The following is a 241,883-nucleotide window of genomic DNA, read 5'->3' on the forward strand; positions in this document are numbered from 1 at the left end:
TCTGTCCTGCTATTCCACCGACCAATCTGTGTTTCCGGCGATCGGACCGTTGGATCAAACTGATTCCGGTGCCATTCGATCCGTGACATCCATACGATCCTATCCACCTAATTTGAGGATGATCGGACCATGGATAGCGAATCTGGATGCGATGGCCGGAATATGGCGGAAATCGGCGGCGTCCAATCTTGAGAATGGCGGAAACAGGCGACAGGTGAACCGAATCTTCAAGACTCAACGAGTTGGCCTTAGACTACTCGGATTTGACTCAAATTTGGGGCGTCCAATCCTGAGAATGTTGGCTTTCTGGTGACCAAATTTGGTGATTTTTGGAGACTTTTACGATTTTATACAAATTTTGGAGTGAAGCTCCCTCAATGAGGTTAAATTTTTTTTGCATCTAACAAACGTACATGGTGAAATTTACCACGTTAATTTCTTCCTGTACATCAAACATGACCTCAAATCGAAAGAGGGTAAATTTGATCCTGAAATTTTTTTCAAAAAAATTTGTTAGGAAAATTTACCACGTTAAATTCTTCCCTGTGCATGAAACGCACCCTGAGGAACAAATTGAAAAAAAGATAACTTTACCGATGACTGTTGAAACAATTTGACATTTGATAACTATAAACAACTGATTAGGTTAATGAAAAAAACACCTGATGAGTAAAAAACATTAGTACGTATAGTTAAAATGACAATTTTACCATTCAATAAATAAAATTGGAGACGACGGTCCAGCCCATACACGTATTAGTAGCATGCAGATCAGTTGGGGACCCAAGCAAGGCCCTCTACAATGAAGTGGCAAATGGGCACAGTTCCTGGCTTCACACCCAGCACCCTGAAGCTCTCATGCCGGGGATTCCAGTTTGATGTATCGATATGGCACAAAGCAATGGCGCTCACTCGGCTACCATCTTCAGCAACCAACGGAACCATGTATACCCTTGTCCCCGCGAAATTGTGGCAGTAGAATACAGCGTAAGGAAACACAGTGTTGTGGCATGTCATAACTTTATTGGTCATCATCCTTCCACCACCAGCACCAACTCTGTAACTCCTGACTTTCACAGCCTCCTCTCTGTTAACAGCAGAAGTGAACACCGCATGAATCTCTCTTGTTCCCAACTCCGCAACAACGAAATCGATCATCGACTCCAGCGATGTTGCACAGTGCTTTACTTCTCCTTTAATTGCAGCCGCCTCACAATCCTGAAGCGTTTCCCTGATAAGAGAAGCACGGTCGGATTCGGGTTGAATGGAGAACATCTTGAGGATAGCAGTGAGATTGGAGGTTGAGAAGGGAATTGCTTGAGCTCGCTGGCGGGGGAAGAAACGGCCACCACTTAAAGCTACGGGGGTGATCATCATGGTGACGTTCATCTTGCTACCAGGCTGCATGTCTTCCCTCAGGGAATAAAGAGGTGCATTGTTCGGTGGGCAGTTCATGGGGCTTAAGCCAGGGTAACCGCTCATCGCGGCCCACTTACAACAGCAAGCTTTGGTAGGGAAGATAGGGGTAGGAGGAGAACTGTTAGTGAGGTTACGACCACCAGATCCTGCAGTCAATTCAAATTAAAGGACTGGCTAAGTTATCAATCTTATTATATTATTTGCTCACCATAAATTCGAGCATACACGTGACACTAAATCCTGTTTACTATTAACCGGTTTTTTCTTTTTCCGTAAAAAGAGGCGTAATGAGTATAGAGATGTAGTGGAAAGTCTTTGTCATACATGTATATCTTTTAGTTGATGTAATTAGTAATTTACGATTGTATAGTGTATTTTTGTTACGTAGATAATATATATGTATAGTTTTTGTAAAACAGTCATCTATGTATAGATATATGTAAGGGCACTTTCACTAAAAAGCTTTGACCGTTTTTGGCAACGGTAAAATCCGTGACTGCAACCTTTTTCATTATCTTTGGTGTTGGATTGATTCGTCGCCAATATTTGCCTATTGTTCTCTTAGGTACTGAAATTTCCAGGTCATTATTATATTACCCGATAGACAGATCTGTCACTAATTCCTGCTATTAGATGTCTATGCGAACTGTCGTAAAACATCTGTCACTGGTGTCTAAATCTTTTCTCGCCATTGTTGTAATGGTGATGGTTAATTCAGTTGCTACAATGACAGCCTTTAACGAGGGATATACTCAGAAATGGCAACAGCTAATTTCATTGGTTTCAGCGAAGGACTGGGATTTAAGTAATAGCTGTGGAAACCATGGTAATAGCAACGTTCTGGCGGTCGCTATTAATCGTAATTGTAGTATTACGACTGTTGTTGGCACTTTCAGCGACTGATTTTAATTGATTATTAATCATCTGGTGGGGAATATATATATATATATATATATATATACTATCAATTGAATTTGGTAGTGCAATACCTGACGGAGAGGGGGACAAGAGTTCTCTAATGGCATTTGGCATGGGGGTGCTTGGGAACACCCTGTTCCAATAACCATCAGGCGTCAGAGATAAGCTGCAGCTTGCAGTCCCAATTATAAGCTGCCAAAACAAAAGTTCATCACAGTGATACGGAAATTAACTCCATCTTTTAATGAAATCGTTGCAGAAGAAAATACAGATGATTAATTAATGAAAGGAAATTAAGATCAAACAAAACAGATGTAGCTTACTGCAAGAGAAGCTGAGATGATGTAGAAGGAGGAAACTGCCATACTGTTCATCGAGCTACCCAGTACTTAAGTTCTGTTGTTTGGTGAAGGGAGGGTAGTGCTTCCTGCTTTTTATAAGGAAGAACTGTGCGAGCGTGTTTGGTCGATACTGTTGACCGATTCGGAGCTAAGGTGGACACGGGAACGGAAGACGTTGAAGAGGCAAGAGTAAATATATTTGAAATCATGGACACAGATTCAATCGACCGACCGGAAATTAGCAACAGGACAGTCATGTAAGCTTCTTTCTCAAAATTCCAGCCATTTATATTTAGCCTATTTTGTGTCTATTTAGCCTCTCTTTTTTTTTTCTTTCAGCAGTTTTTACGTTATGGCTCCTAACACCGGGCCGTTTGTTAGGGGCTCAAAATGTCCTCGTGTATAAAATGAATGACCCTCGCATTGTTGGTGTATGTAAGTTGAACCATACTGGACACTCATTTTCATTTACAATACCGCGGATCCAAATACGGGTTTGCCCTAATCCTTATGGGTATATGGGTCATTTTGTACAAATGCGGGTTTGCCCTAATCCTTATGTTTTGAGGATGGCCGCCGCTGAGAGTGTCTGTTCTGTGTGTTCATAGAAGAGAGAGAATACAAGAGATCTGTGCGACTGTGGACGTAGGAGATTATTGCTCCGAACCACGTAAATCGTTGTCTTCTTCCTTGTTGCTTCTAACCCCTTCTTGAGAGTGCGAGAGGAGTGTTTATTGTGTTGTTCCTAACACGCATAACGGTAAAAGTAGAATGATAAAAAAAATGCACCTGCAACATTACTAAAATGTCCATATGGTCAGAACACAGCTTCTTGTGTTAGCGACATAACTAAAATTTTATTTGATCCATGAATTATCATAGAGTTTAGACAGCTAAATTCTCAATATTACTGAGAAAGTTCAGAGGAGAAAATGTTGGTTACCTAAAAGTTAGGTCCCACCCAATTCAGTTTTTTTTTTTTTTTTGGTTTGAAAAAGAGAAGAAACATGGTCATTTCTAGTCCAGTTAATTGAAGTCAGGTCCAATAATGTTCAGTACATGGCGAATCTGACCCGAACCGTTTACGTCGAGTAGTCATCTTCGTGACGTGTCAAAGGAATTCATCTTCGACTTCGACTGCATACGGTGACCCAATTTTCCTCTTTTTGATTTTTTGAGCTTTCATACTTTTGTGTCATTCTTATTTAGGAAGATTATTCATTCATAAATGGCATAAGTTTATTGGTTCATGAAACGGGCCAAGGAACATGTCGTTCTAGCTTTTATGCACAACAATTTGGGGTTTAGTAATAGGAAAGCTGTGTTCCTTGGAACGCAGTGTTCCATGCATGTGTTCACCTTTCAAATAACAAAGCATTCGTGTAACCAAACGCCGTCGACCTAATATCTTGCACTAGCTATACTGAACCACTAGCTTTTATTGTGTAGCCCTGATCAGATCTGTATTGAATAGATTGATCATTTTTTCCCTTTTAGTTTCTTAATAATTTTTTCCAATTTCTTACTTACAGTGCAAGCGATTTGGTGGAGACCGACTCCTGGAAAGACGGTGCTACACCATCTCCTTTAGACACGCATCTCAGGTTGCAAGACGGGACAGAATGGATTCAATGAATGTCACAATTATCATTGCACGTTTGCGTTCAATGGTTGAAACAGTCAGTCCGTGACGAAGAAGAAGACGTACAAGAAAGCAGTCCACGACGCAGAAGGTAAGCAACGACACTACAACTCAAGGAACGCAATGGCATATATACAAATGATGATACTCAACACAAACTCAATATATACTGCCATTGTATATTGTCCCATAAGCTCAGTCCAATTGGATGAATCTGGATTTGGTAGTCTCGCTTCTCAAAAATCATAAACTCATACATCAAAATGTAGATATAATAAAATGTTCTTGCTGGAGATGTCGCGGTGGATTACTGGAATTGAAAGGTCACGATGCATACATGACAAAGAATCAGCAACATCATTTATGATATTCACCCTCTTTGTCCAATCTAATCCTTCAGCCTTCTTCATTGTTGCTTAGTATGTTTGCCAAGCTTCATTTCTCTACATATTCATGCACTAAGAATGAGCAATAAGGATGCTTACAGAATCCATGGAGCTTGATTATGTTTCTATGGCGAACTTCCGTCAATGCTTTAATCTCATTTCTGAAGCCAAAGTCCGTGTACACTTTGATTGAACTTCTTGACAGCCACTATTTATCCTGTGGGGAGTTCAACTCTGTAGACGCTAGCATGACCCCCCTGTACCAATAACATATTCATCACTGAAATCCCTTGTAGCATGGACAATATCCTCATAAGTAAGTTCACTGTCACAGTTCCATATGGAGAAGAAATCATTTCTATGGCATGTTTTGGTCATGATTCTCCTCTTGTTTCGCCTTCTCCACTTTGCTTCTTGACAGAATTTGCAAGTTCCAGTAACAAGGAACAGAAGGATGAGGACTGCAGCAACTTGAGTAACAATAGCCTTCAATGTTTTGACTTGAGTAACAAGTTAACTCTTCCACATAAACCAAGATTACCGATAAATGAGTTTTTAGAAGCATTCAGGAAGGCAGGGTTTGTTTGCGAGAGGACCTTTGAGACTGTTAAAGGACAAATCAACTGATATCAAACTAACCATTTTAGCCAAAGATGATGGGATTGTACCTATTAACTTGTTATGGGAAAGATTGAGCCTCTCTCTAGATGATTTAATTCGCATGTTGCGGCTAACATCTAGCAGCGGGGATAGTCCTGCCAAGTTTCCTAACTGAGAAGGACTTGTTCAGTTTAAGCTGTTGTTACTCAGCTTCAATCGGATCAACCTATTCCGAAGCGCTTCAGGTATTAGTGTGCTAAGGTTGTCGGATGAGAAATCAACAATTACAAATTTTTTAACTTGCCAATCTCTGATGGTATTCCACCCGATATATGATTCTTGCACATATCTATCTCTAACAAGAACGAAAGTTCCCTATTCTTCTTGGAATCTCTCCTGTTATGTAATTGGCAGAAACGTTTATTACCACCAATCGTGTCATTTGAAATTTGGACCTGGAATCTTGCTGGTGATGTGGTTACTACAGAAATCCATTGATTCAAGACTGTGACATCCGCTCCACTGAAATGTTACCACTAGGTTGGTTCGCACTTAAAGTGAGTGTATATAAGCATGCACAATTCCCCAAGCTTTCTGGTATTGATCTAGTGAAGTGGTTGTTGTAAGCAGAAAAGTGGATGTCCATGCCACCCTTACATATTCCTGATGGTAAAGAACCGAAGAGATTATTCAGTGAAGGGAACAACAGGCCTAGACTCGTCAGATTATTGTTCATTTGCTGAGCGGCCTCTGTCTCAACTGGTAAGAGAAAGTCGTTCAGAAATGAAAGCGCGCTGTCGAAGGCAACCATGCTATCGCGGTACAAGTGCTGCGGCTAGGATAAGACAAGAGATTATGGCCGTCGTTTGGACTGGGGCAGGCGGGCAGCCTGAACTTGTGTGTAAGCATATCAAGGGTGAGATGGGTTTCTCTGTACATTTTAATGCTTTTCATTAATGATGCTTTTGTAGAAATGTTTTGTTGAAATTAGGCCTTTTTGTAATTTTTCAAATAATAGGGTTTATTTTTTATCATAAAAATAAAGGGGTGATTCAGAACTCGATCAATCACCTCTTAGCTCCCTCCCATAGTGTCCCAGCAGGTTTCTTTGTCTTGTCTGTGTACTGTAATTCTAGTTTATTGCTTCATTACTTCAGCGAAACATTTAATTATGGAACATCTCTCTCTCTCTCTCTCTCTCTCTCTCTCTCTCTCTCTCTCTCTCTCTCTAGCCTCTGGTGAGGAATTTAACAATTTGAGTAGGGTAGCTTGAGTAATTTGCCGATTCCATAAAATTCATCTCGGAGGAGTGGCATGACCCATGCACGTATAAGGTGCAATGTGTCAAGATCTTAGAGTTTCATTAATTGCAAAACTTGGTTTTTCTTTCCCGCTAGACCAAGTTATATATATTTCTCTTAATTTCAGTTCTCCTGATTTAACAATCTGACCTTGTGAAAACAAGGTAATGAACATTACCATGATCGAGAGTTGTGAGCTGATCAGGATTCAACGGCGCCAATAAGTGGTGACTCATAAGCAAATAAGGCAAGCAATTAAATGATGATGTTTTATTTATTATCAGTTCATTCAAAAAAATAATTTCAAATAGCTCTAGGCGGCCTGCTCATGTACGTAGCAAGGAAGTAGTAGCTTGCAGATAAGTTGGGGAGCCAAGCAAAGCTCTTTATAATTAAGGGGCAAATGGGCATGGTTCCCGGCTTTACACCCAGCACCCAAAAGCTGTCATGTCACTCGTCTACCATCTTCGGCAACCAACTGAACCTTGTATGCACTTGTCCCCACGAAATTATGGCAGTAGAACACAAAACACAGTGATGGCACGGCGTTTGCAGAGTTGCTGTGGGAAGACGGAAGCGAGCCGCTGGCTTCCGGCAGGTGGGATGGCGCCCACTGGCAGTCCCTGGAGCGTGGATCTCACTAGCTTTTCGAGCAAAGGGAATTGATGGACGTGCACTTACCAGGAAGAGAGTCGAAAGTGAGAAGAACGAAACCAAGTCCGCCATTGAAGGCTGCAACTCAAGCTTGGCCAAATACGGAGAAGGAGGCCGCAAATGTTTGCCCCTTTTTATATAGGCTAATACTGAGTTTTCCTCCCTTTTGCCTAAGATATATAGCGAAAAATATTAAAAAGGCTCTAAGTATTGTTCGTAATAGAGTTTATATGTTGAAAAGATAGCGATAAAAGTTAATGGTACATGAGCGTAAGGAGCCGGAAGCGGAGAGTTAATTCGTCTCTTGTTGGTATTTTAAATATGAGCACGACATTGTTGACCGAGCACGTGCACATATCTCTCTCTCTCTCTCACACACACACTTGGATGCCATGAAGGCGGTAGGTCGGGCCACCGGTGACCTCCCCATACAAGAGAAGACCCACTTTTGATATAATTTTTATAATAAAATTACTAAAATGCCACCACCTCGTTCTTGTGTGCATATTTGTTGACTACACAAAAGAATAAATCTTGAGTAGTTAGGTATATCATTTAGGAAAAGATGTAAAAAAAAAAAAAAAGGGTGGAATAGGGTACACCCATCCCATCAGCTGAGTATTGCAATTTGGTTAAGGAAAATAATACTCAAAGAAATCAAACCTTAACACGCTTTCTAATTTCCCTCACTTTTTTCCACCTTTCACTTTCTCATCTTTTGGACTTTTCAGCGATTGTCCTTTTCATCCCAAAATTGGAAGTTTTTTAGAACTATACATCTCTTGGGTTTCATGGATACCAAAACCTTACACCAAATTCTGATATAGTTATGAAGTGGATTCAAATTTTCTGAGATCCGAATAATGAGAGTCCCGATAATCTACTACTATTGTCACACTAACATGAGCATTTTTTCTTTAATTTACAAGTGTTTGCATCATTTGAAAAAAAAAAAAAAAAAAAGTCACCCATGCCGATACGTGACTTGCTTGGTTAAGCGCCCCATTTTGGAGGGGTAAAGTTTTCAGAGAAGTAATTGCATTTTTTACAACTTTTTCAAGTTAATTGTATATAGTAGAGGTTCGCATATACGATATATAGAATCCAACATTAACTTTAATCAAGTTTGCATCTCCATGGGCGTCAGTGGTGCATGATGTCTTTAATGCAGAGCTGCATATGCTTCTTGTTGCTCATTTCCCCTTTTCTCCAACTAAAACCTTATACAAGTTTGTGCATCGCCAACCAGCAGCTTTATTCAAATGGCACTTTACGATTTTGTACATCGAAGCAGTACTTGCGCTTCTAGACCTTCATCATGATGCGTCCTATTCTTTACACACTGTCTTCAAAGAGATTGAAGAAGAAAAGACTTGTTTTACGAGTATTGGAAAGATGCCGAGAAACAGCACGTTTGATATACGTTGATATATGTGTCCATATGACCGCAAGTTTGGCTACAAAAAAGCACTTTCTCTGCCTCTTGGTCCACTGGAGCTGATATACGTTGGTCCAACATATCCCAGAGTTTTTCATCCATCCCTTGCTCTCTGTGAGAACAGCAAAAGATGATAGTTGCTGCACAGGATGCCTTCCCATATTGGGACATCGATCCTTGAGTTGGGGATCATTGATCAGTCGATCAGTTCACACCGACTGTCAAATTAATTTGACGGAAGAAGTTGCTTTTGCCTTTCTTCTGAGAATGAATTCGGACATACGCAAAGACTATAACAGTTTATTTGTAAGAACAAGATTTTAGATGTGGGGTAATTAACTTGTCATATTTTGGAGAAAAGATATTGAACATGTCTTCTCTATATGTCATGACAAAGAAAGGAACAATAAATGGAGATATTTACAAGTAACCGCTCGAACCTTTGACATGTTTATAAATCAAGGAACATTGGGGGTGGTTCAATCCCATGCACAAATTCAAGAGGCAGACCGGCTCCTTTTCTCAGGGGAGGAGCTTGGTGTGGGCTACATGTGGGCAACTGCCCACACGAAACCCAAAAAAAATCTTAATTTTGTATTGCTATTTCTGAATAATCTTTTTCACTTACATGTTGGTGCCTTAAAATTTAAAATTTTATATTTATGCTCCTTAGTCTGAATTTTTTTGGCTTTGCTCCTGCTCTTTCCTCATGGTGAAACCTTAACCACCCCGACTGGCGGAAGAGCGGGAATTAAATTTTACCTTAACCCCCCTCCACCATAAGGCTGGGCATCGGGCCGGCCTGACCCGTTAAAAATGAAAAAATCAAAGCCCGGCATTCAAAACGGGCCGGGTCGGGCTTTGAGGCGGGTTGCTACTTGCTAGCCTCTAGCTCACTCAAAAAATGAGCACGAACGTAAACCATGTGCGCTTAATAGAATAACAAAAACAAGAACAACACCAACCAGTAGAAAGTAGTCCTCTGGAGGAGTACTCGATGCAACCGATGATGAAGCAAGTAGAGTAGCTCTGCGATGGCGGCGACCGACGGGAGGACCGGAGGAGGCAGCCAAGGGGCGACGGCCAATGAGGAAGACTAGAGGAGGCAGTCTCGAGCTCGCGGCGATGAAATTTCTTAATGAAACGAAAAGAGGAAAAGAAAACCTAACCTATAACCATAAGTTCCTAATTCTCTCAGTTCATTTTTTTTAAAGAAAGAAAAAAAAATCATGTCAGGCTTATCGGGCCGCCACCGATCACAGTGGCAGGCCCGGGCCGGGCCAAGCCCGATAAATTTGGCCCGAAAACTTTTTTGTCAAGGCCCGGGCCCGGGCCCGTAGCGGGCCGGGTACCCGGCGGTGGCCCGGCCCGGTGCCCAGGCTTACTCCACCACATCCAATCAAATATTTACTTAAATCCAAATCCAATGGAATGAAATTTCTAATCTGATTTGAGTTCTTAATTGAATATTAAACTTTTTTCTTGTCTGATTTCTTCATAAGTAGTACGGTCAGATCTGTGGGATTTGTTGACATCCCTAGGCCAAAATGAATGAACGGCACCATAGGTAATAAGCAAATAGTATTTGAGGTGCACCAATATAATTATATAAAATTAGTGTGCAAACAGATGAGGCTAACTGATATGTAAATAAATAGATTGCGTGGGACTGTGTAGGCAACTGCCCACATGTGGCTTCAGCTGTTGATGCGTGCCTCATTATCAAACATATAAACTACCAATTTCCAAACTTCCATACTCTATGTTTCCAACGCTACATGAGCATATATAAGTTCAGACAATAATTTAACTTAACCTTAAGATCTTACATTTGGGCAGATGGGCATACAAGGGGGACCCTTTGTATATTGGAAAGCTATCACACAACAACTAAATAGGGCGAGAGTTGCATCAAGTATTTTTATTTGATGCTTACGACACAGCCGGCACATACTAAGGAGGTAGCATGAAGGTCAGTTGGAACGCCTTTTACAATGAAGTGGCAAATACAAACGGCTTTATTTACTTACGATTACTAACAGCCCACACAGAACTTTTGTGTAGTTTCCAAATGCTTTTTTCTTTTCTTATTATTTTACTGGCCAATTTTCGTGAATTTTTCAATTAAAGAATACGCTTTTCATGAAGACTATCACGTACAGTTATATGGAAGCGTAATTTTTATTAAGAAATTAAAAAATGTTATCCTTTTTAAATTTATAAGCATAAAAATAAGTTCAGAATTTGCTTCCCGATCTATCTATACATACGCAAACCAGGCTCAAGCGGGTAAGTAATTCGTCTCGACTTTGCCTTTTCTTCATGCCGGAGTTTCTCAAACACAGCAACTGCAATAAGTAGCATCGCTACTTCACCTTTCCATAAATCCTACCGCAACGATATGTTCTTCCTATGCTTCTAGGATTATTTGGACTTGGAATTTACATGGGTATGAAAGCACCGGACTACACCTGCCCCTATTCCGGTGTTGGATGGAAAGGGCTACTTCATTTTGGAGCAATAAATCTAAAACTGCTGCACCTCCTCTTTCTTCAAATCATGCTCACCCTTAAACGAATCTGTCAGTGTCTGTGACTCACAGATCCAAAACATGAAACAGACAACGACTTGGTGTCTTCAGTTTTTCCATGTGTTGATGTTCTTCAAAAGATGTCCCGAATATCACATTACATGTTGATTCCTTGAGGTGCTTTTTACACTTGATCAGCTTTATGTTAGTGACAAATCTGTGCCACAAATATTTCAAGTGAAAAGGGCATGTTTATCCATCGCTATCGGGAGGAAATACGAATCATCATGTGTGACGTGAGGATCAAAGCATAAATTTGGTTGCATTTGTTAATCTATCTACAGTGAGCTCAAAAATAGGTACCAGTACAAGACCAACTCCTTTATCACCTTAAAAAAATAATTCATCACCAAAAATTGTATAATGGTAGTAGGGCACCATCAAAGTATTAAAAGCATAGCTAGTCTGCTTAAGAGCACTGAAAATATGTTTTTTTATGGGTATTATTTTTTTTGGATTATAGCTGGTATGTGTGATACTTGAGTCGAAGGGTATATTGTAGTATCATCCAGATGTTGAAGCAGCTTAAACCCTGAGAATGAGAAAAGAGGGTGACTTCACATGTCATGAACCGCCATTTTTTTTTTAAAAAAAAAAAGATTAGTCATTATATGGCTGACAAGAAGCTATGATAGTACCCTGTTTGTACTTGAAAATAATTCAGTGAATCAGCCGTGGCTTTGGTGTGGTTCTTTCAAAATTCCTTCAAATTGAACTAGGTTATTCTCAACAAATATAATCTAATTGTTTATGTTTATAAAATTATACATTTTTAATTTAAATTTTAAATTTTTTTTTAAAAAAAAACCGATATGTATCGGGTTATGATGTGTCCGATACAGGACTAAAACCGGACTACGTAGCCTTATCCATGTAATCCTAGATCAAGCCCCTCGTCAAGCACGCGCCCATGGGGGAGCTATAGACGGCCGCTGGGCCTTCGTTATTCATGTCCCTTCTTTGCGCGGGAAAAGAGAAAAAAACCCATATAGCTATATAGCGCTGAAGGAGAGGAAGACAAAGACGAAGATGACGGCTCTCTCTAGCGCCGTTATTGCAATTCCTCCTCCATCTTGCTCTCTCAGATCCCCCAGAGACCGACATTCCGTTCGCTGCTGCTCTTCTGCAACTCCACTTCGCGATCATCCTTTTGTTCCCAAGGTATGTCCTCAACCCTAATCCTTGCTAGGACTGCTCAAATTACTCATTATTGGCGCCAATGCGATGATTTTCTTGGTTCACGTTGATAATTTTGGGGTATGGAGTCGCGGAGTTGGGTATAACTGTATAAGCCTCTAGGCGATGTGAACGTGATTTCTGAACTATGATTTTAATTTCTGCAAATCTTCGGAGATACTCGTATATTGAGTCTGGAATTACCCTTGTTCTCAATCTCAGCGTTGATTCGAATAATTTGCTACGGCCTTATTAATGAAAAATTCTTCATAATAAACCTCATTTCCTGATTCTCGGTACTACATGTGATTTGAAGACTTGATAAACCTTAAGTTGACACGACATTTTGTGTTCATTTTGAAGCTTTAATATAAATTTTGTCCCAGGTCTGGATGTATATACGATAGTAAGTTCTGATTCTGTCCCTTAATCCATTACGCTCCATTCTTGCGGTCATCGACCTCATATTTTCAGAAGCTTGAATCCTGCTGTCCGGAAAATGGGGTGTTTTGGTGATTAAACGTTGAGAGTTTTTGCCTAAATTGATGGTTAGACAACTAGAATTGGAATGCAATTTTTTGGTACCTGGTCCCTTGGCCGCATACGACATATAATAAGTGGTGCGTTATGTCAAATTGCTTTCGAAGCCTCGGTCTCTTGATTTATGCGTGACTATCAGTATTTGTATTTGCAATGATCCAGGTCGCAGAGGCAATAGATGCTCTGTATGAAGAGTTTAGAGCGGTGGACAGCCTGGTAGCTCATAATACAAGCCGGGTTCTTAAGGCCTATCAAAACGCTAGGGTTGCGTCTCACGTGAGTGACTACTTATGGCTAATTACTGCTTTGCTACAAATGGAATTGTATTCAACCTCAACTGTTTTCTGAGTGAATTTTGAATTCATGTATTTCCACTAGTTCCATGACAGAGACTTTTCATATGTGAAGTAATTATCCTTTGAATGGATATATACAAATATGTTGATGCATTAAGGATGTTATCTGTTATGTTCCTTATCTTTTTCTGTGGTTGTTTGACTGTGTATACACTACTCTCTGCTGCTGTAGCACATGCTGATGACCCAGCAACTGCATCTATGGTCGGGGAACTTGCTGAAATCTTTTCACTAGACTGCTATCTAATTTTACATTATTTAGTTCTAAGTTTCTAACTGAAATTCTTAATGAGACAAAACTAAGAAGTGAAATATCAACTCTGTATAGTCATTTCTTCTTAAAGAAAAAGCTATGTATTGTGATCCGGGTCCAGCTGAAACATATTATTAAGAAAGGAAAAGAGGATTATTAACCGTGTATTACTAGTAAGCTTGGGTATCTGTCTTATGTGAAGGTAGCAAAAGAAAAGAAGGGGGGATATGAGATGTACATGCTGATTACTTTTGTGTGTCTGTATTGAAGTTTCTTCTCATTTTTGTGGGTATAATAACAGTGATGTGTCATGGTAAATAAATTGCTTTCTGTGGATAGCATTTTGCTGGGTGCACAGGTTATGGTCACGATGAAGCTGGGGGCCGTGAAGCACTAGATAAAGCTTTTGCAGAAATTTTTGGTGCAGAGTCAGCAATAGTTCGCTCTCAGGTTCTAGGCTATTGCTAATCGTTCATTGGCACATACTAATCCATGAAAGATATGCATGTCAACTTATTGAAATTTTCTTCTGCAGTTTTTCTCTGGCACTCATGCTATATCCTGTGCACTGTTTTCTGTTTTAAGACCTGGCGATGAGGTAAACAAACTCAGCTGTACATTCTCTTCATTGTTGCTGTTCTAGAGTGACTCAAGCTGCTCAACTGAAGCATGCAGTAGAAGAGTTTCATTAAGGTTTTTTGTAACTGTGAAGGCTCTTGTGGGGTTGACATTCTGATCAGCTTCTTGCAGTTGCTGGTGCCCCTTATGATACATTGGAGGAAGTCATCGGAATCAGGAATAATGGACTTGGGTGTCTGAAGGACTTTGGAATTTCCTATCGAGAAGTTCCTGTATGTATTTTGGCTTATTATGGACTAACTGGAACTTTATTTTTCATGGTATTGTTCTTGACACTATGTGGTGGTTCAGCTTGCAGAGGATGGTGGCCTTGATTGGGACACACTTTCTATCTCCTTGAAACCTCAGACAAGATGTGCTTTCATACAGAGGTCATGTGGCTATACATGGCGTCGTTGTTTGAGTATACGGGAGATTCAGCGAGCCATCATGATGATCAAGGTCAGTGTTGTAGCACTGCAGACCTGATTCCCATTGTTGGAATATTGTTCTATTTTTAATTTACCACAAGCCAAGAGCTCCATATTCCAATCCAACCAAAGAAAATGCAAATAAAAGGAAACAAGTGCAGTACTAATAGATGGTTAAAATTTCTTTCTGCTGGCTTGACCTGTAATGCATTACTGCTGTTTAACTTTATTTTACATAAATAAATGCAGAAGCAAAATCCTGAATGTGTGGTCATGGTGGATGATTGTTATGGTGAATTTGTAGAAGTTTTGGAGCCTCCAATGGTGGTATGTGCCAGTATCTAGGAATCCTTCATTTGCTGGTTTCTACTTATACACGAAATGTGTTACTTGTTGGTGCATAAGCGCATGAAGTAACTGGATTGGATGTCCATATGATTCATAGGGTGCAGATTTAATTGCTGGCAGTTTGATAAAGAACCCTGGTGGTACAATTGCACCATGTGGTGGATATGTTGCAGGTAGAAAAAGCTGGGTGGAAGCTGCTGCGGCTCGTCTTTCTGCACCAGGTTTAGGTATGGATTGTGGAGCAACCCCTGGTGACATTATGCGGGCACTGTTTCAGGGGTTGTTTCTTGCACCCCAGATGGTTGGGGAAGCAATTAAGGTATGCTTCTGTACATTTTGAAAAGAAAGATTTTCTTTCATTATATTTCTTATCTGATAATATAGCTACTTGTTACTTAGGGAAGCCTCCTCATTGCCGAGGTCATGGCATCCATGGGTTATAAGGTTCAACCACTTCCTCGTGTAGCTCGTCATGATACAGTACAGGTACTCTCTGCTTTCTTATGATATTGAAACACAAGATCCTTTTTATCTTGTTCCCTTCACCATGTCTCTGATAATGCATGACCCACTTGGATTTCTTCATTTGCTTTGAATGGAACCATGTAAACCTTAATACCCTTCATTAGGATTAGGAACTGTCATTCCAGGCAACTGCAAAAGTAAAGCTGCTCCAAGATTTGACTACCAGTAACAGTTTGTTAAAAACCTAGCATGTTTGGACCGAATGGAATGCTGAAGGTTCTCTGACAAAACCAAGCTCACTTTCATCTCAAATCAAAGTAACAGTTTGTTAAAAACCTAGCATGTTTGGACCGAATAGAATGCTGAAGGTTCTCTGACAAAACCAAGCTGACTTTAGTCTCAAATCAAATAAAAGATCTTGAAAGTAGAAAGCAAAAACAAACGAAATCTTCCCCTGCTTCTCTCCTTTTTGGATATTTTATTTCATTTGAGAATCCTACTGTAAACTAAAGCCCCCATGCTTATTATGTGAACTGTGAGCTTGTTTGCTTATTCCATGCCAAGACTTCATCACTGGAATATCTAGAGCGGTCTTGGTCAAATGTCTGTCGGCATGAAAAGGTGGCTGTCTACTGTTATGAAAATGTTGTCAATTTGTAATCGTACCTGCTCTTCTCAGGCAGTGCAACTGGGGAGTAGAGAACGACTCTTAGCATTTTGTGATGCTGTTCAAAGAAGCTGTCCAGTAGGTTCATATGTCAAACCCATTTCTGGTACAACTCCTGGTTATGCATCTGAGGTCAGTTTTCTTTTGGAAATGATGATGGTCATGGGCTTGTAGCTTTGGTTTGTCTACACACGTTATACACTTCATTTATGTCTAACTGAGTCATGAAGTGATGAAACTCCCATGTCGATAATAGTAACCTCACGTGCTCTGAACTGAATGCATATTGTGTATCAGGTGGTGTTTGCACATGGAACATTTATTGATGGAAGCACAAGTGAGCTTTCATGTGATGGACCACTTAGGGAGCCTTATGCTGTCTTTTGTCAGGTATCTCAATATTTACATCATTTTGCTCATCCAAACCAGTGCTAATGTTTGTTGCCTGGACGTCTGCAACAGGGAGGCACTCATTGGACTCAGTGGGCGCTTGTTCTCGGTGAAGTAATAAGGTCTTTGTAGTTTCATAGGTTTGACACGCAGGTTAAAAATATGCACGTAGAACAATTTTGAAGTATCAGCAATATTCATACTTCTGATTGATTGATGCCTGAAAACACTCGTCTGTAACTTATTATTCAGGAAGATCTGTAATATCAATTCTTGATGGTTTTCTTGCATTATCTTTCTCATTCTCAAATCTTTAGTGTCATTTCATGTGGTTTTCATAAAATACGCTGCCTTTGGAAGAGGAGGCTGTGGATGTATACGTCGAAGGAAATCATCCTAGCGTGGGTAGTTTGCAGAACAAACAGGTCCATTGACTCATCCGATGTGCTTTAGGAATCATCCTTCAGGGCCATAAAGCAGAGGTGGCAGTACCCAAGTCGGAGATAAATTAACAGCAGCCGCTAACAGGACATGGAGAATATGTTGCTTTCCATATGGAATCGGCCTGAGTTGGGGTTTCAAAGTTTTTTCTTCCACAAGAATATTTTTTATTGTGAAGGTTTAAGGGGCGAAGACAGGCCGAATCGCCTGTTTTGCTGATTCAGACCAAGTATCAGCCAAATTTTCTCAAAGGTCACAGGCCCACGCATCGTATCCGGGCGAGGCTGGTATGAAATTTTAGTGGTTGGTATGAAATTGTAGTGGTCGAGCCGCTGTCGGTTAGGGTACACCGATCAGGATAGATGAGTGGTGACACCTTGACTGGTGATCTCATCTGTAATCAGGCGTTGAAACTTTCTGATGGCAACAAATGAGTTTATATTTTAGAACGACTATTATCAAGCCCGTACAATCTAAGTCTAACCGGTGGCACTACCGCCTTGTAGGGTTGCAGGTGGCCAGTACTGTATTGGTCTACGTTTTGGAAGGAACAGATGTCCCTACAATTAACAATATCATTCTTCGATAAACTATTGGTTACCGAAGAAATGATGTTACTCCAGTTTCCAAATGATGTTATCTTTGAGAAAGACTTGGTGGCAGAGGCTCACCCTTGTTACTAAGAAAACGATAAACCCCATAGAAAATACAAGCCTTTGCTAGTAACGGACGTTTGAGCGTGAATTCTGAGTCACTTGTTCCGTCTCAGTTGGGGATATGACATTGAAGTTGCAAGAGTGATGCAGAAGATTTGTATTATCTAAAATTTTGTTGTCATTTTGTTTCTAATTTCATCGCGTTAAAACTTACGAGAGATTGAGTAGCGTTAGTGTTTCGACTTGGTATGGAGCTATCCATTTCTACAAGCGCAATATCTGGTTTATGGATCCTGATATTTTTAACTCAGGTTTTCCAGATCTGACCCGTTTGCGACCTTATGGAAGCCGGAAGGGGCATGGCCCCCTTTTCACTGTGGCAATCGTTACAGGTAAAGACAGTCGTAAAACGAAAGAACCTTTATCAGCCTGCCGTGGTGGGCCCGTCAAGTATTTTGTGTGTGGAAAAAGGTAAAGCTTCTATGCTTTTAGAGACTCGTGATCGATCCAACAGATATCCGGATAGAGATCCATCTTGATGTGATACGACCGGATCCACATCCCTAGAATGCCAAGGGTAATAATGGAGAGTACCATTAAAACTGAACATAAAAATGAACCTTATCCAGATCCAGAAAGAGATTGACGAGAATAGGGGTCTTATCCGATCCTTGCAAGGGACGGGATCAAGTTTTGTGCAAGCGTCCTAACGTGTATCGGGTTGAATTGGACATTTCGAGTTTCGATTCATGGACCAACCAAGTTTGGATTTGGACTTAGATTCGAACCACAAAGATCATTCCGCCAAAGGTAAATTTTGAACATTTTCATTTGGAGTCCCATACTTTGATCCAAATTCCAGTGAGGCGTCGAACGTTTCGAGTGTTGAAAATACCCGCTGGCTGACCTCGACTCCTTTGTTGAATTTCTTTATCTATGACCGCAACTGGACCTCCAACGGTCCAACCCAATTAGCTAGGAACCTCTTTTTCTCGTTGTTGCGTTTCTCCTCTCCATGGACTTATCTTGACGTTGAACCTCGGGTCATTTGAAAAACAAATTGTGTAAGAAAAAAAATTCAGGTGGCTTTTAAAAAATGTTCTTACCAGATTGATCACGTCAAAGTATATAAACAAATATTTTGAATGTGATGAATTTTTTTTTACACGAATCTTCTGTAATGATGCTATCTCAAATGTATGGTTAGGTGATCTCGAACTCAGTTACAGTATATATTTATGCAATATTGTTTTTACTATATCTGATAAAATGGCCTTATTGCAGTGTAATATACTCATATAATTATGGCATGTTACATAAATATTGTAGGACAAATTTTGGTCTAAATGTGAAGATCGGAGTCAGATCCTATGTATGGAATGAAGATATGGTTCTAATATAACAATAAGGCTAAAATTTCAAACCAATCTAACCGCCATACTAACTCTGCAAATTTGCATTGTGTGTGTGTGAGAACATTAGTAGCCTCATGTCATGGAAGAAAACTTATCTCGAAATTAAAGAAAACAAGATTGATTCAGGCGCCTTTTGTTAAATCTAATGTTGGTCTGTTATATCTCGGCATGTGTTAGCACATAAATATTAAGCCTGGGTGTCGGGCCGGGCTGCCATCGGGTACCCGGTATTCGGCCCAGTCGGGCCCAGGTTCGGGCCGAGAAAACCGGGTCTCGGGCCGAGCTCAGACCAGATGGTGCAGCTAGAGTCGGGCCGATAACTTGCAGATCTCCCTCTCTTACAGCTTCAGGCAGTGTCAACGGTGGGTGTCTAGTGGCGGTGTCTAGCAGCGACTCTGATGGGCAAGGGAGACAGTGCAACCCTCCGGTGGCCTCCCGTTGGATTTCGACGACCCTAAGCGGTCGGAGATTGGTCCTCCCATGGAGGACTTGGACTCGATGCTGCAGGAGCCGTCGCTCATGGCTCATCCGGTGGATCTTCAGTGAGAAGGACGATTCTGCCCCGCCTCAGTCGCTTCTATTACCGCAGATGCCTGCTTAGGACCCAGGAGGACACCGTCATCGACTCCCAGATGCCCTTCACCGCTCACCCTCCCAGATGCTCTTCACCGCCACGAACCCCACCGGCATCAACAAGTGGGCATCGGGCCAGGCCGGGTCAGGCCTAGGCCCGACAAGCCGACCCGGGCCTGGGCTTCGGCCAGACGGGCAGACCCGAGCCGGGTCTTACTGGGCAGGCCCGATGCCCACCCCTAATAAATATCCAACAAAGTCATTACCAAGACAAATTATATCATTTCTTTTCCTTTTTTTTTTTTAAGAAAAAGAGAGTAAAGAACCGTAAGATAACCAACCACTTAATAGTCTCATCCAAGAAATAATCCTTGAGAAGAACAACACTCGAGAAAAGGAGATTCATGAACTATAGAGCTTGGACTTGATCTGGTGTCATCAGAGACTCATCCCTAGTAAAAAGATGGTTGCACAATCATTGTTAAATTGATAAATCGATCTCGTAATCAACCCAGTTAAATGAGTTTTTTGAGAAGAACCATAGCGACGAACGCGATATTATTAACAAACTAAGATGTGATAAAGAATTTTGGGCTAGTTTTTGGTATAAACAGAAACTTTTCTTTATTATTATATTTTTTTTAAATTCTCCTCTTCCAAGTTATGGAGATGCCGCAAAGACTTTATTATAATAGTGATCGTCACGGTTTGCGTGTTCCTTTTTTTTTTTTTTTTGAAAATTAGGGCTTCTTTCTGTCTGGAGAATTTTTTAAGTTCTCCAAATAGAAAAGATATCGACAATTTCTCTGATTCGCTTACTAACTGTTTGGTGATTTTCTCTCTCTCTATGCTTCATTCTCTCTATGCTTCATGTATGTTGGACTGTCGCTCTCTCTCTTTCTGCTTCATAGTTCTTGGGCGAGAAGTTAACAACCCTCGTCCGTTTTCCCTCATCGGAGGTAGGTTTTTTTCTGATAGTCCATCCAAGACAGCCTTGGGATACCGCGTTTAGTGCTTCCCGTCATCCCATGCTTCGACTCCGCAACCTGCAGCGGTGTAGATGCCTCTCGGTTTAGTCGGCCGGTCGTTCAGATTTTTGTTTATTTTGGTGAAAGAAGCTGTTAGATACTAATTCTGTGTATTTTGGCAATGAATCGTCTTTTTTCGAAAGCTATTTCTCTTGATTTCCTGTCTGTGAATAAACGGGTTCAGTTTTTAGGACCACCCTCGTCATCGACACAGCCAATTGTTGTGTTTTCTTGTGGGAGTTATTATTTTTCTTACCCACAAAAGAGAATGTAGAAAAGATGGAGTTCTTTTAAGTATTTGGTAGGACAGATGCGAAGATCTGGTGAGTTTTTTCACCCCCTCTTAACTTAAACTGTAGCTCGGAACTATACATTCTGACATTTAAGAAAGTTGCCGCTTTGTGGCTTTAGTTCCCTTTATCTATTCGTTTTGGGGAGATCAAAGTGGGTGTTGTAAAGTTCCTTTGGAATTGATCCTAGAGTACTCTGACGAAGATTTTAGGATTTGGGTTATCTATTTTCTTGAGAAATGAGCGGAAAGGAGATCAGGAAAGTTGGTGGGCACCACTCTGTGAAAGCTTTCGGTGATCGCCGATGGCTTGTTCCTTTCACTGCAACCTCGATGATCACGATTGTTCTGTTCTTGGTCGCCGTATTGGAGCTTTTTTCTGATCCGGATGGTGGGAATTCGCTGTCTCTTGATCTCGTAACATTCAACAGAAGAGAGGATTACAGTGGGTATTTCGTCGAGCCTGAACTAGTTAAGCCATTGTCCACGAGACGTGCCTTCGAAGCGCCAAGAATCGCCTATCTTGTCTCTGGAACGAAAGGTGATGGGCAGCGGATGAAGAGGATTTTGCAGGCTATTTACCATCCAAGGAATCAATATGTTGTACATTTGGATCTTGAAGCTCCTCCTAGAGAGCGTCTCGAGCTGACCATGTTTGTTAAGGGAGAAGCCGTGTTTCAGGAAGTGGAGAATGTGCACATGATCGCTACCTCGAACTTGGTGACATACAAGGGGCCTACAATGATTGCTTGCACCCTTCATGCTATAGCAGTTTTGCTGAAGGAGGGCAAGGAGTGGGATTGGTTCATAAATCTTAGCGCTTCAGACTACCCTCTTGTTCCACAAGATGGTTAGCATCTGTCTTTCTGATTCCTTGTTATACAAAGTGGTTACTATCTTGCAATAAAATCACGATTTGATAGTGTGCTTGTTGTTGTTGTTCTCTTTCTGTTCAAGCAACGCATGTGCTAGGCTGCAGGTTTCTTTGAGTTTTGGTTATCTTGCGTGTTCTTCTCAAGGTTCTTGTCTTGTACTCTGCTAGAAACATAAATATAATGAGCATATGAAGAGATGCAAAACACAGTTGCTAATGTGATCGGTTGGGCAGTTGATTAGGAAACATCATGCATATGCCTTTAGTTAAGTAGTTTATAATGTCGATTTAAATGTATTCTATTTTTACTTTGCTTGTTGCTTTTTCCCACGAAAGGAAACAGTTAGCAGCTAATCGTTAGTACTTGGCTTAGTGGGTAAAGTTGTCTGATGAATGTTATATTCATCCGTATATTCAATAGTTCACTTTATTACAAATCTCAAGATGATCTTGATAGACAAGAAATCAAATGAAAACCTCTCTTCTGAGGAAACATGGAAGATATACAGGAATTTACATACTTCTACATTTTACCAGCAGTATACTTTTCCAAAGATCCATAGGTCTTGAAGTTTTTGTTGCTATAGCTGGACCTGGAAAGCTTGTATAATGATGTTCTCAGTTTCTGTGCAGATCTACTTCATGCTTTGTCTAAGATGCCAAGGGATCTTAACTTCATCGAGAACACACTTCAGAATGGTTGGAAAGAGTAAGCTTAACTTTAAGAATTTATGCTATCTTCCTACATGCTTCATTTTTTCTTGTTGGTCTACCTCAAGTATTTTTCTTTCAATGGGAAATCTTATGAATTTCTTTCAGGAATCAGAGAGCAAAACCTATTATTGTTGACCCTGGTCTGTACCTCTCCAAAAAATCTGAAGTATTTTGGACGTCTCAGCATCGACCTCTGCCAACAGCTTTCAAGTTATTCACTGGTAAACTATTTATTGGGGTTGCTCAAGTTGGCTAGTTCGTTTGTTCACTATGTTTATAGGCATAAGAACAATACCTTTTTCCTTATCAATGTCTGTGTTGGCAATGTATTGATATACCAATTTTGCATGTCGTAGTAGGTTTCTATGTAAACTTCAAGAAAATATGGGCAATATTGTGGCATTCTTTTATCCAAAATATGATCCAGTATGAAAGATAGGAAAGAACATAACTGGCATTACACCCTTGCAGAAAGAGTATTTGGAACATAGAAATTTTAGGAATAATGTAAAAACATATTTAATTTATGGAAACTAAGATAAACAAAACGGAAGTGTAAAAAGTAACAACAGGCAATTGCTTAGCTTATGAGAGTATCCATACTTTAGCGGCTTTACCTGTGTACATGTGAACTTGGACGGTTGGACCACTATCAAAACTAACTTTTTGTCATAATTAATAAGTAAAACTAATATCTAAAATTTTCAAAAGAACGTCAAGGTTTTTGTTTGTAGAGTACAAGCAAGCTCTACCTTTTCTTCCCTCCGTGGTGTATACTTTGTCTTATTTGTGAAGCTCGGTTTGAGGGAGTGTGGTGGAAGCTGATCAGGAAATATGGATCCCAATTGAAAACTATCCGCAAATGTGAAGTTTGATATTTTGCAATGATGCCATGATAACTTTATGTTACTTGCGAAATAAAGTACCTTCCTTTTCATACATGTATATATGTATGCATATATGTTGTTCTTAAAGTATCCTAATAGACATTTTGCTCTTAGAAGTGTCTTAATGTTATCATGGTATTATTGCAAAATAGCATAGCTCTCTGCTGGCTTCGCTGGTCAAGTGCCTCAGAATTTCATACTTTTCTTGTTTCATATAGTTTTTAAACGACTAACAGAAAAAACTCCAAAACTGGTGATATTGACAGAGAAACACCCAACAACAGGCCTGAGCTACCTTTTACCTTTTGGCAGGAGGTTTACTATAATAAGTTGCCTTTCTTCCCACTCCAGCTGCAGTAGAGTACCTGAACCTGAAGCTTCTGCTCATGCCCCTTACCTTATACTTATAGTAAGTACTTTGCTGTAGAAGAAAACAGACACACACTGAAACACATATACAGAATGTTCGCCACACCTGTAGGTTCAGGACCCCTTAGTTGAAATTCATTTTAAGCTATTTTTGCTGTCCCTTTAGCTGAAAGCTTGACTTTCTACTTCGATATGGTTGGGACTTGGAAGATATCTGTTTGGCAATAAGGTTACTAGATGTTGATTTGTAATTTCACGAGCTCAAATACAAACCTTCATTTGGATTTTACATTGTACAGTGACCAAGTATTCTGTGCCCCATGTGTATATTAAGGATGTCTGTCAATCTTGTCTTCCAAGTAGGATAATCATTCTTCTTGAGCAACATTATCTCTCTTTGGATATACCGGGAAAAGCATGACATACTTCACTCATAAAGTCATCCCAACAGGACAGAAAGTACTAATTGCTCTTGTTTGATCCCTTCCCCAGGTTCAATGTTTTTGCCTGTCAACAATGCCATCTCTATTAGGCTATTAGTTCTCAATTTATTTCTTTTGGTTGCTGGGGAGGAAGGATGTTCCTTGTCCTAAAAAGTCTATATAAAACATAGGCTTGTAAAAACAAATGTTTCTTTGGCATACAGTAAAAGCATCTGTGCAGAAGAAGTCCATAATATCAACTCTAAAATTTTGATGGAAGATAAGCTGCTCTTTCTTGCAAGAACTCCAATTTCTTACAGTGCAACTAAACTTTTCTCACAGTTTTTTGGTGATATTTCACAGGATCTGCTTGGGTTATGCTCTCTCGGTCCTTTCTTGAATTTTGTATATGGGGTTGGGACAACCTTCCACGTACAATTCTGATGTACTACACAAACTACATCTCCTCACCAGAAGGTTATTTTCATACTGTCATATGCAACTCAAAGGAGTTCTGCAGTACCACAGTAAACCATGACCTGCATTACATTGCATGGGACAATCCTCCCAAACAACACCCTCTTATCCTGTCGGTCAAGAACTTTGATCTGATGGTAAAAAGTGGTGCACCATTTGCTCGCAAATTTGCTAAAGATGACCAAGTTTTGGATAAGATTGATAATGATCTCTTGGGTCGGAAAAACGGTCGTTTTACACCTGGAGCATGGTGTATTGGAAGTTCACAAGATGGAGCTGATCCTTGCATTGTGAAGGGTCGTGATTCGGAGTTCAGAGTTGGTGCGCGAAGCAAGAGTGTGGAAGATCTGCTTCATGGCCTCTTATCAACAAACGCTAGCAGAAATGGATGTTGTCATGCAGGTGTAACATGAGAGTCAGAGCAGAGGCGTGGATGTAAGACATCAAGGGGTTCAACCTCTGGTACATCTGGGATTGATGTCTCTCCTTCTGCTGATCGATTGTCTTCTTTCTTAGATCTGCTCTACCGTCAGTTAGTGGGAAGCCATCTCAGAGGACATAACTTGGTGCCAGGTTTCTTTACTACCTTGTTTTTGTCTCAAACGTATTTGCTGCTTTTGCAGCACACCCTGTAATCTATATGTACTTAACAATGTCATAAATGATTCATTTTACAAATGAACAATGTTTCTATGCATTTGTGGTACATATATAGTCCTCAGGTTACGTCTCCTAAGATGTGCCCCTCCTATGGTTTCTTTCATTGTTCTTAAGCTATTTTTCACAAATTTGACTACAGAGACGGATGTGAAATGGAGAAACGATAAGAACTAAAAGAACAATCATGAAAATCCGATGTTAAGACTAGATTTTATAAGCATAGAAATTAACACTTAACTTTTAAGACTTTAGAGAATCTCATTTGTACCGTTGGCTTTCATGATTTAATCCTTGAAATTTGAATATTCTGCATTCATCTACCCAGTTGATTTATGGAAAATGACACTATTTGAAAGCAGCAGACTCTAGAGGATTGAGAAATGATTATCTGTCCTTATTACACGCACACAGGTCTTACTTATTTCTTGCTAACAGGAGCGCCCTTAGGTTTAGAATATTAAAGATCTTCAATTTTGAGATTCACAGGTATGAAGGTCTGACCCTCCTTTTTCATGCTAACAGATGCTCCCTTAGATTTTCTCTGAATCTCATGATTTTCCAACTTTGAAATTCACATATATATATGATTAGACCCTCGCCTAGATTTCTGAAGTCAGACCTGAAAGTTTACATCACTTTTTAAGACGTCAATATAGAGAAGATCGGCACGACCCCCTTCACAAGGAGGAAACATAAATTTAGCAAGTTTTACCACTAATTTATATGTCAGTTTCACCATAAAGGTCAAGTTCATTAGTTCGAACTGTTTTTGGTCAGGCATGAAGACATCCTTCCTGATTCTTGCCCTCATTAGTGTTAGTTATCGCCAGTAAATTCATAATTTATGATCAAATTCATAATTTATGATCAACTTTAAGGGGGTTTGGCAGAGCTGGTTGAGCCTGCAGCTGGTAAGAGGTTGGTTTGATTCCCATGAGTGTCAACTTCTCCGACATGCCTTAGGAATTGAAGTACTTATCGCTGAGCAAGCAGCAATTTCTCAGCACAGGTGTGACTTGTTCGAGTAAAAACCTATAAAGAAAACAAAAAAAAAAAACCATGGATGATCGAATAAGTTGGACATAACCTACAGGTCTTGTAGGATACCACGTCGGTTCATTTGGTGGCAGAAGCCAAGTTTGGTAAAAAGTGTCAAATGGTCAAACAAAAGCCTCTCTCTCTCTCTCTCTCTGAGATGTCCACAGACACACGCGCGAGCGCATGTTAATTAACCAGCCACAAGATTACTGGTACTGCTTTCATTACTCTCATTCATCAGTTCATGCATGCTGTCCTGAAATGCTAGATTAAACGCATACATCCATGAAAGCTGAAAGTGAAACATAAGCTTTTCAATCAGCGGATGCCAACTTCATATAGCTCTTGGTAGTCGTTTCCTTGGAAAGATCAGTGTAATACCCTTTCTCTACACGGAGTCCCTCCTCACTCGCCAGCAGTTCAACCTCCCTCTGCACTTCTTTGTCACCAATCCTGTCTGGTTCCAGAAACATTGAGGCAATCTCCAGCTTATCTCCATGCAGTAGCGCAAGTGCCTGAACGCCGGGAAGGCCGCCGCCACGAGCACTCACCCTTCGCGCAATTGTGCGAACAAGATCGACGTCCTTCGTTAGTACTGGTATGTTGTAGTTGTCGACCCACGGGCTCGCCCCCACGAAGACGACGCCCTTGTCTTGGTCCACACACTGTGGACCTTCATCTGGACTTATGGGGAGCACATTAGGCAGTGACCACCCTGCCCACTGATTGCCCATGAAATTCGGTGTGAAATAGTCCAGTTCCCTTCTTAGTGAGCTTAGAGCCCTTCCCTGTGGATCGGCAGCTTCATAGAGTAACACTGGTACTGCAGTATCATAATACATATTGTAATGGTTTATCTCTTTTATTTCCGCACTATTCCGAGATGAAGTCTCGGTGTACATTCTTATACGGTAAGCAAGAAGCAAGGTTGATTTCAGTGTTATGCCCACAACATGGAAAACCGTGTACCCACGGTATAGAGGCATTTTCGTCATTTGGCATAGCTATTTTTGTCTACACATACCACTTTTGCCCTTATAGAGGAGGTACCTTTCATTAAGCAAATAGGGCATTTTAGTAAATTTTCAGCACATTTTTGTATTCGTAGGCAAAGGGTTTTTCGAATATTTACAGTTTCTAACAGTTTCAAAGGGGTTCATGAGAAGTTCTTCAAAACACTTTAAACATGAAATTCATTTAAAAAAAAAAAAATCAAGGGAGACTCATGGCCTGCGTGGTTTAAAAATGGTTTGTTAATATCAGTTTCCTGAAGTGTTTTGAATAATTATCGACTGATATGCAACGAGTTTTGCTTGAAACACAAAATGAAAGAAAGGGACCTTTCTGATATGCTGTGTGGTGTCTTGGCAGGGGCGGAACATATAAACAGTGCCCCAGACACACACCGCATCTTGTCGATCAAAAAAACGAAAAATGCCCAGAACTTGTCTCTGAGAACCACTGGAATTGCTTACTGTCTAAGTATTTTATGTTCAATAAACTTAAAATAGGAGATGGGCTTAAAACCGATTTAGCCCAGATAGAAGTGCATATCTCGGTGTAACTTGGCCGACTCTGCGTTGAGATATTGCTTTACTGAGACAAGTTTGATCTTGGCTCAGACATGGCTCAAGATTTCAAAACTAAAAGAAACTGAATTTCTTTGTATCCTTTTTCTTTACTGAAAAAGAGGTTTTGTCTTCTGGTTTCAATCCTTTCCTACCATTCAATGAAACAGACATCAGAAACGGCCAGTGAGAAAAGACCAAGCTGAAGAACATGGAGCTCACACTACTAATTTTAACGGATATTTCCCTACCATTCAGCTTCCTTTTCTCACCTGAGGAACTAGCAGGTTGCGAGGACCTAGTGCAGGGAAAATGTATTCCCTTCCCACTTGATGAAACAAACAGCGCCCGAGTATTGTGAAGAACGGGAATAGTCCGGCTGCGGGTTCATTTTCTCAACGGATATTAATGAACCATAGCCATTAATTTGGTCTGCATTTTTCAGCAGGATACTGAAACCTCAGCTGGAGACAAAACCTGAAGCAGTGGCAGCGCTACTCACCATGAAGCCTGCCGCCGATGTCGGCGGCCACCAATTTGGCGAGGTTGGCCACTTCATGCAGTGTGGATTGCGCCAGCGGATGGAAGCTGATGTGATCTACCACACCAACCCGTGGATGAGCCCCACATTGTGTTCCCAATTCTATGGTCTTGTAGGCTTCCTCTGCCATGGCAAACAAAGCTTGCCTTAGTGGGCTGTCAACCACACGGGCTTCATCTTCTTCAATCAGGTAGGAGACGATGGTGTATCGAGTTCGATTGTAGGCGTAATCAGGAAACTTCTTGGTGATGGTAGCTTGCGGATGATGGCCGGCAGCCCTCTCAATTGCTTCTAGCGCCGCGGCGTTTCTACCTTCTGAGATATAGAGCTTGCAGGCCGCCAGTTTGGAGTGCTTCATCTTCTTCTTCATGATTAACAAACAGAGGTGTCAGAAGATTTGATGCTAGTTGGGGAAATAAGAATGGGTGTTCTTGAAAACTGAAACTCAAATAAAGAAAAAGTTCAAACCTCAAAACAAAACAAATTGGTCAAAATGAGGAAACAATCCGGATTTAAGTTCCTAGAGTTCAACAGGTTTCATCTATGTTGTGGGAGAGAACACACCATGTGTTTAGAAAGTCGGCCATCTAAGATATCCGAATGATGCCCCAACAATACAAGTTGGGCATTTCAGGAACCGCTGAAAAGGTGGGGAAATAATCCACTGACTTCTTGAAATCCACTTCCAGGGTTCAGAGAGAAGAATGCAAAAAGGGACCAAGGACAAACCGGTGAGTCTCAAATGCCACTAAATGAAGCTAAAACCGTGTGAGTCCACAGAACTTTTATAATTTTACGGTAAGCGATTAATATCAACAAAAGTTCAAGTTGCCCCAAAATGAAAATGCAAAACTGCAGACATGTACATGTTGGCATCTGTAAATCGAAAGAAACGATGATATTTCTGAAAGATTTCCTAAAGCAGGCATGAGAGAGAAAGAAATTGGTGCATTGACGTACCTTTGCTGTCTTGCCCTTCCCTCCTCTGCCTTTCTGCAAAGAGGCATCAGCTAGTAATGGATAACGCAGACGAAGCCCACTCCCTAAATGTAAAGCACTACAAAAGAATATTAAAATGAATAAAGAAAGAAAATGCAGGTAGGTTGCAGGCAAAACGAGACGAAGATATCACGAAAGCAAGAAGCACGAGATTATTTTGGAACAGCACTGCAAATAGCATTTGTTCAAGCCACGTCAAGCGGGCCCGACCTTCATCATCACAGGGAGTTCCTACCCTCCCTCATACCGCTTTTAGCCCACAGATCTAGATACCTCTCGACAAACAGAAAGTTTGATTAGGAGCTGACCTGCTCTCTAATTCTAAAATAGTTTCTACTTCTTATTTTTACATGATCTCTGATCAAAATCATGTTAGGGAAGCCAAGTACTTGTACTCCATCCTTTACGGTCAGTCCTGCTAACCATCTCATATGGCCTTTCAGTGCCGAACTCAAATGTGGGTGAACATGGTGACGAGCAGTGGCGGAGTTATGTTGTAGCTGGTGTGGGCAATTGTCCACCCCATCTCACAAAATTTACTTTATTTATATATAAAAACTTCAACAATTATCAGTTTTTTTTTTTTGGCATATGAGTATCTCGCAAAATTTACTTCATTTATATATAAAAACTTCATCAATTGTCAGTTTTTTTTTTGGCATATGAGTGTTAAAGTTTAAAAATTTTAACTTAAATTATCGTCAGCCAAAAAAATTCTGGCTCTGCAAGAGGGTAGGCTTCAGAATCAATGTGAGGTACAACTTTAGATGGTTTCGCATCTGCTTTACCATGAAGGAGAAAATATTCAGAAACCAGGCTGCGTAACGATGCATTAGAAAGGTGAATTTGCTCTTCGTGTTCCACTGTTCCTCTTGTGGGCCTGTAAGAAGACAACCTCAAGGGTACCTAATCCATGGCCATTCTCAGCAGTTGTACTCTCTTTCTCTTTAAGTTAGACGCTGACATGCATGTGCATTCAACACTGCCAACGTGCAGTAAAGTGTGTGGTGCCTGATTGTCCACTTGTAATAAATAAACCACGTCTTGAATAGATATTTTCCCCATTTTTTCAAGCCCACCCCAAAACGAAAGTCCCCCTTTTCTGGATCAAATTCTCTGAAAGTTCCATTGTCAAAACACGCATTCCAGGCAGTAGCCAGTGGACAGTAGATTGCCTCCAAATTCAAAACCTCATACTGTTTTGGCAGCTTCCTGAAATTTTTATTTATTTGGAGTCGTATCTATGTGCACGTGAAATTTGAAGGTGACTTTGGCTGAAGATTTAGATCTCATTCCTTTAACTAGATGGACCCGGTAAAATGTATCTTGAGAGAACTACTTATCCAGCTATTCTTGCCAGTGGATAGTAAATTGCCTCTAAATTAGGCATATCTGATTGTGACCTGTAATTCGTTTACAATATGTGTGACCTGAAGTTTTGGTCCAAGCTGCTTAACCGAATATCATTAAGTTTAGATTTTATTTTTAGGATGAACATCTTATGGTTGCCAACTGAAAATAGTTTTACAGGAAATTTGAAGCATTCGTACAATATGGGCATTGAATCTCATATTTTTTCCTTGCTGGGTTTAATTTTGCCAGGTCGATTAACGTATTATTTGGTGGACTGCTGATGCTTCTGCAGGATGACCCACTGTCTTAAGTTCCAGCTGGACCAGTGGTTGATGAGGAAGGTCTGAGTCATTTTCCATGAATCAGAAAATGTTCTCTAACATAGATATATGTTAATATAAGTTTCCGACAAAAATTAGTGACTGCAGTTTTTAATACAGAACCACAGTTGAACTTCCCATAAGTTTTCAATATCTTGATGAGCATATGAGCTGGGCTTGATTCTATACTTGCAACCGGGACCGATTTCATTTTTTCCGACCATTCGTTTTTGAGTTTATTAAATTTCATTGAACTATTGGAATGGTTTCCAGAGACTACAATCTGTTAGGAGTTATTATGGGCCTGATGATGGCTTTGATGCAGACAAGAAATCGGAGCCCATGTCCATTCAGCAAGGATCTTGCTTACTATCGTCCTTATGTGAATACCGGTCTGACCTTGTTTTGGCCCTTAAAAGCTAACTTCTTGAAATCCACTTCCAGAGTTCAGAGGGAAGAAAGAAAAGGTGACCAAGAACACAGCGGTGAAAGTCTCAACGGCCGTTAAATGGAGCTGAAACAGTGTGAGAATTCTCATTTCAACATCGTAAATAGTTCCAGAAAACTTTTTATAATTTCATGAATGGTTAGTGGTTCACATCAATAGTTCAACTTACCCCAAAATGAAAATGCCGTTTTAAATTCTCACCTCATTCGTGAACTACAGGCGTGTTAGCATCTGTAAAACCAAAGAAGCCATGATATTTCTGAAAGATTTCCTAAAGCGGGCATGAGCGAGAGAGAGACAGAGGGAGAGAGAGAGAGAGTGGTGCATAGACAGTCCTTTGGTCTCTCTGCCATCCCTCTTCTGCCTATCTGCAAATAAGCATCAGCTATGGATAGTGCAGATCAAGAAAGTCGAAGCCACTACTTATATAGCTTTACAGAAAGAATGCTAAAATGAATAAGGGAATAAAATGCAGGTGGGTTTAGGCAAAACGCGACAATGATATCACGAAAGAAAGAAGCACGAAATTATTTTGGGAAGGCATTGCAAGAAGCATTTCTTCGTCAAGCGGGCCCGACCATCATCACACAGAGTTCCTTTTCTCCCTCTTACTGCTTTTCACCCACAGATTTGGACAACTCTCAACAAACAGGAATTGGATTTGGAGCTCACCTGCCCATTAAGTCTAAGATAGTTTCTGCTTCTTATTTTTACATGATCTCGTATGAAAATCATGTGGGGACTCGTGTAAGGAAATGAAGCGGAATGGCAAGTACTTATATCTATCTTCCAATGGTGCCGTTGCTGGTCCATCTTGGTTGATCCTGCTAACCATCTTGAAAGGAAGGTAACTACGCAATTTTTATGCAGTTATATTCTAGAAATTGGTGTCTTGAAATTGTTAATGAAAGTTTAACGGTATGTATAGCATGAACTGAAAGATAAATTTTGTCTGGTTTAATTTTCTTTTACTGATTGTATAACAGAGGTGTTGTAATTTACTGCAACTATATGATGTGGTTGCCCTGTACAACATGTATCCTTAATATCGAGGTATTGCATCTCTCGTCATATGACAACCAAGAGAGGACATAAACTTTTACCATGACTAATTATTATCAATTCAATGGATATGACACAAAAGTTAAAACAATTCACTACCGCATTAATTTCAAGTAGTTTTCAACAATATTCACTCCACTGACTTTAGTTTCAAAAATTTTTGAACAATCTGTTCTTGTGACAGATCAGTGAAGTAACCCATCTCTACACTCATTCCTTCTTCCTTCGCCAGCCTCTCCACTTCTCTCTGTACTCTTTCTCCTCCAATTCTGCTGGGATCCAGAAGGTTACAGGCAATCTCCAACCTCTCCTTGCCATGCAATAGTGCCATGGCCTGCACCCCAGGCAGTCCTCCATTTCGTCCGCTGACTTGTCGTGCAATCCTACGAGCGGCAGCTATGTCTGTCGACAGAATTGGCACATTGTAGTTATCGACCCATGTTGTTGCACCAACAAGTGTGATGCCCTTTGCACGATCCAAATGAATAGGACCCTCATCCGGCTTCAGTGCCATAGAATCTGAAGCTGCCCATCCTACCCACTGATTGTCCACAGAATTGGGCTTGAAGTAACCTAATTGCCTTCTAATATGGTCCAGCGGTCTGCCCTCTTGATGAGCTGCTCCGTAGAGGAAGGTTGTTACTGCAAATTGAAAGAGTCTAACAGCCTTAAGATGGAAAAAAGGCACCCAAATTCAACGAGACTGGACTCTCGGACACAGTCACTAGCATAGCAGAAATTTGGTGAATTTCATGAAACCTGCAGGTTTCTCATAGTAGCAGAGAAAAAGTTCAAATGCTGCTACGAGCTCAAAATATACATAGTAGCACAAATAACCAGAAATTATCATGAGACTTACAAAAATGAACATCTAATTACTTTATTCTTTTGATATAGTTTAGTTCTTTACCTCTGATTCATTGTTTCTGACGGTATATTATCATAAGGAAATTCCTGCTCTTTCTTGTCCGTTTTTTTTTCTTTCGTTTCCCACAAGATTTTAACCGACCACAAAAAAATCTTTTTCTGAAGAAAACTTCCCAACAAGTCCTAGCCTAAGATTTCAGAGAAAGCGGTTCCTAAAATAATAGGGTAACACCCAAAAAATTTTGAAGAGAGCTGCTTACGTTGGAGGTTGCCGCCAAAATTGGCCGCCAGATTTTTAGCAAGTTGAGCCGCAACATCTATGGAAGCCTGCCCCAGAGGATGAAAGCATACGTGATCAACCACTCCAAGGCGTGGATGAGTTCCGGAATGTGATTCCAAATTGATGGCCTTCAGTGCAGTCTCCACCATTGCATACGCTGCTTGCTGCAGAGGGCTGGAAGCAGCGCTGCCAGCCGAGGCCTTGTCACGAGCAACATCAGAAACGAGCGTGTAACCAACTCGATTGTAAGCACTATCTTCAAACTTGTTAACAATGGCAGCTTCAGGGTGAAGTGTGGCAGCTCTTTCAATAGCCTCCAAGGCTCTGGCGTTTCTGCTCTCCGAAATATAGATCTTGCAACAGGCCAATATGCATTGCTTCATCATTTTCTTCTTCCTCAAAAGAAAGACCACCGAACAGATGAGAACAACTTGCTATGGGCCACAGATTCTATTTTGGTGCCGGAGCAACCTCCTTATCGTTACGAAAAAATATCATATTTTAGGACCAAAATAGCCTTTGACCATGGCTGGTGGTGAAAAACGGGAAACAGTATAAGAGTTACAATCTAGAAGTGGTAGCTTCAAACCTTTCAGTTGGCTTGAAAGCAAGAAACAAGAAAGAAGCTACGCAAAGAATCAAGATAAGAAGAGAAATATGAACTGTCAAAATTTAAGAACAGTGACGTTCATGCATGCCAATCTGCAGTAAAATGTCCTTGAGATTTTATAAATTGGAATCAGGCTTGGCCCATTCTTCTTCTATTTGTCAAGAAGTAAGGTTCCTTCTTACACCACCAAGTGATTAAGCGAATCACATTGTTGAAAATACATAATACCAAGTTCTTAGACCAGAGGTTTGCCTTCAGACTCCGATGTTTGCTAATGAGAAGATTTGGACAAGAGAATCATTTGATTCCTGACTTTCAGCAGACAAAGCCATCTTTTCCTATCAAATTGTTCCAAATATCGAAACTTTTCTCTAAAAAAGTATTCTGTTGTCTGAAATCAACACCTTCACAGCCCAGGTGGACTTGAGCCGTAAATGGACAAGCAACATAAATCTTCAATTTTTAAGTGGAGTGAGATGCCAAACTGATTTGTTTATGCGTGTTCAAATACAGATATCTCTTAAGTTGGTGCTCGAAGATCGGGCATTTCACGACTGAATCCGCCGTTTCCTCACGATCTCACAAACTCAGGGGAAGATCCTATCTGGGTACTCAGTGGAACATGACAGAACAGCAAACTCCTCCACCATTTGAGCCAGACTTTGAGATCCACCTGCTTTATTTGCTCATCCCCGAAGCCAGAGGCCAATGCCTTGCCGTATACCGTTTCGTACTCTTGCTGAATAGGGCGATAGATGAAGGTCGGCTAGGAGATGAGCACGCCCTACCATGGCAAACTGCCAGAGGAGGCAGAGGACGAGAGATAAAAGAGGAGGGACGGCCTTTTCTCCTCTCTTGCTCCGTAGATGCTTTGTGCCCCTCGACCGTATCATAAGCCGTCCCTTCACCTCCCAAGGAGGAACCCTTTTGGTCGATGAATTTTCATTTCACGGCCAGCTTTTTCTTTATAGGTCTCGTTGCGGATCCATTTCAGGAAAATTCCTGAGTCCACTTCAATCTCATAAAGAAATTGACCTGAAAGGCTCGATTCAGTCAGCTTACTCGGAAGAACCATACTTCCAGTCTTTGGTTCTGATTAAGATGAGCATCAAGTGGACAGCCCAAAGTCGACCAATGATTCTGTCCATTTGGTTGAAACTTTCATTTTCTACCTGCCCTTCACGGGTGCAGACCCGCATTCAAATTCGTGGTCTACTTCTGAATTTGAATCAAGAACCCAAATGAATTACGGATCATCAGGTCCAAATAGAATTCCTCATTGGAATGTATTGGATTGGTAGTTCGTATGTTCAAATATGAGTTGATTTTCTGAACAAGGTGTCATGGAAAAACCTGGCAATTTTTTACGTGGGAAATTTTGTGTAGTTAAGGAACTTTAGGTACCTAGAGTTTTCATAGATGTAATAGTTCTCTCTGGGAAGAATTTGATTGGAGCAGGTTATATGATCTACTTGTTATGGGCTGGAAGCAACCAAAACATTCCCCTATGAGGGCAAAAATCAAATCTGACAAATTTTTTCTCATGAAATTATGAAAATACCCATTTGGTAGGCTGACAATTTTTTCCTCATGAAATTAAGAAAGTACCCATTTGGTAGGAGGTGGGAATATGTTTTCTCATGTTAGCGAGATGACATGGAGAGCTGTCTAGAATTCAATTGGTTTGAGGGCCATGTTGCGTACGTCTGATTTGTATGGCACAATTAAAACTGTAAATCGATCAGACTTGGGTGAAATTAACTGTTTAACATATCCAATTTAGTTGAATCTTTGTTTAATGAAAGACATTAAATGTGGATGGAAAGGGGAGGCCCATACCTTCCGTCCCCAGACTCCAACCGATGACTTTTTGACTCAGATTGGACGTATATAGTTTCCCCTGTTCGCGACGGCAGCGTGCTCTTCGTGGGAAGATTTGTATCCGCACATCGTAGTTGAGGTCTCTCCGATGATCTGTCCCTGTTTATGTTTTCCCCTCTCTCTTTTTTTCCCAGTTTTGATAATTTTTTTCCCAAGATTTATGTTGTTGGTTCGCTCCCGTGATTCTAGTTTCTCCATTTTTCCAGTTCAGTGATGCATTGATTCATTCAATCTGTTTCGCTCCGTCAAATACTGGGACTGATCACTTGTTTATGTGTGGAGATGACTGAAAATTAGGGTTTAAGGTTTTTGTCTTCTTGAATTTAACTGCTTTTGTTGAGACTGTATAATGCTAGTTGCTTGATGATATTTGAGCTATCGTTACTGATCGTGCTCATGATGCATCCGATCCAAAAGACGGGTTTTTTTCAGGCGTCTGTTTTTTTTTCACTGCTTGCTACCTGTGAGCTGGATGGGGATATGAATGGATGAGCCCTTTTGTTTCTTCATTGGTTCGGTTACGCAATTTTCAGTTTGCTAGTGGTTCTTTTGAAATTCACGTGTTATCTGAAGCTTCATGGTTTGCGTGATTATGTCCTTTTTAGTTAACGGGAAAATGTAAGTTGGATTTGTTTAGCTGGTTGCCCATTGAGTTTCCGGCCTTCATTAGGTGTTACCTGTACCTCTTAAGTGCCAACAGTTAGAGGCCTTCTCTCGGCCACGAAACATATTCAATGATTCGCTGCCCAACCAGATGGAAGAAGTGATTGACTGAGTTGCCGATAACTTGCCTACCATCATTAGCTTCCTCAATTATGTGGGAGGAAGTGCTCCTTCCACCTAAGAGAATCTGGAATCTGTTGTATTCATTTCTAGATTTTAGAGATTATTACTTTTTGGAGTTTCTCAACTTGAGTTCATTATATTTGCTCGTAGAAAAAAAAAATGATAGTTGGTTTAGTACCTGAATGTGTGAACAGTCCTTGTTTCTTTGACATTATGCCTTACAAGCATAGATCATGTTTTCTCCTAATGTGGATATTTATAATGTCTTAAGAAAATTTTGTTATCTTCATATGCGACTCCTCAGATCTTTTCAATATGTTTGAGTTCTCATAGTCGTTTTGTTTCTCAACAGGGATCTTCTGTTGTAAAATTTTCCCTATTGCAGGATGGATATAACACAATTTGATCCCAGGACCCTGACTCTTCTGGGGGCAGGAACTTGTGTGATGCTAAGTATGCATTTCACAGTCCAGCTGCTATCACAACATCTCTTTTACTGGAAGAACCCAAAAGAGCAAAAGGCCATTATAATAATCATACTTATGGCCCCCATCTATGCACTTGACTCTTTTGTTGGCCTGGTCGATATTCAAGGAAGTAAACCCTTCTTCACTTTCCTTGATTCAGTTAAGGAATGTTATGAAGCACTGGTAAGTGCTAATTATGATCTTGTTATCAGATTGCTTGCAAGATATCCTCATGACTCTCATTAAATTTAATCATGGAAACAATTTTCAGGTGATTGCAAAGTTCTTGGCCTTGATGTATAGTTATCTAAACATATCAATTAGTCAAAACAGGGTGCCAGATGAGATCAAAGGAAGAGAAATTCACCACTCATTCCCAATGACCCTCTTTCAGGTATGCTTGTATTACTATTCAACAAGCATATGAGCTACTTATCAATCACTGAAATCTTGTATGCACTAACTTTAGCTTTATCAATCATATACGATACAACTGTTTGTGCTGGGTGCTATTAAAGAAAACATATGCATATGCCTGAGTACCTCGCCAAGCTTTAAGTCTAAGTGCCTAATTTTGAGTGAATGCAGCTTTTTATAATCACTAGTTGCTGCCTCGGCCTCCCATATCACACCCATCATTCTCCATCTTTTGTCATAGCTTTCATGTTTTAACTTCTGCTGAGGTGTATGATGTCTAGTTTCTTTGCACTTACTAATATATCCTCAACTGCAGCCACATGTGGTCCATTTGGATCATTATACATTAAAGCTTCTCAAGTACTGGACCTGGCAGTTTGTCATTATCAGACCTATGTTCTCCATTTTGATGATATTGCTACAACTTCTGGGGCTGTACACCAGCTGGGTCAGTTGGACAGTTACAATCATATTGAACATCTCAGTGTCCCTGGCACTTTATTCTTTGATGGTGTTTTATCATGTATTTGCAAAGGAATTGGCACCTCACAGGCCTCTCTCCAAGTTCTTGTGCATCAAAGGGATTGTCTTTTTTTGCTTTTGGCAGGTACTGTTCCCTCCAAGTATTTCCCTTTTTTTCATCTAGTTAGTGTTGCTGGTAAGTACACTTACAATTTTGCAACTGAATTGCGGTTTTTCAAGTGCCCGTCATGTAGTTACTTGGCATTGAATACCAAGCTATCTGGCCATATCATGATTCATGAACATATTTTAGCATTTGATGTTTGGATCCTGGTAGTTTAAGTACCTATGTTTAGGAACCAAATCACCCTAGAGACCTTGATGAATTTGGTGTGTATGTGTAACCTGATTCTAGATATCAGAACAGCCTCCACTTTTTTTTTTCAAGCCTAAAAGGAGAGATAAGAAAAAGTGTATATGAAATAGAGCGACAATCACCAATTCACCAAAGATGAAAAATAGAAAAGGCCCTAGATTTATGGCCAAGTGAAGGTCCTTTCTGAGACCTGCTCAGGACAACTAGCAGTGAACATAGGGGTATTTCAGGATCCAGGTGGTTTATGTGCCTAGTTTCACTCACCACAATTAGCCTTTTCTACTCTTGAGTAACTACATGTGATGGGACCAGAAATGGGAAAATTTTCCTGACAAGCTCGAACAATTCAATGGAACTCAGCAGCTGTGATAATTTCTGAAGATATTGTCATCTTTCAGTTGTTAAAGGACTCTGACAACTTGGATCTTTCAACTGAATCCATGGTTGAGATGGTAAAAATTCTTCTCTTACTGCAACTTAATCACAGTTCAAGCCAATACAACTCTGGGTTACATGGGAGCTAAAGTTTAGTTTCCTCTGATCAATAAACTTCAAATGATCATGGTACCAAAAAGTTTTCAGATAAAATTGGAAATGACTTGTAAATTATGCTCGATTAGGTTTCTTGCTCATAACTTGTTAGCAGGCACTTCTACCCTTGAAATAGGATTGTTTCAAACATCACCACTCTGGTGGATACCATGTCTCTTCAGCCAACTCAAGAATGTTAACTGCCATTTGAGCCCATAATTTCCTGTTGCGAACTGTGTGTTTTCAAATTTTATTTTCTTTTTAGTGCCAATAGGTAAATAGTTCAAACTTCAAAGAGTTAGTCAGTTGAAGGTTAAAACTTATTATGTTTATTTTATTATATCTTATTGGGCTTTATACTATCTATTGCCAGGGTATCGTAATTGAGATATTGGCTGCCGTGGGTGTCATAAAATCTCACCATTTCTGGCTGGATGTTGAGCATATTGAAGAAGCATTTCAAAACGTTTTGGTATGCCTAGAGATGGTCGTCTTCTCTCTTATCCAGCAGTATGCATATCCTGTTGCTCCTTACAGTGGAGATATGCCCGGAAGACTGAAATCAGGGAAAAAAGACTAAACAAATCTGTTCCCTTTATCTCTCCTGTACTCGTCGTTTTCCTTCTTGTATGTTCTTGGCTGACATCTACATGTGATGCTACTAAATTTTCCTTTCCCTTTGTTCTCATGAACGTTTGTACTCATAGTGTTGTACTGAGTTCGACGCCGGCCGAAAATTTTGTTATGATTAATGCAATGGAACAGGAACACTCTCTCTCTCACACACACACACTTTTCCAGTCACAGGAACTCAGCGCGGCTCACACACATGCTCGAAGGCGGGTGGTGCATTTGTATGGCTCAGCATGAAAGCGTGTCGTCCGCACCTGAGATTGTCTCCCTAGACTTTAAACTGTCTCAATTCGGCTCCAAAGCTCAACTAGTAGTAGGGCTGCCATCCAGTTGATTGCCTCAATTCGTGTTTGTGTGTGTCCATGCCATTTTTCGGACAGTTTCACATAAATGTAAATTCCGCACAATAAATTCTAGCGGTGCAAATTCTGCCGGATGAGATATCTAATTGTTTCATCCATCGGGTAGGGATATGTTTGAAGAACAGAAGGAAAAAATTGTCGCCTTTTGGATTGGGAAGATTGTGACATGAAACATATCCAATCTTCAGAATTTTGCAGGACCAGATCTTTTATCTTATTTTAATACATGCTGCCACAAGGGACACGGCTATCGGTACCAGAAGATTGCGTAGATAAGTCTCTGTCTCTGTCTGTCTCTCTCTCTCATGGTCTGGTTTTATAAGTTATTTGATATGGAAAAAGTACGAGAAAAAAATGTAAAGATTAAACGGTCCAGAATTTAGGAAATCTAAGTTCATGGGATTTTGGATCAAGATAGAGCCTCGACAGCTAATAAATAGCAAAACCTTCAATGATCAATTAAAAATATTTCCCTGACGTGCCATTTTCAATTTTAAGTTTAATGTTGTCTTCCTTATGATGAAAAACATTGCCAAGGACTAGGTTGCTTACTATGACCAACCATGCAGAGTAGATGACAGATCACCCTGGCTTGTACATGTCATAACTGTTGAAAAGTTGCCAATGGATCCAATGCTCACTAAGATCCATGAACGGTCAAGGGGTCAAGTGACAAGTCCTATATAGAACCCTCATAACAGCCTCCATTAGGTTGATTTTCTTCTTTCTTTTTCTTTTCTTTCTTCTTTGTTTTTGACAGCGTTGGTAATTTGGTATGCTGTGTTTGGTGGCAGATTGGATCAGACGTAAGAATCTAGACTGGAACAATGAAATCCCCATCTCCTCTGCTGAAAAGGGTAAGCTCAACAATCTTTCTGTAAATCGTGTGCTTTTAGAGGCTCATGATGAAATCGTTAGGTTTTTTGTCGTGATTATTGTTTGCGGTTGTCGTTGCAAATATTTTCGTTCTCCCATTTTCCTTTTCTTTTTTCTGAACTTATTTATCCAAAAATCGGATATGAAATAGATATTCATCCGTTTATTTTTTCTATTCTGAACTTACTTATCACCCATAACAAATAAAAAAATACCCAAACAAGTACCAGATACTGCACATAAATTTTTAAAAAAATCTCAGGATATCATCGTATTTAACAACAGTCGGTATTTCTTGGCCACATAACAAGAAGCAAACTTCGGTACTCCAAAACTGCTACGAACTAAGAAGAGAGAAATCTACTCTGCCAACAAGCCTACAAATCCTGAGAGGCGACACCGTTTGTTGAAAACTCCACCACCATGCGCTTCTGTAATCTCTGAAACGGTTCATAGTCATGAGCACTCTCCAAATCTCCGCCCATTTCCCCGCAACGCGCGGACGGATCCCCCTCACCAAGAAAACCAGCCGTTACGGCGCCCAGTTTTTGCCTTTCCTCGCTAGAACAACGAGGGGATGCGTCTTCGTCGACACCCACCATGGAAACTGGAGTTTCTCCAGAGGAAGATGGTCTCCGTTTCACGACGGTAGGTTGCCGAAGAGAACGGGGCTTATAGTGGTGAGGGTTAACCGGGGTTTTGGGTTTAATGGTGGTGGTGGTGGCGGTGGTAATGAGAACACCAGAATTGTGGGAAATCTCATTTTAGCCATTGCGTTGACATATCTCACCATGACAGGCCAGCTTGGTTGGTTATTGGATGCGATTGTTTCGTTATGGGTATGAAACTCTCTGGCCATTTTCTCTCTAGTTGATTCATCTAATAGGTTTTAGAGTGCAATCTTCATTATGTATTCATGGAATTCGTTTTCCGATTCTCAAATCCATATACTTATTTCCTGCTTTACTTGTGGCTTGGTGGAATATGACAGGCTTCATCCTATAGCTTCAGTAGAAAACTCGATGCTTATAAAGAAAACAACTTGTGTACCATTTGTTCTTATGTTGGCCCTTCGCCAAGACTGTATTTTACTTTAACCTGTACTCCTCTTCATGTGTGCACCAGTTGAACTTCTTACATGTCGTCTATTTGATAAGATAAGCACTTTGACTCGTTAATAACTTAATAGTTTTCAAGCTAAGTCCACGTAATCCTTTAGTTTACTCTCATGGTTTTCTACCGAAAGCACTATATTAATACAACTTTCTGCTTGTATCCTCTTAGTAGCCAGCAGATGGACATGGAGGTATACTTTCTTTTCTCTTTTTATTTTGGAAATTCCTGAGAGTAGCTAACCTAAATTTTCTTTCTCTTTTTATTTGGAAATTCCCGAGAGTAGCTAACTTAAGTTTATGCTCCTGACCAACTATTTACCTGAAATTAGACAATTACCTTCTTATCCTATCGTATGATGAAATATGCCATGTTTCTTCTCTACCGTCAAGCCTCTCCATGCTGTCTTATTTAGAATTCTGTAGCCAGTAAGGTGGCTTTCCTTCTATTTCACTTGATCCCCTCGTATAGTTTATTAAGGTTCTGTGTAGATTTACTTGCTAAAACTCAAAGTTCTAGGTTCAGAAAAGACAACAACGTTTTGTGCAATTGTGCTTGCTTCACAATGAATTTCATAGTTTCTTACATTTTATTCCTGTTACCTTACCATGATGATTTAAGCCTTTCTTAAAGTTTAGATGATCTAAGATGAACTAGATCTGAAAGTATCGCCTCCTAAGGGCAAAATGCTTCACTAACAAATAACGGCCAACTGCCCTTGGATCTGAGGAACATATATTTTGTTCTGCAGAAAGGAATTCATATCAGCTTATACGTGCACCTAAGTACACAAACCTTAATTCTTCACTGGTGTTGTTCGTAATATTTTCCTGTAAATTGTAAGCAAAACTGGTGAAGTTGGATCATCTTAGAAATCTTATACAAAGTTAGAGAAAATTACTGTATATGAAGTGCAATACTGTATATGAAGTGCAATGTCATGTTCTCATTTAGACTTGCATATAATCACATTGCACTGTGTGTGCGTAAATCACTTTTCCCTGATTGGACAATTTGTCCATATGTGACCCATGTTTAGTATATGACACTATTTATTTTCTCATTACGTAAGTCGTAAGAGATTCAAGGTTATTGCTGAGGTAGGAAAAATACTAACTTGAAGCTAATTAAATGGAATTTTTGACAGATTGTTGTGGTTCTTCTGCCAGTTGTCGGAATAGGTGCTTTCTTGTGGTTTGCTGGACGAGACATACTTCAAGGCAGTGTATGCTTTTTCCTGTAATATTCTCATTTATAGTTCATTTACTACCAATGTTGTCATTCCTATTTGCATCTATTCCTACCAATGAGTTTAAGCCACAAGTTTTTTTTCTTAGAAAGAGACCAGTGGTTGTCTTGAATAAATGTCTTGGGTGTGAGGTTATAAACTTATAATGATAGAGAAAAAGGATACTTTGGTGAAGATGTTATCAACTTTTTTTTTTTTTACTATGAAGAGAATTTATTGTTTTTCAGTAAGGGTACTAGTGACATAGACACCTTTCCAAAGAGAGAAAAAAAAAACTCCTAAACAGTGTGTACATATGGTTTAAGTTTGGAGTATTGGTGGCCAATTCGCCATCATATGAAAGCTGAATGGTATGAGTATAGTATTTTAGGTACCTCATTTCAATATTCATGTGGCATTAACTAGAAAGCCGTGACATCTACAAGTGTCACAACAGATCATTTTTTGCACATGCTGCTCTATGGCTTCTTTTTCATTTTCTTTTATATTCAACTGCAGTCAATCTGGGCCCGCCAATTACAATCAGAACACTTAATGAGAACCATAACCACAACCAAGAGAGATACTGTTGTTTACATGTTCTGCACTTTTATAGAGATCTTTGGAAGAAACGTATTACCTTATTGAAGACTTCTTTAAACACTATGTTATCAATATATGAGCCTTCAACATCAGAGAAATGGTGCTTTGAAATGGTGGTTGGGTTGTTATGGATTTTATTTGTTTTGAGCAATATAATAGAATGATTGTTTCGTTCTGTTCTCATTTCCCCTTTTTTGGTACGTGCAGTGCCCCAACTGTGGAAATGATCTCCAGATATTTAAGTAAGGCATTGGCAATCAGCAGTTTCCCTCTGTTGACTATGCTGTTTTTCCTTTACAGTTGATAAAACTACATATCAACACTTGTGCAGGTCATCTTTGAAGGATGGGCCTCAACTATGCCCATACTGTAGCCAACCTTTTTCAGGTAACTACATTAGAACCATCATTCTGGAGAGGCGATTTGACCTTTCCTCTTTTCCATCCGTTTGGCAGCTGATTCATTCTTAAGTTGTACATCAAGTGTTTCTTTTATCATAATGCAGAAAAATGCTGCATAGTTAGTCTATGCAAATTTAGATGCTATTAGTCATCTATATCCTGCAGAGCTAGTAGATTTTAATTTCTTTCTTTTTTCTTTTTCCTCTATTGGTGGTTGTCCAAGAAATTAGTACATGTGATGCTACTTGGAGATGTAAATGGACTGCCTACGTTGTCGTAATTATTATCTGATACTTTGTATGGATTTCCAGAGTTATACTTCCATTAGGTTTGTTGATGTTGCTGTGCTTGTCCGCTGTTGATATTCACATTCTAATCTCTGAAATGTTGCACTAAACTCCAGTGCAGGACGACCAATTTGTTAGAGAAACTGTGAAATTCTCAAACGATAGCCGGCCTAGAGACTTTGGACAAGTTTTTAATGGGTTTCGATCTCGGGGATCATCTGAGAAAGGTATGCACATAGGGAGCCAGATTTAGTTGATAGATGGCTTGTCTCTATTTTTTGTTTCTACAGGTCTATATAACTTCTTGTTCAATCTTTCTGTTTTTGGCAGTTTCTTCTGGGAAAACCTCCTCATCAGGAACAGTTGTGGACATAGAGGCTGAAATAAAGGATGTGGACTGATTCTTCCTACTGTTCAGTCAGTGAAAGGAAACAAGGTTTCGTTCCATGCTTGATCTCTTCTTTAGCCTGTTTTCTCGAAGGGGACTGTTATGATCCGTCTAATTTGGCTCGAGAGATTGGTCCAATGGGCCTCTATTTGCACCTGTACAATTCAAGGCATGACAATCAATAACTCAAACCACCTTCTGCTTTCAAGCTTGGCTAATCTAGTTTCAATAATTTCAGTGTCTGACCGACCTACATCCATCTTCTTATGACACGCACAAGGCTAATTTCCTTTTTAGTTATTTGTGCCAATTGGTTCTTGCACCTATTGAACTTGATATTATAGTTTGTTGCAGTTGATTTTTATTTCAGGTTCTCTGACATGATTATATGCGGCAGTATATTAGTGAAATTATCAACTGATCAACAGTTTTGTGTTTCTGCAACAGCCCTCCTTTGAGCCCTGCTGTATCCTTTCTGTTTTGAAGAGTGGCTGGACTGGACAAAAGACATAACTAGCAATCTGGAGGCTCAATGTAAAGATAAACGATCTCTCTCTCTCTCTCCCCATTTCCAAGGGTACTACTGTTCAGTTAAATGATGAAGAAATGTCTATCCATTGACGTTGAAGAGTTTTCTGCTTTAGCATCTGAAATGGGCTATATAGGTGCATTTTTAACGCTGCAACAAGGTTTTCTTTTCCTTTCTTTGTGCTGGTTGAGGGCATTGTCGACGTTCTCGCTGTAAATCTGCGGCAATAGAAAATTAAATTGGATGATCTACTGCTTATACACAAACTCCATGGCAATGAAGGATATCTTGATTTCCTTTGTGACAATGAATAATGAATTGTTTAGCTTCATTCAGTCCTTTTAGTTTTTGTCATGCTATGTGACCAATTTTTCTCAACAATAATTCAAAGTTAACCCAAGATGCTAAAAGAATTAACAAGTTTATTTTCTCAACTGCGCATCTTCGTCGATTCATTGATGAAATCTCTCTTTATCGGTACAAGTGATACTGGCTTATATCTTTTTTAGTAATAAACAACTTAATATTAAGTTATTTTTAAAATCAATTTGGAAAAAAAAAAAAGAGCGGCATGGGTTGATACGGAATGATATGTACCGGCCGATACGCCGTATTGGTGAGCAAACCGGTACGGCACCAATATTTGATATTGAGGTGGTCAATCATAGAACAGTACCTGCAGATCATGTCACCCACACATCCAATCCCACAGCTTACAAGCTGTCAGCCGATAAGAATTCCAAATCTGCAAACACGGTACCCTTTTAAATATTGATCGTCTGTGACAAACTCTTTTTGGAGTTGACTATCCAGCACCACATTCCTTCCACCTCTCTCGCTAACGGTTTGACTAAGTTTCTCTATTTTAAAATTTAAAATAAAAAATCTTGTTGGGATTGGATAACCCTCGCAAGTTTCTTTATTTTAAAATTTAAAATAAAAAATCTTGTTGGGATTAGATAAATAAATGGCACGTTACATTGACGCTTTCAGGCTTTTTTCGGATGGTGGGATTAATAAAATTTGAACCTTTACAAAATCAAATCTAAAGAATTTAAGTTTGAGATCTTTTGTAACAACCCATTAGATCCACTTTGATAAGCTGAATAATAGGATGATTTCTCTACTCGCTTTGCCTTCTTTCATACCAATCTGTCATATGGGTTCCGCATCTGAGTTTGCAATACAGACCCGTGAGAGTCGTGCATCTTGGCAATCGAACTAAAACAATGCGGTGCATGTCAGCAATTTATATTACAGAAATGAAACCATATCTTTGGGAAATGAATGCTTTGCTTCCACCATGGTTGTGCAGATCTCACAAAGTTGTAACAAGAACGTCAAAAGTGTGATGTGCAGAGCGGAGATACATGGAGGCTGGTGTGGGCAATGGCCCACACCAAAAACCAAAAATTTATTTAAAAGGACTTGAAATTACACTGTAATGATTCAAATATTAAATGGGGTGTCTACACAGACCCCAGTTGATAACTCGAGCACCCCTCAGCCAAAAAAATTATGGCTTCACCGTCGTGTTCAGACAGGAACAAGTAAAGGTACATCAGATGCCTAGCTCTGTGCACGTAGCCAAGTGGGTCGCCTTCCCGCCTTTATGTTGAACAAAGTCAAGAGTTGAAGCCCGATGAAAGTCCTCTTGTGGGCTCACATTCTTTAATAGCTAGCGAAGTGTCATCTTGAAGGCTTCAGCTTGAACTTGCTTCTCCTTCAAGGGGCATGATTTCATCCCTGGTTCTTCATTCTCTCTCTAAAGTGTAGGAGATAGGTTGCTTGATACTGATCTTGGTACAAAACCTTTTCATAAATACCATTCTTAAACGGACTAATATTGTTGCCTAGAAGTCGTAGACAGAAGCCAAACACCTGCTCACATTATAAAAAGATCACCCCCTTTCTCTATCAAGTCAAAGAAAATCACCTCACTCATGAGTTAATTGGTGAAAGAAGCTGAGCTTTTATTGCGTGCCAGGAAGCACACACGCTCATAACAGAAAGAAATCACACTGCAACTGGATGTCTGCATGTTCTTCCTGCCAGATTCTTGGTCCTTGTGGACTCGGTAACCAGTTAACCCCGTGAGACTCTAATACGAGTGCCACCTTCTTCCCACCAGCTGGGTTTATCAAGCAGCAGAGGCCAAGTATTCTAATGGCGATACGACGTTCATCATTATTTATCCTCTACAAGAAACGTCCTTTTTCTTTTTCCTTTTCTTTTCTTTAGAGATTCTCAATGGGGAGAGCACCTCTCTACTTTAGATGGCCGTGTGTCGTGCAAGGCATCACGAAGGGTCCAGCTCTCTTGGTGGTTTTGAGGATGTTTTTAGGCTAAACATGATCTCGATTCACAATGGTATAAGCAACGACAAGCCATGAACCAAATGTCCGATATCTATATGTATTGATCGTGGTTTCTTAGGAACTTTCTCAAACTAATTAAGTACAGCTCGAAAGGGTCGCCAAAGGGAGACGTATTGAATATTGGAAAGCCAAAGACGTGGAAGGGCAGCACAAAAACAAAGATGGATAGTGTGAAGAACAAAGAAGAGAGGAAAAATAAAAAAGAAGAATAAGGAAAAGAAGTGGTGATGCCCATGTTTCCTTATTTGATCTCCTTGTCTCCCGTTTGTCAAGTTCAAGTTTTGTAATACAGACAATGTCTACATAAGAGAGAGAGAGAGAGACAGAGGCAGAGAGGGAGAGAGAGAGACAGAGAGAGAGAGACAGAGATGGCAGCACCTTCGACCAAGAACAAGATGAGGCCATACAAGGTTTTGATACTGCTGGTTTTCACGGCAGCAGTGGCGGGAGTGATGGTGCTGAACAAGGTCAAGGATAAACAAGCTCACGATATCCTCATCCGGGAGAAGGATGGAATGATCAAGATTCTCAACTTGAGATATGAGGCAATCTCTCTCTCTCTCTCGCTCTCTCTCTCCCTCTCATAATGAAAGAATAATGACTTTGCTGCACTGTTGCATCACACAGAGCAAGAGGAAAAGTAATTAAAGTCGGGCAAGAATTTTAGCATATATTGCTTATTCGCAAGTTCTCCTTCGATCGTTTTCGGCATGGGCCGAAAAATATAATTACAGTTTGAAGGTTGGGTGAAGTTATACACCCTCATATGTCAGATTTGATGGGAATTTTTTTGGGCCATCAACTTTAAGAAAATTCATGCAGCGAAAATTAAATTGAAAACATGGAAATCAAATTGCTTTTAAAATGCTTTTAAAAGAGATTGAAATACCCCTCATTAAAGAAATAAACGAGTTTCTTTAATTGAGATTTCTTGAGGTATTTCAGTATTTTGAAATTACAAGTTTTTCGTTTTAGACAGGTTAATCATCGCCATATGATTTTAAAATCAATGGCTCAAACAATTTTCATCCAATCTAGCGTTTGAAGATTATATAAAAAAACAAACAAGACAACATTTGAGTTGTCTGATCTTTAAGGTTCAGCTGTCAATTTGACAAATAAATGTCAAAGTCATGGTTTATATATATATATATATATATATATATATATATATATATATATATATATATATATATATATATATATATATATATATAGAGAGAGAGAGAGAGAGAGAGAGTGTGTGATTTAGTTCTATTTGTACTTTACTATTTTTCTATTTTTTTCCCTTACATTCCATCGTCATAACTCATAAACATGACCTGCAGTTGGTTTAACGGGGATTAGCCTTTGAGTCACTGACATTAGATGAATTTCAAACTGTTTCAGTTATTAAAAATCAGCAGCCGAAAATGCATTGGTCTTTTTAGGCTCAAAAGACAAAGAAACATTTGATTTACGTCTCCTGTCATGTTAAAAGCTATTGGATCAAGTCAAACTAACTTGAATTTTAATATATACCTCATTTATATGGAAGTTGAAAGTTTTAAAAATAAAAGCTAAAACACAAAGGTAATTTAACCGTAGATGCTATAATGTCAATATATTTTATATCTTTAGAGCTTTATGCTGACTTATCTTCGACAAATCAAACCATATGAGAACTACATAATTTGGATTCAAATCAAAAAATTATGTTTCCAACTTTAATTCCTGAATCTCTAGATCACGTCGATTTTTAAAAACCGGCCAATTAGTTAATCTTGAATGCGAGTCACTTTTACTACAATCCTACAAAATAGAGCCCTTTAGGCAAACCAGGTTCCATGTTCGGGGGTGAAGCTCAATAAAAAATACTGACTATTATGTCTCTGTCTATCTCCCTCATCCTAAAATATTTTTTTAAGCACTAGTAAGAAAAGACATAAACCAGTGTGGTTAAGATTATGCGCTGTAAATAGGAATTAGTCTCTCTCTCTCTCTCGATTTTGCTATATATAATGCATATATTCTTCTACGTTTCTTGCCTGCTTATTCTATCAGAGGGAAAAAGCTTATTCACAAGAACTGCAAAGTAAGGTGGAGAGCATGAGAGCGAAAATTGAATCCCTCAAGACCCACAAGGCAAAATTGAATAGCAAGCTCATAGAGTTGCAGTCTGTAATGACTGCCCTCAAAGAAAAACGCAAAATCCTGGGCACAGCTCTTGAAAAGAAGCAGAAGAAGATTACTAGCTTAAAGGAAGAAAAGAGCCTTTCAAGGAAATTATACGCTCAGCTTGTAGCTTTGAAGGAAACACTGAAGCAGAAGGAAGACGAGATCCATGAGCTCAAGCGCCTAAATGGAAATCCTTCAGCTTTCCAGTCCATTGTTTCGCTTGGTACTCGTAACTCTCCCACCAATGCTATAGATACGAAGAACGCAACGGAAGAAGCTGCGACTACACATCAGCATTCCAGAAACAAAAAAAGTGACGATTCAGAGAGAAGGCAAGATGAAACAATTGTCCTCGTCACAAACTTTGATGCACGAGAAAATCCACGGAATGCTACTGAGGAGCCACTTGAAAACCAAGAAGCCAATGCTACAGGTATTGATTCCGGAAGCAGGGATAGCCGTGCAAATACTCCACATAAAGGTAATATCACCAAAGGTCATGGAGAAAATTTGGGTGACACCGACATCAACCACAATAAGCAGGAGGATGATGTGAAGGACGATGACTGAACCCCCAGAAATGTGTTGGCACAAAAGTTGCAGAGGTTGAAGACGTGACCGACAAATGCATCAAACGATATACCAAAAATGGATGAACAGGCACAGACGAAGAGTATTAGCAAGATGACAACAAAGACAAAGCAGCCACCAAAATGTAACTGGTTAATTAGTTTATTTCAAAGAAAAAGAAGGAAAAGCTCCCAGGGAGCAGCAATAATTTCTTATCCTAGTATTTGACCACGTAATAATCAAGGTGGAGAGAGCAAGTCATAATATATGTATCAAACACATACTGATTATTTTTGCCAACGTGATTTTCATTTTACATCTATCAGTTCAGTGGAAATGCAACGAGCTAAATAGTCCATCGTAGATATTTTAAGTCAAAAACTATAAAATTTTTTATCCATTGAAGCCTTCATTGAGCTCAAAGAGCGAGCATGAGAAGAAACCCTGATTTTTAACATCCGTAATCAATCAGGTGAAAGTTCAAAACCTTTGTAGGGATCTACAACCTCTTGTAGATGCCATCACCAAGACAGGAAAACTTTATTTTTCAAAGGCTGATGAAGCAAGCAGACACCGCAGTTCCAAGCAACTTAGTGGGTCCCATCTGATACTTTTTGCAAAGGCCATTACAGAAGCTTGCTCAAAATGATAAACGACTGATGTCAAAGCTTTGAAAATTTAAAATGAGAAACAAGCAAAAGGAACGATTTGGTTAGATCAGTGATAAGACTTTCAGTTTATGTCCAAAACGCAGTGAAAATATTGCCAAACCTCTACCATCTGAGCATGAGCAGAAGAGAATGGAAGTTTCCCCAAGGGGTGACTTGACCTATACCTAAAAGATATTATGCCCTTAAGTAACCAACCCCCCTTGCTACTGTTTAATAAAAACAAAGAGGATACCTAGGGTTTTCATAGTCTCTACAATCAAATCTGATGTTCGAGGACTCATAAGCAGGAAAACACGCCCTTGACATGTGCAAGCACATACAGGTAGCATGTACATGTTCTTGCATCAGCATGGAAACATGAAGCATGAATCACGTGTTCACATGCGCACTTACATTATCTGCATGATAGCAAAAGTCCAGCTTCACAAGAAGTTGGCACAAATTCACTTCGGTCCAGGAGCAACAGATACAAGTTTACAATGTTTCACAGCATTCTCCACTCTCTAGATCATTCATGTACTTGATTACCTCATTATAACAAACCAGTCATAGGAAAATGAACCTTACATGCAAGCTCTAATCTGAACACCCAGAGCCGCTTAAATCATATGCATAGTGGTTGTAGTTTTTGTGTCTTTAGACTCTTCACCTGGAACCACTGATCAAACTTCAGACCATGTCATTATAAGAACTCTCTGGTCATTTCCACCTAATCATAGAAATAGCATGTGTGGCGATCGGGGAAAATCATGCAGAAATTTACATACCTATTCCTTCTTTTCCTTTTTCCCTCCAGAGAACATCTTAAAACCTCCATATATTAGCAAAGCCCAACCAGACAGAGAGACAATCACAAACTGCCAAGATGATTACATAATTTAGTTTCTCAACGAAATACACACACACACACACACACACATGTAACATTATAAACACGTCAATCTAACAACTGAGCATAAACCATAAAGGAAGGAAGGAGAACTCGGAATTTTAAAGCCTGATATTAAAACTGGAAAGGAAAAAAATATATATGGATGCCAAGCATTTATAGTAGTCCTAAGTTCTCACCACCTATCTGATCAATGAAAGACTAATAAATAACAACTTCCAAGCGAATGGATGAAAAAATCACTATTTTAGAACAAGATATCTGTAAGCTAGAAAGTAGCCAAGAAGCAAGTCTTAAACTTTAGCATGTGCAACCATCAATTCACTAACACGAATTTAAAATGCATCTTCCATGCTTTATTTTTCGAAGTAAACCAAAAAGGAAAAAACACTTCGTTCAGAAAGTAAAACGATAGCTTCAATCAAGCACATAATTTCGCGCCCATTTATCCCGAGGTTGGCAACACTCACATGCTCTTCCTTCCACTTGGATGGGCTTAGAGGATCCTGCCAAAAGTTGACCTTCGGAGGCCCATGATGATCTGCAAAGAATGAACCAGTAAATCACTAAATAAAATACATGACAGAAACTAGATCAACATCCTACGCGTACCAATGAAGAAGATCAATAAAAAAACTTAAACCCAAATCTGGGCCTAAAACAGAGGATGAAACTTCAGGAACAACAAAATAATTTCATCAACTATATAACCCACTCAGGATCAATAAGATGGTGTGAAACCAAGGAAGAAGAAACAGACAACCTAATCACAAACACGGCACCAAAAAACAAGGGCTAAGGCGCAACCAACAATTCAAATAAGTGAGGGAGAGAGAACCTCCACCACCAGCCAAGCCCCGCCGGTGGAGTAGCTTAACTGCTTGAGCCCCGGATGGCTGCGACGGGGAAGACGATAATCTGAGCGCATCGGCAAGGGAAGGTGCTCGGCGAGCCGCCGCCGACCATGCAGCCATCCTTCCTCGGACCGCAAATTTTAGAGAGAGAGAGTGGGGTAGAGAGAGAGAGATGCCGGGAAGGAGGTACGGAGTAAGGAGCGAGGAGCGAGCAAGAGCGGGAGAGAGAGGGAGGGAGATGGTCGGTGGCCGAGTTGGATCCGACCCGGTAGCAACACATCGCATGTAATCCGCGAGTTGGATCTTGACTAAACTGGACCTTGGAGAACGGATCCTGCACGATAACGAAATTCCATTTGCACTTCACATTGATGATTCAAAATCCGGATTCTAACACCCGAGATGCGATCAGGCCCCGAAGTTGGAATGTTTAAACCATGCCAGGTCCAATTCCAACTGCTTAAAAATAAGAAAGTGAAACCACCAAACTTCTTAGATCTATCGTTCGACACAAGCAGTGGTGCATATTTGACATGTTCTGTTTCGATGTACAGTTATTTACTTGTCAAAAGTTTTTCTTTTAATCTTCTAGCAAAAATGTATTTAAATATCGTACTTTAATTATTAGTTTTTAAAGTTAAAATAAGAACCATATAACATCTGGCCTATTAGCTCAGTTGGTTAGAGCGTCGTGCTAATAACGCGAAGGTCGCAGGTTCGAGACCTGCATGGGCCAACATTCATTATCTTTTCTCCTTGCGCAAGTAAGTACATTCTTTTTTTTGGTCGCTTTTGATGGTTTCCGTGACCGGTTTCTGGCCATTAGACCTGCTTGGATTTTGTAAGTTCCTCCTAGTTGTAGTTAGGGAGGTGTTTTGTCATTTTATTATCAGTAAAATTGAAACCAAATCCATCACCAACCCGACATTTTCTCTCATCGAATTTAGAGTGGTAAATCTAAATTATATCCTCAACCTTTATATCCCCAGTCGAGCTGATATTATAATCGGGAAAATAAAAAATGCCCAGCAACCTTTGTTTGCAGCACAGCAAATGGGGAGCGCAGCTAGAACCCTTATCGTTGTTCTGTTTATGCAGAAGGATTTTTACGCCGACGCTTTAGCAGCGTTTGCTGAAATAATATTGCCTGCCAAGAGTCTTTCAGAGAGGAGGAGGAAAAAAAAATGGTTCATTTCATCACCTCCAGTGAAAGATCCATGGATGGTTATCCAAGATTCACGCGGATTTCATGGACCTATTTTTCAGTTCACAGTTTTTGCATTCAACCGTTGATCTAGAATCTGATTACTGAAATCTTCTCCCTGTTTAAAAGGTGGGTTTCAAAATAGTGTAGATCTAACATAATCTAAGATCCAGGGCTATCAAAACTTGCCCAAGTTTCTTTCAAGTAGAGAAGAGATTATATTAGATCCCCAGATAAACCCTCACAGCCATTCGTCTTTCTGCCAATGTACTTCTTGCGTTCACTTTGTTGTTAGAGTATTATTCAGCCCTCGTAAAAAAATTTGAAAAATGTACGCCGGCCTGCTTAAGAAAAAATTTCTCGCTCCGCCCCTAGTTTGAAATGAATGGTTGCAATGCTTGGGTTGGGTGGATGGTAACCATAGGCCGAGCATCAACCTGTTCTTCGTCGGCTTCTTGCTTAAAAGAGAGGACATAAAAATTTCATCACTTAAACTGAGATTACCATTCAGTGCATGAAGTCTGGCCCAGTTTCAGGTTATACCAAACAAGATTTCTGCGGTTGCAGAAATTTCTTTCTTCTTTGCTTCAAATGCATGAATTACCGTCGACGTTCGTTGCTCTACATCCGTTTCTATCAATCTTGTTGTCGTCCTGTACTTGTTATTGTCTTTCCCACGGATACGGCCTAAATAAGCCAAACCGAGTTCAGGACATATATACCACTTCCCTATTAGCAGAATCTAGTTAGTTTGATCCAGTAAAGCAAGTTTACAATTTAGTAAAAATAAAAACAGTCTTAGAGATAGAAGTCTGAAGTCTCTGAAAAGCTTTGATATAGTCACTTCAACTAATCCCATATTTGGATCCCACTAAGACTTGGATCTCGATGAAATATTTTTGGAAAACAAACTTGATTTAAAATATAAGCATCACAAACATTTAACATCTTCTTCATTTTGTACAGTCAAAGTGAGCACCTATATAGTACTCCCTGAATTTTAAATCCCACCTTAAGTGTCTTTCGGATAAATAAAGTGGATTGGACAAAAAATGTTGTATAAAATGTTATCAGCTAAAACATATCTCCACATTGCACTCTTGTTTTTTCGAATTTACAAAATAATTTAAAACGTTTGAATGGTTTAAGAATAAAACTTCAAAGTAAGAAAGCCTTCGTGTCGATACAATACGTATCAGCCAATACAGAGTATTGTCAGTAACAACGTATTAAAATACTCCTGTACATAGTATAAACTACAACTTATATTGTATATAGTATGAACTAGTGTCTAGGGGTTCAGATAAGTCCAATGGTAAAGGAGCATGCAATAAAAGGATACCTTGATGTTGGTGGGGAACAAAAGATAAACGAAAGGATAGAACGATATGGGTAGCAGATATTCTAAATCCTTTAATGCTCTCTCATTGGTGGAAAACGAATGCCCACCAATGCCAGTCCAGAAAACAATCTTGCTCCCCTCCAAGCCACTAGAATTCATCCAACCTTTCTGTGGCTGCTTTTTATGTGCTCCGGCCTGAGAACTCGTTACCACCGCCAGTCTGCACTAAGAGAGAGAAAGAGGCAGAGAAAGGCGGGAGAAACCAAGAAAGAAAAATGGCCTCCACTTTAGCCTCTGCCAGATCTGGGACTGTTATCAAGACCCCGTTTCTAGGCCAAACCAGAGGCTCCAATGCCAAATCTCTCAGGGACCTTGTCTCATTTGGAAATGGGAAGTTCACAATGGTATGACAATCTCTCTCTCTCTCTCTCTGTGTGTGTATTCTAAATCTTTTCTAAGACTATCTTTGGTTGGTCCAACAACAGGGAAATGAACTCTGGTATGGTCCAGACAGAGTGAAGTATCTGGGCCCCTTCTCAGCACAGACCCCATCTTATTTGACCGGAGAGTTCCCCGGCGACTACGGATGGGATACTGCCGGATTATCTGCTGACCCAGAAGCCTTCGCAAGGAACAGAGCTCTGGAGGTATATGAACCAGAAAACTCGTGCTTCTCCGCTTTCAATTAGATCGAACACACAAGAGTAGTAGGCAAAACAACTGCAACATAATCCATTTTGTGTGCACGTTCGTACAAATTAGAACTGCTGGTGTTTATTTCCCATTGGAAAGGGGATAATATCAGGACAGTCATCTAAGCTAAACCTTAAATTTTATATTCAATAATGGGTGGAAGTAGACAAACCATGATTTCATCCTTGTTCTGGTTTGCCTCATATGACCCCTTCGATTCTACATTTTTAAAAGGGCATTTCTCGTCCACTAGATGTAAAGACACACTGACACTGCAGCATTTGAGTCCACTGTTCATCTGGCTGAATAATAGTTAGTTTCTGTTTGACATCCTGCACCAGCTACAGTGTAGAAATAAGTCAAAAAAGAAAATGAACGAGATAAGGTGTCCATCCCCACAAAGATGAAGCCAAAAGCTACCTGCACTGACATGATGCTACTATCACAGGTGATCCATGGTAGATGGGCAATGCTTGGCGCATTGGGTTGCCTCACACCTGAGGTCCTGGAGAAGTGGGTGAAGGTGGACTTCAAAGAGCCAGTGTGGTTCAAGGCAGGAGCTCAAATCTTCTCTGAAGGTGGCCTCGACTACTTGGGCAACCCAAATCTTGTTCACGCTCAGAGCATCCTGGCAGTGCTTGGCTTCCAAGTTGTCCTGATGGGTCTCGTCGAAGGGTTCCGCATCAATGGCCTCCCTGGTGTAGGAGAAGGCAACAATCTGTACCCTGGTGGTCAATACTTTGACCCACTTGGTCTTGCTGACGACCCTGTTACCCTTGCGGAGCTCAAAGTGAAAGAAATCAAGAATGGTCGGCTAGCCATGTTCTCCATGTTCGGGTTCTTTGTTCAGGCCATTGTTACCGGAAAAGGCCCACTTGAGAATCTCTTAGACCATCTTGACAACCCAGTTGCCAACAATGCCTGGGTCTATGCTACCAAGTTTGTCCCTGGGTCTTAGAACTCTTTCTTACATGGTGGAGAATGTGAATTTGTTGATATGCTTATGTATCAATTATTCAAGTTTAATATTCAGATAGCCAGCTTTTAATGTGATTGTAACGTTTTCAGCATCGTCGCTGTAGATTTCTTCGACAAAAATGACTGCAACGTAAGTAGCATTAAAATGAAATAAGGATACAAACAAAACAGGATCGTACAAATTTCAATAGAAGTTTAAAGGCCAGATCCAGCAAAAGTAGCATGTTGACAAGTCACAACAAATTTCAGTTGTAAGCGATAATCCAAAAGGTCATGCAAAAATGCAAGGGTAGGACCTTCCGAATTCCGGAAATGGAAACCATACCTTCCCAATGTGATCTACGAAAAGCATACTAGTCAGAAAAGAACCGCGAGACAGAATGGAAGAACCCTCAAATAAAATTAAGAAATGAAGTCGGCATCTGCTGATCTATCTACCACGTTAGAAAATTTTTTGCTGTAGTTATTATCGATATCTACCTCCCCAGGAACTTAACTGTTGAACTGATTGGAGCACAAGCTGCCTCGATTCAAGTTCAGTGGTTGCATCATCTGAACATAAACTTTCATCTGATCCTTTTTCAGGACAGCTAGTTTCCGGCTTTCAGCATCAGGATACTGTCCTGTAAAGCGTTTCATCAAACAAACATGGCAAGAGTATTCAAGTTAATCACTAACCATTACTGTCCATCAAGGTTCTCTGACCAGAAAAGTTATCTAGTTCCTTTTCAAGGGGACGCACCAGCTGATGTCCCTTCCACTTGAGTGCATTTGATATCTTCTGAAACTTATTCAGGCCTTCGAATTTAGTTGAGAAAAAAAGGAACAGCTATAGATGGACTGCTCTTTTCCTGAGACGGTAGCATTGCATCCGAATCAAGAATCCCCTGAAAGCCAGGTTCCCTGAATTGGAATCCAAACTTTCATCCAAAAGACTGTCGTTTTGCTAGAGGCCATGATACAATGTCATTTTCACTGATTTTTATGTTCCAGGAGAAATATTCCTCCAGTTTGGAACTCAAATATCCCTTCTTCTAGTAAAAGGGCTTCCATCATTTTGAAATTGGAAGCCAACTTACCCTGGAAAATCATAAATGTAAAGTCCTCTTACACTTCTGCAGCAACATGAGGAATTGTCTAGAGTCAATTGCCGCCGGCGCCTAAAGTTCGTGGAAGAGACAACATGCCCAAGGTGGTGGTGGTCCCAGTAGCACAATCCATGAGTTTTTTTACAAGCCTACCTGGATTTGGCTATACCCAGGATTCTTCACAACTTTCGAGTCGAGCATTATGCTTCTAGCAGTTGCCACATCTTTCCATCTTCTACCTTCTGCATAGACATTGGATAACAATACATAGTCCATATCTTCAAGAGGCCCCAGTTGAAGCAAACCTTGTATAGCCTTTTCTGCCAACTTAACATTCACGCCTTCAGAAGACCTACAAGCACTTAACAGAGTTCGCCACACAACGCAATTAGGTTCAAAAGGCATTGTGTCAATTACCTGCTTAGCCTCCTCAAGCATACCCAACCTACAATAAAGATCCACCATACACCCAAAATGCTTTATGTCAGGTTTGATACCGTAGTCCTCTGACATACTACGAAAGTAGCGCCGAGCTTCATCTCGGAGACCCTTGTGGATACAAGCAGTGAGAACTCCCAAGAAGGTGACCATGTTAGGCCGAATTTGTGTCTGCTCCATAGCAGTAAAAAGTTCGAGGGCTTCTTCACTTTGACCGTGAACAGCCAAACCTACTATCATCGCGTTCCATGAAGAAACGTGCTTCATGGTCATCCGGTGGAAAACATGACGCGCTAAATCCAAGCATCCGCACTTCGCATACATGTCGATGAGAGCATTGCCCATAAAACCTTCCACCTTGAATCCCTTTTCCTGTATGTAGGCGTGTATTCGTCTACCAGACTCAAGCTCACCAACCTCCGCACATGCACCAAGCATTGAGATCACAGTAATCTCAGTCGGCTCGTCACCAGTAATCTGCATCTGGCGGAAGAGCTCCAAGGCCTCGGCGTATTGTTTTTGCGTTACATACCCTGCTATCATAGCGTTCCACGAAACGGCATCTCGTTCAGGCATTTGGTCAAATAGTTGACGTGCAGCATCAACGTGGCCACTCTTGACGAGTTTTGTGATTTCACTGTTCCAGGAAACCACGTTCTTCGTTGGCATCTCTTCACGAAGAGAATTGGCTATATCAACCTGTTGGCATCTATCGTAGGCAACAATCATGGTATTCCAGGAGACGGGGGTTCGGATTGGCATCTCATCAAACACTCGACGAGCAAACTCAACCTGGCCGTACCCGGAGTACATGAAGATAAGGGAGTTTTGGACGAAACCATTTCCTTCGAAGCCAGAATGAACAATTCTGCAGTGAACTTCAGCACCCTTGCACGAGAGGGAGCACTTCTCATCAGCCTCCACAATTGTGAAGGCTCTGGCACACGCATTGAGAACAAAAGGGAAGGTAAAGTTGTCTGCCCGAGTGCCCAAGCAAATCATGCGGTTGTATAGGCGAAGGGCTTCGAGGGGGAAGGGACTCTTACAGTACCCTCTGATGATGGTGTTCCACAAAAATGGCTGCTTGGGATCACCCATTTCATCAAAGAGAAGGCGGCCATACTGTAGGCTACCATTGGGGGAGAGGACATAGCACCAGATCAACCTGCCGATAACGAAGGTACTACTTATGCAACCAACTTTGATCACGAGACAGTGGACCTGCTCTACGTGCCTCATACAATTGCACGAAGCACCTTGCAGTAGTGATACGATCCACTTCTTCGTCATCGTATTCTACACTACGCCCAAGAACAACTTCATAAGGTAAGTGCCCATGATCATCCGTTGCAATAATAAATGCTTAAGTTTTCCTGTTCATCTCTGGTGTCTATATCCATGCGCTTCTCCAAAATCCGAGCCGCTCCCACGGGTCCCGAATTCCTTTTACTCGCATTAAGAGGAAAGAATGGTTCCAGTGTCAGTATTCATGACCAATACAGTGTCTGGTTTTACTCGCAAATTTTAAGTCCGCATCCAAGACTTGGTTAGTCTTTATTTGTCCTGTTTGAGGATAAGTAGATAAGAATATGAGGTTAGCTGATCCTCTCCGCTGCAGCGTTCAACTAAACTTAGCGGCCGTTTTGTTGCCCCAAAAGTTCAGATTATTTTCTAAGCCTCTTTCCGGCCACTTTGATAGTGTCACTTAAGGGGCATTTATTGCCTCTGATCTTAAGTTCACAGGTAATGTGGTTTTCTTTTACTCATATGGCCAAATTCCCACATTGAACTTCACAGTTCATCAAACTATAACCTAACATTCGCACTCCAAGTCCCCATTTTACTCTTTTATGCTAGCAAAAAGGTTGATCTAAGATCAAAGGAAAAAAAGGTCTGATATTAGATTTATAATTGAAAAAAATCAATATCTAAGGTAACTAAATTAGAAGTAATCAAATGCCCCTTAAGGCAAGGTTTTGAAACACCCCTTCTCAAGAACTTCTTCCCTATTTTTGTCCCACCCACATAGGTGCAATAAAGTATTTAGGGACGCTGTAAATTTTGTAAAATGAAAGGTATCTGCCACCCTACACCACGTTTGGATGGAGAGCATACAGTTGAGACCATGGCGCTGTTTCAGACCGTTTCCTCCACCGCCCTAACACCTTATGAACATCATCGAGCTAATGAGATGTCACAGGTTTTAAAGTTCCAATAATTGTTGAAGAAGGCATACCGTGTTGAATCCAAGTTGGGTGTAGATGAGTGGCTCCCATCCATGCACAGAGAAACCACCTAACCATGCCACGTTCAACTCTGCGAGGTAACCGAGAACACGAATTTGTATCTTCTCATTTCTTGCACAAAGCCAGAACCACGTAAAACGATGTTCAGAGCCAGAACAAACTTTAGATGCTTCTAAACATTGTAAAGCCTTCAAAATTTTCGTCAAGCGAGATGGACACACCAAGTCATATCATAAAAATACTCAAATTCTTTAGAGGATTCGTGTTATATCTATCTCAGTTAAATATGATAAAACTACCCAAATTTTTAACCAACAAACAGCATTTTGCTGGGTGCGCCCGCGAAGCACTAGATAAAGCTTTTGCAGAATTTGTTGGTGCAGAATCAGCAATAGTTCGCTCTCAGGTTCTAGGATACTACTAATCATTTATTGATACATACTGATCCATGAAAGGTATGCATGTCAACTTATGGAAATTTTCCGCTGCAGTTTTTCTCAGGCACTCGTGCTATGTAGCCTATATCCTGTGCATTTGTTTTCTGTTTTAAGACCTGGCCATGCGGTTAGCAAAATAAACAAACTCAGCTGTACATTCTGCTAATTGTTGTTGTTCTAGAATGAGGTCAAATCTGTTAGGTTTCAGAACGTTTACAGTTAATCTTCTAAGAGTTATTTACATTATATTGTTTAATAGACAAAGGTAAATTCTAGTTTGCCATATACAATCACAGATTGGTTGTTTAGATGCTCTAATTCTAAATTCAAAATTATTTTCAGCAATCAAATCGTATCTAACATCATCATCATCAAATTTCAGATACTTAATGGTCTCTTTCGTGTCAAAATTCGTTATATTTGTAAAATCAATTCATCTCCATTAAGTTTCACATTTCTTGAAATCGACAAACAAAGACTGTTGTCATCGATAGCGTGGGAGTTCCTTACCCAAGAACAATCCACAGCTGAATAGGGCACCGATGATGGTCCCTGCAAGCTCCAACGCAAGAGGCGGCGTCGCAGCTTCTTAATCAAGAGAAGCGACAGTTGTAATTTTCTTCTTATAGACTTTTTTTTTAATAAAAATTAAATTTTTTGTAACTCTCTCTCTCTCTCTCTTATATATACAGACATGCACATCAATATTGTTGATTATGTAGCCAAATTAGTCATGTTCGACCAAAACAATTGACAACAGTATATATTACAGACATTACACAATTCGTCAAGCTCCGATAAAAAAATAGTGTTGTTCACGCTACCACCAACGTGAAACTGAGAGGGTTTGTCAGAGCTTTTGAAACTCCAACGCTTAACAAAAGTATTGCTGCTATCATCGATGTAAAGCACAATCATCGCTCAAATCAATGACGGGATACAAAATTATCGCCACAACCACCGACACCGTAAAAAAGTCTAAGCTAAATCAGCAAACGAGACCTTCACCAACGCCCTTGGCATCACGTCTTCCACATTAGAGCTGTTGATTTTCGAAGCGAAAGCTGTCAGAGAGTCTTCACCAGCTCTTATGGATTTTTTTTTTTCATTGAAGATCTTCAGTAGCACAATAGAACGCCACTGAATATCTAAATTTTTATTATAACTACATTTCATATACATCTCATGATATTAACAAAAATCAGTTGCCAAAATTTGTCCCTGTGAGATATTTACAGGATTATAATTGGATGACTCAAGAATCACTTCGTGTGTGCTTACCGAAGAAAGCCTTATAGTGAGTTAAGAAATGTCCTCGCGCATGGTATCAACATTTTTGAGTAGTAGTATACATCAAAAAAGGCTTATCCCATCAAGCGGCGGACCCCTGACGGCCACCTCTGCCATTTGTGTGAGTGGGCGAAATTTTTCTGCTTAGAACAGAGAGAGAGAGAGAGAGATTAAACAAAATGCATGCATCGTTGATCATTGCAATAAAAGAAACTGCACCTTGTTTATGATAGCTCTGAAGTGGGAAACCACCGACTCTTCTGATAAGACATGTTCATAGCTCTCAAAGGACTCAAAAAGTTTGTTGATCCCCTTTTCTGTTAGGGACAACTGTGAAAGGCAGTAAGCTATTCCTTCCCATTGTTTAACATCTGCAGTACAGTGTGCAACATCAATCAATCCAAGCTAATGAACAGGGAGTTATGGCTCCGCAAACAGATGAGGAAACTAAGCAAATAATATTCATAATGTAAGATATGTTTCTAAGAAGAATCTCCAGTTTCAGCCATGGTACATCCTAAAACAAAATAGAAATATTGCTGCATGTAACTTCTCCATATATAGCAAACACTTCTGGTTAGATGTCATCTAAGTTTCAGGATGCATATCTAAGAGGTAAAACAATACACTGGTGGCAAAGTTAGTTTAAGAAAATTTTCAAAAATCTTAATGTTATAATAAATCAAAGAGTAGAATATTGAAAAACAAAACATGCATATGTTCAAAAAAGGGCAGCTTAGAAACTCGACTGAAAAATATGTAGTAGACAAATTTGAATTTTGGTGGCACTAAACATAATGCAACAGTAGATGAATATACTCCTTTTTTTAAATCCTCAGGTCTTAACATGATGAAATTATTCAAACAGACACAGAAAATTCCAAAAGCAAATAGTAAGTTTTGTTAAAAAAAAAAACTACTTAATAGGAGAAAATGTAGGAATTCAGCAAAAGGGGCCACAATCACATGCAGAGATCTATCCCATCAGCTTCTACACGTCACGAACGACAACGAGCAGCACAAGCAAAAAGCCAGTTTGGAAATGTGAATGAAGAAGGCTTCTGACCTCACCACTGTTTTATAAAGAAAAGGAAAATCCAAATGTTTTAAGATGCCTGCTATACTGCACGGTGAATCCTCCAAGCTACATTGCAAAACAGTAAAGCTGCTGTGCCTCGTGCTATGCTAGGCCTTAGAATATCTTTCAAGAGCAGGCCTTGCATGCTCACGAATTCATTGCAATTAAGAGAAAAAAAAAAAACTTGTTTTGACATTAATAATCTTCAAGGTGATTGTTTTCTTTTTGTGGCACCATAGCTATAGGCTGGTTTTACAAACATCACCAACTCACTGTATCTTCTGTCTTCCAATAACCAAAAATGATTGGTGATGACTTCATTCTTGTTCAGAGAAAGAAAATGAAAAGTCCACAAACAGCAGATACAAGTTTTAATACACACTCCAATTCTATAAAACTACAGGAGGAAAAAAATACAGATCAAAATATTTGCAAAACATGCAAGAACATTTCTCCAAAGGAAGTGCACATGCAACCCACCAATCGTTCCACAGAACCTATTACAAAGCTTCTCAACCAGACCTTCCATTTGCTTGTCCTACAAAAATTTAAATATCAGAAAGGGAGTGGAAGGACGAGACTGGAAGAACAGTTACATTGCATGTACAATGCAAACTGAAGCACCTTTTTAATTAACCCAATTAGGAACTGCACAATGCTGCAAAAAGTTTGTTCAGCGAAGTTCTGGTTGGACAGTCTGCTAAGAATGTCTGGCAGGAAATTGTAGACAGGATTGCTTCCTACAAAGGGACAACATGTTGGCATATTTAACATAATCTTGTTGTACCAGTTGTTAAAAGTCCAGAGTTGTAGCTTAAAATTTAAATTTGTTACCCTTCTTTGACAATTCATGGAAAAAAAACTTGGCTGAATTTGAGATCCTGTCATCCACATCTTCTAATTGAACAGCCATTTCATTAATGCAACCCTTTGCCTGGTCAACAAGCATTCCACGTGTAACTTGGTATTTTCTCCTAAACAACAGTGTACCAAAAGTATCTTTGGCCAAAATAAGTACCTTCATCATGTCATTCAGAATGAGATGAGAAAGGACCAGAACAGCATTTTTTCGGACAGATATTGCAGGATCACAAAGCCGAGCATACATGTTCTCTTTCCATGGCTCTAATAGATTAGGAAAACGCACTGACAAATCTCCAAGAGCTATTGTACAATTGGAACGAACAGTTTCACGTGGTGCATTCTCAGCAACAGTGAATAGAAGCTGCAGATTTGCTTCACTGCTAATGGTTTGGCTTACACAGTTAGGATTTGCAATACGGGCCATGTTATTTTTATCCAAATTGCATGAGATAATGATCAGATACTTTACCAAAAGTTAGCATCAATTAGCATCAACTTGCAGAGAGCCAGCATACCAGCAGCTTGTAACTCAGGGTACTACAGACATAAATGGGCATATTAATTTTCCCAGGCTCATAAAGACAGTAGTCTTAAAGATTTAGTATTCAACAAAACCACTCACCTGCTGCATTGAGCCGAAGTTCCTACATAGTTTCGCAACAAGAGGAGCACATAGCCCAATTAAATTTTTATCAGTTGAACCACCTGAAATAATATCCTTCTCAGCTTGTTCAGAAAGAGAATCGAGCCTAGCATCATCAGAATCTGCAAGACCCAATCCACGATTGATAGCATTTTCCTGGACAATGGGGAAAAAAGGTAAAACACATTTCCCTTAGCCTAAAATTCAATTACCATGGAGCAAGCATATCAAGACGAACCAAACCAAAGACAGAACTCCAGGTAAAATCCAGAGAAAATTAGACTAAACAGGAATCCACTAGATCATCAGATGCAATCTTACTTTATTGGGTGCTGCAGAAGCTTCAGCATGTCCATTGGGGTCATTCTGCTGTTCAGATGTAGATGTTTCTTTCTTCTTTTTCTGCCTTTGGATTTTTCTAACACAAGACTCAATGTAAACCAACTGATTCAATGCTACATGGCTTACAATAAAAAGGAATCTACTAAGTTTTGTAACTTTAACTGATATTGAAGTGTTGCCATTTCTACTCCCACTTTCAGCATTAGTTACATTACTGGTGCCATTGCAAGGAAAAGTAAGATTCTGAGCCTTTTTAACAACTTCAGCAGCCAAGATCTCAGGTCTCGGATGAATACAATATATTGCAGCAATGGCCTGGTCTGCAGCTGCGTACCAAATGTGTTCTGGTAATGCAAAGCCATTTATTATATTCTGCAAAACCCTAAAAACCCTGCCACCGCTAGATATTATTTTCTTCTTATCCTCTTCAGAAAGCCTTTGAAGTGCAACACATGCTGTTCTTGCAAGTAAAGGATCCTCCTTTGCCCATCATCCAAAGCCAAAATCTATAATTTCTTGCAAATGAACCCCAATGATCTTTGGTGATGATTTGGCAGCCATGCAAAGAATTGAGAGTGCTCCACGGCATTGTTCTGCAGTTGCCCCGCTGACAATGAAATTAAAGAAATCCCACAAAGAAGATATCTGAAAAATAAAAGAAACACTTAGACTGCTTCTTAGGTGAGCAAATGGGTAAAATGTGAAACGCTTCCAGCAGAAGAATAGTAACATCCATCAGACAACCTCACTCAACAACAGAAAAAAGCAAAAAAAAAACATAACTAAATCTCAAAGTAAAAAGGCCCCCTAAGGATCATAAAGTGACACAAGATATTTCCCCTTGAACCTTCCTTTCCTCTCTCATACACCACCATTCAGCTTTACCATGTTAACTAAATGGTCTCATGTAATTGGTTAACAGAGAATCAAAATTATCAATGAGCCATATATTCAACATACCAATTCCACTGTGATTCAGAATTGGAGAATGAAACAACACCCTGCTCTAGAACCAGTATCATGATTAAGTGCCCGCAAATGAGGGGCTGCTTAACAAAATCCATATGATTCAATTTTGAAATCCATGCTATGTGGGTGAGCTGGTCCTGATCGAGATGTTAACAAAACGATATGAATGACCACACTGATTAAAGTGCAAATTTCCAGACTAGAGTCTACCTCAAAACTTCAGTGTAGTCAAACCAACAAAGCATTTGAAGATCTGGAAAGCTCAGTCCGCTCAAAAGCTAGTGGTAGTGGAGCTATCTTTTCTTAGAGCTCCATCTGCCTATCCAGACAGTTAGTTTAAGAACCTCCAGCTCAAGAAGATCAAGAGTTCTATGCCCAGTGTGTGTGTCTCGGCATAAACTAGTAGTTGTCTGCCCAAACACAGCTTCCAAATCACAAGAGTTGGATGCTATGAGTGAAAAGGAAAATAACATTATTATGAAACAAGAAGCAAGGATATTAGTCTTACATCTCTCTTTTCCAACATTACTTGGTTAAGACACCACAACTATCACAAGCTAGCACCAACATAGTGTTACATTGTAGGGTTCAGATCGGGAATCGGGTCGTTAACGGGTCTACTGGACTGATCCAGAAGATTACTATAAATAAGGGAATTGCGGGGGTCATTAGGGTTATCGATGAATTGGGGTCTTCTCCTATGGTGAGGGGGTTGCTCTAACGGGGTTAGGGCAGTGTGTGTGTGAGTTTGGGGGTTTTACCTTGTAAGGGTTGGTAGTTAGCAGGTGGCTGCAAGAGTTGGATGCTATGAGTGAAAAGGAAAATATCATTATTATGAAACAAGAAGCAAGGATATTAGCCTAACATCTCTCTTTTTCAACATTACTTGGTTAAGACAGCACAACTATCACAAGCTAGCACCAGCATAGCAGGCATAAGATACTAAAGAACTTGAGTAATAGTTATATGAAATGAATACATGATCAAGTCACAAACGTAAAAACCAACTCCACCATATCTTCACCATGCACACTTATACACACTGAAAAGTGAAAATGATAGGTTAAGTATGTAATAGCCTAAACATTCACCAAAACCAATATTAGTCTTATTAGATTTGTTAAAATAAAGGACTTGCAACAACTGATTAAATACTTTCAGATTTCTGCACAAATATTCATCCTAGCGCACAACATCTAATGGTTCAAACATAGATACGAAGATGCAAAGCCATAATAGCATTACCAATTTCTAGCAGCATCAATAATTGAACATACAGTACTTGAAGGAATCTCCCTTTTTGAAACTAACGAACTAATGACACATTCCAAAGCTGCAAGATCACCTATACTAGAGTCTGTGGCAAGAATCAGTAAATTTCTAGCTGTTTCCATGGGGCTTTTCTTTGCATAGATTGTGATAAATGCACTAATCACAGCTCCGTAAATTGCTTTATCTTGGGAAAATACCTGTTCCAGGAAGAAAACAGGCATCGTCAGGGGCTCCCTAATATAATTCATGATTTCAGCATAATCATATACAGAATATAAGAAGCTAGTCCTACCAGTGGCAGCATTTTTCGTAGAGATGCCTCTGCCCCCTCTATCTGAAATTGTCTGCATCTCATCAAAAAAAGGATGGCATTCTCAACATCAGAAGCAGATGGTGAAGCCAACATTTGAACCAGAGTGGGCATGATTGATGATATGCACTTCGTGAATCTCAGTCCAGCCTCAAGTGAAGCAACCGATGCACGACTCTGTTCCAAGTTTCCAATATCTGGCAGACAATCAACTGAAATGCCTACTTCAACAGCAGGTGCACAACTATCAGAAAAACCATCTAAGATGTTGGAATGGCTCTTATTGTCAACAACATCACCCATTCCATGCCCATGAACCTTTTGAGAGTCTGCCTCAACATTAACCTCACTGCTCTCAGAAGAACCATTGGGTAATAGTTGTTGAAGCCTTTTGTTGTATTTCTCCAGAATCCCTTCAAATGAAGCAGTTCGCAATTGCGGTCCAAATGGATTGTACTGCAACATTGTGATCAGTAGATTCAACCGCAGATTTTCTCACGAGTGCAGACTTATCTTCAAGCCGCCCAACAGCAACCAGTGCAACCTCATTCCACAATCCAATGGATACTGCATGTTCTTCACAAAGATCTGCCCACACCTGAAGAACTTTGCTTCGAGTATATGCTGAAACATCTCTACACCTCTCCAGCATCATTTCCAGCATTGACTGCTTACCACGCAATCGAAGTGCTACTCCAGCTGGATCTCCATCTACATCCTTGAATGCCTTAGCAATTAACTTCCCGAATACCCCAATAAGTCCATTTCTAATCTTATATGACTCGCCTCCAAAGTGGGGTACCAGCATACCAACATTCGTAGCCACAAGCTTTGGCAACCTGTCAGCAAGTTCTGTTAGGAATCTTCCCACGTTATCGGCACCAGAAGTGTCCCTCAAGTAGTCCTTTGGATTCGTTCGGCTAATTTCCCTTATCAAAGCAACTGCAAGGCTGCCATCTGAATATTTGTGCTCTGCCCATCCGACCAAATCAGCCATGTGAGTTGGAAGGAAACCAAACTTGTGAATCATGTGCAATATCATCGCGGCTGACTGCATGGTATAGTGATACCCAGTAGCACAAATTCCGACTATCCTACAAAGCGCATCTTTTACCTCTGCATCCCTCAGTAATGCCGAATTCTCGAACAAAGTGAAGGTCGAACTACAATGCGGAACCAAGAAAGAAGCCAAAGTCATACTTCATTAGATAAAACAACCATTAGTTTTAAAAACTATTTAAAAGCAAATAACGTCGCCTAGACACGTCTAAGTGAAATGACTTCTAATGGTGTATTTTTTCCAACACTCAAAATATCATTCCACAAGAAAATATAGGCAAACCTAATTTTTCAGACATAAACTAAAAACATCAGAGCAACGTCTACAAAATAACTCGAGCGATTGATGATCTGCAACCAAAAAAAAAAATTCGCAAATTGTATAGATCTTCTTACCTGACAAGGATTACCTAGATAGGTAATCTTCATCCAACTCCGATTTACCAAACAACGACTGAAGATCAATCTCAAGAGAATCGGCCACCAACCCAATAATTTGTCCTCGCTGTAGTTCCCAATTCCATGACTCTGCCGCATGCTTCTTCCTCCCCTTTCCACGTATACAGGAAAAAAACTCAGAAATTGTCTTAAAGTCAAAAAGCAAATAAGAGGGGGAAATTTTGACAAACCTTTTGGTGGCTAGCCGCAGCAGCCCGCGAAGCCTGGTTCGCGAAACCAGGATGAGGACGATGGATAACAGGGAGTAGGTGTAGATTTTGAATGCATTGAGATAGGAAGCCAACCGGTCAGGAGCGGAAAATGCTTCCGCTTCTTCAGGAGACCGCGACAGGCAGGATATGTTCGGGATCAGCATGCTGAAATTCGACCGGAGGCTCTCGACGAGGGATACCTTTGACGGTGGTAGGAGGTGCGGGAATCCCCTGACGATAGAGTAAATCTGATCGAACAACTCCTGCTCCTCGACACAGAACAATTCCATATCCGATAGCCGCCTTCGATGAATTGGAATCTGCTGGTACAAAAGGGCAACAGTGAGGGGATAGATAATGGAGGGTGGAAGGTACCCTTGACAATCTCCTCGATCTCGGAAGGTGAGCAGACGGCGACGTCGACAGGATGCTGAACGAACAGGCTGATTCTGTCCTCTGGTTCCTCTTCGAGATCCGTTATCGTTTTGGGGATGACGAAGGGCGCCATGGATGGCCAGACGATGAAGCTCTTCGGCTTCCACGAGATCGAGAGGGAGGGAGCGAGAGACTGAAAGAGCGGGAAACTTTTGGCGCAAACGATCCCGTAACCGCTTAAGCAAGCCTCGGCACCGGGTCTCGGGTATCCAGTACCCGGTCCGACTCGAGCCCGAGCTCTGACCCGGAAAAACGAGACCCGGGCTGGTCCGACTCATTTATCGGGACGGCTCGGATGGGTCCGATAAACTTGAATCGAGTCTGATAATTATTTTTTTAATTTTTATTAATTTATATATATATATTTATAATGTTTTATTACACTTAATTATTTATATGTATTAAATTTAAGTCCCTTTGTAAACGGATCCTGATCTTCATATCACAAAATTGGGAACGTGAACCTTGTACAGATATAAGGAAAAGGAATTGTTGGTAGGGCGGGAAACATGAACGCACACCTTTGGCTAATTTTTTTTTTATCTTCGACGCGAAAGCAATGTTGTCCATTCAAATATTTGTTGTAGTGCATAGAAAAGAAAGCAACGTTGAGACGGTAGTTGCGTTGATGAACGCTGAGAACGTTGACAAGGGAAATAACAATCAACCATTTTTCGTGTTAGAGAGAACTTTACCAATTCTTATGACATTTATTTTTGTTCCATTGAAGATCTTCAGTAACACGATGGAACGGCACTGAATGTCTAAAAGTTTTTATTATAACTACATTTCATATACATCTCATGATATTAGCAAAAATCGCCAACATTAATCCCTGTGAGCCATTGACAGGATTACAATTGATGCTTTAGTTCCAAATGCTCAAAAGGAAACTGCACCTACTGGCTCACTCGGTAGGTTGAGGTGCTTTGCTCTTCTATGGCAATTGTTCATATTCTCATGTATGGCAATTTTTCTGAACATTTTATATGTGTTTTCAGGACAACGTTGTTTCAGTGGAGGGGAAGTTTGTGTAGTGGATGCACCTGGAATACGGGAACTTCTCCGTGTGGTAATGACTAAATGTGGGAACTTCACAACTCTGCGAGGGAACAGCGACCACGAATTTGTATCTTCTCATTCCTTGCAGAATGCCAGAACCACATAAAACGGTGTTCAGAGCCAGAACAAACTTTAGATGCTTCTAAACATTGTAAAGCCTTCAAAATTTTCCTCAAGCGAGATGGACACACCAAGTCATATCATAAAAATACTCAAATTCTTTAGAGGATTCGTGTTATATCTATCTCAGTTAAATATGATAAAACTACCCGAATTTTTAACCAACAAACAGCATTTTGCTGGGTGCGCCCGCGAAGCACTAGATAAAGCTTTTGCAGAATTTGTTGGTGCAGAATCAGCAATAGTTCGCTCTCAGGTTCTAGGATACTACTAATCATTTATTGACACATACTGATCCATGAAAGGTGTGCATGTCAACTTATGGAAATTTTCCGCTGCAGTTTTTCTCAGGCACTCGTGCTATGTAGCCTATATCCTGTGCATTTGTTTTCTGTTTTAAGACCTGGCCATGCGGTTAGCAAAATAAACAAACTCAGCTGTACATTCTGCTAATTGTTGTTGTTCTAGAATGAGGTCAAATCTGTTAGGTTTCAGAACGTTTACAGTTAATCTTCTAAGAGTTATTTACATTATATTGTTTAATAGACAAAGGTAAATTCTAGTTTGCCATATACAATCACAGATTGGTTGTTTAGATGCTCTAATTCTAAATTCAAAACAAATCAATTCATCTCCATTAAGTTTCACATTTCTTGAAATCGACAAACAAAGACTGTTGTCATCGATAGCGTGGGAGTTCCTTAACCAAGAACAATCCACAGCTGAATAGGGCACCGATGATGGTCCCTGCAAGCTCCAACGCAAGAGGCGGCGTCGCAGCTTCTTAATCAAGAGAAGCGACAGTTGTAATTTTCTTCTTATAGACTTTTTTTTTAATAAAAAATAAATTTTTTGTAACTCTCTCTCTCTCTCTTATATATAGAGACATGCACATCAATATTGTTGATTATGTAGCCAAATTAGTCATGTTCGACCAAAACAATTGACAACAGTATATATTACAGACATTACACAATTCGTCAAGCTCCGATCAAAAAATAGTGTTGTTCACGCTACCACCAACGTGAAACTGAGAGGGTTTGTCAGAGCTTTTGAAGCTCCAACGCTTAACAAAAGTATTGCTGCTATCATCGATGTAAAGCACAATCATCGCTCAAATCAATGACGGGATACAAAATTATCGCCACAACCACCGACACCGTAAAAAAAGTCTAAGCTAAATCAGCAAACGAGACCTTCACCAACGCCCTTGGCATCACGTCTTCCACATTAGAGCTGTTGATTTTAGTCGCGAAAGCTGTCAGAGAGTCTTTACCAGCTCTTATGGATCTTTTTTTTCATTGAAGATCTTCAGTAGCACAATAGAACGCCACTGAATATCTAAATTTTTATTATAACTACATTTCATATACATCTCATGATATTAACAAAAATCAGTTGCCAAAATTTGTCCCTGTGAGATATTTACAGGATTATAATTGGATGACTCAAGAATCACTTCGTGTGTGCTTACCGAAGAAAGCCTTATAGTGAGTTAAGAAATGTCCTCGCGCATGGTATCAACATTTTTGAGTAGTAGTATACATCAAAAAAGGCTTATCCCATCAAGCGGCGGACCCCTGACGGCCACCTCTGCCATTTGTGTGAGTGGGCGAAATTTTTCTGCTTAGAACAGAGAGAGAGAGAGAGAGATTAAACAAAATGCATGCATCGTTGATCATTGCAATAAAAGAAACTGCACCTTGTTTATGATAGCTCTGAAGTGGGAAACCACCGACTCTTCTGATAAGACATGTTCATAGCTCTCAAAGGACTCAAAAAGTTTGTTGATCCCCTTTTCTGTTAGGGACAACTGTGAAAGGCAGTAAGCTATTCCTTCCCATTGTTTAACATCTGCAGTACAGTGTGCAACATCAATCAATCCAAGCTAATGAACAGGGAGTTATGGCTCCGCAAACAGATGAGGAAACTAAGCAAATAATATTCATAATGTAAGATATGTTTCTAAGAAGAATCTCCAGTTTCAGCCATGGTACATCCTAAAACAAAATAGAAATATTGCTGCATGTAACTTCTCCATATATAGCAAACACTTCTGGTTAGATGTCATCTAAGTTTCAGGATGCATATCTAAGAGGTAAAACAATACACTGGTGGCAAAGTTAGTTTAAGAAAATTTTCAAAAATCTTAATGTTATAATAAATCAAAGAGTAGAATATTGAAAAACAAAACATGCATATGTTCAAAAAAGGGCAGCTTAGAAACTCGACTGAAAAATATGTAGTAGACAAATTTGAATTTTGGTGGCACTAAACATAATGCAACAGTAGATGAATATACTCCTTTTTTTAAATCCTCAGGTCTTAACATGATGAAATTATTCAAACAGACACAGAAAATTCCAAAAGCAAATAGTAAGTTTTGTTAAAAAAAAAAACTACTTAATAGGAGAAAATGTAGGAATTCAGCAAAAGGGGCCACAATCACATGCAGAGATCTATCCCATCAGCTTCTACACGTCACGAACGACAACGAGCAGCACAAGCAAAAAGCCAGTTTGGAAATGTGAATGAAGAAGGCTTCTGACCTCACCACTGTTTTATAAAGAAAAGGAAAATCCAAATGTTTTAAGATGCCTGCTATACTGCACGGTGAATCCTCCAAGCTACATTGCAAAACAGTAAAGCTGCTGTGCCTCGTGCTATGCTAGGCCTTAGAATATCTTTCAAGAGCAGGCCTTGCATGCTCACGAATTCATTGCAATTAAGAGAAAAAAAAAAAACTTGTTTTGACATTAATAATCTTCAAGGTGATTGTTTTCTTTTTGTGGCACCATAGCTATAGGCTGGTTTTACAAACATCACCAACTCACTGTATCTTCTGTCTTCCAATAACCAAAAATGATTGGTGATGACTTCATTCTTGTTCAGAGAAAGAAAATGAAAAGTCCACAAACAGCAGATACAAGTTTTAATACACACTCCAATTCTATAAAACTACAGGAGGAAAAAAATACAGATCAAAATATTTGCAAAACATGCAAGAACATTTCTCCAAAGGAAGTGCACATGCAACCCACCAATCGTTCCACAGAACCTATTACAAAGCTTCTCAACCAGACCTTCCATTTGCTTGTCCTACAAAAATTTAAATATCAGAAAGGGAGTGGAAGGACGAGACTGGAAGAACAGTTACATTGCATGTACAATGCAAACTGAAGCACCTTTTTAATTAACCCAATTAGGAACTGCACAATGCTGCAAAAAGTTTGTTCAGCGAAGTTCTGGTTGGACAGTCTGCTAAGAATGTCTGGCAGGAAATTGTAGACAGGATTGCTTCCTACAAAGGGACAACATGTTGGCATATTTAACATAATCTTGTTGTACCAGTTGTTAAAAGTCCAGAGTTGTAGCTTAAAATTTAAATTTGTTACCCTTCTTTGACAATTCATGGAAAAAAAACTTGGCTGAATTTGAGATCCTGTCATCCACATCTTCTAATTGAACAGCCATTTCATTAATGCAACCCTTTGCCTGGTCAACAAGCATTCCACGTGTAACTTGGTATTTTCTCCTAAACAACAGTGTACCAAAAGTATCTTTGGCCAAAATAAGTACCTTCATCATGTCATTCAGAATGAGATGAGAAAGGACCAGAACAGCATTTTTTCGGACAGATATTGCAGGATCACAAAGCCGAGCATACATGTTCTCTTTCCATGGCTCTAATAGATTAGGAAAACGCACTGACAAATCTCCAAGAGCTATTGTACAATTGGAACGAACAGTTTCACGTGGTGCATTCTCAGCAACAGTGAATAGAAGCTGCAGATTTGCTTCACTGCTAATGGTTTGGCTTACACAGTTAGGATTTGCAATACGGGCCATGTTATTTTTATCCAAATTGCATGAGATAATGATCAGATACTTTACCAAAAGTTAGCATCAATTAGCATCAACTTGCAGAGAGCCAGCATACCAGCAGCTTGTAACTCAGGGTACTACAGACATAAATGGGCATATTAATTTTCCCAGGCTCATAAAGACAGTAGTCTTAAAGATTTAGTATTCAACAAAACCACTCACCTGCTGCATTGAGCCGAAGTTCCTACATAGTTTCGCAACAAGAGGAGCACATAGCCCAATTAAATTTTTATCAGTTGAACCACCTGAAATAATATCCTTCTCAGCTTGTTCAGAAAGAGAATCGAGCCTAGCATCATCAGAATCTGCAAGACCCAATCCACGATTGATAGCATTTTCCTGGACAATGGGGAAAAAAGGTAAAACACATTTCCCTTAGCCTAAAATTCAATTACCATGGAGCAAGCATATCAAGACGAACCAAACCAAAGACAGAACTCCAGGTAAAATCCAGAGAAAATTAGACTAAACAGGAATCCACTAGATCATCAGATGCAATCTTACTTTATTGGGTGCTGCAGAAGCTTCAGCATGTCCATTGGGGTCATTCTGCTGTTCAGATGTAGATGTTTCTTTCTTCTTTTTCTGCCTTTGGATTTTTCTAACACAAGACTCAATGTAAACCAACTGATTCAATGCTACATGGCTTACAATAAAAAGGAATCTACTAAGTTTTGTAACTTTAACTGATATTGAAGTGTTGCCATTTCTACTCCCACTTTCAGCATTAGTTACATTACTGGTGCCATTGCAAGGAAAAGTAAGATTCTGAGCCTTTTTAACTTTAGTTACATTATTGGCTTAGTGCTTTCGAAGCAAACTCCCCACGAGGTAGATTGTCACACTGTTTTTTCTTATTTCCATGTCAACAGTATCCATATCAACATCACCAACAACAACAATGACAACACAAATCCAACTCCAAATCTTCTTCTATTGATGGACCGCACGCAGCATAAAACTTCTTCTATTTCAAGTGTTACTGGAGTCGATTCGAATCCAACTCCAGATCTTACTCTGATAACAGTCAACACAAATCAAATCCAAGTATGCCTCGACAACTTGAATTTGGGTTCAAATCAAATATGGATTTGGGTACGATATGTATTTTTTTTTTTTGGTTGGCTTCTTATGTTTCAATTGCTTTGTTTGGGAGAGAGTCTACATAGTTTTGCGGCGAAGTTTTTTAGATGCGTGCAGGGAGGTCAGATCTCCATTTTAAGTACGACACCAAGGCAAGGAAGACAGAACTGCTGGCCCACTTGCTGAGCTTGCTTTGAGGTGGAAAGCGAGTCCTGCTATATAAGTTGGATCACCTAATGTCTAGATTAGACTTAAATAAACTAAAGTACGTTGCTAATCTACTATTTTGAGTGTTGGCTTTTGACAACAATGAAAAAAGAATGCAATTTTTCTTTCCTCGAGTTATAAAAGGCAGTCAACGAGAGATATATATATATGAAGTAAATCTTCTTAAGCGACTGGTTATCCAGATAAACTGGGATAAAGTGGGAACTGGATCGCAAGAACGCCACCGAGAAGATGAGGCAGAAAAGCTATTCTGTAATGAAAAAGAAGAATCATGAAGAGCCAGTCATTTCATTATGCGGTTACAAGCTTCCTCTTTGAATATTCGGCCATATTTAAATTCAGCCGTTGACCATCTTTGGGACACCTTCTAACATCCATGAGACCAAGTAGGAGCTTCCCCAATTGCCCTTTCCTTGCCCATGCAATGATCCCTCTAAGGGGGTTTGGCAACAAGAACACCAACACAGTGTTCCAACCATCAACCACCCACTTGAATATATCATAATTTTCATAAAGATGGCCCAATTAGGACCCAACAGTAACAAAGAGGAAGGAACATAGTTCTACGTCCATGTTTTCGGATAGACTTAAACAAGACTTATTATCAACCATTGCAATACTTGGATTAGGGCAAACTATTTTGGCTAAAATCAATACAAGCAACAGTTAAGTACCTAGAACCTGGGGAAAATTGTAAGATTAAATTATATTACAACTGCATTCACGTAAGAATTTTCTATGCTAGTAAAGGTGCCTATTCCCTGACACTTGCTTCTTGTAGCGAGGACAAGAAGCCGATGGATCAATTTGTTCATATTAATCTCAACGTGAAACGCGAGGTTCATAAATATGTGGTGACAAAAGGAATATTTATTATTCTTCTTTGGAATTCAGAAAAAATAAAAAAACAACACAATAATTGTGAGTTTTTCACCTCAGCTTTTGATCTACGCAGTTTTTTCTCTTTCCCATAATATGAGTCCCATGAAATGAGAGAGAGAGAGAGAGAGAGAGAGAGAGATGTGTTTAACGGCCCTAACATCTAAGTGGTATTTTACCTTCAAATGATTTTTTTTTGTACTTTAAATGATATTACAGTCAGAGTTTATGAGTGCCCAGGAGTTTGGCTTTGCAGTGAATGCATATATTTCTTTAAGATTGTTAGATCGAAAGAAACAACTAAAAATTAAATAACAATAAAAGGGACATTTTTCTTAAAAAACTAATAAAAAGAAAGTTTTCTTTATGAGTTGGATTTTAATCCGATCAACTTAAAATGAATCACCCTTACGGGCTGTGCTGCGTGATGTTTTCAATGTCTTTTTCTATTAAATGGAATGAACACTCATACCTATTCCTGGTTGCTCCTAGAAAAGGGAAGTTGAAACAGAATAGCACCAACACTCCAAAGGTCTGCCTGCAAGGTACAAGAGAGCAGATATAGACGAGATTATCTAAAAAGCAATTCAGGTAACAGACTCTAGAATACAGCAAGCCTGTTGTCATTGGCAAGAGGCAAGCAGTAGTACCTTTGCATATGTACATATTGATATGTTGAAGATACTGAAACTTGACATTCGTAGTTGCAGTTTTTGACTGAAGTTGACCCATAAATTTGCTATTAGAGCTAATGTAACCAGGCATTACCTGCAAACCTTTTCTGTCATTCCCTCATCTTTCAAACTTCATATCTTACGCATTGAAAGGAAGAGTAGACTAGCCAAACAAATTTATGATTCCAATACATCAAGCAGCCATACCCATGTTGGGTCAGACAAAAGAAATTGATGATGGTACAATTTAGACCATGTATGAACATTTAGAGGTTGTATGACATGAACCATAGCCACAAAAAACTTTCACGTATTTTAAACAAGGTTTTTCTCGGGTATATTACAGCGAGCATGGAAAAAAGAAAAAAATACGAAAAAAGTGTGGTGAATTTTTAACAAATTAAAAAAAAACTAAAAATAAGGGAAAATAAAATAAGTGAAAAAATAATAATATAAGCATAAAAAAATAAATAGATTTGCAACAAATTAAAATTAGAAAATGGGAAAAAAATTTCTCATTAAGAAAAACATGAAAAAATGAAAAAAAACGCAAACAAACACATTTTTTATGTTAACATTAAAAAAAGCATTTTTTTACAATTTTAGATGATTATTTTATTTATTGCATTTTAAAAAAGTGTGTTTATTGTGACTATGACATGAACATATAATAGTTAGATGTTCATCAAGTTTCTTCGAAGATTTATTAGGTCAGATATATTATTTCAGTCCATGATTTCCAATTTCCCTAATGAGACAAAGGGCTGGGATGCAGGTTCAACCATAACACGAATTGAAGGCCACTGATCACTCAGGCCACTAATGACTAATCATTTGGTTGCAGCCTATCTCTATGGGGAGAAGCAAGAACTACCTGTAAGATTTTCATATTAATGAAATATTTGAAACATGACATCCAAAAGTATAGTTTAATACATTTACACACTACTGCATACCTGATCGCCTGTGCTAGATGGGGAGAGAGAGCCCATCAAATGTGGCTTTAAACATTGCAACTATTTGCCAAAATCTCTCAAGCTTTGATTCCCTGTGGAAGCGATAGCAAAATGAGAAAGTCTCAGCTTCACACATATATAGTGATTTGAGTCAAAACAATCAAACTAGTTTTAGCCCCATATCCAGAAAGCTTGCTTGAAATAGAAATATCGAGCAACATGGGAGTTTGATGTGAAAATGAATCAATCCAGTATACAACAGCAGCAACAATAAGAAGCACAGCCTACAAAAGCAGACCTGTTGCACCTCCCTGACATACTCAAAGTGCTAGTACATTTCATAACTGCCATACATGTCTAGTTATTGAGGACAAGCAAATAAAAAAACAGAACCCAAGATCTATGGTTGTAGTAGCGTGTAGAAGATGGTTTACTCAGATCTTTAGAATGTCAGGGCACTTGACCAGTCCTTCATATAAAAGGGTTGCAGTAAGGCCCATAAATGAACACAATCGACTGAACCACCATTGCATATGGGTTCAAACCTGTGGAAAGTCATGTAGGATTCAAATAAATAAATCATGAACGAACACATGACGTCCTTATTATGTCTGTCAAGAACTATAGACAAAACCAAGATATCAAAAGGTCAAGAAGGTAAACACTAAGTATTTATTTAAAAGGAAAAAGGGTCAAGGGAGGGGAACCAAAAAAAAAAAAAAAAGCTATAAGTGCCAGCTTTATTGCAACATCAATTTAGGTCCTTGAAATTGGAAATAAAAGACCAATCTAGGAAAACATGGGTCACATATTTCAGCTATAATTTACAACAAATTTACATATGGCAACGACATCTTTTACTTTAGTCAACATCCAAGCATTGCTTTTTGTGTTCTTTTATGCACTTTAAGTAATTTTCACATTGTGTTGATTATATGGTAATTTTTCTGTTCCTTTATCCACTTTAACTAATCTTGACATTGTGTTGGTTATATGGTAAGGGTACCTCATAAATGAAATCATTATTAAATGTGAACATGTTTTTCTAAAACAACATAAAATATGAAAGGAATGACCAAAAAAGCTCAAACATTTGCAAAATTATTCAAAGTAAAGAAAGTATAAGGTCACATACCACTATCTATTGCATATGTACCTGTCAGTGAGACCTGCAAAGATGTACCATCAGTGACCATGGACAACTTGAATTTGGGTAAGAAATGTATTTTTTTTTTGTTGGCTTCTTATGTTTTGATTGCTTTGTTTGGGAGAGACACTACATAGTTTTACAAAGAAATTTTTGAGATGCGTGCAGGAAGGTCAGATCTCCATTTTAAGTACGACACCAAGGCAAAGAAGACAGAATTACTGGCCTACTTGCTGAGCTTGCTTTGATGATAAGAACCTCCATTCTCTAGTAAAAAACCTAAAATTTACACAGTTTCGACAACATATGACTAGTTAAACTGTTAAACAACTACTATGTATGTCATACCTCTGTAGTGGATTATCATCTGACTGAAGTTGAGCAGCTCTATCATTTGCCTCATTTGAATGCATAGATGAACCTAGCATACATTCACTTTGTTGAAGTCTTCGCCTTAATTCATTATCAGCAAATGAGTGTAAACAGGAGTTAATATTTTATTTCGTTCGTGGACCTTTATTATAAGTCTGTTTAGCTTACCTTAATCCTCATTAATATGGGATTAGGGCGAATGAAGATCAATTCCCTTTCAGACCTGTGTAACATGGTATCAGATCTGACAAACCTAGCTTGGCCTGACACCAGCAGATCTTCTACTTCTTTTTCTTCTTCATCTCTTCTTTCTCCCTTTCTCCTCTACTTCCTTTTTTTTTTCTTGGTACACGTACCAGTGTATCAAGGAGGTAGCCATTGCTGGATAATCAAGGATCTAATTACCGCTGAATGTTATGGAGCAGGGAGCATACTTCTCTATTTTTAATTGTTGTTGTCAATGGTCATGGATCGCAATTGGTGAGCTGCAAGAAGATTTCTAAGTCAGGGAAGATCTGAAGTCCTTCAAACGAGTCCAAATTGGGTGAGTCTTCATGACCTTTTTCAAGAAAAGATTGTACCATTTATGATCAGTGAAAATTGAGCAGCTCAAACATCTGGTCCCAAAATGCAGAAGGAAACATGATATTTTTATAATGAAAAATACACTTTAAGTAGTCAAACATTTTGTGAACGATTTGCATCATGTTCTCGCACTTATCTAGTATACTAAGTTATTCATTGTCATCTATGTCATATGGGTATGGGTACGGGTATGGGTACGGACCATTTTTTAAAAACTTGGATACAGGGGTACGGCCGTACACACACATATATATGTCAAAAAAATTCAATTTAAAACCTTCAAGTTGAACCAGATCGGTAGTTTGATAGCATAGGACTAGTAAAAGTTGGCATAACCCTTGGTTGTCTATATTAAAGAAACTGGAGACTGTCAAAAGACTGAGCAATCCACACCCTAATTTCTATGTCAGTCGCTAACTTGCCCGGCGCTCCATTGGCCAAGTATGGCCGTCTGAACCCACTCGGCGGGAAAACCTAGCCAAGGCCATATGCTAGAAATAGAGGGCCGGGCTAGCTGAGCCAGAGTTCGCCCGTCTCTTTGTTGTTCCCTCCACCTTCCGACAGGCTCTGCAACAGTCGATCGATCGAGAGGGGGCAAAGCCGCTAAGGACAATAGCGAGGAGGAGGAAGAGGAAGAAGGAGAACAGCAGGAGGAGGAGGAGCGAGACGGGGAAGTTGTCCTTTCAAGGGAAGTAGTTTATCTCAAAGGTTGATCGATGATCTCTTTCGCTGTGCTTGGTCATCTTTAGTCATCGTCCTGCATCAGTGATGGCATCCATGTATCACAGTGGTGGTCCTGGAAGGCCACCACCTCCCTCTGCCTTCCCACCTCAATCACAGCAGCAACAGCAACCGCCGCCACCACCTCCCCCATCAATGGCCTCCTCCTTCAAACCTAACCACAACCATCCTCCTGCTCCCTCCCTTCAACCGAATCAATGGTCACTAACTTGCCCGGTGCGTTGACCGTACCCGGTACGATCAATGCCACACCATAGGCGTACCCAAGCCCGTACCCATACCAGATGGGTACTTCACCTTCACAGGCGTACCAGTGTATCATAGATTGTCATTCATTTTGTCTCACACATAACCTCCTAAAACTAACCACTATACTGATGCATCTAGTTGGTCATGCATTGGTTGTATCAACCAGTCAACCATTTATTTCAATCGCATCAAACTGATATTTTTAACTTGATGGTGGGGTCGTTGCTTCACCAAGATCCTAGAGTAGTTCCCAGGTCTCACAAGACTACTTTTCCTTTCGTTGTACGGTGTTTGTCGTATCTTTTGCATTCATAATGAGCTGATCACATATTATTTACATCACAGCCCTTGAGCGCTCCTTAAGTTATATGTGTCGCTCTCTCTTGTCAAGACAATGAAGCATGATGAACACGACTGTCAATAATAATCTCAAACAAAGTCTAATTTTTTTCACCACTATTTGTCAAGAATGGGCTCCCACATGCAGCATCCGCTACTTCCCACGACAACCAGCTAGCCATTTATTTTAATTGCAAGTAATTGACATTTTGAGCTTGACGGTGGAGACGTTGTCTTATCAAGATCCTTGAGCAGTTCTCAGGTCTCATGGGACTTCTTCCCCCTCTTGTCCTATGGGGTTCATCGTATCTTTTCAACCCTAGTTCGATTTAACCATATGAATTTTTTTTTTCTAAAGAACCTTATTTACATCTCCTCTGATTTACAAATTAAAACATCGCCAACTGCTTTCAACTAATATTTTGTCTTACCTTCCATTATAAAGGAAACAAACATTTCCTAAGAGCATCATATCCAAAGTTCTTGCTATGCACCTTATATTATAGTTCAAGATAAAATTTATCAAGATGACGACAAGGGTCTTGTTGACCTTTTTCGTGAAATGATTATAGTATTTTTCATCAATGAAAATTAAGCGGCTCCCTCATGTGGCCTCAAAATGTTGAAAGCAGCATGATAGTTCTATAGTGAAAAATACACATTAAGTATTTGAACATTTAGTTTACGATTCTCATTTACATCACATCCCATGAGCGCGTTTGTCTAATATTGCATGTTTTTCATTGACTTTCCTTTTGTCTTACGCATAACCTGCTAAATTGACCATTATACCAATGCACATAGTTGGCCATGCATTGGACGTGTCAACCAGTGAGTAATTTATTTCAATTGGATCTAATAGACATTTTTAACTTGATGGTTGGCATGTTGCTTAATCAAGATCCTACAGTAGTTCATTGACTTTTCCTTTTGTTGTATGGAGTTCATTGTATATTTAGAGCTCGAAATGAGACGTTTACATATCATTAACATCACATCCCTTGAGCGCAATTGTCAAGTATTGCATAACTTCATAAAACTGACCATTATACCAATGCAACTACTTGGCCATGCATTGGTCGTGTCAACTAGTCGGCCATTTATTTCATTTCATCTAAACGACATTTCTAACTTGATTGTGGGCATGTTGCTTCATCAAGATCCTAGAGCAGTTCTCAGGTCTCACAGGACTGCTTTCCCTTTTGTTGCACGGGGTTCATCGTACCTTTTTGCGCTTAAAATGAGACGATCACGTGGCAGTTACATCACATCCCTTGAGCGCACATATCCAATATTGCATGTTTCTCATTGACTTTTCTTTTGTCTTAAGCATAACCTCTTAAAACTGACCATTATACCAATGCATCTAGTTGGCCATGCATTGGTCGCCATTTATTTCAATTGCATCTAAATAGCATTTTTAACTTGATGTTGGGCATATTGCTTCATCAAGATCCAAAAGCAGTTTCCTAGGTCTCTCAGTACTGCTTTCACTTTTGTTGTACAGGGCTCATCGTGTCTTTTGCGCTTATAATGAGACGATCACATATCATTTACATCACATCGCTTGAGCGTACTTCTCCATATTGCATGTTTATCATTGTCTTTCCTTTCGCGTTACCCATAATCTCCTAAAACCGACCATTATACCAATGCATCTAGATGGACGTACATTGGTTGCATCAACCAGTCAACCATTTATTTCAATTTCCTCTAAATGACATTTCTAACTTGATGGTGGGCATGTTGCTTCATCAATATCCTAGAGCAGTTCCCAGGTCTGACAGGACTGTTTTCCCTTTTGTTGTATGGGGTTCATCGTATATTTAACGCTCTCATTTACATCACATCCCTTAAGCGCACTTGTCAAGTATTGCATGTTTTTCATTGACTAACTTTTTGTCATACGCATAACCTTCAAAAACTGACCCTTATACCAATGCATCTAGTTGGCCATGCATTGGTCGTGTCAACAAGTCAGCCATTTATTTTAGTTGCATCAAAATGACATTTCTAACTTGATGGTGGGCATGTTTCATCATCAAGATCCTAGAGCAGTTCTCAGGTCTCCCGGGACTGCTTTCCCTTTTGTTGTACGGGGTTCATCGTATATTTAGCGCTCTCATTTACATCACATCTCTTGAGCACACTTGTCAAGTATTGCATGTTTTTCATTGACTTTCAATTTGTCTTAGGCATAACCTCCAAAAACTGACCGTTACACCAATGCATCTAGTTGGCCATGCATTGGTCGTGTCAACAAGTCAGCCATTTATTTTAGTTGCATCTAAATGACATTTCTAACTTGACGGTGCGCATGTTTCTTCATCAAGATCCTAGAGCAGTTCCCAGGTCTCACAGAACTGCTTTCCCTTTTGTTGTACGGGGTTCATCGTATATTTAGCGCTCTCATTTACATCACATCCTTGAGCTCAATTATCAATTATTGCACGTTTTTCATTGACTTTCTTTTTGTCTTACGCATAACCACCAAAAACTGACCTTTATACCAATGCATCTAGTTGGCCATGCATTGGTCGTGTCAACAAGTCAGCCATTTATTTCAATTGCATTAAAATGACATTTCTAACTTAATGGTGTGCATGTTTCTTTATCAAGATCCTAGAACAGTTCCCAGGTCTCACAGGATAGATTTCCCTTTTGTTGTACGGGGCTCATCGACTATATAACGCTCTCATGTACATGACATCCCTTTAGAGCACTTGTCAAGTATTGCATGTTTTTCATTGACTTTCTTTTTGTCTTGCGCATAACCTCAAAAAACTGACCCTTATACCAATGCATCTAGTTGGCCATGCATTGGTCGTGTCAACCAGTATGCCATTTATTTCAATTTCATCCAAATGACATTTCTAACTTCATGGTGGGCATGTTGCTTCATCAAGATCCTAGAGAAGTTCCCAAGTCCCAAAGGACTGCTTTTCCTTTTGTTGTACAGGTTCATCATCATATATTTTGCGCACTGACCCTTATATCAATGCATCTAGTTGGCCATGCATTGGTCGTGTCAACCAGTCTGCCATTTATTTCAATTTCATCCAAATTACATTTCTAACTTCATGGTGGGCATGTTGCTTCACCAAGATCAAAGAGCAGTTCCCAGGTCTACAGGACTGCTTTCCCATTTATTGTACGGGGTTCATCGTATATTTAGCGCTCTCATGTACATGACATCCCTTGAGCGCACTTGCCAAGTATTGCATATTTTTCATTGACTTTCTTTTTGTCTTGCGCATAACCTCAAAAAACTGACGCTTATACCAATGCATCTAGTAGGCCTTGCATTGGTCGTGTCAACCAGTCTGCCATTTATTTCAATTTCATCCGAATGACATTTTTAACTTGATGGTGGGCATGTTGCTTCATCAAGATCCTAGAGCAGTTACTAGGTCTCACAGGACTGCTTTTCCTTTTGTTGTACGGGTTCATCATATATTTAGCACAATGACCCTCATACCAATGCATCTAGTTGGCCATGCATTGGTCGTGTCAACAAGTCAGCCATTTATTTTCATTGCATCTAAATGACATTTCTAACTTGATGGTGTCCATGTTTCTTCATCAAGATCCTAAAGAAGTTCCCAGGTCTCACAGGACTGCTTTCCCATTTGTTGTACGTAGTTCATCGTATATTGAGCGCTCTCATTTACATCACATCCCTTGAGCGCACTTGTCAAGGAGTGCATGTTTTTCATTGACTTTCTTTTTGTCTTACGCATAACCTCCAAAAACTGACCCTTATACCAATGCATCGAGTTGGCCATGCATTGGTCGTGTCAACCAGTCAGCCATTTATTTCAATTTCATGCAAATTATATTTCTAACTTGATGGTGGGTATGTTTCATCATCAAGATCATATAGCAGTTCCCAGGTCTCACAGGACTGCTTTCCCTTTTGTTGTACGGGGTTCATCGAATATTCAGCGCTCTCATTTACATCACATCCCTTGAGCGTACTTGTCAAGTATTGCATGTTTTTCATTGACTTTCTTTTTGTCTTACGCATAACCTCCAAAAACTGACCCTTATACCAATGCATCTAGTTGGCCATGCATTGGTCGTGTCAACAAGTCAACCATTTATTTCAATTGCATCTAAATGACATTTCTAACTTGATGGTACGCATGTTTGTTCATCAAGATCCTAGAGCAGTTCCCAGGTCTCACAGGACTGCTTTCCCTGTTGTTGTACGGGGTTCATCGTATATTTAGCGCTCTCATGTACATGTCATCCCTTGAGCACACTTGTCAACTTTTGCATGTTTTTTATTGTCTTTTTTTTTGTCTTACGCATAACCTCCAAAAACTGACCCTTATACCAATGCATCTAGTTGGCCATGCATTGGTCGTGTCAACAAGTCAGCCATTTATTTCAATTGTATTAAAATGACATTTCTAACTTGGTGGTGCGCATGCTTCTTCATCAAGATCCTAGAGCAGTTCCCAGGTCTAACAGGACTGTTTTTCCTTTTGTTGTGCGGGGCTCATCGTATATTTAGCGCACTCATTTACATCACATCCCTTGAGCGCATTTGTCAAGTATTGCATGTTTTTCATTGACTTTCTTTTTGTCTTACGCATAACCACAAAAAACTGACCCTTATACCAATGCATATAGTTGGTCATGCATTGGTCGTGTCAACAAGTCAGCCATTTACTTCAATTGCATCCAAATGACATTTCTAACTTGATGGTGTGCATGTGTCTTCATCAAGATCATAGAGCAATTCCCAGGTCCCACAGGACTGCTTTCCCTTTTGTTGTACGGTGTTCATCGACTATTTAGCGCTCTAATGTACATGAAATCCCTTGAGCGCACTTGTCAAGTATTGCATGTTTTTTATTGTCTTTCTTTTTGTCTTGCGCATAACCTCAAAAAACTGACCCTTATACCAATGCGTCTAGTTGGCATGCATTGGTCGTGTCAACCAGTCTGCCATTTATTTCAATTTCATCCAAATTACATTTCTAACTTCATGGTGGGCATGTTGCTTCACCAAGAACATAGAGCAGTTCCCAGGTCTCACAGGACTGCTTTCCCTTTTATTGTACGGGGTTCATCGTATATTTATCTCTCTCATGTACATGACATCCCTTGAGCGCACTTGGCAAGTATTGCATATTTTTCATTGACTTTCGTTTTGTCTTGCGCATAACCTCAAAAAACTGACGCTTATACCAATGCATCTAGTAGGCCTTGCATTGGTCGTGTCAACCAGTCTGCCATTTATTTCAATTTCATCCGAATGACATTTTTAACTTGATGGTGGGCATGTTGCTTCATCAAGATCCTAGAGCAGTTACCAGGTCTCACAGGACTGCTTTTCCTTTTGTTGTACGGGTTCATCATATATTTAGCACAATGACCCTCATACCAATGCATCTAGTTGGCCATGCATTGGTCGTGTCAACAAGTCAGCCATTTATTTTCATTGCATCTAAATGACATTTCTAACTTGATGGTGTCCATGTTTCTTCATCAAGATCCTAAAGCAGTTCCCAGGTCTCACAGGACTGCTTTCCCATTTGTTGTACGTAGTTCATCGTATATTGAGCGCTCTCATTTACATCACATCCCTTGAGCGCACTTGTCAAGGAGTGCATGTTTTTCATTGACTTTCTTTTTGTCTTACGCATAACCTCTAAAAACTGACCCTTATACCAATGCATCGAGTTGGCCATGCATTGGTCGTGTCAACCAGTCAGCCATTTATTTCAATTTCATGCAAATTACATTTCTAACTTGATGGTGGGTATGTTTCATCATCAAGATCATATAGCAGTTCCCAGGTCTCACAGGACTGCTTTCCCTTTTGTTGTACGGGGTTCATCGAATATTTAGCGCTCTCATTTACATCACATCCCTTGAGCGCACTTGTCAAGTATTGCATATTTTTCATTGACTTTCTTTTTGTCTTACGCATAACCTCCAAAAACTGACCCTTATACCAATGCATCTAGTCGGCCATGCATTGGTCGTGTCAACAAGTCAACCATTTATTTCAATTGCATCTAAATGACATTTCTAACTTGATGGTGCGCATGTTTGTTCATCAAGATCCTAGAGCGGTTGCCAGGTCTCACAGGACTGCTTTCCCTTTTGTTGTACGGGGTTCATCGTATATTTAGCGCTCTCATGTACATGTCATCCCTTGAGCGCACTTGTCAACTATTGCATGTTTTTTATTGTCTTTTTTTTTGTCTTACGCATAACCTCCAAAAACTGACCCTTATATCAATGCATCTAGTTGCCCATGCTTTGGTCGTGTCAACAAGTCAGCCATTTATTTCAATTGCATTAAAATGACATTTCTAACTTGGTGGTGCGCATGCTTCTTCATCAAGATCCTAGAGCAGTTCCCAGGTCTAACAGGACTGTTTTTCCTTTTGTTGTGCGGGGCTCATCGTATATTTAGCGCACTCATTTACATCACATCCCTTGAGCGCATTTGTCAAGTATTGCATGTTTTTCATTGACTTTCATTTTGTCTTACGCATAACCACCAAAAACTGACCCTTATACCAATGCATATAGTTGGTCATGCATTGGTCGTGTCAACAAGTCAGTCATTTACTTCAATTGCATCCAAATGACATTTCTAACTTGATGGTGTGCATGGGTCTTCATCAAGATCATAGAGCAGTTCCCAGGTCCCACAGGACTGCTTTCCCTTTTGTTGTACGGTGTTCATCGACTATTTAGCGCTCTAATGTACATGAAATCCCTTGAGCGCACTTGTCAAGTATTACATGTTTCTTCATCAAGATACTAGAGCAGTTCTCAGGTCTCACATGACTGCTTTCCCTTTTATTGTACGGGGTTCATCGTATATTTAGCGCTCTCATGTACATGACATCTCTTGAGCGCACTTGCCAAGTATTGCATATTTTTCATTGACTTTCTTTTTGTCTTGCGCATAACCTCAAAAAACTGACGCTTATACCAATGCATCTAGTAGGCCTTGCATTGGTCGTGTCAACCAGTCTGCCATTTATTTCAATTTCATCCGAATGACATTTTTAACTTGATGGTGGGCATGTTGCTTCATCAAGATCCTAGAGCAGTTACCAGGTCTCACAGGACTGCTTTTCCTTTTGTTGTACGGGTTCATCATATATTTAGCACAATGACCCTCATACCAATGCATCTAGTTGGCCATGCATTGGTCGTGTCAACAAGTCAGCCATTTATTTTCATTGCATCTAAATGACATTTCTAACTTGATGGTGTCCATGTTTCTTCATCAAGATCCTAAAGCAGTTCCCAGGTCTCACAGGACTGCTTTCCCATTTGTTGTACGTAGTTCATCGTATATTGAGCGCTCTCATTTACATCACATCCCTTGAGCGCACTTGTCAAGGAGTGCATGTTTTTCATTGACTTTCTTTTTGTCTTACGCATAACCTCTAAAAACTGACCCTTATACCAATGCATCGAGTTGGCCATGCATTGGTCGTGTCAACCAGTCAGCCATTTATTTCAATTTCATGCAAATTACATTTCTAACTTGATGGTGGGTATGTTTCATCATCAAGATCATATAGCAGTTCCCAGGTCTCACAGGACTGCTTTCCCTTTTGTTGTACGGGGTTCATCGAATATTTAGCGCTCTCATTTACATCACATCCCTTGAGCGCACTTGTCAAGTATTGCATATTTTTCATTGACTTTCTTTTTGTCTTACGCATAACCTCCAAAAACTGACCCTTATACCAATGCATCTAGTCGGCCATGCATTGGTCGTGTCAACAAGTCAACCATTTATTTCAATTGCATCTAAATGACATTTCTAACTTGATGGTGCGCATGTTTGTTCATCAAGATCCTAGAGCGGTTGCCAGGTCTCACAGGACTGCTTTCCCTTTTGTTGTACGGGGTTCATCGTATATTTAGCGCTCTCATGTACATGTCATCCCTTGAGCGCACTTGTCAACTATTGCATGTTTTTTATTGTCTTTTTTTTTGTCTTACGCATAACCTCCAAAAACTGACCCTTATATCAATGCATCTAGTTGCCCATGCTTTGGTCGTGTCAACAAGTCAGCCATTTATTTCAATTGCATTAAAATGACATTTCTAACTTGGTGGTGCGCATGCTTCTTCATCAAGATCCTAGAGCAGTTCCCAGGTCTAACAGGACTGTTTTTCCTTTTGTTGTGCGGGGCTCATCGTATATTTAGCGCACTCATTTACATCACATCCCTTGAGCGCATTTGTCAAGTATTGCATGTTTTTCATTGACTTTCATTTTGTCTTACGCATAACCACCAAAAACTGACCCTTATACCAATGCATATAGTTGGTCATGCATTGGTCGTGTCAACAAGTCAGTCATTTACTTCAATTGCATCCAAATGACATTTCTAACTTGATGGTGTGCATGGGTCTTCATCAAGATCATAGAGCAGTTCCCAGGTCCCACAGGACTGCTTTCCCTTTTGTTGTACGGTGTTCATCGACTATTTAGCGCTCTAATGTACATGAAATCCCTTGAGCGCACTTGTCAAGTATTACATGTTTCTTCATCAAGATACTAGAGCAGTTCTCAGGTCTCACATGACTGCTTTCCCTTTTATTGTACGGGGTTCATCGTATATTTAGCGCTCTCATGTACATGACATCTCTTGAGCGCACTTGCCAAGTATTGCATATTTTTCATTGACTTTCTTTTTGTCTTGCGCATAACCTCAAAAAACTGACGCTTATACCAATGCATCTAGTAGGCCTTGCATTGGTCGTGTCAACCAGTCTGCCATTTATTTCAATTTCATCCGAATGACATTTTTAACTTGATGGTGGGCATGTTGCTTCATCAAGATCCTAGAGCAGTTACCAGGTCTCACAGGACTGCTTTTCCTTTTGTTGTACGGGTTCATCATATATTTAGCACAATGACCCTCATACCAATGCATCTAGTTGGCCATGCATTGGTCGTGTCAACAAGTCAGCCATTTATTTTCATTGCATCTAAATGACATTTCTAACTTGATGGTGTCCATGTTTCTTCATCAAGATCCTAAAGCAGTTCCCAGGTCTCACAGGACTGCTTTCCCATTTGTTGTACGTAGTTCATCGTATATTGAGCGCTCTCATTTACATCACATCCCTTGAGCGCACTTGTCAAGGAGTGCATGTTTTTCATTGACTTTCTTTTTGTCTTACGCATAACCTCTAAAAACTGACCCTTATACCAATGCATCGAGTTGGCCATGCATTGGTCGTGTCAACCAGTCAGCCATTTATTTCAATTTCATGCAAATTACATTTCTAACTTGATGGTGGGTATGTTTCATCATCAAGATCATATAGCAGTTCCCAGGTCTCACAGGACTGCTTTCCCTTTTGTTGTACGGGGTTCATCGAATATTTAGCGCTCTCATTTACATCACATCCCTTGAGCGCACTTGTCAAGTATTGCATATTTTTCATTGACTTTCTTTTTGTCTTACGCAAAACCTCCAAAAACTGACCCTTATACCAATGCATCTAGTCGGCCATGCATTGGTCGTGTCAACAAGTCAACCATTTATTTCAATTGCATCTAAATGACATTTCTAACTTGATGGTGCGCATGTTTGTTCATCAAGATCCTAGAGCGGTTGCCAGGTCTCACAGGACTGCTTTCCCTTTTGTTGTACGGGGTTCATCGTATATTTAGCGCTCTCATGTACATGTCATCCCTTGAGCGCACTTGTCAACTATTGCATGTTTTTTATTGTCTTTTTTTTTGTCTTACGCATAACCTCCAAAAACTGACCCTTATATCAATGCATCTAGTTGCCCATGCTTTGGTCGTGTCAACAAGTCAGCCATTTATTTCAATTGCATTAAAATGACATTTCTAACTTGGTGGTGCGCATGCTTCTTCATCAAGATCCTAGAGCAGTTCCCAGGTCTAACAGGACTGTTTTTCCTTTTGTTGTGCGGGGCTCATCGTATATTTAGCGCACTCATTTACATCACATCCCTTGAGCGCATTTGTCAAGTATTGCATGTTTTTCATTGACTTTCATTTTGTCTTACGCATAACCACCAAAAACTGACCCTTATACCAATGCATATAGTTGGTCATGCATTGGTCGTGTCAACAAGTCAGTCATTTACTTCAATTGCATCCAAATGACATTTCTAACTTGATGGTGTGCATGGGTCTTCATCAAGATCATAGAGCAGTTCCCAGGTCCCACAGGACTGCTTTCCCTTTTGTTGTACGGTGTTCATCGACTATTTAGCGCTCTAATGTACATGAAATCCCTTGAGCGCACTTGTCAAGTATTACATGTTTCTTCATCAAGATACTAGAGCAGTTCTCAGGTCTCACATGACTGCTTTCCCTTTTATTGTACGGGGTTCATCGTATATTTAGCGCTCTCATGTACATGACATCTCTTGAGCGCACTTGCCAAGTATTGCATATTTTTCATTGACTTTCTTTTTGTCTTGCGCATAACCTCAAAAAACTGACGCTTATACCAATGCATCTAGTAGGCCTTGCATTGGTCGTGTCAACCAGTCTGCCATTTATTTCAATTTCATCCGAATGACATTTTTAACTTGATGGTGGGCATGTTGCTTCATCAAGATCCTAGAGCAGTTACCAGGTCTCACAGGACTGCTTTTCCTTTTGTTGTACGGGTTCATCATATATTTAGCACAATGACCCTCATACCAATGCATCTAGTTGGCCATGCATTGGTCGTGTCAACAAGTCAGCCATTTATTTTCATTGCATCTAAATGACATTTCTAACTTGATGGTGTCCATGTTTCTTCATCAAGATCCTAAAGCAGTTCCCAGGTCTCACAGGACTGCTTTCCCATTTGTTGTACGTAGTTCATCGTATATTGAGCGCTCTCATTTACATCACATCCCTTGAGCGCACTTGTCAAGGAGTGCATGTTTTTCATTGACTTTCTTTTTGTCTTACGCATAACCTCTAAAAACTGACCCTTATACCAATGCATCGAGTTGGCCATGCATTGGTCGTGTCAACCAGTCAGCCATTTATTTCAATTTCATGCAAATTACATTTCTAACTTGATGGTGGGTATGTTTCATCATCAAGATCATATAGCAGTTCCCAGGTCTCACAGGACTGCTTTCCCTTTTGTTGTACGGGGTTCATCGAATATTTAGCGCTCTCATTTACATCACATCCCTTGAGCGCACTTGTCAAGTATTGCATATTTTTCATTGACTTTCTTTTTGTCTTACGCATAACCTCCAAAAACTGACCCTTATACCAATGCATCTAGTCGGCCATGCATTGGTCGTGTCAACAAGTCAACCATTTATTTCAATTGCATCTAAATGACATTTCTAACTTGATGGTGCGCATGTTTGTTCATCAAGATCCTAGAGCGGTTGCCAGGTCTCACAGGACTGCTTTCCCTTTTGTTGTACGGGGTTCATCGTATATTTAGCGCTCTCATGTACATGTCATCCCTTGAGCGCACTTGTCAACTATTGCATGTTTTTTATTGTCTTTTTTTTTGTCTTACGCATAACCTCCAAAAACTGACCCTTATATCAATGCATCTAGTTGCCCATGCTTTGGTCGTGTCAACAAGTCAGCCATTTATTTCAATTGCATTAAAATGACATTTCTAACTTGGTGGTGCGCATGCTTCTTCATCAAGATCCTAGAGCAGTTCCCAGGTCTAACAGGACTGTTTTTCCTTTTGTTGTGCGGGGCTCATCGTATATTTAGCGCACTCATTTACATCACATCCCTTGAGCGCATTTGTCAAGTATTGCATGTTTTTCATTGACTTTCATTTTGTCTTACGCATAACCACCAAAAACTGACCCTTATACCAATGCATATAGTTGGTCATGCATTGGTCGTGTCAACAAGTCAGTCATTTACTTCAATTGCATCCAAATGACATTTCTAACTTGATGGTGTGCATGGGTCTTCATCAAGATCATAGAGCAGTTCCCAGGTCCCACAGGACTGCTTTCCCTTTTGTTGTACGGTGTTCATCGACTATTTAGCGCTCTAATGTACATGAAATCCCTTGAGCGCACTTGTCAAGTATTACATGTTTCTTCATCAAGATACTAGAGCAGTTCTCAGGTCTCACATGACTGCTTTCCCTTTTATTGTACGGGGTTCATCGTATATTTAGCGCTCTCATGTACATGACATCTCTTGAGCGCACTTGCCAAGTATTGCATATTTTTCATTGACTTTCTTTTTGTCTTGCGCATAACCTCAAAAAACTGACGCTTATACCAATGCATCTAGTAGGCCTTGCATTGGTCGTGTCAACCAGTCTGCCATTTATTTCAATTTCATCCGAATGACATTTTTAACTTGATGGTGGGCATGTTGCTTCATCAAGATCCTAGAGCAGTTACCAGGTCTCACAGGACTGCTTTTCCTTTTGTTGTACGGGTTCATCATATATTTAGCACAATGACCCTCATACCAATGCATCTAGTTGGCCATGCATTGGTCGTGTCAACAAGTCAGCCATTTATTTTCATTGCATCTAAATGACATTTCTAACTTGATGGTGTCCATGTTTCTTCATCAAGATCCTAAAGCAGTTCCCAGGTCTCACAGGACTGCTTTCCCATTTGTTGTACGTAGTTCATCGTATATTGAGCGCTCTCATTTACATCACATCCCTTGAGCGCACTTGTCAAGGAGTGCATGTTTTTCATTGACTTTCTTTTTGTCTTACGCATAACCTCTAAAAACTGACCCTTATACCAATGCATCGAGTTGGCCATGCATTGGTCGTGTCAACCAGTCAGCCATTTATTTCAATTTCATGCAAATTACATTTCTAACTTGATGGTGGGTATGTTTCATCATCAAGATCATATAGCAGTTCCCAGGTCTCACAGGACTGCTTTCCCTTTTGTTGTACGGGGTTCATCGAATATTTAGCGCTCTCATTTACATCACATCCCTTGAGCGCACTTGTCAAGTATTGCATATTTTTCATTGACTTTCTTTTTGTCTTACGCAAAACCTCCAAAAACTGACCCTTATACCAATGCATCTAGTCGGCCATGCATTGGTCGTGTCAACAAGTCAACCATTTATTTCAATTGCATCTAAATGACATTTCTAACTTGATGGTGCGCATGTTTGTTCATCAAGATCCTAGAGCGGTTGCCAGGTCTCACAGGACTGCTTTCCCTTTTGTTGTACGGGGTTCATCGTATATTTAGCGCTCTCATGTACATGTCATCCCTTGAGCGCACTTGTCAACTATTGCATGTTTTTTATTGTCTTTTTTTTTGTCTTACGCATAACCTCCAAAACTGACCCTTATATCAATGCATCTAGTTGCCCATGCTTTGGTCGTGTCAACAAGTCAGCCATTTATTTCAATTGCATTAAAATGACATTTCTAACTTGGTGGTGCGCATGCTTCTTCATCAAGATCCTAGAGCAGTTCCCAGGTCTAACAGGACTGTTTTTCCTTTTGTTGTGCGGGGCTCATCGTATATTTAGCGCACTCATTTACATCACATCCCTTGAGCGCATTTGTCAAGTATTGCATGTTTTTCATTGACTTTCATTTTGTCTTACGCATAACCACCAAAAACTGACCCTTATACCAATGCATATAGTTGGTCATGCATTGGTCGTGTCAACAAGTCAGTCATTTACTTCAATTGCATCCAAATGACATTTCTAACTTGATGGTGTGCATGGGTCTTCATCAAGATCATAGAGCAGTTCCCAGGTCCCACAGGACTGCTTTCCCTTTTGTTGTACGGTGTTCATCGACTATTTAGCGCTCTAATGTACATGAAATCCCTTGAGCGCACTTGTCAAGTATTACATGTTTCTTCATCAAGATACTAGAGCAGTTCTCAGGTCTCACATGACTGCTTTCCCTTTTATTGTACGGGGTTCATCGTATATTTAGCGCTCTCATGTACATGACATCTCTTGAGCGCACTTGCCAAGTATTGCATATTTTTCATTGACTTTCTTTTTGTCTTGCGCATAACCTCAAAAAACTGACGCTTATACCAATGCATCTAGTAGGCCTTGCATTGGTCGTGTCAACCAGTCTGCCATTTATTTCAATTTCATCCGAATGACATTTTTAACTTGATGGTGGGCATGTTGCTTCATCAAGATCCTAGAGCAGTTACCAGGTCTCACAGGACTGCTTTTCCTTTTGTTGTACGGGTTCATCATATATTTAGCACAATGACCCTCATACCAATGCATCTAGTTGGCCATGCATTGGTCGTGTCAACAAGTCAGCCATTTATTTTCATTGCATCTAAATGACATTTCTAACTTGATGGTGTCCATGTTTCTTCATCAAGATCCTAAAGCAGTTCCCAGGTCTCACAGGACTGCTTTCCCATTTGTTGTACGTAGTTCATCGTATATTGAGCGCTCTCATTTACATCACATCCCTTGAGCGCACTTGTCAAGGAGTGCATGTTTTTCATTGACTTTCTTTTTGTCTTACGCATAACCTCTAAAAACTGACCCTTATACCAATGCATCGAGTTGGCCATGCATTGGTCGTGTCAACCAGTCAGCCATTTATTTCAATTTCATGCAAATTACATTTCTAACTTGATGGTGGGTATGTTTCATCATCAAGATCATATAGCAGTTCCCAGGTCTCACAGGACTGCTTTCCCTTTTGTTGTACGGGGTTCATCGAATATTTAGCGCTCTCATTTACATCACATCCCTTGAGCGCACTTGTCAAGTATTGCATATTTTTCATTGACTTTCTTTTTGTCTTACGCAAAACCTCCAAAAACTGACCCTTATACCAATGCATCTAGTCGGCCATGCATTGGTCGTGTCAACAAGTCAACCATTTATTTCAATTGCATCTAAATGACATTTCTAACTTGATGGTGCGCATGTTTGTTCATCAAGATCCTAGAGCGGTTGCCAGGTCTCACAGGACTGCTTTCCCTTTTGTTGTACGGGGTTCATCGTATATTTAGCGCTCTCATGTACATGTCATCCCTTGAGCGCACTTGTCAACTATTGCATGTTTTTTATTGTCTTTTTTTTTGTCTTACGCATAACCTCCAAAAACTGACCCTTATATCAATGCATCTAGTTGCCCATGCTTTGGTCGTGTCAACAAGTCAGCCATTTATTTCAATTGCATTAAAATGACATTTCTAACTTGGTGGTGCGCATGCTTCTTCATCAAGATCCTAGAGCAGTTCCCAGGTCTAACAGGACTGTTTTTCCTTTTGTTGTGCGGGGCTCATCGTATATTTAGCGCACTCATTTACATCACATCCCTTGAGCGCATTTGTCAAGTATTGCATGTTTTTCATTGACTTTCATTTTGTCTTACGCATAACCACCAAAAACTGACCCTTATACCAATGCATATAGTTGGTCATGCATTGGTCGTGTCAACAAGTCAGTCATTTACTTCAATTGCATCCAAATGACATTTCTAACTTGATGGTGTGCATGGGTCTTCATCAAGATCATAGAGCAGTTCCCAGGTCCCACAGGACTGCTTTCCCTTTTGTTGTACGGTGTTCATCGACTATTTAGCGCTCTAATGTACATGAAATCCCTTGAGCGCACTTGTCAAGTATTACATGTTTCTTCATCAAGATACTAGAGCAGTTCTCAGGTCTCACATGACTGCTTTCCCTTTTATTGTACGGGGTTCATCGTATATTTAGCGCTCTCATGTACATGACATCTCTTGAGCGCACTTGCCAAGTATTGCATATTTTTCATTGACTTTCTTTTTGTCTTGCGCATAACCTCAAAAAACTGACGCTTATACCAATGCATCTAGTAGGCCTTGCATTGGTCGTGTCAACCAGTCTGCCATTTATTTCAATTTCATCCGAATGACATTTTTAACTTGATGGTGGGCATGTTGCTTCATCAAGATCCTAGAGCAGTTACCAGGTCTCACAGGACTGCTTTTCCTTTTGTTGTACGGGTTCATCATATATTTAGCACAATGACCCTCATACCAATGCATCTAGTTGGCCATGCATTGGTCGTGTCAACAAGTCAGCCATTTATTTTCATTGCATCTAAATGACATTTCTAACTTGATGGTGTCCATGTTTCTTCATCAAGATCCTAAAGCAGTTCCCAGGTCTCACAGGACTGCTTTCCCATTTGTTGTACGTAGTTCATCGTATATTGAGCGCTCTCATTTACATCACATCCCTTGAGCGCACTTGTCAAGGAGTGCATGTTTTTCATTGACTTTCTTTTTGTCTTACGCATAACCTCTAAAAACTGACCCTTATACCAATGCATCGAGTTGGCCATGCATTGGTCGTGTCAACCAGTCAGCCATTTATTTCAATTTCATGCAAATTACATTTCTAACTTGATGGTGGGTATGTTTCATCATCAAGATCATATAGCAGTTCCCAGGTCTCACAGGACTGCTTTCCCTTTTGTTGTACGGGGTTCATCGAATATTTAGCGCTCTCATTTACATCACATCCCTTGAGCGCACTTGTCAAGTATTGCATATTTTTCATTGACTTTCTTTTTGTCTTACGCAAAACCTCCAAAAACTGACCCTTATACCAATGCATCTAGTCGGCCATGCATTGGTCGTGTCAACAAGTCAACCATTTATTTCAATTGCATCTAAATGACATTTCTAACTTGATGGTGCGCATGTTTGTTCATCAAGATCCTAGAGCGGTTGCCAGGTCTCACAGGACTGCTTTCCCTTTTGTTGTACGGGGTTCATCGTATATTTAGCGCTCTCATGTACATGTCATCCCTTGAGCGCACTTGTCAACTATTGCATGTTTTTTATTGTCTTTTTTTTTGTCTTACGCATAACCTCCAAAAACTGACCCTTATATCAATGCATCTAGTTGCCCATGCTTTGGTCGTGTCAACAAGTCAGCCATTTATTTCAATTGCATTAAAATGACATTTCTAACTTGGTGGTGCGCATGCTTCTTCATCAAGATCCTAGAGCAGTTCCCAGGTCTAACAGGACTGTTTTTCCTTTTGTTGTGCGGGGCTCATCGTATATTTAGCGCACTCATTTACATCACATCCCTTGAGCGCATTTGTCAAGTATTGCATGTTTTTCATTGACTTTCATTTTGTCTTACGCATAACCACCAAAAACTGACCCTTATACCAATGCATATAGTTGGTCATGCATTGGTCGTGTCAACAAGTCAGTCATTTACTTCAATTGCATCCAAATGACATTTCTAACTTGATGGTGTGCATGGGTCTTCATCAAGATCATAGAGCAGTTCCCAGGTCCCACAGGACTGCTTTCCCTTTTGTTGTACGGTGTTCATCGACTATTTAGCGCTCTAATGTACATGAAATCCCTTGAGCGCACTTGTCAAGTATTACATGTTTCTTCATCAAGATACTAGAGCAGTTCTCAGGTCTCACATGACTGCTTTCCCTTTTATTGTACGGGGTTCATCGTATATTTAGCGCTCTCATGTACATGACATCTCTTGAGCGCACTTGCCAAGTATTGCATATTTTTCATTGACTTTCTTTTTGTCTTGCGCATAACCTCAAAAAACTGACGCTTATACCAATGCATCTAGTAGGCCTTGCATTGGTCGTGTCAACCAGTCTGCCATTTATTTCAATTTCATCCGAATGACATTTTTAACTTGATGGTGGGCATGTTGCTTCATCAAGATCCTAGAGCAGTTACCAGGTCTCACAGGACTGCTTTTCCTTTTGTTGTACGGGTTCATCATATATTTAGCACAATGACCCTCATACCAATGCATCTAGTTGGCCATGCATTGGTCGTGTCAACAAGTCAGCCATTTATTTTCATTGCATCTAAATGACATTTCTAACTTGATGGTGTCCATGTTTCTTCATCAAGATCCTAAAGCAGTTCCCAGGTCTCACAGGACTGCTTTCCCATTTGTTGTACGTAGTTCATCGTATATTGAGCGCTCTCATTTACATCACATCCCTTGAGCGCACTTGTCAAGGAGTGCATGTTTTTCATTGACTTTCTTTTTGTCTTACGCATAACCTCTAAAAACTGACCCTTATACCAATGCATCGAGTTGGCCATGCATTGGTCGTGTCAACCAATCAGCCATTTATTTCAATTTCATGCAAATTACATTTCTAACTTGATGGTGGGTATGTTTCATCATCAAGATCATATAGCAGTTCCCAGGTCTCACAGGACTGCTTTCCCTTTTGTTGTACGGGGTTCATCGAATATTTAGCGCTCTCATTTACATCACATCCCTTGAGCGCACTTGTCAAGTATTGCATATTTTTCATTGACTTTCTTTTTGTCTTACGCATAACCTCCAAAAACTGACCCTTATACCAATGCATCTAGTCGGCCATGCATTGGTCGTGTCAACAAGTCAACCATTTATTTCAATTGCATCTAAATGACATTTCTAACTTGATGGTGCGCATGTTTGTTCATCAAGATCCTAGAGCGGTTGCCAGGTCTCACAGGACTGCTTTCCCTTTTGTTGTACGGGGTTCATCGTATATTTAGCGCTCTCATGTACATGTCATCCCTTGAGCGCACTTGTCAACTATTGCATGTTTTTTATTGTCTTTTTTTTTGTCTTACGCATAACCTCCAAAAACTGACCCTTATATCAATGCATCTAGTTGCCCATGCTTTGGTCGTGTCAACAAGTCAGCCATTTATTTCAATTGCATTAAAATGACATTTCTAACTTGGTGGTGCGCATGCTTCTTCATCAAGATCCTAGAGCAGTTCCCAGGTCTAACAGGACTGTTTTTCCTTTTGTTGTGCGGGGCTCATCGTATATTTAGCGCACTCATTTACATCACATCCCTTGAGCGCATTTGTCAAGTATTGCATGTTTTTCATTGACTTTCATTTTGTCTTACGCATAACCACCAAAAACTGACCCTTATACCAATGCATATAGTTGGTCATGCATTGGTCGTGTCAACAAGTCAGTCATTTACTTCAATTGCATCCAAATGACATTTCTAACTTGATGGTGTGCATGGGTCTTCATCAAGATCATAGAGCAGTTCCCAGGTCCCACAGGACTGCTTTCCCTTTTGTTGTACGGTGTTCATCGACTATTTAGCGCTCTAATGTACATGAAATCCCTTGAGCGCACTTGTCAAGTATTACATGTTTCTTCATCAAGATACTAGAGCAGTTCTCAGGTCTCACATGACTGCTTTCCCTTTTATTGTACGGGGTTCATCGTATATTTAGCGCTCTCATGTACATGACATCTCTTGAGCGCACTTGCCAAGTATTGCATATTTTTCATTGACTTTCTTTTTGTCTTGCGCATAACCTCAAAAAACTGACGCTTATACCAATGCATCTAGTAGGCCTTGCATTGGTCGTGTCAACCAGTCTGCCATTTATTTCAATTTCATCCGAATGACATTTTTAACTTGATGGTGGGCATGTTGCTTCATCAAGATCCTAGAGCAGTTACCAGGTCTCACAGGACTGCTTTTCCTTTTGTTGTACGGGTTCATCATATATTTAGCACAATGACCCTCATACCAATGCATCTAGTTGGCCATGCATTGGTCGTGTCAACAAGTCAGCCATTTATTTTCATTGCATCTAAATGACATTTCTAACTTGATGGTGTCCATGTTTCTTCATCAAGATCCTAAAGCAGTTCCCAGGTCTCACAGGACTGCTTTCCCATTTGTTGTACGTAGTTCATCGTATATTGAGCGCTCTCATTTACATCACATCCCTTGAGCGCACTTGTCAAGGAGTGCATGTTTTTCATTGACTTTCTTTTTGTCTTACGCATAACCTCTAAAAACTGACCCTTATACCAATGCATCGAGTTGGCCATGCATTGGTCGTGTCAACCAGTCAGCCATTTATTTCAATTTCATGCAAATTACATTTCTAACTTGATGGTGGGTATGTTTCATCAGATCATATAGCAGTTCCCAGGTCTCACAGGACTGCTTTCCCTTTTGTTGTACGGGGTTCATCGAATATTTAGCGCTCTCATTTACATCACATCCCTTGAGCGCACTTGTCAAGTATTGCATATTTTTCATTGACTTTCTTTTTGTCTTACGCATAACCTCCAAAAACTGACCCTTATACCAATGCATCTAGTCGGCCATGCATTGGTCGTGTCAACAAGTCAACCATTTATTTCAATTGCATCTAAATGACATTTCTAACTTGATGGTGCGCATGTTTGTTCATCAAGATCCTAGAGCGGTTGCCAGGTCTCACAGGACTGCTTTCCCTTTTGTTGTACGGGGTTCATCGTATATTTAGCGCTCTCATGTACATGTCATCCCTTGAGCGCACTTGTCAACTATTGCATGTTTTTTATTGTCTTTTTTTTTGTCTTACGCATAACCTCCAAAAACTGACCCTTATATCAATGCATCTAGTTGCCCATGCTTTGGTCGTGTCAACAAGTCAGCCATTTATTTCAATTGCATTAAAATGACATTTCTAACTTGGTGGTGCGCATGCTTCTTCATCAAGATCCTAGAGCAGTTCCCAGGTCTAACAGGACTGTTTTTCCTTTTGTTGTGCGGGGCTCATCGTATATTTAGCGCACTCATTTACATCACATCCCTTGAGCGCATTTGTCAAGTATTGCATGTTTTTCATTGACTTTCATTTTGTCTTACGCATAACCACCAAAAACTGACCCTTATACCAATGCATATAGTTGGTCATGCATTGGTCGTGTCAACAAGTCAGTCATTTACTTCAATTGCATCCAAATGACATTTCTAACTTGATGGTGTGCATGGGTCTTCATCAAGATCATAGAGCAGTTCCCAGGTCCCACAGGACTGCTTTCCCTTTTGTTGTACGGTGTTCATCGACTATTTAGCGCTCTAATGTACATGAAATCCCTTGAGCGCACTTGTCAAGTATTACATGTTTCTTCATCAAGATACTAGAGCAGTTCTCAGGTCTCACATGACTGCTTTCCCTTTTATTGTACGGGGTTCATCGTATATTTAGCGCTCTCATGTACATGACATCTCTTGAGCGCACTTGCCAAGTATTGCATATTTTTCATTGACTTTCTTTTTGTCTTGCGCATAACCTCAAGATCATATAGCAGTTCCCAGGTCTCACAGAACTGTTTTCCTTTTGTAGTACAGGGTTCATCGTATATATAGCACTCTCATTTACATCACATCCCTTGAGCGCACTTGTAAGGTATTGCATGTTTTTCATTGACTTTCATTTTGTCTTACGCATAGCCTCCAAAAACTGACCCTTATACCAATGCATCTAGTTGACCATGCATTGGTCGTGTCAACAAGTCAGCCATTTATTTTAGTTGCATCTAAATGAGATTTCTAACTTGATGGTACGCATGTTTCTTCATCAAGATCCTAGAGCAGTTCCCAGGTCTCACAGGATTGCTTTCCCTTCTGTTGTACGGAGTTCATCGTATATTTTGTGCACTCATGTACATGACATCCCTTGAGCACACTTGTCAACTATTTCATGTTTTTCATTGACTTTCTTTTTTTCTTACGCATAACCTTCAAAAACTGAGCCTCATAACAATGCATCTAGTTGGTCATGCATTTGTCGTGTCAAAAGTCAGCCACTTATTTCAATTTCATGCAAATGACATTTCTAACTTGATGGTGGGTATGTTTCATCATCAAGATCATAGAGCAGTTCTCAGGTCTCACAGGACTGCTTTCCCTTTTGTTGTACGGGTTTCATCGTATATTTAGCGCTCTCATTTACATCACATCCCTTGAGCACACTTGTCAAGTATTGCATGTTTTTCATTGACTTTCTTTTTGTCTAACGCATAACCTCCAAAAACTGACCCTTATACCAATGCATCTAGTTGGCCATGCATTGGTCGTATCAACAAGTCAACCATTTATTTTAATTGCATCTAAATGCCATTTCTGACTTGATGGTGCGCATGTTTGTTCATCAAGATCATAGAGCGGCTCCCAGGTCTGACAGGACTGCTTTCCCTTTTGTTGTACGGGGTTCATCGTATATTTAGCGCTCTCATTTACATCACATCCTTGAGCGCAATTATCAAGTATTGCATGTTTTTCATTGACTTTCTTTTTGTCTTATGCATAACCTCCAAAAACTAACCCTTACAACAATGCACCTAGTTGGTCATGCATTGGCCGTGTCAACCAGTTAGCCATTTATTTCAATCTCATCCAAATGATATTTCTAACTTGATGGTGGGTATGTTTCATCATCAAGATCCTAGAGCAGTTCTTAGGTCTGACAGGACTGCTTTCCCTTTTGTTGTACGGGGTTTATCGTATATTTAACGCTCTCATTTACATCACATCCCTTGAGCGCACTTGTCAAGTTTTGCATGTTTTTCATTGACTTTCTTTTTGTCTTATGCATAACCACAAAAAACTGACCTTTATACCAATGCATCTAGTTGGCCATGCATTGGTCGTGTCAACAAGTTAGCCATTTATTTCAATTGCATCAAAATGACATTTCTAACTTGATGGTGTGTATGTTTCTTTATCAAGATCCTAGAGCAGTTCCCAGGTCTCACAGGACAGATTTACCTTTTGTTGTATGGGGTTCATCGACTATTTAGCGCTCTCATGTAAATGACATCCCTTGAGCGCACTTGTCAAGTATTGCATGTTTTTCATTGACTTTCTTTTTGTCTTGCGCATAACCTCAAAAAACTGACCCTTATACCAATGCATCCAGTTGGCATGCATTGGTCGTGTCAACCAGTCTGCCATTTATTTCAATTTCATCCAAATGACATTTCTAACTTCATGGTGGGCATGTTGCTTCATCAAGATCCTAGAGCAGTTCCCAGGTCTCACAGGACTGCTTTTCCTTTTGTTGTACGGGTTCATCGTCATATATTTTGCGCACTGACCCTTATACCAATGCATCTAGTTGGCCACGCATTGGTCGTGTCAACAAGTCAGCCATTTATTTTAGTTGCATCTAAATGACATTTCTAACTTGACGGTGTGCATGTTTCTTCATCAAGATACTAGAGCACCTCCCAGGTCTCACAGGACTGCTTTCCCTTTTGTTGTACGTGGTTCATCGTATATTTAGCGCTCTCATTTACAACACATCCCTTGAATGCACTTTTCAAATATTGCATGTTTTTCGTTGATTTTCTTTTGTCTTACGCATAACCACCAAAAACTGACCCTTAAACCAATGCATCTAGTTGGTCATGCATTGGTCGTGTCAACAAGTCAGTCATTTATTTCAATTGCACCTAAATGACATTTCTAACTTGATGGTGGGCATGTTTCATCATCAAGATCCAAGAGCAGTTGCCAGGTCTCACAGGACTGCTTTTCCTTTTGTTGTACGTGGTTCATCGTATATTGAGCGCTCTCATTTACATCACATCCCTTGAGCGCACTTGTCAAAGAGTGCATGTTTTTCATTGACTTTCTTTTTGTCTTACGCATAACCTCCAAAAACTTACCCTTATACCAATGCATCTAGTTGGTCATGCATTGGTCGTGTCAACAAGTCAGTCATTTACTTCAATTGCATCAAAATGACATTTCTAACTTGATGGAGGGCATGTTTCATCATCAAGATCCTAGAGCAGTTCCCAGGTTTCACCGGACTGCTTTCCCTTTTGTAGTACGGGGTTCATCGTATATTTAGCGCTCTCATTTACATCACATCTCTTGAGCACACTTGTCAAGTATTGCATGTTTTTCATTGACTTTCATTTTGTCTTAGGCATAACCTCCAAAAACTGACCGTTACACCAATGCATCTAGTTGGCCATGCATTGGTCGTGTCAACAAGTCAGCCATTTATTTTAGTTGCATCTAAATGACATTTCTAACTTGATGGTGCGCATGTTTGTTCATCAAGATCCTAGAGCAGTTCCCAGGTCTCACAGAACTGCTTTCCCTTTTGTTGTACGGGGTTCATCGTATATTTAGCGCTCTCATTTACATCACATCCTTGAGTTCAATTATCAATTATTGCATGTTTTTCATTGACTTTCTTTTTGTCTTACGCATAACCTCCAAAAACTGACCCGTATAACAATGCATCTAGTTGGCCATGCATTGGTCGTGTCATCCAATCAGCCATTTAATTCAATTTCATGCAAATGACATTTCTAACTTGATGGTGGGTATGTTTCATCATCAAGATCATAGAGCAGTTCCCAGGTCTCACAGGACTGCTTTCCCTTTTGTTGTACGGGGTTCATCGAATATTTAGCGCTCTCATTTACATCACATCCCTTGAGCGCACTTGTCAAGTATTGCATGTTTTTCATTGACTTTCTTTTTGTCTTACGCATAACCTCCAAAAACTGACCCTTATACCAATGCATCTAGTTGGCCATGCATTGGTCGTGTCAACAAGTCAACCATTTATTTCAATTGCGTCTAAATGACATTTCTGACTTGATGGTGCGCATGTTTGTTCATCAAGATCCTAGAGCAGTTCCCAGGTCTCACAGAACTGCTTTCCCTTTTGTTGTACGAGGTTCATCGTATATTTAGCGCTCTCATTTACATCACATCCTTGAGCTCAATTATCAATTATTGCATGTTTTTCATTGACTTTCTTTTTGTCTTACGCATAACCTGCAAAAACTGACCCGTATAACAATGCATCTAGTTGGCCATGCATTGGTTGTGTCATCCAGTCGGCCATTTATTTCAATTTCATGCAAATGACATTTCTAACTTGATGGTGGGTATGTTTCATCATCAAGATCATAGAGCAGTTCTCAGGTCTCACAGGACTGCTTTCCCTTTTGTTGTACGGGTTTCATCGTATATTTAGCGCTCTCATTTACATCACATCCCTTGAGCGCACTTGTCAAGTATTGCATGTTTTTCATTGACTTTCTTTTTGTCTAACGCATAACCTCCAAAAACTGACCCTTATACCAATGCATCTAGTTGGCCATGCATTGGTCGTATCAACAAGTCAACCATTTATTTTAATTGCATCTAAATGCCATTTCTGACTTGATGGTGCGCATGTTTGTTCATCAAGATCATAGAGCGGCTCCCAGGTCTGACAGGACTGCTTTCCCTTTTGTTGTACGGGGTTCATCGTATATTTAGCGCTCTCATTTACATCACATCCTTGAGCTCAATTATCAATTATTGCATGTTTTTCATTGACTTTCTTTTTGTCTTACGCATAACCTCCAAAAAACTGACCCGTATAACAATGCGTCTAGTTGGCCATGCATTGGTCGTGTCATCCAGTCAGCCATTTATTTCAATTTCATGCAAATGACATTTCTAACTTGATGGTGGGTATGTTTCATCATCAAGATCATAGAGCAGTTCCCAGGTCTCACAGGACTGCGTTACCTTATGTTGTATGGGGTTCATCGAATATTTAGCGCTCTCATTTACATGACATCCCTTGAGCGCACTTGTCAAGTATTACATGTTTTTCATTGACTTTCTTTTTGTCTTACGCATAACTTCCAAAAACTGACCCTTATACCAATGCATCTAGTTGGCCATGCATTGGTCGTGTCAACAAGTCAGCCATTTATTTCAATTGCATTAAAATGACATTTCTAACTTGGTGGTGCGCATGCTTCTTCATCAAGATCCTACAGCAGTTCCCAGGTCTAACAGGACTGTTTTTCCTTTTGTTGTGCGGGGCTCATCGTATATTTAGCGCACTCATTTACATCACATCCCTTGAGCGCATTTGTCAAGTATTGCATGTTTTCATTGACTTTCTTTTTGTCTTACGCATAACCACCAAAAACTGACCTTTATACCAATGCATATAGTTGGTCATGTATTGGTCGTGTCAACAAGTCAGCCATTTACTTCAATTGCATCAAAATGACATTTCTAACTTGATGGTGTGCATGTGTCTTCATCAAGATCATAGAGCAGTTCCCAGGTCCCACAGGACTGCTTTCCCTTTTGTTGTACGGTGTTCATCGACTATTTAGCGCTCTAATGTACATGAAATCCCTTGAGCGCACTTGTCAAGTATTGCATGTTTTTTATTGACTTTCTTTTTGTCTTGCGCATAACCTCAAAAAACTGACCCTTATACCAATGCATCTAGTTGGCCATGCATTTGTCGTGTCAACCAGTCTGCCATTTATTTCAAATTCATCCAAATTACATTTCTAACTTCATGGTGGGCATGTTGCTTCACCAAGATCATAGAGCAGTTCCCAGGTCTCACAGGACTGCTTTCCCTTTTATTGTACGGGGTTCATCGTATATTTAGCGCTCTCATGTACATGACATCCCTTGAGCGCACTTGTCAACTATTGCATATTTTTCATTGACTTTCTTTTTGTCTTGTGCATAACCTCAAAAAACTGATGCTTATACCAATGCATCTAGTAGGCCTTGCATTGGTCGTGTCAACCAGTCTGCCATTTATTTCAATTTCATCCGAATGACATTTCTAACTTGATGGTAGGCATGTTGCTTTATCAAGATCCTAGAGCAGTTACCAGGTCTCACAGGACTGCTTTTCCTTTTGTTGTACGGGTTCATCATATATTTAGCACAATGACCCTCATACCAATCCATCTAGTTGGCCATGCATTGGTCGTGTCAACAAGTCACCCATTTATTTTCATTGCATGTAAATGACATTTCTAACTTGATGGTGTCCATGTTTCTTCATCAAGATCCTAGAGCAGTTCCCAGGTCTCACAGGACTGTTTTCCCATTTGTTGTGCGTAGTTCATCGTATATTGAGCGCTCTCATTTACATCACATCCCTTCAGCGCACTTGTCAAATATTGCTTGTTTTACATTGACTTTCTTTTTGTTTTATGCATAACTTCCAAAAACTGACCCTTATACCAATGCATCTAGTTGGTCATGCATTGGTCGTGTCAACAAGTCAGTCATTTACTTCAATTGCATCAAAATGACTTTTCTAACTTGATGGTGGGCATGTTTCATCATCAAGATCCTACAGCAGTTCCCAGGTCTCACCGGACTGCTTTCCCTTTTGTTGTACGGGGTTCATCGTATATTTAGCGGTCTCATTTACATCACATCTCTTGAGCACACTTGTCAAGTATTGCATGTTTTTCATTGACTTTCATTTTGTCTTAGGCATAACCTCCAAAAACTGACCGTTACACCAATGCATCTAGTTGGTCATGCATTGGTCGTGTCAACAAGTCAGCCATTTATTTTAGTTGCATCTAAATGACATTTCTAACTTGATGGTGCGCATGTTTGTTCATCAAGATCCTAGAGCAGTTCCCAGGTCTCACAGAACTGCTTTCCCTTTTGTTGTACGGGGTTCATCGTATATTTAGCGCTCTCATTTACATCACATCCTTGAGCTCAATTATCAATTATTGCATGTTTTTCATTGACTTTCTTTTTGTCTTACGCATAACCTCCAAAAACTGACCCGTATAACAATGCATCCAGTTGGCCATGCATTGGTCGTGTCATCCAGTCAGCCATTTATTTCAATTTCATGCAAATGACATTTCTAACTTGATGGTGGGTATGTTTCATCATCAAGATCATAGAGCAGTTCCCAGGTCTCACAGGACTGCTTTCCCTTTTGTTGTACGGGGTTCATCGTATATTTAGCGCTCTCATGTACATGTCATCCCTTGAGCGCACTTGTCAACTTTTGCATGTTTTTTATTGTCTTTTTTTTTGTCTTACGCATAACCTCCAAAAACTGACCCTTATACCAATGCATCTAGTTGGCCATGCATTGGTCGTGTCAACAAGTCAGCCATTTATTTCAATTGCGTCTAAATGACATTTCTGACTTGATGGTGCGCATGTTTGTTCATCAAGATCCTAGAGCGGTTCTCAGGTCTCACAGGACTGCTTTCCCTTTTGTTGTACGGGGTTCATCGTATATTTAGCGCTCTCATGTACATGTCATCCCTTGAGCGCACTTGTCAACTATTGCATGTTTTTTATTGTCTTTTTTTTTTTGTCTTATGCATAACCTCCAAAAACTGACTCTTATATCAATGCATCTAGTTGGCCATGCATTGGTCGTGTCAACAAGTCAGCCATTTATTTCAATTGCATTAAAATGACATTTCTAACTTGATGGTGCGCATGCTTCTTCATCAAGATCCTAGAGCAGTTCCCAGGTCTCACAGGACTGTTTTTCCTTTTGTTGTGCGGGGCTCATCGTATATTTAGCGCACTCATTTACATCACATCCCTTGACCGCAATTGTCAATTATTGCATGTTTTTCATTGACTTTCTTTTTGTCTTACGCATAACCTTCAAAAACTAACCCGTATAACAATGAATCTAGTTGGCCATGCATTGGTCGTGTCAACAAGTCAACCATTTATTTCAATTTCATGCAAATGACATTTCTAACTTGATGGTGGGTATGTTTCATCATCAAGATCATAGAGCAGTTCCCAGGTCTCATAGGACTGCTTTCCCTTTTGTTGTACGGGGTTCATCGAATATTTAGCGCTCTCATTTACATCACATCCCTTGAGCGCACTTGTCAAGTATTGCATGTTTTTCATTGACTTTCTTTTTGTCTTACGCATAACCTTCAAAAACTGACCCTTATACCAATGCATCTAATTGGCCATGCATTGGTCGTGTCAACAAGTCAACCATTTATTTCAATTGCATCTAAATGACATCTCTAACTTGATGGTGCGCATGTTTGTTCATCAAAATCCTAGAGCGGTTCCCAGGTCTCACAGGACTGCTTTCCCTTTTGTTGTACGGGGTTCACCGTATATTTAGCGCTCTCATGTACATATCATCCCTTGAGCGCACTTGTCAACTATTGCATGTTTTTTATTGTCTTTTTTTTTTGTCTTATCCATAACCTCCAAAAACTGACCCTTATACCAATGCATCTAGTTGGCCATGCATTGGTCGTGTCAACAAGTCAGCCATTTATTTCAATTGCATTAAAATGACATTTCTAACTTGGTGGTGCGCATACTTCTTCATCAAGATCCTAGAGCAGTTCCCAGGTCTAACAGGACTGTTTTTCCTTTTGTTGTGCGGGGCTCATCGTATATTTAGCGCACTCATTTACATCACATCCCTTGAGCGCAATTATCAATTATTGCATGTTTTTCATTGACTTTCTTTTTGTCTTACGCATAACCTCCAAAAACTAACCCGTATAACAATGCATCTAGTTGGCCATGCATTGGTCGTGTCATCCAGTCAGCCATTTATTTCAATTTCATGCAAATGACATTTCTAACTTGATGGTGGGCATGTTGCTTCATCAAGATCGTAGAGCGCACTTGTCAGGTCTCACAGGACTGTTTTCCCTTTTGTTGTACGGGGTTCATCGAATATTTAGCGCTCTCATTTACATCACATCCCTTGAGTGCACTTGTCAAGTATTGCATGTTTTTCATTGACTTTCTTTTTGTCTTACGCATAACCTCCAAAAACTGACCCTTATACCAATGCATCTAGTTGGCCATGCATTGGTCGTGTCATCCAGTCAGCCATTTATTTCAATTTCATGCAAATGACATTTCTAACTTGATGGTGGGTATGTTTCATCATCAAGATCATAGAGCAGTTCCCAGGTCTCACAGGACTGCTTTCCCTTTTGTTGTACGGGGTTCATCGAATATTTAGCGCTCTCATTTACATCACATCCCTTGAGCGCACTTGTCAAGTATTGCATGTTTTTCATTGACTTTCTTTTCGTCTTACGCATAACCTCCAAAAACTGACCCTTATACCAATGCATCTAGTTGGCCATGCATTGGTCGTGTCAACAAGTCAGTCATTTATTTCAATTTCATTTAAATGACATTTCTAACTTGATGGTGGGCATGTTGCTTCATCAAGATCCTAGAACAGTTACCAGTTCTCACAGGACTGTTTTTCCTTTTGTTGTACGGGTTCATCATATATTTAGCGCAATGACCCTCATACCAATGCATCTAGTTGGTCATGCATTGGTCGTGTCAACAAGTCAGCCATTTATTTTCATTGCATCTAAATGACATTTCTAACTTGATGGTGTCCATGTTTCTTCATCAAGATCCTAGAGCAATTCCGAGGTCTCACAGGACTGCTTTCCCATTTGTTGCACGTAGTTCATCGTATATTGAGCGCTCTCATTTACATCACATCCCTTCAGCGCACTTGTCAAATATTGCTTGTTTTACATTGACTTTCTTTTTGTCTTATGCATAACCTCCAAAAACTGACCCTTATACTAATGCATCTAGTTGGTCATGCATTGGTCGTGTCAACAAGTCAGTCATTTACTTCAATTGCATCAAAATGACATTTCTAACTTGATGGTGGGCATGTTTCATCATCAAGATCCTAGAGCAGTTCTCAGGTCTCACGGGACTGCTTTCCCTTTTGTTGTACGGGGTTCATCGTATATTTAGCGCTCTCATTTACATCACATCTCTTGAGCACACTTGTCAAGTATTGCATGTTTTTCATTGACTTTCATTTTGTCTTAGGCATAACCTCCAAAAACTGACCGTTACACCAATGCATCTAGTTGGCCATGCATTGGTCGTGTCAACAAGTCAGCCATTTATTTTAGTTGCATCTAAATGACATTTCTAACTTGACGGTGCGCATGTTTCTTCATCAAGATCCTAGAGCAGTTCCCAGGTCTCACAGAACTGCTTTCCCTTTTGTTGTACGGGGTTCATCGTATATTTAGCGCTCTCATTTACATCACATCCTTGAGCTCAATTATCAATTATTGCATGTTTTTCATTGACTATCTTTTTGTCTTACGCATAACCTCCAAAAACTGACCCGTATAACAATGCATCCAGTTGGCCATGCATTGGTCGTGTCATCCAGTCAGCCATTTATTTCAATTTCATGCAAATGACATTTCTAACTTGATGGTGGGTATGTTTCATCATCAAGATCATAGAGCAGTTCCCAGGTCTCACAGGACTGCTTTCCCTTTTGTTGTACGGGGTTCATCGAATATTTAGCGCTCTCATTTACATCACATCCCTTGAGCGCACTTGTCAAGTATTGCATGTTTTTCATTGACTTTCTTTTTGTCTTACGCATAACCTCCAAAAACTGACCCTTATACCAATGCATCTAGTTGGCCATGCATTGGTCGTGTCAACAAGTCAACCATTTATTTCAATTGCATCTAAATGACATTTCTAACTTGATGGTGCGCATGTTTGTTCATCAAGATCCTAGAGCGGTTCCCAGGTCTCACAGGACTGCTTTCCCTTTTGTTGTACGAGTTCATCGTATATTTAGCGCTCTCATGTACATGTCATCCCTTGAGCGCACTTGTCAACTATTGCATGTTTTTTATTGTCTTTTTTTTTGTCTTACGCATAACCTCCAAAAACTTACCCTTATATCAATGCATCTAGTTGGCCATGCATTGGTCGTGTCAACAAGTCAGCCATTTATTTCAATTGCATTAAAATGACATTTCTAACTTGGTGGTGTGCATGCTTCTTCATCAAGATCCTAGAGCAGTTCCCAGGTCTAACAGGACTGTTTTTCCTTTTGTTGTGCGGGGCTCATCGTATATTTAGCGCACTCATTTACATCACATCCCTTGAGTGCAATTGTCAAGTATTGCATGTTTTTCATTGACTTTCTTTTTGTCTTACGCATAACCACCAAAAACTGACCCTTATACCAATGCATATAGTTGGTCATGCATTGGTCGTGTCAACAAGTTAGCCATTTACCTCAATTGCAGCAAAATGACATTTCTAACTTGATGGTGTGCATGTGTCTTCATCAAGATCATAGAGCACTTCCCAGGTCCCACAGGACTGCTTTCCCTTTTGTTGTACGGTGTTCATCGACTATTTAGCGCTCTAATGTACATGAAATCCCTTGAGCGCACTTGTCAAGTATTGCATGTTTTTTATTGACTTTCTTTTTGTCTTGCGCATAACCTCAAAAAACTGACCCTTATACCAATGCATCTAGTTGGCCATGCATTGGTCATGTCAACCAGTCTGCCATTTATTTCAATTTCATCCAAATTACATTTCTAACTTCATGGTGGGCATGTTGCTTCACCAAGATCATAGAGCAGTTCCCAGGTCTCACATGACTGCTTTCCCTTTTATTGTACGGGGTTCATCGTATATTTAGCGCTCTCATGTACATGACATCCCTTGAGCGCACTTGCCAAGTATTGCATATTTTTCATTGACTTTCTTTTTGTCTTGCGCATAACCTCAAAAACCTGACGCTTATACCAATGCATCTAGTAGGCCTTGCATTGGTCGTGTCAACCAGTCTGCCATTTATTTCAATTTCATCCGAATGACATTTCTAACTTGATGGTGGGCATGTTGCTTCATCAAGATCCTAGAGCAGTTACCAGGTCTCACAGGACTGCTTTTCCTTTTGTTGTACGGGTTCATCATATATTTAGCGCAATGACCCTCATACCAATGCATCTAGTTGGCCATGCATTGGTCGTGTCATCCAGTCAGCCATTTATTTCAATTTCATGCAAATGACATTTCTAACTTGATGGTGGGTATGTTTCATCATCAAGATCATAGAGCAGTTCTCAGGTCTCACAGGACTGCTTTCCCTTTTGTTGTACCGAGTTCATCGAATATTTAGCGCTCTCATTTACATCACATCCCTTGAGCGCACTTGTCAAGTATTGCATGTTTTTCATTGACTTTCTTTTTGTCTTACAGATAACCTCCAAAAACTGACCCTTATACCAATGCATCTAGTTGGCCATGCATTGGTCGTGTCAACAAGTCAGCCATTTATTTTAGTTGCATCTAAATGACATTTCCAACTTGACGGTGTGCATGTTTCTTCATCAAGATACTAGAGCAGTTCCTAGGTCTCACATGACTGCTTTCCCTTTTGTTTTACGTGGTTCATCGTATATTGAGCGCTCTGATTTACATCACATCCCTTGAGTGCACTTTTCAAATATTGCATGTTTTTCGTTGACTTTCTTTTGTCTTACGCATAACCTCCAAAAACTGACCCTTATACCAATGCATCTAGTTAGTCATGCATTGGTCGTGTCAACAAGTCAGTCATTTATTTCAATTGCATCTAAATGACATTTCTAACTTGATGGTGGGCATGTTTCATCATCAAGATCCTAGAGCAGTTCCAAGGTCTCACAGGACTGCTTTCCCTTTTGTTGTACGGGGTTCATCGTATATTGAGCGCTCTCATTTACATCACATCCCTTGAGCGCACTTGTCAAGGAGTGCATGTTTTTCATTGACTTTCTTTTTGTCTTACGCATAACCTCCAAAAACTGACCCTTATACCAATGCATCGAGTTGGCCATGCATTGGTCGTGTCAACCAGTCAGCCATTTATTTCAATTTCATCCAAATGACATTTCTAACTTGATGGTGGGCATGTTGCTTCATCAAGATCGTAGAGCGCACTTGTCAGGTCTCACAGGACTGTTTTCCCTTTTGTTGTACGGGGTTCATCGTATATTGAGCACTCTCATTTACATCACATCCCTTGAGCACACTTGTCAAGTATTGCATGTTTTACTTTGACTTTCTTTTTGTCTTACGCGTAGCCTCCAAAAACTGACCCTTATACCAATGTATCTAGTTGGCCATGCGTTGGTCGTGTCAACAAGTCAGCCATTTATTTCAATTGCATCAAAATGACATTTCTAACTTGATGGTGCGCATACTTCTTCATCAAGATCCTAGAGCAGTTCCCAGGTCTAACAGGACTTTTTCCCTTTTGTTGTACGGGGCTCATCGTATATTTAGCGCACTCATCTACATCACATCCCTTGAGCGCACTTGTCAAGTATTGCATGTTTTTCATTGACTTTCTTTTTGTCTTATCCATAACCTCCAAAAACTGACCCTTATACCAATGCATCTAGTTGGCCATGCATTGGTCGTGTCAACAAGTCAACCATTTATTTCAATTGCGTCTAAATGACATTTCTGACTTGATGGTGCGCATGTTTGTTCATCAAGATCCTAGAGCAGTTCCCAGGTCTCTTAGAACTGCTTTCCCTTTTGTTGTACGGGGTTCATCGTATATTTAGCGCTCTCATTTACATCACATCCTTGAGCTCAATTATCAATTATTGCATGTTTTTCATTGAGTTTCCTTTGTCTTACGCATAACCTCCAAAAACTGACCCGTATAACAATGCATCTAGTTGGCCATGCATTGGTCGTGTCATCCAGTCAGCCATTTATTTCAATTTCATGCAAATGACATTTCTAACTTGATGGTGGGTATGTTTCATCATCAAGATCCTAGAGCAATTCCCAGGTCTCACAGGACTGCTTTCCCTTTTGTTGTACGGGGCTCATCGTATATTTAGCGCTCTCATTTACATCACATCCCCTGAGCGCACTTATCAAGTATTGCATGTTTTTCGTGGACGTTCTTTTTGTCTTACGCATCTCCACCAAAAACTGACCCTTATACCAATGCATCTAGTTGGCGATGCATTGGTCATGTCAACAAGTCAGCCATTTATTTCAATTGCATCTAAATGACATTTCTGACTTGATGGTGCGCATGTTTCTTCATCAAGATCCTAGAGCAGTTCCTAGGACTCACAGCACTGCTTTCCCTTTAGTTGTACGGGGTTCATCGTATATTTAGCGCTCTCATTTACATCACATCCCTTGAGCGCACTTGTCAAGTATTGCATGTTTTTCATTGACTTTCTTTTTGTCTTTCGCATAACCTGCAAAAACTGACCCTTATACCAATGCATCCAGTTGGCCATGCATTGGTCGTGTCAACAAGTCAGCCATTTATTTTAATTGCATCTAAATGACATTTCTAACTTGATGGTGCCCATGTTTCTTCATCAAGATCCTAGAGCAGTTCCCAGGACTCACAGGACTGTTTTTCCTTTTGTTGTACGGGGTTCATCGTATATTGAGCGCTCATATTTACATCACATCCCTTGAGCGCACTTGTCAATTATTGCATGTTTTTCATTGACTTTCTTTTTGTCTTACACATAACCTTCAAAAACTGACCCTTATACCAATGCATCTAGTTGGTCTTGCATTGGTCGTGTCAACAATAAAATTCATGAAGAGGACGACAAGGGTCCTCAGGACATAACAGAATAAAGTACAAAAGATATAGTGACAATAGTCTGCCAAATAATGGCAACTGTATCATGATATAATACTGTAATCATAATAGAATTAGCACCTTTCCAAAACGAACAACTGCCAAAGCAACTAAAACATATAAGAAATTGAAATTCCAAGTATGAAAACAGTTCAAAGAACATAAGGTAGTGTTTGATGGGCAGGTAACCTGGAATTGGAAATATATTTCTGGAAATATATTTCTTGGAATAAAGGAATGAAAAAAATCTTTTCGATTCTCAGTTTGGTGTGTGTGTGATGACTGAGAAATATATTTCCAGAAATATATTTCTGTGTTTGATAATAAGGAAACATATTTCCTTATTTACATAATCTTTATATAGTTTCTTAAACACATGATGATGAATACAGAAATCAAGCACGTTAATGTTGTCGAATTTGAAAGCAATAATTTGTCCTTTCACTTTCATATCTTGAATCTAGAATGCAGTTTTCAGAACAAGTATGTTTTCTATATGGCATTTCTCTCTCTCTCTCTCTCTCTCTCTCTCTCTCTCTATATATATATATATATATATAGATAAGACATAAGGTGTTCTCTATTCATGTTCTTATCAGTACTAACAATACATTATAAGATATAAGATGAGGCATTATCCTGTTGAACATCCACACATTCCACTCAAAAGCATAAAAATTAATTCAAGCAAGGATGGACCTTGTAAAAGTGTCAATGATAATCTGAAAGTTGAAAATCACACCACGTGCCAATTGATAATGTGATACCACTTAACAAATCCACTGTCCTATATCTGAGAGAAACATAGAAGAATCGTTCATACAGGCGCACGAATGGGAAACTAAGAAATGTTGGAAGTATAGGAAATTAAGAAATGGGGCCTTGCCTTACTGTAGTTCTTGTGACACTGGCTTCAACTGAGAGGGGAAAATAAAAAAAGATCCAGTATGAGCAGCAGAAAAAAGTTGTAAACAGACAAATCCAAGTGTCAACAAGCAGATGTTGTGCGTTCATATAAAGCACATAAAGTTGTGTGTCTCAAAGCCAAAAAAAGCCATTTTACTGTATTTACAACTACAGATGCAGGCTTGATGTGTAATGCATATAGGAGGCCATAAGTTGAATGGACATGGTTTGCTGTCATAAGTAGAACAGCGTCGATGGCAAGAAGTCATGTGTGCCCATCCAACATGTTAGAGTCACTACCAGTACACTAGACGAGCACATGGGCAGGCATAATAACCTGGTCACCATGCTGAGAGAGATGCTCCATCACAAAAGAACGCTCAGTGCTGGACAACCCACAGTCCAATCAGCTGCATCCGAATGGAGTGAATCTATGCGGAACTGAACCAGAAACATGCAACAGTTGATGGCTGATGCACTCTCCACCCAACGTTGAGACTTCTTATCGAACAGGGGATACAGTAGGACACGAATTGCCAAAAACTATAAAATTTTGGGATATTTTTCCAAATCTGGCATAAACTGTTGATTAGGATGGGAAGAAGAAAACTGGATCCACTTCCGCGGAACATGAAACCACACTGGGTAGCAAATTCAACTGAATTTCATTTCCTACGGGTCTAACATTGTAGCTCATGTCTCTGCTTTCAATGTTCCACCCTACTGCAGCAAGTAGGCTGTGGAACCATTTGATTTTAGCTAGTCCCAAGTAAATCATATGGAACACAACGGAAACCACCAATATTAAAAGGACAGGAATTTGCTCATATCCGCTAGCCTGCACACTATCAAACAAATTGAGGTAATAGGCTCATGGTGCAACTCACATGTATCAATCCTTTGTCTTGCAATTGTTTCTAGCAATTCACTTGTGTTAAGAGGAGCGTACCTGAAAAGTTGAGAAAAAGTAGATGCCAATGAATGTCAACATACTAGAGTTTAATAAACACTTAAGAAGCTGAACTAACAAGTAATACTTGGAACCTATCTGCAAATGACAAGCTCAAGTAGAAATAATAGTGAATTCATTTACAGGAAATTATCGTTTCGGCAGAACCTTCAAGTGAAGATATCTGATCTACCAACATCCTTTTCATATTCTTTAACTAATTCTTGAGTATATTCAGAAGGAGCAGAACATATGAAAATTAAAAAGGCAATCATTATTGAAGCATAAACATAAGTAATCATATAAAGATGAAAAATGTTAAGAATAGGCAGAGTATCTCTAGTCTCTTAACACATGTTTCTCGCACCAACTTATTGGGTCACCTTTATGCCAGACTGCTTTACAGCAGGAAAATAGAGAAAAGGGTACTGTGCCAAAGTCAAACACTTCATATGAAATAAGAATTCAAAGATCCAAAGTTTCAAGTTCGTCAATCCTTCTTGTCTACATAAGAAGCTGGATTCAATTCCAACCCAATTTACAAGAAGAAGAAAAGAACAAAGCAGCATGCTGTAATGAGATGCCAAAAAAAACAAAACAAGACAAATGTAAAACCAAAAAAAGAGGAGAAGAAGAACAAAAAAAACCAGGTGCGAGCCTGTTACATGCCTACCTTCGAGCGGCCAAGATGGCGGTCCCACCAGATCCCCTGCCAGCAATCGATAGGCTGGTGACGCTAAGAAGGGGAGACTCACCTATCACTGGTGGAGAGAGCTATAGCTCTACAAGATGCGGTGTCGTGAGAGAAGGTGGTAGCAACACAGAGGAGAAGACGGAGAAGAGAGTAAGGGGAGCAGACGGAGAAGAGTGTCAGAGAGGCCAACGACGATGGCCAACCTGACCTGCTCGGCCGACTTCTTGGGTCCCCTGCTGGGGGCCTCCGCGAATGCCACCACAGCCGAGTTGCTGGGGAGAGAAGAGAAGGGGGAAGAGAGTGTTCTCCTCTTCTTTTTTTTTTTTTTCTTTTCTCCTCTATGAAAAGAACGGCAGGGCCAGCAAAAGCAAGCAAAGATCGTTAAAAATGTCAAAACCCTCACCTTATTCATGAGCTGATGAGGGAATCCTTCGAGTGGGGAAGCTTGTGGCAGTAGGAAGAAGGCTGCGGCTTCACGGCGCGTGAGGACGAAGAACGTTGCGTGAGGACGAAGAGGGCTGCTGCCGCGAGAGGCGAGTGAGGGAAGAGCAGCGATAAGGATGAAGAGCGCTGCGGAGGAGAGGAGGCGACACGCGAAACGCGACCGTGCCCTAACGGTCCAAAAAATAATTCCAGAAACATATTTCCACCCCTCCGGGTGGAATAATGTTTCCGGAAACATTATTCCGGAATCGACCTCAACGGTCGAAAATATAATTTCGCGTTTGATACGCAAGATTTTTTTTTTAAATTTGAAATATTATTCCGTTGCTACAGTATAATACCTGCCCATCAAACACTACCTAAAGTACAAGTTTAGTCATCCTCCAAAAAAGGAAACAAGTGCACCAGAACTTGGTCATTTGTGCACATGACCAAAGTTTTTAAAGTTTAAACCCTTTGACCCAGGATTCAACCAGGAATTAATTAAGTCATGACTCGCCGGATCAATTTGGCGAATAAAATACATGTACAAATTACAATATGTGTGTTATATTGTTGTTAATTTATTACAACATTGATATGCAACATATAACATGTATAATAATGTACATGTGTGTATAAAAGGAAAACTTAAAATGAAAATTTTAGTAATATGTTCCCTACAATTACATTATTAGTATGTCGGTTTTTCTGTAATATAGTAAATTTTTGGTAATGTACTATAAAGAGTGTGTGTGGGTGTGTGACTTTGTAGACATGGTCATTACTTTGTATACATGAATGACTCCATTAAACTCTGGGACTAGGCTAACTTGGCCAAAACACAGCTGTCACGGCCAAAACGTGAATCACTCAGCCTGGTAATTGGAAGCCAAGTCTTCCCATTTCCTGAATTTTCCATTTTATTGACCAGATCGGAGACTAAGCTACCAGGTCTTAGACCATTCAGTTGAATCGATCAAGTTATTAAACATGTATAAAAAATCAAGACAAAGATAAATGACAATCCTGCCTGGTAATTGGAAGCCAAGTCATTCCATTTCCTGAATTTTCCATTTTATTAACCAGATTGGAGACTAAGCTACCAGGTCTTAGACCACTCAGTTGATTCGATCAAGTTATTAAACATGTATAAAAAATCAAGACAAAGATAAATGACAATCCTGCAGAAATTAAAACAAGACAGGGAAGAGATAACCTCATTCACTTGAACACAATTTGTGATGCGCTTAGCTCTACCAGCAAACTGGAAAGTCCCCCTTGTTTCATCAACATGAACCTATAGATAGATAATTGATTGCATGTAACTATGAGCTTTAATGGAATTGATCAAAAGAAAATACTTAGAAAAACCAGACTTAAATTTTACCTCTTCAGATGCAACAATACAGAGAATGGAAGTCTTTACATTGCCACCAAGAGCAGGCTGAAGAATTGCGGTGAGCTTGCTATCACAGTAAGGAATATGTCCTCTGCAAAGATAATATACCAGTGAGAAATTAGAATCCTAATAATTATACCGCTAACAATGAAAATTTAAGAGGACAAAGGGCTACCTATGCCAGACCTTTTCCTAACACCACTATCACTAAGTCTGTTAATAACATTTCCAATGGCCATTAAGCTTTTATTATTATATTTCCCTTCCTTCAAACGTACACCACCAGCACCAGTCTTTGAATACGCTCTGAAACAGCCAAATCTACCAAATTCTGGAAAAAAAGAAAAAGGTTTGTATTTTAAACATCCAATATACTCCAAAACAAAAAAGAAATACTAACTATTATGATCTCATATGCCATCATACGAAACATATAGAAGATAGTTTCCAGAAGTGTGCTAGATCAGAAACCAAAACAGAGACACGGACAGCATCTTCAGTTGACATATCCCCAAATGCCACAGATTCTTGCCCTCAGCTTCCTAAAGCCTAAATTGAATCTCAATATTAACCTCCATGGAGAAAAGTGTGGAAAGAGCTAATCATTAACCTCCACCTAACTATGAGCTAATCTCAACATTAACCTAGTACGTTGATTTTTGCATTATAAACCTCCACGTATGAAACCCGAATCAAAAACTCACGATCTGTTGTCTAGTTTCAGAAATACAAGCAAACATCAGAAGAGAGAACACCAATCTACCATTTTAAAGGTTGGTCTTTATAGCATTCTAGCAGTCAACATGACCACCAATGAATATGCGGAAAGACTTTCTTGGACAGCCAGATGGATAACTCCTGGATCATTTAAAGAACCTTACATTGTGAAAGTTTTACCACTGGTCTGCCCATAAGCGAAAACCGTTCCTGCAATAATTGGGTACCACTTTTAGAACAGTCAAACAGCGTAGTTCTCAGGCATGAGACTTCCTAAATAATCGTTAAACGTGCTTGTAGGGTTCTGTACAATGTAAGAAAAAGATTGACCGATCGATCGATCGATCACTAAGTGGTGAAATAGCGATGAGGGACGGTGAACTCTCTCTGGAAACCTCTCTATTGCCCTCGTCTTCTGTTTGTCGGCTTTCGATGGATCGATAGATCGGCGAGGCAAGGCCAAGGCCGATCGAACTCTTCTCCACTTCGTTCCTCTGTCTCTTGACCTTTTAGATGCCCCCCTTCCCTTCCAAGCAGTGGACCAAGCGATCAAGCAGCATCGTTCTTGTGGGTCAAAAATACCCTAATCAAAGCAGAAGAAACAGAAGAGCGAATGGAGGAGGGAGGAAACGTAGTCTTACTCTACCACCGTAGGCAAGTGGAGAATCTGGTCCAGCGGAGGATGATGGATGGGTCATGGGAGCTGCTGCTGGCAATTCCGAATGATGAACTGCGGCAACCCACGCCCGCAGTCTGCGTCCTTCTTCCATCGTCCGCGCCATCGAGGATCCAGCCTCGCTCCCAGAGAGAGAGAGAGCGTGCTTTCCATCCCTGGATCTCGCGGGAAAAAGAAGTTGCCTTTCTTGAAAGAGCAACGGTTGAGAAGTTGCGTTTCTTTAATTTTATAACTGAAGATTTAAAGGGTATGTACATAACTCAAAATTTTGAAGCAGCAAATACAAAATATTAAATCATTGCCGCTAATTCCCCGCCCAGATCAATAATAACAGAAATCCGGTTTGGTGCCTTATGTTTCATTCATGAATTAATGAGTTGCGGATAATTATGTGTGGGAATATCAATGGATCAGATTTGCAGATGTATCTTTCCATCTAATTTATTCGATATTCACTTGTTTAAATTCAACTTCGAAACAAACCTGAATAAAAAAGAGTATATATTATATTTGAATCCGACTTTTAATTTCACAATTAAACCCGAACCGGGATCCACTTTTAAATTCATAACCACATCTATTTAAAATTATGATATGTTCCAAACTAGTTTCAAGTTATATGGATATTCGATATAGAAACAGTCATATACTCTTTTAAACGCCAGTCGAATATCATTTCTTAAAATTGAATCAAAAACATATATTTTCCTGATCAAAAACATATACCCTCCATTTTTTATTTTTAAATCAATTTAACATACTATAAACTAATTTTTAATTTAAATAAGAAGTTAGCCTAATGGTCCCGTTTGTTAGACCTACATTTCATACTAAAAGCTAAATACAACATGCAAATTATGTACGTTTCCGTTATATTAAAAAAAGATTTCCGTTAATTCGAGAAGCGGAAAACAGTAGTTATAATTTCTTGCAATATTTTAAACTATGTATGTTTTTTTCAGTTACAATTTCTTGCAATATTTTAAACTATGTATTTTTCCTTTTCAACTGGCATACGGATTTGATAAAAGTGGAAAAACATAAAACAGTAATTTGAGAACATAATATTGAGAAAATGCATTTAGTTTTCTATAACTTCGAAGACGTGATCTTTATTAGAAAACTTGTTTCTTAAAATTATAACTAAAATTAAACACGAAAATAGAAGTAAGCCTTAAAAAGAATTGAACAGTATTTGTTGCCCAAATTATCGTGTGTGTGCGCTCTCTCTCTTTCTTGAAACCATAGACTTGATTATGAGCCATGGGAAACCACGGTTCTTGTCTCCTATTTCTCTTGTGGAAGACTAACTGTCAAGGAAACTGCCAAAAGCAAGGGGGAAAGAAAGTTGCCGCATTTGGTGAACTCGTGAATCAACTACAGGCTTTGGGCGACATTTTGTTCCTAAATCTGTTTCTTTTTTTTCACTTCGTTTATAGGAATTGACTCGTGAATCAACTACAGGTTGAAAAATCAATTGGTCTAGAAACTTCATAAATTTAAAAGGCTCATAACAATCATGTTTTCGTTGTTCGTCCATGAACTGATATGTGAATGTAATTGTTTGTGCAATACGCAAGATTAAGCATTGATTTTTGAACCATATATGAGTACGACTGCATTTTCTTCTTGATTAATGGACCATTATTGACATGACCATCGCCATTACTGAGATAATTGAGTTCAAGGTTGCAGCATGCATGAAGTGGTAGCCCCAGATCCAAAACATATCCCAAGATCCAAACTAGATCCAACATGGATCCATGTCCAAATCCAAATTATAAAACTGGACCCATAATAGAACTTTAGATCTAGATCTTGATCCAAATCTGAATTATGGACTCACTTGATCCCAATTTGTGCCTTTAATCTAATTCAGATCTGATCCAAACCCAATATTCAAAGTCTTCTAGATCCATATCCTTGTCTGGTTCCAAATTCTAAATCTAGATCCAAATTTAGATCCAATTCCTTGTTTTTAGTTTTTACCTCAATCCTTATTTAAATCTAAGATTCAGAACTAATTATGAATTTTAGATCCAAATCCAAATATATTATTTTTTATCCATTCTATGATCTTGATCTAAATTCATCTCTCTAATTTTCAAATCCGAGAGCTAAATCCATTTTCAGATCTGAATACAAGTTAAATGATTCCCAGTATCGAGGCATTATGATTGTTTTCCCAATACCAATAATTTTTAATTCAAAATTCTCAAAATAACCTTGATTTTTAGAAAATATCATTGAATTTCACAAAATGACCTTGGTTGTCTTGAAATATCATTTTTTTAAAATAACCTTAGTGAATGCTGGTTTTTACGAGAACCTCAGTGAGTGAATGAGTGAGATGGAGGAGAGGTAATCGCAGCAATGGTACCAGAAAAAGACATGTCATCCTGTTAGAGTTTTTTTTTTTTTCGACCCGACAAAATACTCAAATAGGATTTTTGTTGATCCAAGACAAATTGTCAGTAAAAGTAAGCAAAATGTTGGTAAAGATGTTTTGATAAAGTAACTGAACTGTCGGTTTTGACTTTTTACATTTGTTCTTTTCACTAAAGCGAAAATTTCGTGACCAGTTTGATGTTTTTATGACGTCATGTTTGCAATAGTAAAAACCGTTTTTGGGTGTAGATGAATGGCTCCCATCCATGCATAGAGAAACCAACTAACCATGCCACGTTCAACTCTGCGAGGTAACAGAGAACACGAATTTGTATCTTCTCATTTCTTGCACAAAGCCAGAACCACGTAAACTGGTGTCCAGTGCCACAACAAACTTTAGATGCTTCAACACATTGTAAAGCCTCCAAAATTTTCCTCAAGCGAGATGGACACACCAAGTTGAATATGATAAAATACTCAAATTCTTTAGAGGATTCTAATGCAGAAAGCATCCGCACATTTTCTGCTCCCAAACAATATCTCATACTTGAAAGTTCAAAAAAGAAGGTGATCATCTTGGAAGTGCTGCTTCAATGTCTTGTAACCTAAGAGTGACTGCCCTCTTGTGAGCCTCAAGCCCTTCAACTTCAGCCATTTTGGCGACATATGGCCCAAGCTTCCTCAGCCCTTCCTCTGTTAAGGATTGAACCGTGATATACTTAAGGAAAGAATCCAGTGAAACCCCACCATACATCCGTGCATACCCATACGTTGGCAGGACATGGTTTGTTCCACTAGCATAATCCCCGACGCTCTCAGGTGTCCATTGACCCAGAAATACTGAACCTGCCACGGAGATACACGGCAACCTATGAGCAACAAAATATGATAGTAATGGTTGAATACTAATGCACCAAATTCAAAAGGTTTTTTTATCAGCCAAACAACTGAACAGGACACTACACATTCACGAAATACCCCAAGTTGAGCAACGCAGAGGACTATCCATTGCCTGCAAATCTAGTTCAACTGGGGACAACTACATCACATGTTAAAGTCCACTTGATGCAGAGACTTCATTCCATAGAAGGCAAGCTTCTTTGTGGTAAAGAAGCTTGAAATATAGAGGACAGGAAAATCACACCAGCTTCAACGACAGTAATGTCAACCACAGTTTGGTTCTGAATTACATACAGACCAAGACACCCAGAAGGTTCTCTCCTTACCCAAAAAAAAATTGTATGCAAAAAAGGAACTTGCAATGCCAGAAAATTTATTTGAAAAACAGAATGATATTTTAGTGAAAAGAACATTGTTGAGATTGCTGACCCGAGGATGCAAAGTGGTATTCTTCTCAGATATGTTAACGTGTCTGTCATTCTTATGGAACATTAAAGCATGCCAGAAAATAATACCTGCATTCTCAACTAATCCCTCCCACTTTTCTGCATCCTTGACGTTAATAATTAGATGTTCTGGTGCATAAAGATTTGCAAAAGACATAGCCTGCAACATTCAAAACCAACATGAACAAAAATGTTGCAAATTTAACTGAACATACCAATCATAATCAATTCAAGGTTCCAAGCTCACAAATAATAAGCCACTTAGAATTGCATTCAGTGGCGCAGCCAGAAATTTCTGGCTAAGGGGCATTATTATTTTAAGTTTGAACTTCGAAGCGTTAGGGGGCACTCATATAAATAAAAAAGAATAAAGTATCACTATGTAAATAAACCAAATTTAGTGGGCAGCCGCAACATGTCTCCGCCACTGGATGCATCAGTTTCTGAAGCAAGCAGTTGCTCCAAGCCTCCAATAGCCAACAGAACCAGACCCAAGTTACTACCTTCCTAGCTAAGTCACATGAGTACAGGTGCGGTTCAGGTACGGGTACGGAGGTACGGGTATGGACGCGGTAACTTTAGAAAACGTGGGTAGGGGGATAATGGCAGGAATATACATATATATATATATATATATATATATATATATATATATACTTATATACACAAATAATATAAAATCAAAATGAAAGCAACATTTAAATAAACAAGTGATTTTAAATAATAACATTACATGTTCATGAACAATAACTCTAAAAGCATAATGAAAACTGAGTTGAAAAAAATAAATCACGTAAAATTAAGCCGTTTGGATCGGTTTTGAACTAAAAAGTACCGAAATGTATCCAAGTACCCACTTTGGGTATGAGTACGGTGACAGAGGTATATGGACCTTATTAAAGTACCCATGTGACTTAGCTTCCTGACCTATAATTCAACTCACTAGAAATTTCAGAAAGCAGTTTCAGGTGTTGGCTGACCTCCTGCATGTCTTGGGTGCGCACAGTAAAACTGTGGCTTAGTGCTTTCGAAGCAAACTCCCCACGAGGTAGATTGTCACACTGTTTTCTGATTTCCATGTCAATAGCATCCATATCAACATCACCAACAACAACAAGGACAACTTGGCTATCTGGCCCATGCTCAGCCTAAATTTCATAAAACATACAGAAATTGGGTTGGTTGTTAGTCTGGGCATATTCAACCAACAGCACAACAAAGTGTGAGGATATATCTGACAGTAAACAAAAAGGGATATGCTAATGACATCTAAAAGCAAGAAAAGAAATGATAAAAGCAAGCAATGAGCAAACATAACCTGAGAGAGCAAATCAGCAGCAATGTGAACAGGGTTAGCATGTTTATCAGCAATAACCAATACTTCTGATGGGCCAGCAGGCATGTCTATGGAAACCATAGCCTCACTATTCTGGAGAAAGAAAAGAACACAATAACAAGGTTCTTTTAGTCATCAAGCAAAAGAACCTTCAACCTTCAACATGTAACAATTCTTCTGACAACAATAAACAAGATCTTTGTTATCTTCAAGCAAAAATAGCTTCAGCATATAACAGCAAGATACTTCCGAAAAGGAAATTAAACCTCAGAAAGGAAAAATCAAAGAATGTTTTATGAAACTTTAGGAAGCATAAGCAACTTAAATGCATGGAATTGGTAGAAAATCATGAACAAAGAACAAGACACAAAGCATGAAGATTGTGAGCCATTAGAGAAATGGAACGGCTCACTTTTTTTTTTATATAGTTAGCATCATTTACTTAATTCAAAAGTAGAAATGAACCCCTGCATGTACACATTTACTTTGCAGTTTTGTAAGCATGCTTTCCTAGCATATATGCAGTTTTACAAAGAAAGAAGCAGAATCCAGATGTAAGAGAAACATATATGCACTAAATTAACATGGGAAAAACAGAGCGTCTCAGATAAAACATACTATGATTACTTCACATATTACATCTTAAGCAGAATTAGAAGATGAACATACTTGAAGCATCATTTTTGCAGCTGTCACATACTGATTTCCCGGACCAAAAATTTTTTCCACCTGAAAATCACAGCAACGCAAATTTATCAAGATTACTGCAAAGAGAAGTCTGCCCTCAACTGTTAAATTGTGCTGGATTTAATACCAGAAACGGTACAAATCCTTCGTCAGAGTATCAATTGATGACTAAAACTATACAAAAACACAGAAATTTATGCAAGGTAACTGTTTCATGCATCAAAATATTTGCACAAAGCACCAAATGAAAACTCCTTTCACTTGTCAAGCACTTCAGGTATCAGAAATAGCTGGAGGTTCAGCCAAAGACTCAAAATCATTGAAATTTACGAACAAAGGAGATAAATTTCGATTTGGTAAACAGAAGTCATAATAGTCATAAGAATAAGTCTCTACCTTGGGGCAAGATAGAGTCCCCCAAGCCATAGCTGCAATTGCCTAGTAAAAAGAAAAGGAACAGACAACAGCTATACAATACTGTATAACAAAATACTATTGAAATCGTATAAGCTTGAAAGACTTCTTTTACTTGAGCTCCCCCTGCTTTCAGTATGTGTGTAACACCAGCTTTCCTAGCGCAGTAAACAACCTCCTGTAAGTTGACCAATTGATTAGATTAAATATCGCAGGAAAAGATAAACGCAGTAAGTTAAACTATCACCTTGCAAACACTGCCATCACGACTTGGAGGTGTTGCAAGAACGACAGTTTTGCATCCAGCAATCTGTGCAGGCTGGTGAAGAGAAGAAACAAAGTGTCAACCATATCCATCCATGTGTGATCATTTTGTCACTCTCAATAAACACGATATCACCAAGATCATAAAACAGAATTATATGGAACATCGAAGTCCAGTGCAAACATGGACTATAACAGCTGAATAGCACCATAAGAAATGCAGGAAAAAGTACCACAGATAGCATTAACGAAGTTGAAGGTAAAACAGCAGTTCCTCCTGGAACATACAGGCCAACAGCAGAAATACACCTTGCCACCCGCTTGCATCTTACACCCTATCAATGTTCATATGACCTCAGTAAAAAGTGAAGGAAAACAAGGAGATGCTTGCATAAAAAGACTTACTTTCATGTTCTCAACACTTTTCTCAGGAGCTTTCTGAGCAAGATGAAATGCATATATATTGTCGTATGCCACATCAAATGCTTCTTTTACTTGTGGATCAAGCTGGAGATTAAAAAAAAACACACAACTAAATCTTCAATTATCAATTGAAGAAACAAAATTTTCTTTGGATATGCCTCTCTATTGTTTCAGAAAGAACAAATGAGAAAGAAAATGAGTCCATCCTGAGGCACATTGTGTCTATCAGACTAGTGACAAGTGTTAGCAACTTATCCTACATTTTTGTTGAAAATGTTTAGGAAATATAATGAATGTAACCAATTATGAGTTAACATTCACAATTATAAAAGAGAACCTTTGGCTCAGGAAGATCAGCAACCCGTTCCACTATCTTATCCAAAGCTGCTCCATCAAAACGAGCAGTATAGCTAGAAGAAAAGGACACAGAATCAGAGTACTGTGCTAGATAAGAAAAAAGTAAAATGTACAGAAAAACAACAGTCAAAACCAGAAAAAGGAGAGTACTAAAAGAGAAGAAGTCAAAAGTAAGATCTACTAACTCTATGACAGCAGCATCACCTCTATTTCGCACATCCTCCACAATGGGGGAAACCTAGTTCAGACACGTAAATATAGACCCTATCACTTCACAAGCTAAGCTGTAAGAGACCAGAATGATTTTGCATCTAAAATGACATTAGGGCTCACAATGTTGAAAATAGATGAGAAATCAATGCGAGGGCGAGCCTTTAGACCATTCAATTCTGCATTGCTTAGCTCAGAGAGTCTGTAAGACTTCATTGAGCACCTTGTGTTGACAGGCTTAGAAGTTGAACCTGTCACAACATTATGAAATAAAAGCAATGAGAAGACGAATCGGAAGAGAATACAATGATTAACTGATTAACATTGCAAAGTACTACAAACAAATTCTTAATCTAGACAAATGAAAAAATGATGCAGCATTGAAAACTTATTCTACTCCACATCATAATACCAGAATTTTATTTTCAACATTTCAAAAACTAGAAAACTATCTCAATGATTCATAAACCAAGACAAGCACATCTATGACGCAGATGCTCGGCAAAAACCATAATAGGACTGGTCTTGGGTTTCTAGGAAACTGATCAGTGAGTGAATTTTTGACAAGATGATCAGACCCAAGATCTATCAAGTCAAGACAAAATTCTAGAGTTTATCATATCTGTAACTAAGCCTGGGCATCGGGCCGGGCCGGGCCAACCCGGCCTGATAAAAGAATCCAAAATTGAGCCCGATTATTGTGTCGGGCCAGCCTGATACCCAGCCCATTAATAATCGGGCCAGGCTGGGCCGACAATTAATCGGGCCAGGCTGGGCCGACAATTAATCGGGCCTCGGGCTTGATCTTATGCCCGAGGCCCTGCCCGGTCCGATCATGGGCCCTGAGGGACGAACTGGGCTTCTTGCTGTGAATCTCCTTTTTCTAAAGAGAGAAGCATCAAGAAGAGGCAGGTTTCCTTCTTCGGCCACTGGTTTCTGAAAAGAGAGAGGGAGGAAGAGTATAGAAATAGAGAAGGCAGAATGGGGTCGTCGTCTAATGGCATCGACGCATAACAGCTACCTCCGCCAAATCAACACCACCGGCTCCTCCCCCACCGATGCCCTCCACCACCACCGGCTCTTCCCCCACCAACGCCCTCCATCACTTTGGCTCCTCCCCCACCGATGCCCACCACCACCACCGGCTCCTCCCCCACCGATACCCTCCATCACCACTGCCGTTCTCTTCAGTTGCATAGCAGAACGATGGTTGATGGGGGAGAAACAATGAAACCAGAAAATGAAATGAAACCAAACCAAAACCCTAACATAACTTAATTTTAAAAATATATATATATATATATATATATATATTCTAATTACCGGGCCCTCGGCAATCAAAGTTTGAAGCCCAGGCCCGACCCCGTTTATTACCCGGCCGGGCCCATTAATATAAGTCAGAGTTTGAAGCCCGGGCCCGACCCAGTTTATTACCGGGCCGGGCCCATTAATATAAGCTCGTTATCACTTATTTGAGAGCCCCGGCCCAGGCCCGAGTCGGGCCGGGTACCGAGTACCCGGTCCCGGTGCCCAGGCTTATTTGTAACACCCCAAAAATTTAGTCTCCTATTAAAGATTGTGAGAGATCTTCAAGGTCATATAAAATGAGTCAGTAAAGAGATACTTGTCCTATCTCCTAGTCTTTTTGGGGTTGGAGCCGAAACGGATAGGGGGTGGGTTCAAATCTATCGAACCAGGGGGCCCGAGCACATGAGTAAGTCAGGTTGTTACAGTGGTATCAGAGTCGGTTCCAACACTCGAACTTAGGGTCTCACACGCGCGGAGGTGTATGCCTTAAAAGGAGTGGATTGTAACACCTCCAGAAATTTAGTCTCATATTGAAGATTGTGAGAGATCTTCAAGGGCTTATAAAATGGATCATTAAAGAGATGGTTGTCCTGGTTCCTAGCCTTTTGGGGGGTTGAAGCCGAAACTGTTAAGGAGCGAGTTCGGATCCGCCGAACAGGGGGCCCGAGCCCAGGAGTGAGTCAGGTTGTTACAATATCATAGTCCATCCAATGAGCTACACTAAGTTACTAACTTGTTGCATGGGATCAGTCAGCTTAAAGCCATAAACTACCTGAATTCAGACCCTAACAAAAATCCAAAAGGCGCCTCAGTTTGTATAAAACCCATAAGATATTGATTGAGCTCCTAGTAAATCTTGTAGACCAAATCAGACACTAACCCCATCACTCGCAACATTTTTTGCCCAAATTATTGCACATCAAGTCATTGTAAACTGAGCAGATGCCCTATAAATTGAAAGTCACACACTGGTAATAAAGAAATACTCTTCAACCTTTAAACAGCAAACAAAGAGCAAATAGATATGTCCAATTTAGAAAACTATCTATTGGCTTTCACATTCATAGATGGAGAGCTTTCCTGACAAACCATCATTTATCTAACATGCCAATACACTTGATTACCACAAGCCAACCTGCAACAAATTAGACCATCCAGTAGTATTTTCATTTTTTAATTCATTTAGTGCATTCTTTCCAGTTTTACATGAAACTAATGTCCTCATAACAATTTTCAAATAGTATGTGTAAGGATGATGGATAATGTAAACTGGGTTGTTTCACATCATTGTGTATACTAGCGCTAAGGTACACTTTAATCCCTGTATTGCATCTGAAACACTAACAGAGGCTCCTGACCCACAAAGGGAATTCAGCTACGCAGCGTCCAAAGCAGAACAACACAAGGTGCCAAGCGAAATAGCACAACATAAATAAGATGAAGGACAGAAATGTAGCTAATAACCCCACAAACCCCTTTCAAGGGACAAAGACTAAAGTCACTAAAACCGATGAATAAGAAATTAAGAATCAAACAAAGAGTTGCTACAAGCCTACAAGCATGATACTTTGAGAACCAAGCAAAGAAATCATGAACGTTGAATCCAAAGATTCAACTTTCCAAAGCAAAACACCAAACAAATAAGGGGGAAAAAAATCTATATCTCAAGAAAGCAACTTCCACCTGACAGCGGCCAAAGGGTCCGCAAATGCAATCTTAATCCGCCAAGCTTTTGAGAATACTTAATTATAGATGCACCACCAAGTATGCTGCTCCCGCTACAAGAAGCGGAAGAAATGTCCATCTACAGCTTCTGAGAGCCTTCCTGCATTCCTCACTCAAATAATTTATATCCCATATGGGAACTTAGACATAACTCTGAAACAACTTACAGAGATCCATAAAAAACAGGAACTACTTGAAAAGTATGGAAAAAAATTTGAAGGATCAAAAGTTCCAAATAGACAAAAACTTTGCGGAAGATTAAGGCTTTGAGGTTGCACGGCTTAAGAATGAATGATCGGTCAACAACTAGCAACAAGGCAACAAGAGTATCAATCCCATTACTATAACATTGGAGATAAAAAAATGTACAAAAGAAAGTGAAGAACCGAGAACTTAATCAAACTCAGAATTCGAAGATACTCGCAGTATAAGGACGACTACAAGTTTCCCCTAACACAGTAGATGGCAATCAATGCCACTACTTTATCTGACACTGTTCGATGAAAATGAGAAAGTCGTGCAATAACTAACAACGAAAGACTAGCAACGGGGATCCCCTCAATTTTTGGCAACATTGATCTTACCGGAGTTGGAATCCCTTGCAGCCGTGAGCAACGTCCGCCGGTAGCTGTTGCCTTGGACACGACAGAGGCTTGTCGTCCGGAATGAATTCTGGCGAGGAGGGAGGGAGACACCGAGGAAAAGGCCGGTTATCGCGGGTAGAGAGATTTTGTTCAAGACAAAAGGGATAGAAAGTGGCTGGATCGTGCGTCGAGACAACAAGAGAGACAAAGAGAAAAGATTTTTCAAAATGTGCGACTTAGTTTTTTATCTATTCACAATCACGCCAATTCTTTCTTTTTTTCTCAGTTAAGTGTTTTCCCAACATCGTCTATTCGAATCAACAAACAAACAAATGCACCATCTCAACCGGTCTTGCAGCTTTGACCATACTCAGCTAGTAGTGCGATCCAAGAAATCACATTCCGTGGCAAAAGAATTTCATCGAACAACTGAAGTGAATTCTCGACTTCACCAACACCGACATACCCTGAAATAATGGAGTACAGATCTCTCTCAGGCATTTCACCAAATACTTGCTCCACGGTATTAATGGAATGAAATGACGTGTAAAAGCTAAATCACTGTTAGAGATCTGCGTCACTGTCTCTTGCCCTGCTTTTCTTTCTCCTTCTTCGTTGATCAGATAGTTTCAGTGTATGGGCATGGATATGCTTGCCTTCCTCAATGGCCAAGATATGTCGACAGACCGTTAGCATCACGATAAAGGTGAAATTACTCGGATTAATGGAATTTTCAAGCATTTCACAGGATGATAAGATCGAATTCCTTGGAAGGCAGTTGACGGTGTAGCATTTAATCATGATATTCCAGAAGAAGTCGTTTACAAGAGGCAGATGATCAAAGATTGCGGCATGCACCTGAACTCGGAAACTTCTCGAGGAAATGGTTATGGAAAGGGAAGCCATGGACGACGAACTGAACATGAACCTCATGGATTTGCTCGGTGCTCCAATTCTTCCACAAGTAAAGGAGCGAGAGATTTACAAGAAATGAAAGAACCGTCGGCCTGATCATCACCATCCGACGAGAGAGAGAGAGAGATGAGCACGTCTTACCTGAGAATATCTGGACCAGAGGAAAGCTGCTGAAGAGAATGACGCAAGGCCGCCGGAGAAGCAGCGGCCAAAGAGAAGAAGATTAAAAATATCTATAGTCGGACTTATTTCCCGCGCTCATCAAACGCGTTTGTAACGTGTTTGCAAACACAAATTTAGTATCATGGGGATCAAGGCTATACTTTCACTGGTATATCGGCTCGCCTTTTCCCCGTCTCTTCCTCACCGGAACATTTTTTTTCCTTATTTTTAAGCACAAAAATCAAAATGTCGTTTGGTTGGTAAAAATATTTCAAGTCAAACGAATTGTGCCTTATGACTTGATCTTAATTTTAGGCTTTCTGGGACCTAACGATTAAACAATAAGCGGATTTCAACACCATATATTTCAGATTCAAATTAAGTAGCAAAAAAATTTGGTAGCTGAAGTTTTTCCTAGAGAAACCGAACGTATAAGTTTGTTTTGATCTTCCCCTTCTTTCTTTAAGCTTGAAAAAGTAAGCCTTTCGGTCTAATCATATCAACTCAGGTCGGCCAATATGCAACTTACTATCTAGTATCTACTGAAGAAATTGGCCAGCCAAAATACGACGTAAATCCTAATAATAATATTGTTCTATAGTCCATCAAACACCTCCATAAGCATGTTGGAGCGTTTAAAATGCCACTTACTAATAACAAGTCGAGAGCCTATCTCCCAGCAGCGCCTTGGTAGGAACATGGCACTCTAATTTCAAAATAAAAAGGAAAAAATCATTCCATAAAATAAAGTTAAAATCATCAAATAGAAAAAAAAAAGTTCAAGGCATATTTGTTCATTTGTTGCTAGAGAGAGAGAGAGAGAGAGAGAGAGAGAGAGAGAGAGGTCTAAGAATCTTTAAGTTGGTGAAAGTTATACATTGATTTAGCCATCATCTAATGTGTAGATTAAAGTAACAATTTTTTGTATTCAACCTGATAGGATGCCCTTTTCTTCCGAATAATTTAATAAAAAACACGTTCCTTCTTTCGTCCGTTAATAAAGATGGTACACTGGCTGGAACTTCCAAAACAAATTGAGTAATAAATAAACAACTTTGATTGAGTGTGGCGCTTTTTGTACAATGCAACAGCTTTTTTTGCAGTTGTCTGTCTGTTTTGTACGCATTTGCCTTTCCCACATCTTCCAATTATGACCGTGATGATGCGCAATGTGCTTTCCTCGGTGGCAGAGGCCACAGCCCTTTCCATAATTCATCTATTAATAAAAAACAACAAATTCATTTTAAAATACCGTTCAATCAGCTAAGTACCGAATATTGAGTTGGCGGCTCGGTGGTAAGTAAGACCTGTCAACAAAAATTTTCAATATATTTTTCATTGATTTTATTTATATTTCGAGCAAACTAAGCAATATATATATATAATATAATACATAAATTGAAATCAGTTTGCAATCGATGTTATCGGATGGTGAGATATTTAAATCATGCTGTTAGAAAAGTATCATATCATAAACTCGTCACCATAAATAAACTACAGTTACACCATAAACTGTTCTAATGCTCTTGCTATAGTTTTTAAATATCGTGTCATCTAGCAATAGTAGCCAACTGACTTCAACATATATCTCCCTCGTGGCTACAATATAAACTTTTGCTAATGCTTTTGTGACCATTTTTAAATGTTATGTCATCCAGCAATATATGGTAGCCAATTAAAATTCTCTCTCTCTCTCTTTATATATATATATCTGTACATTTAAACAAAAAATATCATAATTTGAAATTGTAGGGAGGCCGTGGGATGACGCTCTTGGAGATGAGGATAAATAAATCTGACCCACAAACAGTAGAATAAATTTGTTTTCGGTCCATGATCGGTGGGGACGGGGTTGTTTGAAATGGACCCCACGCAGGCTGCTGGTTGGTGGTGGTCCCCTCCGGCCACCATGCATTCCGGTGATATCAACTGGGCCCCGCCACCGCAAATGCTCCACAACTCATACCGGCCAACCCACTCGAGCCCGTCTTCACCAAAACCGAATCGATCCGTTGGCAGCAGTTCTGGGTCGACTGTCGAGTCGTTTGGGTAAATTTTATTTTCTTCCTCTCGCCTGTAAAAGTAAAACAAAATTTCGTCCCAATATTTTACGGACTACGGTCTTTAGTTGCTTGGATTTAGTGAAAACTTAAAAAGATTTAAGTGTCACCTTGTTATTTTACTAAAGTCTTATTTTATTTTGGCAAAATCCAAGTCAAAATTCTTGTTGGTGTGTTTCATGAATGTTATGAAGTTCCGCTTGATTCTTTTCTCTTAAAGCGAAGAAAAGAAGAACCATCTCTGCAATTGCACGCAAGAATAATAAGATATTGTGGTTTCCTCATGCTTACTGTTAAGTCTGGCATGGAAAATACCTATTGGAGTTCAACATTATTAACAAATAAAAGCCGGTTAGATTACTCGCATGCCCACCCAACCTGCAACATTCAGGACAAGGGTGTGTTTGTTAAACCAGGGATCTCAAATTCTTGATGATTTGAGATATCTGGGGATATTAAATTCATGGATTTGAGGTCATACCTTCCTCGTCGAGCCTCAAATCAGAAGTTTTTAGTGGAGAAATGTGGATTTAAGATCCACGTTTTTCACTCATGTGCAGATTTTCCACTGTTTGTTTAAATAGTGGGCCCCATAGAACGAGGATTTGATATCAGAAGGGAACTCGGATCCACGGGCAAACAAATGCTCCCAATGTTACATGAGCAAAATGTGGATCAAGTTTGATAGATAAGTGGTAAACTCTGGCTGTTTTAATTAGAATATTTTTCTAAAGAAAAATCTTCATGAAGGGCCCGAATCACCTAACATTGGTTGACCGACGAGAGGTCAATACAAAAAGAAGATAAAATAAAATGGTCATACTGTTCTCTATAGGTCAAGAACTTCCATCGTCGCGCCGCCTTAGTAATTTATTGAAGAAAATGGTGACATCGTTCTTCCCCTGATTAAAAAAAAAAAAATTGCCATTCGAAACAGTACAATGTTTAAACTTATTTAAATGAATTTGACTAAAAAAAATTGCTATTCAAAACAGTACAGTAATTATCAAAGAAAGGTCTCAATTTATTTAAATTTGAACTCCTATTGATTATAGTGAGTTATATACTTGTATCATTGAGAACTTCCATATCTGCAGTGCATCTCTCTTTTACGTAATGTATATAAAGAATCTGCCGAACCATAACTTGGCCATGTGAGGAAGAAAGTTTGGTCACCTAAATCAGATTGGTCCTTATCAGTTAAACTTAACCCAACGAAAACTCTGACCTCTTGAACATCCCTTCAACTCGCAGTATATTCGTCAGGGTGTGACTGAGAAGGTTTTATACAATTTCTATGTTTCACATTTTAGGAACCCTCCAAAGATTGATGACCACTTAGTTTTAAAACATTTATTAGGGTGTATCTGATAGTCTTGTATTTCAGATCAGAGGCTGTTTTGAAGTCTCTTTTATGTGGTGGGACCTCAAATCCTTAGATATGAGATCTCCAGAATCCATTGATCTCAAATCGCCTACAATCCATGTGCATGAGAAGTAAACTAAATTTTACATTCGTATGCTTTTCTTAGTGAGTGCTTTGTTCCCTCGCGTGTCGGCCAAAGATTAAAGGCTTGATATTCATATGATAGTCATCAAAAGTGCGTTGAACTTCAGTATTCACCAAATCGGTGCATACCAAACCGATACGCCGGAGGAAATGGGAGGGGGAAAAACCAGGGAAGGGAGGGCGATAAAGTCAAAAATTGAAGTGGTTTTATTCCCCAAGCGGGTTCATTTCGCTCAGAGGAGAGAGAGAGAGAGAGCGAGCGTCGTCCTTCATTTGGCTCTCTCTCTCTCGATCAGAGCCCCTGCCCTTCTTCTCCCTTCTTCTCTCGCGATCAGATCCCGTCTGGGCAGCTCGGGCAGAACGGGCAGCAGCATGAACGAGAAGGCCTCCGTTTCCAGGGAGCTGAACGCCAAGCACAAAAAGGTTTTTCTTCTTCTTTTTTCCCTCTCTCTCTCTCTCTCTCCTTTTCTCCCCTTCCCTTCTCCCAATTTTAGATAATTTTGTCGATCCATTGTCAAGGTTTTTCATATTGATATTTTCTGCATTTTCTTGTCTCATTTTGGACTTGGAATTTCCTTAAAGTCCTCTTTTTTTTTTTTCCGGTTTGAATTCGCTTATAATCGTAGTTTCAATGGAAGATTGGTTGTTTCTTGGTTAGGGGTGGCGGAGGGGTGTACTTTCGTGTTTCGATGTTTGTCAGCATCTCTGGTCTGGTTTTGCAGTTTTATTGAATTCATTTTGCGCTTTCTTGGCGCCGCTTCTCTTTAATTTTCCCGATATTCAACTGTTTCAGATTATCAGGTGGCAGTTTTGTTTCCGTCTCTTTCTCCATCTGGATTTTTAATTTCTAAAACGCATTTCATCGAAAATTAAAATCTTCTTTTTCTTCTTTGCCTTCTGGATCTCCTCGTATCATATGTTTTGAGAACTCCATTTTGATTTTATGCTTTCTGCGCTGTTCCGCTGTAATGTGCTGATGTTATGGAATGAATCATGTTAATCCGTTTATCTTTCCTTTTGTTCTATAATTATTTTGATGTGTTCCCCAAGCATGGGAAATAGATGGTCATTGACGTGCAAAAAGACAATTCTTTTTCTGGTCCATTATTCGAGAGTTTTATGTTTTATCAGATGTTAGTATGAAACATCCAATAGTTAAGCGTGTGAAATTAATCGAAGGTGGTGAATTTGTTTCAGTGAATTTTGATTTTGTGATAATCTATTTTCTCGCATTTCATTTTTGGTGGGTTTCTGCAACAAAACCTTTACTGTTTCTGACATAGTCCGTGTTGTTCGGAATTTGTAGATCCTAGACGGGCTTCTTAAATTGCCGGAGAATAGAGAATGTGCTGATTGCAAGTGCAAGTAAGTATATCAACGTATAACTGGTACAACTAGCTTCCTATCCATGTCATAGCTATAAGGAAAGCAAACTAATTCCAGGCTTTCCATGATTATTCTCCTGTAATTTGCCCTGTGACTCCCTGACCGTTGTTACTTGGTCGCAGTTTTTTTTATCATGACTGGACTTGTAAATTTCTGGGTATTTGTGCACCAACTGAACTTGACATGATTCATTTGACTTGGCCAAGTTCGAGTCAACTAAGCAGTCATTAGGTTGATGCTGAGGACTTGGTGCTACTCTGGAACAATAAAACATTAACAGGATAGGAACGATTGTTTTCTGCACTTTTGGGAGAAGGAAAAACCACCATGGCAGTCTCCATCACCATAACAACGCAGCAGCAACACAACATAGGGTCATAGACAATGGCATGATGAATTTCATTCACCTAAGCGATAAGTGCATGCTTCAATATGATAGTAGCTACTGTGAACGCCAAACATACACTGTAACAGAGAAAATATAAAACTTAATTTATCTAAGCAATAAGTGTATTAAAAAAAAACAATGTAATAGCTGTTAATCTACAAATAATCAGAAATTAACATATGCTGTCATACTAAACAAGTTACAGCCATCTATTGTTTGGGGTCGATTTGGGTGAATCACTGGGTTGACTTTGTGAGGCTTCAATACTGTTTCAAGCGATGAAGAGAGGTCCAGAAAGAGGCCAATGATCGGTCTCGCATTTCTGCTTGTTTACAAATCACAATGTGTTCTATTGTTCTGTTGGACATGCTAGGTAATTACACTTATGTGTCAGAACCTAACTTACTAGTTTGCAGCTTGTAAGCTGTGCGTTTGTTTTGGTATGGTAAGTCTTACCCTTTCATTAAATGCTACTAAAGTTTCATTATTTACAGCTTCTACACCTAATCTCTTTTTCCTTTCTTGTACAGAGGTCCTCGATGGGCAAGTGTAAACCTTGGGATTTTCATATGCATGCAGTGTTCTGGAATTCACAGAAGTCTTGGAGTCCACATCTCAAAGGTTCTTTCCCTTCCCTTTAGCAGCTTCTCAAATTCAGGGCTTCATATGGAGACTTGTATTGGTTGGTACAACCATGAGCATATTATATCGTCATTGGATTTATTCATATACTACCTGTCTCTTATGCAATAGTCCAAGGTGACACCTGATATATGTCTCAGCTCTTTGACACACTTGCGATGACTTAATTTTGGCACTACCACAAATTGGTTAGGATTTCCTATTGTTCATCTAGAAGACATTTTGCTGCTTTTTGGTTGCTGCTGTAGAGAAATAATTATTTTGATGATTTCATGTTGTCATCTATTATCCTTGAGACAGATTTGGTGCATGATGGTTTACAGCCTCTGGTTCACCATTTGTCCTTTGTAGTATGTCCTCTTGTAGATATTTGTGCTCTGAAGTAGAAGCTTCTTTGTGGACATAAAGTGCGGACATTTCTCCTTCATATATCCATATTTCATGTTTACTTGCTACAATATGTTGGCTTGCATCGATGGTGACAATCCAAAATATTGCTGAAGCCATCTGATGTGCAGTGTGGGATAGTCTGAGCCTCTAAGGTGTTTTACACCAAATACATGGAAACTGGACCATGGTCAATGTGGCACTTGTTGTCCTGCTTTGGGGTCTGAATCAATGGTAGCTTTTCCTAAGAAAATGAAAAGAACTATTGTGGTTCAAAGTTTCAAACAAACACAATGTTCTCTTTAAGAACTTGGAAGGTGGGAAGAACGTGGTTCAGGTGGTCATTTTATTGAAAGTGAAATTTCAGCTTTTATGAAAGCTGTAGAAGTCAATGCTAGACCACTATCTTTATCTATGAAATGATGTTGCCCATGTATATAAATTTATGTGTTGCTTTTTTTGCACATTTGTGTGGTTTTGGAGGCATGCATGTGTTTGTGTGTGTGTGTGTTTTTTGGAGAGCCTTACTTGAAGTTAGCCATCCCAAATTTGCCCATACAGTAAGAAGTCTTTGTGGTCTTTGTTCATAGATTCATATTGTGTGATTGACTGCTGACGGTGCAAAAAATAAATTCTGCAGGTGCGATCTGCCACTTTAGATACATGGCTTCCAGAGCAGGTTGCTTTCATTCAAAGTGAGTATAAGTAGCTTAGATAGTTTGAGTTGTATCTCGAAATTTTCATGAAACATGTATAATTTGCCAGAAGGTAGATAAGACTAAGGCTTATTAATGTTATTGATGTTTTTTCTTTTCTCTCACAGCAATGGGTAATGAAAAGGCAAACAGCTATTGGGAAGCAGAATTACCACCAAACTATGATAGAGTTGGGATTGAAAACTTTATTCGTGCAAAGTATGGGCAAATTTGTCTGAGGCTTATAGGTGGTTGGATGTTTAATTATTGTGTTAACTTAGTTTAATGCTGCTGCCTGTTTTCGTCAATGTGGTAGGTATGAAGAGAAAAGGTGGATTCCTAGGAATGGAACTCCAAAGACACATTCAAAGGTACATGAAGTGGAAAGGGCATCTGAGTTTAGGCAGAGACCACGAGATACAAGTACATCTGAATCAGTGAATGGTTCAGAACGTACATCTGTTGAGAGGAAGACTGTTCCTGTACAGCGGACTGTAAAGAATCATAAACCAGTTGTTCTTAAATCCCCAGATCAGGTACTTCACTTACTCAAGGCATTGGATATGGTAGTAGTTGGATTTAGTAAAATCAAGTCCACTCAATTATATCATGTAGAATTAGGTCGTAGGTCAATTCATGTTATCTTATATGGAAATTACTAAGTTTCAATTTCACCTTTAAAGTCACTAAGTATTAATGTGTAACAAGTGCAGTCAAGTTTTATTTCTCGTTTCGTTTTTCGAAATTTATAAGATGTCCTCTGAAGTCCTGTTGCTACTTGTGTTTGTGTTGAGATTTCAGTTGGAAGATTTTGGTTCTTGTGTTTAAGATCTTATGAATCTGATTTGTTTGATATCTTTGCTTGCCTGCTATTTGTTTTTTAAAATTTTCTTCTGGATGACATGCTTAAGATTGGAAAGTTCTTTGTTTTCTTATTTTATATGCTTATTGATTAATATTTTAGAGTTGAAGTTAGAAATTGGTGCTTGCCTCTTAAATTATCAAGTAATAACAAGCAAGGGAAAATATTATAAGAATATTGGTGCTGACAATTTTTCCTAGTTATGGATGAATTGCTATCATTTTTCATATTAAGCCACAAGGCTGCATTATTTTTTGGAAGCTAGAATAACTACTGCCATGATTTACAGTTAAACATTGTATCATGGATTAGGTGATCATAGCTGTTGGAGTAGTTGACTATTTTTGATGTTGCTCCATATTCATTCCGGTGTTCAGCCTTGCACCAACATTGTTCTGTTTTGCTCTTCCATCTTCCAGGGAAATAGGTTTTCACTTATGTCAACGAAATGGACTAGAATACATTATTTGCAATATTGACTGCATTGATCACATCATATAGTTCCCCCAAAAAAATCTATTGATTGTCTCCCAATTGGTTATTGTAGTTTTTGTAATTAGCACACAAATCTTTATTCTAGGAGTACCTTGAGATGTTTTAGTACTCTACATAAATTCCACTTTTAATGAATAAATTCATTAGATTAACTGTAAATTAATGCCACATCGTTGTAGTAAGGTAAATTAATTTTCCTAGGAACCTCTTCAGAAGAGAGAAACGTTGCAACTAAACTTCCCCCTTTTGTTAGGCCCATGATTTAGTAATGGTGTGGGACCAGATTCAGGGTGAATTTTCTTCTGTTTTCTGAAAGGTCGGTGATTACCTATGCAGGCCAAGTTGTTTGTTCTGCCCTTTTGGATCTTGATCATTATTTTCCTTGACATAGGCCTCAAAAAGTTGGCGAAGAATCATCTGGAAACTTTGATATTGTATACAAATGTGTGAAAGGGATTAAATATGGTAGGCCAGTCTAATTAGAGTTTCACTATTCGGTGGTACTTTAGTTTCCAATTTTGTGTTCTATCTCCAGCTTGACCATCAAACAGTTTGGATGGCTCAAATGTGGCTCCCATTGCATCTTTCTGGCTATCTAGCCATCATAAACATGCTATTTTTTCTTATAATATGGGGCTTAGCAATAAAATTCTTATTAGTTTTATGAGGATTTTATGGTTCGTCCCTGTATAGACATGGTTGTTGGCTTCTAGTAGCATTATACGACACAATAATGACAACCTTGTTTAGTAGCATGGATAGAGTTACATAATGCATCTACTGAAAATACTTTTTATATGCGTTGTATTTATTTTAATTGAATCACAGTAACTGGTTTTAGATGCTTGTATTTGTTCCTTTGTCTGTAGAAGAAACACTGCAAGTCTGCAACACTGTTCATTTAAATTGAGATCTATGAACTGCCTTGCCTAGAACAGGAAAATTATTGTCATTATGCTTTTACTGAAGTATATACTCCAGCAGGTTACAAGCCTATGTTTGTTTTTTCCTGTTGAGCAGAGTACCTCAGATGTAAAAGCGGAACCGGCCCTTGCGCATCAGAGTCAGCAACAAAAGGATCCACCAAAAGCAGCCACTCCACCAGATACCACACCTAAGAAGGTTGATCTGGCAACTGATCTGTTCAATATGCTGACAGTGGAGGATCCTGTTGCAAACGGTGTGGAAGCATCAATGGATGATAATTCTTGGGCAGGATTCCAGTGTAAGTAGGATTAATTCTTTTTGGGAGGATTCTACTGTGGATTTTGTGAATGCCATGTGATTAACCCAAAATCTCTTATGGATGAATGATGATTGACAATTTATTAGAATGAGCGTAAGGAAAACTGCATTATCTTGCTTGATCTGGCTAAATCTGGGAATACAAAGTGACTGCACATGGTGAAGTTGGGGATCTAAGAAAGTCAACTTGGTGAACAAGGAGGCTTTTTCCTGGTTGCCAAATAAGATCTATAGCTAGCATTCACCTCTCAGCATTCTTTTCTCTTAGTTTATTTTCTCGTGGTGCTTTTGTGTACCCTTGCAAATCTTGCTAGTCAAGCGTGTTGTTGTATCTTTTGATAGTTTCAAAGATTGATATTTGATTCAAGATTAGACCTGGAAAGATTATCATCTCAGGAGTCGTAAAGATCCCTAGTTGATTCATGGGTCTGAAGGGGCTAACATATGATTTGTTCTTTTCGTGATCCTTGCCTGCAACTTCAGCTCATATTTTTTTTTTGTGACTTGATCATGCAGCGGCTGCTGAACCAATGCCAGCAACTGAAACAAGTAAACTGACAACCGCAAATGAAAGTAAACCACAATCTTTATCTGGACTTGAGGACCTGTTCAAAGACTCACCACAAATTACAGCTACGACTACCCCTTTAGCACCAGAAAAGAGCCAAAAGGATGTAAAGAATGATATCATGAGCCTCTTTGAAAAGGTAAATGCTACTACTTTCCAGTAAGTGTTTCTCTTCTCCATACTTTTTTTGGTTATATTTAGAAAGTAGAAACATTGTCCGAGTATTGTGCTTGCGGTTCTGTATCCCTTTTGCATGTGCATGAGAGATCTTCTTGTTATTTTTGAGCAAGACGTTTATTATCTCCTTTCTTGATCTTCTGCAGTCCAACATGGTGTCACCATTTTCAGCCCATCAGCAGCAACTGGCATTCCTGGCCCACCAACAATCATTGCTTATGGCTGCAGCAGCAAAATCTAGTGGGGGAGCCCAGCAACCTGGACCTAATGATGCTAATGCATCTGGTGGGAATTCCACTGTCCAAGGCTGGTCCAACATGAATTTTCAAGTTGGTGGAACGAGCATGCCAATGACGGCCCCACAACAAACACAGCTTAGTCAGGTAAGTCTTGCTAACGCTGAAAGAAGCACCTCCATTATTACTCTTTTTTTTTTTTTGCCTTTTTCTTTTTTCTAGTGCCTGTTGTATCACTCTCCTCTTTGCTTGGGTCCTCATTCTATCTTATATTACAATGGCAGGCAGGAAATTACAAAACCACAAATCTGTCTGACCATCCAAACTCTTCTTATCTCCCCAGGTATACTTGCCGTTATTTTCTTGCTTTTTGGTTGTCCTGTTGGACGTTGTGGGAGCCTAATGAATTTTGAGAACTGAGTCAATCTATAAGTATGAGATACCTGAAGTGGATATTGCTGGCATCAGATTAATTCAGTTTCAAGATTGTCAAGTTTTTTGGTTGAGTTTTTTGTATCCAGATTGTTTTTATGAAGGGAAAAAAGGGATTCTATTCATTTACTGGTAAAGTTTTAGAGTGGATGTGGTAGCGAAAGTGAACATTGAAAAGGGTGCTAATTGAATTCAGGCTTTTTACGTGACCAATGGATACTGTTGGTGTCTGCATGTTTTTATGCATCTGTGATTAGGTTTATCACTCACTCTCTCTCAATCATCTGTATCCCCAGTAGATGACTAGCGTACATAACACTGTGTGAGGCTGATCATATTCTATTTTCCTATTTCAAGGAACTTTCAGATCTCTCTTGTCCTATATCCAAAGGGTCTAAAATGTCTTATAAATCTGCCTTTGGTTGTCTCTGTTGTGCTGTCAATCAGTCATTCATTGACAAAAGTAGGCTGAGATTGGGCTGACTTCTCTGTGTAGAATGTTCTTACCTCAACATTATGTGTTCTAAGCTGGTCGATGCTTGTGATCCTACTAGCCAGTTTCCATGATCTGGACCTCTAAATGGTGAATTTATGTTGTGGGATTTTGCATTTTTTTTTTCTCAGTTTTCTTCTACAGTTTCCGAATGTTGGTACTTGTCATGGCGTGTGTTCTTTCTAACTGAATTTCCTGTTACAGTTTCTATAACGTAGGTACAAAACCTCCGGTCTACAATGGAGCAGTAGCAGGTGTCGCTGGGAAAACTTCATCGGGGCATGGCACTTCTGGTGTGTCTACCAAGTCTGGCAATGACTTTGATTTCTCTTCACTTACACAGGGCATGTTTACAAAACGATAGGAGAACAAATTTTAGGGTGGCAGTGTAGGGATTACAATTTCAGTAATGGTGGTTGCAATGCTATTTTCTCCCATTCTTGCTCTGCTGAGTCCTGGCATTTGGGCAGTTCAGTTTTTTGATGCCTTGAAATGCGTCAGTGGATGTGCTTGGAATAATAAAAGGAGTTGGCTGTGATTTGCATACTTATATGGAATGCCGTTGTGTTAGGGGTCAGAATCAGGTGATCGTCTAAACAAAAGGGTTGGCTGTATAATATTAGAGCCCATAAACGGAGGACATTGGTTTGTAAAATTTGCTCTTTTATAGTTGACGAACCATTTATTCATGGTATGGTCTTGCATGCGTCACTCAACTGCAGCTTTTGGTTATTTTTCGAATCAAAATAGAAAATTATGATTTTTTTTTTCTAGTTTTCCTTTTTGTCGCTGGGAATCAATGAAATTTGCTTAACGAGCCATTCTGAATGGGGAATACAAATGCTATATCTTTGTTTTCGTTTTGTCATTTTCTTACAATACTTAATTCAGATAATTCCATTCTTTGTTTTGCATCGTTTTTTTCATGCTTTTTTGGTAGAAGGATTGGGTCGGCTGAGCTTGCCACTTGTTGAGTTATATCCGTGTTAGATTGCATTGGGTCCTTCTGGTTGAATACTTTTTTTCTCCAATATCAACCTGCTAGGTCTCCTCTCTGTAGCAGCTTTCAAACAACTGGTTAACCCCTTCACATTTTCACCTTTCAACTGGGTGATTCGATGAAAGGTTGGGATTGCCCCTTCTTCCCTGTTCAGGGATATTTTGGGATTTATGTAAATTTATAGTTATACTTTTCAATTCAAGAATAACATCTGTTACCTTTTTGCCGTCCAAAAGAGTAACTGACTATAAGAATTTAAAATTTAGATTCTTTTCTCCCGAGCAGCTTTACTGCCCGATTATGCGCCCCCCCTGGGGCTTTCACCTTTTACCAATTACCATCGGCCTTTGCTTAAAGTTGGCCCTTCCACATCCCTTGTAGGTGTTACCTAACCTTTTGAAGATTTTTCACTGATGGTACCTGGTCTTCATGGGCCAAAATACAGAAACTCGTGGATTCACTAAGTTGGCTCTTTGCAAGATCTGGTCATTAATGCCGGCTTATCTTGGCAAGTTGGGGGTAAAGTGAAGGCGCATGGAGGCGCGATAACCTATGCCCCACCGCGTTTAATCTGACCGAAGGCACGCAAATCAAGGAGAGGGCGACTATATGAATGGTGCTCGCCGTTGAAAGGAAACAGAAAGACCCAAACGAGTTATCACCCTGTCAAGTGGGCGGTCAGGTTCCGAAGCCCTTGTAAAAAGCCAAGTAAACCGAGACGTTTCTTCCTATCGCAAGTTCCAGTCGTGACATGAGGACCCTCTCTTCTCTTTCCATAAAAGTTGCTCCGGTGTTAACCAATAATCCTGCGTAATGAAGTGTATCAGTGTATCTGCTGATACGTATCGCATTCTCTCCCTTGCATTCACAATACAAGGCCGATATAGGTTTTTATCTTAAGATAAATGAAAGTATTTTACCTTATCATTTAAATTAAAAAATACAAAAAGGCGATACAAGCTGATACATGACGGTACGCAATGTCGGGTACGCCATATCGTTGAGCATATCAATACGACAAACGTACCGGATTTCACAACATTGCATCATATCTCTAGAATAAGGACAATTGACTAGACCTTCGTACGGCATCACTTTTTTCTTTTTTTCAAAAATAACAACTAGCTACTAAATTAGATTTAGTGATGAATTCAAATGATTTTGTTGCTGCTTGCATCGCCCTTCTATAGCAAGAGATGAATGCCTTCGATGGATTTCCAATGCTCGAACAATCATTCAACTCGATGAATTTCACAAGTCACTTCTCCTAGTTGAATAAACAACCTTACAGATCTCTTTACAGAAGCAGAGTGCCCAAATCCAACCCGTTAACAATTATGCATTTGACTCACAAGTCGCCCCTCCTCGGTGAGCAAAAACCATGTCTAATTAACATGTCTGCATTCCATTGGCAGCTAGACTCCTTTCGGAGGCCGAAGTGTCTGAATTCCATTGGCGGCCATAACGCCGTATACTCATTTAAGTCATCTCTACTTAGGTGATCAATGAAACCTCATAAAAGTCCTTTTCGAAAAGGCTGACGTGGCCGATCCCCATTTGCGGAGACTGCATGACGTGGATTTCGCATATCTTAGCTACCAAGTTTAGATGATCTAACCACAGATGCACTTAAAGGCAGTGGATCTGGTGGTCCTGTTATTCAAAAGAAAGGAAAGCAGGCGGAGAATACAAGCTTTTTGTTCAACTAAGTAAAAGGGTGCATGAGAATCTCAAGGCCAGCTGGTGCAGTTTTGAGGCTTTACATGGTGGAAGAGAAACTCCCATAATTCTAAAAGGGAGAAAAAAGTGCTTCTGCTCTCACCTTTAACGTGTACCGCAGAAGGATTCTACTTCAAACACCACCACAAGCCCAAAAGGAGAAAGAATCAACCTATGGCCTAACTCTATTATAAAAGATTGGGCGTGGTTAACTGACTTTATAGAGTTATGTACAGTTCATTTTGTTTTTAATAACGAGGAGGCTTGCCTTTGAGTGTCATGAACGATATCCTCTTTCATTATCGAGATTATAAAAGGAAAACGAGCAATTGTATAAGAACACACTTTGTTTTTTTATAGTTCTGAAACAATACACTCTTCCGCATTCTTCCTACATCCACAACTGCCCTTGACCTCTGCTCTTTCGTTGGAGTAGGAGGATTAATTCTTTACACAAGCAAGAGATGGAGCCCCTTTCTTTCCCTTATCTTTATGGTCCAGAGCTGCGTAGTGCCAACTGACCTGAGATCTTCACGTACTCTGAAGACACTTTCTTTTATGGTACAAAAACATAACTTTTTGTGAGTCAAATCCAAAATGCATCACATATATGTTTCAGGTAAGCCTGGACACCAGGTCGGACTGGTACCTGGTACCCAGTTCGACTCGAGCCAGGCCCAGGATAAAGGGCACCGGCCAGCCTGATAAAAGGATCTGGTAACAGCACCTGCTCCCTCCCCCCGTCCTTTGGAGAAGAGGATCTGGTAACAGCATCTTCTTCCTCTTCTAATATATCACATGACATGCAGCTATCCATAATATACACTTAAATGGAGCCCGCTTACATATTATTCCGCTGATTGGTAGAGCTCGTTATTGCTTTTTTGCCAGAAAATTTGTTTTATTTACATAGTGATACTTAAATTCATTTCTACTGTTTATACATATAAGAGAAACCCTTAGCCAAAAATTTTTAGCTTCATCACCGACTCCACCGCTGGAGAAAGAAACCGAGTATACCCGGTCAAATTACAGTAACCTCTCGTCCTCTCTAACTGTACAACGTGTTGAAGATTTCAACCTAATTCTCATGTCATGTTTCACGTTTTACCCCGAATGTTGTCGCGACCAGCGGTGGTGGTTGAGGTGAAACAGTTCCCTTAATGAATGACACCACCCTTTGAAATCAAACAAAGGCGAAATCTCAGAAGTTGTGTAAGGAGACTATATTGTTCAAATCTGTTTGAATCGGCTTAGTTAGGTCAGCGACGAATACGATGCAGTAAGTGCATTTGATTCAGGTTAATAATATTATTTTTAGTTTTAGCCGTTGTGCACCTTATTGCTATTTAATCTTTTCTTCTAATGAATTGCTTGCTTGCGAAACCTTGTCTCACTCAATTTTCATAGTATTTCATTTTTTTTTTTTTAAAAAAAAGTTCAACAATCTTATAAGTTTGAGTACTTGAAAAGAAATCAAGCACTTCGATTCAACTTGCTTCAGAGGTACTAATTTTGCGAATCATTGCAACAACCGGCCGGGGTTTGGAACGACTTCCCGATGATCCGTTGTCTTTGTTGTGGTGTGAAATGATGCATGAAGTAGCATGTCAATGGATAGAAAAAAACATTATTTTGCATATATAACAACGTTATGACCCGTGAATCTAAGAACTTAAACAACTTTTCATGTGTGGTAGTTGTAGATCGATCAAGACAGGTAAGTATGGGCTTGCTTAGGTAATTGCCCATGCAAATCCACATAAATTGCTTATTTATATGTTCATCTTTCATAGACATTTACTTATTTACGTATTGGTTGCTCTTTAAAAATTGTAATTTGAAGTATTAGCGCCTCTCCGGGCAGAGCCATGCCGCAAAATTTTTACATACCAAAACTTTTTAAAAAATTCTATTCTTTAGAAAAATTATTGGTGGCCTCAGTGAAAATCTTAAAAAATTTCATTTAGTATCTAGCTGGATTGCTTTTGCCCCATTAAACAAAATCCTGTCTTGGCTCCAGGTGCTTGCCTCTCAACCAGAAATTTCTACCTTCATTGCTGCACACAAGTTCTTGTGGTTGCATGCGGTTTTTCATTAGTTTGGTACGCCCTGGGAGAGTGCCATGTGTAGAAGAGGAGAGATCGAAGTTTGACAGCTCTCTTCCTGGGTTAGGTGGACGGTCATGACACCGCCGGCGCCGGCCTCCATGAAACTAAAAAATGAGGAAAATTAAAGCTTTCCTCTTGTAGCTGAACTGATGGCAGCTGCATCGCCGGCTTTTTCTTCACTCTTAGGCGTCTTGGTAGTTACTACTTCCCTGCCATTCTTTGGCTTTCCTTGACGCGTGCTTTCCTTTTCCTATTGCCTGATGCTAATTGCTACCAACCAGTTAAAAGAGGCCAGGAGAACGTAAGTTTGACAAAGTTAAAAACCTAATTTTAAAACTATTTTATGACATTTAGGGATCTTTATGCATTTGATTTTGAATCATATTTTTTTCGAAAATATTGAATATAAAAAAATTAATATCCAATCAAGTAATTTAGATCAGATTCAAATTTAGCTAATGGCACGTGGCCGGCGTCGAAGTGGCCACGACACGGAGTGGAGCGAAAACAACTGGCAATAATTTGAAGGCCACAGAATGAACGACGGTGGGAATGTCGTTTCAGGATCTCTAATTGCACGACACTGGAATTGCACCATGTATCTACCCAGGTTTCGAAGTAAGTCACAACCTTAAGAGCATGGGCAAAGGCAAGAGGGCCGATAGGATCCATGACCCTCTACGGATTTTTTTTTTAAAAAAAGTCAAACTTTACTTATAAATTTTAAAAATCTTAGTTTAATTTATATGAAAATTTTGAAAAATTACGTTTCGCTAAAACTGTATATAATTTGGCCATGTGATAAAAATCGCTCCACCCTGTTTGGGGGTATAAAATTCATATAAGTAAAGCATTAAAAAGAAAACTAAAAATATTCTTCCAGGGGCATCTTGGCACGTAGGTTGATTTAAGACATTCAAACTCCTGTAAGTTGCAATTACTTGGATATCTTAGATACATATGATACTCAGTCACAAATTTCAGAAACAAGAGACGCATCGTCATCCTAGACTGTTATACATCCAAGATATATTCCATTCTGAAAGATGTTTGACTGCGAACGAATTTAATTTCTGAAATCATATATCAACCTGCAAATCCATTGCCTGACTCGTTAGTTTGCTCTCGAGACAGGCCGCATGGTCCACTTCTTAGAACACGCCACCGTCCTCCTTTGTCCAAGCTTCTGATGTGTCCACCAACTTTTTCATCTGATGGTCATGGTGGGCTTCCCCATTGATCGTCAAAGGCAAAAGAAAGCTTGTTTGCTTATTGTTGGCTCTTTCTTATCACAACCGTCTGCCTTGTTGAAGCCAAACACCTCCAAATTCAGGCCAACAAGACAGGCCTGGCTCAAGATCTTACACGTTGAAGGAGTCGACCGTGGACGGTTTACGTACGGGTCAGATACGACCATGACCGTGACAGCCTCTCGAACCAAAGACAAGTTGTTATTCTTTATTATCAACTTAGGAGCACCGACTTAATGCCGTGTGCAGAGAGTCCCTTTAACCTTTTAAATTTGATTAAAGCAGAAATATTATTTTTCAAATTTTTTTATATAGAACAAGTGAAATTTTTTAAAACTTACATATAAAATTTTTTAATTTTTTTTTTGAGGTAGGGGCAAGGCCCTACCTTGGCTCCGTTCTTGTATTCAAAAAATTAATGCTCAAAGTTGGTTCCATTGAGCTGCTACTGTCTTGACCAAGCACACCTTGCTTGATGCTTCTTCAATATTATCATAACTGAAGTTTAACACCATGGTGTAAATGAAAGTAATTTATGGATTAGTCATGTTCAAATATTAGGATTGATCCAAAAACCCATCCGTTCATATCTTGTCTTTTTAATTCAAATAAGATCCAAGATTGGTGATATTGATTCAAAGGTGGGCCAATAACAACTTGTCATGGTTCTGTATAACTATAGACAAACGATATGTAGAAGGATCTACATCATCTAAATATTGAATGAGAGGAGGCAACGAGGCTGTGTTTCCCTTATTCATTTGTCACGTTCAATCTCATAATAGATTAATATTCCACATTGGATTCTTATTGCATCTAGAAAGGAGAAGGTCCATGTCAAACATTGTTGGTAGAGAGCAGTAGGAACAATTTGACCTTCATTTTCCACAGGGTTCAATGAGATCTTGACACATTTTCTTTAATAATTTTCAGGATACATCTCCATATCAGTGCAAGAAATTGAGTCACCACTAGAAAGTTCATCTAGCATTTTCCTAATGGGCTAATTGGATTTTGGCACAGGAGATAATGCTTCCATTTTTCTCATTTAATATGATTTCAAGAAATAAATGCAATAACAGTGGTTCGTGTTCTTCTATAACTGGTAAACAATGATATGATAATTGAGAACCTGACAAATCATTCTAGAAGCAAATTGATGAAAGCTTCTTGTACATAGAAGCAAATTGATAGAAGATCGTTCAATGGGTGTCGTACGTTTAGTGACACAAAATTTTTTCGCGTTACTGAATGGTAAATTTCTTTCTTGAACCTCAATGCCATTGCCTGATGAATATCAGATCTACACAATCACGGATCTTAGAGATCCACATAGAAAACACGCAAAAATTAAGCCATCAATTAATAATTTAGATCTCGAATCCAATATTCTGAGTTTTAGTATTTTTTTGAGGTTTGAATTCGGTTTGGGTCTGATGCCTGATCCAGCCTCTATCAGGTGCTAAATAGTAATTACGCGGAATATATAGAGGTGGTTCTCTGGTTAAGGACGTCAAATTTTCAATATGGCAACTTAATGTCGCGTTAAAAACGATAATTTATCGCTACAAGAACATTAATTTTTCCCGGCGGCTGTAACCGTCGATAAAAGGCATGCCAGAGCCGTCGGGAAAAGAATTGCCGTGTCACGTCAAAGCTAATAATCAAGACAAATGGTTGGAATTGCTTCTTTTAATTTATTAACTAAAAAGTGTTTGAATCCTTGAACTACTGTTCCTTTAGAAATAAAGTAAAAGAAAGAATGGGTTAAGGTTTGGATAGCACGCTATTTAACTATTTTGATTACTCCGAACTTTGGTTCTCTTGCTTTCTATGGTTGCGTATGAGTAACATCTAGGTACACCCTAGGACTCGAATCTATGGACCAAGAACTCCACTGAAAGAAAAAATATATATATCCGGGTCCACCAGATGGATTATTGAAGCATGGTCCTGGTCCAAGCATATTTAATTGGATCCAGATCCAAATTTCCTTGGTTCAAATCCAATCTCCTGGAACTTGGAATCCACTCTGGTTGCTCTCCAACATAGTGCTTGAAGTCTGAATCAAACACAATTGATGTGTGATTGATGGAATAAGCCGTTCAACATAATCATGAAATTATGCTGTCTTATGAACCAACTACTGAGTCTTCAAAGCAAATGTCCCCCTCACAGTCCCACTGCTGCTGCATTCTTGTGCATTAATGAATTTATGTCAGCATCTTCCATTAATACTTAAGACTGCTTGGTTACTAAGCAAATATTAGTCTATCTATCTTACAAGAGATTGGACAACGACAGCCTATAGTTTCATAAATATTTTGGTCTCGAATAATTGTGCTTTTCATGAAACGACACGGTTCAAGTATATTCTTAGCAAATGGACCCAATTACTGCATTTAAGGTGTTGGACTTGCCTAAACTTGTTATTCAAAGAGTTCATAAATATTTCCGTGGACAGATTTAGTAAGCCTTTCTTTTCCTTCTCCAACAGCTATTGGTTGGAATAAATCAAACAACTCTTTCTATCTTTCACATATAAATGTCGCTTTTGAGCATCTAATAAGTAGAAAATTAGATGAAAGTAGTTTCTGAGTAGTAGGTTATATATATATATATATATATATACATATATATATTCCATTTAATGCCATTCTACTTATGCTTTACATGAGTCCACGTTGGTTTGTTCAGAGGCTAATGCAATCGGCATATTGACTGGAAAGTGAAAAAGCTGTTAGAAAGTGAAAAAAAACGCATGGCAGTTGAACCTGTAGAATGCCGTTCATTGCATGCAAAAACGACTCCCAACCCAAGTAAAATAAAATACAGCAGAAGTGAAGGTCCGAAACTAGACCCGAACTGATGATTTAGATCCGAACCAGTTAGTAGACGTAAAATCAAAGTGGAATTGGATTGAGGCAGGTTGAAGCTAGTGAAGACCTTGACCCGGGTCCGACCCACTTGCATCGCTGGTTCAATGGGAGTCAAAGGCCTTAGCTATGGACTTGTAGTTAGAGACGCTGTTTACGTAGAAAGTTAAGTTAAGTTAAATATAGACAATAACTTTATTTGGCTCTTCATCAGCGTACTTAAAGGTGTTGAAATAGTACAATAGAAGGGTGGATCTCACTGTTGTCTCTTATTATATACATGTTTAACATGTAACCTCGAATCTTGGATAGAAAACAAGTCAAATATCAGGAGGGTTCTTGCCATATGATCGGATGAAATTATTTTAATATATAATTGAAAAAAGTCAATTATATACAGTTAACCTTCTTAGTAGAGCTCCTTACACGCGTTTAAGTTGGGTTAAGATCTGGTTGGGGATCTCGTGAAAGCTTATGCAAATGTGTTACATTGCCGGTTCTTATACCACAATAACCTCTCCTAGAAACTTCCGTTCCAACCAACCTGAAAAGAGGCGCAAAATTACGACAATCAATCACTTTACAACCTCATTTACAAGTTCCTTAAGATTACTCACAACTTTTACTTTAGACACCCGACTAAACTTTTTGAGTATTACAATCTACTCCCTTGAAGCACACACATATGCAGGTGTAAGACCCTAAGTCCGAGCGTTGAACTGACTTAGATATCAAATGTCACAACCCTTTTAACTAAAATGGCTGATATAAATGATTATTGACATTTGCGTGATTAAAATTAATGCTTTAATCAACCTAAAGACTTTGAGATTTAAAGGATTACCTTCCAGACACAGTCTCTGACAGAAGCTTTGCTGGATCCCAAAATTCCAGATCTTCGCCGGATGCTACTCCACTAAACCATGGAAATCAAACGGGCTGTCTACTGAAGAAAATGATGTACGCCTGAACTGTCCTGATTTTTTTGCTCAATATTAATAAATAGTAATACCTTCATAGTTTTATGTGCAGTTTAATATTCTGAAAATCATATTTACTGATTATCTTTTTCGATATTTTTCATAGATAATGTTACCAATCTATCAAAAGATCTTCTGTCGCCAAGACGACTACCGTATGCTCATTTTGGTCTTTGGTTTGCAGCTTTTCTTGTGAGGTCCAGATCACATTTGGAGTTTGGATTGAGAAACCCAAGTCTGTTTCCTTCTAGACAATTTATCTGCCAAGCTGAATGTGAACCGCTCACTGTATTGCTGTAACATGTGCATAAGGTCGTTAACTTTTAAAGTTTTTTGGGTCCATAAAAGCTAGATTGGGCCTTGACCCGTTTACTTTTTTGGATTGGAACAGAACATCTCCTAGACATTAATCTAGCATCCTGCTTGAATTTGGATATGGATCCATAATTGACATGATTACAAGAAAACACCCAGAGCTAGAAATTTTTCATGGGGGAAGTTGAATTAAAGTTTCTAAATTTTGACTAATGCCGAAATATCATTTTTCAAAATTTTTATATAAAACAAGTGAATTTTTTTAAAATTTACATGTAATTTTTTATTTTTTTTAAGGTGAAGCCAGGGGCCATGCAAACTCTAGCTCTGCCCTTGAAAACAACAGTGAGTTTCCACCAAATAAAAGGAGAGAAGAAAAAACATGCAACAGTTTTGAAAAAAAAAGTTAATATTTACCATATAAATTTCACCAAAATTCTCACTTGGCCCTCGTGAAAATTTAAATTTTTAGAAAAAAAATCATAACTCCGCCACTGCATGCACATGGGCAGGCATGCCTCTAGCTCATCAATGGTACTGTACTGAAACTTGTTTGTAGAACCTCAATCATCTCTGCCTATAAAAGTCCAGATGAGTACTGTATGATATGTTTATTGCATTGGAATCCAGGTTTGGATCTCGTTGGAATTCATTAAATGATCCAAAGAAAATTGCACATTCAACCACATATACAAATGTAAGGTGTACTAAGGATATAAGAAGCAATATATAAACCATACACGACTATGAAAGTGTAGAAAAAGCAATAATGCACGAAGAATATATTAAGAAAAATAAGGACACAACAAACAATGAGTAATGAGAGAACTCCATGTAGAAACTATATATATATATATATATATATATATATATATTAAAATGGTCTCACGTCAAAAGTTATCTCATAAAAAACTGTATAAGTTCTTGGGATGGCTAGCTTTTCATAAAGTTTACATAATTAAAAAGCTGAACCGCTTTATCACGTGAAAAAGCAGACGATTTTTTTCTTAGGTAAGAAAGTCCTTGGAGGTTTGCAAAGTGCAAACATGCATGTTTTTCGCAAAGCAAAATGTATACAATTGACGATATTAATTTATTTTCATGGGCGTAAAAATCCCTCTGAAATTTTATTATCAGTGAAAGAAGACACAATGTTCACTAGATTTTTTTTTTTTTTTTTGGGGTAGGGAATGATTTACAAGAGGCACCAACCGCATGTATTGTTGATGGACCAAGCTGTCGATTATGTGAATCTTCACAAAACGTTATATAATTAAACTAAAAAAAAAATCTAAAACATTTAAAAGTAATAAGAAAATAAACAGGTGCCTTTGTTATTAAATTAAGCCACTTTCCCTGCAAAGTATAATGGCGGAAACAAACGCTAACCTAAGATATTAATAACATGGACTTCATGTTCTCGTTAATTTCTTTACTTGCATCTCAGTTTGTCTTTGTTTCACAAAAAGAAGAAGTTAAATAAAACTGGTCACCCTGCTAATAAAGTACAAGAGTGCTTCTTTGTTTTCTTCCTTCTGTGTCTTCTTGGCTTAGACGGTCGTATAAACAGGATGTGTATGCGTAACGCTCGGTTGATAAATATGCACAGTACTTGTCTCATTCACCACGCAAATCTGTCCTCATTTCTGTCTCTTTATGTACTGGCGTGGGCATTTCAGTCATTTAACATTTTCCAGGTTCCCGTGGTCGGCGTCACGTGTGGGGCCGGATCTCAGGGATCATGCTGCTGCTCCGCCTGTAACGGCTAGCAATATGACCGTTGAGCAAATACCCCCACATTTTTTAATTTTTTTTGGCGAATCCCGAATAATTTTTTTTTTTTCGTGGTTATCATAATTAACGGGACGCCGCTACTCCCGTACCTGCCCTCCTCCATACCCAAATTGACGACCAAGTCCCTTCCCGGTAAATTATTTGCCCTTTTATTCCTTACCCTCCGGCCCGGTGTACCGGCTTCATCCAGGTCCGGTTCAAAAGAGATCTTGATCGACTGAGTTCCCGATCTACTTTTTCTTTTTCTTCTGCATTGGCTTCGACAACCCTAAACTTGGGCGCATTTACTCGTTCTGCCAAACGGAAACCTGGAACTTGTCATTTGGGAAAAATACAGGGCTGTTTATGTAAGCTTTCTTGGCACCAGGGAGTCGTCTGTAATTTGTCCTTAAATCCGGACGTGAAACGACTGATCAAATGGAGCGTACAGAGGTCGGGTGGCGTCCGTCACCCGTACTCACACTCCCTAGAGACCCACGTTACACCAGAGACCCGAACCCATCAAATCGCCCTTGTTCCAAATGGACGGCTGCGATGCGTCCTTCCCTCCCCAGGGTCCCCTGCGGGACCGCTCATCCTTTCGCTATATAAGCTCCTGTGTTCCGCCACTCGTCAGTGGCCGTGGTCTATAAGAGCTTGCCTTCCGCCATTTTTCTACCTCTCCTTCTCTGCTTCCTGCTTTCTGACCCTTACTTCGTCGGAGAATTCGCCGGCGGACGAGCGTGTCCCCTGCGTTTCGTGTGTTCCGGCATCCCAGACGGAAATAATGGCAAGAGTCGGTCAGAGCTCGAGCGGCACGATTTTGGCGATAAAGATTTGCTTTGCTTCCCTCGGAGTTCTCTTCACCGGCGTTTTTCTGAATATGAGCGTCCCTCTCGCTGTCGAGTTCGTCGTCTCGGAGGTGCCCCGGATGTGGAGCTCGCTTCGCGTCTGGCTGACGCCGCCGTACCTCTATATCGTGATTAATGCTATTATTCTCACTATAGCTGCCTCCTCCAGCTTCCAGCACAAGGTGCGAGATGGCTCTGATGACGGAGGCGGTGGACTGAAGGCCGTGGAGGAACGGTCGACGGAGTTCGGCGTCCCGACGGAGCCGCCTTCGGAGGGGCTCGTAGTCATGCCGGCCTACGACGCGCCGGAGCTGAAGGCGGCGGCTGCTCCCGAGAGCAAGCCGGTCGCGCTGAGTGTGACCGCCGGCGACGAAGAGGAGGAGGAGGACTTCATAGCGAGGTCCGACTGGTCGCCGAAGAGGAGGCCGGGTGAGGAGATCGTCGCATCGACGGAAGAGGACTCCTGCGTGACAGAGGAGAGGCCGCCGGTGTCCGCAAGGTTCGGACACCGGAGGGGCGTGAGAGCCAGCCCCGAAGGTAATGAGTTTGAAACGTATTGGAATTTTCTCTGTCCGAGGTCTAGCCGAGTTGGTCTCTGCAAGATTCGCTTCTTCTGTTTTTACGTTGAGGACTCGGGAGAGTCCCAAGCTTATTCCGGAAAGGAAATTCGATTCCTTTCAGATCCTTCCGAACCACCAAAGGGGTCTTGAGGAGCATATTCGGAAATTCCGATCCTCGAATCATCGTTCCAACTGTTTGTTTGTAATCTCGAGTTGGACCGGACGATTCGTCGAGGTAAAAGAATGTGGCGTTGCTTATACGCCATTAATTTCAACCATTGTGAGGGAGGTGAAGTTTGGTTTTCTTCATGTTACCTCTGTTGGCACTTAAATTCGACCGGTTGGTTTTCTCTTGAAATGATTAAATCCCCTTACGGTCGGTAATAATCTCAGCATTCTGCTGCTCGTCACGTCATCTTTAAGCTGATCCGATTCATTTGCTTCCCTTTTCAGCCGGCAAGGCACTGGGAGTGGCGCGGTCCCGGCGCCACGAGACGCTGGAGAGCACCTGGAAGACGATTACGGACGGCCGTCCCATCCCTCTCGCCAGGCACCTGAAGAAGTCGGAGACATGGGAGACTCACGGCCGGCCAAGGCAGGACGCGGAAGCGGTAACCCCATTGAAGAAGTCGGACACGGTGAAGGAAGGGAGGGTAGCCGGATCGCCGTCGCCATCGCCGTCTCCGGGCTCAGGCAAGCAGGGTCTCCGAAAGGAACCTTCTCTGAGCCAGGACGATCTCAACAGACGTGTTGAGGCCTTCATCAAGAAGTTCAACGAGGAGATGAGGCTGCAACGTCAAGAGTCTCTGAAGCATTACACGGAGATGGTAAATCGTGGCAGCCGCTAGGGCTTTTCTTTTCTCTTCTTTCCTCTTTTCCCTAGGGCGGTTTTTATTTGTGGGTATAGGGGAAATCGGCTATAGGAAAATGAAGTTTTTTTTTTTTTTTTTTTTTTTATCTGCTTGTTGTTTAGAGAACTGTAGATTATTCGTCTACGGTAATAGGTTTCAGCTCTTCTCTTCTCCCCCTTTTTTGTCTGCATAAAAGTTTGGAACGGAAGAATGTGTAAAGTCTGCTTGAATCAGTGAATGTGGTTTACTTTGAAAATGGTGGATTGACATTATTTAGTTACTGAATTGGCCTGTTAAAAGTTTGGATTCTTTTAGATGGCAGGTTGTTTAAGACGGAAATTTTATTTCCTTGGGATGGTGCTTATTTTAGCTGCTTTGATCAAGCAAATGAATTGTTTTCAGTTCCATCTGTCTTCTTGGGCCATTTACTTGCTTCATTCATTCTGGGGCTTTGGAAGCTGCGATTGGTGCGTTTTAGGTATGGGGACAGTTGGTGGTTCATTCCTGCGTAGTGAATGAAACGTTTCACTATGGTTCATTCCTGCGTAGTGAATGAAACGTTTCACTATTATAAACTTGATATGTTTTGCGTTTCTCCTGCAAATTTAGTCGTCGCTCTTTCATCGGTTTCTGCATTAGTGGTGTCTGATCACGTGTTACTGAATAAACATCCTGACGCCATCCATCAGCTAAGAGAAGACCCCGGCCTAGAGAATATGCGTCTATCTGAGCTCCGTTTTAATCATAGGAGAGGGTCCAAAGATCCTTTGCTTGATGTTTTATTAAAATATTTCCGGAGTAAGATATGCTAAAATGTTTTCTGATATGAACTTTGTGGCTATTTTTTTATGTAAAACGGACAAACTCTCCTGTTTAGAAAAAAGTCAAAATCCGTGCTGCAACAGCGGTTCCGTGAGTTGTCACTAATGAAACCATAGAATGTGGGGCCCTCTGCAATTTAAACGGTCAAGTCGGTTTCACAAATATAATATGATAATTCTTTTTGGGGCATCTTTATCCTCTTGGCTGAATCGCCAATCAAGGCCTGTAAGTTGGCGAGAGTGCCCCATGGCCAGAGAAGAGAGAGGAAGATGGAACAGGATCATTCGCTTTACTGTAAATAAATGCCCTTAAAGTGTGGGCTGGCTTTCGGCGGAAACGCGAGTCCCTTTCTTTCCCTTTCTCTGAGAGGCGACTCTTGTATTATGTAGTGGGTACGCCATCATCTTTATGGGTGTCATCGTTCATGCTGCTTTTTGCATCTCAGCCCATCATGTTCTTGTATTCCTTTGTTTGTCCAATCACGGAGTGAAAATTTTTGCTCCGTTTTCTGGGATATATGGTTAAGGGCGTCTTGTCATATTAGGAGATGACAAAATCGTATCGTGGGAGAGCTTTCCTGTACAATCAGATGCGCTCTGAGAAAGAAAATTAGTTTCAGGCTATGATGATGTTCCTTTAGTCCGTCAAAAAGTTGAGCCCATTATGTTCCATTTCATAACTGAAAATCTTGTTTCTGTTGAAGCAACGTGGTTATATTTCGTGTGTTAGCTAGTTTATCAGAAAGGCTATTCTTGGTTGCTACTTGAGCATAAAGCCGTAACCAGTAAATTGATCATGACTATGAGAGCCGATGTCGAAGGGGTGCGGATGGCTCTTCAGGTGAGCAGGAAGTTAAACAACACATCACCCGGAAAACGCTCAAGGGCTCCTCATCATTTCCCCTACCTTCAATACGTTATGTTATGTTAGGAAGTGGGTAGAATACGGTATACTCTCATGATTGTACCTTTTACAATACTTACAAGAATTTCATGATTGTACCTTTTAAAATACAAGAGAGTAGTACTTACAAGAATCGAACATCGACATGCCTGTCTGTCCAAGAAGCTATGTTATGCTACTTGAGGTGGATGCAATTGGCTCTGTTTACAGTAAACCTATCAAGAACTTCCCATAATATTTTCCCCCTTCTGAATGAAAACAAGCCTTTTTAGGACAGCCTAATTTTTATTGAAGTACTAGTTTCTATGAAATCGTCTACCATGTTGGATTTTGTTAAGGTCGTTCCTCATGAACGATCCAACATGGTAGACCATTCATAGAATTATTCAAGAAGAAGCATTTTTCTTTAGACTGTAAGTCATTGTAGATTTATTACATTAATCTTGATTTATTATATCGGGGTTAACTTCTAAGTGCGGGCATGAAACTCCACATACTCGATGCTTGTGTGCATTGCAATGTACGTGTCACTTAAGTTACGAAAACTAATGCAATATTATAAACAATGTTCGAGACGTAAGCCAGCAACATTAGAGTAATCTTCAAAAATTAATCTGCCAGCATTAGTACATTATTTGAGACCTCCCTTGTACAGCATCTTAACAAATCCGACTCTATATGTTAAAACATTAAAATTGTCATTAAGAATTGCCGAGTTTGCACCATTAAAAGAAGGCGGAAATTGGTGGATCTGGAGCCGTATGTCAGCTTATACTCTCGTATTTATGATCTATGATAATAGATGCCATGTCATTTGTCAAATTAAGATGAGATGTAATTAGTACTGCAATTCAGAAAGAAATCAGATGGCAGCGAACGTGCACAACAGATCAAAATCTGGAAGGCACGTGAACCGGGGGGCTTGGGAATCCCCAGAAATTTCTGAATTCAATTGCTATGGTAGGAAAAGGGAAATCAGTAACATAGTTTCTCCTCTGACAAGGCACAAGCGCGACAAGTGGCTGTGCCAACTCTTCCACTGGTTAGAACTGTAGTTACTCAGTAAGGGCGTTCAGAAGCTGGGTTGGATAATTTCCTTTAGGTTGTAAAGGCGATTTAAGATAATTAAATCATACGACCACAATTTGGTTTTAGATTCCGAAACTGATGCTTGCATATGAGTTCATACGAATTGCCACAAATCTAAAAATAAAATAAACAAAACATAAAGCTTAATTAATGAAAGTACATGTACTAGTAAACATATAAGAACACACAGATAAATGAAGCAGCTTCTGAATTTGACTTACAAGTCTAATCAAGCTAACTTTGAATAAACATAACCACTTCGTGCTAAATCTACTAAGTTGTAATTAACATGTTAAATCCAATTGAAATAAAAGCGGTATGGGCTGAACTTATTCAAGCCATGAGCTGCTTGTTCAATTCTTAGTCCTACCCGAATCATACCTTTGCGCCAGACCAGCATGAATTTAAAGACCCAGCCCAAGTAAGCATGTGGCCTAACAGGCAGTCCTTGGTGCTGATGGTCTGTCGATGGCCTGACCAACTTAGGTCCGACCCAGTCGATCACTCGTCTACAGGACAGCAAGCCAACCGGCTGTCTCACCCTAAATGAGAAGAACTTCGTGATGTCTTCGAAGCAAGGTGCAAACATGCATGCTTATTCTCTCTAGTAAATATTGTTGTATTTTGGAATGTCGCTATATTGAAACTTGAGAGATTTCTACGGAAAATCATTTTAAAACATGTTATAAACTTTTTTTGAGTTTTTATAAACACTCGAATCACTGTTTTCGAATTTTCATCAATGTAGAAAGTAGGAAGCTCATATCTCAAGTTTTAATATAGCGACATTCCAATGCTGCTTCGGTTGTCAGTACATTCTTGCAAGCTTCCATGCTCTGATTCTTCACGCACAACGGCACAAGAAACACGGCATATCACAGGCTTCTGTTTCTAAGGCTAAGAACAGATTACGGGTTAGCTACAAAATTTCCATAAAGATGTCGGAAACATAATCTACAACTAAAAGCTAACATGTACTAGATCTCTCTTTGTCTTAAGGTTAGTTAAGGAAGGATTAGGAAAAAGTTGGCGCCTGAATAAATTACTCCTTGGCTTTAAAAAATTTCTATTCTACAACCAAGACCGGCAGCCACATGCTAATTTTACAACAAAATTTCTCTATTCTCATCTTGAAATCTTACTACCCTATACAAGATGACTTAGCTGGTCTGCTGCATGTATATGTCCACCGCGCGCAGTTTTCCCCTGCATTCTGCTTGTCCGGCACAAATCTCACTGTTAGATGTGAAAGGGACAATAAGTTCCCAGAGAAGGAGAAAGATTTGAGTTCCAATCCTCTCCTCAGGAACACTTGCAGCTTCTATGCTGACAACCAAGAGAGAGCTGCACGACAGATCGAGATTGGCATGACAGTATAATCATGCAGCAGTGGTCGCTGGCTTGGAGAACAGGGTTGCTCCAGGACTGCGTACTTCTCCCTGCAAGCCAAGCTCATGGGAATCACCATTAGTCTCTCCTATTTTTTCATCAACTAGGTCCACAGTATTTGTGCCTGTTTGTTTTTCTTGAGCTCTGGACGAACACCCGATCCCCATCCACATAAAATCATGGAATGGCTTTGCCATGTCGACTGCGTCTGAACAAGGACATAAATCCTCTTCACGCTCAGGCTGACTGTTCAAATCTATTTTGGCCTTTCCTGCACCACCACCCTTCTCCTTGTAAGCCAAACAGGTTTGTAATCCTCCATTATCTGCTGCATTTCTTGACAAATCTGAACTCTGTTTGCTTGGATCATCATCTGGTTTCTCTGACGCCACTTCCTGCAAGCAAGTTATGACTTTATCCTCGGTTTTTTCAGGTGAACTAGGGTGGTTCCTCTGAGCATTTTCTGCTTCCTTTTCTGACTGCCGCTTCTTCTTCCGCAACATGAGAGTTTGGAACCTTCTCTTCACCATCAGACAGACATTGCATGTGCAAGTAGGCTCATGCTTTGGACCCTGCCCACTTGGTGGCTGGATGCAAACTATGCATGTGCATCCTGGGCGATGACGGGGATGCCTTGTGGTGGGTGCATGTGTTGAGGGATGATGTGACTCATTTTCATCGAAAATGGCTAGGTCCGCGAGCTCATCAAGCTTGGTGAGACGCTCCCCGCTTTTGAGCTTTTTTGATACATGAGTTTCTTTATGTGCTGCACATGGCAGAGGCAAGCCAACTATAAGAACTAGGAAATGGAAATGCAATTATTAATTAAGCACAAGCATACAAATGATGTGCCACATCTATCGAGAAAAACATTCAGCATTTTTAGCACTGCATTTTGCAGAAACATGTAAAGCAAATAATGCTTGCTTGAGGATGATTTTTCTTCGTCCCCCCTACAAATGTTTCTTTGGACCTATTATTACCTATCTACAGAAAGGTGTCATAGGCTCATAGCATATTCGAAAATCTGAACAGATGAAGAGGAGGTCTATGTCATTCATTCTTGAAGAAAAAACTAAAAAGTAATTAAGCTGGTAAGGAGAAAATGCTACATACCAAACTTGGGATCTGGGTCTTGACCAGAGAAAATTCACATTTCCAGGAAAAAAGTTCCATGACTTTAGGAGCCTATGGGGGAGGCTTGATTTGACCACATTGAAGTTTGGACATTATAAAGTCCAGATAGATGGTTTCAAACATTAAGAATGCAATACGACAGCCAGATAAGGATTTAGAATCAATCAAGTAAAATGCATCAAGAAGTTCAGAGCTACCAATTACGGTCAAAGGTGGACTAGATTGCAAATGGATGAACTGACAGGCATACCAATCTTTGAAGGAAACCCCTGGAGTTGCTCTGTGGGAACCTCCTGTGCTGATGAACATGAAGACCTGAAAAAGGTCACTGTCACAACAAGATAATCCGGCATTGAAGATGGTATAGCATAGATGTTCTCATTGCATCCTCAGGGTTTCACCTGGAATGCGTCACCCTTATCAGCATAGATATCAGCTTGCCTATGATTAACCATCAGACGACAGGCCGTACTACTGAATCTTGCTCTATAAAACTAGTCAACAGAAGAAACCGATCGAGCTGATGTTCTCATGCAAGATGTGGCTTCTCTATCAGAAAGGAAACACTCATTGCAAGTAATGAGGCACAACATTGCAGGCCCAAGATGAAAAGGAGACATGCCTTCACATTTTCACAGCTATCCCACACCTTGCATGACAATTTCTTTGTAGGGGCCAACTTTTTGCTTCTAGTCTTCAAAGAGTTGGTCCACTTTCGAAATTTCCTGATATGATCCACAGTCTTTTGGTCTCTGATTACCATTTTGTAAAATTTTGCATTTTATTCTACTACTTTTTCCTTTTGAAGGTGAAGAATATTCATTTACTTTCTTAGAAAAGAAACAGTTAACAGTGTTATTTGATTAATCATTAAATTTAGAAAAAATCGAGCCTGAACCAATGGGCTATTGACGGACTATGGAGAGGATAAGCATGAAATTTTCCAGTAAAGCAGAGACCATGCAGGAAAACTCAGAAATGTGACACCCGTCTGGTAAAGATGCAAAAGATAGTAATTTAGTACCCATGAGGAAAGGTCAACAACTTTCCCTTTCACAAATAAGACAACTAGCTATGGAGTTGATTCAAACCAACAGTTCACCTTACTGGATCCCACACATTGTCTGAGCAGACCCATTTTGGAGGTAGATGAGCATCAACAGGCAGCTTACGCCACTTTGAACAGTCCTTGCACTGCACCCATTGTGTCTTTTCCCTAGTATGAATACAGAGACAAGCTTGATACACAAAATCAAACGTGGTACTAGGGATCAATATAGTATCAACAAATAACAATGGCAGTGAAAACAAGAACCAAAACAGATTACATTTTTTTAATTCTTTATTGACATCCCACAAGGAAATGATATGTTTATGTCACATTGAAGCCCAAATCTTGATTTCCAAAAAACCAAACTTAATATTGCTAAAGTTATCATATCCAACCACACAGAGATTATATGCATATGCACAAGTAAACACAACACATATTTCAATTGCTGAAAAAATGCAGTTCTTTGTTATTTTACTTTTGATAAAATCATGCAACCTAGAATAGAATCAATTGAGAATCCTGGTCTTCGGTTTTGAATTTGGTTCCAATTGAGTTGTTCAAACTGCATGTCAGAGCTCACACTTAAATGGAAGTATACAATGATGCCCGGCCCAATGCCCACCCCTACCTGTAATCACCTAGTTCAAGCATGGTCCAATGATCACGGGCACCAAGGTACTTGGGTAAACTTGATATAGCCTAGCCCATGCTATTCTTAGAACTCTTTAAGCCCAAGGCTTAGGAAAATGATATCCGAGCTTGGGATCCACAATTTCCAGTTTATTCTGATGATGGAAATTAACGATTTCCACCTGCTATTCTCCTGTCTTAAACAGATGAAAAACAACAAGTTTTGTTGCTTTTAATTAAGGCAGTGAATGATAGTTTAAACTTTAAAGCTTCAAACTTTTCTCTCGTGCTTTCCAGATTTCCAACCTCAATAATGTCCAGTTTACCATTTTACTATGCTTTAAGCAGACAAACAACAATTATATTGAACTGATCTAAATTTCAAAATGGAACCATCCATAAAGTTGCAACAGAAACAAGTCATTACCCAATATTATTGGCAGACAATATAGTTTGTTTTCCTAGTACTGGTGGTTCCTGTCAAAAGGTGGCCACATCAGTAGGCAATAGAAGCAGCCGGATAAAAAAATATATGATAAAAACAGAAGGGTTCATAAATGGAAGAAACTGGCTTTGACAATATTGGCTTTTTAACTTAAATGGAAAGTCTAAATGTCTGCGTTTCTCTACAGAGAAATGTGTTGCCATTCAGGGTAAATAATATCCTTCCCATGGCATCCATCATATTTAACAAAGAGGAAAGAAATAGATAAACAGTAGCCAATATATTCATATGCATGAAGGTAAGCACGTGCTCAAAATCAAGGCAGATGAAGTGCCTTCACCAACAAATACAAATTTACAAGAAAATCAAGATTTGTAACATTTATCTTTATCATTTCCCTTTTTAATATAAACTACCAAAGAAATCAGAAGAATAAATATATTTTTCCTAATGCTGAAGGGAATATCTATTAAAAAAGCGAAGACAACTTTGAACAACTCTGCGGAAGTCAGAAAACAAGAAGACCAGAATACAGGACCAAACGAGAAGACTATCCAGACCCAGACCTTCTAACAGCTTTTCTTCTTTGTTATCTTATGCCATGGTATCACAGACATCTGGCTTTGTAATTCAACATTACGACAAACATCCTACTTTCGATAAACTGGTCATATGTTCAATCTGTACAATGATGTGATTCCTCATGACTATATGCAACAAGAAGAGCTCTCCATGAGCATGGCATTACTTTTTTTCTCCTTCCAAGGTGCTACATGCAGTTTATTGTTGACAAGCTTATGCGTTGAAAATCTAGAATCCTGCCTAAGTTTCTTCTTCTGGTAGACCCTCCTGTCAACCAGTCACTCAGAAATTGATTGGACATCCTTATTTCTACTTTTTTCCATCAACGCCATTTTGTCCTTGCTCTAATATTAATGAAATTTATGGCACATTACAAAAGTTAAACTAGATTTTTGTATAGAAGATTTCAAATGACTAATTGTAATAAAATGATTCCTCAAGAAAATTATATCAACCAGTGGCATGCACTTTTGACTTCATTATGTTTATAGTGAAAAAGAAAATCTAGCAAACAATACAGACAAAGCTTATCATGGGAAGCTTTTGGAAGGAACATTGTGTAATAGTAAAGCACATTATCTGCCAAACCTCGTACTCCTCAAATTCATGGCCTTCAATAATTACAATACTGGGAACATGGTTTGGAGGCGGCTGTAGGAATTCCTGTACTTCCTCCCACGTCATTTTCACCTTCATTAGTGTGCTGTCAACATAAGGTCGCCTGTTTTTTGAACCAAAAGCTCTATTTCTCCTTTTATCTGGTGTCAAATCAGAGGCATATTTGGTTTTACCTGCTATGTTATTCATAGACTTGGAATGGCAAAGGTTAACCAGGTCAATCTACTTGCCTGACGAATCATTGGCTGACCCAATGTTTGCTTTTGAAGAAATATAAGGGAGAGCTGTTACAACTTCCTTGCATCTGTCGAACCTACTTGAAACTTCCCCACCTGTATGTTTCTCAAGTGACTGAACATCCTGTGAAGAATTAACCAAGAACAAGCATAGTGACCAATTAGCACCGCAGAACCTTCAACATTTGAATGTAAACTGTAAAAAGAAAAATCACCAAAATCAACCTTAAGATATATGTCTTACGTACTATGTAGAAAACAACAAATCAAGTCAGAAGATACAGGTAGGATAAAAGAACAAATAAGAACTCTAATGATAGGATATGGCTTGCTCCAAAATGGACAATTGACGCATGGTAGGAAAAACAAATGTCTGTGTGGAGCTTTAAGAACTGAACCTCAAAAATTTATGAAGAACTTTTATGAACATGCCAATGCAGCAAATAAGTGGTTCTTGTTAGAACTATCCAAACTCTACTAACTTTATGTTACATTATGATGGTAGGCCTTAAGAACATGACTTGTATAAGTTAGTCGTCACTGTGATAGACTGCAAAAGCCCATTTTTCAGCTCAAATCATACAAGAAAGGACAATGAAGATGGTTGATGTGTGCTACAGGCTTTTCTCTTAGTTTTCATATAATTGTGTTGAACTGGTCCCGTTTGAGAGTTGAGTTCTCTCCTGTGATTTTTCATATAATTTTCTATTTCAGCCTTTCAGGTATGCCTTGACATTCATTGTACCAGCTGGTCTCATTTGAGAGCTGGTTTATGTTCAGTGAGCTTTGCATATCGTTTTCTATCTCAGGTGCTCCCCAGGGACACCTTAACATTGCCCTTTTCCTTTCTAGTCTATTTTAAGTCCCCAGACATCCAATGAACACAACAAACAAGGTGGTCTTCCCTGATTATAAGCAAAAGAAAACAAGAAAACATCTTATATCATCTACCTCCATAATTGAACACATGAAGGAAACATTCACATCATCTACCTCAAATGGTTGAACACACATAAAAGATTTGTATAACCATAACCACATGAAACAACGGTTATTAATGAACGAGTGGCACAAAAAGAAAATCAGCAATCCATTTATCAACCATAAACAGATTCACATGCATTCCTGTGAGAAGAAAAAGGACTAGAGATAAATTTTTAACAGCATGGCATACCCAACATGAGAGCACAGGTAGATCACTCTACATCATTTTCACTGGCATATCATTTAAGTTTTAACCATATGGAACAACATGAAAAGCAAATAGCTAAAAGATGCTGCTATCAAACATTACAAACCTGATCTGATACAGAACTTGATGCCTTCCTGAATCCCATCAGTAGCTTTCCTTCAGGATCTATCCGACTGAAAGTTACTGAAGAGGCATGATGAAGAACTCTTAGCACCAAGGGAATAGATTATATATGTAAAAGGCATAATGTGCTGGAGAAAATTCATGGAAAGTAAAAAAGGAAGTCAAATGCCACTTGTATTTTCAATAGCATAAAATAGTCACCCATACGAACTGCCATGAAAAGGGAAAATGGCACAGAAATTGGGTTTGAAGCTTTGCCAACCCGTGAAGTTGGAAGACTTGAACAGAAATCACAATCATTTGCTGATTTATTTGCAAAAAAAGGTAACTCAACTTCAGAAAGTGTAAATTTAATGAGACATACAAGGATGATTAATGATTAAGAGGCTTCTTAGTTATTTGCATGCCAAGCATTGCATGCACAAGCAAGAAGAAATGACCAGGCTGCAGACGTTACCTATGTCTCCAGCTTGCAGTTGCATAGACTGAATGCATGATGTTACACCTTCCAACACATACATCCTACTGTTATTATTTGGCCAAAATCGAAATTGAAATACCCAATCCTTTCCATTTGCATCCTGAATCCTAAGAGGCAGTCCTTCAGGATGAGAAATTGCCGGGAAGTACGTCTGTTCAAGATTAAGAATTGCATAAGAATAAAGCATATGAGTGTACCAGAAACCAAATTTAATTGAAGGAAGTCCAAGGAAGAAAGCAGCCTTAAACAAGTTAGACGCCCGAGTATATGGCAAAACAAGAGGACGAAAAAGTCTAACATGGTCTTAGTTTCAGAAAAGAGAACAATAAAAATTTCAGCAACGTACCTCTGCACACTTTTTTGGCAGCACCAGGCGCCCTATCCGTCCTGCATCACTAGCACTCAATGTTTTCTCAAATAAAGGGGTGATAATTGAACTTGAGCTTACGAAAGGTCAAGGATCACATGGAGGACTTGGATTCACTATAATATCAACAAATCAAGTGCAAATTTTGGAGTGAATCAATCACTCCAAGCAAATATGCTTTATGGTACAATTCTCAAACTACGTAGAAGTGGATACTCTCCTGATATTTTCTGAAGATCCTGATTGCTGATCCTTGGCCAATATCTAGAAAGGATAGACTGATTTCTTGCCAGTCCTTTGGTGCGATGCCTTGCCATGGTGGCCTGAGTTTTTGCCTCTTTAGAAAAGTCCAGTCCAGTATGAAAGCTGGAAGGATATTCCTGTTGCAACATAGAAGGCCTCTGTTCACGTGCATGAGATCCAGAAGGCTTGCTTGAATCCCTTGCTTCATTGTCCTTCAGAGAAGCAGAATGTTGTGTTACATTTTGGCATGAAGCAGATGATTCATGTTTTTGACCATCAAGAGATTTCTTGATTTCAAGCTCATCTATGATCATGTTGCTTTCAGTTTCATGGCTCTTTCTTCCTTCCACATGCTTAGTATCCAGCAACCCTCCTATATTATCTTGAACTGATGCACCTAAAGGACTCCGCACATTAATTTCTGAATTCCCAACGTCAGTCTCGTTCTGTGCAGGGAACTTGAAGTTACCACCTGCTTCCTTTTGAAATACATTTTGGTTCTCAACAAAGCAGGTAAATGCCTGCTCCAATTCTAGGAGCTTCTCACCTACCTTTTCCGTTCTAGGATACTTCACCATTGAACATGAGTTGGAATTCCAAGCTAAGGATTGCAAAAGCCCAGGAGATTGCTGTACCTGCGCAAGCCCAGAATTTGGCACCGGAGCCTGACTCCATTTTTTTGTATATTGATCTGTTAAACCGTCAACGGAAGGTAGAGGAGATAACCAAAAAGGCGGCTTTAACTGATTTGATGCCCAGCAAGCAAATTGATGAAAAAATGATAGAACAGAAACAAATTATAAGTAAAGCATCTAAAAGAATGGGAAAATTTTTTGTACAATCCATGCACTCCAGAAGCAAATCTTTCAGTATATCACAAAAACCAACTAGCAATAGCCTATAGAGGACATGCTGATTTTCTAGAGGTGAATTTTTTCCCCAAAAAATCAGATCATTCTTCCCAGGATGTCTGGGGCATAAATCTTATTGGGCTTCCAGCTAATGATGATAAAATCCTATGGAAGTTGCTGAACGAGAGCTCATTGCTGCATCCAAGTGGCAGCTGTGGAATTAGCAGTCAAGCATACAGCCCAAAGACATAAATGTGCTGCAATCATGTAACATCAAAATATATACGAGACTTCTTTTTTCCAACAATTAAAAAGCTTACTGCATTAAGCGAACTTGTCTTGGCACAAGAAATGCATTCTACTCCACCAGCATCCAGAAGCGAGAATGTATGAGCTGAAACGATGCACCCACAGTGTAAACGCTGGAATAAGAAACCTTTTGTTAAGGAAAGAAATTTTTTAAGTAATTCCAAAAACAATTTAGGGCTACAGTTTTTGACCTAATGGAACCTGAATGTATGTAACTGCATTCTAAAAAAAAGAATACAAGATGATGCTTGTGTTCTCAAGCATCACTACAGATATTAGTACAATTCATCAAAAAGTATAGCCAGTTCCATTTGCAGGTTCTTCAACTTGCTACACTTTGATGCATGAGAAATAGATCAAAGCATTTTCATATTTTTAACAAAGGGCAACTAAAGTTGGTGTTACATCCCAGTTTCTAACCTTTCCACATGTCTCACAGTTCCTCCACCCAGCAGCATCAAAATGAAAATCTTCACAAAACCTTAATTCATCATACGCAGAGCTACAAGATCAAAAGAGAGTTATCAACAGAATGTGGCAGAATATTGGTTACTGCTTCCTAAGTGATTAAAAGAAAAGAAGAAAAAACCAAAAACAGTTAACACCATGGAGATAAAGTTTTCAAAAGAGGTTAAAAAATGGACTATCAGTAAAGAAAATGATTCTGACGAAATTCTCTACAGAAAAAGCATCAAAAATAGGAAAAATATAATAGATCCACACGTAACATGAAATCCCTAAATGGTGTGAAAACATGGTAATATCCAAATCTAGCAACAGCAAAGGTTCATTAAGACGAAATCCTAAAAGATAAAACTCTTCTCTAGCGACCAACACTCGCTAGTGATGGATAGCTCTTCACAATCACCACTAACGGGCAAAGGTTCATTAAGGACAAGTATGACGTCTAACCGACTCCCCAGCGCTCGGCAAAAAAGGGGGTAGCCCACCGATGCTCCATTCGGTCAGAGGAAAAACAGTGTCCCACTTTACAGGCCAGATGCAAAATTAAAAAGGTATTTCCGTCTACATGCATTTAAACAAATAAGAGACAGCTTCATTCTTTACAAAATTGGCCTAGAATGGGAAAAGAGAAACCGCATTTTCTACGCACCATTGCTTCATAACCAAGAAATGATCCATTTCGCACCAAATCAAAAGAAAAGTGAAAGCTTCCACAGTAAGACATATAGCTTTTCGAATCTGCTCCAACGCCCAACACCCAGCACATTATCACCATCCACCGCACACCCCACGCATACAGACTCCGTAAAAAATTCACAGAAAAAAAAAGCCAGATCTCTATGTTTTTTCAAGCGGACACCGCTGTAATTCCACTGGAGAACATGAAAATAAATTGATTTTGGCATTCCTATGCAGTTCGCAAGAGAATGCATAGGATGAAACTTAAGAGAGAAAAGTAGACCTCGTCTTAAGGGAGCCTACAAGTTGACCCCCTTTTGCATAGGGAAAATGTCAAAATCCGATAACAGTCTACGAATATCTAGCTATCGACACGTACATTTTTGCGAAAGATGTCGTGACGGGTCAAATCCAAGATTAAATCTAGCCCTTCAAAATTCTAACAGTTTCAGAGCGGACAACTTAGAGAAAACCATGTGATTCCAAAGGCGGGCGGCAAACTTGTTACAAATTAACGAGAAAAATAGCTTGAAGAAAAATAAATTTCACATTTCTGGCGAATCACGATCCTCTGTACCTCGAGAAAATTTTATACACAGAAAATTCCAGCATCCATCAATTTAATCGTCCCAGCGAGGACGCGAAAAACTGTTTCAAGAACGACGGAGAGGTCTTCTTTACGCAATACCGGCTACAACTAACGCCTTCCTTCAGCGGTACTTTGAGGTTAGCAAATCCAAGCCAGAACGAAACACAGAAGCAGAGTAACGAATGAAGGAATGAGCAAGAAGCACGGAATCCACCTCTTCGAACTGAATCCTGTTTTATGTTCAAAGGATCGGACAATCCGCTGCCGTGACCGACAAAAGGAAGCGAGAAAACGCTCGTGAAGAAAGAAAGTGAGGCCGAAATCCACATCTCGCGAGCTAAATCGGCACCGATCAAGATACGGCACTGAGAAACCCACCAAGAACGACAGTTTCCTCCGCTGATCTCATAGCCGGACAACGACCAGACCAAAAAGAACGAAATAAAGGAAAACGAACGTACCCGCAGCGGTCACAGAGCTCGGCCACGTCGCCGGACCTTAATCTCCATCCTTTCCACCACCTCTCCGATGACGAGGCGCCACACTTCGGGTTGAAGCAGATCTTCGAGGAAGAGGAGGGCACGGCCATCTCCTCCAACCGGAAACAACAAAAACCAGAACAAACTCTGAGCCCGCGACTAAAACACGCAACAACGCCGAGACTAGAAAAAGGAAAACGCAAACTTCTTGATCAATCTTCCGACAGAGCGAGAAAAGAGGGGAGAAGCATATGGTTTCAAGAGTCTAACTCGTGTATGTCTCTTCCTCCTCCTCCTCCTGCGTCTGCCGCCGCCGCCGGTGCTTCGGCTGCCCTCTGCTGGTTCGGTGCCGTCGTCTCCCTCGTTGCTGTCATTAATTCCCGTTACACCTTGGCATCTCATTTGCATGGCCCGCGAACGTCATGCAGGCACGTAACGCCCTTCCACACATTTCACACACGGACAGACGCTCACCCACCCAGCACTATTTCGTTGCTTCCTTTTTCCCTCGTAAATCTTCCCCTCATCCTTTTTCCCCCCCAAAATCCTCTCTCTCACACTTTCCCGCCCCCTTCTCTCTCGCTCGCCCTCGGTCGTTTGTCCGTTCTTCTCCGCCCTCCGGTCCGCTGCCGTTTTATAAGTAGGTCTTCGCCTGGTCCCAGAACACTGAAATCGGCCCGTCGATTCCAATAAAATTACGAGACCGCCACTCCCTGTGCGAGTAGCCATAACAGATATCTATCTGCACGTGGGTTTTTGAGGGGCGAATTCGGATAAGTCCAGAACTTCAATGGCTGGGGTCCATGGAGCCAATTAAATATGGGAGTCAAGATGGAGGTTGGATTCCATTTCCATGTGATAAAGAAACTCCAAAACCTCATCCTAAATTTAAACCGTTTTCACCTTTACTTTGTGTGAAGAATCTTCCAGAGTTGTATTTCTCAGTGTCCATAAGAATCTAATTGACCATCAAGCTCTCATGAGCTCACAAACCCAACCAGTTAAAACTTAATTTAACGCTGACCCGATGACCCAATCATCTGTTGATCCAAATCAGATTAATGAGTTTACCGACTATGAATGGAACAACATCGACTAAAAATTAGGGCGAAGCCAAGCCAAGCCAAGTAGAACTGGGAAGAACAGCATGAGGAGGGGCAATTGGGCAATATTTGGGCATCCGTTGGTCTGTTATGCAGGTAGTGCTCGCTTTGTGGAGGACGCCGCTGTTCTCTCGTCGTACGACCCCGCGCTTTCGTGCATGTATGTCAGCAGCACACCAAACACGAAGAGGCCAGGCCAGGCCACTCGTTGGTGGACTCCCGTAGGCGGACTCGGTGAAATGCACCGGGGCAAGTGAACGAGATGACTTACAATTCAGCGTCGTCGCGGGTTGATTAGTCTCGGCTTGGGAGGCCCCGCCCCATTCTTTTTGTAAGACAAAAAATCCCTGGAGTGGAGATTTTGAGCACCGGAAAGCTCCGACGTCGACCGGCTGGCCACGGTCACGAATCGGATCGGTTTGTGACGTGTGCGTCACGGGAATGGTAGTACCGTCAAGACCGGGAACCAGCTAGCATGTCAAGGTCCTTTGGCAGAGCGGGTGACGTCAGATTGTGGTTGGTGACGTGGCGAGGAAGTTAGTGCACTCTTCCGTCCACGTGGGCGATGAGCGCGCGAGTCGAGACAAAAGCGCGGGGGAAGCATATCAAATGACAGGAAACCCCATGCCGACGAGGAATAGGATAGGAGTTCGAGTAATTTTCCCAAAACTACGTAAAACATTGGCTATTTACAGAAAAGTTCCTGTTCCCAACCTGCCCCGCCCCTAACTAAAATTGGCTATCGCTTGCTTTTAGTTGCTGAAGAAACTATGAAACGCGCTGATGTTCGGTCACCGTACCTACTCCCACACCAACCTCGGGGGTTTTATTTTGACCATTTTTATCCTACTTTTTATTAATTTTGGTTTTTGTCCTAAAAAAGATTTATGAGATATTTGGATGACTCCTTTATTTGAACCCGAAATCTTTAGTAGTTTTGAGTTTAGGGGAGAAGAGATGAAGAATTGAGAAAGTTGTCATCAACACCAGATGTATTTTATTGATTTGTTTCAACGCAAGAACTTTGAAAATAGAAACGAAAACAAGATTCTCTACTCCTTACTAAACCGCTGCGGTCTCCATCTTTCCTTCTCCACGTTTACCTCTCAAGAACATTTTAAAGAAATTCGTGGAAAGATTTAACGTTTCATTATTGGGGTACCATGAAATGATTTTTGCATAAAAGTACCGGGCCGAACATAATAATACAAATGTTTGGCCATCTTTGTATAGGCAGTTGACCTCTTTTTTAACTTCTTGGGAGCCTCGATTCCTACCAAACTACTCAAACTATGTTGATAAAATATTCCAAACAAATTTTTTGCATTCTTTTAACTTTTCAGTAATTGAAAAGAAACCCATTAAATCTATAAAATTACTAGACCCCACCTGATATTTTTTTCTTCCTGCCCTACCCAGGTCGCTGCTGCACCTGATTTTCTTTGGATATAGCCAAAGCAAGTTGGTTCTATGTTCGGTCCGAGTACAGTACATGTGTTCGGGTGCTCCAAGTTACAAAAAAAAATAGTCATTTTTGTAGAAGGCCTAGAGAAAATCCCTTCTATGAGGATAAGTGAAAAAATAAAAAAGCGTCTTTCACTTGAGGTATAAACAAGGTAGGCGAGGGTGTTGAACACGCTGGCTGCCAACACTCACCACCGTTTTCCATACATTTTTGCAACGGTGGAGTTTATCTCAGGACACCCCTCCACGTGTTTAACAAATATGACCACATATGGGACATGTTTTTTCTTTGCGGACAGAATGTCTTGTGGGGCTTTTTCAAGCACGCCTTAATTGTTATTACACAAACACAATTTTAATTAACGTAAAAAGAAGTCTTGAGGGGGCACAGTGTAATGGTTAAGTTGGCCGGTTAGTGAGAGTTTGCTTTCCTTGATACTATTTTTATAAATTAAAAGAGATGGTAGGCGCCATTGTCGAGTTGAAAGGAGTAATCATAAGTTCACTCAGGTTTCGTTGCAGCTCTAAATCTCATGATCTGAAAAAAAAATGAAAGGATATGGTCTCTCTCACGCAAGTGGCGGGATTTTCTCTTGTTCACTCGAAATTAATGTAAAAAGAAAAAGAAAAAGATCACCTTTAGCCCTTAGGCATTGAATAGGCTTTTAGAAGGATTGAAATTACTGAATATGCTCTGAACTACGCTAACATATTTGATGTTCCCTTCTTTAATCAAACATGGTTGAAAATTTTCAGCAAAATATCATGCGTTACTGTTATGTCAAGGCCAAGGTTAAGGCCACCTCCACACTGCAAGCGAGCCAAATGGTATCTAAGGGCCACAGGCTTGCTTCTTAAAGAAAATACGGATGAGTTCACTTCAAACTTTGGAAAAAATGGTCACCATCTTATAAGCACAACAGGTTGGACTCGATTACGAAGAACCTTTTTTTCTTGTGAAAAAGGCGATATTCACATTGTTTGTTCTTTCCAGATGATGAAATACCATAAAAGTACGCGTGCAGCTATGGTGATCTTAAAATGTGTATACTTATTGCAGTCAAACTTTATGTATAAGTTTGATTTGATATGAACTATTTGATAAAAGTGTTTTAGATCTCATCGTTCAGACATCAAACTAGGGAAAAAGAGATTGAAACAACGAGGGCTATCGACTTGTCAACGTACAAAATTACTTACATCGGTACCAGGGTGTATATGATCTCTAAAAAGTTTATGTAGAGCTAAATAGCAAGCAATTGGATTGAACTTCTCTTAAGAGGTTGTAGATCCTCCTTGGAGCGCCTCTTTATATATATATATATATATATATATATATAGGTAGAAAGCAATATGGAAGCTAATGTTGGTAATTATTCGAAGCCATTGTTCCAACATTTGCCCTGTCAAATTTCTGTGTGGAGAAGAAAAGGGCCCTCAGTTGTTTTTTGTTTATATTAAGAAGAAGTCTTAATAGTTCTTGGAAAAGCATTTAATGACCCAGACTTAAGAGTTTGAAGCCGTTCAGATTCAAGCTGGAGTTCTGGCGAATAGATTTAGTCCGTTTTCAACTGATGAATTGAAATATGAAGAAAATCGGAACTTAGAACTTATTTAAGCGGATATGCCTCGTTTTAAGGGTGGGCATCCGGCCGGGCAGGGCCGGCCCATTTAAAATTAAAAAAATAAATTTTTAATTATAAAATAATTTGTTTAAATATAAAATATATTTAATAATAATAAATATATATTATTTAAAAAATAAAAAAATATTTTTTTAAATCTAAACGGGCTGGCTCTGCCCATCGCCCAACCTTACCTGGTTTCAAGTCAGTTGGATCTTGATCGGGGGTGGGGCTAGAAATTTTTAGCTAAAAGATATTAGTAATAAATTTTAAATTTTTTAGACAATATCAGCATGTAAAGTTGTTGTAAATATGTCGACATAAAAATAAGTATTTTTTGTGGTTTTTGCTAATCTCATCTAAGGTTGTATGTCTGATGAAATTGATGACGATTCTCATACTACCCACTTGAACATGCTCTCACGAATTAAGATCCAGGTAGAAAATCATTGCCAGCTTTGGTTTCAATTGGACGTTCATTTTATTAAAACGGAAGATGCATGTGTTTTCCTGATAAATGAAACAAAGTGCAAGAGTCCAAGTGAAAATTTATCATTTGTTTATTGTGGTATCCAGACTGGATAGTGATTGAGATGGGGTTTCATTGATATAATTTTGTAATATATGGGCAGACGTGAGTAACATGTACTGGGTTGTGTAATTGGCACCTAACTCTGCGGCTGCCAATGAAGTGTATCATGTGCAATCTTGTTAATTAATCAATTTCTCGAATCAAATCGTGTTGCTAAAAGAACACAAAGAGATGGCTGAATTTATTCGAATCCAAATTATCATTTTTGAATTGGAACTGCCAATGTAAGACAAAATTGGTTCTGGAGATTTCCTTTTTAAAGAAAAAAATAATAATGTTAGTATGACTTGATATTAAATTATACCCGTCAATTGATGAGTCACCAAAAAGAAAAGAAAGGGACGACAAGAAAAAGAAATGTTTAGGGGAGAGAATTGTTTCAAGAAGGATTTTAAAGTGAGCGAAGATACGGCCCAAATAGAAAAGAAACAAAAGAATAGCCCTCACGCAGCGGACCACCATGTGCGCAATTGGGAGAAAGTTGCGAGAGATGATTGTGATGACGTTGATGGAAGGTTCAACCAGAATGCTTTTGGACAATATTACATGAGTGATTCTAAAGAACTGTTCTTATATATATATATATATATATATATATATATATACTGTTTGGGCCATGGCCTAAATGAGCACAAGAAAAAAAAAATTATATTAAAAAAATCAAATTTTTTTAGTTTGACTCACCCCATCACTCTTCTTGGTATATATATGTTGCCTGAACCATGGCCCAGATGAGCACAGAAAAAAAAATTATATTAAAAAAATTAAATTTTTTTAGTTTGACTCATCCGATCACTTTTGGTCAGACCTATCACTGTGGTGTGTGAACCGTAACAAAAAAAAAACAGACGAAACCGTGCAATGAGAAGAAGGCTAAAAGGCTGAAGATGTTGGCGTTGATGTTCCTACTCTTTAGGACGGCTGGTCACCGGCCGGCCGGCTGGCGGCAGCAGCGAGCAAAGGCCTTGTGTACTCCCACATATATCCTCCGCAGGCCGACCCCTTGGTTTCTGCATCTGGATAATTATTAAATCGCCCTATCATGGTATTCCCTTCGTAGCTTGTACCATGTTCACTTTTCTCATGTTTACGCCATTAGATTTTTGAGTTTTTCCAAACACGTGTTGGACTCCGTCAAATTAACTACTCAATGTTTTTTTAAGTAATATTTCATATGATAGTCCTGTTAGACCTGGGCAACGGGCCGGGCCGGGCAGGCCCGATAGCCCGAGTCGGGCTTGCTGCCGACCTGGTTCGGTAGCTCGGGTCCCGGCTTGCGCTCGATCTGGCTCAGCTTGTTTGGTAATAAAAAAATATTTTTAATTATAAAATAATTTTTAATAATATAAAATATATTTTTAATAATAAAATACATATTATTAAATTTTAAAAATTTATTTTTTAAATTATAAAAGGACCGGATCGAGCCGAACCGACCCGGCCCTCACATCAGGCCCAGGCCCGGCCCTCCGGACTGTTTTCTTGGCTCAAACCCGAACCCGACCAGATACCCGGCCCGTTACCAAGTCTAATTAGGACCTCTCATCTAGTTTTTATATATTATATAAAGAAAAAAAAAAAGAGAAAGAAGCGTACGTCCTAAACAAAAAAATAGAGAAAAGCTGAAATTTTGAACTTAACCGATCAGAGCCTCCAAATGCACTGCATAGGTAATTATACTGACAGTGTATGTTGTGAGATATCATAGGATTTTTCCATCCAAATTGGGAGAAATCCACAAATTATATATATATATATATATATATATATATATATATATATATATATATATATATATATAAATTAATCAATGTTATCACCAACAGGGCATTTAGATGACACCTCAGTACCAAAAGTAAAAAATGGTTTTGCTTTTCATTACATCATTTCACTTATGTTTCATTGATACAAAATATAAGATTTATCAATCATTTTTAGCAAAACTATGTTTTTAAAACAGAGGGAATAACCTGGCGCCCTTATATTATTCTTTAAAAATGCATGTTTTTGGTCTTATTACATAAACACGCAAACCGATTTTTAATTCAAAATCTAATTTTTGAAAAACTAGGTTCCAGAAAACTATATTTTTTATTCTGTCAACCAAACTACCTATGCTACAAAAAATATTTGTTTGGTAAATCTCTTGCTATAAAAATATTTATTTGGCATATGTATGGGAAAGAGAGAGAGGGAGAGAGAGAGAGAGGGATGGGAATTGTGTATGTGGCAGAGAGGCTGACAGATGCTTAAATTATTTGCGGATGCAATTGAACACGATGAAATGATTTGCTGCCAAAGGCAGGCTTGGGCCAGCTTGGATGGTGAAAGGAGAGAGTGGGCAAAGTTACAGCTCCAACGCCTCGACACCGTCCCCTTTAATGGAGGGCAACAAATTTTCTTCAGACCTAGCTGTTGGCCTTTATGCAAAGTGCAGATGATGACGATTCTGAATATCCCCTTCCAGGAGCAATATCGGCCTCGTAATTCATTCTGCCGAACTTGATGCAACGTCATGCCATCGTAAGAAACAGATTATAGAAGCACGGGGAAGCAAATTTGAAAAAAGGCAAAACAAATATTAGCTAACCACAGGGATGCATATCTCATATCTGGCGCGAAGAACTCATCATTGAGAAATCACCGATCTTAATAGTGTGGAGACGATGAAGCCAACCTTCATAGTTTGAATGGTTGTTCAAATAAACACACATGGCCTGGGACAGATCTAACCTGCAGGACGCCGGAAACCTTCAGACGGTTAAAATATTCAATGCCCATAAAATCATATTCAAATAAACACACACGGGACAAGACGCCGGATGCCTTCGGATGGTCAAAATATTCAGAATCTGTTATTCAAAACACCATAAACCATTATTCAAAGCATTGTAAACTGTTGATACACTATAAACTATCCCGAACAGTTGCAGTTTTTTAGCAACCAAATTTTTGTTTTTAGTCTAATCTTGACCCAAACTTAAACTTCATCTCGATCTTGAGAAAAGTATCGGCTCAAGCAGGATCCGACCCTTATTCCGCCGGCTTTCCTCTCGTCTACGAGGCCGCCGGCGAGACGGCGCCGGCAGAGCGGCAGCCCAACAGAATCCGCCACGCAGCGTCGGGCGTGGATATCGTGTTGCACGGAGGGAAGCCTTTTTTTTTCATGAGTAGAAACACGTTAGCAGAAGCACGTGATCGGGAACTTCGAAACGTGTGGGAAAGGAGACATATGTACGAAGGTCCATTACTGTGGGTCCCACTTACTTATTTACCCTTTTCCATCTTTTTTTTTTTTTTTTTTAGCAGCCAGTTAACGAACGGGCATACTCCTGCCTGATTATGCTGTTATGGGCATTGACATCTTTGCCTCGTTTTTACGTTTAGTGCTTCCCGGTGCGACCGAACAGTATCGCCAGGAACTTTGCCCATTTCTCTCATGATCAATGGAAGCTCAATAATGGCAATGCTGTTCATTGGTAGGGGGCTTCATGAAAGGAAGAACCAAGTTGACGGAACACTATTTTGAGGGACCGCGCCATTCCCAATAATTTCGTTGGGACCTCAAGGGAACCACAAACCTGCTCTGTGCAGTCAATGATTTGAGGATTTGTCCCTTGGTCCATCTCATAAAAGATGACCCAACTAACACCATTATTCAACTCAACAATATAAGATGGACAGTCCATTATTCAACTTGACAGGATAAGATGGACAATTGGCCAGATACCCACTTGTTCCGGACAAAATATTTGACCAAACTTGAAAGAGTAATTGGGTTTGCTCAACCTTCAAGTACTGTTTTATCACCATACATTTTCATTTTGTTTTGTCATTTGTAAATCAATTAGGAAAACAATGTTTTCGATTTTTGTTGTCTTTTTTTTTTTTTTTCCATACACCATATCCTTGCTATTTATATTTTTTTTTCCACATTATGCTAAATGAAGCCAAAATAAAAAAAAGAAAGATATACTCTGAATTGAATCCGCCCAGTTCAAAAAGTAGCTACTAAACGTCCAACCCCACAAAATTATTATCGGGTCGACTGCTTGGACGGTTTTTTAACATCACCAGATTGCGGCCGCCAATGGGACTGGGCCAGCCTGGCCCGACGTCTATGAATATTGAATGACAATTGACCTGGGCAAACCTTCCAAAGCGAGGAGTAAAGGTTTCCACGGGCAGTGTAAAACGTACCTGAGATAACTCATACAAGGCCACACGTATCCGGATCCCAGTCCAGACGGCTGAAGTTCAGTGAGACCTCGCAAACTGTTACCTTCCTATGCATGAAGTGCATGCGAATAGCGAAAAGTTTCTAGTCTGACTAGGTGTACTAGCTTAAGGCCTTCAAGACGAAGGAGTCAATTAATTCAGTGAATCAGTATCCATCGGGGCACACAGAAACACCTCGCACTTTCTCTCTCTCTCTCTCTCTATCCCTCGTTCTGGGACGCAGACGCCATCTGCATAATAGTAGGCACTGAAAAACAATGCAAGTTAAAACATGGCTTTCCAAACTGGAAACCAAGATAAGCAACAACGTATATGGACTACTCTATACCTTTCTCACCAAAGGCCTAGATACAAATTTTGATCAATCCCACATCTCAAATCAACTAGAGTTTTAGAGACATCTATTTACACTGAAAAAATGACATTTTATTCAAATTGAGAAACCAGCCAGAAAGTAGAGACAGAGCCAACTGAGGGAAGGTAAAATAGATCCCCAATGAATGAAGAGGAATCAGTACCCACATGCAAATTTCATAAAAAGAAAGCACTCAAGATTACAGATAGAGGATGGAGAAAGTGGGAGCCGTGTGGTGGTGCAGCTGATGGCAGGCGACCATCACCGTGTGCTACAACTCAACATGAAATTCTATTGCCAAATAGGCCAGCAGAGGGCCCTCCGAATTAAACTGTCAGTATATCATTGAATTCCCATGTATCATCACATACAGATGATATCATGCAATTCAGAGGCACAACTAGTGTGTGTTGCGCTAATCCTTCAAGATCAGGGTGACTAACTTAGAACTGCTTCACAGAAAGATTCTGCAGGAAATTGTGTTTTCTTGAATACATGTGAACCGTCAGGTCTTGAGTTTGCAGTCCCAGATACCGAAGCTTGTCCCACAGATAACCAAATAACTTGAATGTCATTTTGGAGAAAACAAAGTGGCCAAACCCTTGTCCACGGTCATATATATGGGAGGGCCATAAGCCATAAGGTCTTGTTGCTGCCCAAATTTATACGTTCCTTGACCTCTGGCCAGGACTTCACCATCGCAATCAATTATACCCCCCTTGTCTGTTTCATTTGCTCGCTGTCCTGGCTCCAGATAGAAAGCCTTTACCTACACACAGCACGAGGGATTTGTCAAGATGCCTGAGACAAAAGGATGATCATAAAAGGAAACGGGAAAAGTCAGGCATAAAAGGGAAAACTCAAGTGCTCTAATTGTTACATCTTCGGTTCAAACTTTTATTTAGTCAAAGTACAGATAACCCCTGTCCATTGGAACCCGAAGTAGTGAAAGTCCTTTTTTTGGCAACGATGTGATCTAGTTTTCTGTATCTCTCATTCATTCCCCATGCTATCCTACAAAAAGGGGATTCAATGGCATCGTGAAATATCAAACCTCTGCTGCCACATCGGTTGCAAGTCTGGCCATCGTAGATAAAGATTCTCGTTTTTTGTACATCTAACACTGCTCAACAATTATTAGCATGATTTCTTTATTTGATGATGTCCATGAACGGGCATCAATTATGACAAACTGTAACGCAGGGATTGACCATTGAACATAAGCCAATAGACGGAAGAAAGCCAGTAGGTACATGCACCATAAAGAAATGTTTACCTTTAGATATAGGACATGTGGAGACTTAACATGGCCTCCATCACTTAGCTTTGCCATTGTTTCTATCAATGCCAATTTTGGGGAGTCCCTAACCAAGATCAGGTCCAGGTAGCCATCTGAGAACTGCATAACCAATGAAAGCAGCATTAAAAACATTGAGTACAAGGCAACAAGGTGAGCAATAAAACGTTGCACTCAGCTCCAGTGCTTACTTTAAAATCTAAACAATAGTCAATTATATGATCGCTGTGGAAATAATTTTCTAACATTAACCTTAATAATTCCAAGCAACGACAAATAGGTACAAGGTGCATAGATCAAGAGATGGAATTTCTAAAATGGTGAACAAGATATAGAAATACAAATGCACCATGCTTACCCTATATACACAACTATACCTATATGCATCTGTACAGAGTTACATATTTTGGAGAAAAAATGTTTAATTTGAACAAATACTAGATGAGTACATGTGTGTGGAGTGTGCACATACAAAAGGCAAGTGAATAAAAACATCCTTTTATGAAACTTTTAAAATTAGGTGAAAGTTTCTTCTATTTCAGGTAATAAGTAAGCGGTTCAGAACTAGAATGGAGATCAACTGAAGCCAACCTAACCTATACCTGTGAACTACCAATACCAATGTCATTATAGGTCACTACCAATACCAATGTCATTATAGGTCACTACCAATACCAATGTCATTATAGGTTGGCAGGGGCATGCTGCCCTTATGAAAAATAACCATGTTTAGCAGATTCCAAGTTTGCTTGTCTCTAATGAACAAAACATAAATTTTGGATGCTTTATAATAATAGCAGAAAAAAGGAGGAAAAGAATAACCTTGGCATCAGGTGCTGGCATAACAGTTTCGCTTCCCCAAGGGACATTGTGTAGCCAAACAGAAATGAATGGCCCATCATAAGTTCTCCATTCCTGAGGTTCAAAAGAACACATAGGCCCCAAGTAGGCGCACTGTTTTTCACTTTTGGACAAACTATTAAGGCGACTAAGAGATTCTTCTTGCTCACTGACAGGATTACCGTAAACTTCATATCCAGGTGCTGGAACAAAAGATACACGTCCATTGTAGTGTCGCAAGTCAATCATTCTTACGATGCTCTGCAAGCAACATGAACAAGCTTACTAATCAAATTGCCGTTTGGTCAGCAAACATCAGTGCCAATGGATATGGTTCAATATGTTCGCATTTATAGTCAACCTGGAGCTGGGCTCCAGATTTCCTTGACTGATTCAGCATCTAGAGACAATTGCAAGCTGAAGGCAATTTCAAAGATAGGCCGAATATCAAACCAATATGGATTTGTTCTAAAAATAGAAAAGGTGACAAGGGAAGAGGTAAATCTCCAGTAAAGGGAAATAAAGCATTAAGCACACACACACAAAGAACAATTCAAGTAGCATATGATATTTGGGAAGGACTCAGGAATAATCACTTGCTGAACAATTTTTGAGAGAGTAATGGACATATACACTTGATTCTGAATACTACTTTGTCGATTTATAGCTATTTTTTATGCCAAAAAGTAGGCCAAGCAGTAGGTCAGTATATGCCGTGGCTGGCTGCTTGGGGCAGTTTTGGATGTCAATATATGTACATGGTATCGACATATGTACTTGTATATATCTTAACGTAATACTTATTACTTTTTTATGCAAAAATATGTTTTTTAATCTCTTTATATAATAACGACAATTCTAGAAGGGCATTACTGTAATTAATGTTATAGCCATCGGAAGCATCAAATGGTTAGACCCATTTAAAATGGACGTGTCATTTCTGTGCTAAAACTCGGATCCAATGTGGTGCGAGATGCGGTCACCGCGGCTTGGGTGAAGTCAGCCGCACCTGGCTCCACGATCATTTTAGTTTAATAAAAGAAGAAAAAAAAAAAACTACACGGAAATGGGGATAAGGGTTTGATCGAACCCATTTCGTCCATTTCAGTCGAACCTATTCCCGTTGAGTACCAACCCTCAAGCGCCTTCCTCCAGCAGCAACTCCAATGACCGGTAACATCCAGACGTTCTCTCTAGCAAGCTTTGCTCCAATGCTCTCTCTCTCTCTCTATCTGCCCTCAAGTAATATGAACGTCTAGAGTCCTAGACTATTACTGAAAACGTTCGTTTACAAAAAATGTATATGACTAAAAAAGTCGAAACGGAAGAAAATATAGACTATGGACAATAAGGCTAGGAAATAGCTATACATGCATTCTTAGTACACATGCACCCAAATTTTTTTAAACATCACCACACAGACCAGTCCTTGTTTTGTAAATAAGAGGACCTCTCCTCTTGTATTAATTATGCATCTTCCTATAGATTCTACAATACAACAAAAAGTCTTGTTACTTTCTAAGATATATTCCTTAAACCTTTCATGGTTATCTGTGTGACATTTTAAGTGAGAGATTATTTTGTGACAGCATTGTTGAAGCTGTCTAACTTGTAATTAGGCGAAGCTTCAAATTTTCGTGTTATCTAAGCTATGGCTGATTTAAGAAGATCCTTGCTGCTGCTTCCAGATCTGTGCTAGAAAAGGTCACATGAATGCGGATACGGGCATGGGTGCAGCTGAGGTATAGAGTTGGACATGGCAATATTAAAAAAATATGGGTATGGAGGTGCGGCAGGTTGTGTGTGTGTGGGTCTGTGGTTTGTGAAGGAAAGCATATATATGAAATATAAAGGCATCTATTTTTCCCATCCTCTCAACATTGAAAATCTGAGTTGAATGCATCGCAGATTAGCTGGATGTGCTTTCTCTCACGAGCTGGTGACCCTCTTCCTTAATCTCTCTCTCTCTCTCGACCTTCCTCCTAATCTCTCTCTCCCTGAACGGGAACTGACAGAAGGGCAGTCATTTTCCTTTTCTGAGTTTTAACCGTTAATGTTTTGGATCGGGTTTGGTCCAAACCCGATCCAAAATGTACCGACATGGTCAGCTGCATCCGTGTCAGGAAAATGGGTTACCAGCATGGGAATGCTTGGCATCCCACTTACTCATGTGACTTAGGTATTACACGTTATACTCATTCTTCATGAGGTCTACCTTCATACACTTGATTTCTCTTTAATTCTTCCATAAATACAAATAATGTGATTGCCCCCTCAAAATGAACTCATCAAACTATATAACGTAGACTTCAATTATCATTTGGGTAGAGACTATGAACCTAAAACTAAAAGCGCTAGAAGAAAAACTCATATTGGGAATTTTTTGATTTTGCCTCAAGGAAGAATTTCATATAATATAGACGAATATACAAACTCAAACTAAAGTGTGATGGCTCTTTAGAAAAATATCAGACCCTACTGATTGCCAGGGGGTATAGTTAGCAATATAGACTACGCTATGAGGAAACTTTTGAATACACCAGTTTAACCTTTTACAGCCGAAACTTCTATAAAGGGTTGAGATATGTGCCAAGTAGATCTAAAAGAATTCTTTTTAAATGACAAATTGAATGAAGAAGTTTACATGGATCCCCATCCTCAGAAGAGGCTTTCTAATGGTAAGACTCTTGGCTTGAGGAAAGCCCTATGAGATAAAAAAAAGATCTTAAATCTTAGTTTGATATATTTAACTTATTTAAGTCTCTAAACTTCAAATTTTGTTAGTCTGGTACAGCTATCTTTACCTAAATGACTACTGCAGGTATGTTATTCTACTCCTATATCTTGATAATATAATTCTTACAAGTAGTGACAAGATTGCCATTGTACGTATCAGGAGAGATCTGAAGGACGAATTTCCAAATGTCTGATCTTCAATTTCTAAGATATATTCTAGGAATAGAAGTAGCATGTTCTTCTCAAGAATATTTATTATTTTCTATGGATTGATATGCATATATGTAACCAGCCAAACAAATTGCTTTTTGACAAAGATGTTTGAAGTTTGAACTTTTTAATAACTTCCCCAGTAGACATGCTCACCAGGGTCATAACCTGATTGAACTTACAACCTGTTGAATGTAAAATGTAACAAGTGGTCCACTACAAAGTAGAAAAGAGGTCCTAAAGAAGTTCCATGTATTCTTTCTATCTACTACATTAGATTAGCTTCAAACCTTTTATGGAAATTTTCATATGCTGTGCAAGCAATTTGCGTTCTAAATAGAGCTTATAAAGAGCATATGACCAAACAGCCCAAGAAGCATTTACAGCCACGTGATGAAATAAAAAACAAGGAAGGAACTAAGATCCAGTTACAAATTTCCAAATATACTATCCAAGTTCGATGTGCAAAAATGAGAGATCAGAGAAGCATACTTATCAAGCTATTCACTCATAATTTTTCGAAGTTCAGTTCCTAAGGAAAGTAGTAGTACTAGACTTACATAAAAGTCAATTCGAGCACCGCCCATCCATCTATACTTCTCAGACTCAATGTCAATGTCCGCCACGATACCTGCATGAGCCATGAGCCTACTTACCACTGAATTTAACGGGTACTAGTTGCACACAATTATGAAGTTGCTGTGCATGCAAATGAAATAGGCGATTGTCACAATTATCAGATTTTTTTTCAAAATATTGCAGTTAAAATGGAAAATAAACAAAATTGAAAATCATGAGAAAAAGCAGAATATTCAGAAAGAATCAGCTGAAAGAAATTATCATATTGTCACGATTTTTTCAAAAAGAATATTTTTAAAAAAATTTAAGCTTTGTTTGTTTTAATATTTTAATAATTGTTTTGGATTTTTTAGATCAATGTTTTTGTAAGAAAATTAGTGAACACCTTTAAGCCTTGAGATTTTCACGAGAAAACTAACTTTTCGCTTAATACCTGAGGAAAAACTTGACCTGTAAGAACTAAAGAATGATATTTGTCACAATGGAAGAAAGAATACATCTGAATCCCTATAATGACAAAATTCTGTATGCATACCCCATGACAGCATCAAGACGCTGAAGAACCTTGTCTCCTCTTGCAAGACAGTAGCAACATCAAGTGCACGCTTATGGCCTGAATCACAGACATAAGCGAAAACAACTATGTCATGCCTCATCGTTTATTCTTTACACGAGCCATGTGAGGAACTCCAATCAGCAATGAAGGAGTTGAAACCTATCATAGTTAAGTACTAAAAGGATAGAAACAAGAATGAATATGGAGAATTGCATATTTTTATATTTTCTAGAGATTCCGCAAGAACAAATGAGAAGAACGCATAATGACCTCGAATAACTGCAAAAGTAGCATTTGATGCTACACAAGCTTCCTCCACTGAATCTAATAGAGATTTTGCCATGCCATTTCCTGAACCTGGATAGCAAATTAAAATAAGGTAACATAGATAGTAGAAGAAACTTAACTACTTTAACTTTCAAAAACACTTGAAATCAATGTAAAACTGCCACTCGTAGAAACTGTCAGGAAGTTTTTAAGCTTTTCTAAAATTTTGTTTTCTTCGGGAAATCTAGGAAATTCAAATAGTTTAAAAATATCAAGAAGATAAAAGCTCGTAGAAACTGTCAGGAAGTTTTTAAGCTTTTCTAAAATTTTGTTTTCTTCGGGAAATCTAGGAAATTCAAATAGTTTAAAAATATCAAGAAGATAAAAGAAAACAATTACAAAAGAATGAGTTTCAACTATTTTTCTTACAAAAAACTTTGACATGTTCAACAAAGAGCTTTTCGTTATGAAAGAAAGTAAATGTATATGTGTACTATATATGTTTTTCCTAGAAAAGGACTTGTAATATTACCATGATATTTTTCTGACAATGTTTTTGAAAATATCAAAATATTCTGCTGATGTATCAAATAGCTTCAAAATGCTAAAAATATCATGATATTTCCAAAGGCTAATGATAGTTGTGACTATGCTAGCAATATAATGCACAACCTTTGAAAATTACCACATATACATGCCTGGATTACTCCGTGCCAAAATTTCCCACAAACTGTTCATTTACAAGTAAAATAATATTTTCACACTTAATCACATAAACACCTATGTCTCATACCTGTGTCCCAACATGAAATACTAATCTTCAATAACTAAGTTTCTTAGTGCCAAAGCCACAAATAAAATTCTTCTATCTTATCAAAGAGGTCTTTCTCGGGTACTTTCCTCAAGGTTGTTTCCCTTGTAAAGAGCTCAGGAGTTTCAAAAAAGTGAAAAAGAAGAATCTAAAACTTCAATAAAAAAATAAAACAATTGAAAAGCTTAAGTAACATGGACTTTTCAAGGATGCAGGTGCAGGTGTGGCTCGGGTGCGGCAACAAACAATCTACTATTCTTTTTTTCAAATCATTCATGGATACATAGCTCATCCAGCATGCAGCAGTATTGAATAAATAAATAAATAAATATATATATATATATATATATATATATGTGTGTGTGTGTGTGTGTGTGTGTAGTATTCACACCCCACACCAGTGTGATATAGTGAAAAATTGAACATAAGAATTAAAAGATAAACTAGTAAATGAGTAAGAATTTGTTAACTAAACAAGTAGCCTGCAAGTTGTGCAACAACTAACAAACAAGTAACAAGCGATTAATAACAACTAGCAACTAAACAACGATACACACCACACATCCACAAGTCAGGCATACAACTCAGACTCATGATGCCTCACCAAGTTATCAACAAAACACAAAAGTCAAAGATTAGTAAGTGCCTAAACAAGTTTCAAAGTAAAAGTTCAAGTTTCTGATGACAAAAGTTTCAACAGTGCCCTTTCTTTACATTTCTTTGCCCTTGTTAACATATCATGTATAGGGAACCGGGTCTGGATCCAGACCCGGTCCCATGGGCATGGGTACCGAGAGTGGCTCGGTACCCTAGGCGTTTTTCCCTCTTATTTAATCCCACTTATGGTGTAATTGTTGATTAAGTGGAATAACATTTTCTCTCTCCTAGGGTTGCGGTTGTGCACCTAGGTTAGAGCTTCTCAGTGGTTTTTCACCTCTCTTTGAGGTTTTCCACGTATATTGTGTGTTCCTTCTCTTTCTCTCCATCTTGGTGTGTGTTTCTACATGGTATCAGAGCCAACGCGTGAGAGATCGTTGGTGTGATAGTCGTGTTTCCGCCGTTTTTTGCCGCTGCTGTTTGTCGTCGCCGTCCAGCGCTGCCAGCTGCGCCGCCACCGTCCAGCTGCACCGCCATCGTCCAGCGCGGTTGTTCTCTGCTGCGTTGCCGCTGTCCAGCGCCGCCGTCGCCCACTTCAGCGCCGCCGCCGTCCCGCGCCACCGCTGCCCACCGCCGTCGCTCTCTCCCGCACCGCCGCCGTCCAGCGCCGCTGCCTCTTGTTTGTCGTCTCTGGTGCTGGGTATTCTTTCTCCTTGGTGATTGTGATGGCCGAGGAGATGTCCCTCAAGATCGATGATGCCCTAGACTCGGGCAGCAATACCAAGAGCGAGATCTTGCCTGTTCAAGTCACCTCCATCCGGCTGAACAAGGATAACTATCTCTCTTGGTCGGCTGCCCTAGAAATTGGGATAACCAGTCGTGGTCGCCTGCCCTACATCACTGGGGAGAAGCCTGCACCTTCAAAAACCGATCCGCGATGGGCTACTTGGACGTTGGAAGATAGTCAGGTTAAAGTATGGATTATTAGTTCTGTTTCTGCAGATATTCAGCCTTTGATCTTGCGTAAATCGACTGCCTACGACATGTGGACTGTGCTTGCACGGATGTATGGCCGTAAGAAGAGAGTATTGCGTACGTACCAAATCAAACGTAGCATATACTCTCTTAAACAGGGTGACTTGTCTGTAGCCGCTTTCTTTGCAGCCCTAAAGACTAAGTGGGAGGAACTTGACTACCATGTGAATGATGACTGGCACTGTGGGTCTGATCATGCCTTGTACTGGGACAAAGAGTGGATGGATCGGACGTTTCTTTTCCTCGGAGGGTTACGCGATGAATTTGAATCCATTAGGAGCCAAATTCTCAATTGTGACGAGGTCCCCGGAATTGAAGAGGTGTATGCCCGTGTGGAATCTGAGGAACAGCGTCGACAGGTGATGCATATTGACACCAGTCAGGGGAGTTCTCCTTCAGCCTTTGTTAGTCGTGCTTCTGGGATTGGACAGCGTCCTGTTCGGCGGTGTAGCCATTGCAACAAATCAGGACATTCTGTTGATTTTTGTTGGGATCTTCATCCTGAGAGGCGGCTTGTCCGGGGTCGTCCTCCTTCTAGCCGCCGGAGTCCTTCTGTGCTTGAGCCTAGTCAGAGTAGTCCTTCAAATGTTGCCAAATCTAAGCTTTCCTCCGATCAAATCAAAGAACTGCAAGCGTATATCAGCCGGCTGTCTACTACTCAGGAGGATACTTCCACGTCTGAGGGGGCTAAGTTAGCCCAAGCTCTCGTGGCCACTAGTGACCAAGGTAATTCCTCACATGGTGATTGGATTGTTGACAGTGGTGCTACGCATCATATGACAGGGGACCCTAAGATGTTCCAAGAATACAAATTGTCTTCGGGACAGCAACGTGTATCTATGGCTGATGGTTCTTCTATCTCTGTGGCTGGAAAAGGGAGTTTGTCCTTGTTAAATAAATACTGTCTTCATAATGCTCTTCATGTTCCCAATATTCCTGTGAATTTGTTATCTGTCAGCAGTATTACTAAAGAGCTCAACTGTAATCTGATCTTTTCTGCTGATCGGTGTTTTCTGCAGGACTTGGTGACGGGGCAAAAGATTGGGATTGGTTCGGCTATTGATGGACTCTACAGACTGCCTGTGCAGGTTGCGTCCGCTCTTATTTCAGCCACTAGTGGACAGTTGTCAGGCATGGAAGACAGATCTACTATTATGCGATGGCACGAGCGGCTTGGTCATCTTCCGTTTCCATTGATTAAGAAGTTGTTTCCTAGTTTGTTTCATTCTGTTTCCATGGACTCCTTCACCTGTGAAGTGTGTCAGTTAGCTAAACATGTTAGGGCCTCGTACCCTATTTCATTCAATAAAACCACTCGTCCATTTGCTTTGGTTCATTCTGATGTTTGGGGTCCTTCGGGAGTACCCACTTGTCGTGGTTTTCATTACTTTATGACCCTTATTGATGATTACTCCCGTTGTACGTTCGTGTATCTGTTGAAAGAACGTAGTGAAGTTCCTGTTATTGTCAAAAATTTTGTGGCCTTTGTTGAGACTCAGTTTCAGACGTCTGTCCAAGCTTTTCGCACCGATAATGCTAGAGAGTATGTCTCTCAATCCCTAGATGATTTCTTGAAGAGCAAGGGTATTGTCCATGAAACGTCATGTAGTTACACACCTCCCCAAAATGGCGTGGCTGAACGAAAGAATCGCCATTTGCTTGATGTTACCCGGGCTCTTCTGTTCCATCGACAGGTTCCCAAGCGCTACTGGGGTGATGCGCTTCTCACTAGTGCCCACCTTATCAACCGTATGCCTACCCGTGTGTTGCAGGGCCATTCCCCGTACTCTATGCTTTGGCCTTCTCAGAATCCCTGGCCTCGGGTGTTCGGGTGTGTCTGTTTTGTTCATGACCATAGTCCCACCCTCAAGAAACTTGATCCTCGGTCTGTCAAGGTTGTCTTCCTGGGGTATTCCTCCACTCAGAAGGGATACAAATGTGTTGATCCTACCACCTCTAAAGTCTATGTTTCCCGGGACGTCAACTTCCATGAACATGAGGCATACTTTCATGTGAATCCTCTTCAGGGGGAGTATCTAGGACACAGTAGTGAAGAGTATTCCTCAAATCAGTTGATTCAGTTTACGGATTTCTTGGATTACAAGGCCAGTGACAGTGTGGCAGACACAGTCAGAGATGATAGAGACCGTCACATGGACGAGGGTCTTGTTGATAATCAGCCTACAGCCCGTGATCATTTGTTTGGCCAGGTGTACAGAAGGAAGAAGACAGATGTGATTGAAAATGTTGATGTAACCAATCCCAATCCTGTGAGCTCCCCGGATGACCCAAGTCTAATCAATGAAGAGCTTCCTATAGCCCTGCGCAAGGGCACCAGGTCTTGCACTTCTCATCCTATTCAGAGATTTGTCTCTTATGCGAAATTGAGTAAGGATTACAAATGCTTTATAACATCCTTGTCTAAGTCTGTTATTCCCAGGTGTGTGGAAGATGCTAGAGAGGATCCTAAATGGCTACAGGCCATGACAGAGGAGATGAATGCCTTGGCAAAGAATGACACTTGGGAAGTTGTGGATATTCCCAAAGGGACTCATTTAGTTGGTTCAAAGTGGGTGTTCAATGTGAAGTACAAACCAGATGGTACTGTGGAAAGGTATAAGGCACGGCTTGTTGCAAAGGGGTTCAGCCAGAAATATGGTATTGATTATCTTGAAACCTTTGCCCCTGTTGCCAAACTGAAAACTGTGAGGGTCATATTAGCACTTGCCGTGAAAAAAGGGTGGAGCATGGATCAACTTGATGTTAAGAACGCATTCTTGAATGGCAATCTAGAAGAAGAGGTCTATATGAGTATGCCTCCTGGATATGTTCAAAGCGGAAAATGCTGTCATCTTAAGAAAGCCTTGTATGGATTAAAGCAGTCTCCTAGAGCATGGTTTGAAAGACTGAGGATAGTGATGAAGACAAATGGATACAAACAGGGAAATGGTGATCACACCCTATTCATTAAGCAGAGAGATGGCCTGGTGAGTCTTCTTCTTGTGTATGTTGATGATATGATAGTCACAGGTGACGATGAAGAAGAGAAAAAGAAGATGAAGGAGAGGTTAGCTGCTGAATTTGATCTTAAAGATTTGGGTAAACTAAGGTACTTTCTGGGGATAGAGATTGCTCGGTCAGAGACAGGGCTGGTTATGAGCCAAAGGAAATACACTCTGGATCTTCTAAAGGAGACATGCAAACTTGGATGCAGACCCTTTCAAACTCCAATGGAGTCTGGTACAAAGATAAGCATCAAAACTGGCAACATTCTAGATGAAGAAGGAAAAGGGCGGTATCAGAGGCTGGTTGGTAAGCTCATCTATCTTACTCTTACTCGCCCTGATATTACTTATGCTGTGAATGTGTTGAGTCAGTTTATGCATGCTCCTACTGATTGTCACTGGAAGAGTGCAGAAAGAGTGTTGGGGTACCTAAAGAATAACCCAGGAAAAGGATTACTCTATACTCAGCAAGACCAACTTAATATTGAAGGATACTCTGACGCAGATTGGGCCGGATGTACTGATACTAGGAGGTCTACCACAGGGTACTGCATCTTTCTGGGAGGTAACCTGGTTGTATGGAGAAGTAAGAGGCAGGAAGTTTGCTCTAGATCCAGTGCTGAGGCTGAATACAGGGCTGTGGCTATGGGAGTTACAGAAATGTTATGGTTAAAGATTCTCCTAACAGATATTGGTGTTGAAACAGAAGAGAAGATGAGGATGTACTGCGACAACAAGTCTGCAATTAATCTTGCGAATAATCCCGTTCTGCATGACAGAACTAAACATGTGGAGATTGATCGCCACTTCATACGGGAACGCATAGATTCAAAGGAGTTGATCCTACCTTATATGAAGTCTGAAGATCAAATTGCAGATGTTCTAACCAAAGCCTTATGTACATCTCAATTCGAGAAAAATGTAAGCAAGCTTGGCATGTTTGACATGTATGCCAAGCTTGAGGGGGAGTGTTAACATATCATGTATAGGGAACCGGGTCTGGATCCAGACCCGGTCCCATGGGCACGGGTACCGAGAGTGGCTCGGTACCCTAGGCGTTTTTCCCTCTTATTTAATCCCACTTATGGTGTAATTGTTGATTAAGTGGAATAACATTTTCTCTCTCCTAGGGTTGCGGTTGTGCACCTAGGTTAGAGCTTCTCCGTTGTTTTTCACCTCTCTTTGAGGTTTTCCACGTATATTGTGTGTTCCTTCTCTTTCTCTCCATCTTGGTGTGTGTTTCTACAGCCCTAACACTTTCTTTCTTTAAAACTACAAAAGGCACATGCAGTTGAAAGAGGATTTGTTCATGAGAAATTTATTTTTGGTCGTATTTTGAAAATATCATGATATTTTCCCAATAAAAACATTTTCCTCGTTTTGGAGATAAAATTATGATGTCTTCAAAATATCAGCAATATTTATGCCTATGCTTAGCACTCAGACCGCCATGAATCTACAATCTATTGGACAGTATCTGGCGTGCACATTGTGCTGATTTGGACGATGGAAGTTGTTGCAATACAATTGGACACAATATGCTAGCTGCACATAACATCTTTAAGTCCTTGTCATTGATAAGGGCAAGTTATGAACTGCTGGATCTGCATGGTGGGACACCATATTGAAAATAAAATGACAAAACAATTGAAAATGTTGTAACATTTTCATACACATCTGCAAGAATTTCATATATATATACAGACACTACAGTTTTGGATCGAATCTCCAGTTGTAAACAAACATTTACAAAATGAGTAAAGGTTTACAAAAATGAACAAGAGAAACAAGCACAAAAATAATACACAAAAATTCATTGCTTTTTTGCTGTGAATATCTATGAGAAGAGGAAGATTTATATCGGAACACGGAAGGAATAAAGAATGAGCACCTGCTGGGATTATTCCAATAGGCATCTTTATAGCTGTAGGCCAATCCTCTTTTTCGAGCAAACCATTTATTACCTACTATACAGGCACAATTCATAGTGATGCAGAAGTCAATAACAAGACAACCTATAAAATTCTAACTAGTAGTGGAACTTTTAAAACAAAATGTGGAAGAAGCAGGCGGATGGCATGACAAGAAAACTTTGGATATAAAAGATTACCTCAAAGCAGTAACATTGTCAAAGTTAATATTCAATATTTTCTAACATTGGTTCTTGACTCAGTAAATTTCTATTTTTTTACTAAATTCTTTGAAAAAAGTGGTTGTCTGTGTGCATTATATTTGTGTATATCTGCGGTATAACAACAGAATCCAAAGGCTGAAAATTTGAAAGAAAAAGTTTCCTCCAAATATACTTTTGAAGAAAAGTTCAACATAATAGGAACACAGAGGGGAATGACAAATGCTGGTGACATGTGAATTCAAGGATTCTATCAATCCTATGCTTAACGTAATTTTAACAAATAATCTCAATCATATCTGTCATACAAAAATTACAATTAGACAAATAGTAATGTTCGAAGTTTCGAACTTAAAATACAAAATTTAATATGAATTGAGAATAAAGAAAGACTGAAAGAGTGCTTCCTATTATCATTTGGATACTATTTGTAAGATAAATAAAGACCTCCTTCAACTAGACAAGAATATGCAAATATCACCTTGAGATATATGACGATATACAGAAGGCATTATCAAAATATCAGATACATTTAGCACTTTATGAAGAAAATCATCATAGAATGGAGAACCAAAATGTTGTGACAAGACTGCATACCTCCACTATGATACCATCTCCACTAACACAGACAATGCCATCATACTTCGAAATATCTAAAGCATGTGCAATCTCCTTCGCATGAAATCGGTACTGAGTTTCTATGAGAAACAAAAAGAGTCAAGACATGAAGGATAACATGGAAAAGGAAGCATGACATTCAAATAATTGAAGGACTTTCACATGCCACAGGGCTGTCAGAGACAAACAAAGACATGATATAATCATACAGAACCTTCAACAGCAGAAAAGCACATGAAAGTGGTTAAATACATGAAGCATGATGAGAGCTGCAGACATCATCGTGGCAGAAAACTGGCTCTTGAAATCATATGCATAGGTCTGAACGCCAGCACATAGGGAACCTATCTTAAAATTAAGCATGTATGACATGAGAAACACTACCGAAGGATATTCGGGTGGACAGAAAATTTGCCTTTTTTAATGAGAGAGTAACTAAGAACCAACTATGAACAAGAAAATTCTTGTCCTTTTTGGGAACTAAAGGCATTTACCAACAACAGAATGCTAATAGAACGGATTTGGCAATCGAGAATAAAACATCAGTTCAAAATAATTGTAGTGGTTATAGTAATGCATACCAACAGCAAAAACAATAACTAAAACCTTCCTCAATAAGATCCTAAATTTTCATATCTTTCTGTAAGATCACGTGTACACCCTTAGACCTTCCAAAAGGCCTAGGTGGGCTAGAAACAGTAGATGAAAGAAAAAAAAAAGAGGAAGAAGGTGAAAAAAGATAAGGAAAAGAAAAAATATGAATAGAAAAGGAAAGCAAAGTATCAATATTAGCAAAAAGTCAAAAAGGGGAAAAAAATGTTTTTTAAGACATTTTGCCACTTGGGCAGTAGGTAGCCCAAGCTAGCCGAGAAGGTAGCGCCCAGGGCCTAGGCAACCCTAGGCTGCTGCTTAGTTGTGGTTTACTAGCTTTAAGTTCAAATCTGTGCACCAAATTAGGCATGTAGAAGAAATTTTGATGAATTGCTTCTGAACTACAATAATTAAATTTTACTTGACATTCATAATTTCATTCAGGCCTTTCACTGTTTCAGACAATTTGGTGTGTGCTCATGCGTATATTTAGACTCTAAAATCAAAATGTTCATTATCCACACATGATTAAGAAGTTAACCTTTAATTCTTTGAGAGGGAGGATTCACTAGAAATCCTCCTCCAATCCATTGCAAGCAGTCAACCGATAGGCTGCGGAAAGGTTCCACTTGTTTCCACCACTTTACCGCCTAGGAAATAGTAATTCAATTTCATCATTTTGTTGTGAATCCCTAAAATATCCATCAAAAGTTTTGTTTTTGGCTTTGGTGATTGTTGATCAACCAACCACTAATGCAGCCCTATTTTACATAATTAATGTCCCCAAGGAATGCAGCCTCTTCTGCTAAGGTTGCAGTCAATGATGGTCAGCATGCCTTTTTTTTCTCTCAAATAACATACCTTTTACTGTTTTACATAAGATCACTTAAAAACTCATGAAGCAAATCTGCAGGCCTCCAAGAATGAAAAAGTACCTTCAAGAGTGTATTTAACATCAGCAGCAGCAAGCAGTGGTGCAACTTCCTTTTGGAAGATCTTTGATGCCGACTTTTTTCCACCATAAGGGTTAACAAGAATGAGCAGATTTTGAGGCCGTGCTGAGATCATAGCAAATAAACAAAATTAGGTCAATTGAATCAGGAAAAACTAAAGCAAGTTATGTTGAGGAAAGGTTAAAAAGTAAAAATAAAATAAAATTTCACGTCATCTACAGATTGTGCATGTCTTCATGTTATGGTTTATTCATCTAAATGAAAGGAGAAGTTACTAATAAGAAGCATGAGGGCTACAGATTTGTCCCATTTTTGGGCTCATTCTGCCACTACACTTCCTGCTTTCCAGAACCTGATATGGAACATCGGTTTTGTCCCTCCTGATATTATCTGGATGGGTCCAGGCAACTCCTGGAGCACAACTAAAGTTTTTAAGAACAAAGCAATAGAAAATAAAGCAAAACAAGGAGATAAGTATGCCCAGGAATAACACACGCAGGTGTGTTCTATAGTAATGTTCCTTCACAATAAGTGTCCAATATATGCAGCTTCACTTGTCCATTTGAGTGCTAGTTGCTGAATTTGGAAAAACAACGAACTCTGCACATCCACTGCGGAAAAAGTTTTGGTGATTACTCTGCGCACTGTTTGGGATACTATACCAGTCTATTAAACATATGATTCCACATTGCCAGTAAGGCGTAAATGAAATTAGAGAAAAACTGAAATGTGTTATATAGGCAGTAGCGTGGCATCAAGGAGCATCATAAAATGCATCCATGGAGGTAATAATTTCTAGTTTCTTGATCACGATTAACCACCTAAAACAGGGATAAAAAGGGAAAGTCGCTGATTGTTCACATACTGACAGGGATATGCGCTCCCTAGTCCCTTCTGACAAACTCCTCACAATAATGCGGAAAAGACAAAAATAACGTTTTTACTAGATAATCCTCTTATGCCAGAATTTTTAGTTTTCAGAAGCAGCCGTCAGAATATCAATCGCTGTGCATTCTGGGGGCAGAAAATTAGTTTCACGCTCTTTTTCAATAAGCTTTTTCCCTGTAAGTTGTCACCAAATAACGTAAATCTCTTCCCACAGACAAACCAAGGACAAGTCCCTCTTTGGAACTCTGGAGGTCGTAACTATTGGATACAGACATATTTATGTGTCTTACACCTTTTGCTGTTCAAGATCTTGACAACTAGGTACGCATTTCTTAGTGAAGGCTCAATTCCACCTAAAAAACTAAGGGAAGAGATAAACTCAATGTAATCAAAAGATGATGCAGTCGCTGCGCACAGACTTGAAAAACATAATCAACCTGACATGTCGCTTTTAATGCTTGCAAGGATAATATAAGCTTCCTGGGACAATATTAACGCACCCTGCACGCATAGCTAGCCACACAGAACATCAGCTTCCCTTCTCCCTTCTCCTTCTATTTCTTCTCGTCTTCCACAGCTCAAACTCGATTAATGGAGTTTGAGCTGTAAGACACGTTTTTGAAGTGGCAAGCTTTCCTAATATAACAGGACTGGTCCAGTCCAGACGAACAAAATAAGAGGCCCATTTGTTCAAACTTCAAACAGAAACGACTTTGGAAGAGTATAAATTATAAAATGAATATGCGAAAGAGAGAGTAAAAAAGAATACGTCAGACACGTTCTGCTTAACCCATCTAGGAACGGTGAAGGCATAAATCACGGAAAAAACCGATCTCAGTGAAATTGTTTGAGACTTGGTTCATTATGTAATTTTACTCAATTTCAAGCATCCTTTCACTAAAATATCATGGAAGAAACCGATTTGAGTGTTTTTTTTAGGCTAGGTGCATTAGTGTTATTTCACTAAAAGTTAAGAGACGTTTCTGTAAAATAATCAAATTAGAAAATAACACATAATAATATTACTGTCTCAACATTCGTCATAAACTTGAAGCGTGAAGGAACTAACTTCCAAGCAACCTTTCCCGAATAAACAAGAAACCTATCCAATAAAAAACCATAAAGTCCAACAGAATATGGAAAAGCTTCTGAAAAACAACCAGTGATTCTGTATGCGAAATAAAATCAAAACTCTCCATTATCCAAAAAGAAAGCTGGTCATCCGAATATGTAGCGACCGGGGCGGAGGTTAGTAAGGGGAGTATGGAACAAAACAAGCAAAAAATGAAGATCTAGTTTTCATACATAGCGTAAAAGCGATCCAAATTGCCGATAGAAAGAAACGAGATTAAGGATCCTCTAAATTCCCAGCAAAGAACACAGAAACTTTCATGAAGATAACTAAAAGACAGCACAAAGATATCGAAAGAATCGGATTCAATATCTTACCGAGAGAATCGATGCACTGCCGAAGCCTTTCGCACCATAGACCGAGCGACTCCTCGGAGGAAGGCTCCAGAACAACGTCCCTCCGCTCCCTGACGACCTCCTTGTGTCCGCAACAGCACCCGCCGCTCTTCTTGACGAAAGCCCTAATCCTTAGCGCCGATCCCTCCGCGGCGTAGCCCAGCACGTCGGCGTCGACGGACAGGCAGCCGCTGGACTTCCCCCGCCACTCGATCCGGCCGCTAGCGGAGAGCGTGACCGTCGACGGATTCCCGTCGACCAGAGCCTCCTCAGCGATCAACGGAGTCGAGTCCGCCATCGGCCGAAGATCGACTCTGGTCGTCCTCTTCCTCGTCGCAGGACGACAAGACGTTTTATCTCCCGCGACCGTTTCTGCCGTTACTTATATAGGAAGAGGGGAGAGCGCGCGGGAGCGGGTTTTTTATTCTATTTTTCTAAACCTGACAGCCGGCGCTCTGCAAAATTGGCAACGTTCTCATACTTGTCTGGAAAAAATGGCTGACCCGCGCTCCAGCATCCTCAACATGGACACGCTAACAAGGTCGATCGAACCCCTAATGACGGATCAAAACGGATCCGATATTCATTGTAATTAGATATCCACCAAATTCGTTAAGGCAATTCGACGCCGAGTTCAAAGTAAATAATTAGATCTAGATTTGGTTTATTACTTTCAAACTGAATTTGACTGATACGGTATTCAATGGCCGGATTTTTTACCAAATGGTCTGAGACCTGATATTGACCCATCAACTTTTTTGGATCAGAGGAAACCCATGATCTCGATCCATTCCAACTACGCAAACGTGGAGCTGATTTTCTATAAAAGTTGGAAAACTGGAGTTCCTCGTCTGTTCACTTGGTTGTTTGTTGGATCGCATCTGGACGTGATATTAGCTTGACTTCTAGGTGGCTTTTGCTTGAAGGGCAGATGGATCTACCACCGGATCAGGGTATTTATCTCCATTCCATTCTTGTATCAGTATTCTCTTTTTTTCTGACCGTTCGTTTTTAAGACAAGTGGACGCAGAAATTGTAGCTCAGATTATTAAATTTATGAGATCTCATCGGTATGACAGCACTAAAGCAGGAAGCAAGACGTTGCGGTCGTGAGCCACTGTGAGCATGGTAAACTGAGAAATACCAAATTTGGTATGCATAGAACCTCTCTAGAATCAAAACAAAGAAAACCAATGTATCTAGTGCGGCTTCCTTCTCTCTTAGAACCATTTGCAGGACGCCAATATTTCAGTTTTCCAGAAATTATTTCATGAAGTGACCAAAAGAGATTTTCATGAGTTCTAATTAGGTAACCATCTTATTAGTGATACGAAATGTTTTTCTTCGTTCCGAGATCGTATGGTTTTTTAAAAATCAAATCCATACAAAATGTATCACCAACTCTCACGATGGTCACTTCCTCAGGTCAAGTTTGATGGTTGGAATTAGTTATTCACTATATGGAGACTTTGGAATTCATGGTGTCGTCTATATGCTGTTTATCTTGGGTGGACTATGCATCTAGTCCATCACTAAGACGTCATCATCAAATATTTCTTTATTTCCTGCTTTGACTTGCATGCTAACGCAAGCCAATGGCGACCCAGTAGCAAACTCGAGGCACTAAATGGAAGATCAGAAGTGTGGTTCATGTGTTCATAGTGGGAGACAGAACACATACTCAATCTCATGAGATATGGATACCATATGCGTGACGAATTAACTGTCCAGCTGGATCAAAACACGACGAGGAATTATGTTTGATGAAGGAGTAGGCAATAGATCACTACAATGGCAATAGCAGAGATACATTTTAGCTCATGGCTTGCAGATGCTTAAGCTAGCATATCTATTTAAAGATTATTTTACAGATGAAATTTGTAGGATTTGAACTCCACACATCTGCAGTGGAGTCACATTTTGATGGACTTATATTTTTAACTTACTTTATAAACAAACAAAAAAATTGCATCAACAAGCACCAGTGGTCTAGTGGTAGAATAGTACCCTGCCACGGTACAGACCCGGGTTCGATTCCCGGCTGGTGCAGCCTTTTTCGTTTCTCTTTTTTACTTTTTCAAGTAAGTTTCCCGTTTTCAGGAACAGGCTTCCAGCCCCAAAATGTACTGGACCCATGTGACTTGTGAAGACATGCAGAAAAGATTTCTTAGCTACCATCTTCTGTCTACGTTTCGCTTTTTCCGTTTTCCAAAGTGATGGGGAGGTGGGTAGAAAACTTACCTTTGAAGAAAATTTTATATAAAACTTCAACGGGCACCAGTGGTCTAGTGGTAGAATAGTACCCTGCCACGGTACAGACCCGGGTTCGATTCCCGGCTGGTGCAAACTTTTTTTAACTCAAAATCTTTTTATAACTTTCAAGCTGCCACACATTCGAAAGGCACTAAAACTGTCTGTCGCTGCATATTACCACTTGCATAATGTATAAACTGGGGCAAAGTTTATCCGCTTGTTAACTTAACTAATGCATCGATCAAAGAGTTTAATACCTACCACTATAATGTCAAGCATGTTGTAGTATTTTTAGCTACTTACCGCGTCATGAATTGTTAATGAAGTAAATGTCAAACAAAGTTTGGAATTAATACTTTGATCTTCTGCAATTTAGTTAGAACTTGATGATCTAGCATGCATCTTACTCATAACACGAATTTGAAGACAGAGCTAAAAAAAGAACATTACATAATGCTTTCAGTTGGTTTCATCACTCTGCCCCCAATTGAAATTCCAAGACCCAGAAAAGGATCCAATCCATTCGATGTAAATTTTGGATGTCAATACTTAAGTCAGTCGGAGAAAGAATATGCTACAATTTCGGCTACCAGTATAAGCCTTCTACCACATATTTGTGATCAAACAACAAAATGCATGCAACCGGCCTTCCTATCTGCTCAGACAAGAAATAGAAGTTCACTTTTCTGAGATAATTCTCACGCCCACATACAAACACCGAGTATAAAGGGTCGAAAAGCAAGATCCAGTGGCGAGGACAAAAAGATTATTAGACAGTCAAACAAGTTTGGTCTCACTTCTGGTGGCGGCAAGGAAATTCTTGTGTTGTTTTTCAAGCTTCGGATTGATGGCCGCGATATTTTGGATATAATGTGTAAGAAAATGAATTTTTTATACATTTTTTGCTTATGACAAACTGCTGGTTCTGTCTTTAATTATTGCTTCTATAAGACATGCCCTCATATTGTGCTCATATAAATACCTCTGAATCTATATCACGGCAACTTTTCTTTTCATTTCTCCTTTTTTCATGTAAGTTTTACGTTTTCCGCAGCAGGCCCAAAATGTACTGATCCATGTGGAAGACTTGCAGAATTTCTTATCTTTCATTTTCTGTCTTGCTTTCGCATTTTCCGTTTTCCAAAGTACTGGACAGGTACGTAGAAAAATTACTTATAAGAAAATTTCAAAATTCGTTCAACGTGCACCAGTGGTCTAGTGGTAGAATAGTACCCTGCCACGGTACAGACCCGGGTTCGATTCCCGGCTGGTGCATTTTGTTTTTTTAAATTCAAAATCTTTTTACAACTTTCAAGCTGCCACACATTCCAAAGACACTAAAAGAGCATTTACCTCTTCTAAATAAAAAATTCTCCTTCGACAAAATCAACGGCAGACGCTTAGTCTTAGCTGTCTCTTGCGTGAAATTAATATTTAAAAACAGTTTGTCATAATATACGATGGTCAGAATGATAAAACAGGTTGATATAATATGTAAATTTTCTTTATTAATGACAATATATAAAGATTTATATAATTTTTATGATGTATTAAGCAACTGAAATGTGTCATTGTGTGTCCACAATTTGTTCTCCACATGTTTGAAAGTCCATTAGTTGGAAGATCATATGTTTGGTTCGACATGACAGAGCCAGCTTAATCAGATCCTTTCTCACATCCCGTGTTTGATAGAGATTTCTAAACCCAGATCTTGGATAGAACTAGCTGAATCATGCACGCGTATCTCATCATTAATACAGCCATATTCAATAAAAAAACGAGTAAGCGGGTCCGGATTTGGGTTGCTGATCGAATAAATTAGACCCATTGATTAAGTATGGGAGCGTGTGGGCTTGACCTTTGCGTATCACTACAGTAATGAGTATGTTTTGTATATGCGCCCATGGCAAGGCGGGAGAAGTGTGGACTAAAAATTTCCAGTTCCTTCCATCTCCCTTTTTCCGCTTCGCTTCGCCGGAGAAGGAAGCCGGTCTCTCACCTTCGTAGCCCTCCTGGCAATCTGTCTCTGTCGCTCTCTCTTTCTGTGAGCGCTGATTTAGTAAGCCCTAGGATTTCGCACTGGACTATCATAATTGACGAGGATGGGGAGGAGAAATTGCCACTGAGGCTTCTGCCAAGTCCGCTTGACGGGTCGTCTCTGGCGGTAGTTATTCGCTAATGTGCTTTTTCCATTTCTCAGTGCTTACTCATTTGGATTTCGGTCAATGGTTCTCTGACTTTAATTGCTCATAAGTTTCCTTTGTTGCTTCATCAAGAACTTGCCTTTTTACCATCTTCTTTCACTGTTAAATCTGATACTAATTGGCACTTGTTACGTGTTCCGGTTTGGACCACTTTAAATTTTTCGGAAATTGGAGCATGTTGAACCAAATATATGTGTGGCCAATTGTTTTTATCTGCAAACTGTTGCCAGCTTCTTGGTTGATGAGTACTCCAGTTTGATATGATCTTATATTGCTAGTTTTGGGACTCGTTTGTGAATGGATCTTCTTTTTAGGTTACCCAAAAGTAGCTTCGATAGATAATTTTAGGGGCAACCAGTCCTCTGTTGAAAAAGAGGGGCAAGAAACTTCTCGTGTAACCGCTTGAGGTCGCCACCGGAAAGTGAACAAAGTGAATTCAAGCTTACCGTTTGTGCTTCGTTGAAATTTTCCATTGACAGGATCAAGAAACAACGTAGCATTATCAATGAAACATGTTTTTTCCCCAGAACATGAAGCCTTATTGGATGCGCTTCTTTTTTTATGCTTTGCAGAGAGGTACGTTCACAAGATGGAGAATTGGAATTGCTTTCTGCTGGGATTTCTTTATGAAAACCAACACAGATTTCTAATGGTTGTCAGTTTGCTTCTTTTAGTGCATTACCTGAAGCCGCAAACTCTCTTATTTCTCTTACATCTTCTTCACACATATCGCATTCTGGGAGTCCATTCTTCTGTAGTTTTTATTGGACGTGCGTTTGAAATATCATGCGGGATATGGATCAGTATGTCTTGCTATTTGGTTTTATTAATTGTATTACGAGTTGATACAGTATTCTTATGGTTCTGCTTTTGAGGACTTCGGGTTGTGGTAAGAGCTATTGCACTGGGGACCTTTTGGCAGGAGAAAGTGCTATCCAAGTATATTGAATTTTAGAAGTTATCATGTCTACTGGTGGGATCTAAAGTGTTTTAGGGACTCACGAGGCTTAGTTTAAAGTTTAAACATTGTTACAATTATCATTCTTCGGAAAAGATTTTTTCGGGTATTTTTCGATGAAGTCGTTCTTTTCAGGTAAATCTTGGGGAATTTTTTTGATGAATTTTTTAAAATTTAAAAAATCATAAAAATAATAAAAAAACATAAAAAAAATTCAAAAAAATAAAAATATCAAAATCTCGAGAAAAATTACGATAAAAAAACGAAATTTTCATTTTGGATGAGATTTTCAAAATCTCACGATTTGTTCTCGATTTTTGCATTTTATTTGATTTTCTTGTAAATATCATGAGATTTTCGAAAATCACTTTTAAATATTCAATCCTTTATTAGTTTTTTATCTGACATTGTTTGTGCCTCTTTCCTTTGTTAAGAAAATAAGGACAAAAAACCTGTTTAAAGGATGTTGATGTTGTCTGTTCAAAGCGTTGGATTTCTGAATGCAGCTTGCTCTGGACATAAGAAAGGACCTCATATTTTGTCATTGCCTATCCAATTAGTTATAATTAGGGACTGTAGATGGCTGATGAGGCTTTTTTTTTTAGAATGAAAAGGAAGCTAGAGCATGAGACCAAACGCTATGTTTGACATGGTGTGAGCAAGCAAAGGAAGAAAAGGAAGTTGACAAAGGAGGAAGACGATGACTAGTTTTATGTTTCTTTTCAATTCATCTTCAACTTCTAGAGTCTTGGAGGCCATAGGCCCACCGTATTGGATGATCCAACTCTTACTCTTTTTGTCAATGAGGAGATCTACTCCATATTGTTAGTTCCATGGCTTTTTACTTTCAAGTAGTATCAGATAATTTTGTGATCTAAAGTTAGAGATTGTCAATATACTGATTCGCTGATTGTGACTTATGGTTATGGGTTATGAAGCTTAAGAATTGTCGGTAACGCCTCCTATTGTAAAAGTGGTGGATTTAGCATTTTGCTGCTTTCGAAGAGTCATTGTTGCATTTGAAATTTGTGCTGTGGAAGAGACATGTCAAATAAGTTGTTCAACCTGGCCAAAGTTGTTTACTCAGTTACTGAATCAGTTGAATTTGAACCGAGCCTTTCGTTCGCTTCAGATGTCTTCCAGATTGACTGTAACTTGGGACTTTGACAAGAAGTTTGTCGATTGATGACGTTTTTTTCTTGTTTGTTGCCAAATGTACAATCGGTTTATGTTATATTTTTAATTGATTGAAGAACGTCCTCCAATTAAAATTGTCTTTGCTTAAATTTTCTCTTACCGGAGCCACACGAACGTTGTTTCTTTGAATGTTTAGTGGTTTGATATAAAATCTGTAATGCTGTTTGCCTTAGCCCTGTAAACAAAAAGGATATTTACTGGCTCACTCCTTTTTTTCTTTTCCCTGTGATAAGCGTCGTCTCCCGGGGTTAATTTGTAACAAGTCTGAGCACTAATTTCCTTCTTACAGGCGAATCCAGTCATTGGCTTGGTTCCGTTCTGTATTATGAAGAGGAGGGAGGTCTTCGGGTCGTTTCAGGTGTAGAAATAGTAGAAGGAACAATAGAAGTGTAATATATGCGAAAATTTGTTTATGGTGTTCTTAGTGAACCCACCTGCGATTACCGTCATCTGTGGCTTTTCATAGGCTTCATCCCATGTGTAAACGAAATGTGTAATACGACTCGTTCTCATTCGGGGCATGTTGAGAGCAGTCACCTCTTGCAGAGCCCTACTGATCTGCTTGACTCGGGCTCACCATTCGGCATGTGTCCAAAATCCAAGCTGGGTCTCAGAAAACAAACTGTTCTCCAGCCATCCTCGCCTTCAGATTCTGGAACAATGCCAGTCGCTTGGGCAGCTCAAAGAGGTACTCTGCTACATCATCACTGCAGGGCTCAGCCATGACCATTTTGCTATGAGCCGTGTCCTCTATTTCTGCGCTATCACCTCCCCAAATCTGGACTTTGCGTGCCTTGTTTTCAGTCAAATAGAGAGGCCTAACAGCTTCTCATGGAACACGATGATCAGGGGGTTTGTTTCCAGTGGACAACCAGTGATGGCACTCTCTCTTTATTCCAGAATGCTTCGTGATGGCATGTTGCCTGATAAATATACATACCCGTTTCTCTTCAAGGCTTGTGGATCTCTAGCTAGGAATGGTCTGGTGCTAGGGAGATCACTCCATTGTCATGTTTTGGAACTTGGGTATGCATTGGATCTGTATGTTCTAACTGGGACCATGCACATGTATGGGCTGTTAGGTTGTCTAGGGGAAGCAACGAAAGTGTTCGATAATATGCCGCAGAGAGATGTGGCTTCTTGGACTAGCCTGATCACCTGCTACGTTGCTAATGATTGTTGGGAAGAGGGGTTATTGGCGTTCAACTTGATGAGGGATGATTGCGTGAAGCCAAATTCAGCGACATTGGTTTGCGTCATGGGCTGTTGTGCTCAGCTGGGGGCATTGGATCAGGCACGATGTTTGCACTCGGTTTTGGAGAAATTGAGCATCAAATTTGACGTCTTTGTTGGCAATTCTCTTGTTGATTTGTATTCCAAATGTGGGAGGATAGATTATGCTTGTCAAGCCTTTGATGAAATGCCCAACCGAGACTCATTCTCATGGACTGCCATGATCGCTGGACTTGCGATGCATGGGCTTATCCAGGACGCCCTTGATACGTTCTCACAAATGAAGCATGAAGGAGCTGAGCCGGATGCAGTCACTTTTGTGGCAATCCTTGGTGCTTGCAGCCATGCTGGTCTAGTGAATGAGGGTCTGAAATACTTTGCTTGCATGAAAAAAGAACACAAAATTGTGCCTGATGTCAAGCACTATGGCTGCATGGTTGACCTCTTGAGTAGAGCTGGACTTCTAGACAATGCACTGGACTTCATCAGATCGATGCCGGCTGACCCCGGCTTGGCTGTATGGGGAGCTCTGCTTAGCGCATGCAGACTTCACAGTAACATTGAAGTAGGTGAACTAGCTGCCAAAGAAATTGAGTCATTACCAGATTTTGGAGGAGCCCATGTATTGTTGTCCAACATCTATGCTAATGCAAGCCAATGGGATGCAGTTTCAAACTTGAGGCACAAAATGGGAGATCAGGACACAAGGAAACCTCCTGGTTACAGCTCCATCGAGCTCAGGGGTGTGGTTCATGCGTTCTTTGTGGGAGACAGAACACATCCTCAATCTCATGAGATATACCACATCCTTGATGACTTAACGCTCAAACTGAAGTTGCATGATTGCGTATCATATTGATTCGTATTGCAGATTCACTGATGGTCTAGTGCAAGCCAAGGTTGATGAAAGAAACTCGTGCAACATTAACCAGAAATACAAGAATAATTTGTGTAAATTTTTCATTACATGTAAAGGAACGGAAGATGAGTAAATTGGACTATCTTTCTACTGGATCAAAAAACATGACCAAGCATTAGTTAGATAATGGAGCATGCGTAGTTTCCAGTAGGCACCAGTGATCTACTGGTAGAATAGCGGTACAGACCCGGTTCGATTGCCAAATGGTGCATCGTTTTTTCTTCCTCTCTCCTTTCTGCTTCATATACCTTTTGCACTTGGGGAGCAGGCTTCCTCAAGCACCAAAATATACTGAACACTGTCAGGGCACTCAGAAATTTCTCAACTATCATGTTTTGACAGTTTTGTGTACCTTTCACATTCTGAAAGAGACGTCCTCAAAGGCCAAGTACTGTCATTGGACTCTTGGAGGTGAGCAGGAAAAGTACCATAGCTTGTACAAAAAAAATTCCAAGTTACAAACAATGTATATGGCTGAGATGGTGCCCTGTAAGTTGAAAGTTCAGGACTCGGCTTCGATTTTCGGCTGGTGCAGACTCTTTTCAATTTCTTTTTTTCAAAGTCTTTATATTACTTTCAATCTGCCACAGAAAATTGTTTTCCAAGTGCAAGATCAGAACACTTTACCTTCTCGAAATGAAAATTTTCACCTGATAAAATGCACCATTGAAGCTTAGCTGTCTCTCATGTGAAATTAAAATTTAAAACAGCTTGTCTTAATATATGTTGACAAATGATAAGGCATGTGAAATATAATATGTTAATTTTCCTTGGCAATTCATAAAATTTGCTATTTTTTTATGATGTCTTAAGCAGCTTGAATGTGTCATTTGATGTCAAATGACATCAGTTTCTCCTTCAGATGTTCCACAGTCAGGGTAATAAGTTCGAGTTATGGACGCTTGAAATTCAACCAGTGGGAAGTTCAAAACTTTGAATTCGACATAACAAAGCCTGCCTTAATCAGATTCATTCTCATGCCCAAATGTAAATATTTTTAAAGTCGCATCTGGTTCGAACTAGCTGAATCATGGATCCATATCTCATTGTTAGGGAAGTAGATTGTACCACTCCAAAGGGTATATAGGCATACAAGATTATGAAGAATTTTAGGAAAATTATAGGGGTTGTTAAGTGATAGGGTGTTTTTATTTTTATATTTTTTTGTGCTCAAAATTGATGCAGCTGGAAAGCGAATTAAGATCCATCAAACCGGACTTCAAACTCAATGTAAAAGCGGGTCCGAATCGTCAAAATTTGGGTCGGTGATCGAACGACCAACAACACGAACTCGAATGCGGCTTGAAAGGAGAAGCCCGATTGTTTGCATTCTACGGCTAGATAAGGGTCACCGCGACAAGCTTCGTGGCAAGTGGGGGCGGTGATTGGCGAGGTTTTGTTATATTACTGGTATCTTTTCTAACTCGTGACCGTAACGCGGTTCTAGAAGCAGGGTTCCTTTTAATTTTTCCAGCCTCCTACCATCCAGTGCATACGCTTCGCCGGAAGGTCGCCGGCGTTTACCGCGATCGCATCCGTCCAAGGTAATCCATCTCTCTCTCTCTCTCTCTCTCTCTCTCTCTTCTCTGTGTGTGTGTGTATTGATTCACTATGCCCTAGGTTGTTGAACTCTGTGTGTGGATTTAGCAAGACCTAGGGTTTGTATTGGACTATCAGAAGAGACAAGGAAGAAGAGGAGAAATGGCCACTATGGCATCTGAAAACTCCGCCTGATCGGTCGGTTCCGGTTAATCTGCTTTCCCTTTCTCCGTGCTTTTCATTTAGATTTCAGCCAGTGGTTCTCCGACTATAATTGCTCATAAATTTCCTTTGTTTCTTGGCTAACAACCTTCGTTTTTTACCACTTTTTCCACTGTCAAATCGGATAGGAAATGGCATTTTTACGTGTTCCGGTTTGATTTGGGTCTGTTTAAAATTTATGGAAATCAAAACATGTTTAATAACCAAATATATGTTGGAAGATTTTTTTTTTTTTTTTTTCAAATGGTCGACAGCTTCTTGGTTGACGGGGAGCCATCCATGTTGACATGATTTGAGACTCATCTGTGGATGAATTTTTTCTTTTTAGGCTCTCAAAAAATGGCTTCGCTAGATAATTTTAGGGGCACCAAGCCCCCTCTTGATAGAGAGGGCCAAGAAACTGCTCGCTTAACCACTCGATGGTCGCCAGAACAAAGTGAACAAAAGAGGGCTGCTGTAAACGCGGAGATAGACAGAGTGAACAAGCTTCCTGCACACAGCAGCTATGCAACTCATCGAATGCGTGTTCTGAACAAAATTCTGCAACTCATGTCAATTCAGGTTTGTCCTTTGCGCTTTGTTGAAAATTTCCATTGACAGTATCCAGTAACGACTTTGCGTTAGCAATTAAACATGTTTCCGGTAGAACCTTGAAATCTTATTGGAAGCGTTCTTCTTTTTGCTTTTCAGAGGCGGACAATTTCACAAGATGAAGAGCTGGAGTTGCTTTTTGCAGGGCTCTCTTTATGAAAACGAACACATTTTTCTAATGCTGGTAAGTTTGCTTCTTTTAGCGTAAGCCGTGAAGCCATAGTTTCTCTTACATTTCCGTGGTAAACATGGCATGGTGGCCTCTGTTCTTTTTTAGTTTTTGTTGAGCGTACATTTTAAATCTCAAATCTCATGTTGGATATAGATTAAGTGCGCCATTTGATTATGTTAATTATATTCTAAGTTGATATAGTATTCTTAAGGGAGTGGTTCTGGTTGTTGAGGACTTCGATTGTGATAAGAACTATTGCTGGGGGGATTTTTTTTTGGCAGGAGAAAATGCTATTCTATAGTACACTTAAAATTTAAATGTTATTATGCCTAAAAATGGAACCTGAAGGCGTTTTGGGCTTATGTGGTTTAGTTTTAAATGTTCAACCCCTTAAATCTGATATTGCTTCTTGTCCATCCATCTCTGGCCATCCCCTATCCCAATGTCCTAGGAAGATGACTTCTCGCATGACCTTCAAGGACAAAAAGCCTTTTTCCTCTTTGTTAAGAAAATACGGATGGAAAACCTGTTTTGCGGTATAACTCATGGAGAATGATTTAGTCGATATAATGTCCCTATGATAGCGGTTAGGACAGAGGAGCATTGGAGATGTGGATTTGCTATGATGTTCTGGTTAAAGCATTGAAAGCAGCTTGTTTTAAACATATGAAAATTTTCATATTTTGTCATTGTGAATCCCATTAGTTGTCATTAGAGACTGTAGATGGCTGATGAGGCTTCTTTTTTAGAATAAAGAGAAGATAGAGCATGAGAGTTCCATGAAGCGAGCTGCGTGCTTGACTTGGAGTTAGCATGCAAAAGAACAAAAGGGAGTTGGCAAAGGAAGAAAAGAAGGACTAGCCTTATGTTTCTGTGGATCTCATTTTCAATTTCTCAAATGTTGTTGATGAGGCCACAATTTTGGAGAATCCAACTGACTACTCTTTTCTGGCATGATGAGATGTACTCCATATTGTTGGTTCTGTGGCTTTTTAAGTAATATCAGACAATTCGCTTGTCAAAAGTTATAGAATGTAAAATATACTGATGGTGGCTGGCTTGTGTGCCGTGAAGCTGCAGATCTGTCTGTGATGCCTCCTACTGCAAAGGTCATGGATTTAGTATTTGGCTGCTATTAAAGAATCATTCGGTGGCTGAGACATGATAATTAAGTTGTACAACCTAGCCACAGTTGTTTACTCAGTTAAATTTGAACTTTGTTCATATTGATTCCAGATTGAAACATTCTTGACGGATGCCGTTTTTTTTGTTGTCAAAATTACATTTGGTTTTTGTAATATCTTTAATTGATTGGAATAGTGCGCTCCAATTGAAATCGTGTCTTTGCTTGAATTTGGTCTCTTCCTGGACCTTACATGAACATTGTTGCTTTAGATCTGTAAGCAAAAAGGTCATTTACTGGCTTGGTTCCTTTTTCCTTCTTACAGGTGGATCAAGTCACTGGAGTGGTCCTGTGTCTGCATTATGAAAAGGGAAGAGATCTTCTGGTCATTTCAAGTGTACAGATAGCAGAGGCGGTATTAAATGTGTGATATATGTGAACCCACCTAGGAGTACCATCCCTGTGGACAAGTCCGGGTCTGCCTTACTCCATTTTAGTAGGCTAAATGCTACAGAGACTGGATGAAACGGGAATGAAGTGTTTTATGTGATAATGTAATTCTTAGTTTGTCCCTTGTCGCCAGGAAAATAGGGTATGTTCTGTTTGGCCTTGAAAGATTAATTAAATGGTTTACGCGTGCATATCAATCTGTATAATTGTTGTTCCGTGCATGTGTTCCATGTTTGTCTGTGCATGTTGTGTGTGTGCGCCTCTTTTTCTTTTTACTGTACAATGAAATGACTAATTATACTTCACAAACCTAATGGTACCTAATCTAATTAATTGCTTAACTGTTCTTAAGTAAGAACTCTTAAGAAGGAGCGGTAGTGGATATTATGGATAGGTTCCATCTTAGCAAGATCAATCTTAGTGTATCTCTTCTAAACTTCATAAGTTCGTAACCCTCCAGAATCAGATCTGATCCTTCTATGGCACTTGCAAATGTTGCATAACAGTAGCCTGCTATGGGGAGAGGTAATCACGCTTTCAAAGATGTGTACAACAATAGCAGTTCCAGGAGTTCAACTTTTGTCTCACTTGCTTAAGAAAATGATAACCTTGTTAACAGCTCGAGAGTAATCTTGCCAATAAGCTAATACCTTATCCTAGGTCCAGAAAAGACTTGCTGCATTAAAATGGTGTACATATGGTTATGAATGTTAATATATTTGTGTACATATGCATGCTAATATTATGGTCAGCGGTGAAAGGTGCTAATTTGGCCTTCTAAGCATCTGGGCCTCTTAACATCCATGAATTCTCAGATGAGAACATATGTCCGTAAATTTAAAAATATTTTGTTGCCAATAAAGCTACTGACATTTTACAAACGAACGACATTTAGCTCTTGCACTTGGATGAATTTGAAAGCTTCTCAAGTGTTCTCATCACTGAAGGTTATCTTTTGACTGGCAGGAAAGCACAGCTATACCGGTGATTACTGGTCGACACCGGTTATTTGCCATCTTTCTCCTTTTCTATAAAGGCCTCCTATCCTGATGGTCGCATGTCTTATATTGGCTACAAATTGTTTCATTAAGCCTCACAATTAACAAAAAGTCCATTTGAAGAATACAAACCAAAATCAAACTGCATAGTTACCTGTAGAGCCAAACACTTCAAATTTTGGTATAAAACTAATGCTTTTATTTTTCTTGGGCACCTAGCAGTAACCCATGTAGCATGAAAAAGTTTAGCCTCTCAAGGTATCTCTCCAGTCTAAGTGAAGAATCTTTACTGAGGCACATTTAGCTACAAGTAAATCAGATGCATGCCATGCACATATGACATATAATAGAGGTATATGATATTTTTCAGTGACAACTGCATCCATATAAAGGCATTCAACTTTTGAAAACAATCATGCAGAATTTAATTTCATCAATTAGTAGAGGACAAGATTCGGTCCCAAAGAAGAGATGTCATGAATCATAACCAAAATTAGAAACAGACCTTGGAAGATTTGCAGGAATTTTGTGAGGATGCACAAAAGGTTTAGTGTTGACACTGGGTGCCTGCTAGCTTTTGGCCTGCTACTAATGAATGACTCTCAATTAGTTCAACACTTAATTTACTGTACGAGTTGCCATTGATGCTTCCAACCTTCCATTCTTATTTGCTAGCCATTAGCTTGAGATGCTTGCGCTGGAGGACCTTGCACAAGATCCTTCATAATTACAACAAATCGTTGTTTATCATTCATACAGACAAAAGAAACCTGATATGTAACGGATCCCAGTTAAGCAGGTTTAACCAAACCACCTTCTACTCCAATCACGTCAAAATTGCATCAATGGAGAAGAACTGCCTTGCAACGAATCCAGTTGCAAAAACCTATCTATTCAGAGTTCCACCTGAACTTCCATCATTTGTGATGCAGCTGATCTTTCCTCATCTAGTTCTGTTAGGATCCAACAGTCAATGGAGTCGTCTTCCTCCCCATTATTACCCACAGCATAAACCTCAAACCATAAGTCCCAATTTCATAAAGGTGTCAACAGTAAAAAGTAGAAAGAATAAGCCTTAGGTAGAAATGAAAGTGGAGACGAAGAGAGATGAAACCCTTAATGACAAAGTAAAAGGACAAGGGGAAATAAAAGCAGGCCAAACCAATCATGAATTTATCTACCAATAACCATAGGGTGGTGCTAGGATTTTTTTTAGGAGCCCGCTAAACAATTCACAGGTCGGGTCAAAAAGAGCGACGAGTCGGGCCAAACTAAAAAAATTTGACCCCCTCCCTCCGCCCTGCATGACCAGCCATCTCCATGGTCTGCATTGGTTCTTTGTTTCTACCGGTGATCTCTAGCAGCAGCAGCAATTAGAAGGGCGGATAACCAGAGGAATGCAAGGAGGGCAGACGGCCAGAGACGCCGGAGGGACATGATTTCCGCACAAAGAGAGAAAGAGGGAGGGGTGGAAGAGAGAGAGGTCGCGGCGAATATCATTAATCCATCCGATTCGATACAGAAACCAATTATTCTACAACATTGCCCAACAGAAAAAAAATTAATTCTGAATGAAAAAAGCAGGCAATTATCATACGGATTCAGATATCACCTATAGAGACAACTCCTCGAATGCATCGCGGGCTTCAAGATATTTGACGAGATTTTTAGATCTCAAGTTTTCTTTATATCCAACAAAACAATCCGATGATCAACCAGATTAGCAAGTAATCTCGGGTCCTATCTTGTCTGGGCCGGCTTCTCAATATTAACCCGATTGTTCACTAATGTCTGTTTTACATATTCGTATGGATCCTGCCTCCACTATTATCAGGATTTTAGTTATACAATGACTATAAATAAAAAATGCATTTTCTTATTTTAGATTATCGCATCTAATTAACTTCACCAGTAGACCATTATTAACTCCCATTTCTAATACCCAAAATCACAGCTACTTCACAATGCTCGTGAATTGGCATTCGGCAATTTTTACAGAACCTAAAAATGTGACTTCTATATAAGTTCAACTGAGAATACACGTGATATAAAGGCATGGGCCATGGGGTGGGTACCCGTCCGGTACCCGGTATCTGGTTCGATCTGACTCAATAATAATTAAAAAATATCTTTATTATTTTTAATTTAATAATATATATTTTATTATTAAAAATATATTTTACATTATACAATTTATTTTATAATTTAAAAAATACTTTTTATTATCAAACTCACCCTAATTAATATATATATATATATATCTGGTGTGGTCAGATCGCTATTTTATAATTTTTTCTGTTGCTAAAAGCAGTAGTCAGTCATTGCAAATGCACCTTTTATGATGACGCTTAACAACATAAAATAAAAAATAACCATCCGACCATAGAGATAACCAGTTGATTATTATATATATATATATATATATATATATATATATATATATATATATATATATATATATAATGTACCTTACGCAATCTGGTGGAATGATAAAATAATAAAAAAATGTGAAAAACTTTGGTTTTAGAGAGAGAGAAAAAAGGAGGGGGAGAGAGGGCGGGACATGGCATTTATTTTCCAGTTATTTCAAGTAGGGAAAGATGCTGTGAATTCCATTTTTCCTTTTTTTCTTTTTTACAAACCCAAAAATCCTCTCTCCTTAAAATGCGAAATTCGCTAGTCCATCTATGAGATTGGGACATCTATTTCCAATGCCACCAATAAGGAGGGTATAGATTTCTGTTGCCACTGTTTTGGACCCCAAAAGATATCTAAGATCTCAGCCTTAACATTGGAAATCTTTTTCTCAACTCCAGGGGAAAGCATCATATACTTATTCCTTTACCATATAATCACAAATAGGGCATTCACTAAGTTCACGCCCGAGTATAACATATCTGACCGAACGCCCCGAAAGTCCCATTCTGGTAGCAATAACTTTGTGAATATATATCACCAAATTGATCGGACGCCATGACTTCAAAGCAAAAAGATGGTCCTTCTATATATATCTACACATGCAGGGGGTGGTGACGCATATGAGGCATCTTCTAATATCATTACTTGGTTTAAAAATTAATGTAAGGAATCACATCCCATATAAAGAGCAAGGGCGTGCATGGACATGTAAGGGAAGTGTCGAATGCAGAGATCTTAGGTGCATCACTCTGCTCTTTCACTCCCTACAAATTCTTACACAGCACCTGTTTCATTCCCAGCCATTTCTGATTTTATCATTCATTCCGGAGAGGGAATATTGAAATTCCATACTATAGCAGGAGGAGGAGCCGAGAGGGAGAGAGAAGAGTGTGAGAGAGATGGCCTCCCGTCTGCAAAGACTAGAAGAGGAGACAGAAGAAAAGGAGGAACAAGGTGCAGAACCAAGCAGGGAAGATGGAGTAGGGGAAGAAAAGAGCGAGTTGGAAGCAGTAGGCGTGGAAGAAGGTGAGGTCATGAGTGTGACAGATGAAGTACCATCTAATGGAGATGCAGAACGAAATCAACAAGACAGGGAGGGGAAGGAGAAGAAAAATAGTGATCTCGACATGGAGCAAGAAAGAGAAAAAGAACGGAAACCATTTTCGTTGATGCCTGCGAGGCATTATACGCGTTCTAATATGCCTAGACTTCGTTGGACTCCGGACTTGCACCGGCTTTTCCTGCATGCAATCGCAAGACTCGGTGGCCAAGATTGTGAGCAAATTTCAAAATTTTCTTTTTCTTTTGTTCTTTCTACGGCTCTACGTCTCCCTCTCGGGTGCGCATGCACGTTTGTGTGTGTGAAACATCAGGATGGACTCATTCTTTATAAGTATGTGCGTGTGATATTGTGACAAGGGGGTTGGTCCGCGGGTTGGGCCAAGAGTGTAAGAGTGAGCGCAGGAAAAAAAAAATTATATTGAAAAAACTTTTTTCCTCCTGGCTCGACCCGCGGACCGTTTAACCCACCCTTAAAAAAAATCCGAGCTCCGCCTCTGACGGATGGATAGCCCGAGGAATTCAATACCATCCGATGTACATATGAGTCATTGGTTTGTTCTTCATGATTGAAAAATTTTTGGATTATATAGCGGTGTTGGATACTTTGATGATATGTTATTCTGTTTGGTAGGCGCAACACCAAAGGCGATTTTAGAAGCAATGAATATGAAAGGGTTAACTTTGGGCCATATTAAAAGTCATCTGCAGGTGAATAACATTCTAATACGATCCGATGAAATTACTTCCGCTAGAATATTTAATTTAGTTGTTTCAATGTGATTCGTTCTTATAATATTTCTTTCTTTCTTTTGCTCACTCCAGATGTACAGGAGCAAGAGGGCGAATGAGATCGAACAGGGTACACACAGACTCTCTCTCTCTCTCTCTCTCTCTCAAAGGGCATTTAATGAATGGATCGCTGGGTTCTTTAAGTGCACTTTTCTTCGGCAGAAAGCCCAGAGAAAACATTTAGTAGCTGCCTGCAAGAAGAAAACTAATTTATTTCAATATTTGTGTAAATGGTAGATCTAAATCAATTGCAACGCCCGCAGGGAAATGGGACTTTCGGAATGAGCGTGTGCAAATATATATGCATCGTTCAGTGGGAGGTATCGACAACAATAATCTTCTCACCAATGTGCAACACTCTGCCCAATCCTTGTTTACTCACCGGCCAATGCCATCTCTTAGGTAATCGAAAGCCAACTTCAATTTACTTTTCCCATTTAGACTTTACTCTCTTTTATATGCACATGTATATATATATATATATATATATATAAACATTGGTCTTGCTCTCTCTCCCTGTAAAGTGGTGCAGCCTTCCAAGGAAGTGCTCAAAGTCATTTTAGTTTTGGACCATTTGGTGAGGCCCCAAGAATCAACTTACATGGCAACAGTGCTGCTAAGGATCATCAGCTGCTAAAACAACCATGGGTTCGCTCTGTTCGAGAAAGCCCAACTCCTGGTACCTGTATTCTGCAAAATCCACCCACCACATCAAGCGATGGAAGTCTCTTGGCGCGGCTGATGAAGAATAAAAGACGATTTTATGAATGCAGCGCTGGTGAAGGAGAAGAAGCTTCTCAGGATCTTCGTCATCTTGCCCTACCCACAAGATGTAACGCTACCAATTCTACGGGGTCGTTGGAGCTGTTTCCTTTAGAAGCAGGCTCGAGTAATAACAAGGTACTTTGGCGCTTCTTGGAATTCTTTTGCGGGAACTTTGTTCTTTCCCATTATTTCTGGCTCATTCAAACCCATGGTTTGTTGAAGCATGTAGAAGCTTCAAAGAGACCATAACTACATTGCTGTCATATGAACAGATTCCTCAAGGCAAATACAAGAAGACGGCAATCGACTCTCTGCTGCCGAACCTGCAGTTAGGCCTCGCTCCACCACAAATACCACGGGATGGACAGGCGAACAATCATACAAGAACTGCACGTGAGGAACAAAGCGGCCATTCTTTTTCATTGTTTTCTCCCACTTTCTCTCGCCCTCATGTGTGTCACGGCAAAGAAAAAAATGACGCAACGGAGGACAGAGAACATGTGAACTTGGAACTGAGCATTTCTTTCAAGTCACAGAAAGTAAGGGTGGAGGCAGAGTTGAATAATTCAACAATGGCATTGAAATAAGAGGGCAAGTTTCTTTCTCTTGGCACTGTAGCAGGAATACTGCAATAGTTTGTATCTCGTGAGAATCACGAACATGAAAAAGAAAAACAGAACTCACTGTTTTTTGGTTTACTTCCATGAGAGCTTGTGTTTTTGTTAGTGTTCATAATTTGTTGTGTAAGAGATATAATTGTTTTCCTCATTTAAGCAGCGTATTTGCTTTTGGAGGATTCCTTGTCAAAATAAATTCTCTTGCCGTCTTTTTCCAATCTGGTGATGCCAAACTTGTGGCTATTTCTGGTCCCAGATGTAAAGGATCCTTTACATTTTAATGAATTAAAACTGGGATTCCGATCCGGAGGAAATACAAATTAATTAAACTGTAATTCATACACAAATTAATTGTGCCACTTAGCAGGAGATTCATGGGTGAGTCTTTTCAGCAATCGTGGAAGAGGTCCAGAGGCTTTGTGTTTATTTCACCACCATTGATGAAATATGACAATTCTAATAGAATCACGATACTTAAAGCTGGCCGATTCAAAATCGACAATGCTTTCAATGGATCTCAACAGCTCTCTTCGTATTATTGCGTGGATCTGAGCATGCACTGTTTGTGTTCTTTTCGCTAGGGTTTCATCGGAGAGGTAAAACCCAATGGATGACTCAAAAATTTGATGCGATTAGTCGGATCTCGTGAAATTAAATAATGGGGGATCATACTCCTGCCCGATTTGGATTCTGTTTTAGAAATTCAAGTGATCCACATCTGAGTGGGAGTGACCAAAATCTGATTAAGGAGGATCTGACTAATTGTTTTCTAGCTAGAGATCTGTTCACTGCAACAATTGTATATTGATTCGCCTTATTTTAAGCATTATCAACAAATTCAGCTTAGGAGTTGAACTCGAATAGGGGTCCGCTCCAAGCTGAAACCCCTTAATCTCACTCCATTGTTTAATCAGGTAACTGCTAACTCTAAGCTATTTTAATAGATCCATGGTTGGATCTATCTCCTCCCTCCACCCCTCACTATCACTTTCTAATATGGGTGGGCGCCAGGCCGGGCTGCCGGCGGGGGCCCGGTACCAAGGCCTGGTAATATTAAAAAAATATTTTTATATTTTAAATTTAATAATATTTTTTTATTATTTAAAATATAATTTATATTTAAAAAATTATTTTATAGTTTAAAAAGAATTTTTTTTTATTGTAACAGGCCTAGGCCATAGTTTCGGGCCAGTCGGGCCAACCCGGCCCCGTCACATGCCCACCCCTAGTTTCTAATATGCATGGAAGAGAAGAATTTTGGAAGCATAATTTGATAACCGATTAATGTAACATAGTGCTGACTGGTAAAGAATCATATTTTTAGGTGCTATTAGGCCTGGGCGTCGGGCCGGGTCCGAGTTGAAGAAATTTCTTATCAGGTTGAACTTGAGTGCGTCCGATGCAGCCCGAGATCTTAATGGGCCGGGCCCGGTTATCACTTCTATAGCCCGGCCCAGCTCGACGGCCCGTTAGGTCATGAGAACGCAACGCAGGCCTCCCGCTCCCCTAATCGTATTTTCCATCATGGGATGCAGAGCCGTAGAGACAGGGAGAGATTTTTCGGAGATAACCGGGCCACACCCAGCCAGTCCGCCACCGCCACGGCGCCACCGTCTCCGCTCCACCATTGGGCCACCCACCACCGTCGCCCTTTCGCCGCTCCGCAGCCATCGCCCTTTTGCTTTGTGAAGGTACACGCTGCTCACTGAAAACATGCAATTTTGGAGTCAGATGGATGTATTCATGGATTTGAGTGTAAAGTTTTGGCATTTATTGTTGTGCTGATCGGATAGGGTGAGAAATGTGTAGGTTTGTATGTTAGTTTTGTGTACATCTGAATAAGTTCCATTTTTGGTGTTTTTTTTTACATGTGTACCCATCTGTTTGGAATGACTGCAGAGATTGAGGGTCTTTAGAAAGAGGATTTGTTGTCCTTTTATGTGATTATGCTGATCTGAGAAATTTTGAATATGGGATAGATTCTTTGCTTTAGCTTGATTGGAGTTATGTTCCTGTTTCTGTGCTTCTGAGAGGTTTGTTTTGTTGCTTAAGTTCTCAGTGATGAACAAAGTTTAGAGGGAGACAATCATGCAGTCTTTTTTTCTGATAAAGTGGCGAAGTATTAGGTTTTGGTTTACTTCAACGCAGTCAATTTGGTATTAGGGATGCGTGAATAAATGGTAGGTAAGGACATGGTTGGGGTTTCAAGTCCTATTACCAAGTATCAAGTGCTTCAAACAAAAACCATCTGTCATGGTCTGTATTCTTTTGTGTGGGATTGGCGATGTTAATTGTTGCATCATGTCTCCCGGTTGGTTGGTCTGTATCTTGTGCCTGAAGATAGAGCTGCAAATTCTATTACAAACGAAATTCAATGTGTCTGTGTAATTAGCATTTTCTTCTCTATTTTCAGCTTGGATATAGATACCGGATATAAATTTAACAATTCTGAAGCACTTTTACATAAATTGTTATGCTAAATTTGGAATTGCTACAAGAGGATATTTAGGAAAAAGTTTGTTTAGTTTACCTTTCACCGTCGTTCTCCTCCATCTGTCTTCGCGCTTCCTCTACTTTCAATCTCACCGCCGTTCTCCTCTACCTTTTTTGCTCTAATGATGGTGAGAATGAAAATATGAAATGAAGGTTTTGCCCTAACATAAATAATTTTTTTTTAAAAAAAAAAAAATTTAAGTTACTGATGGCCTTCTCAGGATTACATTCGCTCGCAAGCTCGAGCCCAAGCCCGACCCATTAAGTACCAAACAGTGTGGGGCCCTATAAGATAAGACCGTTAATAAATTTTTTAGGGCCTAAGCCCTAGCCCGAGTTGGGTCAGGTACCGGGTACCCGGCGGTGGCCCAACCCGGTGCCCAGACTTAACTATTAAAAGACGGCACACGGCTAAGAAAACCATACCGTCAGAATCTGGCCTGTCTTCCATTGTTGACGTTGCTTCTAAAACCTCTGTAAAGCTTAGTAGATCCCACATCATGCACCAGGTTTCTATATACAATGTGAGAAAAAGATAATAGAGAGAGCTACATAGTGAGGTTGGGTGCTATGCGCTCTGCAAAATTGAAAACGTTTACGCACTTCTCGGAAAAAAAAGGTCGATCGAACCCCTAATGCCGGCTCAAAACGGATCGGATATTCGTTGTAATTAGATTTCCACTAAATTCGTTAAGTCAATTCGACGCCGAATTCAAGGTGAATAAATAGATCTAGGTTTGATTTATTACTTTCAAACTGAATCTGACTGATATGGTATTCGAGCAGAGATAAATGGCCGCAGAGCATGGTAAATTGAGAAAGACATAAATATAAACTACTGATACCAAATTTGGTATATACATAGAACCTTTCTAGAATCGAAACAAAGAAAACCAATGTATCCAGTGCGGCTTCCTTCTCTCTTAGAGCCATTTGCAGGACGCCATTTTCAGTTTTCCAGAAATTATTTTCATGAAGTGACCAAAAGAGATTTTCATGAGTTCTAATTAGGTAACTATCTTATTAGTGATAAGAACACGTAGCCACTCGATGGTCGCCAGAACAAAGTGAACAAAAGAGGGCGCCTGTGAACAAGCTTCCTGCACACAGCAGCTATGCAACTCATCGAACGCGGGTTCTGAACAAAATTCTGCAACTCATATCAATTCAGGTTTTTCCTTTGTGCTTTGTTGAAAATTTCCATTGACAGTATCCAGTAACGACTTTGCGTTAGCAATTAAACATGTTTCCGGTAGAACCTTGAAAGTTGAAACCCTATTGGAAGCGTTTTTCATTTTGGTTTTCAAGAGGCGGACAATTTCACAAGATGAAGAGCTGGAGTTGCTTTTTGCAGGGCTCTCTTTATGAAAACCAACACATTTTTCTAATGCTGGTAAGTTTGCTTCTTTTAGCGTAAGCCACGAAGCCATAGCTTCTCTTACATTTCCGTGGTAAACATGGCATGTGGGCCTCTCTTCTTTTTTTGTTTTTGTTGAGCGTACATTTTAAATCTCAAATCTCATGTTGGATATAGATTAAGTGCGCCATTTGATTATGTTAATTATATTCTAAGTTGATATAGTATTCTTAAGGGAGTGGTTCTGGTTGTTGAGGACTTCGATTGTGATAAGAACTATTGCTGGGGGGAATTTTTTTTTGGCAGGAGAAAATGCTATTCTATAGTACACTTAAAATTTAAATGTTATTATGCCTAAAAATGGAACCTGAAAGCGTTCTGGACTTATGTGGTTTAGTTTTAAAATATTCAACCCCTTAAATCTGATATTCCTTCTTGTCCATCCGTCTCTAGCCATCCCCTATCCCAATGTCCTAGGAAGATGACTTCTCGCATGACCGTCAAGAACAAAAAGCCTTCTTCCTCTTCCTCATAAATCAATCTCATATCTTCCAGAACTCTGTCCATTCATTAAACTACAAACGTCCAAATTACTAATAGAACAATGCATGTAGAATTTTAGTGGTAATTCATTTCAATGGGGTTTAGCTCATTAGCATTAGCAGAAAATTTGGTTTGAGGGACACTAATTCAATAACTTTTGATATCCTATATACAAATAATCAAATATTCTGAAATAATAATATAAAAACAAACATATTTTGTAAGGTGGGTATAGGCAACTGCCTACACCATACCCCATGAAGCTCCGCCAGTGGTTTAGCCTGAAGGTATTCGAACCAAATCAAAGCCTCGCCAACTGACAGAGCCTATAAAAGAATCCCTAGGTACATAAGTAATCCTCTTTTTGTAGCACTTTTTCTTGGTTCAGGGGGTCCATAAACGTAGCCTAACCTAAATATAGGTTTATTCCCCATCAAACATGACCTTAATATATATATATATATAGTTGAGAATGTCAGTTGGGCGAGGCTTTGATTTGGTTCGAATACCTCCAAGCTAAATCAGTGGCGGAGCCACATGGGGTTTGGTGTAGGCCTGCCTTACAAAATATGTTTATTTTTATATTATTATTTTGGAATATTTGATTATTTGTATATAGGATATCAAAAGTTATTGAATTAGTGTCCCTCAAACCAAATTTTCTGGTAATGCTAATGAGCTAAGCCCCATTGTTGAAATGAATTACCACTAAAATTCTACGTGCATTGTTCTCTTAGTAATTTGGACTTTTGTAGTTTAATGAATGGACAGAGTTCTGGAAGATATGGGATTGATTTATGATTTTGTGAATTGACATCATGTAAAGACAAGACGCAAGTATGTGACTTAAGACAAACTTCAGCCCATATATATATATATATATGAATTTAACCCAAATATGTTACTTTTTAAACACGTAGCAACTCATTAGTTAGTGTTTTGACTTCAAGATTATTGTTTCAGCCCATTATGTGCATGCAGTAAAGCTTTAGCAAAGCTATTAGAAGACGACACACTGCCTAAAAGAGAAGGAAACCATACCATTAGAATCTGGCCTGTCTTCCATTGTTGACGTTGCTTCTAAAACCTCTGTAAAGCTTTGTAGATCCCACATCGTGCACTAGGTTTTTATATACAGTGTGAGAGAGATAGAGAGAACTACATGGTGAGGTTGGGTGCTATACTGGTATGGAATTACTTTACTAAGAGAAGCATAAGGAGAAAAAATTACTCTTTATCTTTTTTTTTCTTCTTTTTTCCCTTTCGACTGTCCATCTTGAACCATCTACCTTGAAAAGATGGATGACAAACGATTCTTCACAAGTTTAGCACCTAAAAATATGATTCTTTACCAGTCAGGTTCAGCACCATGTTATTAATCGGTTATCAAATTATGCTACGAAAATTCTTCTCTTTTATGCATATCATTCATTAAGGAGAAAACAATGTTGAAATTCCATAGGATAGCAGGAGGAGGAATTGAGGGCAGAGAGAAGAGAGAGAGAGAGCTGGAGATGGCGATGGCCTCCCATTTACAGAGACTGGATGAGAAGACAGAAGGAAAGAAAGAGAAAATTGCAGAACCAAGTAGAGAAGATGGTGCGGGTGAAGAAAGAGGGAGCTAACAGTAGGTGTGGAAGAAGTTGAGCTAGGCAAAGTCCTGAGATACGCCGTCGGTCCGTGGAGATGATGCACAGAAAGTTGAAGAAGACAAGGAGGGGAATGCGTAGGAACACAGTGATCTCAATAGCAAAAGCTTTTTATATCATGGACGTAGGTCATCTTGCCTACGTCCACAATATCTCCAACCTCAATCATCTATGGTGGACATTTACCACTATCCATGATTTTAAGGTGCTCTTTACATTTCAAGTTGGTAGATGATCAGGAAAGTTTATCTTGCTGGCCACAATTAGAAGATTAATTTCCTTTATTATTTGAGCCAACTTCCTTAACTACCACCTGCTTCCAATTGGCATCATATCTTTTGAGATTTTTTCATACATGCTGATAGAACGAATGTGCATTGATACCTACTCCAACCTCAATCATTTATGATGGAGATTTTCCACTACTTAAAAACAGATATTATGTGGGGCAATCTCCTTATTTTAGAGAGCTCTTTACATCTCAAGTTGTATATAATCAAGAAAGTTTATCTTGCTGGCTATGATTGTAAGATTTCCCATTATCATTTGAGCGAACTTCCTTACCCTTCACCTATTTACAATTGGTGTCAGAGCCAGAAGTTTTTGGTTATAATTAAGGTGCACTAGTAATAAATTTAAAATTTCTAAGGACCATCAACCATGCAAATGACAAAAATGATCCTGACGTGTCAATATTAAAATAAATTTCAAAAAAACTCCTGACAAGGAAAAAAGAAACAATCTGAGGGCAAAAGTTCCCCGATGAAGAAAGCAGCACCTCAAAGCAATTTGAGAAATACTCGACACCCAAGTCCATGCATAAGAAATGGTTCCAACCCAAGAAGTACGAACAAAAGAATGGATTCAGAAATGGAGAAAGGAATAAATCAAAGTGAATGAAACAACCTCAATGACCGCTTTAAAATTTCAACAAAAGGAGAAGAAATCTCATGTCAACTAATTAAGATACTATGAACTAAACCGTTTTTCATATGGGTGCTCGTCTTCCTGGAGACGTTTTTGTAGCGATGTCCTCAACCAACAAAACGGCACCCAGACATGCACCCATCTTAAAAATGTTTCAGTTCCACAGATCTTAGATGACACAAATTTCTTGTCCTATTAGCGCCCACCCGTTGAAATTTTGAACTTGTTGATAATTTTGGCGCTTAGCAGGAGATGTATGACTGAATCTTTTCAGCAATCGTGGAAGAGGTCCAGAGGATTTGTGTTTATTTCACCAACAGAGATGGAGTACGACAATTCTAATAGAATCACGATACTAGAAACTGGCCGATTCAATCGACATGGCTTTCAATGGATCTCAACAGGTCTGTTCGGATACTTGTATGGATCTCAGCAAGCACTGTTTACATTCTATTCTTTGGGGTCCCATCGGAGAGGTAGAACCTAATTGCTGACTCAAAATTTGATGCGTGGGGATCATACTCCAGCCCGACTTGGATTCTGTTTTAGAAATTTAAGTGACCGAATCTGAGTTGGAGTGATCAAAATCTGATTAAGGAGGACGTGACTAATTATTTTTAGCTAGAGATCTGATCGGACCAGCATAGAACGACTATCCAATCGCTTCTCCAGATTGAGCAGAACCTGGGGTTCTGATACCAGCTTTCACGGGCTGACCATCCTGGCGAGGAGCGGACGCTGGCGCTCCTCGAACGTGGTTACTACTGGCCACAGATGCGTGGCGATGTTGAAGCATATGTGAAAACATGCTTGATTTGCCAACAGGACAATGGAACGAATCAGAAAACTGTCGGTCTTCTGGAGCATGTTCCTATTCCAGAACATCTGTGGAAATGCCTCTCCATGGACTTCATCGTCAGCTTACCCAAAGTTGACGGCTTCAGTTCCATTTTTGTGGTTATGGATAGATTCTCAAAATATGTTACTTTCATCCCAGCCTCTAAGGAATGTCCCGTGGAGAAGACGGCGGAGTTATTTGTGAAGCATATTGTCAAGCACTGGGGTATGCCGAAAAACATTGTCAGTGATCGAGACGCTCGCTTCACAGGAAAGTTTTGGCGCGAAGTATTCTGTTTGCTGGGTTCAGATTTATTATTCTCAACGAGTTTCCACCCACAAACTAATGGCCAAACTGAACGGATCAACGGGTTGTTGGAATAATACCTTCGGCACTATGTCAGCGCGAATCAAAAGAATTTGGTGAAATTGTTGGATGTAGCTCAATTTTGCTATAATTTACAGAAGAGCGAGTCTTGTAGACATAGTCCGTTCGAGATAGTCACTGGACAACAACCATTAATGTCTCATGCCCTCGCCGCTCAAGAAAATGGATGACCCACTTTTGCCTGCCAGTCGTTCGTGATTGGCAGGAACAGATGGAGATGGCTAAGGCGTTCTTACATAAAGCCGCGAAGAAAATGAAAAAGTTTGTAGATCGGAATCGAAGGCCAATGGAATTCCGAGTTGGTGACCAAGTCCTCGCGAAGCTTTATCCTGATCGCACGGGCATTTTTCATGGTCGACACAGGTCATTAATCCGCAAGTATGAGGTGTATTCAGTGTTTCATGTCTGTAACCTGAAGCCCTTCTATTTTGATGAGGAATACCCTGATAAAAGCGTCCCAGAACGAGACTCGAGATATATATATATTATATAGAAAACTAGTGGGGGATGTGGGATCTAATATATAGAGGGCAAGTGAAAGCATATTCAAAATTAGATATATAAGAAAATTGTGAAAGCTTTTCTACGGTTCCAACGAGAACCGACCCATTTGTAACGTTAAATAAATCCCCTGAATCATGATGACGTTGGAAGAGTTTAAAAACATGATTTATCTGATCATAAGCAAATTATTTTTCAAACCAAACACCATTTCATCCAGTACTTTCCTACCGGAAACCAACAGACCCTTAGCATCTTAGTGCTAACACGGCATTCCACCTCAGTGAAAATTACGGTAATTACCGCATAGCTCACAAAAGGGAAAGTTTTAGTGGGCAGATCTATAGCGGTGCTTTTCACCGACCACATTCCACTTGTACGACGCTTTTGACAAGAAAACCTATACCAGTGAAAATCCCACCGGTGTACGCGATGGGGTCGTATGACGGGCGACCGCTGGGCCGGTGACAAATTCATCACTATAGTTGTGGATTTACACCGGTGATTTTTTTCGTGGGTTAGATGTCAGTCCGATCACATTTCTAACCTTTGACGTTTCTCACCGCTACAGATTACCTTTTATTTCAATCTCCCACGAAACCCCCTGCGGATTTCTTCCTGAACTGCTTTCTTTCTCCTCTGTCGCAAAGGGCTTCTCCGTGCTTTCTCGATGGTTCCAAGCATCCTTCATTCAAGGTTTCTAGGAATCTTTGGCGGCAGATTCGGACGTGCAGCAAGAGGTTAGGGTGTGCTTCGTCAGCGATTTTTCAGGCGATAGTTCGCTGATCTAGCGTGCAACCACATGGAGACACTTCTTTCATGGTTCCATGAGAGGGCAGCTCTCTTTTTCTCCTGCCTGCGGCAAAGCAGAGGGCCGACGGCCTTCCTTCGCCTATTGCTTCGCAGGTTACGGGAGAGCCTGACGGTTCTTCACCTCTGCCGTTGAAGGAAGGCCTTTAAAGTGGGACGCTTCTTTCCCTCCGACGAGAATGGTCAATGGAGCATCGGGGTGGCTACCATTGTTTTCTCCATTGCTGGGGAATCGGTTAGACGTCAGACTTGCACTCAATGAACCTTTGCCCGACGTGGTAGGGTTTGTGGGGTGATCATATAAGGGAAGTGTCAAATACCGCGATTTCAAGAGTTAGGTACATCACTCTTTCTTACACAAGCACCTAAGCCATTGTTTAAGTCTTTTTGAAGGTATGGAATAGTTTGTTTTTATGGAATTTTCTTTCTTTTTTCACCTTTTCTGATTGATAGATTCTGAACTTATTAAGAGGCTTTCCCTTTTGAAAAAGCTCCCGACAAGGAAAAAGAAGGAAATAGGAAACGGTCAGGGGCAAAAATTCCCCAATAAACGAAGCAGCTCTCAGCAATTGGAGAAGTACCCAACACCCAAACCCACACAGAAGACCAAGAATTTGCAAGAAGTATCTCCTTTTGTTCAGAAATAGTTCCAACCCAAGAAATACCAACAAAAGATTGGATTCAGAAATGGAGAAAGGAATAAATCAAAGTGCATGAAACAACCTCGAAGACGTTTTAAAATTTGAACAAAAGGAGAAGAAATTTTATGTCAACTGATTAAGATACAAGGAATTAAAACATTTTTCAGATGGGTGCACGGCTTTTTGGAGACGTTTTGTGTAGCGACGTCCTCAAAAGTTGGGTCGCTTCAACAAACAAAGCGGCTCCTAGACATGCACCCATCTGAAAAATGTTTCAGTTCCACAGATATTAGTTGACATAAATTTCTTGTCATGTTACCGCCCATCTGTTGAAATTTTGAGCCGGCCTTCGAGGTTGTTTCATGCACTCTGATTTATTCTTTTTTCCTTCTCTGAATCCTATCTTTTGTTGGTATTTCTTAGTTTTTGTTGATTCACCGGGAGGGGTTGTTTTTCTGAAATCAGAGGAGGTCGTTCTTGCAAATTTGGTCTTTTCTGTGGATCTGTGAGTTGGGTATTTCTCAAATTGCTCAAAGGAGCTTCCGTAGTTGGGAAATTCTTGCCCTTGACCATTTCCCTTTTCCTACTTTTTCGTTGTTCAGGAGTTTTTCCCTTTCGTAAAAACCAATTTACAAAGCTTTTAGAAGCAACGTCAACAACGGAAGACAGGCCGGATTCCGATGGTATGGTATCCTTCTCTTTTAGCCAGTGCGCTGTCTTCCAATAGCTGCCTTTTGTTTATGTTTCTTATCTTTCAAGAGTAACCCCTTTTTCAGATTGATGGTCCTGTTGTCTTCTCCAGCTGAGTGGTGACCGAACCCATCAATCTACCAGTCTCTTGAAGAAGAATCAATAAAAAAGGAAGAATGGTAGAGTTGCTGGCCGTGGATGTAGACGTAAAAGACCGAACCACATTATAATTTTTGTTGTCCTTAGATCTATTTTTTGCTATGAGTAACGTTCTCTGATTGATTGTACAGTAACTTCCTGAATTTCTGCTGAAAGATAAATAGCTAGGGAGTGATTCCTTTAAGTCTGTATTCTCATGTTTTACCCTTTTTTTTGCTCTAATACCATAAATGTTGGTATGAAGATGTCTTAAGACAGGCTATTCAACATGCACTAAAGGCAAAAGAACAAAAATCGAAAGAGAACCAACCATGGATCTACATTCTCGATTTTGTCATTCATTAAGGAGAAAAGAATGTTAAAATTCCATACGATAGCATGAGGAGGAGTAGAGGGCAGAGAGAAGAGTGAGAGAGAGCTGGAGATGGCGGTGGCCTCCCATTTACAGAGACTGGATGAGGAAATAGAAGGAAAGAAAGAGAAAGTTGCAGAACCAAGTAGAGAAGATGGTGCAGGTGAAAAAAAAAAAGGAAGCTAATAGTAGGTGTGGAAGAAATTGAGCTAGGCGAAGTCCTGATTGCGACAGATATGCCATCTAACGGTGGTCCGTGGAGATGATGCACAGAAAGTTGAAGACAAGGAGGGCAAGGCGTAGGAATACAGTGATCTCAATAGCAAAAGCTTTTTATAACATGGACGTAGGTCATCTTGCCTACGTCCACAACATCTCCAACCTCAATCATCTATGGTGGACATTTACCTCTATCCATGATTTTAAGGAGCTCTTTACATTTCAAGTTGGTAGATGATCAGGAAAGTTTATCGTGCGGGCCACAATTACAAGATTAATTTCCTTTATCATTTGAGCCAACTTCCTTAACTACCACCTGCTTCCAATTGAAATCATATCTTTTGAGATTTTTTCATACATGCTGGTAAAACGAATGTGCCTTGATCGCTATCTCCAACCTCAATAATTTATGATGGAGATTTTCCACTACTTAAAAACAGATATTATGTGGGGCAATCTCCTGATTTTAGAGAGCTCTTTACATCTCAAGTTGTATATAATCAGGCAAGTTTATCTTGCTGGCTATGATTCTAAGATTTCCCATTATCATTCGAGCCAACTTCTTTACTCACCACCTATTTACAACCAGGAGTTTTCGGTTATAATTAAGGGGTACTAGTAATAAATTTTAAAATTTTTAGGTACCATCAACCATGTAAATGAGAAAAATTATCATGAGGTGTCAATATAAAAAATAAAAAAATAAAAAAAACTCCTGACAAGGAAAAAGGAAATAGACAAATGCAAAAATTCCCCGATGAAGGAATCTCCTTGGTGCAATTTGAGAAATACTCAACACCCAAGTCCACGCATTAGACCAAGAATTCACAAGAAGTATCTCCTTTTTCTTTCAAAGAAATAGTTCCACCCCAGGAAATACGAACAAAAGAATGGATTGAGAAATGGAGAAAGGAATAAATCAAAGTGAATGAAACAACCTCAATGACCGCTTTAAAATTTCAGCAAAAGGATAAGAAATTTTATGTCAACTATTAAGATACTCGGAACTAAATTGTTTTCCGGATGGGTGCACGTCTTGGAGATGTTTTGTGTAGCGATGTCCTCAAAAGTTGGCTCTTTCAACCAACAAAACGCCTCCTAGACATGCACCCATCTCAAACATGTTTTAGTTTCATAGATCTTAGTTGACATAAAAAAAAAAAAAAATTGTTTTTTTTTGGACAATTACCCACACCTTGCCACTTGTCTCTGCCCCTGATGTCATATCTTTCCAAGATCCTCTTCGTGCATGCATGGATATGCATTGCTCGCTATCTCCAATCTCAATATGGTGGGGATTTCCCACTTTTTAAATTAGTTGGAATTAAGGGTGGGCGTGGGCAAGGCCTGGCCTGGCCCATAGTCGAAACCTGAGCCCGACCCAGCCTGACTTTTTTATAATAATTTTTTTAATTATAAAATAAATGTTTATAATATAAAATATATTTTATTAAAAAATAAATATTATAAAATTAAAAAATAATAATTTTTTTAAAATTATTATCGAGCAAACCCAAAACGGGTCCGGCCAGGCCGACCTAGGCTTGTTTTTTTTTTTTGCCCGGCCCGGGTCCGATACCCGGTACTCAATGGGTACCCGGCCTAGTTGGAATACAAGGAAATAGCATATGGACAAGCCCATGTTTTCAGGGACATCTTTACATTTGAAGGGGTGCAAGTATCAGTAACTAAATTAATTTGTAACTGAAATTTGGATAAACCAATTTATGCCCCTGATTGCTCAGGCGTCTGGAAAACAAAATACTGTAGCGCTCGAGCTGAGCTACTGAAGCCTATTAATAGCGAAAACTGTTCCATCATTGGTAAGTATCAGTGACGAGTACTTTCCGTAATGCATAGTTGCGTTACTGAAATATTGGTCTGCAGACAACAACTTCTGCCATTGATTGTCGTATTCATCAGTAACGCAATTGCTGTGGCGCTGAGTTCTATACTTTGCAGTGCATGAAAAAAGGCTAGCACTTGCACTCAAAAGAACACTATCATTATACCTAATAATAATATTTGTAATAGTACCAAGAAAAAAGGGTCACAACACAAAATAGTCAACATAATGCTTCTTTCACACTACAAGCACGGTCACCGGCAAGCGTATAGAGTGTTCTAATGCATCGGAGATCCCGAATGTAGAGGAGGAAATACAAATTGAGTATGTAATTCATACTTAAAATCAGGACACGGTGAATCTTCTCAGCAATCGTGGAAGAGGATTTTTGTTATGGCACCGCCTGGAGATGGAATTGCACAATTCCAATCGCATGATGATACTTAAAACTGGCCGCTTCGACTGAAAACAAAATCTTGGAATCTAAACATTACTGAACTGGTATTCTGATCGAAACATTTATCCCAAATCAGGTTCTAAAGTGGTGCAGCTTTCCAAGGAAGAGCTCAAAGTCATTTTAGTTTTGGACCATTTGGTGAGGCAACTTATATGGCAACAGTGCTGTTAAGGATCATCAGTTGCTAAAACAATCATGGGTTCGCTCTGTTTGAGAAAGCCAAACTCCTGGTGCCTGTATTCTGCAAAATCCACCCACCATATCAAGCGATGGAAGTCTCTTGGCGCGGCTGACGAAGAATAAAAGACCATTTTATGAATGCCGCTCTGGTGAAGAAGAAGAAGAAGCTTCTCAGGATCTTCCTCATCTTGACATATTCACAAGATGTAAAACGACCAATTCTACGGGGCCGTTGGAGCTTTTTCCTTTAGAAGCAGGCTCGAGTAATAACAAGGTACTTTCGCGCTTCTTGGAACTCTTTTGCGGGGACTTTGTTCTTTCCCATCATTTGTGGCTCATTCAAACACATGGTTTGTTGAAGCATGTAGAAGCTTCAAAGTGACCATAACTACATTGCTGTGATATGAACAGATTCCTCAAGGCAAAGACAAGAAGACCGCAATCGACTCTCTGCTGCCGAATCTGCAGTTAGGTCTCGCTCCACCACAAATACCTCGGGATGGACAGGAGAACAATCATACAAGAACTGCACGTGAGGAACAAAGCGGCCATTTTCATTATTTTCTCCCACTTTCTCTCGCCCTCATGTATTTCATGGCAAGGAAAAAGATGACGCCACGGAGGACAGAGAAGATGTGAACTTAGAAATGAGCATTTCTTTCAAGTCACAGAAAGTAAAGGAAGATGCAGGGTTGAATAATCCAACAGTGGCATTGAAATAAGAGGGCAAGCTCCTTTCACTTGGCACTGTAGCAGGAATGCTGCAATAGTTTCTAGAGTTTCTCTCTTGAGTATCTCGTGAGAACATGAAAAAGAAAAACAGAACTCATTGTTTTTTGGTTGACCTCCATGAGAGCTTGTGTTTTTGTTAGTGTTCATAATGGTTTTATAAAATTTGATTCATGCATCAAAAGTTTCATTTTCTTTTAATCCTTTAAATGTTTATACTTTTTAGTTCACGGGTATAGTTGAATAAGTTAGAAATAAGTGGCATAAAAGTATGACAACCTCTAGACGAATTAGTAACGTAAAGTATGACACGCATATATATATATATACATATATATTCAGTGTGGTGGCACGTGATGTTGTTGTGTTTTAATTTAGATAGTTTTCCTAATATAATGGAACAGGTAATGGAAGACTTCCCCAAGAACAGTTGGTGCGCCTCGTGGACGATCCCAATGCACATGAACGAGCAATCCGAAGGTGTAGAGATGGCATCTTATCATTGACGCGCGGCCATAGTCAGACAATAATAAGATCTGACGTCTTCTTATGTTATTTGCTTTTATCATTGTCATTATTTATTACGGTACTTAAAAACCTCATGAAGCAGGAAATAAAAAAACTTTCATCACATCTTCTTTACATTTTCATGTCCAGTGCATCCAGATCACTGTCCCTCTTATCTTATTTATGACAAAACATTTTTATTTCCATGTAAAGAAAATGTTTGCTGGAAAACTGTTTGCTGCTTGTCACCATGTAAAGAAAATGTTTGGTGGAAAACTGTCTGCTGCTTGTCACACTATGGCCTCGCGTCAATGATAAGATGCCATCTCTCTCTATCTCTCTCTCTCTCTCTCTCTCTCTCTCTCTTTCTCTCTCTCTCTCTCTCTCTCTCTCTCTATATATATATATATATATATATATATATATATATATATATATATATATATATATATATATATATATACCTTTGGATTGCTCGTTCATGTGCATTGGGATCGGTCCACGAGGCGCACCAACTGTTCTTGGGGAATTCTTCCATTACCTGTTCCATTATATTAGGAAAACTATCTAAATTAAAACACAACAACATCACGTGCCACCACACTGAATATATATGTATATATATATATATGCGTGTCATACTTTACGTTACTAAATTAGTCTAGAGGTTGTCATACTTTTACCACTTATTTCTAACTTATTCAACTATACCCGTGAACTAAAAAATATAAACATTTAAAGGATTAAAAGAAGAATGAAACTTTTGATGCATGAATCAAATTTTATAAAACCATTTCATTTGAACTTATATAGAAGTCACATTTTAGGTTCTGTAAGAAATGCCGAGCTATTCCCAGGGCGTTAATAATGGTCAACTGGTGAAGTTATATATAAAACCATTCCAATTCCAATTCATGGGCATCTATCTATACGTGTGGCGTAGCTATGATTTTGGGTATTAAAAACGAGAGTTAATAATGGTCAACTGGTGAAGTTAATTAAATGTGATAATCTAAAAATGCATTTGCAGGGGCGATCTATAAACGCCCGGAAAGTCCCATTCTGGTAGCAATAACTTTGTGAATATATATCACCAAATTGATCGGGCACCATGACTTCAAAGCAAAAAGATGGTCCTTCTATATATATCTATATACATGCAGGGGTGGTGACACATATGAGGCATCTTCTAATATCATTACTTGGGCTGAAAATTAATGTAAGGAATCACATCCCGTATAAAGAGCAAGGATGTGCATGGACATGTAAGGGAAGTGTCGAATGCGGAGATCTTAGGTGCATTACTCTGCTCTTTCACTCCCTACAAATTCTTACACAGCACCTGTTTCATTCCCAGCCATTTCTGATTTTATCATTCATTCCGGAGGGAGAATATTGAAATTCCATACTATGGCAGGAGGAGAAGCCGAGAGGCAGAGAGAGGAGTGAGAGAGATTGCCTCCCATCTGCAGAGACTAGAAGAAGAGGAGATAGAAGAAAAGGAGGAGAGAGCTGCAACACATACTAAACATTGTTTAGTATGCAAAGCTCGGAAGATGATGACCAACAGCCACGGACCATGGTCAAGTCCGCCATGAACAAGGGCGTTTGCATACTAAACAGACGGCCATAGTAGCAGAATCTAAACATCACATAATATTTCACACGAAGGCAAGATGTATACTTTGCTGAAATGACGAAATAACTGTGCAATATCAGACAATTCGCTTATCAAAATTATACTGATGGTGGTCGCTTATCAGCACAGATTCATGGATGGTGGTTGCTTTATATCTGTAAGCAAAAAGGTCATTTACTGGCTTGGTTCCTTTTTCCTCTTACAGGTGGACCAAGTCACTGGAGTGGTCCAGTGTCTGCATTATGAAAAGAAAAGAGATCTTCTGGTCGTTAAAATGTCACAGGACCAACAATATGGAGTATTTTCTTAACAAGGAGGAATTCCATCCGTATTTTCTTAACAAAGAGGAAGAAGGCTTTTTGTTCTTGACGGTCATGCGAGAAGTCATCTTCCTAGGACATTGGGATAGGGGATGGCCAGAGACGGATGGACAAGAAGGAATATCAGATTTAAGGGGTTGAACATTTAAAACTAAACCACATAAGCCCAGAACGCTTTCAGGTTCCATTTTTAGGCATAATAACATTTAAATTTTAAGTGTACTATAGAATAGCATTTTCTCCTGCCAAAAAAAAATTCCCCCCAGCAATAGTTCTTATCACAATCGAAGTCCTCAACAACCAGAACCACTCCCTTAAGAATACTATATCAACTTAGAATATAATTAACATAATCAAATGGCGCACTTAATCTATATCCAACATGAGATTTGAGATTTAAAATGTACGCTCAACAAAAACAAAAAAAGAAGAGAGGCCCACATGCCATGTTTACCACGGAAATGTAAGAGAAACTATGGCTTCGTGGCTTAGCTAAAAGAAGCAAACTTACCAGCATTAGAAAAATGTGTTGGTTTTCATAAAGAGAGCCCTGCAAAAAGCAACTCCAGCTCTTCATCTTGTGAAATTGTCCGCCTCTTGAAAACCAAAATGAAAAACGCTTCCAATAAGGTTTCAAGGTTCTACCGGAAACATGTTTAATTGCTAACGCAAAGTCGTTACTGGATACTGTCAATGGAAATTTTCAACAAAGCACAAAGGACAAACCTGAATTGATATGAGTTGCAGAATTTTGTTCAGAACCCGCGCTCGA

At 39.6% G+C, this 241,883-nt stretch overlaps 18 protein-coding genes, 2 long non-coding RNA genes, 4 other non-coding genes and 1 pseudogene across 45 annotated transcripts; 15 read left to right on the forward strand and 10 right to left on the reverse strand.

Annotated features, from left to right (window-relative positions):
- Positions 1–771: 771 nt before the first annotated feature.
- Positions 772–2,702, reverse strand: LOC116246186 (BURP domain-containing protein 5-like). The gene is made up of 3 exons (XM_031617927.1): positions 2,661–2,702; positions 2,409–2,529; positions 772–1,565 (listed from the first exon to the last, which is right to left on the reverse strand). The coding sequence occupies exons 1-3, from the start codon at positions 2,700–2,702 to the stop codon at positions 772–774; spliced, it is 957 nt and encodes a 318-aa protein (XP_031473787.1).
- Positions 2,703–12,192: 9,490 nt separating this feature from the next.
- On the forward strand, positions 12,193–16,812 carry LOC116265770 (uncharacterized). Its single transcript, XM_031646664.2, has 12 exons — positions 12,193–12,450; positions 13,168–13,281; positions 13,954–14,064; positions 14,150–14,212; positions 14,355–14,465; positions 14,545–14,694; positions 14,913–14,990; positions 15,109–15,330; positions 15,411–15,497; positions 16,156–16,275; positions 16,441–16,533; positions 16,606–16,812. Exons 1-12 carry the CDS (start codon positions 12,319–12,321, stop codon positions 16,663–16,665), a joined length of 1,341 nt encoding a protein of 446 aa, XP_031502524.1. The 5' UTR covers positions 12,193–12,318; the 3' UTR covers positions 16,666–16,812.
- A 3,531-nt stretch (positions 16,813–20,343) lies between these two features.
- LOC116260855 (beta-glucuronosyltransferase GlcAT14B) lies at positions 20,344–25,384 on the forward strand. Its single transcript, XM_031639378.2, has 4 exons — positions 20,344–21,785; positions 22,443–22,518; positions 22,629–22,744; positions 24,565–25,384. Exons 1-4 carry the CDS (start codon positions 21,176–21,178, stop codon positions 25,089–25,091), a joined length of 1,329 nt encoding a protein of 442 aa, XP_031495238.1. The 5' UTR covers positions 20,344–21,175; the 3' UTR covers positions 25,092–25,384.
- Positions 25,385–26,560: 1,176 nt separating this feature from the next.
- LOC116246478 (uncharacterized) lies at positions 26,561–29,899 on the reverse strand. Of its 6 annotated transcripts, none has more exons than XM_031618375.2 (4): positions 29,874–29,899; positions 29,446–29,542; positions 28,447–28,846; positions 26,561–27,199 (listed from the first exon to the last, which is right to left on the reverse strand). In XM_031618375.2, exons 1-4 carry the CDS (start codon positions 29,882–29,884, stop codon positions 26,691–26,693), a joined length of 1,017 nt encoding a protein of 338 aa, XP_031474235.1. In that variant the 5' UTR covers positions 29,885–29,899; the 3' UTR covers positions 26,561–26,690. The 6 variants fall into 6 exon arrangements, with proteins under 6 accessions (XP_031474235.1, XP_031474234.1, XP_049931662.1 ...); XM_031618374.2 differs by having other exon boundaries at positions 28,447–28,849; XM_050075705.1 differs by lacking the exon at positions 29,874–29,899 and adding an exon at positions 29,695–29,822.
- Positions 29,900–32,697: 2,798 nt separating this feature from the next.
- On the reverse strand, positions 32,698–35,288 carry LOC116252652 (uncharacterized). The gene is made up of 2 exons (XM_031627075.2): positions 33,795–35,288; positions 32,698–33,309 (listed from the first exon to the last, which is right to left on the reverse strand). Exons 1-2 carry the CDS (start codon positions 34,198–34,200, stop codon positions 32,798–32,800), a joined length of 918 nt encoding a protein of 305 aa, XP_031482935.1. The 5' UTR covers positions 34,201–35,288; the 3' UTR covers positions 32,698–32,797.
- A 942-nt stretch (positions 35,289–36,230) lies between these two features.
- Positions 36,231–40,114, forward strand: LOC116256464 (uncharacterized). 5 transcript variants are annotated; one of them, XM_050078651.1, is made up of 6 exons: positions 36,248–36,384; positions 36,512–36,610; positions 37,477–37,741; positions 37,830–37,952; positions 38,292–38,582; positions 39,718–40,114. In XM_050078651.1, exons 3-6 carry the CDS (start codon positions 37,478–37,480, stop codon positions 39,922–39,924), a joined length of 885 nt encoding a protein of 294 aa, XP_049934608.1. In that variant the 5' UTR covers positions 36,248–36,384; positions 36,512–36,610; position 37,477; the 3' UTR covers positions 39,925–40,114. The 5 variants fall into 5 exon arrangements, with proteins under 5 accessions (XP_031488697.1, XP_049934606.1, XP_049934608.1 ...); XM_031632850.2 differs by having other exon boundaries at positions 36,249–36,384; positions 37,444–37,741; XM_031632837.2 differs by lacking the exon at positions 36,512–36,610 and having other exon boundaries at positions 36,231–36,384; positions 37,444–37,741.
- A 1,396-nt stretch (positions 40,115–41,510) lies between these two features.
- Positions 41,511–46,095, forward strand: LOC116256486 (uncharacterized). The gene is made up of 7 exons (XM_031632862.2): positions 41,511–42,054; positions 43,476–43,553; positions 44,367–44,401; positions 44,491–44,546; positions 44,964–45,074; positions 45,178–45,283; positions 45,683–46,095. The coding sequence occupies exons 1-6, from the start codon at positions 41,674–41,676 to the stop codon at positions 45,246–45,248; spliced, it is 732 nt and encodes a 243-aa protein (XP_031488722.1). The 5' UTR covers positions 41,511–41,673; the 3' UTR covers positions 45,249–45,283; positions 45,683–46,095.
- Positions 46,096–48,460: 2,365 nt separating this feature from the next.
- Positions 48,461–52,189, forward strand: LOC116246195 (uncharacterized). Its single transcript, XM_031617939.2, has 2 exons — positions 48,461–48,687; positions 50,186–52,189. The coding sequence occupies exons 1-2, from the start codon at positions 48,511–48,513 to the stop codon at positions 50,867–50,869; spliced, it is 861 nt and encodes a 286-aa protein (XP_031473799.1). The 5' UTR covers positions 48,461–48,510; the 3' UTR covers positions 50,870–52,189.
- Positions 52,190–53,945: 1,756 nt separating this feature from the next.
- On the forward strand, positions 53,946–54,019 carry TRNAI-AAU (transfer RNA isoleucine (anticodon AAU)). The gene has a single exon. It is a non-coding gene; the product is annotated as a tRNA-Ile (tRNA).
- Positions 54,020–56,015: 1,996 nt separating this feature from the next.
- On the forward strand, positions 56,016–57,575 carry LOC116262444 (chlorophyll a-b binding protein 13, chloroplastic). The gene is made up of 3 exons (XM_031641842.2): positions 56,016–56,233; positions 56,315–56,476; positions 56,971–57,575. The coding sequence occupies exons 1-3, from the start codon at positions 56,105–56,107 to the stop codon at positions 57,478–57,480; spliced, it is 801 nt and encodes a 266-aa protein (XP_031497702.1). The 5' UTR covers positions 56,016–56,104; the 3' UTR covers positions 57,481–57,575.
- LOC116262440 (pentatricopeptide repeat-containing protein At5g15300-like) lies at positions 57,524–60,527 on the reverse strand. The gene is made up of 2 exons (XM_031641833.2): positions 57,826–60,527; positions 57,524–57,623 (listed from the first exon to the last, which is right to left on the reverse strand). Exon 1 carries the CDS (start codon positions 60,314–60,316, stop codon positions 58,730–58,732), a length of 1,587 nt encoding a protein of 528 aa, XP_031497693.1. The 5' UTR covers positions 60,317–60,527; the 3' UTR covers positions 57,524–57,623; positions 57,826–58,729.
- Positions 60,528–62,404: 1,877 nt separating this feature from the next.
- On the reverse strand, positions 62,405–70,899 carry LOC116246204 (condensin-1 complex subunit CAP-D2-like; annotated as a pseudogene).
- Positions 70,900–72,704: 1,805 nt separating this feature from the next.
- LOC116253502 (condensin-1 complex subunit CAP-D2-like) lies at positions 72,705–118,753 on the reverse strand. The gene is made up of 14 exons (XM_050077868.1): positions 118,668–118,753; positions 80,644–80,677; positions 79,943–80,053; positions 79,509–79,600; positions 78,529–78,646; positions 78,351–78,416; positions 76,193–76,289; positions 75,851–76,027; positions 75,698–75,765; positions 75,199–75,608; positions 74,989–75,104; positions 74,845–74,902; positions 73,506–73,657; positions 72,705–73,426 (listed from the first exon to the last, which is right to left on the reverse strand). Exons 5-14 carry the CDS (start codon positions 78,534–78,536, stop codon positions 73,361–73,363), a joined length of 1,218 nt encoding a protein of 405 aa, XP_049933825.1. The 5' UTR covers positions 78,537–78,646; positions 79,509–79,600; positions 79,943–80,053; positions 80,644–80,677; positions 118,668–118,753; the 3' UTR covers positions 72,705–73,360.
- A 101-nt stretch (positions 118,754–118,854) lies between these two features.
- On the reverse strand, positions 118,855–123,914 carry LOC116253518 (uncharacterized). The gene is made up of 6 exons (XR_004172451.2): positions 123,701–123,914; positions 122,529–122,673; positions 122,331–122,433; positions 122,160–122,240; positions 119,762–119,823; positions 118,855–118,885 (listed from the first exon to the last, which is right to left on the reverse strand). It is a non-coding gene; the product is annotated as an uncharacterized LOC116253518 (long non-coding RNA).
- Positions 123,915–126,435: 2,521 nt separating this feature from the next.
- LOC116245763 (histidinol dehydrogenase, chloroplastic) lies at positions 126,436–135,989 on the reverse strand. 6 transcript variants are annotated; one of them, XM_031617302.2, is made up of 16 exons: positions 135,834–135,975; positions 134,778–135,244; positions 134,152–134,293; positions 131,284–131,411; positions 131,136–131,188; positions 130,931–131,003; positions 130,576–130,677; positions 130,404–130,505; positions 130,154–130,225; positions 130,022–130,084; positions 129,889–129,930; positions 129,475–129,534; positions 128,788–128,898; positions 128,450–128,617; positions 127,539–127,629; positions 126,436–126,969 (listed from the first exon to the last, which is right to left on the reverse strand). In XM_031617302.2, exons 3-16 carry the CDS (start codon positions 134,270–134,272, stop codon positions 126,695–126,697), a joined length of 1,461 nt encoding a protein of 486 aa, XP_031473162.1. In that variant the 5' UTR covers positions 134,273–134,293; positions 134,778–135,244; positions 135,834–135,975; the 3' UTR covers positions 126,436–126,694. The 6 variants fall into 6 exon arrangements, with proteins under 6 accessions (XP_031473162.1, XP_031473166.1, XP_031473165.1 ...); XM_031617306.2 differs by lacking the exon at positions 134,778–135,244 and adding an exon at positions 135,636–135,732 and having other exon boundaries at positions 135,834–135,967; XM_031617305.2 differs by lacking the exon at positions 134,778–135,244 and having other exon boundaries at positions 135,834–135,989.
- Positions 135,990–139,632: 3,643 nt separating this feature from the next.
- Positions 139,633–148,119, forward strand: LOC116245756 (ADP-ribosylation factor GTPase-activating protein AGD5). The gene is made up of 11 exons (XM_031617292.2): positions 139,633–139,847; positions 140,731–140,789; positions 141,729–141,819; positions 142,868–142,922; positions 143,051–143,141; positions 143,239–143,458; positions 145,300–145,504; positions 146,041–146,231; positions 146,416–146,652; positions 146,790–146,848; positions 147,635–148,119. The coding sequence occupies exons 1-11, from the start codon at positions 139,797–139,799 to the stop codon at positions 147,792–147,794; spliced, it is 1,419 nt and encodes a 472-aa protein (XP_031473152.1). The 5' UTR covers positions 139,633–139,796; the 3' UTR covers positions 147,795–148,119.
- An 11,964-nt stretch (positions 148,120–160,083) lies between these two features.
- On the forward strand, positions 160,084–162,015 carry LOC116249022 (uncharacterized). Its single transcript, XM_031622120.2, has 2 exons — positions 160,084–160,842; positions 161,319–162,015. Exons 1-2 carry the CDS (start codon positions 160,242–160,244, stop codon positions 161,711–161,713), a joined length of 996 nt encoding a protein of 331 aa, XP_031477980.1. The 5' UTR covers positions 160,084–160,241; the 3' UTR covers positions 161,714–162,015.
- Positions 162,016–165,568: 3,553 nt separating this feature from the next.
- LOC116254070 (B3 domain-containing transcription repressor VAL1-like) lies at positions 165,569–176,991 on the reverse strand. Of its 6 annotated transcripts, XM_031629171.2 has the most exons (15): positions 176,669–176,991; positions 176,381–176,581; positions 174,608–174,689; positions 174,199–174,300; positions 173,579–173,770; positions 173,001–173,473; positions 172,764–172,860; positions 172,394–172,568; positions 171,920–171,996; positions 170,616–170,745; positions 170,356–170,525; positions 169,168–169,217; positions 168,159–168,272; positions 167,307–167,371; positions 165,569–166,685 (listed from the first exon to the last, which is right to left on the reverse strand). In XM_031629171.2, exons 1-15 carry the CDS (start codon positions 176,770–176,772, stop codon positions 165,910–165,912), a joined length of 2,808 nt encoding a protein of 935 aa, XP_031485031.1. In that variant the 5' UTR covers positions 176,773–176,991; the 3' UTR covers positions 165,569–165,909. The 6 variants fall into 6 exon arrangements, with proteins under 6 accessions (XP_031485031.1, XP_031485024.1, XP_031485015.1 ...); XM_031629164.2 differs by having other exon boundaries at positions 173,001–173,770; positions 176,381–176,508; XM_031629155.2 differs by having other exon boundaries at positions 173,001–173,770; positions 176,381–176,511.
- Positions 176,992–185,825: 8,834 nt separating this feature from the next.
- On the reverse strand, positions 185,826–204,784 carry LOC116267349 (sphingosine kinase 2). 2 transcript variants are annotated; one of them, XM_031649041.2, is made up of 10 exons: positions 204,340–204,784; positions 201,985–202,107; positions 200,438–200,538; positions 199,601–199,673; positions 192,265–192,351; positions 191,974–192,051; positions 191,420–191,490; positions 187,896–188,174; positions 187,053–187,175; positions 185,826–186,545 (listed from the first exon to the last, which is right to left on the reverse strand). In XM_031649041.2, exons 1-10 carry the CDS (start codon positions 204,653–204,655, stop codon positions 186,348–186,350), a joined length of 1,449 nt encoding a protein of 482 aa, XP_031504901.1. In that variant the 5' UTR covers positions 204,656–204,784; the 3' UTR covers positions 185,826–186,347. The 2 variants fall into 2 exon arrangements, with proteins under 2 accessions (XP_031504901.1, XP_031504902.1); XM_031649042.2 differs by lacking the exons at positions 201,985–202,107; positions 204,340–204,784 and having other exon boundaries at positions 199,601–199,676; positions 200,438–200,514.
- Positions 204,785–206,335: 1,551 nt separating this feature from the next.
- Positions 206,336–206,406, forward strand: TRNAG-GCC (transfer RNA glycine (anticodon GCC)). The gene has a single exon. It is a non-coding gene; the product is annotated as a tRNA-Gly (tRNA).
- Positions 206,407–206,631: 225 nt separating this feature from the next.
- On the forward strand, positions 206,632–206,702 carry TRNAG-GCC (transfer RNA glycine (anticodon GCC)). The gene has a single exon. It is a non-coding gene; the product is annotated as a tRNA-Gly (tRNA).
- A 1,112-nt stretch (positions 206,703–207,814) lies between these two features.
- On the forward strand, positions 207,815–207,885 carry TRNAG-GCC (transfer RNA glycine (anticodon GCC)). The gene has a single exon. It is a non-coding gene; the product is annotated as a tRNA-Gly (tRNA).
- Positions 207,886–208,520: 635 nt separating this feature from the next.
- Positions 208,521–213,534, forward strand: LOC116252601 (pentatricopeptide repeat-containing protein At4g21065-like). Of its 2 annotated transcripts, none has more exons than XR_004172250.2 (2): positions 208,521–208,774; positions 210,378–210,692. XR_004172250.2 is itself a non-coding variant. In XM_031626975.2 (2 exons), the coding sequence occupies exon 2, from the start codon at positions 211,490–211,492 to the stop codon at positions 213,059–213,061; it is 1,572 nt and encodes a 523-aa protein (XP_031482835.1). In that variant the 5' UTR covers positions 208,521–208,774; positions 211,259–211,489; the 3' UTR covers positions 213,062–213,534. The 2 variants fall into 2 exon arrangements, 1 of the variants encoding a protein (XP_031482835.1); XM_031626975.2 differs by lacking the exon at positions 210,378–210,692 and adding an exon at positions 211,259–213,534.
- An 877-nt stretch (positions 213,535–214,411) lies between these two features.
- Positions 214,412–215,232, forward strand: LOC116250049 (uncharacterized). Its single transcript, XR_004171304.1, has 3 exons — positions 214,412–214,665; positions 214,742–214,858; positions 215,211–215,232. It is a non-coding gene; the product is annotated as an uncharacterized LOC116250049 (long non-coding RNA).
- Positions 215,233–221,533: 6,301 nt separating this feature from the next.
- LOC116246210 (putative Myb family transcription factor At1g14600) lies at positions 221,534–228,020 on the forward strand. The gene is made up of 3 exons (XM_031617962.2): positions 221,534–221,909; positions 227,404–227,531; positions 227,669–228,020. Exons 1-3 carry the CDS (start codon positions 221,534–221,536, stop codon positions 227,726–227,728), a joined length of 564 nt encoding a protein of 187 aa, XP_031473822.1. The 3' UTR covers positions 227,729–228,020.
- Positions 228,021–241,883: the final 13,863 nt, after the last annotated feature.

This window comes from Nymphaea colorata, chromosome 1, assembly GCF_008831285.2.
Source record: "Nymphaea colorata isolate Beijing-Zhang1983 chromosome 1, ASM883128v2, whole genome shotgun sequence".
NCBI classification, from domain to species: domain Eukaryota; kingdom Viridiplantae; phylum Streptophyta; class Magnoliopsida; order Nymphaeales; family Nymphaeaceae; genus Nymphaea; species Nymphaea colorata.

Excerpts from the sequence above, each read along its gene's own strand:
- LOC116246186 (XM_031617927.1), bottom strand. The coding sequence starts at position 2,702 with ATGGCAGTTTCCTCCTTCTACATCATCTCAGCTTCTCTTGCA. Across the intron at positions 2,530-2,660 it reads TCATCTCAGCTTCTCTTGCA|CTTATAATTGGGACTGCAAG; the intron begins GTAAGCTACATC and ends TTGTTTTGGCAG. Across the intron at positions 1,566-2,408 it reads CTTGTCCCCCTCTCCGTCAG|GATCTGGTGGTCGTAACCTC; the intron begins GTATTGCACTAC and ends AATTGACTGCAG.
- LOC116265770 (XM_031646664.2), top strand. The coding sequence starts at position 12,319 with ATGACGGCTCTCTCTAGCGCCGTTATTGCAATTCCTCCTCCATCTTGC. Across the intron at positions 12,451-13,167 it reads ATCATCCTTTTGTTCCCAAG|GTCGCAGAGGCAATAGATGC; the intron begins GTATGTCCTCAA and ends GCAATGATCCAG. Across the intron at positions 16,276-16,440 it reads CTCCTGGTTATGCATCTGAG|GTGGTGTTTGCACATGGAAC; the intron begins GTCAGTTTTCTT and ends ATTGTGTATCAG.
- LOC116260855 (XM_031639378.2), top strand. The coding sequence starts at position 21,176 with ATGAGCGGAAAGGAGATCAGGAAAGTTGGTGGGCACCACTCTGTGAAA. Across the intron at positions 21,786-22,442 it reads CCCTCTTGTTCCACAAGATG|ATCTACTTCATGCTTTGTCT; the intron begins GTTAGCATCTGT and ends GTTTCTGTGCAG. Across the intron at positions 22,519-22,628 it reads CTTCAGAATGGTTGGAAAGA|GAATCAGAGAGCAAAACCTA; the intron begins GTAAGCTTAACT and ends AATTTCTTTCAG.
- LOC116246478 (XM_031618374.2), bottom strand. Across the intron at positions 28,850-29,445 it reads GGAAGGGCAAGACAGCAAAG|AAGAAGATGAAGCACTCCAA; the intron begins GTACGTCAATGC and ends TTAATCATGAAG. Across the intron at positions 27,200-28,446 it reads CATCGGCGGCAGGCTTCATG|TACCAGTGTTACTCTATGAA; the intron begins GTGAGTAGCGCT and ends ATGATACTGCAG.
- LOC116252652 (XM_031627075.2), bottom strand. The coding sequence starts at position 34,200 with ATGATGAAGCAATGCATATTGGCCTGTTGCAAGATCTATATTTCGGAG. Across the intron at positions 33,310-33,794 it reads TTTTGGCGGCAACCTCCAAC|TAACAACCTTCCTCTACGGA; the intron begins GTAAGCAGCTCT and ends TTCAATTTGCAG.
- LOC116256464 (XM_031632837.2), top strand. The coding sequence starts at position 37,478 with ATGGATATAACACAATTTGATCCCAGGACCCTGACTCTTCTGGGGGCA. Across the intron at positions 37,742-37,829 it reads AGGAATGTTATGAAGCACTG|GTGATTGCAAAGTTCTTGGC; the intron begins GTAAGTGCTAAT and ends AACAATTTTCAG. Across the intron at positions 37,953-38,291 it reads TCCCAATGACCCTCTTTCAG|CCACATGTGGTCCATTTGGA; the intron begins GTATGCTTGTAT and ends CCTCAACTGCAG.
- LOC116256486 (XM_031632862.2), top strand. The coding sequence starts at position 41,674 with ATGAGCACTCTCCAAATCTCCGCCCATTTCCCCGCAACGCGCGGACGG. Across the intron at positions 43,554-44,366 it reads GAGACATACTTCAAGGCAGT|TGCCCCAACTGTGGAAATGA; the intron begins GTATGCTTTTTC and ends TGGTACGTGCAG. Across the intron at positions 45,075-45,177 it reads TCGGGGATCATCTGAGAAAG|TTTCTTCTGGGAAAACCTCC; the intron begins GTATGCACATAG and ends TGTTTTTGGCAG.
- LOC116246195 (XM_031617939.2), top strand. The coding sequence starts at position 48,511 with ATGGCAGCACCTTCGACCAAGAACAAGATGAGGCCATACAAGGTTTTG. Across the intron at positions 48,688-50,185 it reads TTCTCAACTTGAGATATGAG|AGGGAAAAAGCTTATTCACA; the intron begins GCAATCTCTCTC and ends TTATTCTATCAG.
- LOC116262444 (XM_031641842.2), top strand. The coding sequence starts at position 56,105 with ATGGCCTCCACTTTAGCCTCTGCCAGATCTGGGACTGTTATCAAGACC. Across the intron at positions 56,234-56,314 it reads GAAATGGGAAGTTCACAATG|GGAAATGAACTCTGGTATGG; the intron begins GTATGACAATCT and ends GTCCAACAACAG. Across the intron at positions 56,477-56,970 it reads CAAGGAACAGAGCTCTGGAG|GTGATCCATGGTAGATGGGC; the intron begins GTATATGAACCA and ends CTACTATCACAG.
- LOC116262440 (XM_031641833.2), bottom strand. The coding sequence starts at position 60,316 with ATGACGAAGAAGTGGATCGTATCACTACTGCAAGGTGCTTCGTGCAAT.
- LOC116253502 (XM_050077868.1), bottom strand. Across the intron at positions 75,609-75,697 it reads CTAATTGATGCTAACTTTTG|CAGTGAAGCAAATCTGCAGC; the intron begins GTAAAGTATCTG and ends CCAAACCATTAG. Across the intron at positions 73,427-73,505 it reads TCAGAGCTATCATAAACAAG|AAAAATTTCGCCCACTCACA; the intron begins GTGCAGTTTCTT and ends TGTTCTAAGCAG.
- LOC116245763 (XM_031617305.2), bottom strand. The coding sequence starts at position 134,272 with ATGGACATTTCTTCCGCTTCTTGTAGCGGGAGCAGCATACTTGGTGGT. Across the intron at positions 130,085-130,153 it reads GTGATGGCAGTGTTTGCAAG|GAGGTTGTTTACTGCGCTAG; the intron begins GTGATAGTTTAA and ends GTCAACTTACAG. Across the intron at positions 129,931-130,021 it reads TGAAAGCAGGGGGAGCTCAA|GCAATTGCAGCTATGGCTTG; the intron begins GTAAAAGAAGTC and ends TCTTTTTACTAG.
- LOC116245756 (XM_031617292.2), top strand. The coding sequence starts at position 139,797 with ATGAACGAGAAGGCCTCCGTTTCCAGGGAGCTGAACGCCAAGCACAAA. Across the intron at positions 146,232-146,415 it reads TCATGAGCCTCTTTGAAAAG|TCCAACATGGTGTCACCATT; the intron begins GTAAATGCTACT and ends GATCTTCTGCAG. Across the intron at positions 146,849-147,634 it reads AACTCTTCTTATCTCCCCAG|TTTCTATAACGTAGGTACAA; the intron begins GTATACTTGCCG and ends TTCCTGTTACAG.
- LOC116249022 (XM_031622120.2), top strand. The coding sequence starts at position 160,242 with ATGGCAAGAGTCGGTCAGAGCTCGAGCGGCACGATTTTGGCGATAAAG. Across the intron at positions 160,843-161,318 it reads CGTGAGAGCCAGCCCCGAAG|CCGGCAAGGCACTGGGAGTG; the intron begins GTAATGAGTTTG and ends TTCCCTTTTCAG.
- LOC116254070 (XM_031629138.2), bottom strand. The coding sequence starts at position 176,772 with ATGACAGCAACGAGGGAGACGACGGCACCGAACCAGCAGAGGGCAGCC. Across the intron at positions 176,582-176,668 it reads GGAGGAAGAGACATACACGA|TCTCGGCGTTGTTGCGTGTT; the intron begins GTTAGACTCTTG and ends TCCTTTTTCTAG. Across the intron at positions 169,218-170,355 it reads ATGAATTTGAGGAGTACGAG|GAACCACCAGTACTAGGAAA; the intron begins GTTTGGCAGATA and ends ACCTTTTGACAG.
- LOC116267349 (XM_031649041.2), bottom strand. The coding sequence starts at position 204,655 with ATGGCGGACTCGACTCCGTTGATCGCTGAGGAGGCTCTGGTCGACGGG. Across the intron at positions 192,352-199,600 it reads TATTGGAATAATCCCAGCAG|GTTCAGGAAATGGCATGGCA; the intron begins GTGCTCATTCTT and ends TTTGCTATCCAG. Across the intron at positions 187,176-187,895 it reads TGCCAGCACCTGATGCCAAG|TTCTCAGATGGCTACCTGGA; the intron begins GTTATTCTTTTC and ends TTGGTTATGCAG.
- LOC116252601 (XM_031626975.2), top strand. The coding sequence starts at position 211,490 with ATGTTGAGAGCAGTCACCTCTTGCAGAGCCCTACTGATCTGCTTGACT.
- LOC116246210 (XM_031617962.2), top strand. The coding sequence starts at position 221,534 with ATGGCCTCCCGTCTGCAAAGACTAGAAGAGGAGACAGAAGAAAAGGAG. Across the intron at positions 221,910-227,403 it reads AAGACTCGGTGGCCAAGATT|CCACTCGATGGTCGCCAGAA; the intron begins GTGAGCAAATTT and ends AAGAACACGTAG. Across the intron at positions 227,532-227,668 it reads TGCAACTCATATCAATTCAG|AGGCGGACAATTTCACAAGA; the intron begins GTTTTTCCTTTG and ends TTGGTTTTCAAG.